This window comes from Oncorhynchus tshawytscha, linkage group LG06, assembly GCF_018296145.1.
Source record: "Oncorhynchus tshawytscha isolate Ot180627B linkage group LG06, Otsh_v2.0, whole genome shotgun sequence".
NCBI lineage: Eukaryota > Metazoa > Chordata > Actinopteri > Salmoniformes > Salmonidae > Oncorhynchus > Oncorhynchus tshawytscha.
The window spans coordinates 57,116,185-57,404,532 of NC_056434.1; the positions used below are offsets into that span (position 1 = coordinate 57,116,185).

Here is a 288,348-nt window from a genome sequence, read left to right on the forward strand (position 1 = left end):
GTATTGTGTATAGATGGGTGAGAAATATATTTAATACATTTTGATATGTAGGTGGTAGACATTTTGGACATACCCAGAGAGAAAGGACTGTCAGAAGCTGAATTATGAGCAGTTATACATAGCGCTTCCCTCACCTGATCAGTATTTATGTATTAATTCACTCAATGTTGTTCATTCATTACCATTTATCACTGTGGTGTGTCTCAGGATATTCTGCAACTGAACTGTGGGGAACTGAAGGGAGAGCTTGTGATAAATTGGCTTACAGGAGAATCGTCGGCTCCATTCAATAGAATCAGGACAGAGAACGACTATATTCATAGGTGACTGCTCCCACCTGCTGCCCAGATGGTGAACTTCATTTATTCATTATTTCTAGATAAATCATCTTTCATGAAAAGGACAGGGAGCAGAGGTTGTGCATCCTTACACCTACGCAACCTAGATGAGAGCTAGATCCTGGAAGGGTGAAGATGTAGCCTAACATACACAATATTCTTGCACAGTGTAAGCAAGCAAATGATCCAGCTGACATGAGATTCCAGCTTATTTAACCAATCAAAGAAGATCATTCTCCACTGAAGGGTCACACAATTAACTCGCTTCTGTCTAGCCCTCTTGATTTCCTGCCTTTAGACTTACCCGGTTTGGGGGTTGTTTCTGGTCCTCTCCCGTCTGGAACAGACACTGGGTCTTTTCTAGCAGTTTCAAACTCGCCTGGTGTGGTGTCTCCCTCCTCAGTCAGAATGGCTGTGACCACAGGACTCGCCACCTCAGAGTGACAGACTTTAACAGGGCCGTGCAGTCCTCCCTCCTCACACAGCGAGTCCATGGGCTCCCCTGAACAGCACAAAGCCAGTCAGTTAGTACTGATACACAATCAGTAGGTATTAATACTGTACTACAATGAGGTCTGAATGTAAAAAGTTAGCCTGGTTGAACCAGACAGAACACTCACCATTTTCACTTGTTCTGAGTGGTCAGTCTGGGTTAACCAGGCTAATACAGAGTAGGAATGGGCATTTGAAATAATTTCACTGTTCAAATAGACCAGTTAAATAATGTTAGAGTAAAGAATAATGCGAGAATCCTTGTAATTTCTAAACCATTGCTGTCATTACCTTTCATTATGATTTCAATTACGAAGTGCAATTTTAAATACAGTACCTTCAGAAAACCTTCACATCCCTTGACTTTTTCCACATTTTGTTGTGTTGGGACTAAAATGGATGATCTTTTTTTTGACAATGATCTACACAAAAATATTCTAATGTCAAAGTAAAGAGTGTAACATTTGAAGGAAAAAAATGAAAATGCCATATCTTGATTAAATAGGATAAGCATACCTTTTAAGCCCACATACCCATTAAGCCCACTTCCAACTTTAGATTCAAATAAAACAAATAAACCTTTTCTGCAGTTAAGTATTTCAAACAATTAATCTGGTTATGTAGACAAGTATTTACTCTAAGCCAATCAGATGTTTAATTATTAAAGTTAGACAGCTGTGGAACATTTTTAAATGCATTTTCTTATTTTACCATTATATTGTTACATAAATGTCAAATTTACAAAAAAAATAGCATCTCATAAGCGTAACCTTTTAGGGATAGGGGGAGGCATTTTTACTTTGGATGAATTGCGTGCCCATAGTGAACTGCCTCCTACTCTGTCCCAGATGCTAATATATGCATATTATTATTACTATTGGATTGGAAACACTGAAGTTTCTAAAACTGTTTGAATTATGTCTGTGAGTATAACAGAAGTCATAGGGCAGGCAAACTTCCAAACAGGAAGTGGAAATTCTAGGGCTGGTTGATTTTCAACTCATCGCCTATTCACATCCAAATAAGATATGGATCTGTTCGCACTGCCTATGCCTTCCACTAGATGTCAACAGTCAGTAGAACGTGGAATGAAGCCCTTAGTGTGATGTGGGACCGGATGGCAGCTATTTGAGTCATTGGTCTGGCAGAATGCCAGTTCCTGGTTACGCACAGTAGTCATTATATCGCCTTGCGTTCCATTACTCTGTAGACAAAAACGAATGCTCCGGTTGGAACGTTATTGGATAAATATGATAATAACATCCTGAAGATTGATTCTCTACTTAGTTTGACCAGTTTATTCAACCTGGAATATAACTTTTTGAAGTTTTCATCCGAGTTCTCCTGGACCAGCACCAGCTTTTGGACATGTGAACTAAACGTGCTAGCAAAAGAAGCTAATTGGACACTAGTAATGGACATTATGGAACAGAACAACGATTTATTGCGGAACTAGGATTCCTTAAACTGCATTCTGATGAAAGATCAAAGGTAAAGGAATATTTATGATGTAATTTCGTATTTCTGTTGACTCCAACATGGCGGAAAAAAATATATTTCTTCTGAGCGCCGTCTCAGATTATTGCATGGTATGCTTTTTTGTAACGTTTTTTTTTTAATCTGACACAGCGGTTGCATTAACAACCTTTAATTAACAATCTTTAATTATATGTAAAACATGTATCTTTCGTCAAAGTTTATAATGAGTATTTCTGTTATATGACGTGGCTCTCTGTAATTACTCCGGATATTTTGGAGGCATTTCTGAACATGGCGCCAATGTAAACCGAGATTTGTGGATATAACTATGCATATTATTGAACAAAACATAAATGTATTGTGTAACATGTCATATGAGTGTCATCTGATGAAGATTATCAAAGGTCAGTGATTCATTTTATCTCCAATTCTGCTTTTGTTACTCTATCTTTGGCTGGGAAAAATGGGTGTGTTTTTTTTGGACTTGGTGGTGATCTAACAAATATATGTTGTGTTTTTTTTGTTTTTTTTTTAATCGGACACGATGGGTAGATTAACAAGATGTTTATATTTCATTTGCTGTATTGGACTTGTTAATGTGTGAAAAATAAATATTTTTAAAAAATATTTCTGAATTTCCCATGCTGCCTTATCAGCAGAAGCCCAGTATGCTCCTATTAAGCCTGGTTTGCATTGAAACATGTGGATAGTGTTGATATCCCTGATATTCAATTAACATACTTTTTTTGGTTCAGATTTAAGTTAATTAAAATAAATTACAGTTATGCATATTATGCATCTAGCCATGGTGTCTTTACCAAGATTAGAAACCTCTGAACTCTCTCCAAGACGTTTTGAGTGGACAGGTAGGCATCGATGCAGAGAGAATAATGGATCAGGGTTGAGGGATAGAAGACCAAGTGGTGGACAGAAATGCAAACAAATGAGGGACAAGAAGATTACTATTGAGTGACCACTTATGCACTTTGTCATTGTTGTTACGGCTGGGCAATAAATCAGCAAAAAAATAAATAAAAAAAGTTCAAATTTATGGGCAATTCACAATATCAAGAAAAGAAATGCTCTCGAAATAAGAGTCGTACAATTAAAATGTCAAATACACTGCATTTCAAACAGTCAGCAATAATCTAATGAATTCAGGATGGGTATAATGGCGCCGACAGACAGGGCAGCCGTGCTTCTAGCGCCTAAGCAACTTCGCAGTATTTAGTTTGTGTTACATCTTACATTAACAGCCAAGAAAAAGTGTTATTACATTCAACCGGAAATAACTTTTAGATATCAGAGCAGTCGTAACTCACCAGCATTCCCAACCAGGAATATGACTTTCCTGAATTGGATCCTTTGTTCGTACCCCTCAGGGCAATTCAACTGATTCAAGAGGCTGCTCACAAAATACCACTGGCGGAGAAGAGGTATTCGGAGAGGAGGAAAGCACACCACCCGCCGCTTCCAAGTACATTACTCGCAAACGTTCAGTCTCTGGATAATACAGTTGACGAGCTCTGGCTGATGATCTCCTTCCAGAGAGAATTCCGGGATTGTAACGTTGTTTAACGGAAACACGGCTCTCTCGGGATATCTGAGTCCGAACAGCCAGTTGGGTTCTCAGTTCAGGGCTCCCGAAGTCCTACCAGAACATTGACTGTAGAACTCACTCCGAGAAAATATTGGACCACTGCTACTCAACTTTTCGAAATGCCTACAAGGCCCACCCCAACCCTCCCTTCGGCAAACCTGAGCACAAGTCCATTTTGCGCCTCCCTTTAGGCAGAAACTGAAACGTGAAGTACCCATGCTAGTGACTACTCAACACTGGTCTGACCAATCGGAATCCATGCTTCAAGAATGTTTTGATCATGCGGAATGGGATATGTTCCGGACAGCCTCCAAATAATATCACCGACTACGCGGATATGGTGACCGACTTCATCAGGAAGCGTATAGGAGATGTTGTACCCACTGTGACTATTAAAACCTACCAAAAGCAGAAACCGTGGATAGATGGCAGCATTTGCTCAAAACTGAAAGCGTGAACCACTGCACTTTACCATGGCAAGGTGACTGGGAATATTGCCAAATACAAACAGCGTAGTTATTCCCTCCGCAAGGCAATCAAACAGGCAAAATGTCAGTACAGAGACTGTGGAGTGGCAATTCTACGGCTCAGACAAGACTTGTGGCAGGGTCTACAGACAATCAAGGACTACAAAGGGAAAACCAGCCACCGATGTCTTGCTTCCGGATAAGCTAAACACCTTTTTCGCCTGCTTTGAGGACAACACAGTGCCACCTACCAGCTACCAAGGACTGTGGGCTCTCATTCTCGGTGGGTGCGTTCTGCCCACCAGAGGGTGGTGCGGTCTGCTCAATGCATCACCGGGGACAAACTACCTGACCTCCAGGACACCTACAGCACCCGATGTCACAGGAAGGCCAAAAAGATCATCAAGGACAACAACCACTTGTTAGGCATTACTACACTGTAGGAGCTAGAAACACAAGAGTTTCACTACACCCGCAATAACATCTGCCAAAAGTGTATGTGACCAATAAAATTTGAGTTTGATGTTATACCTAGGCTAAATATATGCCTTCCACAACCACAAGACCCACTAATAATTGTATTATTTTTGAAATGGCCACTGACCTGGCTTTCAAGTCTATGAAAATGCCCCTTTTTTAATGTAACTAGAACCATACACATTCACAAATAATTACTAACTTCTTGTAGCAAGCATATTAGGCTATAGAAACATCAAGCCCACGTGCTAGTGGTCTCTCGAGTGGTGCAGCGGTCTAAGTCACTGCATCGTAGTGCTAGCTTCGTTACTACTATAGATCCTGGTTTGATACCGGGCTGTGTCACAGCCAGCCACGACCGGGAGAACCATGAGGTGGTGCACAATTGGCCCAACGTCGTCCGGGTTAGGGGAGCGTTTGGCCAGCCGGGATGTCCTTGTCCCATCGCGCTCTACTGACTCCTGTGGCGGGCCGGGCGAATGCACACTGACACAGTCACCAGGTGTACAGTGTTTCCTCCGACATTGGTGCGGCTGGCATCCAGGTTAAGTGTGCATTGTGTCAAGAAGCAGTGTGGCTTGGCGGGGTAGTTCAATGGGACAAGACTAACTACCAATTGGATATGACGAAATTGGGGAATTAATAAAAAGCCCACATGCTAGTGATTGGCCAGCTAATCTCTATATTTCAAGTTTAGCCAACAAGTGGCCTACTTTATTTCTCATAATTAGAACTAATTGCCAATTCCATATAATTGTGTTTTATGCTTATTACACATTAATAAAACACAGATTAGACAGCTAGCATAACAATCTTTAGCTAAAATGCTGCTATTGGTACATGGTACCCTACAGCGTGAGACAAAATTCATTTTCCAAAATCAATGTTCATTGATAGTCTCGTTTGAGTAGTGTCTGCTCTGAGTGCAGTTTGAGTAGGTGAGAAATAAAAAGGGTATCTTTAGAAAAGTTTACTTCTCCTCTATTACAGTAAAATAATGTCTCAATGTGTTTGTGTCCATATGACCGAATCAGTTGGACCAAACCTCAAATAGCGAGTTGAAATCACTTGTCAGAGGATGATGTGATGAGGCAGGGGGAGGGACTTGGTGTGCGTAAACAATAGAGGAAGAGGCGAAAGCAAAAATGTCCAAAATAAGGTCAATACAGGCTTATTTTGGACCTAAGCTTGTCGCCTGCCTTTGGGACAATGACTCCCGCCGTTAGGGCAAAGACATGAATCTTTTCATTATATACAGATCTCTGGTGTAAGTGGAGAGGTGCACAGGAGAGAAAGAAACAAGACCAAAAACACAAGAATAAAACAGACAAAACCTCCAAAAAAATAAGAGCAAAACTGCAATTCTTGCGATATAGGCATTGGGGAATATTGCGCAAAAACATACATTTGAATTAATTCGATATATCACCCAACCCTTCTTTAATCCAGGCGATTCCGTTTTTTTGTCCACCACCTGTAGTTTTTTAATACAACAGTGGAGGGGGAGATTTGAAACAGTCTTCATAAAAGCTTTAGGAAGACAAGTTAAACTAATTAACAAGAATAGCAGTATGGCAAATGTGATTCAGCTTTTCATTGAAAGTTGTGTGTTATGGTCTTTGTGCATGGCATCTTATACACAGAGGGCCGATGTGGTTCGAGGTTTTCGTTCTAACCAAGCAATAGCACACCTGATTCAACTAATCAGGTCTTGAATGAAGTCTATGATAAGTTTGTTAATTGAATCAGGTGTGTACTGGTTGGCAAGAACAAAAGCCTAAGTCCACATTGATCTCTGTGGATACGGTTGGACACAAATATTTTCATATCTTCTAAAGTCATTATCTCCACTTTTCTTACAAAAATGTGGACAAAATGCATAAATTAACCTTGGGAATTTCGCAAGTGAAAGAATACTGACGTCAATGGGAGGATCTAAACGTTTAACTTTGCACACATTGACCCCTGCCCACGATCTGCACTGAGGAGTACTTGGTTTGAGTACTCATGCACATCCCTAGAACAGAGCAGCCTACCACATGTAATCGATGTGTCGTTTACTAGAGACAGCTTTGCATTAGTATTTTACGAAAGCAAATTTCCTCTCACCATCGCCTTGTTCCGTTGGCATCTCCCCTTTAGACAGAAACTTGCTCATCTTCTTCAGGATCTTCTTGTGGGTTTTAGATGGCTGAAAGTTCAAGGCATGACACCTACAAACCATGTATTAGTGTGTTAGTGAACCATTAGTATATGGCTTATAACTGAGTAAAGGGTCATCTGGGTCATGTTCATTAGGCATCAAACAAAACAGATTGAAATAGGGTGGGACTACCCAAACGTGTCAAATAAGGAACTCTTGCTTCTGTTTTTCATTGGAAAACATTTGTGCATTTTGCTAAGGTGTGCAGCACTGTAATAGAGTAAACTAAAAATGGATAACGAGGAAAAGTTCTAAGTTTATTCACCCAATGGGTCAGACAGCTGAACAGACAAAGACATGTTCTCCCCAGCACAAGCATTTACACCCGACTTTATAGGAGGAGTCTCCTCCTTTTCTCTAAACATTACATCTTTATTGCTAGGGAAGAAAGTTAAGTGATGTGAGTAAACTGTTCCTTCTCCCTTAATGTGACCGGACCTCGGCACCCATTCTTCACTAATCCACACCTTTATCAGTAACCGCAACCATGTGACTGCCTTTCCCTTACTTAGTAACATTTCAAGCCCCTGGCTCACCAAATACATTCCTCCTACAGATAACCATTCACTTCTGGTGTAGCAAGTACTTCAAATCACAACCCAACAACTGAAACCTGACTGTGGCACTTCTCCTTTCCATAGGATACCGGATGTTCTGCATTTCCCCCTCGGTAACATGAATATTTCAAGTTTACACGTCAGAACCAATCAGCACTAATGAATACGACCCCAGTTTTAGCTAGGTTGATGTGAGTCTTTTTGATAATAGGCTCTCTTTACCTGATGGTGTACTGTGGACAGCAGGTCTTGTTCATGATGGGCTTGTAAACATACTTCCCGCTTCTGTAGAAGTAACAGACAAGGAAGAATAACAAATGAACATATGCAGTGGGCATTTAGACTACTACAGATAAGGAATGTATATACACACACACACACACACACACACACACACAACTACAGATAAGCAATGTGGCAATGTTGTACACCCAAAAATATGTTAAACATGGAGGGCTATGCTGCTGTGTCAAAACGTGTAGAGAGACTACTGGCCTGGAGGAAAACAGTGTGTGAGTTTATAAAGCTCAGAGTCGGACTTACCGTCTCCATCCTCTGTCTATGAGATCCTGGTAGTCTTGTACTGTCATGGCGTGTGACCACATCCCTGCATAAAACACAGGCAGGATGAGTGGACATGAAATGGGGTAAATCCACAATAACGGATTTACGCTTTGACTTGATAAAATGTCTTCCAAACAAAAAACATTTCAAAAGTTTAACCACTTTGAACAAGTCACACAAATGTCATAAAAACACATTTACTGGAAGAACTGTGCAGATGCAAAGTTTGGTAACAGAATTAGGGTAAAAAATAAAAAAAACTTCCAAAAAGATCTGCTCCCAATTAAGATTCAAAGATCTCTGCAGAAAGAATGTGGTCTGAGCTATGACATGACACATTATTTTTTTCACCTACAGTTATTGAACTACAGTTGGCGAAGTGGATTTACGGTCACCGAATCACTTGGAATAATGTTTATTACGCTTTCACAAATATTCCTGCACAATTGAACAGTAATTAATCCTAAAGGAATTGTTATTTCTTGCCCGCCCACCCACCCACTTAATGTCACCGCTCACCCAATTTCCCAACTACCCTCTCACCCAAAACCCCACCCTCCCATATGGACAGGGAAAGAGCAGACAAATCCAAAGCAAGTCATAAACACAAGAAACGTAGGAAAAACAAAATAATTGTAATAGAAACCAATGAAGAAAATAAGTACAATTATTCAACCATTGATATTAAACTACACACTTATACATTAGTGGTACAGTTCAATTAATTCATTTATCAATCACTCTTTTCCTATGTCTACTGAACAAAAATAAAAACGCAACATGAAATTTCAAATCCTTTACAGACATCCAGTTCATAAAGAAATCAGTCAATTGAAATAAATTCATTACACCCTAAATCTATGGGTTTCACATGACTGGGAATACAGATATGCATCAGTTGGTCACAGATACCTTTAAAAAAAGCTAGTGGCGTGGATCAGAAAACCAGTCAGGCAGGAATCTGTTGTGACCACCATTTGCCTCATGCAGCATGACATCTCGTTCACATAGAGTTTATCAGGCTGTTCATTGTGGCCTGTGGAATGTTGTCCCAGTCTTCAATAGCTGTGCTTAGTTGCTGCATATTAGCGGGAACCCGAACACGCAGTCGTACACCTCGATCCAGAGCATCCCAAACGCGCTCAATGGGTGACGTCTTGTGAGTATTACATTACATTGCATTCCACGACGAAATTGAGTGGCAGGCTGACCACTTGTTACATGAGCCAAGGTAAATTGCTAGCTAGCATTAAACTTATCTTATTAAAAAAAAAACTATCAATCTTCACATAAACACTAGTCAACCTAGTAATATGAACCATGTGTAGTTATCTAGCTTGTCCTGCGTTGCATATAATCAATGTGGTGCCTGTTAATTAATCAATCATCGAATCACAGCCTAATTCGCCAAACGGGGGATGATTTAACAAAAGCTCATTCGCGAAAAAAGCAATATCGTTGCACGAATGTACCTAACATCAATGCCTTTCTTAAAATCAATACAAAGGTATACATTTGTTTTAATCTGCATATATTTAGTTAAAATAAATTAATGATAGCAGGCCATATTAACTAGGGAAATTGTGTCACTTCTCTTAAGCAGAGTATATGCAACAGTTTGGGCCGCCTGGCTCGTTGCAAACTAATTTGTCAGAATTTTACATAATTATGACATAACATTGAAGGATGTGCAATGTAACAGCAATATTTAGACTTAGGGTTGCCACCCGTTCGATAAAAAAACAGAACGGTTCTGTATTTCAATTATAGTTTCCGGATTTGACCATATTAATGACCAAAGGCTTGCATTTGTGTTTATTATATTATAATTAAGTCTATGATTTGATATTTGATAGAGCAGTCTGCCTACCACCGTTCAGTCAGCAGCAGGCTCGTAAGCATTCATTCAAACTTTACTGCATTTGCCAGCAGCTCTTAGCAATGCTTGATTCACAACACTGTTTATGACTTCAAGCCTATCAACTCCTGAGATTAGTATTGAAAGCCTAAAGTGCCTATTAGAACATCCAATAGTCAAAGGTGTATGAAATACAAATGGTGGAGAGAAAGTCAACGTTTCATAATTCCTATTATTAAACTACAACCAAAAACATCTTAACTTCTTGGATATAGGGGGCGCTCTTTTAATTTATGGATTAAAAAAACGTGCCCGTTTTAAGCGCAATATTTTGTCACGAAAAGATGCGACTATGCATATAATTGGCAGCTTTGGAAAGAAAACACTCTAAGGTTTCCAAAACTGCAAAGATATTATCTGTGAGTGCCACAGAACTCATGCTACAGGCGAAACCAAGATGATACTTTAACCAGGAAATGGGCAGAATTTTCGAAGCTCTGTTTTCTATTGTCTCCTTATATGGCTGTGAATGCGCCGGGAATGAGCCTGCCCTTCCTATCGTTTCTCCAAGGTGTCTGCAGCATTGTGACGTATTTGTAGGCATATCATTGGAAGATTGGCCATAAGAGACTACATTTACCACGGGTCCGCCCAGTGTCCTTTGTGTAAATTGGTGCGTAATCTACAAGCTGCACCAGTCATCCAGTGATTGAGAGGAGAGAGGAGGCTTTCAACGAACGATATATCATGAAGAGATATGTGAAAAACACCTTGAGGATTGGTCCTAAACAACATTTGCCATGTTTCAGTCGATATTATGGAGTTAATTTGGAAAAAAAGTTTGACGTTTTGAAGACTGAATTTTCGATTTTTTTGGTAGCCAAACGTGACGCACCAAACGGAGCAATTTCTCCTAAACAAATCATCTTTCAGGAAAAACGGAGCATTTGCTATCTAACTGAGAGTCTCCTCATTGAAAACATCTGAAGTTCTTCAAAGGTAATGATTTTATTTGAATGATTTTCTGGTTTTTGTAAAAATGTTGCCTGCTAATGCTAACGCTAAATGCTACGCTAGGTGCGCTAGCTGTTACACAAATGCTTGTTTTGCAATGGTTGAGAAGCATATTTTGAAAATCTGAAATGACAGTGTTGTTAACAAAAGGCTAAGCTTGAGAGCTAGCATATTAATTTAATTTCATTTGCGATTTTCATGAATAGTTAACGTTGTGTTATGGTAATGAGCTTGAGGCTGTATTCACGATCCCGGATCCGGGATGGCTCGATGCAACAGGTTAACTGGGAATATGGAACAACCAGTTTCTGAGCAAGGAACTTAAACGTAAATCTTTTTTTACATGGCACATATTGCACTTTTAATTTCTCATTATTTAAACCAAATTGAGCATGTTTCATTATTTATTTGAGACTAAATAGATTTTATTTATGTATTATATTAAGTTAATAAAATTAAAAGTTCATTGAGTATTGTAATTATTACACATACATGCTCGGCCATTTAATTGCTATCGGCTTTTTTTTGGTCCTCCAATAAATCGGTATTGAAAAATCATAAATTCAGTCTACCTCTAGTCATATAAAAAGGTCCCACAGTTGACAGTGCATGTCAGAGCAAAAACCAAGCCATGAGGTCAAAGGACTTGCCTGTAGAGCTCAGATCTGGGGATGGGTACCAGAACGCAATGGCCTCCATGATTCTTAAATGGAAGAAGTTAGAAACCACCCAGGCTCTTCCTAGAGCTGGCCGCCTGAGCAAATCTGGGGAGAAGGGTCTTGGTCGAAACACACCAAGACAGTCGTGAAGAGGGCACAACACCACCCTTTCCCCCTAAGACTGTAAAGACTTGGCATGGGTCCCCAGATCCTCAAAAAGTACTACAGTTGCACTGTCGAGAGCATCCTGATTGGTTGCATCACCACCCGGTATGCCAACTGTTCGGCATCCGACGGTAAGGCGCTATAGAGGGTAGTACGTACGGCCCAGTACATCACTGGGGCCAAGCTTCCTGCCATCCAGGACCTATACACTAGGCGGTGTCAGTCGAAGGCACTAAAAATTGTCCAACTCCAGCCACCCTAGTGGTTGTAGCTGTACCAGAGAGCTAAGTCTAGGTCCAAAAGGCTCCTTAACAGCTTCTACCCCCAAGCCATAAGACTGCTAAACAATTCATCAAAATGACCACCCAGACCCACCCCTCCATTTGTTTTTACACTGCCTCTACGCAGTCACTTTAACCATACCAACATGTGTAAATTACCTCGACTAACCTGTACCCTCGCACAGACTCAGTACCTGTACATAGCCTAAGTGTTAATGTTTTTTTTATAAAACATTTTTTTAATAAAATATTTACTAAATGAAGTAACTGCTTTGTCAATAAGTATTTCATGATAAAAGTCTACACCTGTTGTATTTGGCACATCACAATTAACATTTGATTTGGGTTACAGGTTATGGCCTAATGCTTGTAGTTGAAGGGAAAATTATATTTTATATGGTGTCAAAAAAAAAAGGCACCAGAAGTGACCTCATCATATTCGTTTTCATAATTTATTAAAACGCTGCTGAAAAAGGTCGTAAGGGAAACACTGCAACTGAGAGCTGGAAGGACTAGGCTAGATTATCCTGGGTAGTCATAGCGCTACTGTCTTCATGGAAAGCATCACCTACACAACAGGCACACGATCACCAACACTATTCAGGTGTGACAGTAAGAAAAGGCTTTGTATGAAAGATGTGGAGAGGCGGAGGACTTGAGTGTTTTTTTGCACATAGGTTGTGTATTGTGTCGCAGTCAGATATCAATCACGGCTGATTGAAATAGACTTTGTTTAGGCCTACTCAAGAAGAACAAGGCTGATTAAAACCATTCTAGGTGCAGCAACAGTTTGAGACCAATGGTGCATATCGTCACAAAACAATATTATTTTCCACATTAATGAATATACAATTATGAAACTTCAGAAGCTTTTTTGAATACCTTAGGCCTAGTCTTGAAATGTTCAGAGTATATTGATGGGAGTTACTGCTTTCAAATGAAAATTGGCAAAATTGAAGTTAGAGGATTGTATCAGAAAGCAACGATATTGTAGTCTAGGACCAGCTACCATTTGGAGCAGGTAGGCTGCTACTGTAGTTATGTCCTTTCAGTGAGTGAAGCAACGAGTGTTATGGTGGCGTTAGCGCCTGGCCTGTAACCCCAGTTCCGGAGGCATGTCCCATCTCCTCCACACTGACCTCCCTGTGGAATTACCCCAGGCCGCAGACTTCTTTCCTCCCCACACCCTGGCCCAGCCCAGGCTGAGGTTACATAACTGGCCTACAGATTACCCAGCTTCATGAGAAATGCTGTGTTGCGAGAATGCCAAGAGTGTATAAAGCTGTCAAGGCAAAGGGTGGATACTTCGAAGAATCTCAACAACAAAAAAATATATATAATTTGTGTAACACTTTGGGTTACTACAAAGGATTACATGTGTTATTTCTTAGTTTGGTTGTCTTCACTATTATACACTGCTCAAAAAATAAAGGGAACACTTAAACAACACAATGTAACTCCAAGTCAATCACACTTCTGTGAAATCAAACAGTCCACTTAGGAAGCAACACTGATTGACAATAAATTTCACATGCTGTTATGCAAATGGAATAGAGAACAGGTGGAAATTATAGGCAATTAGCAAGACACCCCCAATAAAGGAGTGGTTCTGCAGGGGGTGACCACAGACCACTTCTCAGTTCCTATGCTTCCTGGCTGATGTTTTGGTCACTTTTGAATGCTGGCGGTGCTATCACTCTAGTGGTAGCATGAGACGGAGTCTACAACCCACACAAGTGGCTCAGGTAGTGCAGCTCATCCAGGATGGCACATCAATGCGAGCGGTGGCAAGAAGGTTTGCTGTGTCTGTCAGCGTAGTGTCCAGAGCATGGAGGCGCTACCAGGAGACAGGCCAGTACATCAGGAGACGTGGAGGAGGCCGTAGGAGGGCTACAACCCAGCAGCAGGACCGATACCTCCGCCTTTGTGCAAGGAGGAGCAGGAGGAGCACTGCTAGAGCCCTGCAAAATGACCTCCAGCAGGCCAAATGTGCATGTGTCTGCTCAAACGGTCAGAAAATGACTCCATGAGGGTGGTATGAGGGCCTGATGTCCACAGGTGGGGTTTGTGCTTACAGCCCAACACCGTGCAGGACATTTGGCATTTGCCAGAGAACACCAAGATTGGCAAATTCGCCACTGGTGCCCTGTGCTCTTCACAGATTAAAGCAGCTTCACACTGAGCACGTGACAGAGTCTGGAGACGCCGTGGAGAACGTTCTGCTGCCTGAAACATCCTTCAGCATGACCGGTTTGGCGGTGGGTCAGTCATGGTGTGGGGTGGCATTTCTTTGGTGGGCCGCACAGCCCTCCATGTGCTCGCCAGAGGTAGCCTGACTTCCATTAGGTACCGAGATGAGATCCTCAGACCCCTTGTGAGACCACATGCTGGTGCGGTTGGCCCTGGGTTCCTCCTAATGCAAGACCTCATGTGGCTGGAGTGTGTAAACAGTTCCTGCAAGAGGAAGGCATTGATGCTATGGACTGGCCCGCCCGTTCCCCAGACCTGAATCCAATTGAGCACATCTGGGACATCATGTCTCGCTCCATCCACCAACACCACGTTGCACCACAGACTGTCCAGGAGTTGGAGGATGCTTTAGTCCAAGTCTGGGAGGAGATCCCTCAGGAGACCATCCACCACCTCATCAGGAGCATGCCCAGGCGTTGTAGGGAGGTCATACAGGCACATGGAGGCCACACACACACTACTGAGCCTCATTTTGACTTGTTTTAAGGACATTACATCAAAGTTGGATCAGCCTATAGTGTGGTTTTCCACTTTAAATTTTGAGTGTGACTCCAAATCCAGACCTCCATGGGTTGATAAATTTGATTTCCATTGATAATGTGTGATTTTGTCAGCACATTCAACTATGTAAAGAAAAAGGTATTTAATACAAATATTTCATTCATTCAGATCTAGGATGTGTTATTTAAGTGTTCCCTTTATTTTTTTGAGCAGTGTACTATACTACAATGTAAAAAATAAAGAAAAACCCTGGAAATGGTATAGGTATCCAAACCTTTGACTGGTACTGTAAACACACACACAGCTCAAAAAAGTATTCAAACCCCTTGACTTGAATGTTATTACGTGACAGACTTCGATTAAAATGTTGCTTCCCCCCCGCCCACTCAATCTATACACCATACCCCATAATGACAGAGCAAAAAACAGTTTAGATGTTTTTCCAAATTAATAAATAAAAATGTATTATCACATTTACATAAGTATTCAGACCCTTTACGCAGTACTTTGTTGAAGCATCTTTGGTATTGATTACAGCCTCGAGTCTTCTTGGTTATGATGCTATAAGCTTAGCACACCTGTATTTGGGGAATTTCTCCCATTCTTCTCTGAAGATCCTCTCAAGCTCCATCAGGTTGGAAGCGTTGCTGCAAAGCTACTTTCAGGTCTCTCCAGAGATCTGTTTCTTACTTTTAATACATTTCAAACAATTATACAAAATCGTTTTTTTTTCGCTTTGTCATTATGGATTGTCGTCATTAGATTGGCGAAAAAAAATAATTAAATCCATTTTAGAATAAGGCTGTAACATAACAAAAGGTGAATAAAGTCAAGGGGCCTGAATGCACTGTAAGAGGCTTACCGAATGCACTGTATGTTACGCCAAATCATAAAGACATGCTCACTGCAAATTATATGCACACAAAGCTTAAACAAGACTTGGTTATCTGGTCTACCCTACCAAACTCTTTTTGGCAGAATTAATGTCATCAGGATGAATATCCTTCCTCTGCTAAATTAGCTATTCCAAAAGATCCTCTGCCATCTCAGTTCTTTTTTAGAAAATGAATGCCAATCTCGAAATATATCTGGAGCAAAAAAGAAAACCAAATCGACAAATTAATTAAGCCTAAGGGTTTAGGAGGGCTCTTTGCCAAATCTGCAACTATATTAATGGTCTTCTCAGATCAAGCATATGATTAGTTGGTACCTAAAAGACGTCACTCAATTTGGGTTGGGATGAAATCAATAGCATGTCATCCAAGAGCAATAGCTTCCTAAGCATTTAAGAATAGGTTTGAAAAAATATCCAGGCCTCATCTATTTTACAGTACATACATAACACACTCTTAGTTTGGAAAGATGCAAGAAGGTACTTGCAGATTCCAGACCATATCACTCTGATCACCGATTGCACTTAATCCAGAATCCCCCCCGGAATAACAAGTATTGGACTTCTGGACTGGGTATTTTAAAAATGTTTATGTAACTAGACAAGTCAGATATTTACAATGATGCCCAAACTCAGACGACACCAGGCCAATTGTGTGCCGCAGTATGGGACTCCCAATCAGAGCCTGATGTGATACAGCCTGGATACGAACCAGGGACTTTGGTGCCTTAGACCGCTGCGCCACTCAGGTATTGCTGACCTTAAGCCTTAATTTACTCAAGTCACTTAAATCATTCCAACATAAAAACCGAGTTTCGTTTAGCCAACAAAAATATGTTTAAAGTACCTACAATTTAGACACTTCATGGAGGGTCGATAAAGATCTCAAATTACTGAAGTTAAAAAATGTATATATTTACGAATCCTACTGTTTGGAGAGGTTAAATCTCCGACTTACAGTTGAAGTCAGAAGTTTACATACACTTAGGTTGGAGTCATTAAAACTTAAAATCATTCCACAAATTTCTTGTTAAAACCTCTTAGGGCTCTCCTGAATTTTTTCACAATTTTGTTAAAAATCACGCAAAATTTCAACGTCCTGCTACTCATGCCAGGAATATAGTATATGCATATGATTAGTATGTGTGGATAGAAAACACTCTGAAGTTTCTAAAACGGGTTAAATCATGTCTGTGACTATAACAGAACGTGAATAGCAGGCAAAATCCCAAGAAAAACCTGTTCACAAAAAACAAAACAAAAGTATCCATCCGCCAGTCTCTGTATTGTCTATGGCAAGGGAAAATAGATAGCGGCCAGTTTACAGTTCCTACAGCTTCCACACGATGTCGCCAGTACTGGCAATTGGGTTGAAGTTAATCCTTGGTGAAATGAGAAATAGGCACTTCCTGTCATCCAGTACACAGGAGGAAGTTTTGAAAGAAAGAATATGGACCATGATTTCAAGACTTGCTGCTATTGAATACAGATCGCCCCGTGATCAATTTGATTGATTATTAACGTTTACAAATACCTAAAGTTGGGTTACAAAAGTAGTTTGAAGTGTTTTGTCAAAGTTTATAGGCAACTTTTTTAATTTTAAAAAATGACGTTGCGTTTTGGAAAGCTGTTTTTTCCTGGATCAGACGGGCTATATAAATGGACATTTTGGGTATACATGGACGGATTTAATCGAAAAAAAAGACCCAATTGTGATGTTAATGGGACATATTGGAGTGCCAACAAAGAAGCTCGTCAAAGGTAATGAATGTTTTATATTATATTTCTGCGTTGTGTAGCGCCGGCTACGCTAATTCTTTTGTTTACGTCTTTTTCCGGTATTGCGGGGGGGTGCATGCTATCAGATAATAGCTTCTCATGCTTTCGCCGAAAAGCATTTTAAAAATCTGACATGTTGGCTAGATTCACAACGAGTGTAGCTTTAATTGAGTACCCTGCATGTGTGTTTTAATGGAAGGTTGAGTTTTATCGAGTACGATTAGCATTTGGCGTTGCGCATGTCCATTTCCTGTTGGCTAGGTGAGACGCTGACATCTCACCTTGCCCTATTATTAATATAGTTTTAGCAAGTCGGTGAGAACACCTACTTTGAGCATGACACAAGTCATTTTTCCAACAATTGTTTAGACGGATTATTTCACTGTATCACAATTCCAGTGGGTAAGAAGTTTACATACACTAAGTTGACTGTGCCTTTAAACAACTTGGAAAATTCCAGAAAAATGTGTCATGGCTTTAAAAGCTTCTGAGGCTAATTGACATTTGAGTCAGTTGGAGGTGTACCTGTGGATTTATTTCAAGGCCAACTTTCAAAATCAGTGCCTCTTTGCTTGACATCATGGGAAAATCAAAAGAAATCAGACAAGATCTCAGAAGAAAAAAAATGGTAGACCAAATCCGGTTCATCCTTGGGAGCAATTTCAAAATGCCTGTACCACGTTAATCTGTACAAACAATAGTACGCAACTATAAACACCATGGGACCACGCAGCTGTCATACCACTCAGGAAGGAGACTCATTCTTCTCCTAGAGATGAACGTACGTTGGTGTGGAAAGAGCAAATCAATCCCACAACAAAAGCAAAGGAACTTGTGAAGATGCTGGAGGAAACGGGTACAAAAATATTTATAGCCATAGTAAAACAAGTCCTATAGCAACATAACCTGAAAGGCCACTCAGCAAAGAAGAAGACACTGCTCAAAAACCACCATAAAAAAAGCCAGACTACAGTTTGCAACTGCACATGGGGACAAAGATTGTACTTTTTGGAGAAATGTCCTCTGGTCTGATGAAACTGTTTGGCCATAATGACCATCGTTATGTTTGGAGGAAAAAGGGGGAGGCTTGCAAGCTGAAGAACACCATCCCAACCGTGAAGCACAGGGGTGGCAGCATCATGTTGTGGGGTTGCTTTGCTGCAGGAGGGACTCGTACACTTCACAAAATAGATGTCATCATAGAGGAATGAAAAGTATGTGGATATATTGAAGCAACATCAAGACATCAGCTGGAAGTTAAAGCTTGGTCACAAATGGGTCTTCCAAATGAACAATGACCTCAAGCATACTTCCAAAGTTGTGGCAAAATGGCTTAAGGACAACAAAGTCAAGGTATTAGATTGGCCATCACAAAGCCCTGACCGCAATCCTATAGAAAATGTGTGGCCAGAACTGAAAAAGCATGTGTGAGCAAGGAGGCCTTTACAACCCTGACTCAGTTACACCAGCTCTGTCAGCAGGAATGGGCCAAAATTCACCCAACTTATTGTGGGAAGCTTGCGGAAGGCTACCCAAAACGTTTGACCCAAGTTAAACAATTTAAAAGGCAACGCTACCAAATACTAATTGAGTGTATGTAAACTTCTGACCTACTGGGAATGTGATGAAATAAATAAGCTAAAATAAATTCTCTACTATTATCCTGACATTTCACATTCTTAAATTGAACTGGTGATCCTAACTGACCTAAGACAGGGAATTTTTTCTAGGATTAAAATGTCAGGAATTGTGAAAAAATTGAGTTTAAATGTATTTGGTTAAGGTGTATGTAAACTTCCGACTTCAACTGTATATACTATTTTATTGAACAGAAGTACCTCATCCTATGATGCGTTGAGACATTGGACATGCATTAGATGAGGAAGAGTGGGCTTCTATCTGCGAAAGGGTCTTCCCCAAATGCACCTCCATAACCATACAACTAAATAAAACCTACTTTACAACTGTCCGCCTTCAGAATGTTTTCTAATGTATCACATTTATGTTTTAAATGTAAACAGGATACTGGCACCTTCATGTACGTTATTTGGTACTGTAGCAGAATCCAGTCTTACTGGAATTCGCTTTTTCAACGAATTTGTGTTTGTAACGTTGTGTTTGATCCTGTCTGTTCAATACCCTTGTTTACTTAGCCAAAAAATGTATATTGTTATTATGGTACACTTGAAGTACCTTCTGAGAGAATGTGGCACTCAAGCTTTTGCCATTCTACCCCTAGAGAAACTTACCTTTGATTTATACCAGAAGTCTGACACATTTTGGAAAATCTGGTCTCCATTGTGGTCCCATGTAGAAAACCTCCCATAAAATGCTGCATGTTATAATTGTGATTTTTGTATAATGTTTTGCCCTAACCTTATTCCATTTATTGTACTTAGTGTGGTGAACTTTGTTTGGTTGTTAATTTGATTGCTTTTCTGATTTGTGACCAAGCTGCCTGATGCTAGCTAGGCATAATGCTATGCTAGGCTATCGATAAACTTACACAAATGCTTGTCTTGCTTTGGCTATAAAGCATAATTTCAAATTCTGAGATAACAGGGTGATTAACAAAAAGGCTAAGCTGTGTTTCAATATATTTCACTTGTGATTTCATGAATATGAATATTTTCTAGTAATATTTTTAGTCCGTTACATTATGCTAATTAGTGTCAGCTGATGACAATTCTCCCGAATCCGGGAGAGGGAGTTCCAAGATTAACTATGAAGCACGCCCTTCTCTCCACCACTACAAAAGCCTGTTGACGAAAAGTCAACCTTGTCTTCCCGATGACGTGAGGACTGCTATCCATACGTTTAAAAGGGCACATTTCAACGTGGATGTGAAGATCGACAAACTAGAAGGATGAATTGACTATACCAGCCAGAATATAGCATGAGCTTATAGTATGGCAACTTGGTATGAACTTTGAACTCTTATTCACTAAATAAGAATAATAATAATCCTAGACGTCGAGTTAGTAGCAGCTGTAAACGTGGGCTAGGAAAGAACGGACAATCTCTTCAGAAAGACAGGGTACTACAACGTATCTGTTCTACAACAAGATATATTCTTCAAAGGACAAGAAATCTCTGCTGGGCAACCCAGCCTTCCATCTATGACAAATCTATCAAAGCACAGCTCATAAATATTTCTTGCATTTTCCTTTTCCAAATGGCCGGTTATATAGAATGTATAAGATTCTGTATTTACGATGGCATAGCTTCATAAGCTCCGATAGAGACCCAATCCTTTTGTTCCTCAGTCTTCCCGCACTTTCATTCAAACCCAACCCTCTTTCTTTGTGTAACCAGCAGTCATATCGGTTCCGTCTGCTAGGGACGTATTCTTGTATGACATCATTAGTAATCAATGTATGAGCCATCCTGTGTATATGTAATTGTGTGATTATTTAGGTATTTAGTAAATAAATAAACCAAATTTTGTATTGTTGATTGAACTTGTTAGCCAGGGTTCGTGAAGATAACCAAGAATTTACAACTTTCAGATGAGACTGAATAAGGTGACGATTAATAATTGACTTTTTTTTCCTTGCCTGAATAGCCTCGTTTCACTCCCAAAAATCAAATTAAACCATCTAGTGTTCAGAGGAATGTAACACAAAATCAGGAAACTTGGTGTATGTCGCAAGTCACGACTTCACAGCCGTTTGAACGTAAAAAATATATTTATCAAAATGCGATTTTTGGCAGAAATGGCTTTTAGAACATGTGAACTTACATGTGCCTTAATATCAAACTTGTATGTCAGCTGTAAATATGAATAAAATGGTTAAATTACGAGCCTAGTTGGTTTAGCCACAGGAAAGGAAGCAACCGTCCCACTAGCCATGATTGGCTGAGATAATGAGTGGGCTAGACATGCCAAGAGGAGTTTGGATTGGTCTACCATATAGCACTCATCTGTCTATTGGAGCTGGTCAGTATGTCTAGGTAAGTGTTGAATTCTCCTTTTTTATGTATCGTGTAGTAAAACTGCATAAACCTAATGTCAAGTGTATTGTTAGCTAGCTGGCTAACATTATGTGTATGCTCTCAACAGAGTTTTGAATTCAGTGGAATTTGAGTATAATACCTAAGGAGATGGAGAAAACACCAGTCTGGAATACATAGTCAAACTAAGGCAACCATGCATGGCATCAGACAGGAGACATGTTCGACCATGATGTGTACTGGAAAGATTCAGATATTACACGTTTTTAAATTTGACAGTGGTTTCATTTAAAGTGTACTGTTAGCTAGCTAACGTTAGCAGGCTGGGTCCCTAGCTAACGTTATGTGTATGATCTTATTCTTCATATCTCAGACACATTGGCTTGACTAGTTATAGCCACAGAACCTGGTTGGTTAGTTACCTGCAGATTCATGCAGGGTAGTGACGTCAGGAGTTGTGATTATGGTCCATTGTTTAGCTAGCTAGATGTCTCAACAAAAGACTCCTAAATTTGCCAAAGTATTTTTATTTCAAGTTAGTGTAACGTTATATGTTGGGATTCATCATTTACCTAGCTAGATATCTTGCAACATTTCTTAAAAGATTCTCATCTTAGTGTGCCAGATCGCAGAATAACAATTTTTGAATGCTCAACCCCCGTTGAATGTGTCTGGTGTCAGTAAACATGTAATTCAATTGTTGCCAGCAGCACAGTTACAGTCACCAACGTTCTGGATAACATGAAAACTGCCTAACCAACTCTGCAAGGGTGAGTAAAATGGTCAGAGCAGGGTGTTATTCCAGACACATAATGAGTAGCTAGCCAATGTTAGCTTGGGTGCTTGACTGTCATGAGGTCAGAGCTTTCGGAACAACCCTACTTATTGTCCAAAGCGATCAACCCTTAAAAAGATGGGTGGGGGCTAAGGGTTAAGAGTGTGTGAACAATGCTGAATGGGTGTAGACAAAGGGCTCTCCAATAGTAGTAGCAAAACATTGAAAGACAGTTCTCTCAAAACTCAGTTTACAAGTTGATCAACTTTCAAAGCAGAATTACTTTCCCATTGTTTCCTCAAATGCAGTGGCTAGTTTCATCCAATGTAAAAAAAGAAATTACAATGTTGCTACATAAGACCGAATCCAGGTGGTGAGTCCCAAATAAACAATATCAAATACAGGTAGCCTAGTCAAATAATTAACATCCAATCACAACCGTGACTCTCTCACAGGAAACATTCATTCTTGAGCAGCCATTTAGAAATCGAAACATGACAATTTGAAAAATAAGCCACAAGTTTTTTGAGCGAGAATAAAGACAACTTTCAAGTGGTAAGACAACTTTCAAGTGGTAAGATACCATTAATAAGAAGGGGCTAGAAGTGAATTATATGGTGAGCTGCAGACTTAATTATTCCTGCTGCCACGGCTGGGACAATGCTGGGGGGATTCATGTCCTGCCTCCAGTCCACTTACCGATATCTGAACAAGAGATCCGTGTCGAAATTGCAACAAGCAGTTCTGTGAAAATTGAATTTAATCAGAAGCTACTGCCAGATTTCTGGATTGGGCTGTGCTCAGAGTATCCTGCCTAGGCAAATCGAGCCGTTATGACACTGATGCCCTTTGCAACCACGTGCCTATGTGAGAGTGGATTCTCGGCCCTCACTAGCATAAACTAAATACAGGCATAGACTGTGTAAAATGACTTAAGACAGACTCTCGCCAATACAAAATTGCAGAGTTAAGTGCATCCTTTCAAGCACACCCTTCTCATTAAACCTGGTGGTCAGTTATGAACAAATAAGGTTGTATATGTAAGATGGTTAAATAAAGAGCAAAATTATGTATTATTATGCCCTGGTCCTATAAGAGCTCTTTGACTTCCCAGAGTTGTGACAAAAACTCACTCATTCTTATGTTTAATAAATGTATCGTATAGTGGGTGTGTAGCAGGCTTACAAAAAACAACATTTGAGAGTGCACTGACCCTGGTGATAGAGGGGGTACGCAGCTGGAGGTTGAATGTTTGAAGGAGTCCGGGACTATAAAAAAAGTTTGGCAACCACTGGTGTAGAGAATCACTGCACCATTTAACTGCTTTGAAATACAATAGTTTTGGTTATGGAAAATGTATTTTCCACTGGTGTACAAAATCAAAACGAAACATTAGAACGGGAAGCATCGAAATAGCACACATGGAACTAATCTACCACTTCTTAGACTTGCTTCCAATGAGAAATCTATATCTCACATTTGTGTGAATGTGAATGTGAATTTGGTTGGGGCGTCCAAACAGTTACTTATTGCAGCTTTAAGCACATGGCAGCATACACATTGTTGGATTATATCATGAAGCAAACATATACACACACACACACACATATATATATATATAAAACAGAGCATTTTCTAAATTCAACAGACCCCTCCAACTGGACACGGTTGGTCAAAAATCTTCTGTGCTACACCAAACAGTACCTAACCTGTTAGTCCCAGTATAACAGATACCACATTTTGGGGGTTAAATCACATCATTTGGTATTACAATCGCACCTTGTGCTCACTGTTTAGTGATCTGGTCTGCTATGCTTAGAGAAACCTCTAAAATCTCTAACTCAGAATCCTTTGTGTAACCCAAGGTGTTGTGTGCAACCACGGCACTAATGGGAAAGGGGATAAATGGTAAATTGCACAACTGAATGCACTTAACTGAAATATGTGTGCTTGTGGTGTTGGGGGCTGCCTTATTTGACATCGAACTCATCTGCGTACAGGGCGCCGTTATTGTTGGGTGTTAACTGCCTTGCTCAAGTGCAAAACGGCTGATTTAATGACACAAACAGATACACACTTACATTAGACCCCGCCCTTATGGTGTCAACACAACATTCCTGTCTGTGGGGGGAAAAAACCTTCGTTGAACCCTCCCTGACCTAAAACCACTTCCAGCTCAGAGCTCACCCACTGATTTGGCACCTAGCTAAGCCTCTCCTTCCTGACAGCGTGGACAGACCATGTGATGGGGCAACTGCATGCTGTACGGTACACATGAACATGAAGGGGAGGAGCAGCAAATCCTCAATCTTGTTCGGCAAATTCAGATTATAGAGAACGAACTAAGAACACATGCTCCCTAACCTAGGCCTAACAAGTTAGCAACCTGTATGAAAAGTTGTTCAAGCTACCTAGTTAGCTGCAGTGATCATTTTTATAACGTTTATACCTGGGGCAGTCCCACTCTTGTATTTGTTTTATCATTTTTGGATATAGACATTGACTTCACATCGTCAGTTATGCCTAACTAACGAATAGGCTATAATGTTGAAGTGTGGTCAGCTGTCAAAGCAGCCAAGTCATTACAGTGCTACCGTTAGCTAGCAACCTAATGCTAGCTAGCAAGGTTAGCTTGGTGTGCTTGACTACCTAACTAACGTTACCAACTTGTTTACTAAATATGTCAAATAACATGCAAAAATATTTAAACTCGGAAACGTTAGCTATGTATGGCTAGCAACAATTGTTTGAAGGCTTGCTAACTAGCAAACTGACCGCTGTTGGAAAATGGCTGGCTAACGTTAGCCAGCGTCAACGACGAGGCCTTTACGAAGCGAAGGACAGTACAATAAAGTTCACCCAGCGAATTTACAAATCAAATCTTACCATGAGAGAAGTTACCCTTCTCATTTTTACAATAACCACAGCGGTAGCCGTCATCGCCCCCGAAATATTCCACTATCGTGCAGGAGCTACCTGCTGCCATATTAATTTTCTTCTTCCTAGTGATAGATTATTCGCGAACGAACGGCTCTTTAAGAATGGATCTTTTTGGTGAACGTTGGGAACCGAATCGTGAAAGAGCTGGTTCCCTGATTTGCATACTGCGGCTTTTTGAGCTCAAAACTGTTTTTCTGCAGATTAATTGCTAAATAAGTATATAAAGAGGGTGAACAATACATAGTGGGAAGAGCGCGTCAATCGGGTCCACTTTTTTTTTGTTAAAAAAAACACAATTTGCAGGCCATCTAATAATTTGGCTAAGTACAAATGTATTTTAATGTCGATTTCACGTTTACATTAATTTTGGGCTTTACATTGAAGATCATAATTGTTTATGGTTATTGGTCGATCTTTGAGTATTTTCAACAAAGAGACGTTTGGGAGCCAAATGGGCCGGCTCTTTTACGTAAACAGAGCGAAAGTAGCCGGATTCACAAAAATACTATATAAGGCCATCACTACTACTACCTCTATAAATTTGTATTGGCGGATCTCAACCAACTGAAAGGTGCATACACCCCCACATTTGTCACTATACATCTATTTCTCTCATCTAGCCCTTTGTTTAAGCCTACTGTTCTGGAGTGTAAATTCATTACACTTTGTGACACCAAAAGGGAAGAGATAAAGAGATAAAAAGGGAAGAAAAATTGCCCTATCAACTGACCCTACACCTGTTAAAACCTCACCACTATTCCACCTGGCCCTATCTGCTCCTACACCAGACCTGCAGCCTGGAAAGACGGGACACTATCGTTCAACACACCTTGTAACACTTCTGCAGTAAAATCTAGTACACCAAAGTGCATTTCTGTTGCTGCCACCACATCATACATTACCAGTCAAAAGTTTTAGAACACAGACTCATTCAAGAGTTTTTCTTTATTTTTACTATTTTCTACATTGTAGAATAATAGTTGAAGACATACAAACTATGAAATAACACAAATGGAATCATGTAGTAACCAAAAAAATGTTAAACAAATCAAAAAATATGTTATATTGGAGATTCTTCAAATAGCCATACTTTGCCTTGATGACAGCTTTGCACACGCCTGGCATTCTCTCAACCAGCTTCATGGGATAGTCACCTGGAATGCATTTAATTTAAAAGGTGTGCCTTGTTAAAAGTACATTTGTGGAATTTCTTTCCTTCTTAATGCGTTTGAGCCAATCAGTAGGGGGGATACAGAAGATAGCCCTATTTGGTAAAAGACCAAGTCCATATTATGGCAAGAACAGCTCAAATAAGCAAAGATGTCATCAAGGCAAAGTGTGGCTATTTGAAGAATCTCAAATATAAATATATTTTAATTAGTTTAAAACCTTTTTGGTTACTAAATTATTCCATATGTGTTATTTAATAGTTTTGATGTCTTCACTATTATTCTACAATGTAGAAAATAGTAAAAATAAAGAACAACCTTGAATGAGTAGGTGTTCTAAAACTTTTGACCGGTAGTTTATATTTTCTGTGAGTTACGTAAAATTTTTGCTGTACAGTTGATAAGAATGACTATGAACACTATGAAACCAACCTTACTGGAGCACGTTATTCCTATCACTCTCTATTGGCCTCGGCCTGCACACAGGGAGCCTCTTAGGATCTCTCGCCCTGGACCCATCTTCCTCTACTGCTCAAATCAAATCAGAAAATCAAATCAAATTGTATCGGTCGCATACGCATATTTAGCAGATGTTATTGCGGGTGTAGCGAAATACTCTCTTCACTACCTCCGCAAACGTCACCTTTTGTACTATTTTGATCCTGGCAACATCAACCTGCAATTTCTTTCACCAGACAGTTCTGATCTACAGCAGCATGGGTACCCCTACAGATAACGCACAACTTTTCCCACCGATACTACACATTCCTTTGTCTTATGCCCTCCTCACATCTAGGAATCTCCCAGCTACACACTGCTGCAACATGACCATAAGATTGGCACTTAAAACACCGTAATGGGTTCGTGACAGAAGCTCTCAAGGCATAACTGACACATACTAAATTGAATTTGTCGAGTAAAGTCTCTGCATCAAACTCAACAGGACATAAAGTGGATCTTTTTCATCACCTACTGTGCGGGTGGTAAACTATATATATTTTTTAAAATCCATTATAGGAAAGTTAAATTAAAATGTACTTAAAAAACACATCCCACTACTTCAGTCGCATTCCAATTTAAGTGACATCACGACACAGGTTCAGGCACCTGTGAGGGCTAAATATAATTTGACAGAAATTCTTGCAGTGCCTCAGCTGTCAACTCACAGAGTCACAGAAAGCGTTCTGCTGCATTTCCAATGATTCCAATTATCTCTGATTTATTATGTTTGTGCTGTGCAGTTTATGACCACATGCTAGAAGGCCACATTTTTAGCATGCAATATACTTTAACATACACTGGTGTACCATTGCTTCTTCATCTCTACTCGCTCACTGCCTCCAGGTAGGAAACATGCTGGACAGCCCTTACTCGTGCCATCTCTGTCTCCTTCACCCTAACAGGGCAATCTGGGAATTAGGGCACATGTTCGCCATCACAATTGCAACATCTAACCTCCACTGGCATTTGATACTCTTCCCATCTGCATACACTTGACACATGTTCAAATCTTCAGCATTTATGGGGTTTGAAAGGGTTTGTGCAAGAAGGCTCTTACAGGGTATTTCATATAGCCCAACTTTACATGAGAAGGGAGAGACTTCATCAAAGAACAAAAGTGAATTTTTTCACTCCATCTACAATAAGGGTCAGCAGACGTGCACCAACCACTTAACCTACTTCCTTTATGCGTCACCCCAGAGAAAAACCCCTTGATAGGTGCTCTGCTTTGAAGATCCATACACAAAACATTCCACTCATATACAGTGGGGCATTAAAGTATTTAGTCAGCCACCAATTGTGCAAGTTCTCCCACTCATCTTTTTAGATGAGAGAGGCCTGTAATTTTCATCATAGATACACTTCAAGTTCAAACAGGTGCCATTAATACAGGTAACGAGTGGAGGACAGAGGAGCCTCTTAAAGAAGAAGTTACAGGTCTGTGAGAGCCAGAAATCTTGCTTGTTTTTAGGTGACCAAATACTTATTTTCCACCATAATTTGCAAATAAATTCATAAAAAATCCTACAATGTGATTTTCTGGAACAGGAACAGTTGCTGTCTAACTGGGAGTGAAAACTGGGAGTGAAAACATCTGAAGATCATCAAAGGTAAACAGTTCATTTGATTGCTTTTCTGATTTTCGTGACCAAGCTTCCTGATGCTAAGTGTACATAATGCTATGCTAGGCTATCGATAAACTTACACAAACGCTTGTTATGCTTTCGCTGTAAAGCATAATTTCAGAAACTGAGACAACAAAAGGCTAAGCTGTGTTTTGCTATATTTCACTTGTGATTTCATGAATATTTTTTGACCGTTGCGCTATGCTATTCAGTGGTTGCTGATGACAAATATACCGGATCCGGGATGGGTAGTTAACTAACCTCCAGATGAGCTTCAATGCCATTACAACTCTCCTTCCTTGGCCTCCAACTGCTCTTAAATGCAAGTAAAACTAAATGCATGCTATTTAATCGATCACTGCCCGCACCTGCCCACCCATCTATCATCACTACTCTGGACGGATCTGACTTAGAATACGTGGACAACTACAAATACCTAGGTGTCTGGTTAGACTGTAAACTCTCCTTCCAGACTCACATTAAGCATCTCCATTTCCAAAATTAAATCTAGAATCAGCTTCATATATCGCAACAAAGCATCCTTCACTCATGCCGCCAAACATACCCTCGTAAAACTGACCATCCTACCAATCCTCGACTTCAGCAATGTCATCTATAAAATAGTCTCCAACACTCTACTCAATAAATTGGATACAGTCTATCACAATGCCATCCGTTTTGTCACTAAAGCCCCATATACTACCCACCACTGTGACCTGTATGCTCTCGTTGGTTGGTCCTCACTTCATACTCATCGCCAAATCCACTGGCTACAGGTCATCTACAATCTTTGCTAGGTAAAGCCCTGCATTATCTCAGCTCACTGGTCACCATAGCAGCACCCACTCATAGCATGCGCTCCAGCAGGTATATCTCACTGTTCACCCCCAAAGCCAATTCCTCCTTTGGTTGCCTTTCCTTCCAGTTCTCTGCTGCCAATGACTGGAACGAACTGCAAAAATCACTGAAGCTTGAGACCCATATCTCCCTCACTAGCTTTAAGCACCAGCTGTCAGGGCAGCTCACAGATCAGTGCAGCTGTACATAGCCCGTCTGTAAACAGCCCATCTATCTACCTCATCCCCATCCTGTATTTCTTTCTTTTTCTTGCTCCTTTTCACCCCAGTATCTCTACTTGCACATTCATCTTCTGCACATCTACCATTCCAGTGTTTAATTGATATTTAAACATAAACATATTGCAACGGTCAAAGCCTCCTTCACTCACGCCGCCAAACTTACCCTAGTAAAACTGACTATCCTACCGATCCTCGACTTCGGCGATGTCATCTACAAAATTGCTTCCAACACTCTACTCAGCAAACTGGATGCCGTTTATCACAGTGCCATCCGTTTTGTCACTAAAGCACCTTATACCACCCACCACTGCGACTTGTATGCTCTAGTCGGCTGGCCCTCGCTACATATTCATCGCCAGACCCACTGGCTCCAGGTCATCTACAAGTCCATGCTAGGTAAAGCTCCGCCTTATTTCAGTTCACTGGTCACGATGGCAACCCCCATCCGTAGCACGCGCTCCAGCAGGTGTATCTCACTGATCATCCCTAAAGCCAACACCTCATTTGGCCGCCTTTCGTTCCAGTTCTCTGCTGCCTGTGACTGGAACGAATTGCAAAAATCACTGAAGTTGGAGACTTTTATCTCCCTCACCAACTTCAAACATCTGCTATCTGAGCAGCTAACCGATCGCTGCAGCTGTACATAGTCTATCGGTAAATAGCCCACCCATTTTTACCTTCCTCATCCCCATACTGTTTTATTGATTTACTTTTCTGCTCTTTTGCACACCAATATCTCTACCTGTACATGACCATCTGATCATTTATCACTCCAGTGTTAATCTGCAAAATTGTAATTATTCGCCTACCTCCTGATGCCTTTTGCACACAATGTATATAGACTCTCTTTTTTTTCTTTCTACTGTTTTATTGACTTGTTAATTGTTTACTCCATGTGTAACTCTGTGTTGTCTGTTCACATTGCTATGCTTTATCGCATTTGCATTTCACACAGGTCGCATTTGCAAATGAGAACTTGTTCTCAACTAGCCTACCTGGTTAAATAAAGGTGAAATAAAAAATACAAAATAAATAAAAAGCACAAACCAGATGGGGTGGTGTATCACTGCAGAATGCTGTGATAGCCACGCTGGTTCAGTGTACCGTGAATTCAAAATAAATCACAGACAGTGTCACCAGCAAAGCACCCCTACACCATCACACCTCCTCCTCCATGCTTCACGGTGGGAGCACGTCAGTTGGAACCAAAAATCTCCAATTTGGACTCATCAGACCAAAGGACAGATTTCCACTGGTCTAATGTCCATTGCTCGTGTTTCTTGACCCAAGCAAGTTTCTTATTTTTATTGTTGTCCTTTAGTAGTGGTTTCTTTGCAGCAATTCGACCATGAAGGCCCTGTTCATGCAATCTCCTCTGAACAGTTGGTTTTGAGATGTGTCTGTTACTTGAACTCTGTGAAGCATTTATTTGGGCTGCAAATTCTGAGGCTGGTAACTCTAATGAACTTATTCTCTGCATCAGAGGTCACTCTGTATTTTCCTTTCCTGTGGTGGTCCTCATGAGTGCCAGTTTCATCATAGTGCTTGATGGTTTTTGCGACTGCACTTGAAGAAACGTTCAAAGTTCTTGAAATGTTCCATATTGACTGACCTTCATGTCTTAAAGTAATGATGGTTTGTTGTTTCTCTTTGCTCATTTTAGCTGTTCTTGCCATAATATGGACGTATACTAAATAGGGCTTTCTTCTGTATACCAACCGTACCTTGTCACAACACAACTGATTGGCTCAAATGCATTAAGAAGGAAAGAAATTCCATAAATAAACTTTTAACAATGCACACCTGTTAATTATTCCAGGTGACTACCTCATGCATCTGGTTGAGAGAATGCCAAGAGTGTGTAAAGCTGTCATCAAGGCAAAGGTTGGCTACTTTGAAAAATCTAAAATATATTTTGATTTGTTTTACACTTTTTTGGTTACTACATGATTCCATATGTGTTATTTCATAGTTTTGATGTCTTCACTATTATTCTAGAATGTAAAAAATAGTAAGAATAAAGAAAAACCCTTGAATAAGTAGGTGTGTCCAAACTTTAGACTGGTAGTGTATATATGATCCTGGAGGCGAAACGCCATCGTGAGTGTCTGCTGATCACAACAATGTCTCAACAGTGTGTTTTATATAGTGTATAGATGTTGGATGTTTTGTACAATGTGTGCCCTCCTATATTATTAATTTTTTGTACGTAAAAATTATTTGTGATCATGATTGTTAACTGGCCCTAATAGATGTTTGTGACTTTGTGATTTTTTTTATAGAAATGTTTCTGTTTTTTATGTTTCTGGTCACGTTTGGTGTCAGTACAGGTCCTCAGAACATCCTCCTGTTTGTGTTATTATCTGTGTCTCCTCTTGCCTCAGACGCTTTGAAAAATAAATATGATGTACAGTTCGGTACTTCATGTTCTGTATCATGTTTGTTTCACAATCATGGTAAAGCAAATATATGGACTCCTTGATTTACAGATTTACTTGGTTTATTCGTTGGTACGTATTATTATTGTGATTATATCACAATGTGATTGCTATAACTTGATTTACTTGTAGTGAACATCAAAAACACCAGCATTGAATTGCCACACACTTCAAACATCAACTGCAATAATTTCATTATATTCTAAACACTGTGTCGTTGAAAAATGTATAGTCTGGAGACGGTTAGTATAGATCATATGTCAATGCAATCGGTCAAAATGATAAGATTACAAGAAAGGGGCTCTGGGATTGTTTACTTTAGATGGTGCTTATTCCCCTTGATGGGACAATATCATCTGACATGTCGGAAGTATGATTCTGTATACGCATGGTCTTATCAAGATGCAGTAAACTCGATTACGATTAAGAATTCTCTGGACTGACTAAGATGTAGCAAAGTGAAAACTAAGTATTTTTTTGTTCTTCCAGGACTGGTGAATGTCCAGTACCAAGTTTACCAATAATTCTGTATCTCTACCTTTGAGGAGTTATTGAGACGGTGTACTATACAGTATAAAGGTATCCGGATCCGGCTGTTAAGGGAGCTCACAAATTTAGTAAGGCCTTGCCATTATGTTTGTTTTCACCCTACATTTTACCACACACACCAGCACCCACACACAACCCACCAGTTATGAATATTTATTAGTGGTGTTAATCCTGTGTTTGATTTATTGTGTGTGGTCTTTTTATTTGAGTTTTAGGATGCACCTTAAAGGGGCACACAAATGACATTTTCTCAAGTTTCTGTTGTCAGAGTTTTTGTTGCACACATAAATTATCTTGGTAAGAAATGTACTGAAAAACACGACGTAAACCTGATACACAAATTGCAATGTCTTTAAATAATGAGTCTGAAGTACAAGGAAAGAAAATATAAAGAAACACTCACTTAATGGGGTTGAATGACCTCTGACCTCTGTTATGACTTTCTGGTGAGGTCTGATCAGCCTCACTAGAAAGGCTAGAGACATTGGGTGAGATTTAAATTGAATATGTAAACACTGATAATTAGGAAGAAGTTTATAATTCATCAATAGTCCTATGTTTGATTCGGACCATGAGAAGAAGAGATAGAAAGAGAGCTGCACATGAACAAGGGACACCTGTCTCTAGTCTATTTTACTATTACCTTATGGGATTCAATGATTTCCTTATGGAGTTATCAAGAGTTGTAATTCAAATTTGATTTGTTATTCTGATTCGTTTCTTTTTTATTTAACCGGCAGTGTTGTTTTTTTGGATGCATGAATTACAATGTGAGTCATGTGTCCAAAGGGGGAATTACCAGTCCCCTGGGGCCCTACAAATAGCGAGCAATGTCTCTGTACTACAGAATGTATCAGATTGTTGGGTTTGTGGATTGTTAAGAGACCATACTGAGACTATGCCATGTGGACCAAAGCAGGTAACCTTATAGATAAGTGCTTGATTGGGTAAAGGATGAAGTATTATATATTAAGAAGTGTATTGTTGTTGTTGTTTTGTTTGTTTTGTTTTTGTCTTGCTTCAATGCAAATCTCATCAGATTGGGTCTGCTAGTTGGTGGGGATTTCTCTCAAAGGATTAGCCCTGAGGTCACCACTGTGATAGGGGAGTATAAGCCAGTTTGCAAAAATGGTTTCAATAGTGTCTTGTTATTTTCTGACATGTGTCTTAGAAATCTGTATTAATAATATTGGTAGAAGTAATAATTTGTCATACAGTAAATATTTTGTTTGGATTTCCTGAAGCAGAAATGCCATAAACTAAACTGTTATTCTGGTCTGTCCTCTCATCAGGTTATGGCGAAAGGTGACCACAGATGGTATTAGGTATTTAGTATTGTAATTTAGTATTGTTGGAAACTGACACATTTTGTAACTTACTAAATGACTTGAGCAAGTTTTTTGTATGTAGAGCAATTAATGTCTTATGGGTTAGATGAAATGATTTATGTGCAAATGTATTTGTGGCCGTACGCAAAGTACAAAGGAGGCCTGTCTTGGAGACAGACTGTTTCTATAAGGGTGAAATAAGTCCCGAGCCAAAGAGACCAAAGCAGGCTCGAAGTAGTGGCCCAGAAGATGACAATCATAGAAGGAGTCCTGAGCCAAAGGGACCAACTCAGGCCTGGAGTTGCCCAGAAGTCATCGTGAAAGGAGAGTCCTGCTGGGCTCTCGCAATCATGAGGACAATTTGTTCTTATCTAGAGCAGAATTGGTTGCTGACCTGATATCCAAAGAAAAGGAATGTTGAGTGTGTGGGTTGAGTTCGATCTTAATGGATCAAATACTTGCCCTGTTGGGTTTGTGGTGACAGCTATGAGAACCCTTCCAAACAATGAAAAGATCTGAAGGCTCTGTTTAAGAGACTACAACCCCCCTGGAATGAGGAGAGATAAGAGGTCTCTAGCTGACCTGCCTCCGTGTTCTTTGATGTGTTTTTCACTGGGTACGGTGTACATGTGCCCTAGACCAAATTCGTGACATCACTACACATGTAGAGAAAATTGGCAATGCTACTTGAAATGCCCTGGAACAACTGAATGGTGAACAAAAATAATTGTGTATATTGGCTTGGCAAAACAGAGTAATGAAAACATTACAATACATTCATAACAGATTTCACAACATATGAATGCTGTGCCCTCAGGCCTTTACTCTACTACCACGTATGTATAACACAAAATCCATGTGTACTTGACTATATTTTTGGCAGGTGGGGGCAATCGTTGGCGATGAAATGTTGTACTTTTGTCCCAGATCAATTCTTCAAATATGCTTGATCTCGCCGAATACATTGTCACTGTTGCTAAGAATAATTCCCCACAAACAAACTGGACGCTTAAAACTTGGTTGGAATCCCTATTTGGAAGTTGGGGATCCCATATTGCCAAATAGGCTGCAGCGTGTGTTTTTTGCTTAGTTTGCCTAATTTTAACATGCTGTGTATGTGTGTGTATATTTGATAAATTCACTGCCGTTAATAGAAGCATAACCTTTATTATGATGATAGTATTACCATAATAATTAGATTGTATAACCCAGAATGAAGGGTTTGAAAGTGTTTATCTCATTAAATTTGTAACGATTATTATCATAGAAGTAATAAAAGTAGGGAATGTGGAGGATAAATGCATAGTCTGGAGACAACCTTGAATTGTACATCTAGTCTCATACAATCATTGGTTCCTGTGGGTGCTTGGTAGAGATATGAGTGGGAGACAGTCATGACCCCCTCCTCAGACCTTTTGTCAGAATGTTCTAAAAGTTCAGATAGGACACGGTACCAGACACATGCAGTAACCAAGCCTATATACAGTAGCTTGTCTGTGTAAGCAGCATATAAGAGAACTTAAAGGACTGCCCTGAAAGAGCTCATTTCAGACCGGTACTTTATGCATCTAAGTTTGACTGTGATCTCTCCAGCATTCTGATAATAAAGAATGATTCATTCAAGTTTGACTTTTGAGTCCCTGGTGGCAATTCCATGACAAGTGTAACATTGACAAGTTAACAAAGTGATTTTGCCTCAGACACAAATTCATGTGTTTGAATTTAGGAGGTCAGAATATTGTTAAAACACCACAACAATTTAAGCAGGCTTCTCAGTTGGAAGAAGTTGCAACTGTCTTTGCCGCTGCATTAGGGACACAATTAAATATACTGTTCCATCCTACCATCCACTGGTTTATTATTCAATGTGAGCGGAGGGTGTGTATAAATGCACTTCTGTCTGCATAAAACCTTCTAAATGCTCTTTGTACATCTACACCAGGATTCCAAGACACTGCTTTCTTACTTCAGCCCAGTCATATTATCATCCAGTGATACTAATTATTAAAGGACAATCTCCTTATTCCCTGACACCAACCGTATGTTGAGATTGACTCATTTTATCAACCCCTGTACAGAATTCTACAGGCTTTTAGAGAGATCTAGCCTGGCTGGAGAGAGATCTAGAGACTCTGCTTTATTGGTTGGTTTGCTTCAGCTCTATGACGCGACGCACTGAGCCACTAGTGGAGCTCATGCTGCCCCAGTCGCTGTGCTTGTTGTACTCGCCAGGGCGTAGGAAGTACTGACGACCCCTGTAGTTGGGGTGCTCATGAAGGATCCAGTAGCCCTCCATGACATTGCAGGATGAGATGTCTCTCAGGTGGAAGCGGTCCTGCAGGTTGGGACAGTCATCGCTCAGCTCCATCATCTTGCCCCCAAAGTCTGATCTCTCAAAGATCTTCATCCTGTAGTTTCCATTATACTGCGCAAAGAGAAAATTGATTCACTTTAAAGAACTGAAATAATGGTTTTCTATATTAGACTTTTAGGTCTGAACAGTATGAAGGCTCCCTAGGTACACACAATATTGTCATAAAAATTATGTAAGGTGTTCTACTCAATCATGACAGCTGATGTAAATGTATAGTAATCTTGAATCTGAATCTGACAACAAACTGACCGCTACATTTAAGCCTGTATTGATTCAAACAAAATTGTTGTTTTGGTCAATTTCAATTGGCAAGGCATACCTCATACAAACATTCCTAAATAATAGTTTGTATTTGTATTTATTATGGATCCCCACCCCATGCCAAGGCAGCAGCTACTCTTCCTGGGTTCCAGCAAAATTAAGGCAGTTTGGAAAACATTACAATACATTCATAACAGATTTCCCAATATATTAATTGTGCGCCCTCTGGCCTTCACTCCACTACCACATATGTATAACACAGAATCCATGTATACATGTGTGTATAATACGTATAATAATATGTTATTGTGTGTTTTGTATGCATGTGTCTATGTTTGTGTTGCTTCACAGTATTTTTATCTCTTTTTTAAATCTAATTTTACTGCCGGCATGAGTTACTTGATGTGGAATAGAGTTCCATGTAGTCATGGCTCTATGTAGTACTGTGCGCCTCCCATAGTCTGTTCTGGACTTGGGGACTGTGAAGAGACCTCTGGTGGCATGTCTTGTGGGGTATGCATGGGTGTCCGAGCTGTGTGCCAGTAGTTCAAAACAGACACCTCGGTGCATTCAACATGTCAATACATCCCACAAATACAAGTTTGTGTCAAGTCAATTGCATATGCAGCCATGTCTAACTTGTGTCAGCTGTCATAACTGTTTATGAAGGTATAACAGATTCAAGAGCATTTGTTTGTGCTATGTTGTGTCATGTCAGTCAAGATGAAGTTGTTCTCACAGCAGGGATGATGCGACAGGAGCGGATGCAGTCGTTGAAGCCGGACCAGCGGTGGTGGTCGGGGTACTTCCCCCTTGTCAGCATATACTGGTACCCAGAATAGTTAGACTTCTCATAGGCCACCCAGCACCCACTGTCCACCCGGATGGAGTTACACCGGGAGAAGTGGGAGTGCATGTCAGCGCAGTCACCACTGCACTCATAGTGGCGTCCCTCAAAGTTCCTGCCCTCGTAGAAGATGATCTGAACAGAGAGCCTCTAAAGTTAATGGGAATACAGGCAGAAGCACATCTATAGATTTTAATGAAGGCCTCTAAAGTAATGGGAATACAAGCACAAAAACATCTCTACATTTTAATCAAACTAGCTTAGAACCTACTGTCTGGGTGAAAAACACCTCTTTATTTGGATTTACACATGAAATTGACATTGCGAGTATTTTTGAGAATTGCACAAAGGATAGGAGAACCCCTCAAGTACTATTTTCCTAGCCTGGTCCCAGATCTGTATGTGCTGACGCACTAACACCTATTGTCATGGTCATTGTCAATGTCATGCCAAACAACTGCTACAGGAGTTGGGTATACAGCACAATCATATCTGGAAGCAGGCAACAATTTTCCTGGGATCGTACAACAATTATGATTTCACACAGAGCCCTTATGACTAAACCTGAACTTGAATTGCAATAGACTTAACGGTCTGTAATGTTTTTTTTAGGACAATGATATATTCTGCTTACCTTACCCATCATGACAGTGTAGGTCAACAGGACAGGCCTGTCCTCATCCCAGAGCCTTTTATGTGTCCGAAAAAAGGACAGAGCATTGTTAGTAAAATCAGGTGAGTTATCATGTCAGCACAAACTGTTCTATATATCTGCCCCCATGACACTAAGCACATGTCAACCTCATGCTCCCTTTAGATTGAATACAAATCCAGTCGGACTCTTTTCTAGGCCCAGACAATAGAGTTGCACTCTGGTTTGGTCCTGAGAAAAACATGACTCGGAACAGGGTTGAAAAAGGTTAGTTGCAAAACTGGACTTCACTCACTCTCACAAACATCTGCCCCCTACCTGTCCTACTCTAACAGCCATATTGAAATCATTCTGAATGACGGCTTTGGTGTATAATAATCTTTGTTCAACTCAGCAGTTTTCAGTTTCCATCTTGAAATATTCTCATATATACTGTAGTGTATTTACATATTTCTATGTTACTGTACATATCCAACAAACCACTGTACCTTCTTCCTCTGTGTGGCAAATGGAAGAATTTAACTTGAACTTCGTTACTCTCTTGACTTAGAACATCTAACAAAAGTAGAGACAGAGTACGATAGTTTCACCATATTGTAATATGTTTATTGTAGTCTTAGCATGCGTAATATAGAGTACAGATGTGGTGCATTCCCACTTTAGGAGACAGGGGGAGCCATAGGCCTTTTCCATTTTTGTTGTCATATTTTGGTCTTCTTCTATGGTGTTCACTCATTGCTCCCCCATAACCTAAAGTAGCAGGCGTAAAGGAAACACCTGAATCTAAATGGTAGAAATAGGCGGGGTTTAGCCATAATTGTGACTTTGTGGCTGTCGTAACTAGTGACGACTCTTGTTAAAGTGGAAGTCACGTCATACGCTCTCTTTCTATTTCCCCTGAAAACCAATATTTCCAGTGGTTGGGGACTCAAGAGGAAAAGGTAAAGAAGCCAATGCTAGCCACTAGGATGTAGTCAAGAAATGGTTAACCTAGCTACTGAACATGATTAATCAAGAGCAAGACAGCTATCCATTGGCCCTGATTCTTCTGAGGATGAAATGCTTACTGATGGGTTTCGAATGACTCAGATACCCCAGTGAATAGCTCCTAATACAGCCCTATCCACAAGATGAAGCGAAATTATCTTTCACTTTATGATCTGCAGTCGAACATCATCCAAGCAGTTACGGCTAAAACAAACGAGAGAGCTGACAACCTGGAGAAGATGGTGAAGGAGAATGCATCATGCATCAAAGAGCTCAAGGTGTCTGTGAATTTTGCATTCAGCGAGACTCAAAAGTTTGTAAAAAAGTGTGCTGTACTGGAGAAAACCGTCGCTTCTATGGTGGTGCGTCTGGCGGACTCTGAAATATTCCCGACGGAGGTGGGCTCTGTGTCTTAACTGGGTTTCAGAGAAGACCAACGGAAATGTCAAACGAAAGGTGATAGATATCTGCCTGAATGTGGCACCTGAGCATGGAAAGAATTACATGGATAATGCTGTGGATGGTGTCCATTGCCTTGGGAAGAAAACACTGAATGGTCACACACGATGACAATCCTGTTTGCATTCCGCACAGCGAGAGATGTGGTCTGGAGCAATGCAAAAGGAAATTACTTTCTGAAGGATAAGAAACTTCAATAACACTTACTTGACACTCAGTGTCATAACACTTTATTATACGGTCATAACCATGTCATACTATGTCATAACAGATGACATAACTTGTCATAACCTGTCATAATATATATTGTGTTATTTTATGTCTGGTTATGACACCTACATAATAGTGTCAAAACCCACATTTATTCAAATGAGTTTTCCCTGCCAAGAAGATTCCTTTCAATTTGAAAGTTTGTTTCTTAAATCCTTTATTGTTGCAGTAATTAATTGTTTACAGTCACGTTTTTTTATCCTCATGTTATATAACTTGTAGAAAATACACTTTATGACACTGTCAAGAAGCATTATGTCCATCATAATCATATACACCAGATAGGTCTATCAGGTACAGTACATGCCCTTATGTCAGTCATCAGCAATAGATGGTTGTGTAATTTGGTGAAGAGGAACGCTTTTCTTCTATTTTGTAAACACTGTGACGAAGATCTTATTTTTGAGACACATTCATGCTTAGAAGACAATACTTTTTGGGAAAGTCAATGTCGTGTTGACATGGTTAGTGAACAGCACTAATCATTCAGCGGGGTTTGCCATTCCATCCCACAATTTTGAAGGTGAAATTTATGTTTCTAAAGCAGACAGTAAAGGACATATGTTAGAAGAGCTCGGTGAGTGAAATTAGCTAAATAAATAACTGATATCACAGAAAAAAAAATCAAAAAAAAAAATCTCCCAAAAATCTCTTAGCAAGAACAATTGGACAAAATGTATTCGGAGAAAGCTAGAAGTGGCTTTATAAGATCTAGAAGAGTGTTTAGAGTAGGGTGAAAATAACAGCAAATATTTATTTCATTTGGAAAAGAAAAGAGGTGAACTGAACATGTTCAGTAGACTGAATAATGATGTCATGGTCACTGAAGATAATAAATCAATATCACTGCAAACTTTTATTATATTTTGTACTCATTTGACTCTGGCCTGAATAACTCAAATCAATTATCTAACTCCAAACCGGATGGCAATTATGTTGATGAGGAATTCAATAGAGAGGAGATCAAATAATATGGTATCACACAGTTAAAAAAGAACAAATCACCTGGTAGTGTTGGGCTAACCTCTGAATTCTATCAAACTTCTGGGGATCTCATTGCAAAATTCTTACTTTAAATCAAATCAAAATATATTTGACACATGCTTCGGAAACAACAGGTGTAGACTGACAGTGAAATGCTTTTACTAAGGGGCTTTTTCCAATGCAGAGTTAAAGATGAAGATAATGTAAGGGTGCTCTCGAGTGGCTAGATGATCTTTACCATTCGGCCATCAGATTTGTCACCAATGCTCCATACAGGACACATCACTGCACTCTATATTACTCTGTTATTAACTGGTCATCTCTGTATACCCATCGCAAGACCCACTAGTTGATGCTTATTTATAAAACCCTCTTAGACCTCACTCCCCTTTATCTGAGATACCCACTACAACCCTCATCATCCTTATACAACACTCATTCTGCCTAAATCACATTCTGTTAAGAACTTCTTCTTGCTTGGCGTCCCGCTAGCGAGACAACTTCCGTTGAATAAATATTCATAAAAATGGATATTAAACATTAAACAGGTACATACAAGTGTCTTATATTGGTTGAAAGCTTAAATTCTTGTTCATCTAACTGCACTGTCCAATATACAATAGGCTTTACAGCAAAAGCATGTCATGTGATTGTCTGAGGATGGCGCCCCACATCAAAATATTTTTCCACCGGCACAGGATTAATAAATTCACAAATAGTGATTAAATATTCACTTACTTTTTGAAAATCTTCCTCTGATTTGTCATCCAAAGGGTCCCAGCTATAACAAGTTGTGTCGTTTTGTTAGATAAAATCCTTTATATCCCTAAAAGTCAGTTTGGTTGATGCCATCGATTTGAGTAATCCACTCGTTCAACTAGCCAAGATAGGAATCCGAAAATTGACCCCTAAACTTTGTTTCAACAAATCAAAATACGTTTGTATTTAATCCTTAGATACCCTAAAATGTAATCAAACTATAATATTTAATACGGAAAGAAGTACTTTCAATAGTTAACCAATATTAGCAGATACGCGTTTTCATGGCGCACGCAAACACAAATTTCCAAGACTGTGTCCCTGTAGTAAAACTTATTGTTCTTAATCGTTTTGGAAGAAACAAGCCTGTAACCTTGAACATTGAGTGCTGACTCCCAGTGGAAGTCATCGGAATTGCATACTGGGAGCTAGATATAATTATTTCTCAATCCGTTCCATTGTTAGAGCATGGGCTCTCAAAAAAGCACACACATCCCTGGGTCGCTCCTCTTTTCAGTTCCCTGCAACTAGTGACTGGAACGAGCTGCAAAAACACTCAAACTGGACCATTTTTTTATCTCCATCTCTTCATTCAAAAACTCAATCATGGACACTCTTACTGACAGTTGTGGCTACTTCACATGATGTATTGTTGTCTCTACCTTCTTACCATCTGTGCCCAATAATGTTTGTACCATGTTTTGTGCTGCTACCATGTTGTGCTGCTGCCATGTTGTGTTGCTACCATGCTGTTGTCGTGGTATGTTGCTAACATGCTATGTTGTTGTCTTAGTCGTGCTTTATATGGTGTTGTGATGTGTGTTTGTCCTATATTTTTTATTTTATTCTTTATTTTTAATCCCAGCCCCCATCCCAGCAGGAGGCCTTTTGCCTTTTGGTAGGCCATCACTGTAAATAAGAATTTGTTCTTAGCTTTCCTAGTTAAATAAAGGTTAAATAAAAATAAATAAATAAAAATAAATGTTGCACTTCCTCATTGAAAGGTGGCAGAGCTAGAGGAGTGTGTCAGATCATGAGACATCCCGAAAATCTTTCTTTTTACAAAGACGTGTGTAACGTCTGAAAGGTTTGACCTACAAACAATTATTATTCTCACGAACACGATGGTATTCTCCATTTTGCTCTACGACCCCATCAAGTGTCTCAGGACTCGGTATCGGTTTTAAAAAGTTAATGGAAGTATGAAGGCAGTTTTGTGCCTACCCAGAAAACGTGTTAAATGTGTGTAAAAAGCATTCCTCATTGGAAAAGCATTACTCATAAAGCTTGTTGAGAGGGTGGCTCCTTTATTTAGGATTACGGCCTGTTTTTCTTTTGAAGCCAGAAGGAGGCTAGTATCAGCTACATGTATGCCTTTACTAAACTATGGGGATATTTTATATATGAATGCTTCCGCTCAGTGTTTGAGATCAATTGACACCCTTTACCATGGCACTTTGAGATTAATTTTAAACTGCAAAACCCTTACGCACCACTGCACTTTGTATACCAGGGTTGGCTGGCCTTCTCTAGTCACTCGTAGGCTCAGTCACTGGTATACTTTTATTTACAAAGCCATTTTGGGTTTACTACCTTTTCATTTTGGCATTTCAATTGCTCAGAAATGTGGTGGGTACTCTCTTCGTTCGCTGGACTTTATCCTGCTAACTGTTCCAAATGTCCGAACTGAATTTGCTAAAAGGGGTTTTATGATTCCCTGACCTGTCAATGTTTTTGATTTTGTTATACTATTGTGAATTCTATTGTTTTTACTAGATTACTTGTAGTTTTTCATGGTGTTGTCTGTAATTTTTGTAATGACTTGGTGCTGCCTATATTGGCCAGGATGCTCTTGAAAATGAGATTTTAAATCTCAATGAGCCCTTCCTGGTTAAATAAATGAAATGATCCACCGGGTCATATCGGAAGGCTGGAGGCATGGCTAAGTAAGGGCTTGACTTTTAGATGGTTATTATTGGTCACCATTGAGAGTAAATGTCATTCCGATTCATCTGTTTTGTTGTATTGTCAACACATATTAATATTGAGCACAGACACTTTTGTAAATTAACGAGGCTTACACATGTTGTGTGATTTTGCGTATCCCAATGTTGGGATAGTTACCACTTTGTTATAATATTTTGTTACTAATTATATATAAAAAAATATAATGTGCAAAAATATAGAAGGGTAATTTAAATTTGCAGGGTACAAACATAACAGTATGAACAGTAATGTAATTTAGTCTCACGGGTGGTCAAACAAATACCTATATGAAAGCCACACCTCTTGAAAATAACCTATGGATTAAGTTAAAGGTCAGGAATAGTCAAAATCATTTTTCATGAAATTTGATGATACAGTATTTGGATGAAACCAGCTCAAAGTATGACGACCAAAGTATGAAAAATGGCTGTTGTTTCTACATTGATAAAGTTGAATCATAAAGTTACTGGTCCCCTACAGCATGTCAATCATTTGGATTCAGGAGGCGGGAATATTAAGAGGATAGGGTGACATCACTCTAACGCTCATTTTAGTACACCAATGGGAACATGATATTCTCTGACCTAATTTAAATATAAAGCCTTCACACCCCTTGACTTTCTCCACATTTTGTTGTGTTACAGACTTAATCTAAAATTGATTAAATTGAGATTGTATGTCACTGTCCTGCACACAATACCCCATATGTTTCTAGACATTTTTACAAATTAATTAAAAATGAAAAGCTGAAATATCTTGAGTCAATAAGTATTCAACCCCTTTGTTATCGCAAGCCTAAATAAGTTCAGGAATTAAAATGTGCTTAACATGTCACATACGTTACATGGACTCACTCTGTGTGCAATAATAGTGTTTAACATGATTATTTTATGACTACCTCATTCCTGTACCCCACACATACAATTATCTGTATGGTCCCTCAGTCGAGCAGTGAATTTCAAACACAGAATCAGCCACAAAGACCAGGGTGGTTTTCCAATTCCTCGCAAAGAAGGGCAACTATTGGTAGATGGGTAAAAAAAGCAGACATTAAATATCTCTTTGAGCATGGTGAAGTTATTAATGACACTTTCGGATGGTGTATCAATACACCCAGTCACTACAAATGTAACGTTGTGTGCTGAGAGTTGGGAAGCAAGTTCAGGGAGTGAGTGTTTTAATGAAAAACGCACCATAATCCAAACACGAACGACACACAGACATGAAAAAGAGATATTGATGCCCGGGGAAGGAACCAAGGAGAGTGACATGTATAGCGCGGGTAATCAAGGAGGTGATGGAGTCCAGGTGAGTGTCATATTGCGCTCCCGGAGAGGAAGGAATCCGCTCAGGGATTTCACCATGAGGCCAATGGTGACTTTAAAACAGTTAAAGGGTTTAATTTCTGTGATTGGAGAAAACTGAGGATGGATCAACAACATTGTGGTGACTCCACAATACTAAGCTAAATGACAGAGTGAAAAGAAAGAAGCCTGTACAGATAACAAATATTCCTAAACATGCATCATGTTTGCAATAAGGCACTAAAGTAAAACTACCAAACATGTGGCAAAGAAATTAAATTTGTGTCCTGAATACAAAGCGTTCCAAAAGGAAAACCTGGTTCAGTCTGCTTCCAACAGACACTGGTAGTCAAATTCACCTTCCAGCAGGACAATAACCCAAAACACATGGAAAAATATACACTGGAGTTGCTTACCATGACAACATTGAATATTTCTGAATTGCCTTTATTGACTTGAAAATCTATGGCAAGACTTGGAAATGGCTGTCTAGCAATGATCAACTTGACAGAGCTTGAAGAATTTTTAAAAGAATAATGCGCAAATATTTTACAATCCATGTGTGCAAAACTTTTAAGACACCCAGAAAGACTTACAGCTGTAATCTCTGTTTAGGTGATTCTAACATGTACTGACTCAGGGGTGTGAATACTTACTTATGTAAATGTTTCTGTATTTCAATTTAAATAAATGTTCAAACATTTCTAAAAACGTTTTCACTATGTCATTATGGTGAGAGATTATTATTTTTTATCTATTTTGAACCAAAAAATGTGATCATATTACTCCAGTGCTAGCCTCCCTACACTGGCTTCCTGTCAAGGCAAGGGCTGATTTCAAGGTTTTACTGCTAACCTACAAAGCATTACATGGGCTTGCTTCTACCTATCTCTCTGATTTGGTCCTGCCGTACATACCTACCTTGCTGTCCCCAGTCCACCTGGCCATGCTGCTGCTCCAGTTTCCACTGTTCTGCCTGCGGCTATGGAATCCTGACCTGTTCACCGGATGTGCTACCTGTCCCAGACCTATTATTTGACCATGAACATTTGAACATCTTGGCCATGTTATGTTATAATCTCCACCCGGCACAGCCAGAAGAGGACTGGCCACCCCTCATGGCCTGGTTCCTCTCTAGGTTTCTTCCTAGGTTTTGGCCTTTCTAGGGAGTTTTTCCTAGCCAACGTGCTTCAACACCTGCATTGCTTGCTGTTTGGGGTTTTAGGCTGGGTTTCTGTACAGCACTTTGAGATATCAGCTGATGTACGAAGGGCTATATAAATAAATTTGATTTTTGAATTTTGAGCTGTAACACAACAAAATGTATTATGGATGATATTTTAGTCACTCAAAAGGCTATTTTACATGGTAATCAGAATGACTGTTCTGTACCTTTAAAAAAGACCCATCAGCTGGGTCAATCCACCATGAAAGTGAATACAAATCAAATTTTTGGTTCATTTAACCCATGTTTGGTTAATCCAAAGGCATGGCCTATTGGGGGTGTGGCTTTCAGATTGTTATTTTTGGCCATGTTCATCATGTTTAATTTGTACACTGCACTTTTTGATTTTTCTTCTATATTTTTGCACATGACCTATTTTACCGAAAAATTAATAATGTTATTTACATGTTATAACAAAGTAGTAACTATCCCAACATTGGGATTAAGATACAAAAGTCTCAGCGTTCAACCGGAATTACATTTACTCTCATGGGTGGCAAAAAATAACTATCTGAATGCCTCGCCCTTACTAAGCCACACCTCAAGTCTTCTGGTCTGACCCAGTGGATCATAGCTCAATAGCCCAGCATCAACAACCCAGCCCAGCTGGGTCAAAATAACCCAACATCACTATCACCATCATCAGCTTCTGTGTTCACCTGTGACCATTGCATAGCAGTGAGGCTATGGCAGTGAGGCTGTGTCTTACTTCTGATGCATACCTGTGCCTTCTCCACCAGCAGAGGGCAGCACTGAGGGCGCACAACCTGGTGGAGGTGACTGAGGGCTGGGAGCACTGCGAGCAGAGATTTCAATTACTTCTGAATATTTTCTCATTTGTATTACACTGGGCTGAACTACACTCCAATGTATTTTGTAACAACATACTTTCAAGAGCTGAAATTTGTATTTTCAAAATACTTTTCTATATATTTTTTTGGTTCACAATTTTGTGGCCCCCTTTCAACCTGCATTGGTATCAAAACTGTGAAGGCACAATGGTGTGATAAAAGTATCTACTAAATTAACTAAATATAAATGTATATGTAAAAATGAACAATTGCAAAATTTGCTGAGTAGTATTCTAATACGCTCTGCCCCAGAACAAGGCCAATAATAATACCCAGTGTGCTTTTCAGCTTATTTTTGTATGTTCATTTTCACATTTACATTTACATTTTGGTAATTTAGCAGGCACTTGTCTAAAGTGACTTAAAGTCAGTGCATTCAACTAAGGTAGATAAACAACAAACTATCACAGTCATACTGAGAATGTTGTTGCTGTTCAGCCCGGCTACCTGCAAATGTATATAAGTATTTTAAAATACATGTATTTTTATTTTGATACATTGATCTTTATGGAATTTTGTAATTATATTTTGTCATTTTTGCCCATCTCTGACCATGAGGAGCTGAAGCTGTTCTGTTTGGAGGAGCGGGTGCCTGCGTGTTCCCTCTGTGTTCTGGTCGGCCTGTAAAAGAACCACCAGGCTGTTCAGCTGCGGGAAGCCTACCCAGACCACAAGGTGAAAACACACTGTGATGTAGACCTAAAGACTAGCCTGGTCCCAGATCTGTTCATGCTGTAGTAGCCTATAGCCAAACATGACATTAATCATAGGAGTTAGCAAGACCTCGCCAACAGACTTAGCAAAGATATCATTCAAATAATAGAATTTGTTCCATGAAAATATTACCTTTAACCGTACCATCTGTTTTTTTGTTGTTATGTACCTATGGCCTATCCTTCTTGCATGGGTCTGTTGTATCTCTATCTGTAGAACATGTTGGAGGCCAATATGAGCCAGCTGCTGAAGAGGAGGAGAGTGGCAAAATATTCAATTAAGGACTTGGAGTGACTGTACACAAAGACTATGGTAAATACTGTGGACAAACCCCTTCATGATGAAGATATGGCAAAGCAATGCATCCATTAAAAAAAAAATCCTCTTAAAATATCCTCTTATCTCCAGTTGTAATTACTGTGAAGTAAATGCATAATCACAACCCTTCTCATTGTCAATATCACAGCTTGATATTATACAATACAGTACATTCACAGTCTCTCATATTGTTGTCACACTCTTGTAGCACTCTGCTAAAGCCTACAGAGATAGAATCTCGGAGAAGTACTGCAGGATTAGGGCTGGGATTGAGGAAGATAAGTGGCTGATGATGGAGATACTGGAAACAGAGGAGATGTACAAGTCAAAAGTTTGGACACACCTACTCATTCAAGGGTTTTTCTTTATTTTCTATTATTTTCTACATTGTAGAATTTTAGTGAATACATCAAAATTATGAAATAACACAAGGAATCATGTAGTAACCAACAAAGTGTTAAACAAATCAAAATGCATCAAAATATTCTTCAAAGTAGCCACCCTTGGCCTTGACGACAGCTTTGCACTCTTGACATTCTCTCAACCAGCTTCATGAGGTAGTCACCTGGAACGAATTTCAATTAAGAGGTGTGTCTTATTAAAAGTTAATGTGGAATTTCTTTCCTCCTTACTGCGTTTCAGCCAATCAGTTGTGTTTTGACAAGGTAGCGGTGGTATACAGAAGATGTCCCTATTTGGTAAAAGACCAAGTCCATATTATGGCAAGAACAACTAAAATAAGCAAAGAGAAACAATCCATCATTACTTTAAGACAAAGGTCAGTCAAAACGGAAAATGTCAAGAACTTTGAACGTTTCTTCAAGTGCAGTTGCAAAAACCAAGCGCTATGATGAAACTGGCTCTCATGAGGACCACCACAGGAAAGGAAAATACAGAGTGACCTCTGATGCAGAGAATAAGTTCATTAGAGTCACAAGCCTCAGAAATTGCAGTCCAAATAAATGCTTCATAAAGTTCAAGTAACAGACACATCTCAACAGCAACTGTTCAGAGGAGACTGTGTGAATCAGTCCTTTAATGTCATGCCCTGACCATAGAGAGCTGTTTATTCTCTATGGTGGTTGGGGCGTGACAATGACTAGGGTGGATTATCTAGGTGATTTATGTTGGCCTGGTATGGTTCCCAATCAGAGGCAGCTGTTTATCGTTGTCTCTGATTGGGGCTCATATTTAGGCAGCCATTTCCCATTTTGTGGGATCTTGTCTATGTATAGTTGCCTGCTCTTTTGTCGTTGCTTCGTTTCACTTTCATTAAAATATGTGGAAGTCACGCCTTGATCCGACCAATATTATGAACAACATGACATTTATGGTTGAATTGCTGCAAGAAAACCATTACTAAAGGACACCAATAAGAAGAAAATACTTGCTTGGGCCTGAAACAAGCAATGGAAATTAGTGTTAAGCAGAGCGACACGGGAACCCAAGAGCAGACTCAGTTGAGGAAACAGGGATGAATGAAAAATATTTATTGTTACACAGGGAGATATGGAGTGCAGAGCCGGGGAAGTTTGGATGAGTTGCAGAAAAAACAGATGTGGAGACTGAGGTTGGAGTTAGCTGAGTAGAACTGGGTAAACAGGTCCTGAGGGGAATCCAAGGTAGTGGTGAGTAAAGAGCAAGGTAGTTGGGTGGTGAGATGTGGAACAGGAAACAGAGAGGTACTGCAATGAGAGGATAACTGGTGTCAGGCAGGAAAACAGGCACAGCAGAGTAACAGGATCTTGAATAATAATAAATATCTAGAATCATGAACTGACTGAGCAGAGATTACGATCTGGCAGAGTGGAAGTGGCAGGACTGAGTATTGATTATGGAATGAGTTGCAGCTGATAGGGATCTGCTCTGACTCCAGCACACCTGTCCCCAACCACACAATCACGCAGAGAGGAAGCGGGAGAGAGAGAGAGAGTACAGGGGAAGTAACTGCAGGTCAAGAAGACACCGGATGAACACCAGAGGGCGTAGCAGGAGCAGATATGACAATTTGACCGGTGGAAATCTGTCCTTTTGTTACATTTTTGGTCCAAATTTGAGATGGAGGAGGAGGTGTGATGGTGTGGGGTGTGCTTTGCTGGTGACACTGTCTGTGATTAATTCAAGGCACACTTAACCAGTATGGCTACCACAGCATTCTGCAGCGATACGCCATCCCATCTGGTTTGCGCTTAGTGGGACTATCATTTGTTTTTCAACAGGACAATGACCCAACACACCTCCAGGCTGTGTAAGGGCTATTTGACCAAGAAGGAGAGTGAGGGAGTGCTGCATCAGATGACCTGGCCTCCACAATCACCCGACCTCAACCCAATTGAGATGGTTTGGGATGAGTTGGACCGCAGAGTAAAGGAAAAGCAGCCAATATGTGCTCAGCATATGTGGGAACTCATTCAAGACTGTTGGAAAAGCATTCCAGGTGAAGCTGGTTGAGAAAATGCCAAGAGTGTGCAAAGCTCTCATCAAGGCATAGGGTGTCTACTTTGAAGAATCTCAAATATGAAATATATTTTGATTTGTTTAACACTTTGTTGTTTACTACACGATTCCATACGTGTTATTTTATAATTTTGATGTCTTCACTATTATTCTACAATGTAGAAAATAGTAAAAATAAAGAAAAATCTTTGAGTGTGTCCAAAATTGTGACTGGTACTGTATATCACACAGTGGCTTGAGTCCAAGAGCATGGAGAGATGTATCCAAGAGATCGACCTCCTCAGAGGCATCATCAAATCTCTCATCCAAGAAATAAATAACTTGAAATTCCTACAGGTGGAGAATATTAGAAAGAAGTGTTCCAAAGTGGTTATTTGAAAGGGAAAGGGTTCCTGGAACCTTACCATCCTAAGAAACTATTTTGGAGGAAGGGTTCTTTTATGATTCTTTGGAAGTCAAGAAGGATTATTTGGAAGGCAAGAAGGGTTCTACATTTCTCAGCATGCTTTATTTCAGGGAGATTTTCAGAATTGTTTGTTTTGTTGTATTATCTGTGTTTTTGCATGTACCTTGCTTGGTTGATTCATTTTATGGTACACAAAGACAATTAGCATACAGTTTTTTTAAACGAGTCAAATCTGTTTGTAACGATGTCCATCTGAGGAAGAAGGAGTAGACCAAAGCGCAGCGTGGTACGTGTTCATATTTGAATACTAAATACAAAGGAACAAGAGAATAAATGAAAACCGAAACAGTCCCGTATGGTGCAAACACTGAAACGGAAAACAACTACCCACAAACACAGGTGGGAACAGGCTACCTAAGTATGGTTCTCAATCAGAGACAACGATAGACAGCTGCCTCTGATTGGGAACCATACCAGGCCAATCACAGAAATACAAAACATAGAACAAAAACATAGAATGACCACCCCAACTCACGCCCTGACCAAACCAAAAATAGAGACATAAAAAAAGGAACAAAGGTCAGAACGTGACACTGTTAGTAATTGGATATATTGCACCCATTACTGAGATGGCTGTTGCAGTTTACATGATTGAGGTAGTCTCCGTATTTAATTTGTCATACCCTTGCATTCATTCTGAGGTTGCAAGTGAATTTGTAACCTCTTAAATGTAATTGCAAAAAGTAGATTTCTGCCTAAATAGACATACCCAAAAGTAACTGCTATTCATGTGTAATTACATGATTCTGATATGCAAAAACCTGTTATATTTGAAAAGAAGACATCTGGGAGATTGTGAGGAAATGATCAGAAAATAGAGGTACATTAGTTCAGAATACACAAGATCAAGCACACACAAAATAACTTTTTATAAATTGATTTTTATTTTGAAAGCAGTCTTTCATTGACAAGCTATACGTTAATTATTGATGACTAGAGCTGGAAACACATCAGATGGCTTCCACAACACGTGAACAATATCACCAAAAAAATGGGATTGATAGACCTAACAAGTAATGGGCAATGTTTTAGTAAGTAGTGTCAGGTGTGGTCACGGGACATTTCCAAGTGTCCCTAAAACTCTCCAAAGTGACATACTGTATGTCTGTAAATTAGATAGTTCCAGTGCTATTACATATGTGCAATCCCTAAATGCTATATGTTCAGTATAAAAACACAATTTCTACCATATCAACCTCACTCTAACATTGTGGTGGTGTTATGGGGTATCCAGGGTACGTACATTCAAGTGGCCTTTCAACCTCTCCAAAGTGTCCGAATGTGGTAATTGCACTGTTTTTGCACACTGGTTGTGCCTAAAGTTATTGTTCACTATAAAAATGTAATTTCTACAACACCAACATCTCTCAAACATTGTTGTGGTGTCGGGGGACATACAGGGGATATGGGTGACTACAGCGCGTAAACAGGCAACATCATATTTTTGATGAGCAAATACATGGACAGTGGACGGTGGACATTCGATGTTCCCATTAAAACTTCTTAAGGCTAGGGGACACTATTTTCACGTCCGGATGAAAAGCATGCCCAAAGTAAACTGCCTGCTACTCAGGCCCAGAAGCTAGGATATGCATATTATTCGTATTTTGGGTAGAAAACACTCTGAAGATTCTAAAACTGTTTGAATGATGTCTGTGAGTATAACAGAACTTATTTGGCAGGCGAAACCCCGAGGACAAAACATCCAGGAATTTTCTTTTTGAGGTCACTCTCTTTTCAATAAGGTTTCAATGGGAATCTATAATTCTAAGGCAGTTGCTTGCAGTTCCTATCACTTCCACTAGATGTCAACAGTATTTAGAAATTGGTTGATGTTTTTCCTTTGAGAAATGAAGAAGTAGCCCGGTTCAGAACAAGGGTTGAGTGAAGTGTACTGTTGTGGTTGAGGCGCATGACCTGAAAGCTCGCTCCACTTTGTTTTTTCTCCGGTATCGAACACAGTTTATTCCGTCTGAACTTTTAGCGATTATTTACATTTAAAAATACCTAAAGTTGGATTAGGGAGGTTGTTTGAAAAGTAGATAATGTGTAGTCATGTTGCGCGAGTTGGAACCGGTGTATTTTCTGATTGATACGCACCAAATAAATGGACATTTTGGATATATAACGACAGAATTTATCGAACAAAAGGACCATTTGTGATGTTTAATGGACATATTGGAGTGCCAACAGAAGAAGATCTTTTAAGGTAAGGCATGCATTCTATGTTATTTCTGACTTTTGTGTTGTGCCTGGCGGGTTGAATTATGATTTTCATGTGTATGTTTGATGGGGTGCTGTCCTCAGAAAATAGCATGGTTTGCTTTCGCCGTAAAGCCTTTTTGAAAAGTGACACTGTGGCTGGATTAACAAGAAGTTCATCTTTAAACCCATGTATAACACTTGTATGATTTATGAATTATTTTTATGAGTATTTCTGTTTTTAAATTTGGCGCGCTGCTATTTCACTGGGTGTTGTCAAATCAATCCCTGCGCGAAGGGATCACTAAGAAGTTTTAAGTCATACATTATCAGATAACATTAGCAATGGGCTAGATTTGTTCCTATTACCAAAGGATTCATTTGAATGTAGCTATAGCTTAAACACAGACCAAATCTAAGCTTACCTTGTTTGATGTTTGCTGTTTGGTGAAAACGTTGTGTAAAATAAACATTTTGACTCTTGGGGCTGGTGATCCATAACGGTAGGTCACAGGCAGACGGCTTTCGGTGTCTATCACCGTATTCCATGTTTATTTTGTTTATGCTTCACAACACTAAACGGAATGTTGGTAGCAGCCATCTTGAAATTAGGTAATCGTCTCGGCCTGCCCTTATAAATGTTTATGCCCATTTTGGTAGTAAGTCATACCAAAGATTTGAAGGCACCGATCAATAGCAAAGATACTCAGCTTTCCGCAGACACCCTGCTTTTGGCGATAGGGGCTACCTTCTCATACCAGACTGAATTACATTTTTAAAAAATCTAATTGAGTCCCCAAATATGGAGACTTTACATTTGAGAGATAACAATTCCACTTGTTGGATATGTTAAAGCCAGAATAATGTGACTTGCAGGCCTGATGAGGCTTGTAAAACAGGACATTTCTAACACCACTGTGTTATGGTATAATTAGGCCTTCAAATAAAGGCCTTATTATGTATGTAATGTATTGTCATAAATAATAACATTTTAAAGGCTAATAAGGGCAGAACCCTCCAAAGATAAAAGGGTTCTCACTAGAACCCTTCACAGATGGTTCCAGGAAGAACCTTTAGATTATATAATGGTTATTGGTAGAACCATTCATAGAGGGTTTGAAGCAGAACCATATACAGGGGGTTCTTTGAAGAACCCTACATAAAGGGTAGATAGAACCCTCTGCAAATGGTTCTACCCAGCAATAAAAAGGGTATCCCATATGGGACAAACTGAAGAACCCTGTGTAGTTCTACTTAGCACCTTTTTTCAAAGAGTGTAATTGACATAATACAATGACAATTTGACAAATTGATTTAGATTGATTATCAATTATTGTTACAATTTTCAATGATTATTATGATTTAGATTGGTATAATTTTTTAAAATCTAACTGCATGTTTTGTATGGCAGGCTGTTGATCATAAAATGTTTTTCCTGATCTTTTTTATTTTAGCAAAGGGCTTTGGTGTGTGTGGCAACAACTGTTTTTACTGATGTTTTTTTTTATGTGACTCAACCAATTGATGAACATATGACACTGACCCTTTCCTTTTTCCCACATTTTGTTACGTTACAGCCTAATTCTAAAATTGATTAAATAAATGAAAATCCTCATCAATCTAAACGCAAGACTCCATAATGACAAAGTGAAAACAGGTTTTTATAATTTTTGTACATTTATTAAAAATAGTAAACAGAAATAACTTATTTACATACGTATTCAGGCCCTTTGCTGTAAGACACAAAATTGAGCTCAGTTGCATCCGGATTCCATTGATCATCCTTGAGATGTTTCTATATCATGAGTGGAATCCACCTGTGGTAAATTCAATTGATCGGACATGATTTCGAAAGGCACACACCTGTCTTCATAAGGTCCCACAGTTGACAGAACATGTCAGAGCAAAAACCAAGCTATGAGGTCAAAGGAATCATCCATAGAGCCCCGAAACAGGATTGTGTCGAGGCACAGATCTGGGGAATGGTACTAAAACATCTTTGCAGCATTGAAGGTTCCCAAGAACAGAGAGCAGTGGCCTCCATTCTGCGTTCTTAAATTCTTAAGTGGAAAAAGTTTGGAACCACCAAGACTCCACCTTGAGCTGGTTGCACGGCCAAACTGAGCAATCGGTGGAGAAGTGCCTCGGTCAGGGAGGTGACCAACAACCTGATGGTAACTCTGACAGAGCCCCATGGTTCCTCTCTGGTGATGGGATAACCTTCCAGAAGAACAACCATCTCCTCAGCTCTCCATCAATCAGGCCTTTATGGTAGAGTGGCCAGATGGAAGCCACTCCTCAGTAAAACGCACATGACAGCCCTATTGGAGTTTGCCAAAAGGCACCTAAAGGATTCTCAGACCAAAAATAAACAAGATTCTCTGGTCTGATGAAACCAAGATTGAACTATTTGGCCTGAATACCAAGCGTCACGTCTGGAGGAAACCTGGTGAAGCATGGTGGTGGCAGCATCATGTTGTTGGGATGTTTTTCAGTGGCAAGGACTGGGAGACTAGTCAGGATCGAGGGAAAGATGGACGTAGAAAGGTACAGAGAGATCCTTGATGGAAACCTGCTCCAGAGTGCTCAGGACCTCAGACTGGAGGTGAAGGTTCACCTTCCAACAGGACAACAACCCTAAGCACACAGCCAAGACAATGCAGGAGTGGCTTTGGGATACGTCTGGAGAGACCTGAAAATAGCTGTGCAGAGACACTCCCCATCCAACCTGACAGAGCTTTAGAGGATCTGCAGAGAAGAATGGGAGAAACTTCCCAAAATAGGTGTGCCTAGTTTGTAGCTTCATACCCAAGAAGATTCGAGGCTGTAATTGCCAAAGGAGCTTCATCAAAGCATTGACTAAAGGGTCTGAATATTTATTTAAATGTGATATCAGTTTTTTTAAATATATATATTTATATATATACATTGGCAAACTTAAAACATGATTTTGTGTAGTCCTTATGGAAGTATTGTGTCTAGATTGAGGGAAAAAACTATTTAATCCATTTTAGAATAAGGCTGTAATGTAACAAAATGTGGAAAAAGTCAAAGGGGTCTGAATACTTTCCAAATGCACTGTATATATCTAATCTAACCTTTTATCCAATACTTTTTACAGAAAAACCTCAAGTGAATAGACGCACCCAGACATGGATTTTGTCATTGTGTCCCCATCATAGGGACCTGGACCTGCTGCCCACGCAGGAAGTGGAGAGGAAGCTCTGTGCCCCAGAGAGGATGAGAACAGTGGAGAGAATGGTGGATGAGTTGTCTCAGGCTTTGACTCAGCCCTTTCCATGGATGTAGTCACGTTAGTACAAAACTTTACTCCTTATCATTGAAACCGACCTTCACATAGCAATTGTTTCTCTTGATGCTTTTTTTTGCATTAGTAAGAGAATCTTCATTAGGAATGAATGGCATGTGGTCATGTACTGTGAACGTTTTATGGTCGTACATAGTACATGTATAACTTATGCTGTTCATTCATCACCATCAATGAATAGTCCATATGTTTTCAATGCATTGCATATCCATGGTGCATTGACTATGATTGTCTATCTGTAGAACACTGACATTGGACTCCAAAACGTCCCATCCGAAGCTGGAGGTGTCAAGGGACAGGCTACAGGTGTGCTGGAACACGGAGCCCATTGGAATGGACCGATATGAGCGTTATGACTCTCAGTACTGTGTCCTCGCACAGGAGTCCTTCTCCACTGGCCTGCATTACTGGGAAGTCATTGTCCATGAGAAATCCTATTGGCTGATTGGTGCAGTCAATGGGTGCATCTCCAGTATAGATTGGAGAATGGACCAGACTCAGGACTTGACCAACCTGGGTTTAGCAAGGTGAACAAGGGATCTTTCTGCATCTACCATGGGGATGGACAGTACTTGACATTTCATGACTCCCATGAGACGTTACTGTCTTTAGGGGGAAGGAGTCCGAAAGCTGAAGTCCACAAGGGGAAGCTGTTGTTTTCTAATGCAGACACACTGATCCTGCTCCACCGTTTTCTGTGCAGCAGTGTGTGGGGCCTCTACCCTATGTTTAACCCCTGTATTGATGTGAACAGAGAGCCACTCACCCTGTTCTGTCTAAGAGATTTTTTCTTCAGATAGGTATGTTAGCAGCACTGAGGCTGCACAACACCCACTAGCCTTGTGAAACCAGCCTGCATCTTGCGCAAGCTCGTATTTTGCTTCACTTCATGTGTCAAATGAAACGAAAAGTGAGTGCAGCAGTCAGTCTGCTTGACCAGGTTTAACACCCTCACAGTCCTAAGTTCTGACTCTCAGTGTACTGTATGTCCCTCTGTCCTTTGGTCATCTGTTTTATATTATTTTAAGACTTTGGTGTACTCCACTTGTACTTGCAACGAACAAGTATGCTATTGACCATTACACCACATATTATTCACCATGAAAGGTTCTGTGCTTTCCTTTTATAGACCTATACTTACTACGTAGTTTTCTCTCATTATCACTACAAGTTTATCCAAGAATACCATTGTAAAAAATAATAGAAACAGTATTCAGATTACCCATCTTTGCAGGAAGGTCCATAGAGGGACGTTTTAATGGTTTTGTTCTCTTACAGTCAAATCAGTAATTTTATATCCTGGAATGACAGCATGTCAGCTATATTCAAACATAAATCAATGATTACTCAGTAGCGGTCCAATTAAGAGACTTATTTTAGCACTTGCTACTGCAGGGTTTTTGTGATAAACTACCGCTAGAAGGCACTAAAGTACCATGTTGCATATGCATTGAGGAATTGTTCTGCCAATACCGTGCCGTAATCTAACTTTTTAGTGCCTGCAACTGTATGGACTGGCATAGCCCAGCTATGCTGCTTGTGTCTTTGACTTGATCCAGTCAAGGTAGTGGGAGACCCGTGCGTAGACCCCAGGCTTGTTCTTCAACCCACACTGGTCTCCCCAGCTCACTATACCGTAGATGAAATGGGAGCTCTCCTTGTTACATGTCAGTGGCCCTCCAGAGTCACCCTGTCAGTCACACGGAGTGTTCATTAAACATTTTCAAACCATTCAATACCAAATACATGAAGTAATCTCAATCCAATCCTAATTCAATCCCCCAAAACGATGCTTTATGTGATATCGTACCGTACTCCGTCAGAGTTGGTCTCAAAGCATCTCCCAAACACAGCATTGAGTCTCAATCCACCCCAATCAACTCACTGACCTGGCAGGAGTCCACTCCTCCCTGCAGGTAACCGGCACAAAACATGGTGTTGTCTATGGCGCTTCCATAGACTTTGCTGCTTGAGCAGCTCTCCTGGCTGATCAGCAGCACCTGGGCATCCAGTAGGTGGTTGGAGCCGTAGTCAGCTACGGGGGAGAAGAAGAGTGATAGTGAAGGGAAAATAATAGTTCACACACTGAGGACTTCTAGAAAGTAGAGAAAGAGAACAACAAGTATATAACAGATGTTTGCAAGCACACATAAAATACCCATGTAATATGATCAGATTCCATCTGATTGAATTCAGTTACATTTTTATATAACACATGACTAGTGTACATGCACATGATACGAGTAATATAATTAAATAAATATGCTGTGGGCATGATGACAACATAGGCACATGCACATTGTACATGAACATAAGGAAATGCAGTAGAGCCTGCTCTTACAGTCCTCAGTAGCGCCCCATCCAGAGATGGTGCACTCAGTCCCATCAGGGAATGGGCTATCAGGCAAGCAGGCTGCCTTCACAAACTGGCTCTCTCTGGCACAGCGACCATCTGTGGCTTTCAGCTTCAGCACCGCTTTGGGTCAGAAAGGAAATTTATATTATGGTTATTATTAAAATATAACAATCAGGGATGGAATTTCATTTCAATTTCAGAACTATTTTAATTGGGATTTCTTCACAGTTACAATGTAAGCAATGATTGAATCATATTGCACGTGATACATCACTACTCTGGACGGCTCTGACTTAGAATACGTGGACAACTACAAATACTTAGGTGTCTGGTTAGACTGTAAACTCTCCTTCCAGACCCATATCAAACATCTCCAATCCAAAGTTAAATCTAGAATTGGCTTCCTATTTCGCAACAAAGCATCCTTCACTCATGCTGCCAAACATACCCTTGTAAAAATGACCATCCTACCAATCCTCGACTTTGGCGATGTCATTTACAAAATAGCCTCCAATACCCTACTCAACAAATTGGATGCAGTCTATCACAGTGCAATCCGTTTTGTCACCAAAGCCCTATACTACCTACCATTGCGACCTAGCACAAACCCACTGGCTCCATGTCAGACCCTGTATAAAGTCCCCCTCTCAGCTCGCTGGTCACCATAGTCTCCCACCTGTAGCAAAACAGGTATATCAACCCCCAAAACCAATTCTTTCTTTGGCCGCCTCTCCTTCCAGTTCTCTGCTGCCAATGACTGGAACGAACTACAAAAATCTCTGAAACTGGAAACACTTATCTCCCTCACTAGCTTTAAGCACCAACTGTCAGAGCAGCTCACAGATTACTGCACCTGTACATAGCCCACCTATAATTTAGCCCAAACAACTACCTCTTTCCCAACTGTATTTAATTAATTTATTCATTTTGCTCCTTTGCACCCCATTATTTTTATTTCTACTTTGCACATTCTTCCATTGCAAAACTACCATTCCAGTGTTTTACTTACTATATTGTATTTACTTTGCCACCATGGCCTTTTTTGCCTTTACCTCCCTTCTCACCTCATTTGCTCACATTGTATATAGACTTGTTTATACTGTATTATTGACTGTATGTTTGTTTTACTCCATGTGTAACTCTGTGTCGTTGTATCTGTCGAACTGCTTTGCTTTATCTTGGCCAGGTCGCAATTGTAAATGAGAACTTGTTCTCAACTTGCCTACCTGGTTAAATAAAGGTAAAATAAAAAATAAAATAAAAATATTATACATTCAAATATAATATGGGAACATGTTTTTTTTAAAGGAGGTAGAAATGTATAGACCCATATAAAATACAAAGTATAAATAGGATCAATTTCATTTATATGCAGTCAATTATATTCAAAAAGTTTACTGAAATTCTTATTCCAATTGTTGGATTTTTTCAGTTTTCTTCCTCAATTGACTGAATTGAAATGGAATTGATCCCAACCCCTAATAACAATAAACCATCCTTAAGGAAATCCTGACATGCAAACTACAGGAAACATAGCTTTGAGAAAGAGCAAGTGCAAATATCACCTATATCATTGTAAACAGCTGTGGATGTCTCCTTGTAATTCTCATGCCTTGTAGCTTTCTCCACTATGATCGTCTGCCCAATGGGCACATCCTTTCCTAGAGTCAGACTCCCAGCCACCACCTGCATCTGGTCCTTTGGATCACTGGTCCAACACAAACACAATGTAGGGTTGCAAAAATTACTTGCAGTGATCAGTGGGATGGATATTGTCACGCCCTGGTCTAAGTATTTTGTGTTTTTCTTCATGTATTGGGTCAGGCCAGGGTGTGGCATGGGGTTTTTGTATTGTGGTGTGTTTTGTCTTGGGGTTTTGGTGTGTATGTATTGGGATTGTAGCTAGTGGGGTTATCTAGCAAAGTCTATGGCTGTCTGGAGTGGTTCGCAATCAGAGGCAGGTGTTTATCGTTGTCTCTGATTGGGAACCATATTTAGGCAGCCATATTCTTTGAGTTTGTCGTGGGTGATTGTCCTTAGTGTCATTGTTCCTAGCGCTTTATTTATTTACACAAGTATAGGCTGTTTCGGTTTTCGGTACGTTCTTTGTTTTGTAGTGTTTTGTGTTTATTCGTGTTTCACGTTGTTCATTAAACATGGATCGCAATCTACATGCTGCATTTTGGTCCGACTATCCTTCACACCTAGAAAACCGTAACAGATATACAGTGCATTCGGAAAGTATTCAGACCCCTTCACTTTTTTCACATTTTGTTACCTTACAGCCTTATTTTAAAATGGATTAAATTAATTAATTTCCTCAATAACCTACACACAATACCCCGTGAATAGTTTTCTTGAAATTCTTTGCAAATGTATTAAACATTTAAAACAGAAATACCTTATTTACATAAGTATTCTGAAAACTCAAAATTGAGCTCAGGTGCATCCTGTTTCCATTGATCATCCTTCAGATGTATCTACAACTTTATTGGAGTCCACCTGTCGTAAATTCAATTGACTGGACATGATTTGGAAAGGCGCACACCTGCCTATATAAGGTCACACAGTTGACAGTGCATGTCAGAGCAAAAACCAAGCCATGAGATTTAAGGAATTGTCCATAGATTTCAGAGACAGGATTGTGTCGAGGCACAGATCAGGGGAAGGGTACCAAAACATTTCTGCAGCATTGAATGTTCCCAAGAACACAGTGGCCTCCATCATTCTTAAATGTAAGAAGTTTGGAACCACCAAGCTGATAGAGTCATACCCAAGAAGACTCGAGGATGTAATCGATGCCAAAGGTGCTTCAACAAAGTACTGAGTAAATGGTGTGAATACTTATGTAAATGTGTTAGCAGTTTTTGCTTTGTCAATATGGACTATTGTGTGTAGATTGATAAGGGAAAAAGCTATTTAATCCCATTTTAGAATAAGGCTGTAAGGGACTGCAGTGATGCGTCTTGGACTGAGATGCAGTGCCTTAGACCACTGTGCCACTCGGGATGCAGGCTGTAACACAACAAAATGTGGGGGGTGTGAATAATTTCTGAAGGTACTGTATATACACATGCATCCATAAGGACCAACGCATGAACCCATACAATATAGACCACTGACATAGTGTATATACAGTACAGTGTATCTCTGGGTACACTATGTCAGTGGTCTATATTGTATGGGTTCATGCGTATTATAAATAATAATGTGCAAATATTGTACACTCCAGATGTGCAAAACTCTTAGAGACTTACCTATTAAGACCCACAGCTGTAATCGCTGCCAAAGGTGATTCTAACATTTATTGACTCAGGGGTGTGAATACTTATGTAAGTTGGGGTTTTCTGTATTTCATTTTCAGTACATTTGCAAACATTTCAAAAAACATGTTTTCACTTTGTCATTATGGGGCATTGTGTGTAGATGGGTGAAGAAAAAAATATTGAATCCATTTTCAATTTAGGCTGAAACACAACAAAATGTGGAATAAGTCAAGGCGTATGAATACTTTCTGAAGGCACTGTATTATAGTTATACTCACATGCAGTGGCCGGCAGTCAGAGCCCAGCAGCTATCAATGAGCACCGCTCCACAGATGTGCCTGTATGCCTGGCTGGAGCCCTTGGGTCGGACCTGCAGGGACAGCTGCCAGGGCTGGGCTCCAGGGACGGCCTTCAAGCCTCCGTAGATCCTGGTGATGGCCTTCTTCGGCTGGGGCTTTCCACAGGTGGTGAACTGCTTATCAGAGGTGGGGCTAGCTGTGGGCTGTCGTGGGGCTCCACTGGGCTTTGGCGCTGTAGGTTTCTCTGGACCCGCTGAGGGTTTGGCCGGTGTTGGTTCAGGCTTGGGTGTTGTAGTAGTAGTTGTAGTAGTGGGTTTGGGACGAGTAGTAGGCTTGACAGTTGTAGTAGTTGTAGTAGTGGGCTTCGGACCAGTAGTAGGCTTGGGACCAGCATCTGTTGTGACCATGGTTGAAAGAATTCAGTACAATTTTACTCGTGCTTCTACATCTGCATTGCTTGCTGTTTGGGGTTTTAGGTTGGGTTTCTGCATAACACTTAACACTGACATCGGCTGATGTAAAAAGGGCTTTGTGAATACATTTGATTGATTTGATTGACTTATCCCCGCGGGATAAACTATTTGGCTTGATGTTCATTTCCTGTCCATAAAGGCAGCTGTCAGAGATATGATATTTAATGCTGACCTGTGGGCTTAGCACACTCCCTGACGCCACAGTGATCCCACAGCAGCACCCGCCCTCTTCTTATGAAGCACCATGGCTGAGTGTCACCATCTGGGTTTCTGGACCAATCAATACACAACAGTAAACAAGAGAGTTAGCTGTATAAAGCAATATGTTTGAGTGTGAGAGAGATAAGTATACACTACCGTTCAAACGTTTGGGGTCACTTAGAAATGTTCTTGTTTTTTTGTCCATTAAATAATAATAATGTTGTAAATGACTATTGTAGCTGGAAACTGCAGATTTCTTATGGAATATCTACATATGCGCACAGAGGCCCATTATCAGCCACCATCACTCCTGTATTCCAATGGCACTTTGTGTTAGCTAATCCAAGTTTATAATTTTAAAAGGCTAATTGATCATTAGAAAACTATTTTGCAATTATGTTAGCACAGCTGAAAACTGTTGTGCTGATTTAAAGGAGCAATAAAACTGTCCTTCTTTAGACTAGTTGAGTATCTGGAGCATCAGCATTTGTGGGTTCCATTACAGGCTCAAAATGGCCAGAATCAAAGACCTTTCTTCTGAAACTCGTCAGTCTATTCTTGTTCTGAGAAATGAAGGCTATTCCATGTGAGAAATGACCAAGAAACTGAAGATCTTGTACAATGCTGTGCATTACTCCCTACACAGAACAGCGCAAACTGGCTCTAACCAGAATAGAAAGAGGAGTGGGAGGCCCCGGTGCACAACTGAGCAAGAGGACAAGTAGTTTGAGAAACAGACGCCTTACAAGTCCTCAACTGACAACTTCATGAAATAGTACCCGCAAAACATCAGTTTCAGCGTCAACAGTGAAGAGGCGACTCCGGGATGCTGGCCTTCTAGGCAGAGTTCCTTTGTCCAGTGACTAGGTTATTTTGTCCATCTTAATCTTTTATTTTTATTGGCCAGTCTGAGATATGGCTTTTTCTTTGCAACTCTGCTTAGAAGGCCAGCATCCCGGAGTCGCATACTATACCGATCTTATCTAAAAGGATAAACTGATCCTACATCATCACTCATACTCTGAGACTCTATGTGAATTATGTGCCCAGACCTGCAGAAGTTATGAGGGCCTAGTCCATCGTCATCCTCAAAGTCATTGAAGGGATCAGAGCCTTTCTCCAGGATGAAATGGGAGTTCCAGTAGAGACATTCCTCTCCATAATCTGTCTCACTCACGTTGCCACGATATGACTCCCCGTCATCCTTGAGCTTGTAACAGTCATCTGGGCCTAGTCAAGATTATGACATTTCCATCCAGTCAGTATATCAGGAACGGTTTGACCATTCTATTTAAATTCTCTCAATTCAGTAAACTGAAATTCCAATTCCCATTTTTTTTTCAACAAATGTTGGTTTAGTTCCTGAAATGGACATGAACCCAACTCTTTTGGCTGACTGAAGAGCTGGAATGTACTGTATTTATTTACCAACATTACAGAAACGTCCACTGAAGCCTTCTGGGCAGAGGCAGTCAAAGTCCATGCCGTCCTTGACACACAAGCCTCCATTCTTACAGGGGTTAGGCTGACACACCCTAACTGGAAAAGGAATGTGATTACAGAAGCATCATGCTTAGCTAAAAATGACCAACAAATTCCATAGTATGCATTGCTATTTTCTCACATTACCAAAAAAAAAATGAAAGAGGATAATAATTTGAATAATTTGTGAGGACACTTCAGAGGCAAGAGGTCAGGAGGGCTCTCACGTGATTTGCAGTCTGGGGGCAGGAAGGGCTGCTTGCACTTGCACGCGTAGAAAGGTGGTTTAGAGGTCAACACACACTCGCCACGACCACATGTGCCCCTCTTACACCTTTTGGGCCCTGTAAGAACAATTCAGATTCACATCGGTTTATTTCTCACAACATCTGACTGTATCCGCAAGGCAAATGTGGCATAATCTTTGTCGTAAATAATTTTGGTCTAAAAACGATTTAAAATCTACTATACAAGCCAAGGACTAAAGTATAAAGCTCTTTCAATTTATGGAGCCTCTTTTCCCTTTCCTACCTTTCTGGCACTTCTTGCCCTTGAATGGCTTGGGGCAGTCACATTTGAACCTTCTCTTTCCCTTCTCCTCACACACACCGTCATTGAGGCAAGGGTTTGGGTTGCATTGGCCTGCAATATGAACAAGACAAGGGGAGGAGGAAGGCTTTTACATGAGCAGTTTCGAACAGTGATTGATTTAGACTCGGCATCGACTTTAGACTCAGTCAGTATAGACCTTAGCGTCTTCTTGTGTCCTCACAATTGTATGTAATCTGACATACTATATCTACAGTATGTTGTTTTGACAGTATTATACAATAAAACTAATACTAAAGTAACATACTAATTATTTACAGTTAATTGCTGTAAATGGCAATGCACTCTGGGGGATTCTACGCGTAAACAGTAAATTATACTGTAAATCCCAAGGAAATGTTGGTTCAACAGTACATTACTGTAACTGCATAGCATTATGGGATTGGCAACTTGCAACTTTTTCAAACAATTCTGAGTGATAGGATTGAGAGACACCAAGGTCTGAAGTGAACCAATCAAACAGGGTGTATACAACATTTCAATTATTTACAAATTTAATTACACCAAATATTACAGTGTAATGAAAACATTTAATTTTTACAGTACGGTAAATTTGTAGATTTATCAACAGTTAAATACTTTTAAGCATTATACTGCAGCATACTGTAAATTATTGTGCATTGTGGGGAAATATTGTGGGCCGGGAAAGAATTGCTGTATTTTGAATGGTACTGTAATTCCACCCCACATAATCTTTGGGGTATCAAAAATCCTTTGACCACTAGTGGTTGCGTGGTATAGTTTTTCTGGCTCATGAACATATTCTGTAGCGTGACTTGTCAGAGGCTACATTTGTGCCACCTTAACTGCTGTACCAATTTCACTGATGTGTGGTAGTAGTACCCCAACAATTAAATGTGTATAGGGGAAAGATGGGAGTGGCAGCAAGTCTCAAACCTTTAATGGTTGAGTATTTGACATGTCCTTTGGTCTGTTTTGCCATGTATTCACTACTAGTTTGGAAGCCATTGTTTAGTCCTCTAGAAGTGCAATTGATAGAAAAGACCAAACAAGACTTCCAAACTGGCATTCATTGATATGCTGCAATATGTAAACACATTACCAATTGCATACAATTACGGTAAACTACTGTAAAATGCAAACCCCATCTCCTCTCAATGATTTAAATTTTGTTCATTTATTCATTACAATTACAGTGAAAAGATTAGTAATGCACTGCACATCTGTTTTATGGTAACTTACAGGCAGCCAGTTGCCTGCAAGTTAGCATTAAAACAACAATATAAAATATCACAATATCAGTATTGGACACTGTAAAATACAGTACGGTAACATACTGTACTTTTTTAGATATTTTTTTTACAGTAACCTTCAGGCAACTTGCTGCCTTTAAGTTATGGTAAAAACAGCAGGGAAGGTTTTACAATGTAGTGCATGTCATAAGACAATTTCTTCTTCACATCTCACCATCTGGTTCTTGGAGTTCATAAAGCCAGTCAGCATCATCACTATCGTCCTCACCTGGTTCGTCTACGATCTCAAAGAATGGATCTAGAGCGGAGATACACTATCAAACATTGTCGTGTTACATGGTCTAGCTCTCCCTCTCCCTCTTCCCCTCTCTCTTTATGTCTGTGTGTGTGCATGCGTGTGAAAGCATATTGTGAAAGCCTATACTATTGTGCATTATGAATAAATAATATGAATAAATATGAATAATAATATATGAATAAATCATATGCTTACCCTTCAGAATATCCTCGTGTCTTCTGTACTTTCTTTCAGGGTTTTTGCTGTGTTTTTCCTGTTTCGGATGTTTTCCATGCTTCTCTTGTTTACGTAACTGAATAAAAGATGTCATCATTCTTCTTTCAACCAAGTAACATTATGGACAGTAGTAGCATTTACTACATTTGTATTTTTCCAGTGCAACAGTAGGCCTAATGCCAGCACTCATGCAATATTTGCCAAACTGCAAAACTTGTAAACAACACATCTTTTAGATTTTATTAAACACAGCAAAATAAACAATTAAACAACTGGAAAAATGTTGTACGGGAGAGCAAACACATTCGACAGGCATCTACTCTAAACTTGCAACTCTAAACTATCACCCTTTTATTCCTGATATTTACTGCAAAAGAAAATCAAATGAGTAGAATACCTACTTGAACAGGTAGAATGAGCAATACAAGGAAGAGGCAGAAGAAAAGAGGCTTGGAGTTCATGATGGCAGTGATTGTGTGCGGCTAGAAGAGTAATTCTGTCAGATCAACCACATTTCCCAACCATTTGTGTGGGAAGAGTAACCTTTGTATGCACAGAGTGCTTTGGCATCTAGGTCTCTCACCGCACACTACCGTTCTATTGACTAAGGGGGTGTCAGGGTTTTTTTTCTTAATTTAAAGAGAGCTTACCTTAAAACACATATAATAAACAAACATAAACATTATCTGCAACTCTAACAGTAAGTGATTCATCAATTCAGGCAATACTGACCTAGATTGTTTGTGAAAATATAGTTAGCACATAGGACTAGTCATTTACTATTGGATATTACCATTAGAGCTCAGAGATCCTATTTACAAAGAGAGATTGTTTTTTGTTTGAGTGTAGACTTTGGATTCACATCACATGTTAGCTGTGTAGAGGCTACTCTCCAGGGGCATGAAGTTTATTTTACAGCAAATCTTCCTTCTGTGGCCCTGTCTGGTTTACAGAGCAGCAATATATATATATATATATATATATATATATATATATATATATATATATATATATATATATATATATATATATATATATTATTTATTTATTTATTTATTTGATAGCTAAAACCACTAATACTTTGGTTAGAAAGATATGGACTTCTCTAAAACTGGAACCACAATAAATTTAAAAGGATCTTGATCCTCCCCTTCTACCTCGAAACAGCACCTTAAATCCAGTCATTAATAGATTACAGAATGCATATTTAAGTACTTGTATAGATAAAAGAGCAGCAACATGAGAAATTGTCAAATAACATCGCTGACTAAATGCTGATGATCCAATGATAAAGCCTTTAAGAGTCAGTAGGAGCATCATAAGGAGCAGAGTCAGCATTCCTGGGCATTCTGGAAAGCACTAGGAGGTGGAGGTGCGTTACAGATCACAATGGGTTTGGTGTTTGTACCATTGTGATCGTGACCTGAGCACAACGCCAGGTGGAGACAGTCCCTGAAAGCCCCTGCACAGAACGAGAACAGAGGGGTCATGCTGTCCGCCCCCAGGAAAGACACCAGGCCCCCTGGGAAACTACATAGCACCCCAATACGGCTGAAGTGTTTTGTGACAGGCAGCTGGTGGGGCACCCCACTGTGCCAGGCTGTGTACTCCCCATCAAAGAACTCCACAGCCCAGGAGTCAGAGCCACGGCCCAGCCAACAGTCCTCAGCTCGGCCCTTGCGGGAGATGGTGGGGTAGGTGAGGCCCAGCTCCCAGTACGTCTTACCAGCCACGTCTATCTCCCAGTAGTGACGCCCAGAGCTGAAGCCCTGCAGGCTGATCACGTTGAGGGTGGTGTCAAAGCGGCCCGGGAGCTCTGGTAGTTCCTGCCAGGTGTCTGTGTAGGTGGCACTGTCACCGCGCGGGGAAATTATCAGCTTAGGGTGCGCTGTCTCTGGGTCCAGGGAAACCTCTGTGGAATCTGGGGACAGATGTGTATTTTTACCATGAGAAATTACAATATTTAAAAGAAAATATTCTCACTGGCTGGGTGTGGCGAGCCATAACTGCTTTGTGCTGATAAAAATTTGAAATCACAGAGTTTTAGGTTTTAAAATCAAATCAGATTTTATTTGTCACATGCACCGAATACAACGTGTGTAGACTTTACAGTGAAATGCTTGCTTACTAGCCCTTCCTATTGATGCAGAGTTTAAAAATATGAATACAAAGAAAAATAGTAACACGAGGAATAAAATACACAAGAATGGATCTACAGGTATATACAGGGAGTACCAGTACTAGATCAATGTGCAGGGTTACAAGGTGTTTGAGGTAGATATATACAGTGCCTCCAGAAAGTATTCAGACCCCTTGACTTTTTCCACATTTTGTTATGTTACAGCCTGAATTGAAAATAGATTAAATTGAGATTTTGTGTCACTGGCCTACACACAATACCCCATTATGTCAAAGTGGACTCATCCCCAGTGATGTACTGGGCTGTCCGCACCACCCTATTTAGCACTTGGCAGTGCACTTGACATACCAAGCTGTGATGCAGCCAGTCAAGACACTCTTGATGGTGCAGCTGTAGAATTTGTTGGGGATCTGGGGGCCCATGCCAAATATTTTCAGCCTATTATGCCCTCTTCTTGACTGTGCGAGTGTGTGTGGACCATGTTAATTCCTTAGTGATTTGGACACCAAGGAACTTGAAGCTCTTGACCAGCCCTGTCAATGTGTATGGGGATGTGCTCTCCCCTCTTTCCCCTATAGTCCACGATCAGCTTCTTGGTCTTACTGACTTTGAGGGAGAGGTTGTGCTGGCACCACACTGCCAAGTCTCTTACATCCTCCCTGTAGGCTGTCTCATCGCCTTCGGTGAGACACTGTTGTGTCATCAGACAAATTGATGATGGAGTCATACGTGGCCAATCAGTTGTGGGTGAACAGGGAGTACTAGAGGGGACTAAGCACACAACCCTGAGGGACACCCTGTTCAGGGTCAGCGTGGCAGAGGTGTTGTTGCCTACCCTTACCACCTGAGGGTGAACCTTCAGGAAATCCAGGATCCAGTTGCAGAGGGAGGTGTTCAGTTCCAGGGTCCCCAGCTTGATGATGAGCTTGGAGGGAACTATGGTGTGGACACTGAGCTGTATGACAGCATTCTAACATAGTTATTTCCCCTCTTGTCCCGGTGGGAGAGGGCAGTGTGAGGTACAATTGAGATTGCGTTTTTAGGTTCAAAGACATGCTGCATGTTAAAATGGCTTACCCACACATACAGTGCCTTGCGAAAGTATTCGGCCCCCTTGAACTTTGCGACCTTTTGCCACATTTCAGGCTTCAAACATAAAGATATAAAACTGTATTTTTTTGTGAAGAATCAACAACAAGTGGGACACAATCATGAAGTGGAACGACATTTATTGGATATTTCAAACTTTTTTAACAAATCAAAAACTGAAAAATTGGGCGTGCAAAATTATTCAGCCCCCTTAAGTTAATACTTTGTAGCGCCACCTTTTGCTGCGATTACAGCTGTAAGTCGCTTGGGGTATGTCTCTATCAGTTTTGCACATCGAGAGACTGATATTTTTTCCCATTCCTCCTTGCAAAACAGCTCGAGCTCAGTGAGGTTGGATGGAGAGCATTTGTGAACAGCAGTTTTCAGTTCTTTCCACAGATTCTCGATTGGATTCAGGTCTGGACTTTGACTTGGCCATTCTAACACCTGGATATGTTTATTTTTGAACCATTCCATTGTAGATTTTGCTTTATGTTTTGGATCATTGTCTTGTTGGAAGACAAATCTCCGTCCCAGTCTCAGGTCTTTTGCAGACTCCATCAGGTTTTCTTCCAGAATGGTCCTGTTTTTGGCTCCATCCATCTTCCCATCAATTTTAACCATCTTCCCTGTCCCTGCTGAAGAAAAGCAGGCCCAAACCATGATGCTGCCACCACCATGTTTGACAGTGGGGATGGTGTGTTCAGGGTGATGAGCTGTGTTGCTTTTACGCCAAACATAACGTTTTGCATTGTTGCCAAAAAGTTCAATTTTGGTTTCATCTGACCAGAGCACCTTCTTCCACATGTTTGGTGTGTCTCCCAGGTGGCTTGTGGCAAACTTTAAATGACACTTTTTATGGATATCTTTAAGAAATGGCTTTCTTCTTGCCACTCTTCCATAAAGGCCAGATTTGTGCAATATACGACTGATTGTTGTCCTATGGACAGAGTCTCCCACCTCAGCTGTAGATCTCTGCAGTTCATCCAGAGTGATCATGGGCCTCTTGGCTGCATCTCTGATCAGTCTTCTCCTTGTATGAGCTGAAAGTTTAGAGGGACGGCCAGGTCTTGATAGATTTGCAGTGGTCTGATACTCCTTCCATTTCAATATTATCAGTTGCACAGTGCTCCTTGGGATGTTTAAAGCTTGGGAAATCTTTTTGTATCCAAATCCGGCTTTAAACTTCTTCACAACAGTATCTCGGACCTGCCTGGTGTGTTCCTTGTTCTTCATGATGCTCTCTGCGCTTTTAATGGACCTCTGAGACTATCACAGTACAGGTGCATTTATACGGAGACTTGATTACACACAGGTGGATTGTATTTATCATCATTAGTCATTTAGGTCAACACTGGATCATTCAGAGATCCTCACTGAACTTCTGGAGAGAGTTTGCTGCACTGAAAGTAAAGGGGCTGAATAATTTTGCACGCCCAATTTTTCAGTTTTTGATTTGTTAAAAAAGTTTGAAATATCCAATAAATGTCGTTCCACTTCATGATTGTGTCCCACTTGTTGTTGATTCTTCACAAAAAAATACAGTTTTATATCTTTATGTTTGAAGCCTGAAATGTGGCAAAAGGTCGCAAAGTTCAAGGGGGCCGAATACTTTCGCAAGGCACTGTACATTATAGATGTAACACATCAATAACGAAATAACTCTGACAGACCTCTGGGTGTAAAAAAAGAACCTGCCTATCTCGCTTCAAGTGTAATTGACATCACATCTTATGAATGAAATCATTAAAAATGAAAAGACTTCATGGAATACTAAGGGAACTCACAGCTCTTGATGAGTCTCTTGGTGATGGGGGTCTGGGAGCGTATGAGTAGCAGCATGTTGTTGGTGAGGCTGAGGATCTGGTCAGCTTTAGGCTCATCCAAGTTCACTTTGCTGGGATCTGTCCTGCTCAGCAGATCTATCACTCTGGGTGAGAGAAGACAGACATCAATATTTACTGCAGGAGCCATCACATGAACAGTGACAGTTCATGATCAATAATGATGATTGAAAACATATTTGTCAATAACAGGTTTCCCTAACATGTATCTGGATCAAATGACATACCTGCCAACTATCTCAGTGTCCTGGAGAAGATGGGTAGGAAATAAAGATAGTGACAATGAATAGGCAGTTCACAATATGTACATATCATAGTTACATCCATCATCAATATCCATTGAATGAGTTCATGTTAAATAGAACCGAAGAGCCACATCACCAGTGAATAAGGCAGTAGAAAGTCCTTCTGGGCCAGCTCAGCTGTGAGCCTGGCCAGATCCTGCTCTATCTCCTGAATGATGGTGCAGTTCTTCTCCATCAGGTCCTCCAGGGCTGTGACTGCAGCTCTCTCCTCCATCTCCAGGTGGGTTAGAGTCATCCCCAGGTCCTCATCCAGAACCCTCTGGATGTCCTCATACTTCTTCCTTATACTCTCCCTCATTGCTGATGACTTTTTCTGGTTGGGTGACACAAACTCAATCAGTGTGAAAGTCATTGCAACATATCCCATCTTAGAGCTTCAAATGCTACCATGCTTTGAGAGTTTTTCAGCACAAATAGACACCATTGAAATATAGATATGAGATGTGAACACAGAAATATAAAGCAACACTTCCTTTTAAGGGATCCTTACAGTGTAATTGCATGGATAATTACTCTGTGACAAGCATTGAAGTTATTTGTAATAACTCACAGTTACACTGTAATATCAACAGGTCATCAATTGCATTCTGTAATTGCGGAGGTGTAACAACGAATGCATGTTACAATGCTTGTTACAAATGATCAGGTTTTCACTAACTTCACCAGTGTTTTGTTTCTTCTCAGCTTCATCCGAGGGTATAATCTCTTGTGGACACATGCGCTGGGTGTCCCGAGATGACATAAACTCTGATTTCCTATCTGTGAATGCACACTCTTCAAAATGTCCACTCAATATTGTTGCTAGCACTTGCCCCCCAAAAGTGTACCATCTGGGTTAACTTCTTGGTGACGGGGCAGTATTTTCACGTCCAGATTAAATGCATGCCCAAATTCAACTACCTGCTACTCATCCCCAGAAGATAAGATATGCATATAATTAGTAGATTTGGATAGAAAACACTCTGAAATTTCTAAAACTGTTTAAATTATATCTGTGAGTATAACAGAACTTATTTAGCAGGTGAAACCCCGAGGACAAACCATTCAGATTTTTGTTTTTGTTGAGGTCACTCTCTTTTCAATGAGTTTTCATTGGGAATCCAGATTTCTAAGGGACCTTCTTGCAGTTACTATCGCTTCCACTGGATGTCAACAGTCTTTAGAAATTAGTTGAGGTTATTCCTTTGTGTAATGAAGAAGTACGGCCATCTTGAACGAGGGTCACTTGAAGTGTACTGTTAGATAGAGGCGCGTCACCAGAAAGCTACCTACAGTTTGTTTTCCTCCTGTATTGAACACAGATTATCCCGTCTTCAATTTGATCAATTATTTACGTTAAAAAATACCTCAAGTTGTATTACAAAAGTAGCTTGAAATGTTTTGGCAAAGTTTACAGGTAATTTTTGGAACCAGTGTTTTTCTGGATCAAACGAGGCCATAATATATATCGGTGGAATTAGTCGAACAAAAGGACCATTTGTGATGTTTATGGTACATATTGGAGTGCCAACAGAAGAAGCTTGTCAAAGGTAAGGCATGATTTATATTTTTATTTCTGCGTTTTATGTCGCGTCGCGCCTGCAGGGTTGCAATATGGTTTCTCTCTTTGTTTACGGAGGTGCTATCCTCAGATAATAGCATCGTTTGCTTTCGCCGAAAAGCCTTTTTGAAATCTGACATGTTGGCTGGATTCACAACAAGTGTAGCTTTAATTTGCTATCTTGTATGTGTGATTTAATGAAAGTTTGATTTTTATAGTATTTCCTCATCAATCTACACACCCCATAATGACAAAGCATAAAACAGGTTTTTAGAAATGTCTACACATTTATAAAAAATGTAATACAAAAATACCTGAATACCTATGTATTCAGAACCTTTGCTATGAGACTCAAAATTGAGCTCAGGTGCATCCTGTTCCCATTGTTCATCCTTGAGATGTTTCTACAACTTGATTGGAGTCCACCTGTGCTAAATTCAATTGATTGGACATGATTTTTAAAGGCACACACCTGTCTATATAAGGTCCTACAGTTGACAGTGCATGTCAGAGAAAAAAACAAGCCATGAGGTCGAAGGAATTGTCCGCTAAGCTATAGGACTGTTTTGCTAGTACAGACTGGAATATGTTCCGGGATTCTTCCGATGGCATTGAGGAGTACACCACATCAGTCACTGGCTTCATCAATAAGTGCATCGATTATGTCGTCCCCACAGTTACCGTATGTACATACCCCAATCAGAAGTCATGGATTACAGGCAACAGCCACACTGAACTAAAGGATAGAAGCGGAACTCTAACCCGGGTGCTAAGAAGAAATCCCACTATGACCTCCGACGAACCATCAAACAGGCAAACTGTGAATACAGGACTAAGATTGAATTGTACTACACCGGCTCTGATGCTCGTTGGATGTGGCAGGGCTTGCAAACTACTACGGACTACAAAGGGAAGCACAGCCGCGAGCTGCCCAGTTACACAAACCTACCAGACGAGCTAAATAACGTCTATGCAAGCTTTTGGGCCAGATGGATTACCAGGACGTGTACTCTGAGCATGCGCTGACCAATTGGCAAGTGTCTTCACTAACATTTTAAACCTGTCCCTGACCGAGTTTGTAATAGCAACATGTTTCAAGCAGACCACCATAGTCCCTGTGCCAAAGAACACCAAGGTAACCTGCCTAAATGACTACCGACCCATAGCACTCACGTCTGTAGCCATGAAGTGCTTTGAAAAGCTGGACATGGCTCACATCAACACTATTATCGCAGAAACCCGAGACCCACTCCGATTTGCATACCGCCCCAACAGATCCACAGATGATGCAATCTCTATTGCACTCCACACTACCCTTTCCCACCTAGACAAAAGGAACACCTATGTGAGAATGCTATTCATTGACTACAGCTCAGCATTCAAAACCATAGTGCCCTCAAAGCTCATCACTAAACTAAGGACTCTGGGACTAAATACCTCCCTCTACAACTGGATCCTGGACTTCCTGACAGGCCGCACCATGGTGGTAAGGGTAGGTAACAACACATCTGCCATTTTGGTCCTCAACACAGGGGCCTCTCAGGAGTGAGTGCTCAGTCCCCTCCTGTACTCCCTGTTTACCCATGACTGCATGGCCAAGTACAACTCCAACACCATCATTAAGTTTGCCGACAACACAACATTTGTAGGCCTGATCACTGACAACGATGAGACAGCCTATAGGGGGGTGGTCAGAGACCTGGCAGTGTGGTGCCAGGATAACAACCTCTCCCTCAAAGTGACCAAGACAAAGGAGATCATTGTGGACTACAGAAAAAGGAAGACAGAGTACACCCCCATTCTCCTTGACAGTGCTGTACTGGAGCAGGTTGAGAGCTTCAAGTTCCTTGGTGTCCACATCACCAACAAACTATCATGGTCCAAACACACCAAGACAGTCGTGAAGTTCTACAGCTGCACCATCAAGCGTATCCTGACTGGTTACATCACCACCTGGTATGGCAGCTGCTCAGCCTCCGACCACAAGGCAATACAGAATGTAGTGCGTACGGCCCAGTACATCACTGGGGCCAAACTTCCTGCCATCCAGGACCTCTATACCAGGCGGTGTCAGAGGGACACCCAAAAAATTGCCATGTACTCCAGCCACCCTAGTCGTAGACTGTTCTCTCTGCTACCGCACGGCAAGCGGTACCGGAATGCCAAGTCTAGGTCAAAAGGCTTCATAACAGCTTCTACCCCCAAGCCATAAGACTCTTGAATAGTTAATCAAATGGCTATCCGGACTATTTGCATTGTCCCCACCCCACCCTCCATTTTTACACTGCTGCTACTCTCTGTTTATTTTCCATGCATAGTCACTTTACCTCTACACATTACGTCAATTACATCAATTAACCGGTGCCCCCGCACATTGACTCTGTACCGGAACCCCATGTATATAGCCACACTGCTGATATTTTATTGTTGCTCCTTAATTTTTTGTTATATTTCTTCTTCTTTTCTTTTAAAACTGCATTGCCAGTTAAAGGCTTGTAAGCGTTTCACTGTAAGGTCTACACCTGTTGTATTCGGTGCATGTGACAAATAAAATGTGATTTGATTTGTTTTGATTAGAACTCAGAGACAGGATTGTGTCGAGGCACAGATCTGGGGAAGGGAACCAAAAAAATATTCTGCAGCATTGATCCCCAAGAAGGTTCCCAAAACACAGTGGCCTCCATCATTCTTAATAACCTCTCTGGGATAGGGTCTAGTTTCCTGAATTTCCGTCTGACTGACGTGCCCAAAGTAAACGGCCTGTTGCTCAGGCCCAGAAGCCAGAGTAACAGAGTAACAAAATGCATATAATAATGGTATCATTTGGATATAAAACACTTTGAAATTTCTAAAACTGTTAAAATAATGTCTGAGACTATAACAGAATTGATATGTCAGGTGAAAATCAGAAGAAAAAACAACCAAAATATTTTTTCTTAAAATGTAAACTTACAGCCTGTGCTGGTTGAAAAATATGTTGATGTGGGGCACCATCCTCAGACAATCGCATGGTATGCTTTCACCGTAAAGCCTATTGTAAATCGGACAACGCAGTTGAATTAACAAGAATTTAAGCTTTTAAATTATATAAGATACTTGTATGTTCATGAATGTTTAATATTACGATTATTTATTTGAATTGCGCGCCCTCCAATTGTGTCCTTCAAGCGGGACGCCTATCCAACCATCTGCCATGACAGACCCAGCAGACTTGGACCAGCTCTGCCATGCTGTCTCCCTGCAGGGAGCCACCTTTAGGAGACATGAGGAGTTTTGGAAGGGCTCAGGTCCTTGAAAGAACGGTACAACCAAAGGCTATTATGGGAGTTAGCTCAGAGGCTACCTACCACCTCTGAAAAACCCCAATCACCCAGTATTTTTCCCCCTATCTGTGGTGAGTTTGTACAGCCTATCCAGGCTCCCCGAGAACCCCGCTTATCTCCCCTGGAGCAATAGTCGGGGATCCTGGTACCTGCCTGGGTTTTCTTTCTCGGTGCTCGCTTATTTTTGAGCTACAGCCATCTTCGTTTCCTTCAGACAGATAGAAGAAAGCGTATATTATTACACTAATGTCGGGAAGGGCACTCTCCTGGGCTACGGCAGTTTGGGAGCAACAATCTGCCATTTGTGGGCATCTGGAGGAATTCATGGCAGAAGTGAGAAAGGTTTTTGAGTCTCCGGTTTCCGGGAGAAAGGCGGCCCGTAAAGTGCTTAACTTACATCAAAACTCCCATAGTGTGGCAGACTATGCGGTTGATTTTTGCACATTGGCGCCGAGAGTTCCTGGAATCTGGAGTGTCTTTTCAATACTTTTTTGCACAGATTATCTGAGGATGTAAAGGATGAGCTAGCTGCTCAGGAATTTCCGATGGATCTCAACTCCCTTGTCGCCCTTACCATTAAAATTGATGGACGCCTAAGGGAACGGAAGAGTGAGAGGAGGTCTGGTCTCGGGCACACTCGTGCACCCGGTATGGCGTGTTCACCTCCAAGGGAATCCGGAAGTGTCCGAAGGCAGCTCTTCCGAGAGGATTTGAAGTCACCCAATCCCTCTCGAGAATCTACAACGGGTGAGTTGGATACTCCTGAGCCCATGCAGTTGGGAAGAACTAGGCTATCAGTTTGGGAGCGCTCTCGGAGGATGAATAACAACTGTTATCTGTACTGTGGAGGGGCAGGACATTTTATAGCTACCTGCCCTATTAGGGAACCCTTGTCTCTAGTGGGTACCAGTACTATGGTGAGTCAGAATGGGAGTTCCCTAATTCCCATCACCCACACACCCCTTTTTTCTTTTGTGCTGTGGGGAGACCAATCTATGTCTCTCCGAGTGCTCATTGACTCTGGGGCTGATGAAAGTTTTGTGGATGCCACGATAGCTTCGATGCTTGGTATTCCCATTCAGCCTCTCTCTGTGCCCATGGATGCTAGGGCACTGGATGGCCGCTTTATAGGAGAAGTCACCCATAGTACTGTGCCCGTTCAATTACGGGTTTCTGGCAACCACAGTGAGACAATAGAGTTCCTCCTCATTGCATCTCCTCATGTTCCGGTTGTTTTGGGATTTTTGGGATTCAGAAGCACAATCCAATGATAGATTGGACCACAAGCTCCATCCTGGGTTGGAGCCCATTTTGCCATTCCCACTGCCTTCAAGCAGCCCAGCCGTCCTCAAGTCATCTTTCTCTGGATGTTAGCAAGACTGTGGATGTCTCTGCTATCCCCACAGAATACCATGACCTCATGGAAGTGTTCAGTAAGGCACGTGTACTTCCCTTCGCCCGCACCATCCTTATGATTGTGCCATTAATCTTCTCCCAGGCACTACAACACCTCGGGGTCAATTGTATTCTCTGTCTGGACCAGAGACCACAGCTATGGAGGAGTACATAGAGGAGTCTCTGGTCACTGGGGCCGTCCGTCCATCTGCATCTCCTGCCGGCACAGAGTTTTTCTTTGTGGAGAAGAAGGACAAGACCCTGCATCCATGCATTGACTACCGGGGACTTAATGACGTTACTGTCAAGAATCGTTACCCCCTACCTCTCCTCGGCGTTTGAACCTCTCCTGCGGGACACCATATTTTCTATTTGGATCTTCAAAATGCCTACCACCTGGTTCGGATACCCGAGGGGGATGAGTGGAAGACAGCCTTCAACACAGCCAGTGGAAATTATGAGTACCAGGTCATGCCATTTGGACTCACCAACGCCCCCACTGTTTTCCAGGTTTTGGTCAATAATGTGCTTCGGGACATGCATGTGTTCTTACATGTGTTCATGTACCTTGACGACATCCTGTTTTTTCCCCCGATCTGCACAAGAACATGTTCTTCATGTCAGACAGGTCCTTCAACTCCTCCTGGAGAACCAACTGTTCGAGAAGTGTGAATTCCACTGCTCTACAATCACCTTTCTGGGATATGTCATTGCTGAGGGCAATGTTCAGATGGATCCAGAAAAGTTGAAAGCAGTGGTGGATTGGCCTCAACCAACATCCAGGGAGCGGTTTCATGGTTTTTCAAACTTCTACCGTCATTTCATTCGGGACTACAGCACCCTGTCAGCCCCCCTCTCGGCACTCACCTCTCCCAAGGTACCGTTCAAATGGTCTCCAGCTGTTGACAAAGCCTTTGTAGACCTGAAGCATCGGTTTACAACAGCACCCGTCCTCATCCATCCGGACCCCTCGCGTCAATTTGTGGTGGAAGTGGATGCTTCGGATGTTGGAGTGGGGGCCATCCTGTCCCAGCGATCAGCCCAGGACCAGACGCTTCATCCCTATGCCTTCCTGTCCCATCGTCTCAATCCTTGTGAAAGTAACTACGTTGTTGCCAACCGAGAACTCCTGGTGGTGAAGATGGCGTTGGAAGAGTGGAGGCACAGGCTGGAAGGAGCAGAACAGCCAATCCTGGTTTGGTCCGACCATAAAAACCTGGAAAATCTCCGTACAACCAAGCGCCTTAACTTAACTGGGCCCTCAGTTCTGGAAGCCATTCTGAAAACTTATTGGGTCGTCGGCCAGTCGGTCATCCGGATTCCATCCCAAAACTAACAGTCAGTCAGAGCGAGCCAACCAAGACCTGGAGACCACGTTAAGGTGCCTGGTCTCAACCAACCCAACTACCTGGAGCCGTCAACTGGTCTGGGTGGAGTATGCCCGGAACACCCTTCCCAGTTCTGCCACGGGACTCTCCCCTTTCGAGTGCTCCATGGGGTATCAGCCTCCACTCTTCCCGGAACAAGAGCAGGAGGTCAGCGTACCCTTGGCCCAGATGTTTGTCTGCCGTTGTCGACGTACCTGTAAAAGATCCAGGGCTGCTATTCTCAAGACCAACTACAGGTATCGTCGACAAGCGAACCATCACCGGACCTCAGGTCCCCGCTACCTCATTGGGCAGAGGGTATGGCTTTCCACTCGGGATCTGCCCCTTCGGGTAGAGTCTCGCAAGCTGTCTCCCCGGTTCATTGGTCCTTTTCCCATCTCCAAAGTCCTGAGTTCCACTGCTGCCCGTCTTGTGTTAACCCCGTACAATCTGATTCACTCTACCTTCCATGTGTCTAGGATTAAGCCCATGTCTCACAGTCCTTTGTTTTCTGTCTCCAGGCCCACCCCCCCCCGGGTTATCGGTGGGCATCCAGCGTATACGGTGTTTTCTACTGTGTTATTGACTTGTTAATTGTTTATTCCATGTGTAACTCTGTGTTGTCTGCTCACACTGCTATGCTTTATCTTGGCCAGGTCGCAGTTGCAAATGAGAACTTGTTCTCAACTGGCCTACCTGGTTAAATAAAGGTGAAATAAAAAAATAAAAAATGCTGATTTCCACCGCCGACACCATGGTCAGCCAGGTGGGGGTGGTACTGTCATGCCCTGATCTGTTTCACCTGTTCCTGTGATTGTCTACACCACCTCCAGGTGTCACTTATTTTCCACAGTGTATTTATCCCTGTGTTTCCTGTCTCTCAGTGCCAGTTCGTCTTGCATGTTTAGTCAAGTCATCCAGCATGTTTTTCCCGTACTCCTTTATATATATATATATAATAACAAATTATATAATGACACATTAAATAAACTCTTTATACTGTTTCATTAACATTTTAGAGGTGATAAGTTGAACAGATCGGGCGTTTCCCCACACGGCTTATCTCCCCCTTTCCCTATCACGCAGTAGGTTTCACTTCCACACCCGTCATTTAAAAAAAGAAGGCTCATTGCCTTCTTCAATCATGCAGAGACGATGAAGGTCTCGTCAATGATTTTGCTGGAAAGGGGAGAAATGGTGCTTTACAATTGTATTCATATTACAGTTGCCGTGGAAGTATTACGTTTTTGGGGCGCTAAAATAAGGTAAATTGTACGTTACAGCACGATGTACAGAAGTGCATTAGCTTACAGTACATTGAAAAGGACTTTACGTTACTCATAGTGTGACACAAGTAGCAAGCTAGCTACAGTAACTAACGTTAACATGCTGGTTGTGTCTCACGTAATACCCTTGAGGTACCGATACCCTGAGAACAACGTTCAAGGAAGATTAGACCATAGAGCCCAGCTAACGTTAGCTAGCTAGTTAGCTGGCGAGTAGCGACCATTGCATAGCTAGATTTACAGATTTAGGTAGCTAGCTAGTCAAGGTTAGAGAACTCACCATATTGCATTGAAGGTCTATTCTGTAGATGGTAACTAGCTAGTTAAATAGCCTAGAGAAGTTACGATTATCTAGCTACAGTTAACTAGCTAGCATAACCAACACAGCTGTTGGCTATGCCAACAGAGACCTGGCCGGGTGGTGCCAGAATAACAATCCCTCAACGTAACCAAGACTAAGGAGATGACTATGGACTACAGGAAAAGGTGGACCAAGCACGCCCCCATTCTCATCGGCGGGGCTGTAGTGTAGCAGGTTGAGAGCTTCCAGTTCCTTGGTGTCCACATCACCAACAAATTAGAATGGTCCAAACACACCAAGACAGTCGTGAAGCGGGCACGTCAAAGTCTATTCCCCCTCAGGAACCTAAAAAGATTTGGCATAGGTCCTGAGCTCCTCAAAAGGTTTTACAGCTGCAACATTGAGAGCATCCTGACTGGTTACATCACTGCCTGGTACAGCAATTGCTCGGCCTCCGACCGCAAGGCACTACAGAGGGTAGTGCGTACGGCCCAGTACATCACTGGGGCTTAGCTATCTGCCATCCAGAACCTCTACACCAGGCGGTGTCAGAGGAAGGCCCTAAAAATTGTCAAAGACCCCAGCCACCCCAGTCATAGACTGTTCTCTCTACTACCGCATGGGAAGCGGTACCGGATTGCCAAGTCTAGGACAAAAAGGCAGGTAATCAAATGGCTACCTGGACTATTTGCATTGTGTGCCACCCCCCAACCGCAGTTTTACGCTGCTGCTACTCTCTGTTTATTATATATGCATAGTCAGTTTAACTATACATTCATGTACTGTACATACTACCTCAATTGGCCCGACCAACCAGTGCTCCCTCATATTGTCTAACCGGATTATCTGCACTGTGTCCCGCCACCCGCCAACCCCTCTTTTACGCTACTGCTACTCTCTGTCCATCATATATGCATAGACACTTTAACCATATCTACATGTACATGCTACCTCAATCAGCCTGACTAACCGGTGTCTGTATGTAGCCTCGCTACTTTTATAGCCACGCTACTGTATATAGCCTCGCTACTGTTATTTTTCACTGTCTTTTTACTGTTGCTTTTATTTCTTTACTTACCTATTGTTCACCTAATACCTTTTTTGCACTATTGGTTAGAGCCTGTAAGTAAGCATTTCACAAAGCAAACGTTGATTTGTTGACGATGTGCACTGAGGATACTTTCAAGAGAACTGGGAACTCAGAAAAAAAGTCAAATCATGACATCAGTGATCTTCAGGTCAGAAAGTCGGAGCTCTTGAAAGATGCCACAGTTTCCAACTTCGAATTCCGAGTTGGATAACCGTTCAAACAGATTTTTCCCAGTTGGAGCTTGTTTTTTTACAGAGTTCCGAGTTTCGTTGAAAGCACTGAAGTCGGAGATTTCCGAGTACCAAGTGGTTTTGAATGCGGCATGACCTTCTAGACCCATTTGTCGTTATTTCAGATGCGTAGATTTTGACCTTGATCATTACATAATGACTTAATCCCTGGTATAAATAAATAATTGCATCAATGTATCCCATCCAAAAGTGAAAATGTTCCTCAACAGTGAAACCCTTGCAAGGTTACATGATGAAATAAAAGTTGTCTTATGAACATTTTAAGTGAATTTATAAACCATTATTCAGCCAACCTTTCTTTCAATTTGTCAAGCACAAATGACTATCTCATAATTTTAACCATAACGGTTTATTCATGTGTCTAAAAATGTTTGGTTAAAATAATCTACCGATTGTCAAATACACCATTAATTGACTTAACAATTGAAAGTAATGTGAACTTGTTTTATTCATTGGGCCTAAAGACTACAGAGCCATTTATTGTGTCAGAGTTGTGTCAGTCAATGAAGTGGTTGATTTTAAATTAGCTAACTAATCACATGGTTTGTGCAGGCTGAAATATAGTGCTTTGGGATATTTGATTGGGATGCTATCGGAAACATTAAGATTTGTACAAGCATGGTAACAAGCGTTCATTGTTACACCTCTGTAATTACAGACTGTTTTACCTCCAGTTACATGTTGTTATTACAGTTTAACTATGTATTATTACAGTTAATTACAATACTTGTTACATACTTGTTACAAGGAAGTGTTACCAAATATAAATTCTAGAAGGGCCAAAGCCCCTCAGACCCCAACAATTTCACTGGAACTCTCATGTGTGCGTTTAATATGACTAACATGGTAGTGTGACGCGTCTGACCTCTGTTCACACAGATGAATCCCCATGCTGTTAGTTTACTTACAGTGATTTCAGTTTGCTTTGTGCTTAATTTCTTCATTCGGAACTTCACCGCTTCTCTTTGCCTCTTCAGACATTCCTGGTGCTTCAACAGCATCTCCTGGAGAGAGAAGGTTTCAGAATAACAAAAAAAAGAGCCAAGATGGATCCCATCAAATTCCCTCTTTTGAAGCACAGTAGCACACACCTGAGCCTGGGTCTTCATCTCCATGGTCTTACTCTAAGGGAGATGATCAGTTATACCAATGACGAAGAGCTCGGCTAATGATGCTACCAGGTGAAGTTGTCATAAGCCAAAGACTTTTAGTCCTGTGTCAGTTAGTCTTAAATCAGTAGAGACTACTCTCATTCACGTCCATCTCTTGTGTCTGTCTGCATGTGTCTCTCTTCCTCTGTTTATAGAATGGCCTGTCTCATACATACCATACCTCTGGAGCAGCAGAGTGATTTAAGACACAGGCACCTGGCCCTCTTTAACAATCCCATGCCTCCCTAGTGTCACAAGGTTAGGTGCCAGAGCATAGTGGATATGTGTTGTGTCCATATAAATAGAATCACTAGAACAGACATGGCCCATTCATTGAGCCAGATTGGGTGTATCCATGAGGGTGCTATCAAATTGCTGTGGTCTGAGGGGATTATCCATTCTAGTCATTCTATTTCTATGGTTATGTCAGTGGGTCCCTTTTTCTCTGCCTTGGAAAGTATTCACCTTGAGCTGTCTGTCCAACTCACTCAAACACGCTATCCTGTATATTACTCCAGACAGACCATGCAGGTCATCAGGCATCTGTCTTCTAAGTTCCAGTGTCATTGTTGTAACCCTTTTCCATTATTCTAGCTTTAGATTGGTCAACCTTTGCCAATGGAAATCACGAGACGACAATGTGACATCCATCCTGATGTCACAGCTCTCCATTGACCATGCTATTTAATCCAGGACTAGGGTTCATCTGTGTCCGGGAAACCAACCCTATACGCACTGTATAACATTGAATATACTTGTGTAAATTGATCCCTGGCAAATGACTGTAAATGATATGTTTACATTCATGGTATGAGGTGCTGTAAGCAGGCTATAAGCTAACAGAGATTTTCTATCCAGTTTGATACACAGATCATCTTTAGCAACACTGTGTTTTCTCCATTCATACTTTGATTCATACCATACTTCAAAACTATAGGCCTTCTATGAGCCTGGGTGTGTGTGTATCTGTATGTGCGTGTTTGAGAGAGAGACAGACAGACAGCTCCATGGGTGTCTGCCTCTTTATTGCCTCTTTAAGTCCAGGAAGTCCCCCGAGTACACTATGCCTGATTGGTCCCATAAAACTTGACAGGAGAGTCCTCATACTACCTCACACACTGTGTTTATTATAGTTTAATAGCTGAGAGGAGATAAACTAATACAGGTGATACCTTTGGTGTATCATACACAGGGATTTAAAGCTTTATTTTTGCTTATATTTCAATACAACAAATGGCAGTGTGGGTTTCATTTATAAAACAGTCATTTTAAATACAGTTGTTATTTTTGTACATTTAATGTTGTATTTTTTGGGGTGGTGTTTGTTGAATATTTGTGAGTAAAATAGGAATTGCTTCTCCAATTTAACCAACGGAAAACTAAATTGGGTCGTTTTCACGGGAGCCTGATAGGATAAACTGTTTTGTTGAAGAGGCTAACTGGGTCATATTTAATAGGCATCAAATGGAAGAAAACAAACTGAAATAGGGAGGGACTACTTGAACTTGTCCACGCTCATTTCAGTTTCCCATTACAGAACATTTTAAAATGTTGCATGCCCTAATGAATATAACCCGGATCTATATGGAAACCACATTATATTGTTTTGATTGATGGCTTTTCCAGACTCTGATGCCAGTGAGAGTAACATGGTTAGGTGCTAAAAGGCAAGCTGAGCAGTGTTTGAAGATTTGGACTCATATTATGTACTAGAGCCATAAAGAAATGGCAAGACCTAATGATGAAGACTGTAAGCCATTTGATTTGACGCCAACACGGGTCTAAAATGTTTCAGCCAAAATGAGGGCAAGCTGACCATTGACTTATGAAGCTGACAGACAGACATTCCAGTTTCGCATGTGAAGAACATGAGATTAAAGAAAAGGGAAAGAAAGTAAAAGCAGCTCCATTCAAAGCAAAGCGAAAAACAAAACAAAAAACAAGCGCAGCAGTAAAAAAACAAAAAAACATGACCTAATTTATAATTCTCTCATTCTTTTTCATTTTTGAACACTTAAGAAATGGGTTTATTCTATTTCCTTGTAGCATCTATCGGTTTGTTAATTATGTATTCAGTCCGTAGAGGAAGTATAGAGTAAAAAGAGTCCATTTCATTGCTTCCTTGAACATGTCAAAAAAGAGGGAAAGGGGGAAAATCAAAACAAATCCTACATCTATGTTACAGTGGTAGAGTAGATTGCTATCTTATGGGATGGGATGAGTGCATGCTGCTCTGACTGCTAGAAGAGCTTGGCCTTCTTTTTCATGTTGTTGCGTTTCCACAGTGGAAGCCTGTCAAATTCCTGGATCTCCATCCCAAAGATGTCAAAGAACGTTTCTGGGGCTAAGTGGCGCTAGAGTGAGAAGAGAGGTTGAGAAAAGAAGGAAGGGGGAGGGGTATGTTGTGGTTAGCATTTACGCTCCTATAAAGTCATTGAAAAACTCTCAAGAATCTATATGGAGCTATGGAGTCTGTACTTTCCTCACTAGGTTTTTGTGTAGCATTCATGCACACAAAGTAGACAATCGAGTATCTATCATCACATGCAGAAATCAAATGATACCTCCAGTCTTGTTCTGTCCACCTCCCTGGGCAGTTTAGCTCGCCCTCTACTGGTTATCGTGAGCATTTCATATGGTACGACCTTCAAAGGGAGACACTTGTCAGTAATGGAAAGGGTCTGTGCTATCTAGGCTCCTTGGAACGTCCCTACCCTATCCCCTTAACATAACCCCTACCCATAACCCTTACTTAACCTTAACCCTAAACCTTACCGTAACCTTTTAAAATGTCAACTTCAATGGGGTAGGGAAGTCCCAAGGATCCCGGATAGCAAAGTTCGTAAAGGAAGGCAATACTGAATCAAGCTTCAAAAGGAAACTGTTGAAAGATAGCCCAGTGGGCCATCACAACTGACTGAGGACCCCATTCAATCGAACGTGGATACTAGGTTTTTGAGATAAAACCAAAATGTAAAATAAAGCATTTTATGCTGTAATTATTTTATTGAGTACATGATTCCACACATTCATTGCTGCAGACAGACAGAGGTACCACAGAAACCGGGTATCCATGTTTGATTAGATAGGGCATCATTTTTACAGTTATAGCATGTTCAACACTGATCGTCTTGTCTGAGACAGCGCTGGGTAGGGACAACAACTGTGACAGAAGATTGTGAGTGAGGGCTGTAAAGAGGGCAGATGGGGCTGACTCAACTATATGGGTATCAGTTGATAGGGAGGTGCATGATGCCTGTATCGTTGTGTAGGTACATGCATTTGTGCTCTTATTATTAACAAAACATGTACACCACTGGTCAAAAGTTTTAGTACACATAGTCATTCAAGAGTTTTCTTTACTTTGACTATTTTCTACATTTTAGAAAAATAGTGAAGAAAATAACATTATGAATTATGTAGTAACCAAAAAAGTGTTAAACAAATCAAATATATTTTATATTTCAGATTCTTCAAATAGCCACTCTTTGCCTTGATGACACCTTTGCACACTCTTGGCATTCTCTCAACCAGCTTCACGAGGTACTCACCTGGAATGCATTTCAATTAACAGGTGTGCCTTCTTAAAAGTAAATTTGTGGAATTTCTTTCCTTCTTAAAGCATTTCAACCAATCAGTTGTGTTGTGACAAGGCAGGGGTGGTATACAGAAGATAGCCCTATTTGGTAAAAGACCAAGTCCATATAATGGCAGGAACAGCTCAAATAAGCAAAGAGAAATGACAGGCCGTCATTACTTTAAGACATGAAGGTCAGTCAATCAGGAACATTTCAAGAACTTTGAAAGTTTCTTCAAGTGCAGTCACAAAAACCATCAAGCGCTATGATGAAACTGGCTCTCATGAGGACCGTCACAGGAATGGAAGACCCAGAGTTCACACTGCTGCGAAGGATATATTCATTAGAGTTACCAGCCTCAGAAATTGTAACCCAAATAAATGCTTCACAGAGTTCAAGTAATAGACACATCTCAACATCAGCTATGCAGAGGAGACTGTGTGAATCAGTCCTTCATGGTCAAATTGCTGTAAAGAAACCACTACTAAAGGACACCAATAATAATAAGATACTTGCTTGGGCCAAAGAACACGAGCAATGGACATTAGACCGGTGGAAATGTGTCCTTTGGTCTTGAGTCCAAATTGAAGATTTTTGGTTCCAACTGCCATGTCTTTGTGAGACGCGGTGTGGGTGAACGGATGATCTCCGCATGTGTATTTCCCACTGTAAAGCATGGACGAGGAGGTGTTATGGTGTTGGGGTGCTTTTCTGGTGACACTGTCTGTGATTTATTTAGAATTCAAGGCACACTTAAAAAGCATGGCTACCACAGCATTCTGCAGCGATACACCATCCCATCTAGTTTGGGCTTAGTGGGACTATCATTTGTATTTCTACAGGGCAATGACCCAACACACCTTCAAGAAGGAGAGTGATGGAGTGCTGCATCAGATGACCTGGCCTCCACAATCCCCCGACCTCAACCAAATTGAGATGGTTTGGTATGAGTTGGACCGCAGAGTAAAGGAAAATCAGCCAAGAAGTATTCAGCATATGTGGGAACTCCTTCAAGACCTTTGGAAAAGCATTCCAGGTGAAGCTGGTTGAGAGAATGCCAAGAGTGTGCAAGCCTGTCATCAATGCAAGGGTGACTATTTGAAGAATCTCAAATATAAAATATGTTTTGATTTGTTTAACACTTTTTTGGTTACTACATGATTCCATGTGTCATTTCATAGTTTTGATGTCTTCACTATTATTCTACAATGTAGACAATAGGAAAAATGAAGAAAAACCCTTGAATGAGTAGGTGTTCTAAAACTTTTGACCGGTACTGCATGTCAGTTAAAATGTGAATATGTTGGAATATCTGACTAGATAAATGGACAAGATTAGGCTACAAATTCACATTTTCAGAGAACTAACTGTGACCCTAACATTTTGTAAGTAATTAACAAAATAGTACTGTAAGTTTTAAACAATTTTGTTCAATAAAATTCAAGACATAGTTATCGAGTCCTGGAAAGCAGCTATACTGTGGGCTTTACAGCTAACTTATGCTAAGGTCCAGTACACAAACAGACATGGATGAGATCCATTTCAATTTAGAGTGAGAGTTTTGCAAGATCTTACTGAAATACTCTGATAAGCAAGAAGAGGGGTGATTTGTTTTCTAATTTTTCCATCTGACCAACTCATAATAGCCACACCAATCATGAAAATCCAACAATGAAGCTGTCTCTTCTTCATAAAGTATACAGTGATCAGAGTCATTTCAAATATACATTTCGTGTTGGATTTTCCACTGTATGCTACATACAGTCTATATTGAAGTGATGTGTGAATGAACATGGAGAAGCTGGCATGCTAAGCGAGAGGTGACTCATTTCACTAGCTCCTGTCTGGACTTCAGCACAGCCACAGCCTCATGGGAGATGTAGTACTGTCGAGGGGCTGCATTTGGTTCCAGGAACCCATGATGGAACTGACTACCAGCTGCATACTGTAGGTAAGTTAGTGGTGATATTATGAGACACGCCACCAGTCCTATACCTCCGAGCTCACTCTCCACTGACTTAGTATTCCTTTCTGTTGCATACAGCATATTCATTTTTGTAGTGAAGTCTATTTTAAAAACTTGGCATGTCAGTGAAATATACAAAAACGCATAGGGCACATACAGCTCTAGCTCTACATACAGCTCAGAGATCATCAGGTAAATAAAAAAAATGATCAAGAAATAAGATACTTGCTTTTGGTTCCAACATATTAGGCATAGATACTCCCCTGTCCATTCTTGTTACTGCGGCACAGCCATCCCTTATGTGCTACAGGATAGAACATACACACACATGTAATATAGTGGTATGGAACTGAGATGTCTCTAGCATAGCTATCTACTATAGCTACCACTAGCCCAGCAACTGTATCGTATTACTATTATATAGAGCAATATACTTGTAACATATGGTCACTGCAGTACATTTGTCTGTCTCTTTGGATAATGGGTTTCGGCTTTCAAAGATTGGCATTCTTTTAATACAATTCATCTCAATGGCCTCTACACTTGTGACCCCTCCACCTCTCACAGTCTAGAGGACTGTTACGGTTTGCAATTGAATATGTAACTAAAGCAGTGTTGTTTGCGTTCCAAGGCAGGAGCATGCAGGATCACTGCAATGCAATCACTACAGTTTGGAATAGCAAACAGTGATGCAGGCATTTAGCGGGACTGGGTTGACATTCAGGACAACATTAGGTTTGCAATCTTAGGAATAATGAGTGAGCAAACACATGCAAAATTAAAGGTATAATGAAAGGCAGTTGTGGATAAGCAAATGAGAGACATACCTGAAACTCTGCAGGACAAAATGGGACAGAAAATGAGACTCACAGTTAATGTTTTTTCTCTACCATTTATCATTCATATCTGAACTAAGTACTACATTATTTCCAAATAATTGGGTGCCTTATTATAAAACATATTGATTAATTATTTATGTGTGTAATCGGTTAAAGGTACAATCTGGGATCTGGGAGGGGTTACATTTCCCAAGCCCCATTTCTCAGCTGTATACCAAAACAAGTGCGGGCCTGTCATTTTGCTGAACTGCTAATCCCAGATTGTAGCTTTAAGAGTATTTCAATTGTGGAAGTAGTTGTGAATATAACCAGAGCTTTATTTGGTGAGCAACACTCACCTCTTCCTCCCCCACACATGTCCCCATGGCTGTTGTACTGAGTGAAATCTGTGGACTGAGGCTGTAGAGGCAGAAACAGTATTTTAATAACAACAGGCACATATTTCTATGAACAATTTGATCAAAACAGAACGTTTTACAGGAGCAATTAGGGTTAAGTGCCTTGCTCAAGGGCACATCAATAGATTTTTCACCTAGTCGGCTCAGAGATTCAAACCAGTGACCTTTTGGTTACTGTCACAACACTCTTAACCTCCAGGCTACCTGCTGCTGTCATAGCGGAAAACATCCACATTAAATCAAATATTGATTTGATTGATTTTGTTGGATTTAATCATGTTGTGATATCTGATAGGTGTTTGATCTTACCCGGTGTAATCCATTCCGTCCATAACCAGGCAGCGAGGAAGTTTTGGAATCATCTGAAAAGTTGAAACTATGGTAAGTATCATAATTTCGCTGAAACATCTAAACTCAATTTGGCTGCCCTTTAGTTTGAATTGTTCAAGCACAGGAAATTTGCAAGTGTTAAAATCTCGGCGTTGAGGTAAAAAGTTTATAGTTTGTTTTAATATCTATGTTTCTACATGCACATTGATTGATTCATTGATTTTATACTATACAAAGATAAGTAATTTATGCTTTTCTAAACTAATCCAATCTGTAAGGGGATGGATTTATTGCACCCGTTAATGAGATGGTTGTTCCAGTTTAGATGGTTTAGGCAGTCTTGTCTTTCAACATAGCAGTCATTCCTAAAACAGATTGTGAGTCATAAAATATTCACATTTTTGGCCATCCCACCTCCGGCTGGAATTCATAATGACTTCACAAACCAAAATATTGTGATTTGCAGGTATGATATTAGCCTGGCTTATCAAACCACAATGTCAAGGTAATTTATGCAATTATATATGGTAATAAAGGATTTAGTTTTAATTTAGACACTTAGGCAGTCATTTGGTGAAGGTTTCAGGACTAGACATTAATGAATGCAACAACCATGTGTCTGTAACTAACAAGCACAGTCATGGGTGGGTATCTCTCACATTCGCAAGGCATGCTGTGAAAAATGTCAATAAGACTTTACACCCTACAGTGTTAAAACAAAACGGTCCAAAATACTGTAAAACTACATGTGTTATTCCTTAACACGAAAAAAGGGTAACAGCATCTACTCTAATAAGGTTGCAATTTATGTCAGAATTTGCAGCACCCCCATAGTGTTAGGGAACCAACACTAGATTTGGTAGTTTGTCAACACTGAAAAGTGTACATTTTCCATGAATTTTGATGATATTTGGATGAAACCAGATCAAAGTTGCTTTATTGATAAAGTTTGATCATAAAGTTACTTGTCCCCTCCCTCATGTCAAACAGTTGGATTCAGGAGGCTGGATTATTAAGAACCTTTTGCGATATCACAAAAAGCCTAATTTGATTACACAAATGGTAACTTCTTATTCTCTTACACAATTTAAATAAGTACCACCTTGTATTCAATCAAAATGCAAATATATATATAAAACATATAAAAATATGACATTTACATCAGACTCTTTACTCAGTACTTTGTTGAAGCACCTTTGGCAGCGATTACACCCTTGAGTCTTCTAGGGTATGATGACGCGACAAGCTTGGCACACCTGTATATGGGGTGTTTCTCCCATTCTAATCTGCAGATCCTCTCAAGCTCTGTCAGGTTGGACGGGGAGCATCGATACACAGCTATTGGGCCAGCAGCATACCACCCTGCATACCACTGCTGGCTTGCTTCTGAAGCTAAGCAGGGTTGGTCCTGGTCAGTTCCTGGATTGGAGACCAGATGCTGCTGGAAGGGGTGTTGGAGGGCCAGTACGAGGCACTCTTTCCTCTGGTCTACAAAATATATATAACAATGCCCCAGGGCAGTGATTGGGGACACTGCCCTATGTAGGGTGCTCTCTTTCGGATGGGACGTTAAATGGGTGTCCTGACTCTCTGAGGTCATTAAAGATCCCATGGCACTTATCGTAAGAGTAGGGGTGTTAACCCTGGTGTCCTGGCTAAATTCCTAATCTGGCTCTCAAACCAACTCGGTCACCTAATAATCCCCAGTTTACAATTGGCTCATTAATCCCCCTCCTCTCCCCTGTAACTATTCCCCAGGTTGTTGCTGCAAATGAGAACGTGTTCTCAGTCAACTTACCTGGTAAAATAATAGATAAATAAATAAATATTTTCAGGTCTCTCCAGAGATGTTTGATCAGGTTCAAGTCCAGGCTCTGCCTGGGCCACTCAAGGACATTCAGAGACTTGTCCCGAAGCTACTCCTGCACTGCATTTGTGTGTGCTCAGGGTTGTTGTCTTGTTGGAAGGTGAACCTTCACCCTAGACTTGAGTGGTCCTGAGTGCTCTGGAGTAGGTTTCATTCAAGAATCGCTCTGTACCTTGCTCTGTTCATATTTCACTTGATCCTGACTAGTCTCCCAGTCCCTGAAAACATCCCCACAGCATGATGCTGCCACCACCATGCTTCCCCGTAGGGATGGTGCCAGGTTTCCTCAAGACGTGATGCTTGGCATTCAGGCCAAAGAGTTCAATCTTGGTTTCATCAGACCAGAGAATCTTGTGTCTCATGATCTGAAAGTCCTTTAGGTGCCTTTTGGCAAACTGCAAGAAGGCTGTCATGTGAATATTACTGTGGAGTGGCTTCCGTCTGTTCACTCTACCATAAAGGCCTGATTGGTGGAGTGCTGCAGAGATGGTTGTCCTTCTGGAAGGTTCTCCCCCCCTCCACAGAGGAACTCTGGAGCTCTGTCAGATTGACCATAGGGTTCTTGGTCACTTCCCTAACCGAGGCTCTTCTCCCCCGATTGCTCAGTTTGGCCGTGCAGCCAGCTCTAGAAAGATCCTTGGTGGCCACTGTGTTCTTGAGGACCTTCAATTCTGCAGAAATGTTTTGGTACCCTTCCCCAGACATGTGCCTCATCACAATACTGTCTCGGAGCGCTGCGGACAATTCCTTTGATCTCATTGGCTGGTTTTTGCTCTGACATGCACTGTCAAATGTGGGACCTTATATAGACAGGTGTGTGCCTTTCCAAATCATGTCCGATCAATTAATTTACCACAGGTGGACTCCAATCAAGTTGTAGAAACATCTCAACATCTCAAACAGACCTGAGCTAAATTTCGAGTCTCATAGCAAAATTCTTAAATTAAATAAGGTATTTCTGTTTTTATTTTATTATGAATCTTGAAAAACAGTACTGACAATTCCATTTGGGCTAGCTAGCTAAATTATACAGTAAACATTGTGTCAATATTGATGCTTTCCAATAACCAAGCAGTTGGATGAACAAATTATTTATGAAACCAAGATGTGATGTATGACAGGATTGGATGTTTCATGCAATTTCAATGTCGTTTGAGTTGCTTTGTGTATCAGCATTTGAGTTGCATTGTGTATCAGCAAATTTGCTTGAGATCATCTCACTGCAGCACTGCTCACTGGGTCAATTTGGCTTGACATAGGTATTTCAAGGAACCGCCTGCCAAGGTAAGGTCTGTCTTTCAGACTTCCTGGTAGTTAGACATGAGAGAAACATTTTTTTATCAGGAAAAAACATTATGGGTGATGCTTTAGTCACTCAAAAGGCTATTTTACATGGGAAAGTTTCGGGACCTATAACACTATTTCAGTCATACATCAGTGGAGGCTCACCCGAAAAGTAAGGGGAGGACCATCCTCTTCAGTAAATTTAATTTAAAAAAAAACATTTTAAACATTTTAAAAGTCATACTTTTATTTGATAAAGAGCTAAATATATTCACGTCACCAAATACTTGATTAAAATACACTTTTTTGCAATGAAGTTCTACAGTAGACAGCACTCTGTAGGGTAGCACCATGGTGTAGCCGGAGGACAACTAGCTTCCATCCTCCTCTGGGTACATTGACTAAAATACAAAATCTAGGAGGCTCATGGTTCTAACCCCCTTCCACAGATTTACACAGTAATTATGACAACTTCCAGAGGACATCCTCCAAACTATCAGAGCTCCAGCATAGCATGAACTGCCCTGTTGTCCACAAAATCAAAGGATCAGAGAATAAATATCGTACTGAAAGCATAAGCTACAGCTAGCTAGGACTGCAGTTCATAAAATGTAGTAAGTAGTTGACTCAAAGAGAGAGAAGGACAATAGTTGAACAGTTTTGAACAAATTCATTGCTTCCAAAAAGAAGGAGAGGCAAGAGAGAGAGAGAGAGAGTCATTTTTCCCCTTTCAAATGCAGCCAGCTAGTTTAGCCTACTCAAACACCCTTCTCAAACAGAGGGGTGCTATGTTAGGTAGCTGGCTATGACTATCCAACACAACACTAGAACTCTTCCAAGTCAAGGTATGCTTTTGGTTTTTACCAATGTGATAAACTGCTTTACTGACTGTACACTGTAAAGTTACTGAATGATTGTAGCAGGTTTACTAACGCATTAGTTCTATTAGGTATATTGACTATGACATTACTTTGGCTAATATGCTGACAACGATGGAGGCTGTGTGTAGCGGTTACAATATGGTTTGGCTTGGAAAGTTTTTTTGGCTGGTCACATACAGCTGATGTGTTGTGCATTGAAGTTCACAAGCGAAGGGAAAAGGTGAGAGGGGGAGAGTGCATAGATGCAAGAAGGAATAGAATGTGGCTGCTATGAAAGTGAACTGTCTTTACGTGTGTCATGGGTGTATTCAGTCCATCAATTCTGTTGAAAAATGTTTCTTAAACGGAAGAAAACAGAATGAAACGGGGATAAACATACCTGAATTTGTCCAATAGAAACACTTGTTTGTAACTGTTGGACTAATGATTACACCCTAGATCAGCTAGATGCAGGCAAGAGTGTGCAAGGCAGTATTGAACGTGTCACAGTCTGTCCATGTGTCACTGTCTGTCTTTTCAAAATGTTCTCTGTGCACCTACGTTGTAAACTTTCATTCATAGGCTAGGTTGTAGCAACCTCATGATGTATATGGAGAACATTATCATGTAGTAGCCTAAACATATCGCGTGTCACGGTCGTTTGAATGATTGGACCAAGGCGCTGCGTGCGTAGAATTCCACGTGTTTAATAAACTCACCAGACAAAACGAAATGTGACAAAGTGATGATCCATGGCCCGGAGACGGTTCCCCATCCGGAGTCCCCGGCGATGATCCACGGTCCGGAGCCCCCGGCGATGATCCACAATCCGGAGTCCCCGGCGACGATCCAAGGTCCGGAGTCCCCGGCAATGATCCACGGTCCGGAGTCTCCGGCAACGATCCACGGTCCGGAGCTTCCGGCGACGATCCACGGTTCGGTCACTGTCACGCCCCAACCAACACAGAGAATAAACAGCTCTCTTATGGTCAGGACGTGACAGTATCCCCCCCCAAAGGTGTGGACTCCGACCACAAAACCTGACTCAATAGGGGAGAGTCCGGGTGGGCATCTACCGGCTCCAGTGATAATCCATGGCCAGGAGCCTCCAGTGATGATCCATGGTCCGGAGCCTCCTGCAAGGGTACCCAGTCCGGAGCCTCCAGCGACGGTTCCCCATCCGGAGTCCCCGGCGACGATCCACGGTCCGGAGTCCCCGGCGACGATCCACGGTCCGGTTCCTCCAGCGACGATCCACTGTCCGGGGTCCCCGGTGACGATCCACGGTCCGGAGCCTCCGGAGGCGGTCCGGAGTCCCAGGCAACGATTCACGGTCCGGAGTCCCCGGCGATGATCCACGGTCCCTCCGGCGACAATCCACGGTCCGGTTCCTCCAGCGACGATCCACTGTCCAGGGTCCCCGGCGACGATCCACGGTTCTGTTCCTCCTGCAACGATCCATGGTCCGGAGCCTCCAGCGACGACCCACGGTCCGGTTCCACAGAAGCGGAGGGATGCACTGACCTCATGCACTGACCTTAGAGAGCCTTTTTATTCTCTATTTTGGTTTGGTCAGTGTGTGACTAGGGTGGGTACTCTAGTTTTTAAAATTTCTATGTTGGCCTGGTATGGTTGCCAATCAGAGGCAGCTGTCTATTGTTGTCTCTGATTGGGGATCATATTTAGGCAGACTTTTCCCACCTGTTGTTTGCGGGATCTTGATTTTGTATTGTTGCTTTTGAGCCCTACAAAGCTGGACGTTTCGTTTTGTTACGCTGCATCTTTGTCCAACCATCCTTCAAACAACGAGCGTTACAACAAAAATGATGTTTGTTGTATTGGACAAGTACAGATACTAACTCTGTGTTTCAATCCATTTTGGATCGCTTTCTTCAGTTTGGTACCTAATGAACCTGACCCTGATTTAGAGTTAATTTGATGTGGTTCTTCTAAACAATGTGCTTGTTACTATATGGTGAAGTTAGTCAGAACATACCTCCATCATAGTTGTTCTGCTGAGGTTCATAGCGCTGAGCTGATTGGCTGCGTGCATGACCTTCCCTGATCTGCTCCTTTTCATTCTCCTCTTTCATTATCAGCTTCCCCAAACCAGACTGGATCTGGGGACACACAGAACATATGGTAAAATACTTAACTTAAAGCCTGCAGGTATAATGCAGTGTAAGACCTGTCATGAGCATGTATAATATCTTATAATGAATCTTATAATGATCCTGACTAAATACCAGCTATTTTGAGTCAGTTGAAAAGTTGATACATACAGAGACAAAACATAGTGTAAACCTTATTATAATACAGTATAAAGGCTTGTACATGCTTATAACAAATTATAAGAGCTGCCTACGTGTGTGTTATTATAAAGAGCTGCCTACGTGTGTGTGTTTGTGGGTGTGATTGTGGGGGTGAGTGTATGAATGTGGCTTCTCTAACCTTGTTGATTTGCTCCTCCTGGATCTGCTTTCTCTTCATAGCCTCCTCTTCCTCTTCCTCCCTAGACCGTCTCCTCCCTCCTTCTGAACCTTTGAGTGGCAGAAACAACCCATAAGCCAACACACAACACACACACATGCGCACACACACACACACACACAAGCCAACACACACACATGCGCACACACACATGCACACACACACACACACACACACACACACACACACACACACACACACACACACACACACACACACACGCACACGCACACACACGCACACGCACACACGCACACACACGCACACATGCAGGAACACACACACACACAGGCACGCATGCACACACCCTTATACCTGTGTGTGTGAATTACAGGCGTCTTGACCGAGAAGTAGTGCTAAATACAGTCAAACAAGACTGTCAAAAACTATAACAGAAGGCATAATAGAATGCTCCCATCTGTGGACATCATGTTCACAAAAGTACTGTACAGGATTTCTAAAAGGATTGACAAAAGAACTGTAGGATTTATCTTTCCAGCAACAGGGGTGTGGGAGAACACAAATGTGAGACAGAGTTCACTAGACATAAACACAGACAACACAAAAACAGTGAAACTACTCAGCTGCACAGAATGTTAACAAGGCCAGTACAAGTCTTCACAAGATGAGATATTTACTATGAGTTTGATACACAGAACAACACAGTGTAGGAAGACAGATCCGTTTGAAGCCAGTCTCAGTTAGCTCTGTCCAAGTCATTTGTGAACGGTCGATTGATTGATTTTATAGGTAGCTGTAAAGCAAGCTGTAAAGGAAGGTGCAACTGAAGCTGTAGCAAGCAAAAAGTGACATGATGCCAACAACAACAGTCTTTCAAGGATACATTGTTCATCAGCATTGCACAAAATTCAGCAAAATAATTTTAAAATCTGTGTTCTAGAGAGTCAGATTGTGGTGAGAGCAGGGATGCAATAAAGCTTAGTGGTGATGTTAAGCTTCAAGTGCATAAGAGTGAGATTATGACCGATCCATAAAGAACCCAAACCCTACATCCTAGACACTTGTGAAAATCTGAGAGGTTCGGAAAAGCCATATGGCTGAAATTCCACCTAGCCTATCAGAGTTCACGGTGGTGCTATTGACATATTGCTCAAACCTATCAAATTCTCTCAGATCTCCATAAATGTCTAGAGGGTAGGGACTAGTGGTTGTTTCTGGACAGGGACAAGTTCAGAGTTTGGTTAGGGGTAGTGAGCCTCTAATGTGAAGGAGGTGGGGCAGTGCAAGCATGCTCATAAGGAGCCTACTGTACCTAAGGCAGCCAGGGTCAGGGAGGGAGAGCAGGGGGGCCAGTGGTCGTTTTCGGTCGGTGATGTGTTATCCATAGGGGGAACATGGGCGGCAGGAAACGTAGCGGATCTGATGATGTCATCAGCAGACTTTCTTTTTGGAGCGGGTGAATCTAAATTGGTAACCAGAGGAACTGGACTATCAGTGTCTGAGTGAGTACCCTTAATCCCCTTTTAAACACAGCTGAACATTTCAACATCATCTGTCTGAAATGTTGTGTGATAATATTTACACAGCAAATGTACAAGTGTTGAGGTGAAAAGTGTTGTGGGTGTTATATCTGAGTGTTGATTCGAGTTGGGTTAACAAATTGACAGAGAATGAAGTGTTATTTAAATCACATTGGAATCAACACTGCGTGGTGTTGTTGTTACTTGATTGTGTTGAGTTAATTTCCGTTAACTCTCTCAGAGTAGTAGGAGGTGCCTCATTATCACGTTTCCCAGCATAAATTATTGCAGGTTGATTTTTAGAATAGTTTGTTTTTAATATCTATGTTTCTGCATGCATATTGATTGATTCATTGATCTTATGCTATACAAAGCTAAATGACATACATTTTTCTAAACTAATCCAATCTAGTGTACCTGTCACTGAGATGGTTGTTCCAGTATAAATGATATGATCTCACTATTAAATCCTTCTCAATAGCAGTTTTCCTGAATGGCTGGATTCTGATAGGAATTTCAGTACTAATAATTTCATAAACCAGAATATTGTGATTTGCAGGTCTGATGTAGCCAAGATTTTCAGACTGAAATGTCAAGGATAACTAGGCCATAACTACATACATGGGAAATATATTTTATATGGCCATAAATGGTTCATTTCAATTCAAACACATTCACCTTGACAGTTACTTGGTCAGGATTGAACTGTTATGAATCCAACAAACATGCCTCTGTCACTAACAAACACAGTCATGGGTGAGTATCGCTCATGTTCACTTGAAAGGCATGCTGGGAAATATGTAAATAAGGCTTTACACCTATAGTATTAAAACAATACCCCCCCCCAAAAAATACTAAAATACTGAAACACTACATGTCATTACTTAACAAAAATAAATTGTAACACCATCATCTCTAATAAGTGTTCTTTTAAGTTGGATTTTGCAACAGTTTAACACTATTTCAGTGGGTCACATACAGTATACACACTAAGGGTTACATTTAACACAGTGGATGTAAAAATGCTGATCTCAAATTTGCTGTGTACATGGTAAAGATAATACCCCAACCTTACACGTACACTTATTATTCAGAATTGTTCACAGATTATGAAAATAGTTGTAGTGTGATGGCGCTCTAATCAATATTTATAATATTGTCTGCACCACTGAAAGGGTGCTCAGTCCTAGGAATGTACAAATGTAATCTTTAAAGACGGTTCCAGATGACAACTTATTTGCCTTCAATAGTATTTATTGAAGGCAATAAGGCCACTAGGTCATTTGACAGCAAGAAAGGGCTACAGAACCATTAGTAGGAGAAGGACCACACTCCAAAACATGTCAGCGATAAATCATATTTAAGGGAATTAAGATGACATCCCAAACCTCCTCTTTAGATTACGGGGTACTGTAGGCTCGCATGCCTTGATCTTTTGCTTAGGTTTCTAAATTCTCAGAAAGTGTTCAGAAAGTATTTGGTCAGAGAGAGAGACTTCAAACAATATTGACACATTGACATTGGAGGTGGTCACAGTAAATGGTGTACAATTAGAGGTCAATGTGGTGATTACACAATTTCAATCCAAACTGAAAAAAACATAATTGAAAGGACCCAGATATTGCTCATTGACATCTAGTCCACCAACCCCATACCATTACTAAAAGGTTAGGTGCTGCTTTGTATAGTTAAGCTTATCACTTTTGTTTATAGCGAATGAGTTTCAAGACACTTTCTTTCTTTCTATAATCACGTTGTTTTACAGTAAACCAACTCCTCATATCATGTCCCTGCTAAGAGAATATATTACCTAGTCATGCTCTTGGAAAGCTCTGTCTCTATTTGCAATCAGTCTAATTATTGCCGGGGCGGCAGGGTAGCCTAGTGGTTAGAGCGTTGGACTCGTAAACGAAAGGTTGCAAATTTGTAAATCCCTGAGCTGACAAGGTACAAATCTGCCGTTCTGCCCCCTGAACACGGCAGTTACCCCACTGTTCCTAGGCCGTCATTGAAAATAAGAATTTGTTCTTAACTGACTTGCCTCGTTAAAGGTAAAAAAATAAATAAAATGCTGGTGAAACCAGGTCACAGAGAGTGAATTATACCGTGTTGTTTGTAGATGGGTGGTTTCCTGTAAATGTTGATCCCCTGATCTGAAAGGGCAAAGGGAGAAAGACATAGTCAAAACCACTGGGCACACCATATCATTTCAATGTGGATAATTGGATAATTGGGGAATATTTGGTTGAGATGTTGATCAATGGGATTACAATTACCCAAAAATTACTCAAAAAGTTGAATTTCCAATGTGTTATCACTATGCTTTCAATTAACCAAATTCCAATGGAAAAACAACATCTGATTTTTGGTTTAGTTGTCACCCAAATGTCTATCTCCGTGCTTTCAATAATTTAAAAGCAAAGCATTGTTCAAATGGGAATACAATGTCAGATATTTTGTTTATCTATACAACAGATTCATGTGTTATCGCTGTACTTCATCTAATGGCTGAACCAAAATAACTGTATTGCAGTAGAGATTACATTAACCCTCCCGTGGTCCTGGGGTCAGTGTGACCCAGGTCCTGTGTGTGGAGGGCTCCCCTTTCTGAGCTCTGCGCTCGCGGGTCAGAGCGACCCAGGCCCTGTGTTTCCAGGGCTCTCGCTCTGCGCTGGCGGGTCAGAGCGACCGTGCCAGCCACTGGCGAGGCGTGTGCCTCTGAGCGTAGTAGAGAGTCTGCGAGTGTGGCGAGTGTGGCGAGGCTGTGCCGGGCTCCCCGCTCTGCGCTCTGTGCTCTGTCCTCGCCGCTCTGCGCTCTCGGGTCAGAGCGACCCTGCCAGCCACTGGCGAGGCGTGTGCTGTCGAGCGTAGTAGAGTGTCTGCGAGTGTGGCGAGGCCGCTGCACAGGTCCGGACCTGTGCTCCACTGTGTGCTAGAGAGCAGCCGAGTGTTGCAGTTGCGCTCTGCTCTCGTGGGTCAGAGCGACCCAGCCAGCCGTTGCACAGGTCCGGACCTGTGCTCCGCTGTGTGCTAGAGAGCAGCCAAGTGTTGCAGTTGCGCTCTGCGACCCAGGCCCTGTGTTTCCAGGGCTGGCCCTCTGCGCTCTGCGAGTCCGAGCGACCCGGTCAGCCACTGGCGAGGTGTGCCGTGGAGCGTACTAGAGTGTCTGCGAGTGTGGCGAGTGTTCTTGTTGCGCTCTGCTCTCGTGGGTCAGAGCGACCCAGCCGGCCGCTGCACAGGTCCGGACGTGCTCCGCTGTGTGCTAGAGAGCAGCCGAGTGTTGCAGTTGCGCCGGACGTGCTCCGCTGTGTGCTAGAGAGCAGCCGAGTGTTCTTGTTGCTCGGCTGGGGTTTGGGTCGACTGCACAGGGCTACACAGGTGCGCGCAAGCGAGCCTCGAGCATTTTCGGGTCTCGGTATCCTGCGTAAGCCGTCCGGCTGGCCCTACGTAGAGAAGATACTAATATTGTCATCGGCGCCCACCCACACCAACCCGCACACACACACCCACAAAGTGACCGGCGCCCCACCCGTGCCAAGTGCGCTCTTCCCCGCAGCTCAGCGGACCCGCTCGGCTCCACCGATCAGCCATGGCCGCGCGGTTTACGGCCGCGCAGGTTCTAGAACAGATCTTGTCCAGCGTGGACCAAGAAGACTACTCGTATTGCCAGGAGGAGGAAGAGGAAGAGGTTTCGGAAGACGAAGACGGGGAGGAATACAACTCCGAGCGCCGCGAGGTCGACGATGACTCTTCTCCCTCTTCTGAGGAAGAGCAGCCCGAGAAGAGCCGCCCGAGGAAGAGCCGCCCGAGGACGAGCGCGAACCGCGACGAGGAAGAGATCTCCTCGGCCCCGGACCGACGGGAGCCGACGGGAGCCGCCGTTGCTGTCGAAGAACGGCAAAATCGAGTGGTCCCCGTGGCCTACGCCAGGGGCCCGCGGAGTCTTATTATTTAACTTAGATTTTTAGTTGAGATGGAGTTGAATCCAACATATCAATTATTATTTTGTAGACAAACTGAAATGAAAGCCAGACTAAGTCAGTGGCACAGATGCAACTATCCAATCAGAATATAGAGGCTTCATCTCCTTCAAATGTTGATATTTTGTTGTGTTGACAACCAAACAGTTTTCAATCACTAAATATCATTCAATTTGAAAATCAGCCAAAGCTTAAAACCCTAGGCCTATCTGTTTTGTCTATTTTATGTTGAATTCTGGGTTGAAATGAAACAATAGCTTATGATGACTTTGCAAATGCTATATAAGCCTAAATTGTGTCATTCAAAAATCAAATCAAATTGTATTAGTCACATGGGCCGAATACAACACTGAAATGTTACTTACAAGCCCCTAACCAACAATGCAGTTTAAAAAACACAAATAAGAATAAGGCATAAAAGTAACAAGTATAAAATAAGTAAAAAAATCAGTTACAAACAACGAACATAAAAATACAATTGATTAGGAGCATGTAAAATGTCAACCATCCACTGTCTTGATGATATCATATATGATATATGAGCTCTGTTAAACCTACCATTTGGAATGACTTTGATAGCAATAGTAAATCTATTTGGTTTATTCCTATATTTTTAAAATACTTTTACCCCTTTTTCATGATATCCAATTGGTATTAGTCACATGGGCTGAATACAACACTGAAATGTTACTTACAAGCCCCTAACCAACAATGCAGTTTAAAAAACACGAATAAGAATAAGACATATAAGTAACAAGTATAAAATAAGTTAAAAAATCAGTTACAAACAACAAACATAAAAACACAATTGATGTATGAGCTCTGTTAAACCTGCCCTTTGGAATGACTTTGATAGCAATAGTAAATCTATTTAGTTTATTCCTATATTTTTTTTATTCCTATATTTAAAAAAAACTTTTACCCCTTTTTCATGATATCCAATTGGTAATTAGTCTTGTCCCTACAGACTAGGGAGAGGCAAAGGTTGAGAGCAATGCATCCTCTGAAACCCAACCCTGCCAAGCCACACTGCTTCTTGACACACTGCTCACGTAACCCAGAAGCCAGCTGCACCAATGTGACTGAAGTCAGCTTGCAACTGAAGTCAGCTTGCAACTGAAGTCAGCTTGCAACTGAAGTCAGCTTGCAACTGAAGTCAGCTTGCAACTGAAGTCAGCTTGCAACTGAAGTCAGCTTGCAACTGAAGTCAGCTTGCAACTGAAGTCAGCTTGCAACTGAAGTCAGCTTGCAGGTGAAGTCAGCTTGCAGGTACCCAACCCGCCACCCATCCCGTCCGGCCAAATCCTCCCCAACCCGGACAATTGTGCGCCAGCGCATGGGTCTCCTGGGTATGGCCAGTTGTGACACAGCCTAGGATCGAACCCGGGGCTGTAGTGACGCCTCAAGCACTGCAATGAGGTGCCTTAGACCACTGCACTACTCGGGAGGCCCTATCTATTTAGTTTTTAAGTGGGGATCTATCAATCATTTTCACAATAGCACATTGGTAATAGTCAATGACAAATATCATAGCTGGGCTTGGTTAAAACTTTGGATGGGAGACCAAAGACTATGTGTAGACTATGCCCAGCTTATTGTTTGTTTTTCTGATAGTGGATATAACGCTGAAGATCTGACATTATCTTAAAGGTACAAATTCAACATATTTTATACAACGTTTGTCTATGTCAACATTTTTTAAATGTATTTTCCATGTAGAGTCTGTGCCACAATACGTCGACAAATTACGTTGAAACAACGTTGATTCAATCAGTTTGTGCTCAGTGTTTTGCATTTCATGTATACGTATCAAACACTTTTCCAGTGACACAGGAGCCAAAAGCATTATTGAAATGGAAAAAGTGGTAGAGAGAAGTTGCGTGAGAGCAATAAAAAGTCTCAGGTGACCAGTAGCAGTAACAGTGACAGGGTGCGCTCCGTGTATCTCCTACCTGGGAGGTGGAAATGTTTAGGGGTCAGAGAGAGAGGCGGAGTGACCGGCCGGCTCTCTGGCCGTTGGGGTATAGGGGAGCTCCGCCCGCTGGGTGGATCAGTGCCTCCGATGAGAAGAACCAAGAACAAAATGTAAGCAGGGCAACCATAAGGAAATCATAAATTTGGAGAAAGCTAATCTTGCAGAGCCAGACGAGCGTGTCTCTGAGTATTGGATATAGCTGTAAGGTCTGGCATGTGAGATTAGGGTAAAGCATAAAAATGGACACAAGTGGATGTTACTTTACTCTGAAAGAGTGATCCAGTTTTGAGAACTATTGAAGGATCCTGTATTACCAAATCAATGGATGGGAAAATCATGCAGATGTTGTAGTTAAAGCATACAGCAAACAAGAAGCATACCAGAGCATACAGTATGAACCATATGCAACTCTGAGTTTGGTACAGCTACAGATTCACTCTGTTTGTCCCTATCATAATACAGTAGATGAGGATGAGGACACATCTTAGCATGCAACCAAACAGCATCAAAACACAAAAGACCGTAAGACTGATATCATATCTAATATCTAGTTTATCATTTAACAAACATGTTTTATCCAAAACAATTGGCAGATTAATGCTAACTAGATGGATGCTGAAAAATGTTTCTCATCAAACCCTAACCCGTCCCTAATCCTACTAATCTCAACCAACAATGTTAGTAACATACTGTAGCCATGAGGTAATGTGAGACCTAACCAAAGGATGCAGGCCAACCTGGTCTCAGAGCATTTCGTATTATTCTGTACGAAATTCAGTAAACTTCATTTAGTATGATATGTTACGTTTAGTATGGTATGTGTTAATTTGTGGACGTCGTAACATAAGATAAGTTACGGATTACAATTTGTATTATACATTATAAATTCACTAAACATACAATATGTTAGGAATTTGCAAAATGTATGATATGTTACGAATTCTAGCTAGGTGGCTAGGTTGCTAACTTTAGCTCGGCTAGGGGTTAGGAGTTGAGTTAGGTTAAAGGGTTAGAGTTAGCTAATAGGGTTAAGGGTTAGGGGAAGGTTTAGTTAACATACTTAGTTGCAAAATAGCTCAAATGTAGTAAGTAAAAGTTGAAAAGTTGCTAATTTGCTAAAATGCTGAAGTTGTCCATGATGAGAGTTGAATTCGCAACCTCCGGGTTGCTAGATGTTCGCATTATACTCCCACCCATCCACCCTACTTTCATTTTTGACTTAAGTAACCATATGTCTTATGTAACCATACCAAATGTAACATCTCATACTAATTTGAATGTCCAGGATTTATATTTACTATGTTACGTCTAGTCTAGGAGACCAGGCTGTGCAGGTAGACATAATGGACATTTATCATTAAACAGGCAAATTGTCAGTAATGTGACTTGGGTGGAACATTTCAAAGTTTCCCAATGCTGGAAGGGGAGCCTGAGTGAAAAAGTTTGGGAACCTCTGGTCTAAGTGAACTAGGCTGCATGTCTATACCATGACAGCAGAAGAGACGTCTCTAGCCTGGTCCCAGATCTGTTTGCCAGTCAGTTGGTAAAAAAGGCACAAACAAATTTGGGACCAGGCTAGTCAGCTTCTGACATTCACTTCACATCAAATGTGCATGGCAACAATATACAGTGCCTAGTGGAAGTCTACATACCCCAAGTAAAATAAAAATATATATAAATGTTTATTAACTAATTAATAAATTAACTAAAACACAAAGATGTATTGATTACATATGTCTTTACACCCCTGAGTGTTACGGCTTTCTTCCGTCGAAGGAGGGTCAGACCAAAATGCAGCGTGGTTAGTTCGATACATCTTTAATGAAGACGAAACAATACAAAACAACAAACGGAAATGTGAAAACCTAATACAGCCTGTCTGGTGACAACTAACACAGAGACAGGAACAATCACCCACAAAACCCACAGGAAAACCTAGGCTACCTAAATATGGTTCCCAATCAGAGACAACGAGAATCACCTGACTCTGATTAAGAACCGCCTCAGGCAGCCATAGACTATGCTAGACACCCCTACTCAGCCACGATCCCAATACCTACTAAAACCCCAATACAAAAACACAACACAAAATAAACCCATGTCACACCCTGGCCTGACCAAATAAATAGAAAACACAAAATACTAAGACCAGGGCGTGACACTGAGTTAATACTTGGTGGAAATACCTTTGTCAGCAGTGAACAATTTTTAATAAGATTCTACCAACTCTGCACAACTCTTATGGCAACATATATCCATTGTTTTTGTCTAAATTGCTAAACGCTCAGTAAATTTGGTTGGAAATCATTGATGGACAGAAATATAAAAACGTATTCTGAATGTCAAGCAGGAAAACTCAGGAAAACGCAACACTTTTTGGAAATCCATTCTGGTGTGTCTTTAGCATTACAATTTTGACAAAAACAAAGGATATACAGTATGTTGCCATAAGCGTTGTGCAGAGTTGGTATAATCAAATTCAAAATCACTCACAGCTGTAATTGCTGCAAAAGGTGCTTTCACCAAGTTTTAAAGCTGGGGTGTGAAGATATGTTTGTTATACATTTTAAATTAATTTAGAAAATGTTCTATAATGTTTCTTTCACTTTGAATGTAATCCCTTTCAGATCAAATGTTAAGTGCAAGGGGTGTGTAGACTTTCACTAGGCATTGTATAGGGGCTGAAGAATGTGGTAGGGACATGAGTAGTTTAGCGATAGCGTATGAGGCACTAAGACTTGAATGAGGTGACACAGCTTGCCTTGGTAGTGGGGAGAGTGGAGGGACCATGGGGACTAGGGCCCTGTCTTACCTTGGCTATGGGGTAGGAAGTGGTGTCTGAAAGGGGAGGTGGGGCGGGAGTCACTATGGCTGTTACTGCACAGGTCAGAGCAGAGCTTCTGCATGCCTGTCAGAGTTTCTGCAGGGGAGGGGAGGTGAGAGGGGGGGGGGACAGAGCCGGTGGGGAGACACCACCACAGGTAGGGAGGGGAGGGAGATGTGGAGGGGAGATGTGAGAGAGACGTGGAGGGGAGGTGGAAAAGGAGGAGGGAGGTGTGGAGTCGAGGAAGAAGTAATACAGTCAGTAGACATACCATCACAGATAAAGACAGGGAGGGAGGCAGGGAGAGAGGGAAGATGTGGAAGAAAGGTGAGAGAGGAAACAGTCCCAGTGGACACCACCACCACAGTTAGGAAGGGAGAGAGGGGGAGGTGAGAGAGGGTGAACGAAAAGAAGGGGGAGATAATCGGAATCATGTAAAAACTAGAAAACAACAAACTTGGAGGAAAAACTATTTGAAGGAGATAGGGATAAGGAATAAGAAAAAGTGTATTACGAGATGCACCTTCAAATGAAAAAACGGTGTGTATATGAATTGCATTAATAAACTATAAACTATATATACAGAGGCTTGCAAAAGTATTCATCCCCCTTGGCGTTTTTCCTATTTTGTTGCATTAATGGACATACACAAAATAGTCCAAATTGGTGAAGAGAAATGAAAAAAATAAGTTGTTTAAAAAAATTTAAAGAAATAAAAAATAGAAAAGTGGTGCGTATATGTATTCACCCCTTTTGCTATGAAGTCCCTAAATAAGATCTGGTACAACTAATTACCTTCAGAAGTCACATAATTAGTTAAAAATAGTCCACCTGTGTGCAATCTAAGTGTCACATGATCTCAGTATATTTTCCTCAGTTCCGAAAGGCCCCAGAGTCAGCAACAACACTATGCAAGGGGCACCACCAAGCAAGTGGCACCATGAAGACCAAGGAGCTCTCCAAATAGGTCAGGGACAAAGTTGTGGAGAAGTACAGATCAGGGATGGGTAATAAAAAAATATGAGAAACTTTGAACATCCCACGGAGCACCATTAAATCCATTATAAAAAAAATGAAAGAATATGGCACCACAGCAAACGTGCCAAGAGAGGGCCACCCACCAAAACTCACGGACCAGTCAAGGAGAGCATTAATCAGAGAGGCAACAAAGAGACCAAAGATAACCCTGAAGGAGCTGCAAACCACCACAGCGGAGATTGGAGTATCTGTCCATAGGACCACTTTAAGCCGTACACTCCACAGAGCTGGTCTTTACAGAAGAGTGGCCAGAAGAAAAAGCCATTGTTTAAATAAATAAATAAGCAAACACGTTTGGTGTTCGCCAAAAGGCATGTGGGAGACTCCCCAAACATATGGAAGAAGGTACTCTGGTCAGATGAGACTAAAATTGAGCATTTTGGCCATCAAGGAAAATGCTATGTCTGGCACAGACCCAACACATCACCACGAGAACACCATCCCCACAGTGAAGCATTGGTCACTGGTCAGAATTGAAGGAATGATGGATGGCGCTAAATACAGGGAAATTCTTGAGGGAAACCTGTTTCAGTCTTCCAGAGATTTGAGACTGGGACGGAGGTTCACCTTCCAGCAGGACAATGACCCTAAGCATACTGCTAAAGCAACACTTCAAATCAAATCAAATCAAATCAAATCAAATTTTATTTGTCACATACACATGGTTAGCAGATGTTAATGCGAGTGTAGCGAAATGCTTGTGCTTCTAGTTCCGACAATGCAGTAATAACGAGCAAGTAATCTAACTAACAATTCCAAAAAAAACTACTGTCATACACAGTGTAAGGGGATAAAGAATATGTACATAAGGATATATGAATGAGTGATGGTACAGAGCAGCATAGGCAAGATACAGTAGATGATATCGAGTACAGTATATACATATGAGATAAGTATGTAAACCAAGTGGCATAGTTAAAGTGGCTAGTGATACATGTATTACATAAGGATGCAGTCGATGATATAGAGTACAGTATCAACGTATGCATATGAGATGAACAATGTAGGGTAAGTAACATTATATAAGGTAGCATTGTTTAAAGTGGCTAGTGATATATTTACATCATTTCCCATCGATTCCCATGATTAAAGTGGCTGGAGTAGAGTCAGTGTCATTGACAGTGTGTTGGCAGTAGCCACTCAATGTTAGTGGTGGCTGTTTAACAGTCTGATGGCCTTGAGATAGAAGCTGTTTTTCAGTCTCTCGGTCCCAGCTTTGATGCACCTGTACTGACCTCGCCTTCTGGATGGCAGCGGGGTGAACAGGCAGTGGCTCGGGTGGTTGATGTCCTTGATGATCTTTATGGCCTTCCTGTAGCATCGGGTGGTGTAGGTGTCCTGGAGGGCAGGTAGTTTGCCCCCGGTGATGCGTTGTGCAGACCTCACTACCCTCTGGAGAGCCTTACGGTTAAGGGCGGTGCAGTTGCCATACCAGGCGGTGATACAGCCCGCCAGGATGCTCTCGATTGTGCATCTGTAGAAGTTTGTGAGTGCTTTTGGTGACAAGCCGAATTTCTTCAGCCTCCTGAGGTTGAAGAGGCGCTGCTGCGCCTTCCTCACGATGCTGTCTGTGTGAGTGGACCAATTCAGTTTGTCTGTGATGTGTATGCCGAGGAACTTAAAACTTGCTACCCTCTCCACTACTGTTCCATCAATGTGGATGGGGGTGTTCCCTCTGCTGTTTCCTGAAGTCCACAATCATCTCCTTAGTTTTGTTGACGTTGAGTGTGAGGATATTTTCTGACACCACACTCCGAGGGCCCTCACCTCCTCCCTGTAGGCCGTCTCGTCGTTGTTGGTAATCAAGCCTACCACTGTTGTGTCGTCCGCAAACTTGATGATTGAGTTGGAGGTGTGCATGGCCACGCAGTCGTGGGTGAACAGGGAGTACAGGAGAGGGCTCAGAACGCACCCTTGTGGGGCCCCAGTGTTGAGGATCAGCGGGGAGGAGATGTTGTTGCCTACCCTCACCACCTGGGGGCGGCCCGTCAGGAAGTCCAGTACCCAGTTGCACAGGGCGGGGTCGAGACCCAGGGTCTCGAGCTTGATGACGAGCTTGGAGGGTACTATGGTGTTGAATGCCGAGCTGTAGTCGATGAACAGCATTCTCACATAGGTATTCCTCTTGTCCAGATGGGTTAGGGCAGTGTGCAGTGTGGTTGAGATTGCATCGTCTGTGGACCTATTTGGGCGGTAAGCAAATTGGAGTGGGTCAAGGGTGTCAGGTAGGGTGGAGGTGATATGGTCCTTGACTAGTCTCTCAAAGCACTTCATGATGACGGATGTGAGTGCTACGGGCGGTAGTCGTTTAGCTCAGTTACCTTAGCTTTCTTGGGAACAGGAACAATGGTGGCCCTCTTGAAGCATGTGGGAACAGCAGACTGGTATAGGGATTGATTGAATATGTCCGTAAACACACCGGCCAGCTGGTCTGCGCATGCTCTGAGGGCGCGGCTGGGGATGCCGTCTGGGCCTGCAGCCTTGCGAGGGTTAACACGTTTAAATGTCTTACTCACTTCGGCTGCAGTGAAGGAGAGACCGCATGTTTCCGTTGCAGGCCGTGTCAGTGGCACTGTATTGTCCTCAAAGCGGGCAAAAAAGTTATTTAGTCTGCCTGGGAGCAAGACATCCTGGTCCGTGACTGGGCTGGGTTTCTTCCTGTAGTCCGTGATTGACTGTAGACCCTGCCACATACCTCTTGTGTCTGAGCCGTTGAATTGAGATTCTACTTTGTCTCTGTACTGGCGCTTAGCTTGTTTGATAGCCTTGCGGAGGGAATAGCTGCACTGTTTGTATTCAGCCATGTTACCAGACACCTTGCCCTGATTAAAAGCAGTGGTTCGTGCCTTCAGTTTCACACGAATGCTGCCATCAATCCACGGTTTCTGGTTAGGGAATGTTTTAATCGTTGCTATGGGAACGACATCTTCAACGCAAGTTCTAATGAACTCGCACACCGTATCAGCGTATTCGTCAATGTTGTTGTCTGACGCAATACGAAACATCTCCCAGTCCACGTGATGGAAGCAGTCTTGGAGTGTGGAGTCAGCTTGGTCGGACCAGCGTTGGACAGACCTCAGCGTGGGAGCTTCTTGTTTTAGTTTCTGTCTGTAGGCAGGGATCTACAAAATGGAGTCGTGGTCAGCTTTTCCGAAAGGGGGCGGGGCAGGGCCTTATATGCGTCGCGGAAGTTAGAGTAACAATGATCCAGGGTCTTTCCACCCCTGGTTGCGCAATCGATATGCTGATAAAATTTAGGGAGTCTTGTTTTCAGATTAGCCTTGTTAAAATCCCCAGCTACAATGAATGCAGCCTCCGGATAAATCGTTTCCAGTTTGCAGAGAGTTAAATAAAGTTTGTTCAGAGCCATCGATGTGTCTGCTTGGGGGATATATACGGCTGTGATTATAATCGAAGAGAATTCTCTTGGTAGATAATGCGGTCTACATTTGATTGTGAGGAATTCTAAATCAGGTGAACAGAAGGATTTGAGTTCCTGTATGTTTCTTTCATCACACCATGTCACGTTGGCCATAAGACATACGCCCCCGCCCCTCTTCTTACCAGAAAGATGTTTGTTTCTGTCGGCGCGATGCGTGGAGAAACCCGCTGGCTGCACCGCTTCGGATTGCGTCTCTCCAGTTAGCCATGTTTCCGTGAAGCAGAGAACGTTACAGTCTCTGATGTCCCTCTGGAATGCTACCCTTGCTCGGATTTCATCAACCTTGTTGTCAAGAGACTGGACATTGGCAAGAAGAATGCTAGGGAGTGGTGCACGATGTGCCCGTCTCCGGAGTCTGACCAGAAGACCGCTTCGTTTCCCTCTTTTTCTGAGTCGTTTTTTTTTTTTTTGTCGCTGCATGTGATCCACTCGGTTACACTGGTTGTAAGGCAGAACACAGGATCTGCGTCGCGAAAAACATATTCTTGGTCGTACTGATGGTGAGTTGACGCTGATCTTATATTCAGTAGTTCTTGTCGGCTGTATGTAAAGAAACCTAAGATGACCTGGGGTACTAGTGTAAGAAATAACACGTAAAAAAACAAAAAACTGCATAGTTTCCTAGGAACGCGAAGCGAGGCGGCCATCTCTGTCGGCGCCGGAAGTACAAAGTTGAGTGGTTTAAGGGGAAACATTTAAAAGTCTTGGAATGGCTTCGTCAAATCCCAGACCTCAATCCAATTGAGAATCGGTGGTATGACTTAAATATTTCTGTACACCAGCGGAACCCATCCGACTTGAAGGAGCTGGAGCAGTTTTGCCTTGAAGAATGGGAAAAAATCCCAGAGGCTAGATGTGCCAAGCTTACAGAGACACACCCCAAGAGAGGGGGGGTGAATAGGTAGGCATGTTGTGTAAATCAAATGATCCCAACGCCCAAAAAATGTATTTTAATTCCAGGTAGGAAAATAGGGGTGAATATAGAGGTGCCAAGAGGGGTGCCAAGAGGGGTGAATACTTTCGCAAGCCACTGTACATTAATAATAAATAAATATTTCATTATTCAATTATTTTACATTTAAAGTATTTATAAGGAATATTCATTCAAGTTTGTAGTGTTACCAGGGTGGTCAGTGAAGATGTGAAGAGTAAAGATAAAAGAGGACAGCAACAGAGCAGCTGCAGTGGGGAGTTAAGATTACGGTGGGTTTAAGAAAGAGTGACAGGCATGAATGTTACTCCTGTGAGTTGTGAACAAGTGGTATTGTGTTCTTGTCAAAATCGCAAGGGAATAGTGGAGAGAGTCAGTACTATATTTATCAGACTATTTTCAATTCTTTCTCCTGTGCAACCTGTAAAGAGTAACAATACAAATCACACATGCTCGCACACACGCACACATACATACACACAACTACACAGACAAACACACACACACGCACACTCACCTGGTCTGTGAAAATGCTGCGGTGAGCGTGACAACGGGGTGTAACTATTGCGATTGTAGACGTGTGATCCGATAGAACCCTGACTGGTGGACCTCTGGAGGATGCGTTCCCTCATGTCATAGCAGCCCTAACAGGGACAACACAGTGACCTCACCTGCCAAACTATCAATCCAAGGAGCTTCTCTTCATTATCAGCCACAAAAGCTGTCTCTCTGCAACACAATTAAGTTATTCTATTCTATTCCTCCTGAACGCTAAACAAGAGTATTATGGTGTAATCCGTTACTGAGATACAGTGTTCTCTTTTTTACTTTCAAGTTTTGTTTTTGAAGCAGATGGAATTACATCGTAGCCACTGTCCCACTGTCAAGTAAAGATTAATATAAATCAAACCACTGACTGTCTTGACACAGGCACTCACCTCAGCAGACGGTGTAGGTGACATGTTTCTTGAGGACTGAAAAATAAAACATTTATTAATATCAACATCCAACGTTACCCTACTGTAAGAACAGACACACAAAAACCATGTACCACCAATGATAATAATTGGGTGCCTTACCTTGTCGTCTGGCATGGAGGAACGCTCCCTTCTCGCAGTATGGAGCTGTGGACACAGAAGGTGACTCAGCAAACTGAATGTGAAAGGATTTACACTAGACTAAACATGAAATGCACTAAAAGTGTCAGCCTTCCACCCTGCAACAACAGACATACTTTCCAGGGTGGAAAGATGGAAGAAAGATGACTTAAGATTGTATGATTTATGCATCACAGACGTTTTCTTTCAAACAAATACTTACCCAGCACCGATTGTAACTTCAGAATGCAGGCTCATTCATTTTTACATGATGCGTCACACACACACACGCATGCAAACACACACAGACGTTCATGCATGGTTGCATTCTAATTACCTCTCCCACACTCTCCCTCCTCTCCTCCCTCTCATCCAGGGACATGGTGTACAAAGGCTCATAGGTAATCAGATCAGGGTGCTCTATGTCATAAATGGCTTTGACTTTGGGAATGGCGGCTAGGTCCCTGTAATCAAGGATCTCATTGTCTACTTTTGCCTAGGGACACAGACAGACAGACAGACAGATCGACACATACATAGAGACAGAGCGAGAGAGGTTATACACAACTAAAAGCAAACATCAACCGAGACAGGTTAACACTAGCAAGTATTTGTGGTCAGTAGGGTTGCAAAATTCCTTGAACTTTCCCCAAATTCTTAGGTTTTCCAGAAATCCCATTTGGAGGTTTTACAGATTTGCTGCCTATTCCCTCTTGACTGGATCTTCCAACCAGGATTTGTGGAATACCTGGGAATTTTGGGAAAGTTACAATCAATTTGCAATGATCTATAGAATAACTATTAGGGAGTCTGATAAGCCTAGGGCCGCTTCTGTTTTACATGAAGTAAGGATTGGCAGTAAGGGAACAGCAACATGAACAATGTAAGGGGAAACAGAAAATCTATGTACCGGTATGATAAAGGAGTAAGACAAAGTTTACACAGGGAGTCACAATTTATTTTAAGCTTCGTTAGGGGAGAAGTGGCCTAAATTATAAAAATAGAAGCAGCACATCCAGCCTAGTACGTGTGTGAAGGTAGATGTATGTTTGCCTGGCTCCCCAGACTCCCTGTTCTGGCCAAACGCTATGCCACGCCCATAGAGATTAGTTTATTCTCCGCAATGAGTCTGGATTTTAGTACCTCCCCGAACCTTCACCGAATGCGAAGCACACTCTGGTTGGGCCAGAGCCAGAACACATGTGGGTAAAGGGTCCGGTTTTAAAATTCATCATTTGCTTTAATACTCTGATTGGTTAGAGACCATCCAATCGCTGATTACTTTGTTTTGTACAACACCCCTCGTGCCCCTCCTCACCACAAACTACTTCAATGATAGTAGTCTCAGACTAAAGTATGCAGCAGAGCAGTGGAAAAATTGAATGTGAGTCGCCAGGCAAGATATACGGTAGATATAACTCACATATATGGTATGACCCGGTGAGCCAGGTATGCTTGAACCAGGTCTGGAACAGATACTCTCGGACGACGACCTCGAAGGCTGCAAGAGGAGAACTGTTGGTTACATTATTGAACAGAAATGGGATATGTCAAGACAACATCTCTCGGTGCAAGTTCAAGGACATCTCTGGGCTAGCTTTTAGTTATCTTTCAGTTGGCTCATGTCATCTCATCCTTTTTCAATCGGCATTGCAGGAAATTCAAGGGACAGCCCCAACCAGGACTCAAACACGGGTCCAGTGACACCTGTTTGTATCTCTTACTGTTACACCAAGAGATCCTAACCTCTTGACGAGGTTGCTAGGTGTTGGGTTCAAGTTGCTACAGCATTATGTTTGCCCCCATTGCAAATGATGAGTGAAATACAATACATGACCAATAGTATGTGGACACCTGCTGGTCGAACATCTCATTCCAAAATCATGGGCATTAAGATGGAGTCGGTCCCCGCTTTGGTGCTATAACAGCCTCCACTCTTCTGAGAAGGCTTTCCACTAGATGTTGGAACATTGAGGCGGGGACTTGCTTCCATTCAGTGATAAGAGCATTAGTGAGGTAGGTCACTGAAGTTGGGCAATTAGGCCTGGCTCGCAGTCAGCGTTCCAATTTATCCCAAAGTTGTTAGATGGGGTTGAGGTCAGGGCTCCTTGCAGACCAGTCAAGTTCTTCCACATCAATTTCAACAAATAATTTATGTATGGACCTCGCTTGTGTATGGGGGCATTGTCGTGCTGAAACAGGAAAGGGCCTTCCCCAAACTGATGCCACAAAGTTGGAAGCACAGAATTGTCTAGAATGTCATTGGATGCTGTAACGTTCAGATTTCCCTTCACCGGAATTAAGGGGCCTAGCTCGAACCATGAAAAACAGCCCCAGACTATTCCTCCTCCATCAAACTTTACAGTTGGCACTATGCATTCGGGCAGGTGACGTTTTCCTGGCATCCGCCAAACCCAGGTTCTTCCATCAGACTGCCAGATGGTGTAGCGGGAGTCATCACTCCAGAGAATGCATTTCCACTGCTCCAAAGTCCAGTGGTGGCGAGCTTCACACCAGTCCAGCCGTTGCTTCGCATTGTGATCTTACTCTTGTGTGCAGCTGCTCGGCCATGGAAACCCATTTCATGAAGCTCCCGAAAAACAGTTCTGACATTGCTTCCAGAGGACGTTTGGAACTCGGTAGTGAGTGTTGCAACCGAGGACGGACGATTTTTACACACTACACGCTTCAGCAATCGCTAGTCACGTTCTGTGAGCTTGTCTGGCCTACCAGTCACTGAGCTCTTCAGTAAGGCCATTCTACTGCCAATGTTTGTCTATGGAGAGGCAGGGCTGTTTGCTTGATTTTTTATACCTGTCAACAACTGGTGTGGCTGAAATAGCCGAATCCACTAATTGGAACAGGTGTCCTCATATTTTTGTATATATAGTGTTGTCAACTCAATTACTGCGTCATCAACAGGAGGGGAAAAGACACCTAGTTCAACACCTGACTTTGATTTAGAAATTCCATGAGAAGATGCTTTATTGTCACATACAACAGATACTACGTGCAGTGAAATGTGTTGTTTTACAGGGTCAGCCATAGTAGTACGGCACTCCTGTAGCAAATTAGGATTAAGTATCTTGCTCAAGTGCACATTGACAGATTGTTTACCTTGTTGGCTCGGGAATTCGAACCAATGACCTTTCTGGTACTGGCCCAGCGCTCTAAATGCCCCACATTGTCACACCTCATATGACAAGTAGATTAAATCTTTAAATAAAATACAAACACATAATCTCGCAATGTCATCAATAATTTGCCTCTTGCAAAGTGAATGAGAGCATTAGTAATGTCCTTAATACTGTAAATATCACATGCCTTCTAATGGGAAATGCAGAATTCAGATGGAAACAACAGTCCTGAATTCATGTACTGATTGAATGCAGCCATTGACATGAATCATGTTTTCACAACCACATGGTTACTATAAATGGGGTCTTTTTACCCCTTTTTCTCCCCAATTGGTAGTTACAGTCTTGTCCCATCGCTGCAACTCCTGTACGGACTTGGGAGAGGAGAAGGTGAAGAGCCATACGTCCTCCGAAACACGACCCCACTGCTTCTTGACACACTGCTCACTTAACCCAGAAGCTAGCTGCACCAATGTGTCGGAGAAAACACCGTACACCTTGCGACTTTGTCGGCGTGCATGCGCCCGGCCCGCCACAGGAGTCACTAGAGCATGATGGGACAAGGACATCCTGGCCGGTGAAACCCTCCCTTAACCCAGACGATGCCTGGCCAATTGTGCGCCGCCTCATGCAGTGCATTAGACCGTTGCGCCACTCGGGAAGCCTTAAATTGGGTATTTTTAAAGAGTAGTTTGGGTGAAAACAACCATTAATTTATTGTTTGATATTTATTTGCATGGTCCGAATTACAAGTGGACTGGGCACCCCCACAACAAATTGGATGCCCGCAAGAGCCATTGGGTATCCACAAGAGTCAATGTATAATTTGAACACTGTTCATGTCTACTCCTCAAATATGTCTCTGTCTTTAGCCCATGCTCCTTCTACATGAGGGCGATACAGGTGTATGAGATGTAATGTGCAAATGTGTGTAGCATTTTAACACTGCAGGCTGGCTCCAGCAGGGAGCAGCACACAGAGCATCATGTCCTATGACCTATGCAACATCGTGGTGAAAGTAACACAGGATGATGCCATCGCATAGTCAATAGCGAATACAGTACCTGCCTTTCTGTTTTGTGGAGGAGTAATAGTGACGGAGGCAACAGCTGTGGAGGAAGGGAAGGGAGAGGGGGGATTCACAGGAAGTCACACACACATGGGATCTCCAACCTGACTTAGATGGAGCCCATTCAGCTGGCCAGATCACAGTTCACCAAGGTTGGGGTCAATCCCATTTCAATTCAGTCAATTCTGGAAGTAAACTGGCATTTTAATTCCAAGTACATTTTTTCTCAATGCTTTCCAATGAGAACATTTATGTTTTTTTATCAAGTCTTTCCAATGAGAAAATGTCTGCTTACTTTCTGAATTGACTGAATTGAAATGGAATTGACCCAAAACCTGCAGGTCACACGCACACAACCACCACAGACAGAGCAAAGGATACTCACACACTACATACACCGGTAGACATAGGATTAAAGGGGGAGAGAGGCATACCGTAGGTGTCTGTGTGATCACTGAATGATCACTCCCTATCCCTTCTCTTTGGCTCTAACCCTTTGATGTTTTCAGATCTGTGGTGTCTGGGTAGGTATAAGCAGTGTAGTGGTGGATTTTCCACCTTATTATTTCCACCTTACAAATCTGCAAACAGGTTTAGGGCCAAGGGGACGGGATATAGGGGGCAAATTAGGAGTGGCTGACAGAAGAGACACTTGCACAGTGCAAAAAATGTCAAGGTACAAGAGGTAGTTAATGGGCAGATGTATTTCCTACCCGTTCCCTATGTCTTTCCTCTGTTCTGGTTGTGTTCTTACAGCCAGGGTGCCACACTGTTGATCCTGTGGAAGAGAACAGAGACAGATGGTATTAGAGAACAAAGACAACCAAACGTAACCTGGTTCCAGATCTGTTTGTGCTCTCTTGCCAACATTTATGATCAAACCTAAGAGTTGGCAATACAGCAGATCAGGGACCATGCTAAACCAACCCAGCTATACCGTAATAACCCGTAAAATGCTCCAGGTATAACTTCAGCCCATCTAGCTACTCACCTTGCAGGTACATCTCTTCTCCTTCTGTGAACATCTGGTTGCACCTGCTGCATCGTGCACAGCTGGGGTGGTAGTGTTTGTCCCCTGCCTGGAAACACACAGATATATAATTGACATTTTAGTCCTTTAGCAGACACTATTATCCAGAGCTACTGACAGAAGAAATTACAGTTAAGTGCCTTATTCAAGGGCACATCAGCAGATGTTTCACCAAGTCGACCCGGGGATTCAAACTAGTGACCTTGCTGGCCCAACTCTCTTAACCGCTAGGCTACCTTCTGCCCTCAGGAGAATCCAATTGAGTTTAACACAATATGCTTTCTTACATAATGAGTAGCATACCGTGGCTCAAATCAAATCAAATGTTATTGGTCACATACACATGGTAGCAGATGTTAATGCGAGTGTAGCGAAATGCTTGTTCTTATATGTATGAGCGATGGCCGAGTTGGCCAAGTTGCAATAGATGGTATAAAATACAATACATATGAGATGAGTAATGTAAGATATGTAAACATTATTAAAGTGGCATTATTTAAAGTGACTAGTGATCTATTTATTAAAGTGGCCAATGATTTGAGTCTGTAAGTAGGCAGCAGCCTCTCTTTGTTAGTGGTGGCTGTTTAACAGTGATGGCCTTGAGATAGAAGCTGTTTTTCAGTTTCTCGGTCACAGCTTTGATGCACCTGTACTGACCTCGCCTTCTGAATGGTAGCGGTCTGAACAGGCAGTGGCTCAGGTGGTTTTATTTGATTTTTAAATGTATTTCACCTTTATTTAACCAGGTAGGCCAGTTGAGAACAAGTTCTCATTTACAACTGCGACCTGGCTAAGATAAAGCAAAGCAGTGCGACACAAACAACACAGAGTTACCCATAAACAAACGTACAGTCAAAAACATAACAGAAAAATCGAAGTACAGCGTGTGTAAATCTAGAAGATTAGGGAGGTAAGGCAATAAATAGGCCATAGACGCGAAATAATTACAATTTAGCATTAACACTGAAGTGCTAGATGTGCAGATGATGATGTGCAAGTAGAGATACTGGGGTGCAAAAGAGTGTAGAGTATAAATAACAATATGGGGATGAGGTAGTTGGGTGTGTTATTTACAGATTGGCTGTGTAAAGGCGCAGTGATCGGTAAACTGCTCTGACAGCTGATGCTTAAAGTTAAAGAGAGAAATATAAGACTCCAGCTTCATTGATTTTTGCAATTCGTTCCAGTCATTGGCATCAGAGAACTGGAAGGAAAGGCGGCCAAAGGAAGTGTTGGCTTTGGGGATGACCAGTGAAATATACTTGCTTGAGCGCGTGCTACGAATGGGTGTTGCTATGGTGACAAGTGCGCTGAGATAAGGTGGGGCTTTATCTAGCAAAGACTTATAGATGGCCAGTGGGTTTGTCGACAAATATGTAGTGAGGGCCAGCCAACGAGAGCATAGAGGTCGCAGTGGTGGGTAGTATATGGGGCTTTGGTGACAAAATGGATGGCACTGTGATAGACCACATCCAGTTAGTATGAGTAGGGTGTTGAAGGCTATTTTGTAAATGACATCGCCAAAGTCAAGGATCGGTAGGATAGTCAGTTTTACGAGGGTATGTTAGGCAGCATAAGTGAAGGAGGCTTTGTTTTGCGAAATAGGAAGCCGATTCTAGATTTAATTTTGTATTGGAGATGCTTGATATGAGTCTGGAAGGAGAGGTCACAGTCTAACCAGACACCTAGGTATTTGTAGTTGTTCACATATTCTAAGTCAGAACCATCCAGAGTAGTGATGCTAGTTGGGTGGGCGGGTGAGGGCAGCAATTGATTGAAGAGCATGCATTTAGTTTTACTTGCATTTAAAAGCAGTTGGAGGCCACAGAAGGAGTGCTGTATGGCATTGAAGCTCGTTTGGAGGTTTGTTAACACAGTGTCCAAAGAAGGACCAGATGTATACAGAATGGTGTCGTCTGCGTAGAGGTGGATCAGAAAATCACCAGCAGCAAGAGTGTCATCATTGATATATACAGAGAAAAGAGTCGGCCCGAGAATTGAACCCTGTGGCACCCCCACAGAGACTGCCAGAGGTCCGGACAAAATGCCCTCCGATTTGACACACTGAACTCTATCTAAGAAGTAGTTGGTGAACCAGGCGAGGCAGTCATTTGAGAAACCAAGGCTATTGAGTCATGTGATAAGTATGCAGTGATTAACAGAGTGTTGGGCAAGTTGCTGCAGGAGGTGCTGAGCTGTTGGCCGGGGTAGGGGTAACCAGGAGAAAAGCATGGCCAGCCATAGAAAAATGCTTGTTGAAATTATCTGTTATCGTAGATTTATCGGTGGTGACAGTGTTTCCTAGCCTCAGTGCAGTGGGCAGCTGGGAGGAGGTGCTCTTATTCTCTATGGACTTTACAGTGTCCCAAAACTTTTTATAAATAGTGCTACCGGATGCAAATTTCTGTTTGAAAAAGCTAGCCTTGGCTCTCTTAACTGACTGAGTCTAATGGTTCCTGACTTCACTGAAAAGTTGCATATCGCGGGGATGCTTTTGTGTTGGTCAAGGGCAGTCAAGTCTGGGGTGAACCAAGGGCTAAGAAAGCACTTTTAAAGAGCAACCAGGCATCCTCTACTGATGGGATGAGGTCAATATCCTTCCATGATACCCGGGCCAGGTTTATTAGAAAGGCCTGCTTGCTGAAGTGTTTTAGGGAGTGTTTGACAGTGATGAGGGGTGGTCGTTTGACCGCAGACCAGTTACGGATGCAGGCAATGAGGCAGTGATCGCTGAGATCTTGGTTGAAAACAGCAGAGGTATATTTAGAGGGCAAGTTGATTAGGATGATATCTAAGAGGGTGCCCATGGTTACAGATTTAGGGTTTACCTGGTGGGTTCCTTAATAATTTGTGTTAGATTAAGGGCATCTAGCTTAGATTGTAGGACGGCCGGGGTGTTAAGCATATCCCAGTTTAGGTCACCTAACAGTACGATCGATGAAGATAGATGGGGGGCAATCAATTCACATATGGTGTCCAGGGCACAGATGGGGGCTGAAGGGGGTTTATAACAAGCGACAACGGTGAGAGACTTGTTTCTGGAAAGGTGGATTTCTAAAAGCAGAAGCTCGAATTGTTTGGGCACAGACCTGGATAGTATGACAGAACTCTGCAGGCCATCTCTGCAGTATTGCAACTCTGCCCCCTTTGGCAGCTCTATCTTGTCGGAAGATGTTATAGTTAGGGATGGAAATTTCAGGATTTTTGGTGGACTTCCTATGTCATGATTCTGACATGGCTAGGACACCAGGGTTGGCGGAGAGTGCTAAAGCAGTGAATAAAACAAACTTAGAGAGGGGGCTTCTAATGTTAACATGCATGAAACCAAGGCTTTTACTTTTACAGAAGTCAACAAAAGAGAGATCCTGGGGAATGGGAATGGTGCAGGGGGCTGCAGGGCCTGGGTTAACCTTTACATCACCAGAGGAACAGAGGAGGAGTAGGATAAGGGTACCTCTAAAGGCTATAAGAACTGGTTGTCTAGTGCATTCGGAACAGAGAGTAAAAGGAGCAGATTTCTGGGCATAGGAGAATAGATTCAAGGCATAATGTATGTAGGCACAAGGTATGGTAAGATGTGAGTACAGTGGAGGTAAACCTAGGCATCGAGTGATGATGAGAGAGGTTTTGTCTCTAGAGGCACCAGTTAAGCCAGGTGAGGTCATCGCATGTGTGGAGGGTGGAACAAAAGGGCATATTTGGCAGGGCTAGGGGCTCACAGTGAAACAAGACAATAAACACTAACCAAAACAGCAATAGACAAGGCATATTAGTGAGAGGCATGTGTTGCCGAGTTATCATATGGTTCAATGAGTAGCACTAGATGAGTCAGGGAGCCAATTCCGTAGTCACTGCTAAGCTAGGCGAGCTGGAGACAGCTAGCGGGCTGGGGATAGCAGATGGGCATCCAGCGACGTCGCAACGGAAGAGCCTGTTGAAACCACCTTGGACGGTTACGTCGGCAGACCAGCCAATTGGCAACAGAGGTATTGTAGCCCAAGAATTGGCTGGTGGACCTCTTTGGCTAGTTGGGAGATGGGCCTAGCTCCAGGCTAGCTCCAGGCTAACCGGTGCTTGCTTCAGGACAGAGACGTTAGCCAGGAGTAGCCACTTGGAGAGCAGCTAGCTAGCTGCGATGATCCGGTGTAAAGGTTCAGAGCTTGCAGTAGGAATCCGGAGATGTGGTGGAGAAAAAGATATGCTCTGGGTTGATATCGCGTTATTCAGACTGGCTGGTAGCTAGTTAGCTGGCTAGCTTCAGAAGGGGGTTCCGGTTCTATAGTATAAAAATTGCAGATCCGTACCACATCGGGAGAGGCGGGTTGCAGGAGAGTATATTCAGTCCGTAGATGTAAAGTGAGATTAAAATATATACGAAATATATACGAAGAAAACAATTTCTACACGTGGCAGGACGAGACAAAAACACACGTCCGACTGCTACGCCATCTTGGTTGTTGTCCTTGATTATCTTTTTGGCCTTCCTATGACATCCTGCTCCCGGTGGTGCGTTGTGCAGACCTCACCACCCTCTGGAGAGCCCTGTGGTTGATGGTGGTGCAGTTGCCGTACCAGCCGGTGATACAAACCAACAGGATGCTCTCAATTGTGCATCTGTAAACGTTTGTGAGGGTTTTTATTTCATTTTATTTTTTTATTTTACCTTTATTTAACCAGGTAGGCAAGTTGAGAACAAGTTCTCATTTACAATTGCGACCTGGCCAAGATAAAGCAAAGCAGTTCGACAGATACAACGACACAGAGTTACACATGGAGTAAAACAAACATACAGTCAATAATACAGTATAAACAAGTCTATATACAATGTGAGCAAATGAGGTGAGAAGGGAGGTAAAGGCAAAAAAGGCCATGGTGGCAAAGTAAATACAATATAGCAAGTAAAACACTGGAATGGTAGTTTTGCAATGGAAGAATGTGCAAAGTAGAAATAAAAATAATGGGGTGCAAAGGAGCAAAATGAATAAATAACATAAATACAGTTGGGAAAGAGGTAGTTGTTTGGGCTAAATTATAGGTGGGCTATGTACAGGTGCAGTAATCTGTGAGCTGCTCTGACAGTTGGTGCTTAAAGCTAGTGAGGGAGATAAGTGTTTCCAGTTTCAGAGATTTTTGTAGTTCGTTCCAGTCATTGGCAGCAGAGAACTGGAAGGAGAGGCGGCCAAAGAAAGAATTGGTTTTGGGGTGACTAGAGAGATATACCTGCTGGAGCGTGTGCTACAGGTGGGAGATGCTATGGTGACCAGCGAGCTGAGATAATGGGGGACTTTACCTAGCAGGGTCTTGTAGATGACATGGAGCCAGTGGGTTTGGCGACGAGTATGAAGCGAGGGCCAGCCAACGAGAGCGTACAGGTCGCAATGGTGGGTAGTATATGGGGCTTTGGTGACAAAACGGATTGCACTGTGATAGACTGCATCCAATTTGTTGAGTAGGGTATTGGAGGCTATTTTATAAATGACATCGCCAAAGTCGAGGATTGGTAGGATGGTCAGTTTTACAAGGGTATGTTTGGCAGCATGAGTGAAGGATGCTTTGTTGGGTTTTAGGTGACAAGCCACATTTCTTCAGCTTCCTGAGGTTGAAGAGGTACTGTTGTGCCTTCTTCACCACACTGTCTGTGGGTGGACCATTTAAGTTCGTCCGTGATGTGTACACCAAGGAACTTAAGACGTTCCACCTTCTCCACTACTGTCCCGTCGATGTGGATAGGGGAGGTGCTGCCTTTGCTGTTTCCTGAAGTCTACTATCATCTCCTTTGTTTTGTTGACGTTGAGTGAGAGGTTGTTTTCCTGACACCACACTCTGAGTGCCTTCACTTCCTCCCTGTAGGCAGTCTTGTCGTTGGTAATCAAGCCCACTACTGTTGTGTCTTCAGCAAACTTGATGATTGAGTTGGAGGCGTGCATGACCACGCAGTCATGGGTGAACAGGGAGTACAGGAGGGGGCTGAGCATTCACCCTTGTGGGGCCCCAATGTTGAGGATCAGCGAAGTGGACATGCTGTTTCCTACCTTCACCACCTGGGAGGCCCGTCAGAAAGTCCAGGACCCAGTTGCACAGAGCGGGGTTGAGACCCAGGGCCTTAAAACGTCTAATGGCTGCAGGGGCAGTATTGAGTAGCTTGGATGAAAGGTGCCCAGAGGTGCCCAGAGTAAACGGCCTGCTCCTCAGTCTTAGTTGATAATATATGCATATTAGTATTAGTATTGGATAGAAAACACTCTGAAGTTTCTAAAACGGTTTGAATGATGTCTGTGAGTATAACAGAACTCATATGGCAGGCAAAAACCTGAGAAGAAATCCAAACAGGAAGTGAGAAATCTGAGGTTGGTCGATTTTCAACTCAGGCCCTATTGAATTCACAGTGGGATATGAATGAAGTTGCACTTCCTAGGGCTTCCACTAGATGTCAACCGTCTTTAGAAACTTGAATGAGGCTTCTACTGAGTTGCGGGACTGAATAAGAGCTGAATGAGTCAGGTTACTGGCAGAGAGCCATTTCCTGGTCATGCGCATTCCACATGATATCGACTTGCTCCTCTAGACACAAAGGAATTCTCCGGTTGGAACTTTATTGAAGATTTATGATAAAACATCCTAATGATTGATTCTATACTTAGTTTGAAATGTTTCTTCGACCTGTAATATAACTTTTTGATGTTTTTGTCCGAAGTAATACACGAGCGTTTGCATATGTGTACCTAACGCTAACAAAAGTAGCTACTTTTGACATAAATAACAGACATTATCGAAAAAATCATTTATTGTGGAACTGCGATTCCTGGGAGTGCATTCTGATGAAGATCATCAAAGGTAAGGGAATATTTATAATGTGATTTCTGGTTTCTGTTGACTACAACATGGTGGCTAATTTGATTATTTTTGTGCCGTCTCAGATTATTGCTTGGTTTGCTTTTTCCGTAAAGGTTTTTTTAAATCAGCGGTTGCATTAAGGAGAGGTATATCTATAATTCCATGTGTATAACTTGTATTATCATCTACATTTGTGATGAGTATTTCTGTTGAATCGATGTGGCTATGCAAAATCACTGGATGTTTTTGGAAGTAGTGAACGTAACGCGGCAATGTAAACTCTATCAAACAAACAATGAACTTTATCAAACAAAACATACATGTATTGTGTAACATTAAGTCCTATGAGTGTCATCTGATGAAGATCATCAAAGGTTAGTGATTCATTTTATCTCTATTTGTGCTTTTTGTGACTCCTCTCTTTGGCTGGAAAAAATGGCTGTGTTTTTCTGTGACTTGGCGGTGACCTAACATAATCGTTTGTGGTGCTTTCACTTTCAAACTCTATTTGAAATCGGACACTGGTGGGATTAACAACAAGATTACCTTTAAAACGGTATAAGATACATGAACAGCACTCTTACATAGGTATTCTCTTGTCCAGATGGGATAGGGCAGTGTGCAGGCGATTGCATCGTCTGTGGACCTTTTGGGGCGGTATGCAAACTGAAGTGGGTCTAGCGTGGCAGGTGAAGTGGAGGTGATATGATCCTTGACTAGCCTCTCAAAGCACTTCATGATGACAGAAGATAGTCATTTAGTTCAGTTTTCTTTGCTTTCTTTGGTACAGGAACAATGGTGGCCATCTTGAAGCATGTGAGAACAGCAGACTGGGATAGGGAGTGATTGAATATGTCTGTAAGCACACCAGCCAGCTGGTCTGCGCATGCTCTGAGGACTCCTCTAGGGATGCCGTCTGGGCCAGCAGCCCTGCGAGGGTTAACACGTTTAGATGTCTTACACATGTTGACCACGGAGAAGGAGTCCTTGGTAGCGGGTCGCGTCGGTAGCACTGTATTATCCTCAAAGCAGGCAAAGTGTCCGTGATGTGGCTCGTTTTCTCTTTGTATTCCGTAATTGCCTGTAGACCCTGTCACACATGTCTCGTGTCTGAGCCATTGAATTGCGGTTCCACTTAGTCCTTATACCAACATTTCGCTTGTTTGATAGCCTTGCAGAGGGAATAACTACACTGTTTAAATCCATGGATCTTTCCATGGTTTAATGCGGTGGCTCGCTCTTTCAGTTATGCACGAATGCCTCCATCTATCCACGGTTTCTGGTTAGGGTAGGTTTTATTAGTCACATTGGGTACAACATCTCCAATGCACTTCCTTATAAACTCATTCACTGGGTCAGCGCATAAATCCATGTTATTCTCTGAGGCTTCCTGGAACATTTCCCAGTCTGCGTGATCAAAACAATCTTGAAGCGTGGATTCCGATTGGTCAGACCAGTATTGAATAGTTCTCGTCACAGGTGCATCCTGTTTGAGTTTCTGCCTATAGGACGGTAGGCGCAAAATGGAGTCGTGGTTGGTTTTGCCGAAGGGAGGGCGGGGGAGTGCTTTGCATGCATCTTGGAAGTTAGAGTAGCAGTGGTCCAGTGTATTGCAACGTTGTTTTGGCTCGGCCTCTGGGAGTAGATCCAATGTCCTGGGTGGTGGTCCGAATGAAGGAAAGTCGTATTCCTGGTCGTAATGTTGGTAAGTTGATGTCGCTCTTATATCTGTATGTAATAACACTTACGATTTTCTGGGCTAACAATGTTAGAAATAATACATAAAAAACAAAATACTGCATAGTTTCCTAAGGACTCGAAGTGAGGTGACCATCTCTGTCGGCGCCATATTACACATAGGCTAGAACCCTGTTTCAGAGCACTCAGTGTGTGGTTGGTGTGGTGTGGTGTGGTGTGGTGTGGTGTCGTTCCTTCACACCGACACTGCTCCACTGATGGCCGTCTTTACTTGTTCATCACGTCAACAACAACAGCCCAACAGAGAGAAGGAACATAGTCATGTTATGTCATCATTTGATGTGCACTAAGTAATCAACCCACATGCAGTTTTCTTAACTTCTTGGATATAGGGGGCGCTATTTTCATTTTTGGATGAAAAACGTTCCCATATTAAACAAGATATTTTGTCACGAAAAGATGCTCGACTATGCATATAATTGACAGCTTTGGAAAGAAAACACTCTGACGTTTCCAAAACTGCAAAGATATTGTCTGTGAGTGCCACAGAACTGATGTTACAGAAAAAGCCCAGATAAAAATCCAATCAGGAAGTGTTGCATTTTTTGAAACCGCCTCATGCCAATGACTCCTTATATGGCTGTGAAGGAGCGAGGAGTCAGCTTACGTTTTCCACGTTTTCCCCAAGGTGTCTGCAGCATTGTGACGTATTTGTAGACATATCATTGGAAGATTGACCATAAGAGACTACATCTACCAGGTGGTCGCTTGGTGTCCTCCGTCACAATTATTGCGTAATCTCCAGCTGCAGTATTTTTCCGTTTGCTTCTGATGAGAAGCCAACTGCCACCACTGATAGATTATCGAATAGATATGTGAAAAACACCTTGAGAATTGATTCTAAACAATGTTTGCCATGTTTCTGTCGATATTATGGAGCTAATTTGGAAAAAAGTTTGGCGTTGTAAGTGACTGCATTTTCCGGTCTTTTTCTTAGTCAAATGTGATGAACAAAACGGAGCTATTTCGTCTACACAAATAATCTTTTGGGAAAAAATGAACATTTGCTATCTAACTAAGAGTCTCGTCATTGAAAACATCCGAAGTTCTTCAAAGGTAAATTATTTTATTTGAATGCTTTTCTTGTTTTTGTGAAAATGTTGCCTGCTGAATGCAAGGCTTAATGCTATGCTAGGCTATCAATACTCTTACACAAATGCTTGTGTAGCTTTGGTTGAAAAGCATATTTTGAAAATCTGAGATGACAGTGTTGTTAACAAAAGGCTAAGCTTGTGTTTCAATATATTTATTTAATTTAATTTGCGATTTTCATGAATAGGAAACGTTGTGTTATGGTAATGAGCTTGAGGCTATGGTTACGCTCCCGGATATGGGATTGCTCGACGCTAGAGGTTAAGAACTGGAACATGCTGACTCACTAGTCCATCCAGAGTATGGTTTAGTGTAATGTCCAGTGTATGTGCATTTCTTCACAGGAGCAGTTAATTAAGAGGCATACATGACATTAATCTTGTCCACCAGACAGCTCTCTCTCTGTCGAACCGTCTGGTTTCACAGCGTCTCAGAATGGAACTTGAATGGTAGACTATGGGAGGAGCGGCAAAAACAGCCACCGGTTTGAATTGGCTGATCTCTCAGTCCATCACCATCTAGCACAACCCATACCATCTAGCGCCACCCTCCCCTACATTGTGGACTTCAAAGCACAAGCAGCACAATTAATCTTAGAAATAGTTTTCACGTATACACTTTTTTTCATTTGTGCTTCCCCAAAATAATATGGTTAAAGTGATAGAACATTTATTTTGATTGACGATCTAGTACAACTGTCACAGGCCAGCTCATCCTCGGCTTCCATTGCCACAAAGTCAGATTCAAAGTCAAAATTGGCTACAAAAATGTGCTTTTTGGTCTTAATTTAAGGTTACGGTTAGGCATAAGGTTAGCAGTGTGGTTAAGGTTAGGGTTAAGGTTAGGTTTAAAACAGATTTTAAGAAGATACATTTTAGAAATAGGCAGGTTTTAATATGTAGTCGTGTGATTCGGTCAGAATTTGAATTGAGTAGCATGTCACTTATTAAATCCACACCCCCTAAGTTCCAAACATTCCCACACTGTTGAAAGGCTCTATGCGCCAACAATTTGAGCCTGGAGACGAGGTTAAAATGATATACATATACAGTCAACTGATTAAATCTACCTTTGATTTATCCATTCATCCAGGCATACCACAAAGGGTTCACTGTCAGTCAACATGCCTTCAAATATAGGAGCTATCCTCCCTTTGTGCTAAAGTAAAGTTAACGGTATCCTCCCCTGATATTGCATAGGGGGCTACAGTACTTTGAAACTGTATAATGAGGTGCTTAGCATGCACAGCAACATGTCACACAAAAGCTATTAGGAACAGGACACTGAACAGAAGAACGGAGAAGCAAACAGCCCCTGACCAACCACCCTTCCCACTCACCAGTAAGCTAATAGACAAGTGCCAATTCACAGATATGGGGCTATGGCCTTGAAAATGTGGATTTTCATAGTTCATTTTCAGGCTTGGCAATACCTGTAAGGGTTGGCTGGATCACACACACATCTGAATAAGCTACAGTATAAAAAATGTCATTAGATACAATGCCGGTGACTCTTTAACCATCCCTGTTGGTCCAGAACCACCCTCCAGTCCAGACACACACACAAACTGCGCTAAACAAAACCATAGTGTCGATATGTGTCCACACAAAAACAATTCATCATTAGCAGAACTGTGAAATGCTCTTAGGTAATCCATTGATACAGCTTCTGAATACAGGACTGCGCCAAATAGTCACTAACATGAATTAGTTATGCTAAAGGTGAATTATTTTTGTGAACACACACTCACAGACATTGGCCACAGGCAATGGCCAAATCCATTGGGAATGAAACAGAGTATCGATGGCTCCATTACTGTCAGTGCATCCAGAGTAGAACAAAGCAGCAAATCTGTCTGCCTCATTGTGTGACACAACTCATTCTGTTTGCCCCTCTCCTATCTGCTTCTGTCATTCCACCCTGCATTTCTCTGATGTTCTCTCTCCCCAGCTATATGTCCTTTCTCTCTCCCTGCCATAGTAGTGGCCAGCCTGTCTGCAGACAGAGATGCAATCAGACTATGAGTTATGGCAGGGGTTCCCACATTTTTCCCTCAGGCCCCCCTTCCAGCATTGGGAAACATCCCGCGCCCCCCCATCTATGCACACCGGCCACGCCTATTTCTATAGGCACAAGCACTGTTCATAACACAAACTGTTCACACCCCTCTTGTTGGGGGAGTGAACATTTTGCAATTTTAAAGCGTATTTCCTGGAATTCTACACATTTTGTCATGGGGTGCAGAGAAAATGTTGACGTTTTAAAGCTAATTTCTGACTCAAATATTACAACAAAATCTAATGGATAACAAAAACCGAACTCAAAAACATTAGCTGACATTGGACATTTCTGACCTTCTCTAAGGTATGCAATGACTGACATGACAAGATGTCATGTCACCTTGTGCATTCTACTATTACAACTTTCAAGAGTAAGTTGAACGCCAGACAGAGTTCGGCTCTCCCTATGTGTTAAACCAATCAGCCAATTGGTGACAGGCAGGGGGAGGAATGAAAGTTAGGTGATTGGCTTACCTCCAGCACTTTGCCTGTGATAAACTGCTGGCAGGCTTCGCATTGGACCCCAAAATGGACCTGGTAGTCCTTCTCACAATAGGGTGTGCCATCCCTGTGCAGAGAGAGGATAACACAGACTGCATTAGAATAGGATATAATAGAATCGTGTCTTTCACTGTGTCTGCAAGTATACTGTGTGTTTCACTATGTGTGTAATAGAACAGAATTAGAATCGAACAATGTCTTTCACTGTGTCTGCAAGTTTCCTGTGTGTATGTTGTGTGCATTAGAATAGATTAGATTAAAATTAAATAGAGTACAATAGAATAGTGTGTTTTCCTTTGTCTGCAAGTATAATATGTGTGTATTTCACTATGTGTGTAAGCATGTCATGTGTATAATAGTTTTTTTTTAGACTTACTTGCTGATGTACTCCCCAGTGAGGACTTTTTGACATGCCTTACACTTGAAGCAGCCCAGGTGCCACTGTCTCTCCAGAGCTAATAGAGCCTGACCATTCTTAATGTCTCTACCACAGCCCGTACAGCCTGTAAAACACACACACACACACACACACACACACACACACACACACACACACACACACACACACACACACACACACACACACACACACACACACACACACACACACACACACACACTGTACTGGGGTGCATGCTGGTGGCAGGGAAGTCCGACGCAAGAGAACGAAATTGGTATAAACGGAGATATTTAATAAATGCTTAGAAACTCCGAAAACCAACATACAAAATAAAGAAAGTGGGTAAAAACCCATCACACACCATAACATACTTGGCACCAATACATACAATGAACAATTCCCAACGAGGACATGTGCGAAAACAGAGGGAAAATATACAACATGTAATTTAGAGAATTGAAACCGGGTGAGTGTGAAAACAAGACAAAACAAATGGAACATGAAAATGGATCGGCTTTGGCTAGAACACCGGTGACGTCAACCACCGAACACCGCCCGAACAAGGAGAGGAACCGACTTCGGGAGAAGTCATGACAGTACCCCCCCCTTGACCAGCGGGTCCAGCAGTGCGCCGACATTGGCCTCGGGGACGCCCCGGAGGGCGAGGCTCAAGACGATCCGGACGGAGACGGTGGAAATCCCTTCAGCATAGAAGGGTCCAACACGTCCTCCTTCGGAACCTAGCATCTCTCCTCCGGACCGTACCCCTCCCAGTCCATGAGGTACTGAAGGCCCCTCGCCCGACGTCTCGAATCCAGGATGGATCGAACGGAGTACGCCGGGGCCCCCTCGATGTCCAGAGGGGGTGGAGGAACCTCCCGCACCTCAGCTTCCTGGAGTGGACCAGCCACCACCGGCCTGAGGAGAGACACATGGAACGAGGGGTTAATGCGGTAATCGGGGGAAGCTGTAACCTATAACATACCTCGTTCACTCTCCTCAGGACTTTAAATGGCCCCACAAACCACGGACCCAGCTTCTGACAGGGCATGCAGAGGGGCAGGTTCCGGGTCGAGAGCCAGGCCCGGTGCGAACACCGGGGCCTCACTGCGGTGATGGTCTGCGCCAACTTTCTGGCGCAGCATGGCGCGCTGAAGATGGACATGGGCGGCATCCCATGTCTCCTCCTCGCGCCGGAACCAGTCATCCACCGCAGGAGCTTCGGTCTGGCCAAGGAGTCAGAACCGGCTGATACCCAAACATACACTGGAAGGGAGAGAGGTTAGTGGAGGAGTGGCGGAGCGAGTTCTGGGCCATCTCTGCTCACTTTCACGGCCGGTTATGGCAATAAGACCTCAGAAATCTACCCACATCCTGGTTAACTCTCTCCACCTGCCTGTTACTCTCGGGGTGAAATCCCGAGGTAAGGCTGAGCAAGACCCCCAAAAGTTCCATGAACACCCTCCAGACCCAGAAGTGAACTGGGGACCCCGATCAGACACTATATCCTCAGGTACCCCATAGTGCCGGAAGACGTGAGTAATCAGGGCCTCCGCAGTCTGTAGGGCCGTAGGGAGACCGGGCAAAGGGAGGAGACGAGGATCGTGGTTTTTCCCTGTGAAGGTGGAAGATAGGTTATTAAATCCACCGACAGGTGCGACCACGGCCGTTGTGGAACGGGTAGGTGTTGTAACTTACCTTTGGGCAGGTGCCTAGGAGCCTTACACGGGGCGCACACCAAGCAGGAGGGAACATAAACCCTCACATCCTTAGCCTAAGTGGGCCACCAGTACTTCCCACTAAGACTCACTGTCCGACCGATCCCAGGACGACATGTGGGCCCTAAAGATCAGCCGGTTGCGGACAGCAGACGGAACGTACAGACGCCCAGCTGGACATCGAGGGGGAGGGGGCTCTGCACGTAATGCCCGCTCAATCTCCGCATCCAGCTCCCACACTACCGGTTCCACCAAGCAAGAGGTGGGGAGTATGGGAGTGGGATCCATGGAACGCTCCTCTGTGTCATACTGCCGGGACAGTGCGTCTGACTTAACGTTTTGGGAACCTGGTCTGTACGAAAGGGTGAAAACAAAACAGGTGAAAAACATGGCCCAACTTGCCTGGTGAGGGTTCAGTCTCCTCGCTGCCCAGATGTACTCCAGATTGCTGTGGTCAGTCCATATGAGAAAAGGGTGTTTAGCCCCCTAAAGCCAATGTCTCCACGCCTTCAAGGCCTTGACTACAGCCAACAGCTCCCAGTCCCCCACATCATAGTTTTGCTCCGCCGGGCTGAGCTTCTTCGAGAAGAAGGCACAGGGGCGGGGCTTTGGTGGCGTATTTGAGCGTTGAGAGAGCACCGCTCCTATCCCAGCCTCGGACACGTCCACCTCCACTGTGAACGCCAAAGAGGGATCCGGATGGGCCAGCACGGGTGCCGAGGTAAACAGACACCTTAGTTGCCCAAAAGCCCTGTCCGCCTCAACTGACCACTGCAGACGTACAGGACCCCCTTCAGCAGTGAGGTAATGGGAGCAGTCACCTGACCAAAACCCTGGATAAATCTCCAGTAGTAATTGGCAAATCCTAAAAATTGCTGCACCTCCTTTACCGTGGAGGGAGTTGGCCAATTACGCACGGCTGAAATGCGGTCACTCTCCGTCTCCACCCCTGATGTGGAAATGCAATACCCTAGGAAGGAGATGGCTTGATGAAAGAACAGGCATTTCTCAGCCTTGACATACAGGTCAAGCTCCAACAGGCGACCAAGCACTCTGCGCACCAAGGACACATGCTCGGCGCGTGTAGAGGAGAATATCAAAATGTCATCAATATACACTACTACACCCTGCCGGTCCAGGTCCCTGAAAATTTTGTCTACAAATGCTTAGGAAGACTGAGGGCGCATTCATCAACCCGTACGGCATGACGAGGTACTCATAGTGCCCAGAGGTGGTACTGAAAGCCGTCTTCCACTCATCTCCCTCTCAGATACGTACCAGGTTGTAAGCGCTCCTGAGATCTAGTTTGGTGAAGAAGCGTGCCCCGTGCATTGGTAGCGGGTAACTATACCTCACCGTGATCTGATTCAGACCCCGATAGTCAATGCACAGGTGCAGATCCCCATCCTTCTTCTTCACAAAAAAGGAACTCGAGGAGGCGGGTGAAGTGGAGGACCGAATGTACCCCTGACGCAGGGATTCTGAAACATATGTTTCCATAGCCTCCGTCTCCGCCTGTGAGAGGGGATACACGTGACTCCTGGGAAGTGCAGCCTCTACCAGGCGGTCTTTCGCACAATCGCCCCATCGATGAGGTGGTAATTGAGAGAGCCAAATCGGCATATTCAGGGGGAATGCGCATGGTGGAGACCTGGTCTGGACTCTCCACCGTTGTAGCACCAACACCTACCTGAGCACTCTCGAGACCACCCCATGAGAGCCCTCTGTGGCCAAGAAACAGTGGGGTTATGAAAAGCTAACCAGGGTAGGCCCAGCACCACGGGAAACACAGGAGAGTCAATGAGGAAGAGACTAATTCTCTCTGTATCACCCCACTGCATCACCATACCCAATGGCGTGGTGACCTCCATAATTATCCCTGACCCTAATGGTGAACGGGGAAGAGCACATCCACGGGAAAAATGGTGTCCCTAAACTATGAGCTAACGCTCTATCAATGAAATTCCCAGCCGTGCCTGAATCGACAAGCGCCTTATGCTGGGAATATGGAGAAAACTCAGGAAAAGTGATAGACACAAAAATATGTGCAACAGAGGGCTCTGAGAGAGAATTGTGCCAGCTCACCTGGTGTGATGCCCGAGTGCCCTGCCTGCTGCCTCGATTCCCAGAGGAACCAACCCGGCACCGACCGGCAGTGTGACCTCTGAGGCCACAGATGCTGCACAAGCGGGAACCCCCTCCGGTCTCCCTGCTCACCGCCCCTCCCAGCTCCATAGGTATCGGAGAGGAGGTGCGGGAGGATTGAACCACCAGTTCCTGATCTAGACATCTATTAGTAGCCAGCAGGTTGTCCAGCCGGATAGACAGGTCCACCAGCTGGTCGAACGTGAGGGTGGTGTCTCTTCAGGCCAGCTCCCGATGGACGTCCTCGTGCAGACTGCAACGATAATGGTCGATTAGGGCCCTGTCGCTCCATCCCGTGCCAGCAGCCGGGGTCCTAAACTCCAGGGTGAACTTCTGGGCGCTCCTCGTCTCCTGCCTCAGATGGTAGAGGCGCTCACCCGCCGCTCTACCCTCTAGGGCGGGTGGTCGAAGACTGCCCAGAAACGGCGGGAGAACTCCTCAAACTTGTCCAACGCCGCATCTCCCTCTCTCCATACGGTGTTGGCCCACTCCAGGGCTCTCCCGGTGAGGCACGAGACGAGGGAGGACACCCTCTCACGATCTGATGGAGCCAGGTGGACGGTGGCCAGATAAAGGTTTAATTGCAGTAAAAAACCCTGGCAGTTCGAAGCCCTCCCGTCATACTCCTGGGTCAAGGAGAGACAGATCCCACTGGGTTCAGGCGGGAAAGGTGCGCTCAAGAGAGAACCCGGTTGTGCTGGTGGAGGCGCTGGAAGAACTCCCTGTCTCTCCCAGCGGTCCATTGTAGGGACAACGCGATCCATGGCAACGCCAGGATGGTGAAGCATAACTGCATGCTCCTGGATGCGCTCCTCCACCTCAATGGCCGGGGTACCCTCTCCTGCTGACTCCATAGCAAGGTCGGAGATTCTGTAATGTGGTGCGTGCTGGTGGCATGGAAGTCAGGCACAGGAGAATGAACTTGGTAAATCGGAGCTGTTTAATAAACATCAAAACTTCCGAAAACCAAAGTATACAAAATAACAAATAGAGGGTGCAAAACCCGTCGCACAACAGAAATAACAATAAACACCTACATACTGTACAACAAACAATCTCCGACAAGGACATGAGGGGAAACAGAGGGTTAAATACACAACATGTAATTGAAGGGATTGGAACCAGGTGTGTAGGAAGACAAAACCAATGGAAAAAGTAAAAATGGATCAATGATGGCTAGAAGGTCGGTGACGTGGACCGCCGAACACCGCCCGAACAAGGAGGGACCTACTTCGGCGGAAGTCGTGACAGTAGTTTACAGAGTTCTGGTGTTTATCACTAACAATGGGTTACACACATATGAACTCAAATAAATTTGTTGGACATTTTTGTTTGAGTGTTAGTTCAATGTAACTAAGCTATTCACAGTACTGTAAGGATAGTGGAGACAGGCTACTCACAGTTGGAGTCGATGATGTCTTTGCCGGGTCCTGGGGATGTGGGCTGGACACAGTACTGACACAGACAGTCTTTGCCATTGAAGGTGACCCTATCCCCAGCAGGAAACGGTCGTCTGTAGGAGAGACAGACAGATACATGGACTAATGGTCAGACACCAAACAGATACAGATGGATAATGTAGCACAGGTCACATTAGGGTATGTTTGGCTGAGAATATCCCATGTATTGAGTAACAGTGTATAATTGTATTTGTTTAACTAGGCAAGTCAGTTAAGAACAAATTCTAATTTTCAATGATGGCTTAGGAATAGTGGGTTAACTGCCTTGTTCAGGGACAGAATGACAGATTTTTACCTTATCATCTCGGGGATTCGATCTAGCAGCCTTTCGGTTACTAGTCCAACGCTCTAACCACTAGGTTACCTACCACCCTGTATGATGACGTGAACATGTTTCAGCATTGTTGGAGTGACCCTTTTCAAGACCAAATAAATCGATGTAGATAAGAAGATGCAGTCAGGTTGATAAGAAGAGTACAATAAGGTGAACAATAAGAGTAATGAGATAGATAATGAGTAATGCTTCTAGCTCTTGACCAGGGCTCCTTTGAAAAATAGATTCTCAATAGTACTCTCCTGAATAACTAACATGCTGACTAGACCGAGTACGCACGTGCGTCCTCGTGCGCCATCGCACGCATGTCGATTTTGACCATCCATACCAGACGATACCAACAAACTCTGAACCAAATTTATTAATTTGGGGACAGTTCGAAACGCATGAAACAATCATGGCCATTTAGCTAGCTAGTATGCTGTTGCTACCTAGTTTGTCCTGCTAAATAAACATTGGGTTGTTATTTTACCTGAAATGCACAAGGTCCTCTACTCCGACAATTAATCCACAGATAAATGGGTACGACCTTCACAATAAATTACCTAGTTACTTTCCTAGTAATCTCTCCTCCTTCATTCTTCTGCCTCTTCTTATTCTTCTTTTTCTTTGGACTTGGCGGTTGGCATCCAACTTTAAGGTGCATTACCACCACCAACTGGACTGGAGTGTGAACCTCAGTTCATCTTTCAATCACCCACGTGGAAATATGCTCCTAAAAACCAATGAGGAGATGGGGGAGGCGGGACTTGCAGCTCTTCAAGCGTCAAAAATGTTACAAAGTTCTGTTTTAGCGCCTGGCTACGCAGGCGCTCGTTGACGCACTTTAGCAGTTTGGAGAAAATGATTGAATAACATGTGTAAATTTATTCTGCAACGCTCACACACATAACGCAAGCAGTATGGTCAGCATGTAAGGGATACATACAGTTCCAAAATAGGAGAATGCGCTTCAAAATAAGTGTCTGTAGGTTTCGGGTGAGGGTTCTTACTTGCAGATGGTGCAGACGAAGCAGGCGGGGTGGTAGGTCTTGCCCAGAGCAGTGACGACCTCTCCCTCCACAAAGTCCCCACAGCCATTGCAGCGCGTCCCGTGCATTCGCTGGTAGTCCAGGGTACACAGGTAGTCTCCATTCTTCATGAAGAAGCCTCCCTGAGCCAGGTCACAGCCACACACTGCAGGGACACAAAAGCAGTCAGTAAGTCATGCTATTCTCTGACAAAGGGTACGATAAAATAAAGTCAAATGCCAATGCCTCTGTGGATATGTAAGGTGAATTATTTATTGTGTTTCCAGAGACAAGAACAATATCTTCCACCTTCAATTATAGAGATATGGAATATAAATAAATGATTAAGAAGGCCGCTCCTTGGGTCTTCCCATATGAGTTTGCTACCAATGCTGTATTTTGCACTTGTAAATAATGAACAGCGAGCTGCAAATGTATTGGGAAAGTGACAAATGTGTTGCTGTATTGGCTCTGTACTCCAAAACTTTGGATTTAAAAGGATACAATGACTACGAGGTTAAAGTGCAGACTGTCAGCTTTAATTTAGGGGTATTTTTAACAATATAGGGTGAACTGTTAGGAAATTACAGCACCTTTTGTTCGTCCCCCCCCATTTTAGGGGACCAAAAGTATTGGGACAAATTCACCTACAGTGGCAAGAAAAAGTATGTGAACCCTTTGGAATTACCTGGACATCTGCATAAATTGGTCATACAATTTGATCTGATCTTCATCTAAGTCACAACAATAGACAAACACAGTCTGATTAAAACTAATAACACACAACATGTCTTTATTGTACACACCATGTAAACATTCACAGTGGGGGGTGGGAAAAGTATGTAAACCCTTGGTATTAATAACTGGTTGACTCTACTTTGGCAGCAATAACCTCAACCAAACATTTTCTGTAGATGCGGATCAGACCTGCACAATGGTCAAGAGGAGTTTTCCTCTTTTGTTTCAGTTCAGAAATATTCTTGGGATGCCTGGTGTGAATCGTCTCTCTTAAGGTCATGCCACAGCATCTCAATCGGGTTGAAGTCAGGACTTACTGGGCCATTCCAGAAGGCATATTTTCAGCACCTTTTGCGCGCAATGATTACACCAAGCTTGATTACATCAACAAGCTACAAACTTGTTGGATGCTTTTGCTGTTTGTTTTGGTTGTTTGGTGTTTCAGATTATTTTTTGCCCAATAGAAATTAATTGTATATAATGTATTGGGACATTATGGAGCCACTTTAATTGTAAATAAGAATATAATATGTTTCTTAACACTTCTACATTAATGTGGACGCTACGATGATTATGGACAGTCCTGAATGAATCTTGAATAGTGATGAGTGAGAAATATTATACCCCCCAAAAATGCTAACCTCCCCTGTTATTGTAATGGTGAGAGTTTAGCATGTCTTGGGGGTATGATATGTGTGTGTCTGTGACTTTCTCACTCATCATTATTCACGATTAGGCCTACCGTGTCGGCATAGGTTTGATTCCAGCCCATACCAATCTGGCACAAATAACTTGATTGACTTGATTTAGATTTAGTTCTGGACTGAGTACACCCCAGGTGGTCTCCAATGAAGACTGACATCAAATCAAGACTGTACAGTTTCAATTACGGTCTTATTCAAAGTTGACTTAATATCTATCAATGTGCTCAATTTCATTGAAAGGTAAATGGTAGTCAAACATTGGAATAATTGTACAATTTCAATAGCATTCATAAAAAACGTTTACAAGTGAATGCAGACTAAAAAGATTTGCATCAAGTGTGATGTTTCATTTTTCACTCAGAATGAAATAACAAGGTGGATCAGGTAAGTGTTACAGTTAAACAACAATCAATATCGACATTTCAATATCATGTTACTAATATGCAAATCACACACATTTCAGCATGGAATTAAACACCATTGTAGGTATGATTGCCATAGTCAACTCAATCATCTTTTTCCTGCCAAGGTAGGATTTACCCTCCATCCTCCACCTCCGAACCTCTCCACTTTGAAGGTTATTTTATTTTCTTGGCTGGCCCATTCTCCTCCCCCTCGGTTGTGCCGATACAAGCTGTAAATAAAAATACACACACCATGTTTTTTTGTTTCTAGTACATGGCACAAAAAGCTTACTGAAAAGCTTAGTATGACAGATGTGCTTTTAGGCCTTGTCATAAAAACAGAGAGAGAGAGACACACACACACACACACACAGAGAGAGAGAGAGAAATGGAATGCTAGCTACATGGTTAACACTGCATCTAGTCCTCGTTCCGCAGACAAAGGACCACCCCTGCTCCTGTGTCCGAGGTGTCCACCTGTTCCAACAAAGTGACGAGTAGGATCAGGATGAACGAGGATGAGTCCAGAGGTGAAACGTCCCTTGAGCTCCATGAATGCCCTGTCAGCAATGGGAGTCCAGCAAAAACGGGTCTGGGACTTGTGTGTCAGGGCCGTGAGATGCGATGCCACTGTTGCGTATTAAACACCCTAAAAAAAATTGGCAAACCTGAGGAACCACTGGACTTGCTTGAGTGAGGTGGGACGGGGCCAGTCGGTGACTGCCTCAACCTTTACAGGGTCCATTTGGATGCCTGCGGTGGAGATACTGTGACCCAGGAAGGAAACTTGGGATACGCGATACTCACACTTCTCTATCTTGACATTGTTGACTCTGCAGGAGGCCTCTCAGGACATCCGCAGTAGACCGCAGTAGAGGCAGCAACCTTTGCGCATTGGCCTTTCGCGCACCTGTGGGCTCCGACGTGTGCAAATGCGCTGTCTCACGCGTTCTTGGAGGCGGTTGTCGATTCTGATTGCCAGCGTTATCAGGGACTTGAGGTCCTCTCCCAGTTCCCTTTGAGGCCAGTTCATCATTGATTGAGGTAGACAAACCCTGGTGGAAAGCGATGATCAGGGCCTCGGTATTCTACCCACTCTCGGCGGCGAGGGTACGGAACTCAATGGTGAAGTCAACAACTGGTCTGGCCCCTTGGCGGATATTGAACAGTCGACTGGCCACTTCTCGTCCGCCGTCAGGGTGGTCAAAGACTCATCGCTGCTCGGCAATGAAGACTAATATGGAACTGCAGGATGGTGACTGCAGTTCCCACATTGCCGTTGCCCACGCCAGGGCCTTGCCCGAGAGTAGAGAGATGATGTAGGTGATCATGGCCCGATCGGTGTGGAACGAGAAGGACTGTAGCTCGAACATCAGAGAACACTCAGTGAGGAACCCTTGCATCTTTCCAGGTGGCCAGCACACCACTTGGGGGCTGGGATCTTGGGTTCCTGGTTCAAGTTTCTTTGAGGAACTACAGCGATGCCTGTAGCGCTGAGCGATAAGACTTGGACATTGGCTCCTCCTGGGTTGAGGCTGAACTGTGGTTGGAGGGTGTCGATAAGTGTCTGCAGGGTTTCTGATATTTGGGAGAGTTATTATTGCTTCTGCCCCAACAGTGCTCCTTGTTGGGTAACAACATTATTTATCTGGGTGAAGCTAGCTGTGACATGGTAAGGTTGGACCCAGGTGCAGAGAAGAAACGAGATGAGGAATCAGTGGTTAAGGATAAACATATCACTTTACTGAGCAAATTGGACACACTTGAGTGCACACTTGAGTGCCGTTAATGTCTTGAGGATGGTCTCTGCTGTCCTCTGGTTACAGGTGGAACCATGACATACTGTATGCAACGAGCCGCATTCACTCCCAAGGATGAATTGACCCAGAGAGAGAGAGAGAGAGAATAACGTTTATTTGGATTAAGGCTCAGAGATTAGTTAGATTAGATTAGTTCTTAAACTAATCGAATTGAGCGAGAACCATCAGTCAGAGGTAATGTCTAGCAGTGTCCCAAATGCACCCTATTCTCTAGTGCACTACTTTTGATCAGGACCCATAGGTCTCTGGTCTAAAGTAGTGCACTACATACAGTATGTTGGGAATATGGTGCCATTTGGGAAATAGTCCATTTGATTGGTTCTCAGCCCACCTCGTCTAAAGCAGGTTTAGGCCACACAAGTCAGGCTGGTTTGCATGCAAGGTAACATAGTTCTCTGTTGTAAGGGCTTGTGTATGTCTCCCTGTGTGAGAGGCGGCGAGCTATAACAAAGCAATTTGTAATTGAAAGTGAAATGCATGGACAGTGCTAAGATGAGTTTTTCCCTGAGCGTAGCATGCAATGGGTTCCTCTATAGACACACACAAATACCACCTTGGGTTTGTGTTCTCTCTCTCTGTGTGTGTGTGTGTGTGTGTGTGTGTGTGTGTGTGTGTGTGTGTGTGTGTGTGTGTGTGTGTGTGTGTGTGTGTGTGTGTGTGTGTGTGTGTGTGTGTGTGTGTGTGTGTGTGTGTGTGTGTGTGTTTGTACATGTGCATGTGTACAGTATTTGTGTATGTGGAGGATAGAGACTGTGGGAGTATGTTTCAAACAAACTGACTAAAGACCTGGCATTAAACAAGTCATGTGTGTTGATGATTCAACCATATATGCGTCAACAACTACAGATAATGAAGTCACTGAAACCCTTAAAAAAGAGTTGTTTGGAATGGGTGGCCAGTAATAAACTGGTCCTGAACATCTCTAAAACTAAGAGCATTGTATTTAGTACAAATCATTCCTTAAGTTCTAGACCTCAGCTGAATCTGGCAATGAATGGTGTGGCTGTTGAACAAGTTGAGGAGACTAAATTACTTGGCGTTACCTTGGATTGTAACTGTCAACTTAGTTGAGGAAAATAAGAACAATCCGAAATGTATTTTTAATACTGTTACAAAGCTAACTAAAAAGCAGCATTCCCCAAGAGAGGATAGCTTTCACTTCAGCAGTAATAAAGTCATGAGATCATGATCATTAGAAAGCAAATTACAGACTCCTCTTTAAATCTGCGTATTCCTCCAAAGCTCAGTCATCCTGAGTCTGCACAACTCTACCAGGACCTAGGATCAAGGGAAACGCTAAAGTGTTTTAATACTATATCTCTTGACACCATGATGAAAATTATCATTGCCTCTAAACCTTCAAGCTGCATGCTGGACCCTATTCCAACTAAACTACTGAAAGAACTGCTTCCTGTGCTTGGCCCTCCTATGTTGAACATAATAAACGTCTCAATATCCACCGGATGTGTACCAAACTCACTAAAAGTGGCAGTAATAAAGCTTTTCTGGAAAAAGCCAAACCTTGACCCAGAAAATATAAAAAACTATCGGCCTATATCGAATCTCCCATTCCTCTCAAAAGTTTTAGAAAAAGGTGTTGCGCAGCAACTCACTGCCTTGCTGAAGACAAACAATGTATACAAAATGCTTCTGGTTTTAGACCCCATCATAGCACTGAGACTGCACTTGTGAAGGTGGTAAATTACCTTTTAATGGCGTCAGAGTGAGGCTCTGCATCTGTCCTCCTGCTCCTAGACCTTAGTGCTGCTTTTGATACCATCGATCACCATATTCTTTTGGAGAGATTGGAAACCCAAATTGGTCTACATGAACAAGTTCTGGCCTGTCGGAAAGATATCAGTTTGTCTCTGTGGATGGTTTGTCCTCTGACAAATCAACTGTAAATGTCGGTGTTCCTCAAGGTTCTGTTTTAGTACCACTATTGTTTTCACTATATATTTTACCTCTTGGGGATGTCATTTGAAAACATAATGTTAACTTTCACTGCTATGCGGATGACACACAGCTGTACATTTCAATTAAACATGGTGAAGCCCCAAAATTGCCCTTGCTGGAAGCCTTTGTTTCAGACATAAGGAAGTGGATGGCTAGAAACGTTCTACTTTTAAACTCAGAAAAAACAGAGATGCTTGTTCTAGGTCCCAAGAAACAAAGAGATCTTCTGTTGAATCTGACAATTAATCTTGATGGTTGTACAGTCGTCTCGAATAAAACTGTGAAGGACCTAGGCATTACTCTGGATGCTGATCTCTCTTTTGACGAACATATCAAGACTGTTTCAAGGACAGTTTTTTTTCCATCTACGTAACATTGCAAAAATCTGAAATTTTCTGTCTAAAAATGATGCAGAAAAATGTAGCCATGCTTTTGTTACTACTAGGTTAGACTACTGCAATGCTCTACTTTCCGGCTACCCGAATAAAGCAGTAAATAAACTTTAGTTAGTGTTAAATACGGCTGCTAGAATCCTGACTAGAACCCCAAAATTTGATCGTATTACTCCAGTGCTAGCCTCCCTACACTGGCTTCCTGTTAAGGCAAGGGCTGATTTCAAGGTTTTGCTGCTAACCTACAAAGCATTACATGGGCTTGCTCCTACCTATCTTTCCGATTTGGTCCTGCCATATATACCTACACGTACGCTACAGTCACAAGACGCATGCCTCCTAACTGTCCCTAGAATTCCTAAGCAAACAGCTGGAGGCAGGGCTTTCCCTATAGAGCTCCATTTTTATGGAATGGTCTGCCTACCTATGTGAGAGACGCAGACTCGGTCTCAACCTTTAAGTCTTTATTGAAGACTCATCTCTTCAGTAGGTCCTATGATTGATTGTAGTCTGGTCCAGGAGTGTGAAGGTGAACGGAAAGGTACTGGAGCAATGAACCACCCTTGCTGTCTCTGCCTGGCCGGTTCCCCTCTCTCCACTGGGATTCTCTGCCTCTAACCCTATTACAGGGGCTGAGTAATTGGCTTACTGGTGCTCTTCCATGCCGTCCCTAGGAGGGGTGCGTCACTTGAGTGGGTTGAGTCACTGACGTGGTCTTCCTGTCTGGGTTGGTGCCCCCCCTTGGGTTGTGCCGTGGCGGAGATCTTTGTGGGCTACACTCGGCCTTGTCTCAGATGGTACGTTGTTGGTTGAAGATATCCCTCTAGTGGTGTGGGGGCTGTGCTTTGGCAAAGTGGGTGGGGTTATATCCTGCCTGTTTAGACCTGCATTGCTTGCTGTTTGGGGTTTTAGGCTGGGTTTCTGTACAGCTCTTTGTGATATCAGCTGATGTAAGAAGTGCTATATAAATACATTTGATTTGATTAGATTCCAACATCTAGTGGAAAGCCTTCACACAAGAGTGGAGTCTGTTATGGTTGATGGACCAACTATTGGGGGACTAACTCCATGTTATTGCCCATGATTTTGGAATGAGATGTACGAGCAGGTGTCCAAATACTTTTGGTAATGTAGTGTAACTCCAAATGAGTGGATTTACTGTAACCACTGCCTGTTCATACTGTTGAAATGATATTATAGCTATGTGACTCTCAATGCCACAGTACTTGCCTTCAAGTAGGATTTGATGACCTGGCTAGCTAACTAACTAACTGACTAATTGTTATTCTCGCTTGCTGGACTCAGTGTACAGCAGCTGTGGGAAAATATTAACTAATTGGCTGTTCAATCTGTTTATTATAATATCGACAAGGCACTTGTAACTTTGACACAACAGGAGATAAACAGGCAACACATTGTAGTCCTCTGGGCCTTGGGTGAATAAACAAGCAGAGACTGTGATTCATTGGGACCAGGCTTTACTTGATGTGCATTAGCTTGGCTCACACTTGGGGCTATAATCAGTGACCTAGTTACCAGCGACAAGCCATTTTCAATGGAAGGAGGAGACATGAGGAAACAGCAACTTAAGTTGGTGATGAGAGAGCTAGCAATAAGAATTGAAAATCAAAGCAAATCAAATCAAATTTTATTGGTCACATGCTCTCAATTGTTTGCAACTGCACATGGGGACAAATATTGTACTTTTTGGAGAAATGTCCTCTGGTCTGATGAAACAAAAATAGAACTGTTTGTCCATAATGACCATCGTTATGTTTGGAGGGAAAAGAGGGAGGTTTGCAAGCCGAATAACACCATCCCAACTGTGAAGCACAGGGGTGGCAGTATCATATTGTGGGGGTGCTTTGCTGCAGGAGGGACTTGTGCATTTCACAAAATAGATGGCATCATGAGGGAGGAAAATTATCTGAATATATTGAAGCAACATCTCAAGACATCAGTCAGGAAGTTAAAGCTTGGTTGCAAATGAATCTTCCAAATGGACAATGACCCCAAGCATACTTCCAAAGTTGTGGCAAAATGGCTTAAGGACAACAAAGTCAAGGTATTGGAGTGGCCATCACAAAGCCCTGACCTCAATCCTGTAGAAAATTTGTGGGCAGACTTGAAAAAGCATGTGGAGCAAGGAGGCCTACAAACCTAATTCAGTTACGCCAGCTGTCAGGAGGAAAGTGCCAAAATTCACCCAACTTATTGTGGGAAGCTTGTGGAAGGCTACCCGAAACGTTTGACCCAAGTTAAACAATTTAAAGGCAATGCTACCAAATACTAATTGAGTGTATGTAAACTTCAGACCCACTGGGAATGTGATGAAAGGAATGAAAGCTGAAATAAATGATTCTCTCTACTATTCTTTGATATTTCACATTTTTTAAATAAAGTGGTGATCCTAACTGACCTAAGACAGGGAATCACTTTTATCAGGATTAAGCATCAGGAATTGTGAAAAACTGAGTTTAAATGTAGTTGGCAAAGGTGTATGTAAACTTCCGACTTCAACTGTAGGTATTCCTCTTGTCCAGATGGGTTTGGGCAGTGTGCAGTGTGATTACGATTGTGTCGTCTGTGGACCTATTGGGGCGGTAAGCAAATTGGAGTGGGTCTAGGGTGTCAGGTAGGGTGGAGGTGAAATGATCCTTGAATAGTCTCTCAAAGCACTTCATGATGACGGAAGGCAATGCTACGGGGTGATAGTCATTTAGCTAAGTTACCTTAGCTTTCTTGGGAACAGGAACAGTGGTGGCCCTCTTGAAGCATGTGGGAACAGCAGTACAACATCACTGATGCACTTGCTAATAAACTCGCTCACCGAATCAGCGTATACATCGATGTTGTTGTCTAAGGCTATCCGGAACATATCCCAGTCCACATGATCGAAACAATCTTGAAGCGGGGAATCAGATTGGTCGGACCAGCGTTGAACAGACCTGAGCACGGGCGTTTCCTGTTTTAGTTTCTGTCTATAGGCCGGGAACAACAAAATGGTCAGATTTGTGGTCAATGTCATGGTCAGATTTGCGAGGGCCAGGGAGGGCCAGGGAGGGCTTTGTATGCGTCGCAGAAGTTAGAGTAGCAATGATCCAGAAATGTGCCAGCCCCTGTCATGCACTAAATATGCTGATATAATTTAGGGAGCCTTGTTTTCAGATTAGCCTTGTTAAAATCCCCAGCTGTAATAAATGCAGCCTCAGGATTTGTGGTTTCCAGTTTACATATAGAGTCCAATGAAGTTCTTTCAGGGCCGTCGAGGTGTCTGATTGGGGGTAGGGGGGTGGGGGGGATATACACGGCTGTGATTATAATCAAAGAGAATTCTCTTGGTAGATAATGCGGTCGGCATTTTATTGTAAGGAATTCTAGGTCAGGTGAACAATAGGATTTGAGTTCCTGTATGTTGTTATGATCACATGACGACTCGTTAATCATAAGGCATACACCCACGCCCTTCTTCTTACCAGAGAGATGTTTGTTTCTGTCAGCGCGATGCGTGAAGAAATCGGGTGGCTGTACCGACTCTGATAAGGTATTCTGAGTGAGCCATGTTTCCGTAAAACAGAGAATGTTACAAACTGTGATGTCTCTCTGGAAGGCAACCCTTGCTCGAATTTCATCTACCTTGTTGTCAAGAGACTGGACATTGGTGAGTAGTATTCTCGGGAGCGGTGAGCGATGTGCCCGTCTACGGAGCCTGACCAGAAGTCTGCTCCATCTGCCCCTTCTGCGGTGCCATTGTTTTGGGTCGCCTACTGGGATCCGATCCATTGTCCTGGGAGGTGGTCCAAACAGAGGATCCACTTCGGGAAAGTCGTATTCCTGGTCATAATGTTGGTAAGTTGACGTTCTCTTATGTCCAATAGTTCTTCCCGGCTGAATGTAATAATACTTCAGATTTCCTGGGGTAACCGTGTAAGAAGTAATACATAAAAAAACTAAATACTGCGTAGTTTCATAAGAACGCGAAGCAAGGCGACCATCTCTGTCGGCGCCATCCTAATGCTCTCATATTATGCAAATTTCAGCGACATGCCACGCAATAGCTAATCGGGAGATGGAAGCTTGTGCTAGCTAGCTTTGACATTGGTTAACAACAAAACAGCCGTCAAGCATGCTGCTTGAATGCTATACCCACCATGGGAGAGTTCAACGATTTGATTGCTGATTATTAGTCTGAATCCTCCGTTACAGTACAACATTTCACTTTGAAAACTACAAATTATGTTAACTTATAGCCAAATAATGTTGTTGTGTTGTCCTGTACTCATATTGGTTGCCAATACATAAATGAGAGAAAAAACAACAACTCCACCTTAAACTTTCTGAATTGCTTGCTATTTCCTCAAATAACATGACGTCACTGACCAATCAGCTGTTTATTTGTCATTCATATATTTTTTATGACCGATATTTTTTATGACCCACACCATTCAAACACAGAAAAGCTCCTTTTCAATATACTTTATTATCATTTTTGGGAGGAAAACTACTTTAATCACATTGTCATATCATAGGACATATTTATAGGACAATCTGTATATTAACTGGACAGTTGCTTTAAACCCTTTTACCTCATGAGGAGCATAGGTCATACCACCATCAACAAATGATCTTCAGGGTTTGGTACTGTACTTACCTTTACAGGTGAAGCACTTCAGGTGGAAGTGCTTGGACTGCACCCTCAGCACCTCACCCTTACATGGCTCCCCACACTTGTAGCACTGGATCAGAGGCTTCTCATTGGAATTGTGTGCATCCTGAGCATGTGCCACTAGAATAGAACAGAACAGAACACAAATAGACATTGGTATGAACCACTGTAATCACATGCACTACACTGTTAAAATAGAAAGACTCAAAACACCATAATTGTGTTCTGAAACCATGAAAAGTATATCATGTAAATATTGATTGATGATGATTTTCAGACCAGACTTGAATTAACATTTTAAAGAAGACACTGGGAATTTAATATTTTTCCTATGGTAGAAAATTTTACTAATTATATTCTTCAGTTGCTATTGTGAGATTATAAAGTATGTTAAAATCAAAATGTTTAGGGGTATGTAAGTTATAGCGCAATTAACATGTATAGAGTGGGCCTTCATCACTGGTCTGTTGGTGAAAACACTGCCTTAGTCCATTCAGCCAGTCTTCAGGAATAAACTGTTGTGCTGAACCACCCTTGTTACACTAAGAACATGGGACCTGATTCAGACATGTCGACTTACCATATACTCAAGTCAAAAAGTCCATGTTAAATCAATTTATCTCACATCTGAATAGGAATTATACTTTTTTTGTCTGCTTTGTTTAGACAGATTAGAATCAGGAGGAGATGGAGAAGGAGTGAAAGTGGGAGAGATTAGAAACAGGAGGAGATGGAGAAGGAGTGAAAGTAGAACAGGCAGAAGTGGGAATAGAACCCCCAACTTTTGGGGCAGTAAAATGGCACATTTAATTAGAATTTTACCCACTAAACCACACAGACACGTACCATGTGAAGAACTTGGGCCCCCATATCAGAATACAAATGATAGATTAAAGACAAATTGTGAACTTCAAACATTGTGCTGCCGTACTGTTCTTAATTCCCCTAATTTCTGGGGCATGGAGGTGGTTAGAGGGCATTCGTGTTTGGTGTGTCCTCTAGTAAACTTTGTGGTCTTGTATTAAAACAGGCATGTTTGCGTGCGCCCCTGCTGTATTCAGGCCCTTCACAAACTCAGACAGGAAAGAGCACACCAAACGCTCTGGTGAAAATCTCCAAAACAATCCAAGAAAGTATGCGTCAATAGGCACCCATTGGTCTGAAAGCAAAGAAAGTAAAACTAAATAGAAATAATAGGTATACAGCGCATTCGGAAAATATTCAGACACCTTGACTTTTTCCACAATTTGTTTACGTTACAGTCTTATTCTAAAATGGATTCATTTGTTTTTTCCCCCTCACCAATCTACAAACACTACCCCATAATGACAAAGCAAAAACAGGTTTAAAAAAAATAATAATCTGAAATATTACATTTACATAAGTTTTCAGACCCTTTACTCAGTACTTTGTTGAAGCACCTTGATGGAGACCACTGTTTTCTTGGATACCTTAAAAGCTGCAGACATTGTTTTGGTATCCTTCACCAGATCTGTGACTTGACACAATCCTGTCTCAGAGCTTTACGGACAATTCCTTCGACCTCATGGCTTGGTTTTTGCTCTGACATGTACTGTCAACTGTGGGACCTTATATAGACAGGTATGTGCCTTTCCAAATCATGTCCAATCAATTGAATTTAATACAGGAGGAATCCAATCAAGTTGTAGAAACATCTCAAGGATGATCAATGGAAACAGGATGCACCTGACCTCAATTTAGAGTCTCATAGCAAAGGTTCTGAAAACGAATGTAAGTAAATAATTATATTTTCTATTTTTAATACATTTGCAAAAATGTCTAAAAACCTGTTTTCGCTTTGTCGTTATGAGGTATTGTGTGTAGATTGATGAGGGGGAAAACAATATTTAATCCATTTTAGAATAAGGCTGTAACGTAACAAAATGTGGGAAAAATCAAGGGGTCTGAATACTTTCTGAATGCACTGTATGTTCCAAGACAGACAAGAGATACGATCACCTGCTCGTCGAACATCTCATTCCAAAATCATGTGCATTATTATAGAGTTGGTCCCTCCTTTGCCACTGTAACAGCCTCCACTCTTCTGGGAAGGCTTTCAACTAGATGTTGTAACATTGCTGTGGGGACTTGCTTCCATTCAGCCACAAGAGCATTAGTGAGGTCGAGCACTGATGTTAGGCCTGGCTCGTAGTCGAAGTTCCAATCCATCCCAAAGGTATTCGATGGGGTTGAGGTCAGGGCTCTGTGCAGGCCAATCAAATTATTCAACACCAATCTCGGCAAACCATTTTTGTATGGACACCGCTTTGTACACAAGGGCATTGTCATGCTAAAACAGGAAAGGTCCCTCCCCAAACTATTGCCACAAAGTTGGAAGAACAGAATCGTCTAGATTGTAATTGTATGCTATAACGTCAAGATTTCCCTTCACTGGAACTAAGGGGCCTTGCCCGAACCAAACCTTACAGTTGGCACTATGCATTCGGGCAGGTAGCGTTCTCCTGGCATCCGCCAAACCCAGATTTGTTCGTCGGACTGCCAGATGGTGAAGCTTGATTCATCCCTCCAGAGAACGCATTTCTACTGCTCCAGAGTTCAATGGCGGCAAGCTTTACACCACTATAGCCAACGTTTGGCATTATGCATAGTGATCTTAGACTTGTGTGTGGCTGCTTGGCCATAAAAACCCATGTCATGTCATGAAGCTCCCAAAGAACAGTTCTGGTGCTGAGGTTGCTTCCAGAGGCAGTTTGGAACTCAGTAGTGAGTGTTGCAACCGAGGACAGACAATTTTTACAAGCTACACACTTCAGCATTCAGCGGCCCATTACTGTGAGCGTGTGTGGCCTAACACTTCGCGGCTGAGCCGTTGTTGTTCCTCCAGTTCACAATAACAGGACTTACAGTCGACAGGGGCAGCTCTAGCATAGCAGAAATGTGATGAACTGACTTGTTGGAAAGGTGGCATCCTATGACGATGTCACGTTGAAAGTCACTGAGCTGTTTAGTAAGGCCATTCTACTGCCAATATTTGTCTATAGAGATTGTATGGCTGTCTGCTCAATGTTATACACGTCAGCAAAAGTTGTGGATGAAATAGCCAAATCCACTCATTTGAAGGGGTGTCTATACGTACTTTTGTATAGTATATGTAATAGTCGACATAGGTTATCCAAGGATACATTTTTTTTAACAAACCCGCTTTAGTTGGACCAATTTTAGTTAGTAAGTCTCGAGATGGGAAGACAACATTTTGGAAAACAGTTTCAAATCTGTGTTCATCAAAGATAGGGGTCAATAGTGAGAACACTGGGTTCCTTATCTTTTTTTAATAAAAGCATAATTAGTGCTGAATTCACATCTCCCCCACATTGATCCTTTGTGAACGTGTGTTACTCATTTTGATAGCGGATATAATTGCTTCCCACATTTTAAACAGACCTCAGGAGGAATACCGTCTCATCCAGGTGATATGCCTTCATTTATGCTATCCAATACCCCTTTGAGTTAATTGAGGAAGATTTCAAATCAAATCTGATTTTATTGGTCGCAAATACATATTTTGCAGATGTTATCGCAGGTGCAACAAAATGCTTACGTTTCTATCTCCAACAGTGCAGCATACCTAACAATTCAGGCTCCCAGCCAGGGTGTCGTCCTCTATTGAGAGAAGAGGAGTTCTTAATTATTTTAGAAAGGACTTAGTTTAGCTGGGTGTGCAGTTTTACAATCTGAGGTATACAGTTCTTTATAGAAGTGGGAGAATCTTTGATTGATTAATGTGGGTTCTGATAGTAATTCCCCTGTTCCAGATTCAATAGTTGCTATAACAGCTAATTGATCATTACTGCTTAGCTTGTTGGCCAGTAAATGACTAGGACGATTACCATGGAAGCAATGGTTGAGTCAAATTCGATGGATGGCAAATTCTGCTCTCTGTCTTATCAATTAATTGAGCTCTGTCTTGACCTTGTAGAGAGGAATAGCTACCTGGTCATGAGTGTTTGTTGAGAACGATCTAACGCAGTTAAACATTTCCAATTCTTTTATATTCAAACCACATGCAAATGCAGGTAAAAAAATAATTATAAAACCTTTGGTGGCATTCCATAGAACCCTGCGGTCATAGACTGCCTTTTTATTGATAATTATGTTTTCAATTAGATCAATTTGACATCACAGAATGTAGAATTATGTAGCAATGTACTTTGAAACGCCATCTTGTGGCTCTTTTAGTACATTCTAAGATTTGAATATGGCAGTAATAAGCTCATATGTCGAATTTATATTTTCTTGTTTAAAGAAAACAGAGGTGTAGATAATAGTATGAAATCGAAATGTGAGAATGTTTTATGCCTGTTTGAGTAGAAAGTGTTCTCTTTTGCTTTAGGATCATGTGCTCGCCAGGATTCAATGAGGTTGTAATCAGAGAGTATATGCTGGGGTGGATTTTTCTTTTGTCAAACTTTCTTCATTGTGACAAATGATGATAGAATTGTTTTTTTGTTTTTTATACATTATGATTGCCAAATAAGGTATGTGAGGCAGGTGATGTCATCATGTAACTATAAAGCTACACTCCACATTTAATTCTAAATTGCTACTGCTTGCTAAATTTAAAAAAAATAACTTTAAAAATAATGTTTCTTTGCAGGACAAGGATTGTCCTGACTTTCAAGCTTGCCTTTCTTCTCTAGTTGGCTGCCAAAGTTCACCATCAAATGATTTCAGATCTCTCGGAGTGCTAGTTTCACCATAGCGCGGACCGTGGCGATAAACACATGAACATTATTAGAATATAGCAAATAATAGAGTAAACTATTGCATTCTATCCATGCTAGCTTTCGCGGAATACCTGAGACATGAAACAGATAGGTGGGATGGCTGTCGCCAATGTATTAAGCCTGAAGCACAATTTGCCTAAATGTGTAATGGAGACACTTAAACTACTTCATATTGGAGACCACGCCACATGTTATTGTATCCCACTTTTGAGATTCCTATTGTTATCTTGTTGCTATATTTGCACAGCTTCATTCATGTATATACATTTTGCATATTGCTATTAATATGTTTAATAATTGTATATTCATATTGCAATGTATTAACATGATAGCAGTTAGTAAATGAATTATGCATTCATATACTATCATTATTTATTGTTATTATTTGCTATTTCTCTGTCTCCCTGCAGAAAAACTGGTGGATCATATTGAGCTCCGGGCTGACGTTTTAAACATGTTTTGTATAAGTGCTACTGCTAACATTAGCAGTTTTTTTCCCCATGAATATGAAATAGAATGCCTTACAGATCTTCGACCTGTCTTACTTTATCAATATAAAAATGTGAAACACCTGGCAGCCTATTCTTGCATTCAAATGACCTAGTGACCTCATGGGTGGAGTGTTATTCATATTTGTCATACTTTCGTCATTAATAAAATAAAATAAAAATGTAACACCTAAAATCTGGTGTTTCTAAGACAAATGGTTTCGTTATATTTCAGTCTTCTGTGATGTATATAAAGTGTAATAATGGGATGCAAACTCAAAATGTAATACATGTCAACTCTATATCTGACATGGTACAGGTGTCTTCTTTTTTTAAGCCCATAACCCTGTGAGTGGTGTATACTTTTGTTTTAAAGTAGATTTGTTTAAGACTACCAAGAAACACTCTGTGTGACCCTGATTTAGCCGACTGCAGTAATTAATGTTATGTTGTCATTTCATAATTTGCAAAGAAAAGATAAAGTATTTGAAGCTTCAAAATCATGTCTTGAAAAAGCACATTTACACTCATTAATTATGTCATGGATAAACGTATCGTTTGTATTTTCACAAAACGATATTGTCTTGTATTCTTTGTTTGAGAATAATACTGTACATTTGACGTTTTGGAATTACTAATGAGGACTTAATCATCACACCTTATAAGAGCAGGGAATGTACAATAAGAGGAGGGACTTGGAATGGTGTAAAGTACTTAAGTAAAAAATACTTTAAACTACTACTTAAGTAGTTTTTTGGGGCATCTGTACTCTACTATTTATATTTTTGATTACTTCTACTTCCCTACATTCCCAAAGAAAATAATGTACTTTTTACTCCATACATTTTCCCTGACACCCAAATGTACTCATTACATTTTGAATGCTTAGCAGGACAAGAAAATGGTCCAATTCACACACTTATCAAGAGAATATCCTTGGTCATCTCTACTGCTTCTGATCTGGCGGACCCACTAAACACATTTGTAAATTATGTCTGAGGACTGGAATGTGCTCCACGCTATCTGTAAATTGAAAAAACAAGACCGTCTGGTTTGCTTAATATGAAGAATTTGAAATTATTTATAGTTATACTTTTACTTTTGATACTTTAGTATATTAAAACAAAATACTTTTAGACATTTACGCAGGTAGTATTTTGGGTGACTTTCACTTTTACTTGAGTCATTTTCTATTAGAGTATATGTACTTTTATTCAAGTATAACAATTGGGTACTTTTCCCACCACTGACACCATGATAGTATTTTCAACTTTTTCCGGGTTCGTTTCGTCACCTTAACGTTGGTGGCAGCACTATTTTTTGTGTGTTATAAAACACTTCATTTGAACAGTGTATAGGTCTAGTTTCCCATTTCACAGGCTAAGCCTAGTCATAGATTTAGACTTAGAAGCGTGTCTAATAGAGATTCTCCATGTATACTGCTTATTATTATTGGGCCCACATGCATGAAGTGCCTACAGTATATGTAGGACTCCTAAAAGTTATATGATCTAAAATGCAAAACAGCAGTCCTACTCTGAGACACTTCATGAATACAAGCCTTGGACTAGGCTTAAAATGGGTAATCTAGGATTGGCACCTCCATGTTTGGACTTTTAAATATATCATTTATACCCATTTGTTCTTGATGGATTTCATTTAAAAATGCCTCATGAGCTTAGTTCAGCTTTTCAACCTCGTCAGAACCCTCAATTTGGCTGGATTTACTCCATTGTTTGTAAACAGTGAAATTGTAAACAAAAACTGTATTGCCTCGAAACATGGTTAAAACTATAGTCCTTCCTATAGTCCGAGTATCGCAGTGCTAGCTGTGCCACTAGAGATCCTGGTTCGAGTCCAGGCTCTGTCACAGCCGGCTGTGACCGGGAGACCCATGGGGCGACACACAATTGGACCAGCGTCATCCGGGTTAGGGGAGGGTTTGGCCGACCGGAATGTCCTTGTCCCATTGCGCTCTAGCGACTCCTGTGGCGGGCAGGGCGTACGCAAGCTGACGCGGTCACCAGGTGTACAGTGTTTCCTCTGACACGTTGGTGCAGCTGGCTTCCGGGTTAAGTGGGCAATGTGTCAAGAAGCTGTGCAGCTTGGCTGGGTTGTGTTTCGGAGGACGCACGGCTCTCGACCTTCGCCCTCTGCCGAGTCCGTACACGAGGTGCAGCGATGGGACAAGACTGTAACTACCAACTGGGGAGAAACATTTAAATAAAACTATCGTCCTTGGATCCATAGCCCTGTCTATGAATTTGAGAGTAGTTACATTTCTCCAGCCCAATCGCACAGCTGACTTCTGGTCCCCACAAGAAGAGTTACACATGTCCACACACACACACACACACACACACACACACACACACACACACACACACACACACACACACACACACACACACACACAATTCTGCTGAGATTAAAGTTGTTTTAATATGAACAACATACCTTTTACCAAAACATTCAGTCACACTTTACAACATGCAGGTTTAATGTACTATGATGCCGTTATAATGCATTGTAAGACCAGTCCTAATTATGTACACCCCCCCCCCTATAATTTATTTTTGTCAACTCATAATGATCCTGAGTAATTAACAGCAATTTGAGTCAGTTGAAATATTAATACATAAAGAGGCATAACATATTATAACCCTTATTATCAGATATTGTAAAGGTTCATACATGCATATACCCAGTTAAACCTGAGGATAAAGTGCCAGGCATTTTCTCTGTGTAATAAGCCAGGGAACGACCACAACAGATAGTAATCAGTTATAAAAACAGATCGCACCTCCACCCTTCACATTAAATTGTTTCTGACAAGGGAACACCTTCAGAAAACATTCAGCAAACATATTCACTTCACATTTTTCCATTTTAGTCAGACACTCTTATCCATTCATCTTTCCGTCATTGTATGATTTTTTTTTGTGTGCAAATGAACTCAAACTTACCAACAATGTCAAATGTGATATAGCGAAGCACCTGAGTGAGTTGGGTATGCAATTACGCAGGCACTTTCCCTAAACTGATGACACTAACAACTGGATTCGTTATCCTTTTCATGCCCTGCCTCCAGTCCACTTACCGATATCTGAACAACAGAGCCTCATCGAAATTGCAACAAGCTGTTCTGTGATAATTTGATTTAATCAGAAGCCACTGCCAGATTTCTGGATTGTGCCCTGGTCCTATAAGAGCTCTTTGCCACTTCCCACGACCCGGGTTGTGACAAAAACTCACACTCATTCTTATGTTTAATAAATGTATCGTATAGTATGTGTGTGGCAGGCTTACAATGATGGGAAAAACAACATTTGAGAGTGCGCTGACCCTGGTGCTAGAGGGGGTACGCAGCTGGAGGTTGAATGTTTGAAGGGGTACGGGACTATAAAAAGTTTGGGATCCACTGTTGTAGAGCATGAACCAGCAGGAGAGAATCACTGCTTTGATGTTTGCAGAGAACGACAGGGTGTTGTATAGGGTCACACCAAGGTTCTTTGCACTCTGGGAGGGAGACACCGTGGAGTTGTCACCATGATGGAGAGGTCTTTCCCTTCAGTTTTTGATGAAGGAACACCTTCAAAAAACATTGTCTGATCCATCCCCAAGGCCTGGTCACAAAGCCACTGTAAGCCTTCGTTTTGTGTGATACTATACACAAGGTTGGTCCAGATCTGAATTGAAAGTGGTGGGGAAGACATTGCAAGAGCACACCCACTCATGGTATAGGGCAGGGGTCCCCAATAATATTCAGCAGTGGGACGGTTTTTCCTTTATCAGATGGTCGGGGGGCGTGAACATAGTTATAAATAATTTGTACACGGCCTCCCGGGTGACGCAGTGGTTAAGGGGGCTGTACTCCAGTGCCAGCTATGCCACCAGAGACTTTGTTCGTGCACAGGTCTATTTCGCAACCGGCCTCGACCAGGAGGTCTGTGGGGCGACGCACAATTGGCCCAGCGTCGTCCGGGTTAGGGAGGGTTTGGCCAGTAGGGATATCCTTGACTCATCGCGCACAAGCGACTCCTGTGGCGTGCCGAGCGCAGTGCACGCTAACCAAGGTTGCCAGGTGCACAGTGTTTCCTCCGACACATTGGTGCGGCTGGCTTCCGGGTTGGATGCACGCTGTGTTAAGAAGCAGTGAGGCTTGGTTGGGTTGTGCATCGGAGGACGCATGACTTTCAACCTTCATCTCTCCCGAGCCCGTATGGGAGTTGTAGCGATGAGACAAGATAGTAGCTACTTAACAATTGGATACCACGAAATTGGGGAGAAAAAGGGGTAAAATTTAAATAAATAAACAAAATAATAATTTGTACACAATAACACAATTTGTACACAATAATAATAATTTGTACACCGCAATTTGACCGCAAGAATCGCCAAAATATATAATATTTGACAAAAAAACGGAATAAATTCCAACCTCGATGACATTGGGATACGATCACATATGCCTCTCTATTTATGCATGGGAGTACTTGGGAACAGATTTCCTCAATTAAAATAACTTTGAGCTAATTTCCTGGTAATTTATTTCATGTCCCAGAACGAAACTTATTTATACAAGAAATTGTTATTATTTATATTTTTGCCCAGAAAGTTTAAGGGGTTGCAAATGAAATCACCTGAGGGAGGAATTTGGCTCCCTCCTGATTTGGCTCCCCCTATTGGGGAACCCTGGTTTATCGGATGAGATGGGCGGATGGAGGAAAGGAGGGAGTTAAAAGAGAGAAAAAGAGGGGTGAGAGCAAGAGAGAGAGAGAGAGAGAGAGAGAGAGAGGAAGTAAGGTAAGGAGGGAGGGAGTCTGTCTCCCTCGTGTGCTCAATGTGATTTTCCACAGAGCTGTGAGTCATTCTTTAATAACAAAGGTCTTAGACCAGAGTGGCAGTGAACTAAGACAGCAGTGGTGGTGAGGGCTCAGTACTCAGCACTCACAATGTGATATGGCGCCTCAGCACTGGTATGTAACTATACAGCAACTTACTGGAACTAAGGAGTAATGAATACTCCAAACCAACTGTAGTTTCTTGCAAGATTTGGTTCTGGGTTCCGAGATTAAACCAACTGTGACAATATTACCTCAGTAATAGGGAATACACAGGGCTAGCCCAGTACGGTGACTGTGCTATCACCATAGCTGTAAGTAAGTAGAACTGTTTATCCCCAGAGAGATCACTCGATCACAGGTCGCCAGGACGTTGGGAGACCCTGTCGAAACCATCCACCGTGGGAGAAAATGTAAAACTCAAAACAAGTGCCCGGATCTAGCATTAAGCCCAAAGTCTATGGAGCAGGAGGTCACTGCTTAGACCACTGCACCATCCATCCACAATGAGTTAGCAAGGCCAATCTTAATTAATGGCTAAACTTAACCGTGTTTTTCAGTTTTTACCCTATTCCAAACCTTAATCCTTAATTCACCCGATCGGAATTAATGCCTGAATTGAATTAACTCGATCACAAACCTTAATCCTTAACTTAACCAATCAGTATGAATTCCTGAACTGTTAACCAATTGGAATTAATGCTTGAACTTAACCCTAAAGTTGTTTCTGTTTATTTTTTATTTCACCTTTATTTAACTAGGCAAGTCAGTTAAGAGCAAATTCTTATTTTACAAAGAAGGGCGTACCTTGGCCAAACCTGGACGACGCTGGGCCAATTGTGCACCGCCCTATGGGACTCCCAATCATGTCCGGATGTGATACAAACCTTAACTCTTAACTTAAGCCAGTCGGAATTAATGTCTTAACCGTAATTGTTTCCGTGTGCCTAAATCGTCTGGATCTCATGCAGTTTACTAGTAGAAAATATACGTTTGTACAAGGATGTCAAAAAACTACATGAGACTGGGATATCTTCACTACACCATGCTCTTACCGAGTGATTAATCAGTAACTATGGTCACACAATGTCACATTCCACCCTCGTCTCTACTACTGCATTGATGTCTCAGTCTACAGAGGATGAGGATGGAACTGTAATATCTGCTGACAGAGAGATCTATACTGCCTCTGCCTCATCACTGGAAGATCACAGGCAAAACCATGTACACTGGGATACATTCAACAGGGCACAACATTGTGAAATGTTCAGATAGAAATATGTTATGTAGAAAAAGGAGTAGTGTCCACTGTATTTATGACATTTCTGTGTGAAACTTTCCACGTTTGTCCTACCGAACATGGCCCTAATCATCACCCAGGCCTCCTCTCACACTTACAGCCCATAGCCTGTATTGCTTTAGGACTGATACAAGGCAACAGACAGACAGGCGTAGCCCCCAAATCCATGGGCGTAGGTGTAAAGTTACCAAAAGAGCTTCCCCAGGCTCAGCACACTTCGACGAGTGGTGCTTTCAACCCACCTACTACAACCCCAACCCCCATCTCTTTAAAGGAAGCCTCTGCATAAGCAATAATAAAGATTGCCGATGATGCACTGGGGGGAACTGGAGAAGGACAGATTGAATCCCCCATGGACATATTTTCCTGTTACGCATGCACAGGCCTTGCTGGTAAATAACAATAGAGTGTGTGTAATTTATGGATGGAGAGGGGAAATAACTGATGAAGCCTCCACTCTCATCTTCACTCTCAGGCTCAGGCTTTAACTTCCTATTTTCTAGACTACCTAGAACCATAAAGGGTTCTTCAGCTGTCCTTCAGATAACCCTTTTTCTGGGTCTCCCTTTCTCGTCCTAGACTATTCTATCTAAAATGCACAAAACAGTAGTAGTGTTTTGAAAATGGATTGGGAATATGATTACTCAAAAAATCAAAGGAAAAGTTCTAATAGCGTATTTTCACACCACTATTTGTTTTCTGTAAGTCATTTAAGTATGAGACTGAAATGACTGCTTCCTGTGGAGCCTAGCAGAAAAACAGGACCCCTGTGGAGTGTCTGGGACACTCCACTGATAAGATATAGAAGATATATACAGAACATACAAGCCAGATGCAATGAGTATCACACACACTACTCTATTTACACACACACACACACACACACACACACACACACACACACACACACACACACACACACACACACACACACACACACACACACACACACACAACTCCCAACTCCCCACCAAACCATGCCCCTCCCACACACACATGTGTATGGCTCTGGGTCTCCCATCCAACCAACCCCTCTGGGATGAGCAGTTCTGGAGTGGCATGGCCTACAACGAATATCAAATTCTAAATATCCCCACTGTGGTAAAAGTGTGTGTATGTGAGTGCCTGTGTGCGTGCGTGCGAGCTTGCATGTGTGTGTGTGCATGTGTGTTTTGGTGAGGGCGTGCGGTACTCTTTATCACACAGACATAATAAGGCATCCTATAACCTCCCTCTTATGAATATGTATGATTTGATTCACAACCCCTACCCCCCGACCAACCGCCAGCCCCTGCACCAGTGTCCCAGACAAAGCACTTCAAACATGGGCACAAATTGGGGGGAACGTATCTCCCTCTACCAGCCCCCCAGCCCTGAATAACTAATCCCTGGGGACCTAACACAGAATAATCATTGTTTCTAAATGGCTGGCTGTCATAGACCAGAGGGTTGTTGTTGTTGGGATGTTCTAACACAGTTACCTGTAATGTATGAACAGAGAAGGACTTTCAATTCACCCACCCAGCTCTTGGTACATACTGTGTGTGTAGAGACATGTGTATGTACTTTTGTGTATGTGTCAAGTGTGTAATATATAGTGTTTATTTTTATACAGGATTACTGTGTATCTAAGACTATTTGCCCCCTCTTATCATTTCCTAAACAATAAAAACCCTATCAAAATACCCTACCCTATCAAAAGAATTGTTACCTCCCTCTGAAAGATAGTACATTTAAATACATTACAGGATCCAAAATCAGGCCCAAATCTAGACTCTATCTTCTCTGTTTAGCATCATGTGTCAAATTACCTATGATAATCAGATGAGGGGTTCAGTTTTAGCACAGAGCAAATGGCAAAGGGATGTTTGTCACATATAATGAGTATTTCTAAGGTTTGTCATACATAACCTGGATGTCCCCTCTATTTCCTTCTCTAAACTAATTCTATCTCAAGGGGATGCAGGTTTCAGAGCTCTGTGTATTGATTTTAGGCCGCAACACTGGTGCTCGCCGTGTCTAACTCACGATCTGCGTCCCAAATGGGACCATATTGGCCTTGGTCAAAAGTAGTGCACTATGTAGGGAATACGGTGCCATTTGGGATGTATCCACTCCGCTTTACCTCTATAAGTGCTGATCCTTTGCTACAGTTGTATTACAGTTTTTCTCAATTGCTAAAACACTAAAACCCATTGGCTGAACAAGGTTCTCAGTTACCTGGACTCATTTAGCTAGTTATGCAGTCTGTTGTCAATACCTTAAACTATTTCACATGGAAAAACACAATTTGCAGATCTCACTTAGACTTTTCAGCAAAACTCTAAACACATTCTCATTCTCAAAACACATTCTGCACTCTAATACACATGTCATCCACACTGGTAAACACAAGTGGCAACAATCAAATACAAATAGAGAAGACATGTCATTGATTGAACACAACCACTCAAAATTGATTTAACCTGTTTCAAATGATGCGACACAACCAATACAAACCAGTTCAGAGAGCAAACAGGTTGTTGAAGGTGGAAAGGAGAAAGTCTGAGAATGGATAGAAGAAACAGTGTGAGAGGACGAGTGCATATGCGAGGTGGGCGACGAGGAGGAAAAGGAGGAGGAGGGCAAGAAGGAGGAAGAGGAGGAGGAAGAGGAAGACAAAGAGTGGAAATATCTGATGAAATTCGATCAACAGTTATAGACCATGTTCTTGTCCATGGACTGACAATGAGGGAAGCAGGACTTAGAGTGCAACCCAATTTGAGCCGAATTTCTGTGTCCACCATAGTAAGGACATTCAGAGAAGAGAACAGGTACAGGATACTACTGTAATTTTGTAATTGCAAATTTACTGTACTACACTATATGCAGCTGTTTCAATATACATTTGTAAAGCTAATCACTGTATGTATTGTACTGCATGAATATGTTTTGTAACTGCACAACTACTTTTTGTAGAATTGCAAGGCTGCCACTTGCAGGTGGAAGGACAGCTATATTCACTCGGGAGCAAGAGGCCGTTGTAGTTGGCATGGTCCTTCAAGATAATGCAATACGACTCAGAGAAATCCAGGAACGAGTGATACAAGACAACACACACTTCCAGGGAATCGACAGTGTGAGCATTTCCACAATTGACCATATCCTCCATCGTAACAGGATGTGAATGAAACGAAAGTATACAGAGTACCTTTTGAGCGCAACTCACCAAGGGTGAAAGAACTGCGAGCTCAGTATTTGCAAGTAAGTGTATTCAGAAACATTTACTGTAATCCAGATTGTCTACAGTACTAACACATACTATGTGAATGACATTACTCTTCAGTACATACAATGTATGTGAATCAGAAGCCTAATTGTACTCTACAGTATAGCACTGTCTCTGTACAACATACAAAATCCTACATACAGTATATTGTATTTCTACACAGACAATATTTGACTTGGAATCCTTGGACAGACCCCATGAGTTCATCTTTGTCGATGAAGCAGGCTTCAATCTAACAAAGAGGAGAAGGAGAGGCCGAAACATGATTGGACAGCGGGCCATTGTTGAAGTCCCTGGTCAACGAGGTGGCAATGTCACAATCTGTGCTGCTATCAGCAACCATGGTGTTCCACATCAAATCAAATCAAATGTATTTGTCACATACACATGGTTAGCAGATGTTAATGTAGCGAAATGCTTGTGCTTCTAGTTCCGACAATGCAGTAATAATCCAACAAGTAATCTAACTAACAATTCCAAAAAAAAAAAAAACTACTGTCTTATACACAGTGTAAGGGGATAAAGAATATGTACATAAAGATATATGAATGAGTGATGGTACAGAGCAGCTTAGGCAAGATACAGTAGATGGTATCGAGTACAGTATATACATATGAGATGAGTATGTAAACAAAGTGGCATAGTTAAAGTGGCTAGTGATACATGTATTACATAAGGATGCGGTAGATGATATAGAGTACAGTATATACGTATACATATGAGATGAATAATGTAGGGTATGTAAACATTGTATTAGGTAGCATTGTTTAAAGTGGCTAGTGATATATTTTACATCATTTCCCATCAATTCCCATTATTAAAGTGGCTGGAGTTGAGTCAGTGTGTTGGCAGCAGCCACTCAATGTTAGTGGTGGCTGTTTAACAGTCTGATGGCCTTGAGATAGAAGCTGTTTTTCAGTCTCTCGGTCCCAGCTTTGATGCACCTGTACTGACCTCGCCTTCTGGATGATAGCGGGGTGAACAGGCAGTGGCTCGGGTGGTTGTTGTCCTTGATGATCTTTATGGCCTTCCTGTAACATCAGGTGGTGTAGGTGTCCTGGAGGGCAGGTAGTTTGCCCGCGGTGATGCGTTGTGCAGACCTCACTACCCTCTGGAGAGCCTTACGGTTGTGGGCGGAGCAGTTGCCGTACCAGGCGGTGATACAGCCCGCCAGGATGCTCTCGATTGTGCATCTGTAGAAGTTTGTGAGTGCTTTTGGTGACAAGCCGAATTTCTTCAGCCTCCTGAGGTTGAAGAGGCGCTGCTGCGCCTTCTTCACGATACTGTCTGTGTGAGTGGACCAATTCAGTTTGTCTGTGATGTGTATGCCAAGGAACTTAAAACTTACTACCCTCTCCACTACTGTTCCATCGATGTGGATAGGGGGGTGTTCCCTCTGCTGTTTCCTGAAGTCCACAATCATCTCCTTAGTTTTGTTGGCATTGAGTGTGAGGTTATTTTCCTGACACCACACTCCGAGGGCCCTCACCTCCTCCCTGTAGGCCGTCTCGTCGTTGTTGGTCCGCAAACTTGATGATTGAGTTGGAGGCGTGCGTGGCCACGCAGTCTTGGGTGAACAGGGAGTACAGGAGAGGGCTCAGAACACACCCTTGTGGGGCCCCAGTGTTGAGGATCAGCGGGGTGGAGATGTTGTTGCCTACCCTCACCACCTGGGGGCGGCCCGTTACACTCAGGCCATATAACACCCAGCATCTTCTAAGATTTATTGCCAATCTAAGAGATATTTTATTTGAGCAGTAGGTTCAAGAGCAGCAGGGTCAAGAGCTAAATGAGAATCCCATTCCCACCTATGTGATAGTGTGGGACAATGTCAGTTTCCACCGAGGTGCTCAGGTATGGGAATGGTTTAACATCAATGGGCAGTTTATGAACTTGTACCTCCCTCCATACTCGCCTTTACTGAATCCGATTGAGGAGTTTTTCTCCTCTTGGAGATGGGAAGTGTATGATAGACAAACCTACACCAGAGTAAATCTGTTGCAAGCCATGGATTTAGCCTGTGGTGATATAGGTGAGGAATCATGTCAGGGCTGGATACGGCACACAAGAGGCTTCTTCCCCCGTTGCCTCAGGAGGGACAATATTGCTTGTGATGTCGACGAAGTGCTCTGGCCTGACCCAGCCCAAAGACAAGAAGAAGCATATTGATCACGTTTACTCCTTTGATTTTTGTCCCTTTTAGTAATGTATACTGTAGTACAGTGCATTGTAGGCTGTATACTGTACAATGGACAAATTGTATGGCCCTGAACATTGTGCTTTCCATTTATTAACAGTACTGACTGCTCAATAGATTTTGACTGGTTGCAAGTTCATATAAACAAAGAACAAGAATTTCAGTATCACAGAGACAAAGGACAAGTTTGTGAGATGCAGGGTACAGTACTATAACAATAAGGGTACAATGAGGAGGAAGAACACAAAACTAAATTGCAAAGAGCAAAGCAGAATAGTAATTTCTGATCAATTTTGAACTACTATGATAGAACATGTTTTTGTTCATCAAAAGACAATGGCGGAAAAATATGAATATTTTTTTAGATTAAAAATGTACTTCTCCATGAGAATTGTATGTTTTGAACAATCTGTTTTCTATTTTTCGGTGTATTGTTTACTGACTGCTTGTGAGTGTATATCATGTTGATCACTTTGTTTATGATTTGAGAGCAGTGTTTGATTTTGAATACAGGTAAAACTGTTTTGAGGCGAATGTTTCATTTTGCGAGAAGAGTCAGAGGTTATGTAAATAGTGCCTGAAGATGAGGTTTTGTGTTTAATGTTTTCAGGAAATGGAGCAAGGTTTCAGAAATTGTGTTTTAGCAATTGAGAAAAACTGTAACAGTGAGGATGTTCTGCTACTCTTTCAGGGAGGAGAGAGAGAGAGAGAGCCACGCTTCAAAGAGGAGGCACTACTGCAGTGTCTGCAGTACTCTGCAAAACCTGGGTGAGTCACAAAAATATAAAAGTGATTGTGATGATGATAAATTAGGGGATTCTGTGTATCGTTGTTTCTGTGGCATGAGGTAGAAATGCTCTTGATGATTATCTGTGTTTACAGGCGGGCTGGAGTCAGCATAGGATTAGACAAAGAGAATTTACAAGTACACACCCAACACACACACTCACACGCATGCAGACATGTGCACACAAACACACACACACACACACTGTAATGAGAAACACAACTGAAGCAAATACTGAAGATGTGATGGCGTAAAGAGCACATGTAACTCAAGGTAAGTAGGTCTGTCTCCTCGGGTGTACTTCGCAGACCCTATAAATTGCCAAGTACACCTAGAGTATTATTAGTTTAATAGGGAAATCCACCCACAAGCACAATCTCTCTGAGTGTAGTCATTGTTTAGTTCAGTTTTCCATGTGTCACACATTCAGCTTAGACGCCAAAGCTCAGTGGGTCTCAGATAGGCCATATCATGTGATCTGCCTGTCTGCCTTTCTGCCTGCCTGCCTGTCTGACACACACACGCTAGCGTGCACACACACACACACACACACACACACACACACACACACACACACACACACACACACACACACACACACACACACACACACACACACACACACACACACACAGTCACCCTCTACATTTAGACACACACACAGATATTTCACACTCAAACCATAATATGGTAGGACATGGACTGATTTCAGTAAGAAAAACCTCACTATGAATGAGGCCACGGGCGGACAATAATGGAGTGTACCTTTTAGTCGGTTACCATGGTTATGGCTGCAGACTGAGTATGTGTGCGTGTCTGACTGGGGCGGCTGTGCACCGTGTGGATCCCTACACTAGTGCTCCACTTTCCCTCTGTACACAAATGTACATTACCTTACCTCAAACTCACCACTGAAACTAGCCATCAAGCCATATTCGTATATTTACATGTAGTAAAACGCAGTCAGTTCCAAATATCAACGTAATATTTCAGCATAAGGAACTGTATGTTTGCATGTGTGTCTTTATCAGCGGAGCGATACACTGCAGATATCTACTTGATAGCAAAAAGGGATCTTCTATCCTGTGTGAATTGGTTATGCTTTAGTATGCTCCCTCAAAGAACAATCCTTACAAAAATGTGTTCGCTGATCACTAATACTGGCCTGCAGCTTACATCAGCAATACATCTACAATGTAACACTAAAACCAGGACAGATCCACAAAAACACACACTGCACATCATACTGCGGGCAATCAAAACAATCAAAACAAATCTCACAGACACACACACGATTCAGTTACCTTTTTCCTTGACCATGACCATTGGTATTGAGGTAAAACTGACCAGAAAATGAGGGTTGATATGTATAAAATACGTCCAGGCAGATGGTGTATCCTTAGAGTGAAAAAACGAGCTATGCAAGCTAGAGAGTGAGAGATGCAGGAGAAAAGCTCTTCTCCCGAAACCAATACGGCAGCATGGGGTATGCCTCCTGCCAGGCTATTTTCTTCCACTCCCTCTCCTCTCCACCTCCCCTCCCCCTCACACTCCATTTTCCCCACCTCCCCTTGGTCATCCCCTCTGCTGTCAGCCCTCACCTCATTGCAGTGCCTAGGAGATGGCAGCTGCTACCGTGTTACAAACATACTCTAGACCCCCGAAACATCCCCCAATATGTTCAATTATACACAGACACACACACGCACACAGAGCTGTTATGCACATACAGAAACCCCACGTGTACACAAATACAAAAATACAGATACACACACACACACACTCTACTGTGTCTGTTTTCAAGTCCCAGTACCTCTATCGTGCTGCCATACTGTCTCTCAAATAATCTCTTGGCCTGTCTCTTTTTTATCCCTCTTGTTGTGTTCTAAGCTTTACGTAGACAACAATAGTAAAACCACAGCTATTGATTCCAGTCTCAAACTAGACAACATAGGACTAAGGACTCCTGGGGGAGACATGAGTCTTGTTTGGTTGTCAGCCTATGAAAGACAGCCAACACCCTAACCAGTTGACAAAACACACAATTCCCCATGCAGTTGTGCTTTAATTCTAGCCAGACACCCATGTTCAGATGTGAGATGTTAATTTGATCACTCTTTTGTTGCTGAAAATGTTCTTGAAGGTATTCAAGTTTTTAAAAGGCTTCTAAAGTTCATCATTTCCACTTGGTAATTTCAAACTTGATTTGCCCTAATGAAAAATGTATCAACCCCTACAAAAAAGTCCATTAATTATAATTCACAAAAAATGCACAGTTCCTGTTGTTGCCCCGTTATTTTACTGCTGTAGAAAACTGGCTGAAATTAAGATTCTACATCTGTATTACTACTAGGGAACACAAAAGGACTGCTGTTTGCCTGAAGGGGGACAGAGACCGACAGCGAAGAGTAATACACAAGAGGTTATAGTCAATGAATAGTATATTGTACATAAACATGATGCATGGAAAATAATGATTAGAGTTTCTGAGCAGTGAGTATATATATTTTCACATATACAGTAAATCCCTCTTACATAACAACTAAACAATGTAACAAAGAAATATCAAGCTCTGGGGCTGTATGTATCAAGCAACTCAGAATAGGAGTGCTGATCTACACTGTAACGGAAAACTGGTAATTTGGGATATTATCAACAGTAAAATAGTCTAAAACAGTTTACTTCAGCCTATTGTAAATGATGATGCATTTTGGGAAAATGTTGTGAGCGGGGCGAAAAAATAGCTGTATTTCAAACGGTACTGTAATTCAATCGCACAGAATACAGTATCTTTGGAGTGCCAAAAACCTTTTGACCACTAGTGGGTGGATTGCTTCTGGCTCGTGAGTAAGAATGCTGTACCAATTTAACTCGTATGTGGTTATAGTGCTCCATCACGTTAAAATTAATAGGGGACAGATTTTATGCTGCGAAAAGTCTTCAACTTTTAATGGTTGAGCAGTTTGCCATGTCTTTTCAGGCTGTTTTGCCCTGTATTTACGACCAGCTTGGAAGCCTTTGTTAAGGCCTCTAGGAGTTCCACCAAATATGTATTAATATGCTGTAATGTGTGAACACTTTACACCTACTGTGAAATAGAGACCCCTCCCTTCAATGAATTTCATCCATAAATGTATTAATTCTGATTACGGTAGCATTTACTTTTTTACAGTATAATACAGTCAATTTAATGGTATGGCACTGTGTTTCATTACACAGTACTTGCCTTGAGACCGTGTTTACATTACAATAGGTGTAATGTAATATGAAATACAGAAATGTAGTTGCCACCAAGCTGCCTGTAAATTACTGTCAAATTCACAGTAGCCGCTTTACAGTGTTTACATGTCCATAAAACCTTATTCATTGGAATCTAAAAGGCAAAACTGATCCTGAATCAGCACTGGTACTTTGAGACGCTTGATCGATACACCCCTTCCAGCCGCAGGTTAATTAAGGTTTAGTGTCATGAATCTTGCCCTGGAAGCAGAATTGTGCAATTTCCACTAGTTGGGCCAGCTGCAAAGTCAAAATTGGCTATATTGTGAAAATTCCTGAAAACCAAAATGTGCTTTTTTCATCTTCCATTCATGATGAAAAACACTAACCTGAGTCCTGTCCAGATGATGCATTTGTACCCAATCACAATTGTGTTACCCAGTCACAGATTACGCTTTCACCTTGTCCTAGGACGTCACACAACCAACAGGAAGTTGATTCGTGGTTCTCAGATTTATTCCCGAAACCTCACGGAGTGATAAATCTCAGAGATGCCGACGGGTTGAGTCAACAAGTCCGTGAGGCAAAATAATCGTTCACCATGAAACAAGAGTTAGACATTACTTTGAAGAGCAGTGAGGATGAAGGAGATGATCTGGTCCAGATAGTTTTCCTATTATGATGAAATTATATTTGTTACATGCTTTGTAAACAACAGGTGTAGACTAACAGTGAAATGCTTGCTTATGGGTCCTTTCCCAACAATGCAGAGTTAAAGGTAAAGACTTTTAAAAAACAAAATATATATATAGAAATAGTGACACAAGTAATAAATACACAGTGAATAACGACTAAAAATAACATGGCTATATACAGGGAGTACCAGTACCGAGTCAATGTGCAGGGGTACAAGGTAATTGAGGTAGCTACAGTGGCTTGTAAAAGTATTCACCCCTCTTGGCATTTTTCCTATTTTGTTGCCTTACAACCTGGAATTAAAAATAGATTTTGGGGGGGTTTGTATCATTTGATTCACACAACATGCCTACCACTTTGAATATGCAAAATAGTTTTTATTGGTAGATAAACAAGAAATAAGACCAAAAAAACTGAACTTGAGCGTGCATAACTATTCACCCGACAAAGTCAATACTTTGTAGAGCCACCTTTCTCAGCAATTACAGCTGCAAGTCTCTTGGGGTATGTCACTATAAGCTTGGCACATCGCGCCACTGGGATCTTTGCCCATTCTTCAAGGCAAAACTGCTCCAGCTCCTTCAAGTTGGATGGGTTCCACTGGTGTACAACAATCTTTAAGTCATACCACATATTCTCAATTGGATTGAGGTCTGGGCTTTGACTAGGACATTCCAAGACATTTAAATGTTTCCCCTTACACCACTCGAGTGTAGCTTTAGCAGTATGAGTCATTTTCCTGGAAGGTGAACCTCTGTCCTAGTCTGAAATCTCGGGAAGACTGAAACAGGTTTCCCTCAAGAATTTCCCTGTATTTAGCGCCATCCATCATTCCTTCAATTCTGACCAGTTTCCCAGTCCCTGCTGATGAAAAACATCCTCAGAGCATGATGGTGCCACCCCCATGCTTCACTATGGGGATAGGGTTCTCGGGTGAAGTGGGGTGTTGGGATTGCGACCAGACATAGCGTTTTTCATTATGGCCAAAAAGCTACATTTTAGTCTCATCTGACAAGGATAGCTTCTTCCATGTGTTTGGGGAGTCTCCCACTTGCCTTTTGGTGAACACCAAAAGTGTTCACTTATTTCTTTCTTTTCTGGCCACTCTTCCGTAAAGGCCAGCTCTGTGGAGTATACGGCTTAAAGTGGTCCTATGGACAGATACTCCAATCTCCGCTGTGGAGGTTTGCAGCTCCTTCAGAGTTATCTTTAGTCTCTTTGTTGCCTCTCTGATTAATGCACTCATTGCCTGGTCTGTGAGTTTTGGTGGTCGGCCCTGTCTTGGCAGGTTTGTTGTGGTGCCATGGATTTAATGTTGCACCGTGGGATGTTCAAAGTTTCTGATATTTTTTTATAACTCAACCCTGATCTGTACTTCTCCAAAACTTTGTCCCTGGACTATTTGGCGAGCTCCTTGGTCTTTATGGTGCTGCTTGCTTGGTGGTGCCCCTTGCATAGGGTTGTTGCAGACTCTGGAGCCTTTCAGAACAGGTGTTATATACTGAGATCATGTGACACTTAAATAAAGTCCACCTGTGTGCAATCTAACTAATTATGTGACTTCTGAAGGTAATTGGTTGCACAATATATTTTTTATGGGCTTCATAGCAAAGAGGGTGAATACATATGAATGCACCACTTTTCCATATTATATATATATTTTTTTGAAACAAGTTATTTTTTTCATTTCACTTCGACAATTTGGAATATTTTGTGTTTATCCATTACATGAAATCCAAATAAAAATCAATTTAAATTAATTTGTAATGCAACAAAATACCAAGGGGATGAATACTTTTGTAAGGCACTGTTTGTACATATACAGTATGTAGGGGTAAAGTGACTAGGCAAATGGACTGATAATAGTCGGTAGCAGCAGCGTATATGGTGAGCGTGAAAGGGTGTGAGTGTGTGTGTGTGGCGTCAGTATGCATGTATGAGCATGTTGTGTGTGTGGGCATATGTAGTGTGAGTTGAGATGTCAGTGTAAGTATGTGTGAGTGTGTGGGTAGAGTCCAATGTGTGTGCATAGAGTCAGTGTTAGTGCAAAAAAAGTTAGTGCAAAAAAATGGGTAAATGCAAGTAGTCCGGAGTTAGTGCAAAAAAATGGGTAAATGCAAGTAGTCCGGGTAGCCATTTGATGAGCTATTTAGCATTCTTGTTTAGCAGTCTAATGGCTTGGGGGTAGAAGCTGTTCAGGGTCCTGTTGGTTCCAGACTTGGTGCACTGGTACCGTTACTATGGCTTGGGTGTCTGGAACCTTTGAAACTTTTTGGGTTTTTTCTCTGACACCGCCTGGTATACAGATCCTGGACGGCTGGTAGTTCATTCCCAGTGATGTACTAGGCCGTACTCACCACCCTCTGTAGCACCTTGCGGTCTGGTGCCTTGCGTTTGCTGTGCCAAGCAGTTAAGCAGCCAATCAAGATTCTTTCAATTGTGCAGCTGTAGAACTTTTTGAGGATCTAAGGGCCCATGCCAAATCTTTTCAGCCTCCTGAGGGGGACGAGGCATTGTCTTACCCTTTATCACAACTGTGTGGGAATGTGTCGATAATGTTAATTCTTTAGTGATGTGGATAATTAGGAACTCGACCCGTTCCACTACAGCCCCATCGACGTGGATGGGGACAAGCTCGCCCCTCCATTTCCTGTAATCCACAATCAGTTATTTTGTCTTGCTATAATTGACAGAGGTTTTTGTCCTGCCACCACACTGGCTGGTATCTGACCTCCTCCCTATAGACTGCGTGATCAGTCCTACCACCCCTGTGTCATCAGCAAACTTGATGATGCTGTTGGAGTCATGGGCAGCCACGCAGTTGTGGGTGAACAGGGAGTATGAGAAGGGACTAAGCACATACCCCAGATAGGCCCCCGTGTTGATGGTCAGTGTGGCGGATGTGTTTTTCCCAACCCTAACCAACTGGGGGCGGGCTGTCAGGAAGTACAGTATCCAGTTGCAGAGGGAGGTATTCAGTCCCAGGGTCCTGAGCTTGGAGGGGACTGTAGCGTTGAATTCTGAGCTGTAATCAATGAACAGCATTATTTTATAGGTATTACTTTTATCCGGGTGGGTGAGGGCAGTGTGAAGTGCAATAGAGATTGCGTCATTTGTGGATCTGTTGGGGCAGTATGGGAATTGGAGTGTGTCCAGGGTGTCTGGGATGAAGGTGTTGATTCGAGCCATGACCAGCTTTTCAAAGCACTTCATGGCTATAGATGTGAGTGCTAAGGGGCGATAGTCATTTAGGCAGGTTACCTTGCCGTTCTTGGACACAAGAACTATGGTGGTCTGCTTGAAACAAGTTTGTATTTCAGACCGGGTCAGGGATAGGTTGAAAATGTCAGTGAAGACACTTGCCAGCTGGTCAGCACATCCTCTGATTATGCATCCAATCTTAGTCCTGTATTGACGATTTCTCTGTTTGATGGCTTGCCTGAGGTCGTAGGGTGATTTCTTATGAGCGTTTGGATTAGTGGCAGGTCTTTATCTCAATGCAGATGTTGCCTTTACTCCATGGCTTCTAGTTGGGATATGTATGTACGTGCGGTCACTGTGGGGACAAAGTCACCAATGCACTTAATGAAGCCAGTGACTGATTTGGTATACTCCTCAATGTTATCGGATGAATCCCAGAACATGTTCAAGTCTGTGCTAGCGAAAGAGTCCTGTAGTTCAACATCTGCTTCAACGGACTACTACCATATTTAGCGTGTCACTGGTACTTTCTGTTAGAGTTTTTGCTTGTAAACAGAAAGCGGGAGGATAGAGTTATGGTCTGTTTTGCCGAAGAGAGTTGTGAGGGAGAGCCTTGCGTTTCCATGTGAGGAATGAAGGTGATCTAGAGTTTTGCTGCCTCTAGTTGCACAGGTGACATCCTGGTAAAAATGAGGTAAAACGGAGTTCAGTTTCCCTGCATTAAAATCACCGGCCACAAAAAAACACTTTCCCTGAATGTGCATTTTCTTGTTTGTTTTTGGGCCTATACAGTTCATTGAGCGCGGTCTTAGTGTCAGCTATGGTTTGTGGTGGTAAATAAACATAAACAGAAGAAAAATACAGATGAAAACACTCTTGGTAAAACTCAGGTGAGCAAAAACTCAAGACTTCCTTAATTCTACTGCAGTGGGCTAAATCAGGGTCACATCGAGTGATTCTTGGTAGTGTTAAACAAATCTACTTTGAAACAAAAGTATACACATCACACACATGGTTACAGTGCATTCTGAATGTATTCAGACCCTTTGACTTTTTCCACATTTTGTTACGTTACAGCTTTATTCTAAAATCGATCCTTTTTTCCCCCCTCATCAAACTACACACAATATGCCACAATGGCAAAGCAAAAACATGTTTTTTGAAAAATGTACCAATGTATTAAGAATTTTAAAAAGTATCACATTTACATAAGTATTCAGACAATTTTACATGGTTGAAGCACCTTTGACAGCGATTACAGCCTTGAGTCTTCTTGGGTATGATGCTACAAGCTTGGCACACCTGTATTTGGGGAGTTTATCCCATTCTTCTCAAGCGCTGTCATGTTGGATGGGGAGCATCGCTGCACAGCCATTTTCAGGTCTCTCTATAGATGTTTGATGAAGTTCAAGTCTGGGCTCTGGCTGGGACACTCGAGGACATTCAAAGACTTGACCCGAAGCCACATCTGCATTGTCTTGGCTGTGTGCTTAGGGTCATAGTCCTGTTGGAAGGTGAACCTTTGCCCCAGTCTGCGGTCTTGTGTGCTCAGGAGACGGTTTTCATCAATAATCTCCCTGTTCTTTGCTCTGTTCATCTTTGCCTCAATCCTGACTAGTCTCCCAGTCCCTGCCTCTGAAAACCACCCCACAGCATGATGCTGCCACCACCATGCTTCACCATAGGGATGGTGCCAGAGGTACTCCAGATGTGACACTTTGCATTTAGGCCAAATAGTTAAACCATGGACTCATCACACCAGAGAATCTTGTTTCTCATGGTCTGAGAGTCCTTTAGGTGCCTTTTGGCAAAATCCAAGCGGCTGTCATGTGCCTTTTACTGAGGAATGGCTTCCATCTGACCACTCTACCTCAAAGGCCTGATTGGTGAAGTGCTACAGAGATGGTTGTCCTTCTACAAGATTCTCTCACCTCCACAGAGAAACACTAGAACTCTGTTAGAGGGACCATTGGGTTCTTGGTCACCTCTCTGACCAAGGCCCTTCTCCCCCGCTCATTTTGGCCGGGAGGCCAGCTGTAGGAAGAGTCTTGGTGGTTCCAAACTTCATCCATTTAAGAAAGATGGAGGCCACTGTGTTCTTGGGGACCTTCAATGCTGCAGAAATGTTTTGGTACCTTTCCCCAGATCTGTGCTTCAACACAATCCTGTCTTGGAACTCTACGGACAATTCCTTCGATCTCATGGCTTGGTTTTTGCTCTGACATGTATTGTCAACAGTGGGACCTTATTTAGACAGGTGTGTACCTTCCAAATCATGTCCAATCAATTGAATTTCCCACACGTTGATTCTAATCAAGTCGTAGAAACATCTCAAGGATGATCAATGGAAACTGGATGCACCTGAGTTCAATTTCGTGTCTCATAGCAAGGATCTGAATACTTATGTAAATAAAGCATTTCTGTTAAACATTTTTTTAAATGAGCAAAACTGACTAGAAATCTGTTTTTGATTTGTCATTACGGGGTATTGTGTGTAGATTGCCGAGGATTATACATTTTTCCATCTATTTTACAATAAGGCTGTAACGTAAAAATGTTGGGAAAAAGTCAAGGGGTCTGAATACTTTCCGAAAGTACTGTAAGTGCCTTGTTGTAAAAAGGACGCATGTTTAGGAATATTTTTATGCTGTACACAATTCCTTCTTTTCATTATTCTGTACACACTTCCATCTTTTCACTCTGTCATTTAGGATAGCATTGTGGAGTAACTACAATGTTGTTGATCCATCCTGAGTTTTCTCATATCACAACCATTAAACCCTGTTACTGTTTTAAAGTCACCATTGCCACTCATGGTGAAATCCCTGAGCGGATCCCTTCCTCTACGACTGTGATCACCAAACGGTTGATAATGTTCGACTGGTAAATCTCCAAGCCCTTTCTAGTCCATCACCAGAAATATCTGTTAAAAACCCAACGCTAAAGCCTTGCGTTCCTATTTTTTATTTGTTTCGCGCTCTTGACGGTAAGTGCACTTGATTCATCAGCCCTAGAGCTGGGAAGGCAAAGTGTTCCCATTTTGAACCATTTCCTGTGTCTGAAGGTACGTGGCATATCAAGAAGCTTATTAAACAGCATTATCATTACACAGGTGCACCTTGTGCTGGGGAAAATAAAAAGCCACTCTAAAATGTGCAATTTTGCCACACGACACAATGTCACAGATGTCTCACGTTTTGAGGGAGCGTTCAATTGGTATGCTGACTGCAGGAATGTCCACCAGAGCTGTTGCCAGATAATTGAATGTTCATTTCTCAACCATAAGCTGTATTCAACGTTGTTTTAGAGAATTTGTCCAACAGGCCTCACAACCGCAGACCACGTGTATGGCATGGTGTGGGCGAGCGGTTTACTGATGTCAATGTTTTGTACATTTGTGGCGGTGGGGTTATGGTATGGGCAGGCATAAGCTACGGACAACAAACACAATTGCATTTTATAGATGGCAATTTAATTGCACAAAAATACTATGATGAGATCCTGAGGTCCATTTGTTTAAGGTACAGTATATGTGACCAACAGATGCATGTCTGTATTCCCAGTCATGTGAAATCCAAAGATTAGGGTCTGATAAACTTATTTAAATTGTCCCCCCCCAACCCCCACCCCCACCAGTGGTTGGTGTTGGTATCCGAGGCACAAACTAAAAGATCGGACCCTATGTACGAGTAGCCAGCCTCCGCGTTGTTATTAGATTGTGTCACGAGTCCGACCGAGGGTGTTTCCTTTTCCCGGGCGGGTGGCGCTCGGCGGTCGTCGTCACCGGCCTATTAGCTGCCACTGATTGTTTTTCCTCCCCCTCCTTGTATGTTTAGTGGTAGCACCTGTGTAGGGTTAATTAGTTTGTCTTTATTAGACAGCCGGCCCGCCTGGTTGTTGTGCGGGATTATTTCATTGTAACCTTCGGCTCTGTTGTGTTTGGAAACGTTACTTTTGTGAGCACCCTGTGGTGTGTTAAGCGCTATTAAAAGACGCACAGCATTGAAATTCTGTTTCCTGCATTTGACTCCACACCCACGACACCCGGAGCATTACAGATTGGAGGTATTCCTCTTGTCCAGATGGGTTAGGGCAGTGTGCAGTGTGGTTGAGATTGCATCGTCTGTGGACCTATTTGGGCGGTAAGCAAATTGGAGTGGGTCTAGGGTGTCAGGTAGGGTGGAGGTGATATGGTCCTTGACTAGTCTCTCAAAGCACTTCATGATGACGGATGTGAGTGCTACGGGGCGGTAGTCGTTTAGCTCAGTTACCTTAGCTTTCTTGGGAACAGGAACAATGGTGGCCCTCTTGAAGCATGTGGGAACAGCAGACTGGTATAGGGATTGATTGAATATGTCCGTAAACACACCGGCAGCTGGTCTGCGCATGCCTGAGCCAGCTGGTCAGCCTGCGCACGTTTAAATGTCTTACTCACTTCGGCTGCAGTGAAGGAGAGACCGCATGTTTTCGTTGCAGGCCGTGTCAGTGGCACTGTATTGTCCTCAAAGCGGGCAAAAAAGTTATTTAGTCTGCCTGGGAGCAAGACATCCTGGTCCGTGACTGGGCTGGGTTTCTTCCTGTAGTCCGTGATTGACTGTAGACCCTGCCACATGCCTCTTGTGTCTGAGCCGTTGAATTGAGATTCTACTTTGTCTCTGTACTGGCGCTTAGCTTGTTTGATAGCCTTGCGGAGGCAGAATTTCCATTTTCTAAGGCACACTGTGTTGCCATATGAACAAAGGGAGAAAAAAAATGTCTGCTCTGCATTTGTTAGCTTTAGCATCTAGTGCAAGCTAATCCTATTTGTATACTTTCAAGCACAACATAGGACCCCCTTCAACAAGAGAACGGTTTTACTGTTAACGTCTTACGTTCAAACCCTTTTGGTGTTATTTTTTGCGTTTTACCGGAACACGCGGAAACGGAAAAATATAGTTTTTCTACTCACACTACCAAAACGCAAGAGATGGAGAGATAATTATTCGCTTCGGATACATTTTTAAGCTAATATATCTACTCAAATTTCTCTCAATGGCCAGCCCATATGTCTGGCTCAAGAAATTGATCATGACTGAGTCTACTCGCTCCTGAGTCGCGAGAGACAGAAAACTAAGTTTGGCCCTACGCTTCTATTCCTCAGAATACCTCAACCGGCCGGCTCCTACAGTATGAGCTGACTATGTCAGAGAAACAACATGGAAGCAACCTCCAGATGTATCTTGTTCAAATGGTGACACACACAACCAACAATTCCTGTCTACAATTCCAGTGGTGCATAACATAATTTGGGTGTATACCATAATCTGTTTTTCAATTTCATATAGGTTCAATGCAAGATGAAGTCCTCATTCTATCTTAGATTCCAAGCACGGGCCTCCAATATGTCGTGACGTGAATATCATTGATGTGATGGCGATTATTTTATCAACTCAACTAACCATTTAACCATGTTTAATCACGCAACAATTAACTCATTAGCAATCTTGGGCCACCACGGAAAAGTTGGTTTAATGAGTTATCGTTTCCCGAATTAACTCAAGAATATCAGAATATATCGTTATCATATTAGTCATTCATTAATAATTATTACCTTATATCAGTCTCATTCTGAACGTCATTGACTTCAAATCTGCACGAACCCTAGTCTACATGATGATTCAGCGATACACAAATTGGCTGAATTATTTCTTTACTAACTAACTAAATAATCACACAGAATTACATAAACACACACACACACAGGATAGATTATACATTGATTACTAACATGCAATGAAAAGTCCCTAGTGGACTAACCCGATATGACGGCTTGTTACACAATGAATGGGGTGGGGAAAGAAAGAGCGGGAGAAGGAGAGACAAAGGAATTAAACAATCGTACGTACAGTTCAATAATACGCTCATCGTAAATATGGATATTTTGCACCCTAACAACCGCTCATTCAGATTTAGAAATGCAACACATATTTACGCTTGTATGTCTTTGTCGTATCTCTGTTGAAATCGCCTGGTCCGTCTATGGGGAGTATTCCACAGAAAGTCTCTAGTTGTCCATTAGACTGGATCCTTCAGATGTTCTAATGGTCGTGTGAAGGGATCTCCCTCGTGTCTTTGGTCAAAGTTCTAGACTAGTTTACATTACAGCTGCAGACTGACCTTCACACTGTTAGTCATGCTGGTCTTCACGTTCTCTGGTCTGATAGAGTCTAACCATTTCCACATGTATCCACCGCTCCACGCTTTCTGGTCTAGTGGTTGATTATTCAGGGTACAGCTAAGACCCCTTTCCACACTGGCAGCAACCCGTCATGTTTTGGTCTGTGTTTAAATTGCAACCATTTCAATGTGTAGCCATTGCTCCACGTTTTCTGGTCTCATGTACATTTCGTTAGGAGTCCTTTTATAAGCACTCTGGAAAAAGGGGCGTTCCTTTTGGCATAATGTCTGTGCCCACGTGGGCGTGGTTACTGACTGGGTAAAGCTTTACATGAAAAACAATTATCTCATTTAGAAGGCTAAAATCACAAATAGTTTCGTATTTAATCATATACGTTTTACAACACTGACATACATTGTGAAAGCTCTTAAAGTTACAATGTTTCTGATTTAACGTCTTTAATGATATCACCAAACAATAAATGATCTGACATGATTGTTCTTTAACCTTTTGTGACTAGGGGGCAGTATTTTCATTTTTGAGAAAAAAACGTTCCCGTACTAAACGGGACAAGATGCTAGAATATACATATAATTGACAGCTTAGGATAGAAAACACTCTAAAGTTTCCAAAACTGTAAAAATATTGTCTGTGTATAACAGAACTGATGTTGCAGGCGAAAGCCTGAGAAAAATCCAATCCGGAAGTGCCTCATGTTTTGAAAGCGCTGCGTTCCAATGTGTCCCTATTGAGCAGTGAATGGGCTATTAACCAGATTATTCTTTCTCTGTATTCCCGAAGGTGTCTACAGCATTGTGACGTAGTTTTACGCATTTATGTTGAAGAATACCCGTAGGTGGCTACATTGCGCAAGTGGTCACCTGATGCTCCCAGAGAGATTCTTGGGTAAAATACAGAGGTAGCCATTACTCCAATCGGTCCTACTGAAAAACGAATTGTCCCGATGGATAAATTATCGAATAGATCATTGAAAAACACCTTGAGGATTGATTATAAATAACGTTTGCCATGTTTCTGTCGATATTATGGAGCTAATTTGGAATATTTTTCGCCGTTTTCGTGACTGCAATTTCCGAGCGATTTCTCAGCCAAATGTGAAGAACAAACAGAGCTATTTCACCTACAAAAAAAAATATTTTTGGAAAAAAGGAACATTTGCTTCTAACTGGGAGTCTCGTGAGTGAAAACATCCGAAGCTCATCAAAGGTAAACAATTTAATTTGATTGCTTTTCTGATTTCTGTGACCAAGTTACCTGCTGCTAGCTGGACAAAATGCTATGCTTAGGCTATCGATAAACTTACACAAATGCTTGTCTAGCTTTGGCTGTAAAGCATATTTTGAAAATCTGAGATGACAGGGTGATTAACAAAAGGCTAAGCTGTGTCTCAATATATTTCACTTGTGATTTTCATGAATAGGAATATTTTCTAGTAATATTTATGTCCGTTGCGTTATGCTAATTAGTGTCAGATGATGACAACGGTCCCGTTCACGGGATGGGGTGTCACTAGAGGTTAAGTCATTCCTGACCATTTCCCACATTCTTTGTGTTATTGTTTCATTATCCACTTTTGGATGTTATAGTTTCGGCAGGAAGAATCTCCTTGTAACAAAATGGGTCTTTCCCCTCAATAGTGCCTGGCCAGGGAGAGACAGTACCTGCAAGGTATTTACGGGGGTCTTGAAACCTTTGGTTAGCCGATACCTTTGATCTTCATCCAGGAGGGCAAGTCATGACAACTATAATTCAGTAATTTCAATGTAATTGTTGCATGTTGCGTTTATATTTTTGTTCAGTATAATACAATAAATAAATTACCAGTGTGATCACTGAAATATAATGGAAATATAATTTCCAAATGGTCTGAGAAGAAAAAAACTGGCAAAGCAATTCAAGCATAGCCAATATGCAATGTATTGGGCCAAAACCTACTGCACAAACCTCATTGCTGTAAAACTGTTTTTAATTGGTTAAAAAATGATAGCTTATACAGCATGGGTAGCCTAGTGGTTAGAGCATTGGACTAGTAACCGGAAGGTTGTGAGTTCAAACCCCTGAGCTGACAAGGTACAAATCTGTCGTTCTGCCCCTGAACAGGCAGTTAACCCACTGTTCCTAGGCTGTCATTGAAAATAAGAATTTGTTCTTAACTGACTTGCCTGGTTAAATAAAGCTTTTTTTAAAATTAAATCATGTTTTAAAAAGAAATCTGAGCGGTCGATCTCGGCTTGCATTTTAATTTAGAAAGTGATCTTGACTCAGAAAAAGTTGGTGACCACCGCTCTACGGCAAATTAGTTAAAACCTCTCTAGGGTACATGGGACGGTAACATCCCACCTGGCCAACATCCGATGAAATTGCACAGCGCCCAATTCAAAATACAGTATTATAAATATTTAACTTTCATAAAATCCAAAAAGTGCAATACATCAAAATAAAGCTTAACTTGTTAATCCAGCCAAGGTTTCAGATTTCAAAAAGGGTTTATGGCGAAAGCAAAAATATAAAGTCCTTCTTTATATCCATAAAAACTCAGTTTAGCTGGCACGCTTCAGCCAATAATCCACCGATTTCCCTCCTTAAAAATGCACACAAAATGAATCCCAAACGTTACAAATAAACTTAACCAAACAAGTCAATCAACGTTTATAATAAAACCTTAGGTACACTAACACTGGTCACGTTTTATGATCTTTACATACTGTTTACTTCAGAAAGTATTCACACCCCATCTCTAAGGTGAAGGGCAGAGCACCGGGTGGTATCCGGCTACTAACAGTGACTAAAGCTAGTGGTTCATTAGTCTGATGGCCTGGAGATACAGTATAAGTTGTTTCTCAGTCTCTCGGTCCCAGCTTTGATGCACCTTTACTGTCTCCTCCTTCTAGATGGTAGCGGGGTGAACAGGCTGTGGCTTAGCTGGCTGAGGTCCTTGATGATCTTCTTGGCCTTCCTGTGACACTGGGTGCTATAGATGTTCTGGAGGGCAGGCCTTGTGCACCCGGGGATGCATTGGGCTGACTGCACTACCCTCTGGACAGGCCTGTGGTTGCGTATGGTGCAATTGCCATACCAGGTGGAGATACAGCCATACAGGATGTTCTTAATGGTGCATCTGTAGAAGTTCTTTGGGGTGAAGAGGAATTTCTTCAGCCTCCTGACGTTGAAGAGGCGTTGTTGCACCGTCTTCACTACACTATCTGTGTAAAGGGACCATTTCAGGTTGTTAGTGATGTGCATCACGAGGACCATGAAGCTTTTGACCCTCTCCACTCTGGCCCTGTCGAGGTGAATGGGGCGATGCTCTCTCTGCTCTCCTCTGCTCCTTTGGTTTGTTGACGGGGAGGTTATTTTCCTGGCACCACTCCGACAGGGCCTCCCTGTAGGCTGTCTCATCATTGTTGGTAATCAGGCCTACCGCTGTTGTGTCGTCACAAAACGTGATGATTGAGTTGAAGATGTGTGTGGCCACGCAGTCATGGCTGAACAGGGAGTACAGGAGGAGGCTGAGCACGCACACCTGTGGGGCCCCCATGTTGAGGATCACCTTGGTGGAGGTCTTGTTGCTTACCTTCACCACTTAGGGTTGGCCCATCAGGAAGCCCAGGACCCAGTTACACAGGGAGGGTGTCAGACCCAGGGCCTTGAACTTAGCGATGAGCTTGTAGGACACTATGGTGTTGAATGCTTAGCTGTTGTCGATGAAAAGCATTCTTACATAGGTATTCTAGGTGGGATAGGGCAGTGTGCAGTGGAGGAGTGATCTGATTTGCTGAAGGGAGGGTGGGGGAGGGCCTTGTAGTCACCCCAGAAGGAACAGTAGCAATGATCCAGGGTTCATGTTGCAAGTGTAGCACAGGAGATGTGTTGATAGAATATCGGTAGTATTTTACTTAGATTTCCTTTATTAAAGTAACCAGCTACAATAAATGCAGCCTCAGGGTATGCGGTTTCCAGTTTGCACATAGCCAAGTGTAGTTCCTTGAAAGCAGTTGTGGTGTCGGCTTGTGGGGGGAATCTATGGCAGTGACGATGACCGAAGAACATGCAGTCGGCATTTGATGCTAAGGTACTCCAGATTGGTAGAACAAAAGGCACTTGAGTTCCTGTACGTTACCACAATCCCCCCATGAGTTGTTAATCATGAAACAAACCCCTCCACCTTTCTTTTTCCCATAGAGTTCTTTCTTCCAGTCCACGCGACGGACATAGAACCCCGCTGGCTGAATGGACGGGGACAATGTATCCGGAGAGAGCCATGATTCCATAAAACAGAGTATGTTACAATCCCTGATTTCTCTTTGGAAGGAGATCCTCGCTCTGAGCTTGTGTTCTTCTGTCTAGGGACTGAACATTTGTGAGTAATTGTATGCATGCCACCTGAGTCTGTCTAGGGCCCCACTCCTTCTGCCTATTCTCCTGTGTCTGCATTTTGGTGCATCCCCCGGGATGAATAGAGCTGCTTCTGGAAGATCAAACAAAGGATCCGGGCCAAGGAAGTCAAATTTCTGCTTGAATTTCTGGAGATTTACTGTTCATCCAATTCCCAAAAGATATTTCTGGTTGTAGGTAATAATACATAAAACGTTCTGAGCAAATAATGTAAGAAATAACACAAAAAATATATATACTGCAAAGTTGGCTAGGATGTAGAAACAAGGTGGCCGTGTCTGTAGACACCATCTTGTTCAGTCTACAGTGACTGCACGTTTGCCAATAGAATAGAAAGCAATGGCGATCTATTTGCTCACCGGCATATTCTTGTCAGGATGTGTCACGCCCTGGTCTTAGTATTTTGTGTTTTCTTTATTATTTTGGTCAGGCCAGGGTGTGACATGGGTTATTTATTGTGGTGTGTTTTGTCTAGGGGTTTGTTGTAGGTTATGGGATTGTGGTTAGTGGGGTTGTCTAGAAAAGTCTATGGTTGCCTGGAGTGATTCTCAATCAGAGGCAGGTGTTTATCGTTGTCTCTGATTGGGAACCATATTTAGGCATCCATATTCTTTAAGTGTTTCCTGGGTGATTGTTCCTGTCTCTGTGTTTGTTTGCATCAGATAAGGCTGGGTAGGTTTTCACGTTACTTTTATTGTTCGTGTTTATCTTTTATTAAAGATTAATCGAAATAACCACGCTGCATTTTGGTCCTCTCCTTCGACACAAGAAATCCTTAACAGGATGCTGCCTTGCCTGCCTCTCTTTGGCCCCTGCTTCCTCTTTCTCCGGGATTAAGGCCTGGTCCACAGTAAGGAGAACGTCCAAAGCTGCCAACTCGTAGAGGTAGAAATGTCGGCTACTTCCGGCGCCGACAGAGATGGCCGCCTCGCTTCGCGTTCCTAGGAAACTATGCAGTTTTTTGTTTTTTTACGTGTTATTTCTTACACTAGTACCCCAGGTCATCTTAGGTTTCTTTACATACAGCCGACAAGAACTACTGAATATAAGATCAGCGTCAACTCACCATCAGTACGACCAAGAATATGTTTTTCGCGACGCGGATCCTGTGTTCTGCCTTACAACCAGTGTAACCGAGTGGATCACATGCAGCGAAAAAAAAAAAAACGACTCAGAAAAAGAGGGAAACGAAGCGGTCTTCTGGTCAGACTCCGGAGACGGGCACACCGTGCACCACTCCCTAGCATTCTTCTTGCCAATGTCCAGTCTCTTGACAACAAGGTTGATGAAATCCGAGCAAGGGTAGCATTCCAGAGGGACATCAGAGACTGTAACGTTCTCTGCTTCACGGAAACATGGCTAACTGGAGAGACGCAATCCGTAGCGGTGCAGCCAGCGGGTTTCTCCACGCATCGCGCGGACAGAAACAAACATCTTTCTGGTAAGAAGAGGGGCGGGGGCGTATGTCTTATGGCCAACGTGACATGGTGTGATGAAAGAAACATACAGGAACTCAAATCCTTCTGTTCACCTGATTTAGAATTCCTCACAATCAAATGTAGACCGCATTATCTACCAAGAGAATTCTCTTCGATTATAATCACAGCCGTATATATCCCCCCCCAAGCAGACACATCGATGGCTCTGAACGAACTTTATTTAACTCTCTGCAAACTGGAAACGATTTATCCGGAGGCTGCATTCATTGTAGCTGGGGATTTTAACAAGGCTAATCTGAAAACAAGACTCCCTAAATTTTATCAGCATATCGATTGCGCAACCAGGGTGGAAAGACCCTGGATCATTGTTACTCTAACTTCCGCGAGGCATATAAGGCCCTGCCCCGCCCCCTTTCGGAAAAGCTGACCACGACTCCATTTTGTTGATCCCTGCCTACAGACAGAAACTAAAACAAGAAGCTCCCACGCTGAGGTCTGTCCAACGCTGGTCCGACCAAGCTGACTCCACACTCCAAGACTGCTTCCATCACGTGGACTGGGAGATGTTTCAGTATTGCGTCAGACAACAACATTGACGAATACGCTGATACGGTGTGCGAGTTCATTAGAACGTGCGTTGAAGATGTCGTTCCCATAGCAACGATTAAAACATTCCCTAACCAGAAACCGTGGATTGATGGCAGCATTCGTGTGAAACTGAAGGCACGAACCACTGCTTTTAATCAGGGCAAGGTGTCTGGTAACATGGCTGAATACAAACAGTGCAGCTATTCCCTCCGCAAGGCTATCAAACAAGCTAAGCGCCAGTACAGAGACAAAGTAGAATCTCAATTCAACGGCTCAGACACAAGAGGTATGTGGCAGGGTCTACAGTCAATCACGGACTACAGGAAGAAACCCAGCCCAGTCACGGACCAGGATGTCTTGCTCCCAGGCAGACTAAATAACTTTTTGCCCGCTTTGAGGACAATACAGTGCCACTGACACGGCCTGCAACGGAAACATGCGGTCTCTCCTTCACTGCAGCCGAAGTGAGTAAGACATTTAAACGTGTTAACCCTCGCAAGGCTGCAGGCCCAGACGGCATCCCCAGCCGCGCCCTCAGAGCATGCGCAGACCAGCTGGCCGGTGTTTACGGACATATTCAATCAATCCCTATACCAGTCTGCTGTTCCCACATGCTTCAAGAGGGCCACCATTGTTCCTATTCCCAAGAAAGCTAAGGTAACTGAGCTAAACGACTACCGCCCGTAGCACTCACATCCGTCATCATGAAGTGCTTTGAGAGACTAGTCAAGGACCATATCACCTCCACCCTACCTGACACCCTTGACCCACTCCAATTTGCTTACCGCCCAAATAGGTCCACAGACGATGCAATCTCAACCACACTGCACACTGCCCTAACCCATCTGGACAAGAGGAATACCTATGTGAGAATGCTGTTCATCGACTACAGCTCGGCATTCAACACCATAGTACCCTCCAAGCTCGTCATCAAGCTCGAGACCCTGGGTCTCGACCCCGCCCTGTGCAACTGGGTACTGGACTTCCTGACGGGCCGCCCCCAGGTGGTGAGGGTAGGCAACAACATCTCCTCCCCGCTGATCCTCAACACTGGGGCCCCACAAGGGTGCGTTCTGAGCCCTCTCCTGTACTCCCTGTTCACCCACGACTGCGTGGCCATGCACGCCTCCAACTCAATCATCAAGTTTGCGGACGACACAACAGTGGTAGGCTTGATTACCAACAACGACGAGACGGCCTACAGGGAGGAGGTGAGGGCCCTCGGAGTGTGGTGTCAGGAAAATAACCTCACACTCAACGTCAACAAAACTAAGGAGATGATTGTGGACTTCAGGAAACAGCAGAGGGAACACCCCCATCCACATCGATGGAACAGTAGTGGAGAGGGTAGCAAGTTTTAAGTTCCTCGGCATACACATCACAGACAAACTGAATTGGTCCACTCACACAGACAGCATCGTGAGGAAGGCGCAGCAGCGCCTCTTCAACCTCAGGAGGCTGAAGAAATTACCAAAAGCACTCACAAACTTCTACAGATGCACAATCGAGAGCATCCTGGCGGGCTGTATCACCGCCTGGTATGGCAACTGCACCGCCCTCAACCGTAAGGCTCTCCAGAGGGTAGTGAGGTCTGCACAACGCATCACCGGGGCAAACTACCTGCACTCCAGGACACCTACACCACCCGATGCTACAGGAAGGCCATAAAGATCATCAAGGACATCAACCACCCGAGCCACTGCCTGTTCACCCCGCTGCCATCCAGAAGGCGAGGTCAGTACAGGTGCATCAAAGCTAGGACCGAGAGACTGAAAAACAGCTTCTATCTCAAGGCCATCAGACTGTTAAACAGCCACCACTAACATTGAGTGGCTACTGCCAACACACTGTCAATGACACTGACTCTACTCCAGCCACTTTAATCATGGGAATCGATGGGAAATGATGTAAATATATCACTAGCCACTTTAAACAATGCTACCTTATATAATGTTACTTACCCTACATTGTTCATCTCATATGCATACGTTGATACTGTACTCTATATCATCGACTGCATCCTTATGTAATACATGTATCACTAGCCACTTTAACTATGCCACTTGGTTTACATACTTATCTCATATGTATATACTGTACTCGATATCATCTACTGTATCTTGCCTATGCTGCTCTGTACCATCACTCATTCATATATCCTTATGTACATATTCTTTATCCCCTTACACTGTGTATGACAGTAGTTTTTTTTGGAATTGTTAGTTAGATTACTTGCTCGTTATTACTGCATTGTCGGAACTAGAAGCACAAGCATTTCGCTACACTCGCATTAACATCTGCTAACCATGTGTATGTGACAAATAAAATTTGATTTGATTTGATTTGATTTTGAAATGTTCATCCAAATTGAGGTTAGTGATTGATGTCCAGAAGCTGTTTCCGGTCATAGGAAATTATGGCGCCGACATTATGTACAAAAAAAGTTAAGATCAGTGTAACCCCCCTACATCATGACCCGCTACAGAACATAAAAATGTAGTCTAGTAGGCTTACTGTATGATACATTTTCACAGCGCAGAACTTCACCTATCACTCCAACAAAACAATAGCACCTATAACCTTCTCCACCTTCGCACCTCCACCTCCACTGAGCTAAATGGGGAAGGGTAGTTCATTTTGTGAAAAAAATAGTATGAATGTTGGTATTTAAGGATTTTATGCTTTTCAAATGTGGCAACTAAATCCTAATTTATATTTTTTATTTAAGTCAAGAAGATACGATGAGCCAGACCAACCAACCACCCCACTGAGGTGGATCAGAGATGGCAACCTCTTTACCATGTTGATGGACACTACAGTACTACTCTGTGCACCACAAGACTAAGAGATGGTACAGGACCCTGTTTTTCCATTTCATTGACATTGCTGTGACCAACTGCTACATCACATGAAGGCCAGTAGATGGAGATCTAATCCCACTAATGAGTGTGCGGTCAAGGGTGACCTTTTCACCTGTGGCATAATGTGAGGGACAGACATGGTAATTCTGTCTGATTGGGCTTTTTGTTCTATTGAAAAACAGATGTGGAGAGTAGTCCAAAAAATGTATATAGCTGTTTGTTTGATTAATATTTTTGCCCCCTAAAATGTATAGAGGTACCCAAGACCGATGGGGAAATCAGATTCTATTGGTCAAAACCTACTTCCTCAGTGTGTGCAATGCTTTATCTTACGAAGCGAAGCAATGAGTTTTTTGCTTTTTTGCCTTTATCACACATAATCACTCATAAGTGTCTCAAGTCTGTTTTGATATTCTATTGCTTGTAGCTGAGAGTGTGTTGAATCCAAAGCCATAAAGCACTTGATTCTCCTATACAGGAGGAGCACTGTAGAAGCCAATGTGTCAAGGTAGTGAAAAACAGCCCAAAATGACTTTTGGGGGGGAAAGCAACCACCATTGTCAGATCCAACAGATGAGCATTAGAAATCCAATCCAATGTCTTTAGACCTATAAATACGTTGGCTCGAGAAGAGGGGATTGGAGAGGTGATCCACCACTGGCCCACTAATCCCAATTAACAATCACACGATCACTGAACTTCTCAGTGCTTCTTATGGCAGGCAGGAAGAGATAGGCCTAGGCCATATTCCTCCTTTCCACTGAAATGTTTTTTATTGCAATATACAGGGTCTCTGTCTGACTGATAGAGCCCTGCACAGGGATGAATTTTAAGCATGAGTCATACCCATGCCTGCGACTTAAAGACCCTACACTACCCAGGCTGATTGCTTCTGACAGATTTCAGGCCCGGCCCTGCCCGAAATCAGAAATAACTTCCTCCATTAGTAAATCCATTAGCTGCTTTTCTCAGTCTATTACGCACTCCCAGCATGCAGCTCGCTCTGCATACACTCTGCTCATGGCATCGCTGAGTCTGAGTATCCATAGCAACAGCTCCCCTTGGGCTGCACTGCTCAATGAAGAGACATAAGAGAACAGTTAGCTACTTTTCGGCACTCTAAACTCTGACAAAACTCAAAAAACATTATTTTCTGCTGTTGTATATTTGATGAGGTTGAAGCACTTCTGACACCATATATGATTGTACTGCACAGCAGAGCACAAGCAAATGTCTCAGCTTCAACATTTTAGTGATCAATTTAGTGATACACGAGCCCTGCCCATACTTATTGCTGAAAAAACAGGCCCTACCCGGCCCTAACCAAATGTATAATATTGGTGCCCGTCTGGCTCAGGTCGGGTACCAGAGCTCTACTGACTGAATGTTTTTTCACATTAAATGTAGTGTCAACTGTGTCATCTGCTGGATAACAAAACCTACAGTTATGACACATTTCATATTTATTTGCTCTGTATTCTGAAGGGGAAAAATGCTTCATCACTTTATTTTGCTAGCAGCTTGGGTGAACAGGGGTGGATCCTGCCTCTAAAGCAGATTTTTGTCAGAAATTGTTATGTCATTTTAACATAGCAGCTTCCTTGCACCCCTTCCAAATGCTTGTCAATAGCTTTCTATGTGTGTTGGATGGAAAAGACAGATGACAGATCTTAATATTAACCCTTTCAAATAATCCTGCAGCAGAAGGATTTGAATATATATTGAACTACATTGACAAATTATACACAGCCTTACAGTGGCGATTTTATCATGTAAATCTGTGGGTTTTTTTAAGAGGCATGCCAGCAAAGCCACAGCACAACTCAACACTAAACAATACATTAATTGCAAATTAACAGTGACAAACAGGGCCCAAAAACTGTTAAGGCCTAAATGCATCTGTCCCAACAGCAGAGCTTTCTTTGCAGCACCATGGAGTGAATCCTTACTACTGCTACACCTGTCTATCAGCGGAGCCTTGTCTGGCAGCGAAACAGTTAATTCAGCCTAAATTTACTGCAATTTTAAGAAACATAGCTGATATGGTTGACTTGCTTCAACAAATGTGGTTTTGACTGACAATTGAGATGTACAGCCGTGGCCAAAAGTTTTGAGAATGACACAAATATTAATTTTCACAAAGTCTGCTGCCTCACATTGTATGATGGCAATTTGCATATACTCCAGAATGTTATGAAGAGTGATCAGATGAATTGAAATTATTTGCAAAGTCCCTCTGCCATGCAAATGAACAGAATCCCCCAAAAACATTCCACTATATTTCAGCCCTGCCACAAAAGGACCACCTGCCATGATGTCAGTGATTCTCTCGTTAGTGTTAGCGTTAGTGAGTGTTGATGAGGACCAGGCTGGAGATCACTCTGTCAAGCTGATTGAGTTCAAATAACAGACTAGAAGCTTCAAAAGGAGGGTGGTGCTTGGAATCATTGTTCTTCCTCTGTCATCCATGGCTACCTGCAAGGAAAAACGTGCCGTCATCATTGCTTTCCACAAAAAGGGCTTCACAGGCAAGGATATTTCTGCCAGTAAGATTGCACCTAAATCAACCATTTATCGGATCATCAAGAACTTCAAGGAGAGCGGTTCAATTGTTGTGAAGAATGCTTCAGGGCACCCAAGAAAGTCCAGCAAGCTCCAGGACTGTCTCCTAAAGTTAATTCAGCTGCAGGATCGGGGCACCACCAGTAGAGAGCTTGCTCAGGAATGGTAGCAGGCAGGTGTGAGTGCATCTGCACGCACAGTGAGGCGAAGACTTTTGGAGGATGGCCTGGTGTCAAGAAGGGCAGCAAAGATGGCACTTCTCTCCAGGAAAAACACCAGGGACAGACTGGTATTCTGCAAAAAGTACTGGGATTGGACTGCTGAGGACAGGGGTAAAGTCATTTTCTCTGATGAATCCCCTTTCCGATTGTTTGGGGCATCCGGAAAGAAGCTTGTCCGGAGAAGACAGGGTGAGTGCTACCATTAGTCCTGTGTCATGCCAATAGTAAAGCATCCTGAGACCATTCATGTGTAGGGTTGCTTCTCAGCCAAGGGAGTGGGCTCACTCACAATTCTGCCTAAGAACACAGTCAATAAAGAATGGTACCAACACATCCTCCGAGAGCAACTTCTCCCAACCATCCAGGAACAGTTTGGTGATGAACAATGGCTTTTCCAGCATGATGGAGCACCTTGCCATAAGGCAACAGTGATAACTAAGTGGCTCAGGAACAAAACATTGATATTTTGGGTCCATGGCCAGGAAACTCCCCAGACCTTAATCCCATTGAGAACTTGTGGTCAATCCTCAAGAGGCGGGTGGACAAACAAAACCCCACAAATTCTGACAAACTCCAAGCATTTATTATGCAAGAATGGGCTGCCATCACTCAGGATGTGGCCCAGATTTCAATTGACAGCATGCCAGTGCGGATTGCAGAGGTCTTGAAAAAGAAGGGTCAACACTGCAAATATTGACTCTTTGCATCAACTTCATGTAATTGTCAATAAAAGCCTTTGACACTTATGAAATGCTTGTAATTATACTTCAGTATTCCATAGTAACATCTGACAGAAAATATCTAAAGACACTGAAGCAGCAAACTTTGTGAAAATTAATATTTGTGTCATTCTCAAAACTTTTGGCCATGACTGTACTATGGCAAAAGGGAATGATGAGTGGATAAGAGGCCATCTTTAATTTCGATTAAGCGAGCTAAGACGTATGTGGTCAATATAACTATTTGTTCAGCACTTTCCAAATGTACAGCGGTGGAATTCAGAACATGGGCCGTTCTTACAGTATTCTCCCTGTACACCAAGTCAGAACGTTACAGCTTTATTCTAAAATGTATTAAATATTTTTTCCCCATAATGACAAAGCAAAAACAAGTTTTTAGAACTTTCTGCGAATTTATTACAAATTAAAAGTATTTAGACCTTTTACTCAGTACTTTGTTGAAGCACATTTGGCAGCGATTACAGCTTCAAGTCTTCCTGGGTATGTTGCTACAAGCTTGGGAAACATGTATTTGGGGAGTTTCTCCCATTCATCTTAAGCTCTGTCAGGTTGGATGGGGAGTGTCGCTGCACAGCTATTTTAAGGTATTTTCAGAGATGTTCGATCCGATTTCAAGCCGAACTCTGGCTGGGTGACTCTAGGACATTCAGAGACTTGTCCCGAAGCCACTCCTGCGTTGTCTTGGCTGTGTGCTTAGGGTCGTGGTCCTGTTGAAAGGTGAACATTCACCCCCAGTCTGAGATCCTGAGTGCTCTGGAACAGGTTTTCATTAAAGATCTCTCTGTACTTTGCTCCATTCACCTTTCCCTCAAACTTCACTAGTCTCCCAGTCCCTGCCGCTGAAAAACATCCCCACAGCATGATTCTGCCACGACCATGCTTCACTGTAGGGATGGTATTGGCCAGGTGATGAGCGGTGCCTGGTTTCCTCCAGACATGACGCTTGGCATTCAGGCCAAAGAGTTCAAACTTTGTTACATCAGATCAGAGAATCTTGTTTTTCATGGTCTGAGAGGCCTATAGGTGCCTTTTGGCGAACTCCAAGTGGGCTGTAATGTGCCTTTTACCGAGGAGTGGCTCCCGTCTGGCCACTAACATAAAGGCCTGACTTGTGGAGGACTGCAGAGATCATTGTCCTTCTGGAAGGTTCTCCCATCTCCAAATAGGAACTCTGATGCTCTGTCAGGGCGGCCAGATCTAGGAAGAGAGTTGGAAAGTAACATGGCGATGACAGAGACTGTCACCTCACTTCGCGTTCTTAGGAAACTATGCAGTATTTTGTTTTTTATGTATTATTTCTTACACTGTTGCTCCAGGAAATCTTAAGTCTTATTACATACAGCAGGGAAGAACTATTTGCTATAAGAGCATTGTCAAATTACCAACATTATGACCAGGATCACGACTTTCCCGAAACAACTTTCTGTTTGGACCACCACCCATGGATAGATCCCTATAGGCAATGCAAAACAACGGTGCCGCAGAAGGGGCAGACGGAGCGCTCTTCTGGTCAGGCTCCATAGACGGGCACATCGCTCACCACTCCCGAGAATACTACTCGCCAATGTCCAGTCTCTTGACAACAAGGTAGACAAAATTCGAGCAAGGGTTGGCTTCCAGAGAGACATCAGAGATTGTAACATTCTGTGTTTTACGGAAACACTGGCTCACTCGGGATACCTTATCAGAGTCGGTACAGCCAAACATCTCTCTGGTAAGAAGAAGAGCGGGAGTGTATGCCTTATGATTAACGAGCCGTGGTGTGATCATAACAACATACAGGAACTCAAGTCCTATTGTTCACCTGACCTAGAATTCCTTACAATCAAATGCTGACCACATTATCTACAAGAGAATTCTCTTTGATTATAATCACAGCTGTGTATTCCCCCCCCCAAGCAAACACCTTGATGGCCTTGAAAGAACTTCATTGGACTATGTAAACTGGAAACCACGTATCCTGAGGCATGCATTAATTGTAGCTGAGGATTTTAAGAAAGCTCATCTGAAAAGATGCTCCCTAAATATTATCAGTGCTGGCAGTATTTACCTTCCGCAATGCATACAAAGCCCTCCCTCACCCTCCTTTTGGCAAATCTGACCACGACTCCATTTTGTTGTTCCCAGCCTATAGACAGAAACTAAAACATGACACGCCCATGCTCAGGTCTGTTCAACGCTGGTCCGACCAATCTGATTCAACGCTTCAAGATTGCTTCGATCATGTGGACTGGGATATGTTCCGGATAGCCTCAGACAACAACATTGATGTATACGCTGATTTGGTGAGCGAGTTTATTAGCAATGCATCTGTGATGTTGTAGCCACGGTGACTATTAAAACCTTCCACAATCAGAAACTGTGGATTGATGGCAGCATTCATGCAAAACTGAAAGCGCGAACCACTGCTTTTAATCATGGCAAGGTGACTGGAAACATGACCGAATACAAACAGTGTAGCTATTCCCTCCGCAAGGCAATCAAATAAGCTAAGCATCAGTATAGAGACAAAATAGAGTCACAATTCAACGGCTCAGACATATGTAACGGCTCAGACAATTCAAAGGCTCAGACGTATGTGGCAGGGTCTACAGTCAATCATGGATTACAAAAAGAAAACCAGCCCCGTCGTGTCTTGCTCCAAGACAAACTTAATCAACTTCTTTGCTCGCTTTGAGGACAATACAGTGCCACTGACACGGCCCCCTACCAAAACCTGCGGGCTCTCCTTCACTGCAGCCAACGTGAGTAAAAAATTTAAACGTGTTAACCCTTGCAAGGCTGCCGGCCCAGATGGCATCCCGAGCCCCGTCCTCAGAGCATGCGCAGACCAGCTGGCTGGTGTGTTTATGGACATATTCAATCAATCCCTATCCCAGTTTTCTGTTCCCACATGCTTCAAGAGGGCCACCATTGTTCCTGTTCCCAAGAAAGCAAAGGTAACTGAGCTAAATGACTATCGCCCTGTAGCACTCACTTCCGTCATCATCAACTCCTGTGAGAGACTAGTCAAGGATCATATCATCTCCACCCTACCTGACACATTAGACCCACTCCAATTTTCTTTCCACCACAATAGGTTCACAGACAACGCAATTGCAATCACACTGCCCTAACCCATCTGGACAAGAGGAATACATATGGAAGAATGCTGTTTGTCGATTACAGCTCAGTATTTAACACCATAGTACCCTCCAAACTCGTCATTAAGCTTGAGACTCTGGGTCTCGACCCCGCCCTGTGCAACTGGGTCCTGGCCTTTCTGACGGGCCGCCCCCAAGTGGTGAGGGTAGGAAACAACATCTCCACCCCGCTGATCCTCAACACTGGAGCCCCACAAGGGTACGTTCTCAGCCCTCTCCTGTACTCCCTGTTCACCCAGGACAGTGTGGCCATGCACGCCTCCAACTCAATCATCAAGTTTGCAGACGACACTACAGTGGTAGGCTTGATTACCAACAATGACAAAACGGCCTACAGGGAGGAGGTGAGGGCCCTCAGACTGTGATGTCAGGAAAATAACCTCACACTCAACGTCAGCAAAACAAAGGAGATGATCGTGGAGAAGGTAAAAAGTTTTAAGTTCCTCGGTGTACACATCACGGACAAACTGAAATGGTCCACCCACACAGACAGCCTGGTGAAGCAGGCGCAACAGCTCCTCTTCAACCTCTGGAGGCTGAAGAAATTTGGCTTGTCACCGAAATCACTCACAAACATTTAAAGATAAACAATCGAGAGCATGCTGTCGGGCTGTATCACCGCCTGCTACGACAACTGCTCCGCCCACAACCGTAAGGCTCTCCAGAGGGTAGTGAGGTTTGCACAACGCATCACCGGGGGCAAACTACCTGCCCTCCAGGACACCTACACCATCTGATGTCACAGGAAGATCAAAAAGTTAATCAATCACAACAACCACCCGAGCCATTGCCTGTTCACCCCACTATCATCCAGATGGCGAGGTCAGTACAGGTGCATCAAAGCTGGGACCGGGAGACTGAAAAACAGCTTCTATCTCAAGGCCATCAGACTGTTAAACTGCCATCACTAACATTGAGTGGCTGCTGACAACATACTGACTCAAATCTCTAGCCGCTTTAATAATTAATAATTGGATGTAATAAATGTATCACTAATCACTTTAAACAATGCCACTTTATATAATGTTTACATACCCTACATTACTCATCTCGTATGTATATACTGTACTCTATACCATCTACTGCATCTTGCCTATGCCACACGGCCATAGCTCATCCATGTATTTATATGTACATATTCTCATTCATTCCTTTACACTTGTGTGTATAAGGTAGTTGTTGTGAAACTGTTAGATTACTTGTTAGATATTACTGCATGGTCGGAACTAGAAGCACAAGCATTTCGCTACACTCACATTAACATCTGCTAACCATGTGTATGTGACCATTAAGATTTGATTTGATTTGGTGGTTCCAAACTTCTTCTATTTAAGATTGATGGAGGACTGTGTTCTTGGAGACCTTCAATGCTGCAGAAATGTTTTGGTACCCTTCCCCAGATCTGTGCCTCGATTACAATCCTGTCTCGGAGCTCTACGGACAATTCCTTCGACGTTATGGCTTGGTTTTTGCTCTGACATGCACTGTCAACTGTGGGACCTTATATAGACAAGTGTGTCTTTCCAAATCATGTCCAATCAATGTAATTTACAATAAGTGGACTCCAATTTGTGGACTCCAAGTTGTAGAAACATCTCAAGGATGATAAATGGAAACAGGATGCATCTGAGCTCAATTTCGAGTTTCATAGCAAAGGGTCTGAATACTTATGTAAATAAGGTAAAAACGTGTATCCAGAGTGAGCTGTTTTCTCATTTGTGACTGGAAGTACAGTAGTTAGCAAGCTAGCAAAGTTAGCCAGTTAGTTTGGGTGCTTGACTGCTGTTGTTAGGTCAGAACGCTTGGTCAACCCTACTTTTCGTCCAGAGCATTGAGTGTGCGCTTCGGGACTTCAGAGCGCGAAACGCTCTGAATTTACGAACGGCCAATCTGACAATGCTCTGAGTTTTACCAACGCCCAGAGCACAATCTGGCATTCCAGATTAAATTCATTAACACACCCGTAGTATAAGCCAGCCTTTAGGCTTCAAATCTTTGGTTGTTTAGTACATAGCCTCACAAAGCTTAAGAGGGTGTGAACGATTCTGAATGGGTGTCGACATAGAATAGCTCTCCAGTAGGTACCAAAACATTCAAGGGCCATTTTTCTCAAAGTTGATTAACTTTCATAGCAGAATTACTTTCCCATTGTTGCTCAACTGTAGTGTATGATAGAAAATGTTATATCTCTGAGTCTACTTTTATCCAATGCAAAAAAAACATTTCAAATTTTGTAACATAAGACATAACATGAATCTATGGCAAACAAGAGGATGGTCAAACATACCATTCCACTACTGGAGTATCCCCAGCATCATTCAGGCTGAGATAACATTCCAATTAGTCAATGGGTCTCGTTGGCATGTAAGCCGCATCTCCTGAATGTCTGCACCCAACTGTTGTAGAATTTGATACTGATCACCACACATTGAAAAGCTGACATAATTACAAGAGTAGGGGCTAAAGATACAAAATCCTTCAAGGAACCCACTTGTTTTTCTTAGAGCAGATTACACTAGCCACAAAAATATGTTTACACACCCATCCATTTCATATATGGGAGACATTAGGGATATGAGAAAACATGGTTGTATTATGTTCTACCTTGGGTAGGGGTATCAACAACAACAAAAAGAAGACGATGGCAGTATTGTAAGCAGCACCTGTCTTATTACTAAAGAAATGCGTTAACTTAGGTAATTTTTCTGTTCAAATTAAATGTTCACCGCTCTGAAAGCTTATTATTGCTGCAGCTTAATTTCAATGAAAGTCACGTTTGCAATCATATCACGTGAAACAATGCACTGGAACTCTGTCAGGGTGGAATAGTCCATTATTATTAACCAGTCTGTGGGTGATTAATGACACCTGTTTCTACCATTATGAGAAAACCTATATAATATATGTATAGAAATACTTATTGATCTATTAGGAATTATTATTGGGCTCTATAGAGTAATTTCCTTTTTTTGGTCCGTTTTTGTCAACAATGTGGCCTCATTAACCTGGGCACAGTGGCCAGGCACTGTTCGGATGCTGGACATATTTTGCAGTAGACGAACGTGCACAGGTAATCTACTTAACCTACTTTTTGAAGTTATTTGTTTGACAATCAGATGAAAACTTCATGACTGGTTGTGATCAAGACACATTTAAAAAGTAATACATTTTTACAGTTAAATTACATCTCTACTTGGTCCATTTAAAAATCTAGAGACCCACGAGTGTCAGGGTATGATTCACACGCTGGCTGGCTCTTTTAAGTGAATTTACTGATGTATGCTAATACCCTCATGTAAATCCTGACCTTGAATGCAAACACAAACAAAACTTTTGGAATTGATTTATGATTTATTTGAACAGGGAAATGTACCATGCCTAAACTGGAACATTTAATGCGTCAAACTATCATAATTATATTGAATTAAGCCACCTTGCATCGATTAAGGTTCAAAATGTTATGGCCCCCCTAAACTGGGTCTGTGCCCCACCTTGGCCACTGCATTCAAAATGTTCTGGACACGCCACTGGTTGGGGAACCTCGAGCTGAGAATCTTTTTTTTTTTTTAAATGCCCAGCTCATGAGGCCTCTTGATGATGGGATGTGAGGTCTGAAGCAATTGCCTCTTCCACACCGATTTATTAAAATAACCCAACACAAATTGGGATTAATTCTAATCCTGCTCTTAATTCAAGTGCAGCTATTGGATCTCTATCTATCTCTGGACATTGATGGGGGGTTAGCTTCTGATAATATAATGTATTACAAAACAGAGATGATAGTCATGTGATAAGTGCGAGTTAGTTATCATGCACATTTTACAATCTAAGGTACATCCCAAATGGCATCCAAACTGCACTACATAGCTATTGACCCTGGGCAAAAATAGTGAACTATATAGAGAATAGGCTTCCATTTGGGGCATCCATCTTTAAACAACAGTTTACAACCTGACCATGACATAAAATAAGTCATAATGAAGTCATTGCAACTTTTCCAACCCTCGCTGTGGCTAGATGTACATACTAAGTATAAGAAAACGCTGTCCACCACAGAGGATGGACCAACGATCGATCATTTTCAACTGATCAACTTCAAGTAGTGCACTTTATAGGGAATAGGTTTCCATTTGGGATATAGCCCATATCTCACAGCCTGACGTGCAGTCAATGGATGAATAAGGTCTGAATAGTCCTCATACACACTGTAATCCTGATGTAAACCACCATGTTGGTTCCTTACTTGGCAGACTGTGGCCCTTTTCCCTGCATAAGTTTTATATTACATAAATCCCGAGAAGACAGCAATACATTTTGGACTTTGCAAGAACACTTTTTTGGAGTAAATAAGATATGATTGCGTAACACACCACAAACGTGGACATACACACACACACACACACACACAGGCCAGTGCTGCAGTGCCTGAAGTGGTATAATTACTCACAATACAATTAAAATGAAGTAATCTCAATCTCTGTGCAATGCCTTATCAATTCACTTTCATAATTTGCTTTATCCGCCTACTCACAAACAGCACGCTGAGCTTTGACTGATGCTGCACTTGGACCACAGCACTTAATGCTTATATCAAACCATACTCAAAAAGTATGTAGAGCTAGTTGTATAACTCTGAAAAACAATGCCAAGTTCAAAGTGACTAATGAAGAGTAAAGAGATTAATAGATACATGCAGGCTGGCAGGCAGACACAAACACAGACAGACCAGTAGACAGACAGACAGATAGACACCAACAGACAGACAGATTTTCCCTGCCAGGACCTCCTACCCCATACCATAGTCCTACCTGGTGCCAGATCGATAAGTCTCTCACTCAGGTAATAGTCGTTAGGGTTGAGGTACGGCAGCTGCTGCATGTACACTTTGGGAATGAGGTAGAGCACCTCAGCCACTTGACCGTCCTCAATGATGGACATGCGCTTGACTGAGTTTTTATGTTTGATGCGGGTGAGGCGGTCCACTGTGTGGCTACGGTTGGAGCTACACAGCTTGCCCAGGCTGTTGAGGGTGGGCATGTTGCCCGGTTCCCCCTCAGCCTTCCCACAGAGCAGGGTACAACACTCTAAATACAACTCAGCCAGAATCCTAGGATGGCTTTCAGCTCTACCAGGACACTTCAATCCTCCAGCGCAGAGGACTTCGACAAAAATGTGGGGACAGGCCTCTAAAATCTCAGAGTTGTGAACATGTCAGACATCCACTATCACGGGTCATGTAAAGATCCAAAGAGAGAGCGTGATGCAGATTTCCAAAGGAATCTCCTCCTGTAGATCTCCTTCAAGTGGACATCCCAGACCTCCAGAGCAGAGGTGACTCTTCAAAAATGGAACCTGTATCAAAGGCTTCAGGGTCGAGGTCAAGACAGCAAACAGCACAGAGCACTGACCACATAGCATAGCCTAAAGGTATACAGCAGAACAGTGTAGGGGTAAAGAGGCTTACACTGTGTCTTCCACCCAGCCAGATCAGCCAGCTTCTTCCCCCTCTTCACTAAGCAGCTTAGGGCTGACGTAGACTCCATGATTATCTTCAGGGTGGGGTTAGGTGACCTGGGTACACTGTAAAGGGGTTGCCGTGCATTTGACAGTAATTTATACCTACTGTAATCTACAACACAGTACAATACAGTAAACTGGACTGTATTATACTGTACTAAAGTAAATGCTACGGTACTCGTAGTGAATTAACAAATTAACTGATTAAATTCATTGACGGGAGATGGTGTTTGTGTTTCACAGTATTTTACTGTAATAACATTGGATTGGTGCAAGCAGGTTGGCTGCTACACTGTAAAACAAATCTAGTTGTTTTTACAGTCATTTATTCTTATTGTAATCTTTGGTACCATTTTTTTTTCGGTAACTGCGCTGTTAAAACTTTTCTGCAAGTTTACGTTACACTACCGGCTACTGGTTACCGTGAAAATACTTTTTTTTTTACTGCTGAGTGCTAATTAATTGGGACTATACATCACATAGGATTTGAACTCACAAGCTATTGGTTGGTAACTACTTGAATGTCCTGCTGCGCCACCAGGTCAGTGACAATACAATAGAAAAATACACGGTCTTGAATTACCCTTCCCCCGCTATCTGAGATACCTACTGCAGCCTCATCCTCCACCTACAACACCCGTTCTTCCAGTCACATTTTGTTAAAGGTCCCCAAAGCGCACACATCCCTGGGTCGCTCCACTGTAGCTAGTGACTGGAACGAGCTGCAAAAAACACTCAAAGTGGAATGTTTTATCTCCATCTCTTCATTCAAAGACTCAATCAAGGACACTCTTCCTGACAGTTGTGTTGCTGCTTCACGTGATGTAGTCTCTACCTTCTTGCCCTTTGTTCTGTTGTCTGTGCCCAATAATGTTTGTACGATGTGTGGTGCTGCTACCATGTTGTGCAGCTGCCATGTTGTGTTGCTACCATGTTGTTGTCATGTTGTGTTGCTAACATGCTGTGTTGTTATGTGTTGCTGCCATGCTGTTGTTGTCTTAGGTCTCCCTTTATGTAGTGTTGTGGTGTCGCTCTTGTCGTGATGTGTGTTTTGTCCTAAAAATAAAAAAAATACTATCCCCTGTCCCGACCTTTTGGGAGGTCTTGTAAATAAGAATTTGTTCTTAACTGACTTGCATAGTTAAATGAAGGTTAAATAAATAAATAAATCTAATAAAAAATCCTCCCCTTTTCTTCCATGCCAGCTGAAGACCTAGCTAGTCAGTAACTAGCTAACACCAGACACAAATGAAAGGGGAGACATAAGTATCTATGCCATAGATGAATAGTGTAAACCTTTTATTGTACATTATATATACACCCCTTCAAATTAGTGGATTTGACTGTTTCAGCCACACCTATTGCTGATAGGTGTATCAAAATTGAGCACATAGCAATGCAATTTCCATAGCCAAACATTGGAGAATGGCCATACTGAAGAGCTGTGACTTTCAACTTGGCACCGTCATAGGATGCCACCTTTCCAACAAGTCAGTTCATCAAATTTCTGCCCTGCAAGAGCTGCCCCAGTCAACTGTAAGTGCTGTTATTGTGAAGTGGAAATGTCTAGCAGCAACAACGGCCCAACCGCGAAGTGGTAGGCCACACAAGCTCACAGAACGGGACTGCCGAGTGCTGAAGCCCTTAGCTCGTAAAAATAGTCTGTCCTTGGTTGCAATACTCTTTACCGAGTTCCAAACTGCTTCTGGAAGCAACGTCAGCACAGGAACTGTTCGTCGGGAGCTTCATGAAATTGGTTTCCATGGCCGAGAAGCTGCATACAATCCTAAGATCACCATGCGCAATGCCAAGCGTTAGCTGGAATGGTGTAAAGCTCGCTGTCATTGGACCCTGGAGCGGTGGAAACACATTCTCTGGAGTGAAGAATCACGCTTCACCATCTGACAGTCCAACATACGAATCTGAGTTGGGCAGATGCCACGAGAACGCTAACTGCCCTAATGCATAGTTCCAACTGTAAAGTTTGGAGGAATAATGGTCTGGGGCGTTTTTATGGTTCGGGCTAGGCCCCTTCGCTCCAGCAAAGGGAAATCTTAATACTACCACATACAATGGCATTCCAGATTATTCTGTGCTTCCAACTTTGTGGCAACAGTTTGGGGAAGGCCCTTTCCTGTTTCAGCATGACAATGGCACCATGTAGAAAGCGAGGTCCATACAGAAATGGTTTGCTGATATCAACCCCATTGAACATATTTGGGATGAATTGGTATGCCAACTGCGAGCCAGGCCTAATCGCAGAACATCAGTGCCAACCTCAGTAATGCTCTTGTGGCTGAATGCAAGTTCCCACAGCAATGTTCCAATGTTCCAACATCTAGTGAAAAACCTTCAGAAAAGAGTGGAGGCTGTTATATTAATGCCCATGAATTTGGAATGAAATGTTCAATGAGCAGAGGTCCACATACTTTTGGCCATCTAGTGTATTTGCTGACACCCGGCAGTCAGATTCTGGCACTAGCAGAGTAGCTATCTAGCTGTATACTGTAAACCACACCCTTCCAAAAACACGCCTTCCGATATTGGTTACAAGGCGCTACTTATTTAAATTAGGTAAGAGAATATTATGTTACCATTGGTGTATTAAAATGAGAGTTAGGGTGATGTCACCATATCCCCTTATTAATCCCACCTTCTAAATCTAAGTGTTTTACATGGGGAGCGGACCAGAAACTTTATGATCACACTTTATCAATGTACAAGCAACAGTAATTTTTCATACTTTGGTCATCATACTTTGATCTGGTTTCAGTCAAATACAGTATCATCCAATTTCATGAAAAACATGATTTTGACTGTTCATGACCTTTAAGTCCTACCCATGCCCACAACGTTCAGGCCCTATCATACCTAGGCCCTACCTAGATTCCTTCTGCCAAATTCAAGGCCCGGCCTTGCCCGAAATCAGAAATAACTTCCTCCATTAGTAAATCCATTAGTTGCTCTTCTCTGTCTGTCACTCACACCCTGCGTGCAGCTCGCTCTGCATGCACTCTGCTCATGGTGTCTCTGAGTCTGTGAGTGTCTATAGCAATGGTTCCGTTTGGGCTGCTATGCTCAATGAAGAGACATGAGAGAGCAGTTAGCTGTTAGCTACTTTTCATCACTCCAAACCCAAAACCCATAATGTTTTACAGTACAATTCAAAATACAGCAATCTTTTCACCGCCCACAACATTTCCCCACAATGCACCATAACTTACAGTGTTCTGCAGTAAAAGGTTTCACACCATTTTACTTTTGAAATTACACAAATGTACCATATAAATGACAGTTTTCCTTTACAATGTATGTCATTGTCAACCTCGATGGCTCTCATACCTGATGGGTGCTCTGGGACAGCGACGTTAAAAAGAGAAAGCGACTGGTCGACTGCCACTGGTCGTAATAATTCACTGGGAACAGATCACTTCAACAAGATTAGTAATTGCATCATGCTTTTGTTGTGATTTTTCTCTCATACTTAGATTTTTTGTTATAGTTTCAGATTTTTTACATAACTCATCAATGGCTGACTCTGTTGTTCACGGTCACATCGGTCCAATTAAGGTTGTGAAATTGTGACGTCTACAATATTAGAACAGAACTAAATCCTATTTCCAATGCCAATCTTGTCTATTACACTTTAGAGAATATACCATCAAACAAATCGTTATTGTCTGTTTAGTAAGCTCTCATAAGCACTACATAAATGGGTAACAAATAATCTATAACCATTTGTCATACTCTATAAAGGATTAATAAATGTGGCATAACTGTGTGACATTACCACCCGTGTCAAACGTGACATAACTCATTATGTTAAATATGACATGAACCAGTGACATAAGCACCGCTTAATAAAGGCTTTATGAATCATATTACGTTGATGCTTTAACCTTGTCATGTCATACTCTAGAAATGTTCTAGGATCTCCCGAGTGGCGTGTCAGGAGTTCACCTAGGGGTCATGATTGGAGCTGTTCCAAATGATTGATGTATTAGAATAATTGATTATGCTTCTGTTGTATTAATAGAATGGGAGGTGTTATAAGTGAAATAATCTGTCTGTAACAATTGTTGGAAAAATTACTTGTGTCATGCACACAGTAGATGTCCTAAACGACTTGCAAAAACTCTAGTTTGTTAACGAGAAATTTGTGGAGTGATTGAAAAACGAGTTTTAATGACTCCAACCTAAGTGTATGTAAACTTCCGACTTCAACTCTACATATGGTGCATAGACGCACATGGAGTGGTGTGGGTGTGAATACCTAAGTATAGTTATATAGAAAAATAATGAATACCCCAACCAGTTCTGTGAGCTGAGTTTTTAGATCTATAATGTTATCTAGGGGTTCTGTCCACCAACGCGCATCGATCTACAGGTAGTGAGCACTGACAGGAGAAGCCACTGAAAGATTTGAGAGGGTAACAGCCCCCGGACACTGATTTCTTCGATATGAAAGATATGTGTACCTCTCGGGCTGCTCTGCTGTGGTCGTTGCTGCGATGTGGATGTGAATTACTAAAGATTTATAACATTATATAGGGATTCTGTATAGAGATATGAAAGAATAGAGAATTATTCCTGAACATGCTGTTAAATAGAAAAACAAGTATAAACATCTAAACCCCTGTATGAATAAAACACTAGTCTAAAGGAGGAATTGGTGAAAATATCCTGGGTTACTAGAGATAAAGTAACAATGGATAAAAATAATAACATACAACTTGCACGCCCACACGTAGATGTACGTAAGTGGCGTAAAAGTATTCTGAGAAATGTTCAAAGTGGTCCCTTTATGGATCATTTGATAAGGATAAGATCAAAGCATTGCACGGGACTTGACTTACCCCTGACCAATAAAACTATAAACACTTATGACATTTCCTCCATCCTAGTAATACATTTTGTATTGAACCCCATACCCTGTTAAACAGAACCAATGATTTTCTCTACTCAACCATTTAACGTGCTAAGTAAAGACTTATAATGGACAGAGCATGCCATCGATAGGGGACTGATAGACAGTGTCAGCTCAGTTAATACATATTGATCCCTCCAAAGAATTACACATGAATCTTAAAATAATAGACATATAATAAATATTGAAGCAGAAAGTGAATATCCAACAGAGATTGGGAATAAAATATAGTCACTTTTTGAAGGTATACTAAAATGAAAACAATGCCTTCCAATATGGAGAAAGTTTTCATGCTTGTGTTGTTTTGTTTTAAACCTTGCAATCGGGGGAAAACCAGAACATTGTTTGAGAGTGATCTGGGTGTAGTAGCAGTATTGAATGTGGTCTTCCTATTGGGAAACAGATATAGAGACTGGTGAAAGTAACAAAGTGAATGGTAATTGGCTTTCAAATAGCATTCTAACAATACAAAGTCTTCCTAATTTGAAGAAGAAAATATTTCAATACAAGGTCACAGCAGTCTAATAATGCAATGTCTTCTTAATATGAAGAAGTAAATGTTTCAATATAAGATCACATGATGAACAGAGGGATTGGGACTGATATTAAATTAGAGGCTGCTCACTTTCAAAGCCTGGTCCACTGCTCTCGTGTTTAAGTCATCTGTTGTTTGAGTTAGAGAGAACTTTCCTGTGGAACAATAGAATGCCGTCAGTACACACTGAACTCAAACAGCCCGGAAGAGACACATTGGGGAAATTTGGGATATGGGTATGAATAACTGAATAAGATGTTTTTGACAATTATATAGTTTGGGTAGCACCAGTGATTAAACTGATAATAAACAATAATTCTCTTATATACTTAAGAGTATATGTTTTTGGAAATGTATGGAAAATGAAATATAGAAATATCTCATTTACATAAGTATTCACACTCCTGAGTCATTACTTTGTAGAAGCACCTTTGGCAGTGATTACAGCTGTGAGTTTTTCTGGGTAAGTCTCTAAGAGCTTTCCACACCTGGATTGTGCAACATTTGCCAATTTTTCATTTCAAATTTCTTCAAGCTGTGTGTTTTAGGTTATTGTCCTGCTGAAAGGATGGACACCTGACTTTGGCTGAAAGTGGGGGTGCATTTCTTTTGACAAAAATGAAATCAAGCATATTTTTATAATTTACTGCCACTCTACACTGTTTCGTCACGGGGTGGGTGCATATTTATGAACAGAATGCAACAATATTTCTTGGATTCTGCCACAATGAATTATATTGAACTGGAGTACTTGAGTGAAAAAAAACATTCTAGAGCTTTTATCTAGTCCTATAAGCCAACAGTTCACGACAATGCCTAATGTATCATAACTATTACAGATAACAAATACTAATTGCTAAATTGAGTCAATAAAAAGTGCCATTTAAGATTGATTTATTGAAAACTGAAATATTAACTGGTTATATTATATCATGGAACACAGTCTTCAGAAAAGCAATAACCTCAGCAGGCGCTTTCTTGTAGAAACCTATTGCTGTTTTGTTAATTTAGCAGAGAAGATGCTCTTATTTCCTAAGCCCTTATTACAGTCAAGACATACCTATTTTAGAGTAAAAAACGTAATGTAATATAATAGAATAAACTATAATATTTTTCCAAATGAAAAAAGTAGGAAGTGCGAAGTGATGTAAATCTCGTACCTGGAACAGCTATTCTCAAATAGTGATAATTTAAAACGGGGCTCAATTTGGCGAGTTTAAATACTTTTTTCAGAGATACAAATAAAAATCTATCTTCTTTTCGATATACAGACTTTCGCTTTAATTTATTCAGATGATTAGTTGATTATTTGAATCAGCTGTGTATTACTAGGGCAAAAACCAAAACGTGCACCACTCGGGGTTCCGAGGACCAAGTTTGGAAAACCCTGGCCTAGCCCTAGGCTAACATATCCTGAATGGCACTAGCAGTTTGCAATGTAGCCTAAACGGAAAATAGATAGGACGCAATTATTCCAAAACTGCAGCTCGTTGTTGGAACACATACAGTGGGGCAAAAAAGTATATAGTCAGCCACCAATTGTGCAAGTTCTCCCACTTAAAAAGATGAGAGAGGCCTGTAATTTTCATCATAGGTACACTTCAACTATGACAGACAAAATGAGAAAAAAAATCCAGAAAATTACATTGTAGGCTTTTTAATGAATTTATTTGCAAATTATGGTGGAAAATAAGTATTTGGTCAATAACAAAAGTTTATCTCAATACTTTGTTATATACACTTTCTTGGCAATGACAGAGGTCAAACGTTTTCTGTAAGTTTTCACAAGGTTTTCACACACTGTTTCTGGTAATTTGGCCCATTCCTCCATGCAGATCTCCTCTAGACCAGTGATGTTTGGGGCTGTTGCTGGGCAACACGGACTGTCAACTCCCTCCAAAGATTTTCTATGGGGTTGAGATCTGGAGACTGGCTAGGCTACTCCAGGACCTTGAAATGCTTCTTACGAAGCCACTCCTTTGTTGCCCGGGCGGTGTGTTTGGGATCATTGTCATGCTGAAAGACCCAGCCACATTTCATCTTCAATGCCCTAGCTGATGGAAGGAGGTTTTCACTCAAAATCTCACGATACATGGCCCCATTCATTCTTTCCTTCACGCGGATCAGTTGTCCTGGTCCCTTTGCGGAAAAACAGCCCCAAAGCATGATGTTTCCACCCCTATGCTTCACAGTAGGTATGGTGTTCTTTGTATGCAACTCAGCATTCTTTGTCCTCCAAACACGACGAGTTGAATTTTTACCAAAAAGTTATATTTTGGTTTCATCTGACCATATGACATTCTCCCAATCTTCTTCTGGATCATCCAAATGCTACTGGCTTAAGCAGGGGGACACGTCTGGCACTGCAGGATTTGAGTCCCTGGTGGCGTAGTGTGTTACTGATGGTAGGCTTTGTTACTTTGGTCCCAGCTCTCTGCAGGTCATTCACTAGGTTCCCCCATGTGGTTCAGGGATTTTTGCTCACCGTTCTTGTGATCATTTTGACCCCACGGGGTTAGATCTTGCGTGGAGCCCCAGATCGAGGGAGATTATCAGTGGTCTTGTATGTCTTCCATTTCCTAATAATTGCTCCCACAGTTGATTTCTTCAAACCAAACTGCTAACCTATTGCAGATTCAATCTTCCCAGCCTGGTGCGGGTCTACAATTTTGTTTCTGGTGTCCTTTGACAGCTCTTTGGTCTTGGCCATAGTGGAGTTTGGAGTGTGACTGTTTGAGGTTGTGGACAGGTGTCTTTTATACTGATAACAAGTTCAAACAGGTGCCATTAATACAGGTAACGAGCAGAGGACAGAGGAGCCTCTTAAAGAAGAAGTTACAGGTCTGTGAGAGCCAGAAATCTTGCTTGTTTGTAGGTGACCAAATACTTATTTTCCACCATTAATTTGCCAAAAAATTCATGAAAAATCCTACAATGTGATTTTCTGGATTTTTTTTCTTCTAATTTTGTCTGTCAGAGTTGAAGTGTACCTATGATGTAAATTACAGGCCTCTCTCATCTTTTTAAGTGGGAGAACTTGCACAATTGGTGGCTGACTAAATACTTTTTTGCCCCACTGTATTTTCCTACTTCAATCAACCAGTTCAAAAATTCCCAAACTGGGGTACGTGCAATGCCGACGGTGGTACGTCAAATAAAAATGTGATTCACATTTTAAAATATGCATTTTTTTTTTTATAAAAAAAATTCTTCACATTTTCAAACAGTCCATTTTATATTTTCCAACGGGTGAGGTTTTTTCTCGATATTTGACATTTAACAATGTCAAATACATGTAGCCTATTCGAATAACTAACATCTAATCACATGAACCAAATTGTTGTGCTTCCACAAACAGTGGCATTTGGGAGGGAAGCAAAACCATTCATCTTGTGGCAACGGAGGTGCAAAATGCAATCTGTAAATTATTATATCATATATAAAATGGACATATCTATTTTAATACAGACTAGATGGAAACATTACTAATAATTGAAATTAACAAATGGATCATGATACTTTTCTGGTAAGAAAGTGGGGGTGCAAAAAAACAAAAATAGAGTTAGTAAGGACGCCTGTATCTTTGTAGTGACTGGGTGTATTGATACACCATGTTAGGGAAGATTCAGAATTTGTTGGTAACATATGTAAGATGTTTTATATTTATCTAATGTGTGTAAGTTACTTCTCATCAGAATGGTATTTTTGTATAATACTGTGGCGAGGTTGCAGTTATCTGTTCTATGTCACGACTAAGTTGCATGGGCCGCTGAGAGGGGAGAGGTCAAAGTGTCATCATGTGTAAACATATCTTTTACTCCCTACCTTTCCCAGTGGGGAAAGGAGGGTGGCAGTGTCTGGAATCATTCTATGCTCCCTCTAATGTTGTTTCTATCTTAACCTATAGCCTCATTCTCCTCTCCGTGAGTTTGTCCAGGAGTTTGTATTTAGAGTGGGTTGTATCTAAATGACAATTTGATATATGCCTGTTGATATGGAGGATTGGTTTATGGTTCTGGGGTTTGGGAAAGGAGACAAAGCTGAACGATGAATTATGTCTATGCTGTCTGACTATGTGTGATCTTTGCAATAAAGGATCCCATTTTGCCATTGTGTGGGGACTGTCAACTTTTCATTAGAGATACTGAACTGTTGAAAGTCAAAATGCTATAGAGCTTATATGATTAAAGATGGACTTTTATAACTAACTCTGACTTGTGTGTGTGGTTTGCTCCCATAATTTGGTAAATAGAGGAAATTTCCACGACAACCATCAAAAGTGTAATTAATCATTTTGTCATGCTCAAAGGGATATTCGGTGTCTGCTTTTCATTTGATAGGTGGCCTTATTTGCAAGGCATTGGAAAACTACCCTGGTCTTTGTGGTTGGAACTGTGTTTGAAGTTCGCTGCTCAGCTGATGGACCTGATGGGGTACAGATATGAGGTAGTCATTAAAAATATCATGTTAAAAACTAATATTGCTATTTGTCCATGCTGCTAAATTTTGACTTAAGCACATTTTTACTCTTAAACGTATTTAGTTAGGCTTGCCATAAACAAAGGGGTTGATAATTATTATTATTATTATCAAGACATTAAAAATATCTAAAAACAATTCCACTTTGACATTATGGGGTATTGTGCGTAGGCCAATGACAAATGTAAATGGCCAATGAACAAAAAATCTCAATTTAATACATTTTAAATTCAGGCTGTAACACAAGCAATTGTGGAAAAATTCAATATGGTTACAATTGGTAACATCGTGTTTTAATGCTTTATGCACTGATAAAATATGTCATATCTATTATAGTTTTTTTGGGACAGAAATTAATTGTCTATTTGTAAGTCTTTGTTCTTCATGTATTTCAGATTCAATCTGCTGATGCCCAAAATGTCCCAGGTGTCCAGCAAGCCAAGGCCAGGAAATACTACAGTACTGCGAGGGAGGCTGTTGTTATCTGCTTCTGTGGATTCCTGCATGACACACTAACACACCTGAGCGACCAGTCTGTCTGTCTGCAGAGGTCCACCATCACCATAACAGAAACCCACAGCTCCTTGTGCTCAACTCAGGCAGTACTTAAGAAGTACAAATCCAGGTATGTTTATTTAAGCTGCAATAAGAAATACTTACCTTAAGAGAATTAAGAGAAAGGATTAGGATTAGGATTAGTGTGAGTGAGTGAGAGTGTGTTGTAAAGGAAAATTCTGAAAGGATGGTCAAATGAGCCTTTTCACATCAGAGAAGGGCCCGTGATGAAGGCCACAATGGCCAACAGAGGGAATTTCGCTGGCCAGCGATGACAGTAAGACCCTCGTCACATCACAGGACGAAATGCTCGGCAGGTTAGTCGAGAGTATGACTGACAGGTTCCAGGACGCCAGTGTAGGGGTCCTGTGTGCCAACAAGCTGGTCAGATTCATCAGCTAGCCAGAGTCAGGAGATGAAGCAGTAGTTTACTTTATGTTTTGTATTACAGGGCAGTCAGGTTGGGTTCAGGTTCATGATCATATTTTATAGTTTGAGAATTAAAACTGCATGATGCTTGTTGTAATGTAATGTATACAGTTATTCTAGATTTTGGAGACACTGAACTGGAAACCCTGGTGGACCACTTCCTGTCCTGGAGACCTCTGGCATACATGTTGAAAGGATCCCTGACCAGTGGACTGTCCTGAAGACCTCTGGCATCCATGTTGAAAGGATCCCTGACCAGTGGACTGTCCTGGAGACCTCTGGCATCCATGTTGAAAGGATCCCTGACCAGTGGACTGTCCTAAAGGTGCTGCATGTACCAAGAGCTTCAGTCCCTGCAGAAGATGTCCTGGTTCCGTGTCTACATGAGCCATCAGTATTCCTGCCCTGATTTTGCTGGCATTGGTTGTCCTGGTCCTGTCCTTCCCTGCCTCAAAAACTGAATGTGAAAGAGGTTTTAATACCATGAAACAGGTGAAAACCAATTGGCGGTCCAACCTAAAGCCTGATACACTATCAGATCTTCTTATGGTCCAGCTGTTCTCTCCAGAGATCAGGGAGTGTGATCCGATAAAAGCTGTGATGCTGGCTTCAGGACTCTGTCAGGAGCAGGAGGCCAGACTTCATGGACCGTGCAAAGAGGGTGATTGCGGTAGAGAGTGAGGAGTCTGATGAGGAGGTTTAAGTTGATTAAAATGATTAAGCATCTGATAGGTTTACAAAACCTTCAAATGTACTTTTATATTTGATCCTTAAGTACATTTAATAGCAAATACTTCAGTAGAATATTGAGTTCAAGAATTCTTCAGTTGTATTCAGTCTGGGGAACTAAATCTAGCCACAGCCAAAATTAACAAGCACCTGATTAGTCTCTATTTTATCTGTATTTTATCAGGGTATTTCTACTCAAAGTAAAGGATTTGTAGACCTGCTATCCTTGTTTCCCCTTTGTATCAGTGTCCACTGCACTTCTTTCTCATAATTGTATCTTACCATTGTTGTTGCCCTGTTTTGACTTCTATGTACTCATATTCATTGGATCTGATTTGTTTTGTCTATTTAATAGTGTGCTCACTGTTTGGCGTTTTTGGTCAACTACAGTCAACTACACTTTTTAAATGAGTTCTACAAACAAACTTGATTTGATTAACCGTTGATCAATATATTAAAATAATTTGGTTTCAAATTTTGCTCTGGCCTCTTCTTTAAGTTTGTATTCAACATAATAACTTATTCTCTCAATGAAATGTACTGAAATGAATGTATACGTGACTCAAAATGGCAATTATTTTGTCCAGTAAAAAATATGCTTGGCTGGTGGATGTTTTAATCTACCAGTCCCCTTGGCAGGTAGGCCAAAAAGTACATTTCAGACCCTGTCTGCCTCCAAGGGTTTGAGCGGGCAATCCCTTTTTGCTGGTGGGATCCCAAAGCCTCGCTGTTTTCATTTTAAACCAGCTCCCTCGGCCGAGAGGGCCCCCTTTAGCGCATCCACCATCGCCAAACACCCGACTGCCAAGTGGCAGAGTCGATGCATCTGCTCTCCCTGCTGGCCCGGCTGTTTCCAACAGTAACACATCAGCTCCCTCTACTGGCCCAGTGATGCAGGTTCCCAATGATTCTGGTGCTGCTCCCCCTGCAACCAACACAGCAGTGTCTACACTGAGTGTAGAATACATTTAGAACACCTTCCAAATATCGAGTTGCAACCCCCCGCCCCCTTTTTCCTTCCAAACAGACTCAATTCTTCGGGGCATGGACTCTACAAGGTGTCAAAAGGGTTCCACAGGCATGCTGGTCCATGTTGTGTCACGTTGGCTGGATGTCCTTTGGGTTCTTGATACAAACGGGAAACTGTTGAGCATGAAAAACCCTGCAGTGTTGCAATCCTTGACACAAACTGGTGCGCCTGTCACCTTCTACCGCACCCCGTTCAAAGGCACTTAAATATTTTGTCTCTTCCATTCACCCTCTGAATGGCACACATTCATAATCCATGTCTCAATTGTCTCAAGGCCTAAAAATACTTTTTTTTAACTTCTTATGGGCAGGTGGGACGGTAGCGTCCCACCTGACCAACATCTGTTGAAATTGCAGAGCGCCAAATTCAAACTACATAATTGTAAAAAAAATAATAATAATAATAATAATTTTTACCCCCTTTTCTCCCCAATTTCGTGGTATCCAATTGTCAGTAATTACTATCTCGTCTCATCGCTACAACTCCCGTACGGGCTCGGGAGAGACGAAGGTCGAAAGCCATGCGTCCTCCGAAACACAACCCAACCAAGCCGCACTGCTTCTTAACACAGCGCGCATCCAACCCAGAAGCCAGCCACACCAATGTGTCGGAGGAAACACCGTGCACCTGGCGACCTTGGATAGCGTGCACTGCGCCCAGCCCGCCACAGGAGTCGCTGGTGCCCGATGAGACAAGGATATCCCTACCGGCCAAGCCCTCCCTAACCCGGACGACTCTAGGCCAATTGTGCGTCGCCCCACGCACCTCCCGGTCGCGGCCTGGGTGCGAACCCAGAGTCTCTGGTGGCACAGCTAGCGCTGCTAAATATTTAACTTTCATAAAATCACAAGTGTAATACATCAAAATAAAGCGTAACTTCTTGTTAATCCAGCCAGGGTATCAGATTTCAAAAAGGCTTTACGGCGAAAGCACACCATTCGATTATCTGAGGACAGCGCCCCGCATACAAATGCATGAAAAACATATTTCAACCAGGCAGGTGCGTCATGAAAGTCAGAAATAGCAATATAATAAATGCCTTACCTTTGATGATCTTCTTCTGTTGGCACTCCAAAAGGTCCCAGTTACATCACAAATGGTCCTTTTGTTCGATAATGTCCTTCTTTATATCCATAAAAACTCAGTTAAGATGGCGTGCTTCAGTCAAATAATCCGCCCAGTTTCCCTCCATCAAAATGCCAACAAAATTAATTCCAAATGTTACTAAGAAACTTTTCCAAACAGCTCAAACAACATTTATAATCAAACCTTAGGTACCCTACTACGTAAATAAACGATCAAATTTAAGACGGAGAATCGTTATTGTCTTTACCAGAGAAAAATACCAAAGAACGCACTCTCTTCCATGCGCTTCGAAACACCTAGAAAAACTACAATTTCTGGCTCATTTTTCCAAAAACCAGCATGAAACTCTTTCTAAAGACTGTTGACATCTAGTGGAAGCCATAGGAACTGCAATTTGGGAGGATTTCGCCTTATAATAAAAGTGACAGCCATTGAAAACAGTGGTAGGCTGAAAATCTTTTTGGGGGGGATGGTTTGTCCTCGGGTTTTGCCTGCCATAACAGTTCTGTTATACTCACAGAGATAATTTTAACAGTTTTAGAAAATGTAGAGTGTTTTCTATCCAAATTATATGCATATCCTAGCTTCTAGGCCTGAGTAACAGGCAGTTTTACTTTGGGCATGCTTTTCATCCGGACGTGAAAATACTGCCCCTACCCAAGAGAGCTTAACCTATCTCCTCCCCTAAATTTACACTGATTGAAGTGGATTTAACAAGTGCCATGAATAAGAGATTATAGCTTTCACCTGTATTCACCTGGTCTATGTCATGGAAAGAGCAGGTGTTCTTAATGTTTTGAGAATTTAGTTTGTGTCTTCCCTGTTGTTCTTGTTCTCATCCCAGTGCCCCGAGGCCAGAAACCCTTCCCTTACTACACCAATCGTCCCATCTACTAATCTTCCTTCTATTCTAAGGGCGTCCATCTGAAACAGTTTGGAACAATTCAGGCATATATTATGACGACATGTTGTGACGACATGTTCAATTTGGTCATCAGTAATTTTTTTGGGGCACACAAAAAAACATCCTCTAAGCAAGACAAATTCTGGTAGCCAAAGTCTACACCCCTTGGTCGGTGACTGGTCAACATTAGGGATTCTTCATTGAGGTGTTTGTTGTCATTCAACAATAGAAGACTTGTTTTCATGCAATTTCATCCCTTGAGCAACACTACACCAGATATCTTAGTTAGATGAAAAACTGTGCGACTAAGAACTCCTCTGCAAAACCGTCAAAATTAATGATAGATTTATTGACTATTTTACTGACTATTTTGTGGAAGTGTGAACTGGCTACGGTGTCTCAAGATGGGCAAACAGTACTATTGCCACATTTTTCAAGCGATGGTCTTTTAAGGTAGTGTGCGAACACACACCGAAGCATTCGCAAGCCTTAACGGGTATGGCTGCAGCCTTGCCTCCCTCTCTCCTTCCCCTGCCTAATCCAAGCTCTGGATGGGGGATGGACGCTCTCTCTGCCCCCTACCTCCCTATTTCCCATCCCCCTCTTTCCTTCCACACGTACCATCCACATTGGCTGGCCCCGTAGACGTGAACCCCCACCCCCGCTCCATCGAGAGCCTACTCCTTCGCCACTGCCAAGCCTCTGGCCAACACTGCAACCACTCCTTATCTATTCCATCTCCAGTCTCACCTGCTCTTCACCAGCAGACCATAAATGGTAACAACATCAATCTAGCTGGCCTGCTCCTACCCTCCCACGGCTCCTGTCATTCCAAGTCCAGCTCTGCCAAAGGTCACCCCTCCTCTCCAAGCTCTCACCAACCAAGGATCCTCACTTCCTTAGTGTTTGCCCATGCTTTCTTCCTGTGAAGCCTTTCCCTCCAGACAGTCAGAGCTGGACGACTACTTCACAATCATCCTCAACCTGGGTGCCCAGTTTGGCGGCTCCACCTTCAATACCTACCACCTGTTCTTCACCGTGGCCACCGGATGGGTGCAACAGTTCAATGAAGGCACCTACCAAAGCTAACATCATCAGTGCCTTCAAGGTCCCTCCTCTGGCCTCAGAATTTGGGCATATTTTTTGGGTTTGCTGGAAGGGCCAGTTCTACTTTGCGGTTCACCTCGCCTTCAGCCCAGGCTCTTTGACTTCCTTTTGGAAGCAGTGCTGGATCCTGACCAACAATTACATAGTGCCATACGTCCTCCACCTCTGTACGACTTCCTGGCCGTCGACTACCCATCTTCCCCTCCTGCTCAAGGTTTCAACATTGTCACATCTGCTTTAAACTCCATCGGAATCCCCCTTTCTCTGGAGAAAACAGAAGGTCCATCCGCCTCCCTAGAATTTAGACATCACCCTCGACACAGTCTCCTTCCAAGCTTCACTACCTCCGGACATACTCAACCTCACCACGTCATCCTCTCCAACCACCTCCAAAAACCCCACTGTTAATAAACAACTACGCCAAGTGTGTCATCCCCCAGGGTTGCTCCTTCATCTCCAACCTACTTGGCCTATCATCTTCCATTAATTCCCTCCACCACAACATCACCTTGAATGACCCCTGTCGAATGTAACTACGCCTCTGGCATCTCTTCCTCACCAACTGGAACGGTATCACACTCTTCTATTACAACCACATCTCCTCAACCAAAGACCTTCAGCTCTTCACATGCGCTGCCCCTTCCCTCAGCTTTGGAGGCTACTACAGAGGGAGATGGTTCTCTTCTGAGTAGCCTGCAGGGTTGACCTTTCTTGACTCCCTAGCCCCATCCTCAGCACTTCAAACTATATCCCATCATCACCGCCGCGTCCCTGTAGAGTCACGAATGGTCCCAGAGGAGAGTATCCTTTTCCACACAGACAATCTTGTCTTAGTCCATGTCATCAACAATGGCCAATCCAACTCCCTCTCCATCATGTTGGTTCTAGTTAATTTCCTGAAATTGTACACATTTTTCCATGGGGTAGAGAAATTGTTGCAGTTTTAAAGCAAGTTTTCTGCAGTTCTACACAACATTTAGAAATTTTAGAACAAACATCATACAATTGTACCCATTTTGTCATGGGGTGGAGATACTTTTTGGGGTTTTAAAGCTAATTTCATGCTATTCTACACATTTTGCCATGATTTATGCCATTTATCCATTATTTTACCAGGTAAATTGACTGAGAACACATTATAATTTACAGCAACGACCTGGGGAATAGTTACAGGGGAGAGGAGGGGGATGAATGAGCCAATTGTAAACTGGGGATTATTAGGTGACCGTGATGGTTTGAGGGCCAGATTGGGAATTTAGCCAGGACACCGGGGCTAACACTCCTACTCTTATGATAAGTGCCATGGGATCTTTAATGATCTCAGAGAGTCAGGACACCCGTTTAACATTGCATCTGAAAGACGGCACCCTACACAGGGCAGTGTCATTCAATCACTGCCCTGGGGTTTTGGGATATTTTTTATAATTTTTTTAGACCAGAGGAAAGAGTGCCTCCTACTGGCCCTCCAACACCACATCCAGCAGCATCTGGTCTCCCATCCAGGGACTGAGCAGGACCAACCCTGCTTAGCTTCAGAAGCAAGCAGTGCTGGCAAAATAAATAAACACAGCATTTTTTTAAACTAGGCAAGTCAGTTAAGAACAAATTCTTAATCACAATAACAGCCTAGAAACAGTGGGTAACTGCCTTGTTCAGGGGCAGAACAACAGACTTGTACCTTGTCAGCTCTGGGATTTGAACTTGCAACCTTTCAGTTACTAGTCCAACACTCTAAACACTAGGCTGCCCTGCCACCCTGGGATTAGGTGGTTGGTGGTTGGATGGGCTATTTACAGATGAGCTATGTACCGGGGCAGTGATCTGTGAGCTGTTGGTGCTTAAAGCTAGTGAGGGAGATATGAGTCTCCAGCTTCAGTGATTTTTGCAGTTCGTTCCAGTCATTGGCAGCAGAGAACTGGAAGGAAAGGCGGCCAAAGGAGGAATTGGCTTTGAGGGTGACCAGTGAGATATACCTGCTGGAGTGAGTGCTACGGGTGGGTGCTGCTATGGTGACCAGTGAGCTGAGATAATGCGGGCCTTTACCTAGCAGAGACTTATATATGACCTGGAGCCATTGGGTTTGCTGACGAGTATGAAGCGAGGTCCAGCCAACGAGAGAGTACAGATCGCAATTGTGGGTAGCATATGGGGCTTTGGTGACAAAACAGATGATACTGTGATAGACTGCATCCAATTTGTTGAGTAGAGTGTTGGAGGCTATTTTGTAAATGACATCGCAGAAGTCGAGGATCGGTGGGATGGTCAGTTTTATGAGGGTATGTTTGGCAGCATGAGTGAAGGATGCTTTGTTGCAAAATAGGAAGCCGATTCTAGATTTAATTTTGGATTGGCGATGCTTAATGTGAGTCTGGAACGAGAGTTTACAGTCTAACCAGACACCTAGATATTTGTAGTTGTTCACATATTCCAAGTCAGAACAGTCCAGAGTGGTGATGCTGGACGGGCGGGCAGGTGCGGACAGCGATCGGTTGAAGAGCATGCATTTAGTTTTACTTGCATTTAAAAGCATTTGGAGGCAACGGACGGAGAGTTGTATGGCATTGAAGCTCGTCTGGAGGATAGTTAACACAGTGTCCAAAGAAGGGCCAGAAGTATACAAAATGGTGTCGTCTGCATAGAGGTGGATCAGAGAATCACCAGCAGCAAGAGCAACATCATTGATGTATACAAATAAGAGAGTCGGCCCCAGAATTTAACCCTGTGGCACCCCCATAGAGACTGCCAGAGGTCCAGACAACAGGCCCTCCGATTTGACACACTGAACTCTAACAGAGAAGTAGTTGGTGAACCAGGCGAGGCAGTCATTTGAGTGACCAAGGTTGTTGAGTCTGCCGATAAGAATGTGGTGATTGACAGAGTCGAAAGCCTTGTCCAGGTCGATGAATATAGCTGCACAGTTATGTCTCTTATCGATGGAGGTTATGATATCGTTTAGGACCTTGAGTGTGGCTGAGGTGCACCCATGACCAGCTCTGAAACCAGATTGCATAGAGGAGAAGGTATGGTGGGATTCGAAATGGTCGATAATGTGTTTGTTAACTTGGCTTTCGAAGACCTTAGAAAGTCAGGATAGGATAGATATAGGTCTGTAGTAGTTTGGGTCTAGAGTGTCTCCCCCTTTGAAGAGGGCGATGATTGTGGCAGCTTTCCAATCTTTGGGAATCTCAGACGATACGAAAGAGAGGTTGAACAGGCTAGTAATAGGGGTTGCAACAATTTCAGCAGATATTTTTAGAAAGAGAGGGTCCAGATTGTCCAGCCCGGCTGATTTGTATGGGTCCAGATTTTGTAGCTCTTTCAGAACATCAGCTATCTGGATTTGGATGAAGGAGAAATGGGGGAGGCTTGGGCGAGTTCCCGTGGGGGGTGCCGGGCATTTGACCGGGGTAGGGGTAGCCAGGTGGAAAGCATGGACAGCCGTAGAAAAATACTTCTCAATTATAGTGGATTTATCGGTGGTGACAGTGTTCCCTAGCCTCAGTGCAGTGGGCAGCTGGGAGGAGGTGCTTTTATTCTCCATGGACTTTAACGTGTCCCAGAACTTTTGAGTTTGCGCTACAGGATGCAAATTTCTGTTTGAAAAGCTAGCCTTAGCTTTCCTAACTGCCTGTGTATATTGGTTCCTAACTTCCCTGAAAAGTTGCATATCACGGGCATATCTGTGGCTTGGAAACACGGTGACGTTTGAAAAGGAGGCAAATCATTAGTAGGACATTTGTGGAGTGGTTGAAAAACGAGTTTTAATGACTCCAACATAAGTGTATGTAAACATCCGACTTCAACTGTACATATCTACTATGTGGAGTATTTAACTTTAAAAAAGATATGGGAGCCAGAGACAGCAGTGGGGTAAAACTGTAGAACCCAGTTTCTACATTTGAATATAAAAATGTATTTGTTTCAACCAATACTACACTAAATTTTGACTCTGGGACCCACAGGATTACAAATCAGAGCAAGATTACTTACATTCACCTCTGAAGTTAAATAATGTATCAAACCAGTTGCCGTGACAAAAGTGTTTTGTTGTTGTGCACTATCCTCAAACAATAGTATGGTATTTTTGTTGTTGTAATAGCTACTGTGAATTTGACACTGCAGTTAGACTAACAAGAATTTAAGCTTTCTGCCCATATAAGACATGTCTATGTTCTAGATTTGGCTGTTGTTTACAATGTTATTCTTGTCACATTATCGTATATTGAGCAATGTCGATCCCGGTTTAGGGACACCGATTCAGTTGATCGCAAAAATATCAAATACTTAGGATGTTTAATCAAGAAACTACCAGAGTTGGCTCTGGCTAACTAACACTATCAATGAAAAACAATTGGGCTATGGTATTTCTGGTCGAATTTTACCATTTAGCTAGACCCTTTCTGCCAAGTGTACTCTGAACAGAAGGTTCATGGCTAGCTGGGTAGCTATAATGATAGCTAGCTAGCAAAAGTTAGCTAGCTCAACTGATGGCCTTGTCCAAAATCTGTTTTGCCCACTACAACTATTTAGAACGTACAGTTTCTAAAAGCATATACGGTAAGCAGCAAATATCAACATACTACTCCTCCATACTGAAAAGGTGTCATCTAATGTGCAATCGCGCTCATTAATTTGTATAGAGCCCTATTCTGATTATCAGCTGTTGTCAAACACACATACAGTAAGTGTTAATAGACTACTCTCTTCCTCAATAGTGTGCAGGGAATTCTAATTGCTGAAAAGTCTAAATGAGTATGACATCCTGACATTTAATGCAAACCACATTTGACATTTCACATACTAAAAAAAGCAACATTTTCGCATAACCAAAAAGTATGTTATTTAGAACACAAGTGTATTCGGACAAGGCCGATCTCTCCTGTTGAAATTGACTTGGAAATACTCTCACCACTTTAGCACTGTCCATAAATAATGATCCTAAACAGTAGTGTCGTTTCAGGAGATTTATTATAGTTAGCTAGATGGAGAACACAATCTTTTCTTCTAATTCTACAACATAAATCTGACGACCACTGACGGGAGCAGTCGCACAGTACAGCGCAAGTAGAAACTGAAATCTATTTGGAGATCCCAGCCCCAGGTTATGTCCTGTCTGGAATAGCTGGATAAAATGTAAAACGTAGAGTTCTGATTGGGTCAATTGCAACGTATAGGCAGAAATTAAGGCACACTTGCAGTTTAACACTGGATTTCTTAAAATGGTATTAATGGGAGATTTTATGATATTTGTTTATTTTTGGCAAGTCAGTTAAGAACAAATTCTTATTTTCAATGATGGCCTAGGAACAGTGGGTTAACTGCCTTGTTCAGGGGAAGAACAACATGTTTATTTTATACCTTGCCAGTTTGGGGATTTGATCTTGAAACTTTTCAGTTACTAGTCTAACATTCTAACCACTAGGCTACCTGCCACCCCAAAAAATCAGAGCATGTATGTAATCATGCTTTGCTTACATGGACCTATGTGTTAAAACAAACTTGCTTGCAACCATAGACCCACAAGATTAAACCAGAAGATCAGTTGATCTCTCATTGTTACCGTGTCAAGTGATTATGCTACTCGACAGCTGCGTCTAGGTCAGGGGTGTCAAATATACGGCCCACAGGCCGAGAGGGTCCAATCCAGCCAGCCGGAGGTTTGAAAAAATTAAAACATTATTTAAAAAATTATAATACATTTAAACAAACTCCATATACTTTAAAATGACTAAAACCAAATCGGTACTGTGTAGAAATGATAACGGACCTACATTCATACAGTTTCTTGACTGTGTCCAGCTTGCTAATAATCCCCTAAACAAAAGCTATGCAGTCAGGGATCATCTAAAATTTCCAAAACTATGGATTAGAAAACTGGTTTGTTTCCAATTTTGTATAACCTATTTTCAGTGTGGCCCTCTGGACCTCGTTGAAGACAGCGCCCGGGGCAAAATTAGAATGACCTGTCAGGTGTATAGGGTGACGAACGCAAAAATACTAGAAGCAGTAGGCCTAGAATATAAAAGTAGTAGGCCTATATTTTATTCAAACGTTTCACCTTAAATGGCAAAATAATATAATATGTGCTATTTGAAATAACTTTATAAGACTCCATTTGATTTTAAAAGATAGATTATGATTGACTTGATTTAGTTACATCCTTTCAAATACGGACAGTGCAGGGATATTTTCCTGTTCGTCTTGATAAGAAATGGCCATACTTTTTAAAGACAAGTTTATTTTTAAAGACAAGTTGTAATTAATGGATACATAACATGAGTTATGGTCATTTTTAATCAAGGGGCGAAAATAAAATATCCCTGAACTGTCCATATCTAAAATGTGCAACTAAATCAAGCTAATCATTATTGACTAAATATGTGTTAATTAAATTGCAGTCTCATCAAGTTATTTCAAATGACACAATATATTCTAATTATGTTGAAATTCAATATTAAATGTTTGCTATTTGAAATAAATTACCAGCCTTGCGATTTTCAATGTTCCCATGTTGAAATTTAATTAGGGCAGGAATAGAGAACCTAGATGCAGCGGTTTGGTATCATAATCACTTCACACGGTAACAAGAGATCAACTGATCTGCTGGTTTATTCTTGTGGATTTTTGGTTTCAAGCAAAAATTTGTGTTAACACATACAGTGGGGCAAAAAAGTATTTAGTCAGCCACCAATTGTGCAAGTTCTCCCACTTAAAAAGATGAGGGAGGCCTGTAATTTTCATCATAGGTAGTACACTTTAACTATGACAGACAAAATGAGAAAAAAAATCCAGAAAATCACATTGTAGGATTTTTAATGAATTTATTTGCAAATTATGGTGGAAAATAAGTATTTGGTCAATAACAAAAGTTTATCTCAATACTTTGTTATATAACCTTTCTTGGCAATGACAGAGGTCAAATGTTTTCTGTAAGTCTTCACAAGGTTTTCACACACTGTTGCTGGTATTTTGGCCCATTCCTCCATGCAGATCTCCTCTAGAGCAGTGATGGTTTGGGGCTGTTGCTGGGCAACAAGGACTTTCAACTCCCTCCAAAGATTTTCTATGGGGTTGAGATCTGGAGACTGGCTAGGCCACTCCAGGACCTTGAAATGCTTCTTACGAAGCCACTGTGTTTGGGATCATTGTCATGCTGAAAGACCCAGCCACGTTTCATCTTCAATGCCCTTGCTGATGAAAGGCTTTGTTACTTTGGTCCCAGCTCTCTGCAGGTCATTCACTAGGTCCCCACATGTGGTTCTGGGATTTTTGCTCACCGTTCTTGTGATCATTTTGACCCCACGGGGTGAGATCTTGCGTGGAGCCCCAGATCGAGGGAGATTATCAGTGGTCTTGTATGTCTTCCATTTCCTAATAATTGCTCCCACAGTTGATTTCTTCAAACCAAGCTGCGTACCTATTGCAGATTCAGTCTTCCCAGCCTGGTGCAGGTCTACAATTTTGTTTCTGGTGTCCTTTGACAGCTCTTTGGTCTTGGCCATAGTGGAGTTTGGAGTGTGACTGTTTGAGGTTTTGGACAGGTGTCTTTTATACTGATAACCTGTTCAAACAGGTGCCATTAATACAGATAACGAGTGGAGGACAGAGGAGCCTCTTAAAGAAGAAGTTACAGGTCTGTGAGAGCCAGAAATCTTGCTTGTTTGTAGGTGACCAAATACTTATTTTCCACCATAATTTGCAAATAAATTCATTTAAAATCCTACAATGTGATTTTCAGGATTTTTTTCTCATTTTGTCTGTCATAGTTGAAGTGTACCTATGATGAAAATTACAGGCCTCTCTCATCTTTTTAAGTAGGAGAACATGCACAATTGGTGGCTGACTAAATACTTTTTTGCCCCACTGTAGGTGCATGCAGTGGCGACTTGTCATTCAAGGCAGGTGGGCAGACTCACCTGTTTTGAGCCCCACATTTTTAGCAAAAAATAATAATATAATATATATATAATATATATATATACAGTGGGGAGAACATCCCAGAGTCGCCTCTTCACTGTTGACGTTGAGACTGGTGTTTTGCGGGTACTATTTAATGAAGCTGCCAGGTGAGGACTTGTGAGGCATCTGTTTCTTAAACTAGACACTCTAATGTACTTGTCCTCTTGGAAATCGCAAATTCAACAATGAGTCATTTGGAAGGAATCAGTGGCTAACTGCAAGCAGTGCAAAGCAACCAGTGGCCTGCTATTCAATGGAGTGGCTGTGTTTTTTCCCCCCAAGTTCCCACCATAAATCCAGGAATGCCAGACTTTAATGACAAAGTTTGATGACAAAACCGGCACTCCACCTTCATGTTTAAGTGAGCACATCACAAGCCAAGGTGAGTCCAAAAATGTCTTGTATGCTTCTGCATAAATGATGTAATATGCAAGGGAGATATGTATACTGTAGCTAAGAAAGTAATACTAAGTGTATGTTGTGTAGTAAGTTGTTAGTAGCCCATGTGCCTCACCCTAATAATTTGGTCATTTTTCAATAATTTCATAATTTCACCTAACATTACTCTTCTGATGCAGTGGTGCTGCACATGTAGCCTGTAACCTGTTTTTGATATATGTCATCATCTAATATTGTCAGAGCTTTCATTGTCTGTTATATGCCCCCTTTATTTATCCTACGGTTCTGACTTTGTGTACAGGGAAAATATTGTAAGTGCAGTCCATGTTCTGCATTCTGACTCTGTACATTTCAAAAGTGCTGAACACATAGTTATATTGACTACGTCCGTCGTCGCTCGCTCATTAATGTCTTAATCGAAATTACGAAACTTCTCATGTCTGCAGGAGCAGTATTGAGTAGCTTGGATGAAAGGTGCCCAGAGTAAACGGCCTGTTCCTCAGTCTCAGTTGATAATATATGCATATTATTAGTAGTATTGGATAGAAAACACCCTGAAGTTCCTAAAACTGTTTGAATGATGTCTGTGAGTATAACAGAACTCATATGGCAGGAAAAAACCTGAGAAGAAATCCAAACAGGAAGTGAGAAATCTGAGGTTGGTCGATTTTCAACTCAGGCCCTATTGCATTCACATTGGGATATGAATGAAGTTGCACTTCCTAGGGCTTCCACTAGATGTCAACCATCTTTAGAAACTTGAATTAGGCTTCTACTGTGTTGTGGGACTGAATAAGAGCTGAATGAGTCAGGTTACTGGCAGAGAGCCATTTCCTGGTCACGCGCATTCCACATGATATCGACTTTGCGTTCCGTTGCTCCTCTAGACACAAAGGAATTCTCCGGTTGGAACATTATTGAAGATTTATGATAAAAACATCCTAATGATTGATTCTATACTTAGTTTGAAATGTATCTTCGACCTGTAATATAACTTTTTAAAGTTTTTGTCCGAAGTAATGCACGAGCGTTTGGATATGTGTACCTAACGCTAACAAAAGTAGCTACTTGGACATAAATAACGGACATTTTCGAGCATTAATTGTGGAACTGTGATTCCTGGGAGTGCATTCTGATGAAGATCACCAAAGGTAAGGGAATATTTATCATGTAATTTCTGGTTTCTGTTTACTCCAACATGGCGGCTTATTTGATTATTTTTCTGAGCGCCGTCTCTGATTATTGCATAGTTTGTTTTTTCCATAAAGTTTTTTTGAAATCTGACACAGCGGTTGCATTAAGGAGAGGTATAACTATAATTCCATGTGTATAACTTGTATTATCATCTACATTTATGATGAGTATTTCTGTTGAATCGATGTGGCTATGCAAAATCACTGGATGTTTTTGGAACTAATGAACGTAATGCGCCGTTAATTTTGACTTTTTGTGACTCTCTTTGCCTGGAAAAATGGCTGTGTTTTTCTGTGGCTTGGTGGTGACCTAACATAATCGTTTGTGGTGCTTTCGCTGTAGAGCATATTTGAAATCGGACACTGTGGTGGGATTAACAACAACATTACCTTTTAAACGGTATAAAATACATGTACGTTTGAGGAATTTTAATTATGAGATTTCTGTTGTTTTGAATTTGGCGCCCTGCACTTTCACTGGCTGTTGTCATATCATCCCGTTAACGGGATTGCAGCCCTAAGAATTAAGCAAGTCAGCTATATCAGCCATGTTTTTTATAAGGCATTAAACAAGGCTGAATTAATTGTTTCGCTGCCAGACAAGGCTCCACTGATAGACAGGTGTAGCGATGGTAAGGATTCACTCCATTGTGCTGGAAAGAAAGCTCTGCTGTTGGGACAGCTTTTTGTAGGCCCTAACAGTTTGTGTGCACAGCCTGTCGCCGTTATAGTGCAATGAATGTATTGTTTAGTGTTGTGTTTTGGTGTCTTTGCTGGCATGCATCTAAAAAAAAATTGAGTTTGCCCCACCAAGATTTACATGATAAAATCGCCATTGGGTGTATGTAATCTCCCTTTAATGGAGTAGCTAAATTCTGCCTGTTGGTTGAAATGGGCCCATGATGTTGTCGTGTCTTTACTATCATTAACTGAAGACTTATAGTTTTTATCAAAGATTCTCTGTAATTAGTTATTACGCGATCAACTGATTAATCACATAACTAATTCACTAGGAAGTCGGGGCACCAAGGAAAAATGTTCAGATTACAAAAGTTATCATTTCCTAAAATACATTTTCAGATATTTTATCTGATCAATTAGTCTTCGAATTAATGAATTATTTACTTTACCTCACGTTAGTCTCATTCCAAACGTCGTAAATTGTTGGTTATCTGCACGAACCCAGTCTTTACTATGAGTCATCCATACATCAATTGTCTTACATAATTTATTTATTACTAAGTAAGTAATTCACAGAAATGCACAAACAAACAAACAAACAAGGTAAATGTAATGATAGGAGGATGTTACCTAGTGGGTTAAACCAGCATGGCGGCTTGTTAGACAAAAGGGGAAGTAGGGGTCGATTAAGAAGTCACTACAAAGTGATAATTATAACAATTGAAATGCTAATCCTTTGCACATGAACACTCACTCATTTGAACAATTGCAATCGATATATATATATTTACGCTCAGTGTGTCGTATTGATCGCTGGTGAAAAGTTCATTTATTTTGAAGAGTTGTCCGTCTCTCTCCCTCTCTCTCTCTGTTGTGGTTAGAGGGGATTGAGTGACGTTATAGAATGGATGTTTCGATGGTTGTCGTTCTTCGCGTTCAATGATACCGAATTCCTAGCTGCAGACTAGTAATAAATATCAAAGACTTGTTCTCATTCTGTCGGTATCGATAGTCTAAGAGTTTAACCACGTGGTATGGTTAAAAGATTCAGCAATGGACTAAAACCTTTGTACTCCCGTGATTGAGAGAAACATGGTCTGCTGATTGAAAACCCGAGTGGGGGTTTTATTCGGAAGGGCCGAAGAGGGCTGTCCCAGGATGTCTGACCCTAACTGGGCTCAGGGTCGGTCCTCTGATTTAGTTCAAATCAAAAGGGAATTGTATTTTTCTTCATTAAACAGTCCAAATTAAACAGTCCAAACAGTCCATATTACACAATTATACAAACAGTATCATACTCACTCATTCATCTTATACAACAATTAGATGTAAACCTCATATCTGAGGATATCATATGAACAGTGTTATGGTAATGTGGCCACACCGTCTCCCATGAGCTTCCCAAGTTGTGACAAACGGACCAGTTCGTAGCTGGATTCTTCACCGATCTTTTATACTTTCTCCGGAACGTGAAATTTGTTCATACCTCAAGTTCTGTGAGGTGGAAGAAATTCCTTTGTGCTCCATGAAATTCTACTCTCTCTACTATGTGTCCATGAGGAGATTCTCAGGAATTTACGACGTCTCTCTGATCACAGCAACCTAGTTGAAGGAGGAAAGGGGGAGGCAGGGAGAGGGGGATGGGCTTGCTATACCCAAAGAGGCCAACGTCATGACAATGTATTTAGCTATTGTATAAACAAAGGTTTAAACAATCAGGGAAACCTTTGCATGTTATCATAACCATTGTTGCGCCATCCTATATGTTGGGTGCGGTTTGAACTGACAAAGTTATGGATCTATAATCTATGGATCGCCTTATCTAGCTTTGTAAAGTCTCAATTTCTTATGATTTATAAAGCCTTTACTAAGCAGTGCTTATGTCACCCTTTAATAAACACTGGTTTATATCATAAATTACAGTGGGTTATGTCACATTTGTCATTTCCAGTTATGTCACATGGTTATGCTACATTTATGAATCCTTTATAGAGCATGACATACGGTTAGAGATTACGTGTGACCCATTTATGTCTTGCTTATGAAGCCTTTATGAATGGTTTATGAAGCCATCATAAGTTACACTTTGTTTAAAGCGGGACTGTATAAACAGTAAAGCCCAATATTAGTGGACCATATCTTTCCGTTATTGTGATCTAAACTACTCTAGTTATAATATGCTCTAAATGTGCAATTTAGCAGAAGCTTTTATCCAAACACTGAGTGCATACATTTTCATTATGTATGTGATCCCTGAGGAAATTGAATGCACAACCTTGGAGATGCTAGCGCAATGCTTTTACCAACTTGGGCACACAGGACCACATTGATCCAAGTCACATTTACATTGATTTCAACAACTAGATTCCAAATAAAACACCTTTGCTGCCTCTACTTCTTCAAGACCATGAGCACCACACACACACACACACACACACACACACACACACACACACACACACACACACAAACACACACACAAACAAACACACAGTCTGAGCCACAGGATTAAGGGATATAGACTATGTAGAGTCCTGGATTGGTCTTGTAATCTTGAAGCCATCTTATGTTGGGGGGGAAATGTGTTTCGCTAAGATTCCCAAAAATGATTTATAATAAAATGATTTCCCTGAGAATTCGTGAGTTAAAGACGATACCTTCTGTCTCCTTGATTAAGGACTGGATTTTCCATCCTATGCCAAATTTAGAGAGTCAACCAATACTCCTGGTGAGAGGTTATATGTGGGATGAACAGGCAGAGAAAGTTAACTGTTTTCATACCAATATGCATTGGGAAAAACCTACAGAGAAATAAACATGCTCATAGGGAATGTTGATAAACAATGATTGAATATAAAATATGAGATAAACCATAAGCTTTTTGGTCTGTAAGGTGAACATATTTATTGACGCGCTACTGCTACCTGAACACCGTCACTGCAGGCTTTTATGCTCAAATCAGTTTAGATTTTTAAATCCGTGTTGGAATACTGACTGTCCAAACAGCAATTTACAAATTACCAAATCAGATTTGTGTTTATTCAGATAGCAGTAATTTCCTGACATGGCTACGCTAGTTGTCATAGTAACGATGGGTGTGTAAGCAGTGGTGTAGGCTGATTGGTTCTCGTGCTTCCTATTACTTATAATGTATGTAGCAAGCTAAGGTGACAACAATGCCTGTCATGGACGTTTCCCAGTTGCTTTGAATGTTCAGAATCATAGTGTCAAAACCCTTTTCAAGCCTCAAAGGATAAGATGATCCAACTTTCAAAACAAGTCCTTTTTGACCACCACAGTCAACTAGCTAGCCAGGTAGCTGTTTAAGCTTTCTAGCACATTCACTAATTTGTTTGTAAACAATGAACTAGCAAGTTAGCTACCACATGTTCTTGTCAAACTGTCAACAGAGTAGCTAGCAAGGAACAAGATATGCCAAATAACAGTCTAAAAACCACTTGAGGGCAAATAAATCAGATTTGACTGTTCAGACACAAGTCAGTATGGTCAGCAATCAGATTTGCATCTGATTTCAAACCACCTATGAAGGTGGTTTGAAATGTGGCTTGTAATATCCGATTCTATGTGCATTTTTCGCTGTTCAGACTGCAGTGTGAACAAGACTTTAAGGTCACAAACAACACTCTTATATAAACCAATATCTTTTTTTTTACTAACAGGAATATACTGTCCACAAAACAGAAACTGTACAATACACATTGCACGCATATACTGTACCTTACACTACCCACTCTAAAGCTTTTGAAAATCATGATACAAGCGAGGATGATGATGACAGAGCAGAAACAGACTCGAGAGGAGAACTAGGGCTTGGCCTCTATTTCTAATTAAATGCATTGCTCCTTTGTCACAGCATTTCCACGGACACAGGAGGATTGCCATAGCTCTAGGCTGAGCCTGACCATGCTACTACTGACATCAATGTTTTATTTATATGTCTATGTTTCACCCACAAATCTAGCCTACATCAATTCCTCATCCATCCGATGTACTGTACAGTAAAGAGTCCAATAAAATGAATGCAAAAGCATATAGAATGATAAAGAATAAGGCAGAGGACACGCACACACGCAGGCACACACACACGGGCTGATGACAGAGGCTGGGTCTGTTAGAGGATAGGCTGGTGTGTTCTGCTGCAGTGGGGCACAGCCCTGCTCCTCTATTCATTTGTCTATCTTTGGGTGCAGCTAACTACATGTAAACACCCTTGCTCCCACCGCACACACCGACACAAATAAATACACACTTCAAGACACACTCGCACAAACACACCGTGATTAGACACAAAATACGGTATCCCTTTGTCATTCTAGACATCTGGACCATTGAGAGAAATGAATCTCATACATCCTCAGTCACTGGCCTGTTCCTTCCAACCCTCCTCCACACTGTACAGGACAAACCCCCCTCTCTCTTACCGTCCAGTCCGAAGCAGGAGCCGATTTTCTGGGCGTAGTTGCAGAGCCCACCATCATAGGGAGGCTGCTTGTGCTGCTGCACCGTACTCCTCTCTCCCATCTCTTCTACACACTCACACACACACACACGGTCCCGTCCCGGCACTGTTTCACTTCTTCCTTCCCCTTCTCCTCAATAATGCAGTCTTTTGCACGGACACACACACACACACACGGAGGCACACACACACCAAGAGTCACACACAAGGCCAAATGCACGCGCACACACTCACACATGCAGACAGAAAAGTGCTGAGGCGGAGGGTCTTCATGCTGCTGAGTGTGAGCAGAAACCCTGTCCTGTTGTCAGACTAAGGAGAAGCCAGGGGATTAGGTTACTGCCGTGGTGCGATGCGTTCCCATTCAAATCCGACTCTGAGTCAGACAGATTCTGCTGCAGTGCAACAGGTAGGGAGAGCTTGCTGGTCCTTCCCAGAGGAAGGGTGGGGCTTTGAGGAAGAGGAGTGCAGGACTGGGGCTTTAAGGATGGGAAGGGAGACAAGAAGACATCCCTGACTATTCTATTGCCTACCAGGGAAACATCTCCATAGGCCTATAGCTGCGGGAAGTCGGGTGTTGTGGGTTCTGCAGCAAACCCTGAAAGATATTTATAAAAAACTATTTTATTTATTTATTATATATATATATAAACTCAGCAAAAAATAAACTTCCTCTCACTGTCAACTGCGTTTATTTTCAGCAAACTTAACATAAATATCTGTATGAACATAACAAGATTCAACAACTGACATAAACTGAACAAGTACCACAGACATGTGACTAACAGAAATTGAATAATGTGTCCCTGAACAAAGGGGTGGGTCAAAAGAGACACACATAAAGACACAGATACAGACAGAGTCAGACTCACAGCCATTTACTCCCAGGGTTTCTCTGGAATAGCTGACTCTGTATTGAAGGAACTATTTGATCACCACATCCCTGATGTCTGTCTGGCTGCATACAGGCTATAATGTCCTGTTATTGGGGTTCGATGCAGCTTAGAGCTCTCAAGTTAGGCAGTCTCCAGTGGTATGCAGATGTGATTAGCATCGCTTAAAGCCTGTTCAGTGTTCAACCAGCCAATCGTTATCCGTGAACTTAACCTTGGCTCCCTAATTATGTTAGAAATTAAATAATAAAAATATAGTTGTTGCATAAGTATTGAGCTCCTGTAGTCAAAACATGCTAGATACACCTTAGACATCGATTACAGCTGTGAGTTTTCTTAAGTCTGTAAGAGCTTTGCACACCTAGATTTACCATTATTCTTTTAAAATTCTTCAAGCTCTGTCAAGATGTTGGGGATGTTAAGGTTTTCTTCCGGTGAAGGAGAGGAGGACCAAACTGCAGCGTGGTTATCTCGATACATCTTTAATAAGGATAATAACGAACAATACAAAAAACACTAAATATAACGTGAAAAACAAAAACAGCCCTATCTGGCGCAAACAAACACAGAGACAGGAACAATCACCCACGAAACACTCAAAGAATATGGCTGCCTAAATATGGTTCCCAATCAGAGACAACGATAAACACCTGCCTCTGATTAAGAACCACTCCAGGCAACCATAGACTTTTCTAGACTACTAAACAACCTACAAAAACCCCTAGACACAACACACCACATAAATACCCATGCTCCTGGTCGCCCTGCCAGGGCGTGACAGTACCCTCCCCCCCAAGGTGCGGACTCCCGGCCGCACACCTAAACCCATAGGGAGGGTCCGGGTGGGCATCTGTCCACGGTGGCGGCTCAGGCGCGGGACGTGGACCCCACTCCAACACAGTCTTAGTCCGCTTACTCCCCGTTCTTAGATTGGCGACCCTTGCCGCCGACCCTAACAAAGGGCCCCACTGGACTGAGGGGCAGCTCCGGACTGAGGTAGCTCGGGACTGAGGGATAGCTCGGGACTGAGGGGTAGCTCGGGACTGAGGGGTAGCTCGGGACTGAGGGGTAGCTCGGGACTGAGGGGTAGCTCGAGACTGAGGGGTAGCTCGGGACTGAGGGGTAGCTCGGGACTGAGGGGTAGCTCGGGACTGAGAGGTAGCTCAAGACTGAGGGGTAGCTCAGTACTGAGAGGAAGCTCAGGACTGAGAGGAGGCTCAGGACTGAGAGGAGGCTCAGGCAGGTTGATGACTCTGGCAGATCCTGGCTGACTGGTGGCTCTGGCAGATCCCGGCTGACTGGCGGATCCTGGCTGAATGGCGGATCCTGGCTGAATGGTGGATCCTGGCTGAATGGCGGCTCTGGCGGATCCTGGCAGACTGGCGGCTCTGGCGGATCCTGGCAGACTGGCGGATCCTGGCAGACTGGCGGATCCTGGCAGACTGGCGGATCCTGGCAGACTGGCGGATCCTGGCAGACTGGCAGCTCTGGCTGCTCCATGCTGACTGGCGGCTCTGGCTGCTCCATTCTGACTGGCGGCTCTGGCTGCTCCATGCTGACTGGCGGCTCTGGCTGCTCCATGCTGACTGGCAGCTCTGGCGGCTCCTTTCAGACTGGCAGCTCTGGCGGCTCCTTTCAGACTGGCAGCTCTGGCGGCTCCTTGCAGACTGGCAGCTCTGGCGGCTCCTTGCAGACTGGCAGCTCTGTCGGCTCCTTGCAGACTGGCAGCTCTGAACAGGCGGGAGACTCCGGCAGCACTGAACAGGCGGGAGACTCCGGCAGCGCTGTAGAGGAGGAAGGCTTTGACAGCGCTGGACAGGCGGGAGACTCCGGCAGTGCTGGAGAGGAGGAAGGCTCTGGCAGCGCTGGACAGGCGAGGCGCACTGTAGGCCTGATGCGTGGTGCTGGCACTGGTGGTACTGGGCCGAGGACACGCACAGGAAGCCTGGTGCGGGGAGCTGCCACAGGAAGGCTGGTACGTGGAGGTGGTACTGGATAGACCGGACCGTGCAGGCGCACTGGAGCTCTTGAGCACCGAGCCTGCCCAACCTTACCTGGTTGAATGCTCCCGGTCGCCCTGCCAGTGCGGCGAGGTGGAATAGCCCGCACTGGGCTATGCAGGCGAACCGGGGACACCGTGCGCAAGGCTGGTGCCATGTAAGCCGGCCCAAGGAGACGCACTGGAGACTAGATGCGTAGAGCCGGCTTCATGGCACTTGGCACAATGCCCACTCTAGCCCGGCCGATACGCGGAGCTGGAATGTACCGCACCGGGCTATGCACCCGCACTGGGGACACCGTGTGCTCCACAGCATAACACGGTGCCTGCCCGGTCTCTCTAGCCCCCTGGTAAGCACAGGAAGTTGGCGCAGGTCTCCTACCTCCTACCTGACATTTTTGGGGCTGACTCTCGGGCTTCCATCCGCGTCGCCGTGCTCGTCTCTCCAACTCCATTCTCCTATAACCCTCCTCGCACTGCTCCAGCGAATCCCAGGCGGGCTCCGGCACTCTCCCTGGGTCGACCGCCCACCTGTCTATTTCCTCCCAAGTAGTATAGTCCATACTTTACTGCTCCTGCTGCTGCTGCCTGTCACCACGCCGCTTGGTCCTGTTGTGGTGGATGACTCTGTTAAGGTTTTCTTCCAGTGAAGGAGAGGAGGACCAAACTGCAGCGTGGTTACCTCGATACATCTTTAATAAAGATAATAACGAACAATACAAAAACACTAAACGTAACTTGAAAAACCAAAACAGCCCTATCTGAAGCAAACAAACACATAGACAGGAACAATCACCCACGAAACACTCAAAGAATATGGCTGCATAAATATGGTTCCCAATCAGAGACAACGATAAACACCTGCCTCTGATTGAGAACCACTCCAGGCAACCATAGACTTTTCTAGACTACTATACTAAACAACAATCCCATAACCTACAAAAACCCCTAGACACAACACATCACATAAATACCCATGTCACACCCTGGCCTGACCAAAATAATAAAGAAAACACAAAATACTAAGGCCAGGGCGTGACAGGGGATCATGGCAAGACAGACATTTTCAAGTCTTGCCATAGATTTTCAATCAAATTTAAGTCAAAACTGTATCCTTGGCCACTCACTGATTTGTTATTGGTACCAATCTAACAATCACTGCCCTTCTTTATGAGGCTTTCAAAAAGTTCCCTGTTCTTTGTAGTTTAATCTGTGCTTGAAATTCAATACCTGACTGAGGGACCTTACAGATGTTGTATATATGGGAGACAGAGGAAGGGTTAGTCATAAAAAAAATAATGTAAACCGCTATTATTTTGCACAGAGTGAGTCTATGTCATTTATGTGTTTTGTTAAGACAAATTTTACTCCTGAACTAATTTAGGTTTGCCTTAACAAAGGGGCTGAATACTTATGCAATGATTATATTTAGTTAAGTATTGTAACACAATAAATTGTGAAGAAATCCAAGGGGTCTGAATACTTTAGCAAGGGGCTGTACATACAGTGCATTCAGAAAAAATAACTTTTTTCACAATTTGTTACGTTACAGCTTTAATCTAAAATGGATTAAATACATTTAAAAATCCTCAGCAAACTACACACAATACCCCATAATGACAAAGAAAAAACTGTTTTTTTTAGATAACAGTAATTTTGAATCGGTTGAAAATGCCCTAGCCTAGATAGAGAGACATTATACGCCTTGTAATAAGTGATTATCAAGGCTCATACAGAACATGCTTGTAACTAAAGCATTACACCTGCAGACTCTGACATATTTGAATTGAGATGTATCAGTGGTTACTTTAACCTGGAATATATGGGGTAATTGACATGACTGTCCAAGAGAATCTAAATAGGTCGGATCAGGTTTGCAATAATAACTTCAATCAGACCCCCTCGCACCCAAAGTGTGAACTAGTGGGATTAACAACTCCTGTCCTGTTGTAAATCTAGAGGTGACAATATAGGTCTCCCTCTTCAAATTCACCAAAGAAATGTGCTTTGTCTCAACATACCTTTTTCCTTCTGAAAAAGCAACTACTGGAACAATGTTTCTACACTAGAACGTGGGGAATGATCAGAGGCGATCTATAGAAAACAAATGTAATTTTGTTTGTTATTTTGTCATGTCATTAAAAATGTTATGAAGGAAACACTGTAACATGGAAAGTATACCCAATACATGTACAACGTTCCATACTATGCGTTGTGCATGTAATATGAAATATTCTGAAAGTGTTTTTGTTAAGGTAAGGATGTGATTTGAGAAACTATAAGAGAATTGTTTTACATAACTTTGTACAAGTGACAAGCCACGCCCCCGAGTGAGTTAAGAGAGCGTGTCAGCCTGACGGAACCGCCCCTTTCAAACAAACTGTATAAATTATGAGTAAAGACTTACCAGACCAGAAAAGTGTCAAGCTGCAGCTGCACATTTAAAGTGGTTTGAACTTTGAATCTCAACACAAGGAAGAGAAACTCACCTCCCGGACAATCACCTGATTGGCTAATTAGCTGTCCTAAGTAAAATACTAATGTCTGACACCTCTCCCACATCTGTGTGTGACTTTTCCCCAGCCCCTCTATCACCTAGGGCTGTGTATTACATTCCCCCAGCTACCACCACAACTCATTCCTCCGTGAGCCTTGGCCGCGCCCCCCCCCCCAGCCGAGCTACCCCAGATGGGAAAGGAGAGGACACTGTCTGCAGTGAGGGAGATATGGGGGAAGAACAGTGTTGGTCTTGACCCTGAGCAGCGGGAACGGTTGTGGCAGTTACTGTTTGAATTCAGAAACAGCTTTGCGCTGAGTGAGGAAGAGGTGGGTCAGACTCATCTGCTCGGCCCATCAAGATGCGTCCCCGCCATATCCCGCTGGCACACCAGGAGGCAACAGACAAGGCTGCGTTGGAGATGAATCGGGCAGACTTCATCGAGCCCTCAGACAGCCCCTGGGCGGCACCAGTCGTCATGGTTCCTAGGAAGGATGGCAAGCTGAGGTTCTGTGCAGACTACAGGCAGCTGAATGAGGTAACCAGGAAGGACTCATACCCCATACCATATATCGATGAGTCGCTGGACCTGGTTAGGGGGTCCTCCTGGTTCTCCTCACTAGACCTCTGCAGTGGCTACTGTCAGGTGCCCCAGAACCAAAACTGCGTTCTTCACTAACAGAGGACACTGGCAGTTCAAGGTCCTGTTCTTCGGCCTGTGCAACGCTCCAGCTACTTTTGAGCGTTTGATGGACAGGGTGCTGGATAGCTTCCACCGACAGGAGTGTCTGGTATACTTTTACAACGTCCTGGCCCACGGCAGCTCCTTCCAGTCAGCCTTTGGGGCGCTACAGCATGTGCTGGAGAGGGTGGCTGCCGCAGGCCTGAAGCTCCACCCCAAGAATTGCCACTTCATGAGGAGAGAGGTGTTCTTCTTGGGCAGGTATCAGAACCATGGAGGACAAAATGGGGGCTGTCCGAGACTAGCCCACCCCCACCAACCAGCATCAGCTGGAGAGCTTCCTGGGACTGGCTTGTACTACAGGAGGTTTGTACGGGGCTTCTCAAGTATCGCTGCTCCCCTGAACCACCTGCCGCCAAAGGACAAGGCCTTCACTTGGACAGTGGAGTGCGAGGAGGCCTTCAACACAATCAAACATGCACTGATCGAGGGCCCTGTACTTGCCCCCCGGCCTCACCTTGCCATTTATCCTGGACACAAGCGATGTGGACATGGGTGGGGTGCTGGGCCAGAGGGGGAGAGAGTGGTGGCGTACTTCAGCAAAACATTCAACAACATGAGTGCCGCTACTGTGTCACCTGGCGGGAGCTCCTGGCTGTTGTGGCTTCCATCAAACACTTCAAGTACTACCTGGGTGGCCTTCTCTTTACTGTAAGGACTGACCAGTCTGCTCTCCAGTGGCTCATGTCTTTCAAAGAGCCAGAGGGGCAGGTTGCACGCTGGTTATATGACTTCACAGTGGGGCACAGGGCAGGGGCACTCCACTCCAACGCCGACGCCATGTCCTGTTGGCCCTGTACTGCAGACAGGTGCTGCCACTGTGAACGGAGAGAGGGCCATGAGAGAGACGCTGTGTGCTGAGGAGGGGGTCTGTCCCACAGTGTGTCTGACAAGCGGACCTGTCGTGAGCTGCAGACTGTCGACGTGGCTGAATGGGGGCAGAAGAAGGGACAGGACACAGACCTACAGCCTGTGCCTCAGTGGGTAGTGGTGCAGCTGAGACCACCGTCGGAAGAGGTGGCAGCGCTCTCACTCGCGACCAAAGGGTTGTGGTCAAAGTATGAGAGACTGCGGTTGGCTGATAGCGTGCTACAGCGGGCATGGAAGGAGCCAGCTATGGGAAAGGAGAGGTGGCAGGTGGTGGTCCCAAAAGCACTGTGGGAGGTTGTGCTCCAGATCACTCATGGGGAGGTGGGGACCGGACACTTTGGGGTCACAAAAACCCTCCGCAACCTCCGTCAGGGCTTTTACGGGGGCAGCACAAGAGGGATGTGGAGGACTTTTGCCACCGCTGTGACAACTGCACAGCGAGAAAGGGCCTTCCAGGCCGTTCTCATGCTCAGCTCCAACAGTTCCCAGTGGGGGCTCCTATGGAGAGGGTAGGAGTGGATGTAGTTGGGCCTTTCCCCACCAGAGACAGTGGAAACCGCTGGGTGCTCACGGCCATGGTCTATTTTACAAAATGGCCTGAGGCCAATGCTCTGCCTGACCAGGAGGCAGAAACAATTGTCGACGCCCTGACAGCGGGGATGTTCAGCAGGTTTGGAGCTGCTTTGGAGCTGCGGAGTCCATCAACAGCGACCAAGGCGGAAACTTCCCAGACAGAACACAGCAGATGGACTACAAAAGATTTGAACTGAAGCCTGGTCAACAGTTTCGAAGACTGTTATTCTCACAAGTATAGCACAAACACTCATATGAGGTTCAATCTTTCAAAGCACTGTGGACACGTCAAAAGCGATATCCTCACTGTCATTGCTACAGAAAGCAAAAAATATATATTTTCATATAAGGCTCGTTGGTCTAGGGGTATGATTCTCACTAAGGGTGTGAGAGGTCCTGGGTTCAAATCCCGTATGAGCCCTTTTGCAGATCCTTTAACAAGCTCAGACAAGCAGATCTTGGGCCACTGGTCGGAGAGCCAACTGCTACCTCTTGGGCGCAGGACGAGGTGGCTGAATGGTTTAGGCGATGGACTACTAATCTATTTTGATTTGCACTAGTTGGTTCAATATCCCACAACATTTTTTCATTTAGAAAACCTCCAAAATGTAGGAGCATATCTGACTTCCACAAAAAAGGATATTGATTCAAATGTAATACACTTGAAATGACATCCAGCCCCTAAAACTAGTGAATACCTCAAACTCTGCATTGGCAAGGAATGCCCCAATATGGACAGCCACTGGGTTGGGCCCTGCAGTGTCCTGGAGAGGGTAGGGGAGGTTGTGTACCGGTTGCAGCTTTCTCCCAGGGGGAGACTCAACACACACGTGACCAGTAAGGACTGACAGTCTCTTTGGATCCGATACAGTTCAATTCAAGGGGCGTTATTGGCATGGGAAACATATGTTAACATTGCCAATGCAAGGGAAGAAGATAATATACAAAAGTGAAATAAACAATTATACAGTCTCTTTGGATCTGATTCGTGTGGGATTTGGTTGGAGTCTTTGACGCTGGTCCACTGCCATGAGCTGACAAAGTTTAATATAAAAAATCAGCAAGATTTAGGAACACACTTACCATGATCACTCAGCACAGTTGTTTTACTTTCGCCACACAGCTAGATTGGGGCGGCAGGGTAGCCAAGTGGTTAGAGCGTTGGACTAGTAACCCAAAGGTTGCATGTTAAAATCCCCGAGCTAACAAGGTACAAATCTGTCGTTCTGCCCCTGAACAGGCAGTTAACCCACTGTTCCTAGGCTGTCATTGAAAATAAGAATTTGTTCTTAACTGACTTGCCTAGTTAAATAAAGGTAAAATAAAACAGAGGACTTGGTCTCAAATGTCGGTAGCAACCGGATGCCTGCCCTTTTAAATCCAGGGATCCATCCTGGGAGAGGCATCGTGCGGACCTGTGCGAAGTTATTGGCATAGTGGATGATTCGCTGAATGTCCTCGTAGGACAGCACCCGTTTGCTGGCGAGACGACCTCCACACCGCTTCTTCCTTTGAGCCACACCATGTTCCTTGTAGAACTGTATCACTGCAGTCAGCTTGATTGCAGAAATTCTGGAACAATGAAGTAAATTATTTATAACATGCCTTTAATATGGTCTGGAAGACACAATGTATTCTCAGCTCTTTTTGTTTATATTCATCATACAGCCTAATACTCATTGTTTCTTATATACTTCTTCGGGATCGGTGTCCCGTCCATGGGACGGTTAAGCTAACGTAGGCTAATGTGATTAGCATGAGGATGTAAGTAACAAGAAAACTTCCCAGGACATAGACATACAGTGCCTTGCGAAAGTATTCGGCCCCCTTGAACTTTGCGACCTTTTGCCACATTTCAGGCTTCAAACATAAAGATATAAAACTGTATTGTTTTGTGAAGAATCAACAACAAGTGGGACACAATCATGAAGTGGAACGACATTTATTGGATATTTCTAACTTTTTTAACAAATCAAAAACTGAAAAATTGGGCGTGCAAAATTAATCAGCCCCTTAAGTTAATACTTTGTAGCGTCACCTTTTGCTGCGATTACAGCTGTAAGTCGCTTGGGGTATGTCTCTATCAGTTTTGCACATCGAGAGACTGGCATTTTTTCCCATTCCTCCTTGCAAAACAGCTCGAGCTCAGTGAGGTTGGATGGAGAGCATTTGTGAACAGCAGTTTTCAGTTCTTTCCACAGATTCTCGATTGGATTCAGGTCTGGACTTTGACTTGGCCATTCTAACACCTGGATATGTTTATTTTTGAACCATTCCATTGTAGATTTTGCTTTATGTTTTGGATCATTGTCTTGTTGGAAGACAAATCTCCGTCCCAGTCTCAGGTCTTTTGCAGACTCCATCAGGTTTTCTTCCAGAATGGTCCTGTATTTGGCTCCATCCATCTTCCCATCAATTTTAAACAGCTTCCCTGTCCCTGCTGAAGAAAAGCAGGCCCAAACCATGATGCTGCCACCACCATGTTTGATAGTGGGGATGGTGTGTTCAGGGTGATGAGCTGTGTTGCTTTTACGCCAAACATAACGTTTTGCATTGTTGCCAAAAAGTTCAATTTTGGTTTCATCTGACCAGAGCACCTTCTTCCACATGTTTGGTGTGTCTCCCAGTTGGCTTGTGGCAAACTTTAAACAACACTTTTTATGGATATCTTTAAGAAATGGCTTTCTTCTTGCCACTCTTCCATAAAGGCCAGATTTGTGCAATATACGACTGATTGTTGTCCTATGGACAGAGTCTCCCACCTCAGCTGTAGATCTCTGCAGTTCATCCAGAGTGATCATGGACCTCTTGGCTGCATCTCTGATCAGTCTTCTCCTTGTATGAGCTGAAAATTTAGAGGGACGGCCAGGTCTTGGTAGATTTGCAGTGGTCTGATACTCCTTCCATTTCAATATTATCGCTTGCACAGTGCTCCTTGGGATGTTTAAAGCTTGGGAAATCTTTTTGTATCCAAATCGGGCTTTAAACTTCTTCACAACAGTATCTCGGACCTGCCTGGTGTGTTCCTTGTTCTTCATGATGCTCTCTGCGCTTTTAACGGACCTCTGAGACTATCACAGTGCAGGTGCATTTATACGGAGACTTGATTACACACAGGTGGATTGTATTTATCATCATTAGTCATTTAGGTCAACATTGGATCATTCAAAGATCCTCACTGAACTTCTGGAGAGAGTTTGCTGCACTGAAAGTAAAGGGGCTGAATAATTTTGCACGTCCAATTTTTCAGTTTTTGATTTGTTAAAAAAGTTTGAAATATCCAATAAATGTCGTTCCACTTCATGATTGTGTCCCACTTGTTGTTGATTCTTCACAAAAAAATACAGTTTTATATCTTTATGTTTGAAGCCTGAAATGTTGCAAAAGGTTGCAAAGTTCAAGGGGGCCGAATACTTTCGCAAGGCACTGTATGCTTTGCCTGTTTGATGGTTCATCGCAGGGCAGAGCGGGATTTCTTGTAAGCTTCCGGGTCCCGCACCTTGAAAGCGGCAGCTCTACCCTTTAGCTCAGTGTGAATGTTGCCTGTAATCCATGGCTTCTGGTTGGGGTATGTACGTACAGACACTGTGGGGACGACGTCCTCAATGCACTTATTGATAAAGCCAGTGACTGATGTGGTGTATTCCTCAATGTCATCGGAAGAATCCCGGAACAAGTTTCAGTCTGTGACAGTCCTGTAGTTTAGCATCCGCTTCATCTGACCATTTTGTTATAGACCGAGTCACTGGTGCTTCCTGCTTTCATTTTTTCTTGTAAGCAGGAATCAGGAGGATAGAGTTTTGGTCTGATTTACCAAATGGAGGGCGAGGGAGAGCTTTGTACGCATCTCTGTGTGTGGAGTACAGGTGATCTAGATTTTTTCCCCCTCTGGTTGCACATTTAACATGTTGATAGAGATTTGGTAGAGCTGATTTAATTTTCCCTGCATTAAAGTCTCCGGCCACAAGGAGCGCCCCCTCTGGGTGAGTGGTTTCCTGTTTTCTTTTTTCCTTATATAGCTGGCTGAGTGCGGTCTTAGTGCCGGCATCTGTCTGTGGTGGTACATAAACAGCCACAAAAAGTATAGCTGAGAACTCTCTAGGGAAGTAGTGTGGCCTGCTATTTATCACAATATACTCTACTTCAGGCGAGCAAAATCTAGAGACTTCCTTAGATTTCGTGCACCAGCTGTTGTTTACAAATATGCACAGACCATCCCCCCTGGGCGGAGTGTGCTGTTCGATCCAGCCGGTGCAGTGTGTATCCTGCTAGCTGAATATCCATGTCATCATTCAGCCATTATTCCATGAAACAGGATATTACAGTTTTTGATGTTCCGTTGGTAGGATATTCGTGATCGTACCTCATCTAGTTTATTGTCCAATGTTGCACGTTGGCGAGTAATATTGACGGTAACGGCAGCATTCCTAGTTATCTTCTACGGGTCCGGACGAGGCATCCGGCTCTTCTTCCTCTGCATCACTTCCTTTTGCGAATAAATGGGATGTCTGCCCTGTGGGGTGTTTGGTGAATATCGTGTGAGTCCTGTTTGCTGCTGTTGTTGTTGAGTGATCGCTGTCCTGATATCTAGAAACTATTTTCTGCCATAAGATACGGTTGCAGAAACATTATGTCCAAAATTATTTACAAATATCGAAGAAAAAAACCCACATAATAGCACAATTGGTTAGGAGACCGTAAAACGGCAGCCATCTCCTCCGGCGCCATCATCATTCATCATCACGTTCATTACTATGGGACAGTATACAAATTCAGTCTTGCAAATGTCGGAGATACAGACAGCAAGGTTTATTGCTCCGCTAAATCTCCGCTGTTGAAAACTAAATGTTGACATGACATGACATGTGAGATAATGTCTAGATGCTTTTATAGTGGAGATCAAGTTAATAATTTGCCTGGCTGGGCTAATGAGACAGTGGATTGTGCAGTCAGATGGAACAGAGTAAATAGGCATTTTAACGTCATATATTTAGCCGGTGGTAACTTGCGGAATAGACACCGGACGGAATGCGCTTTTAACTAATCAGCATTCAGGATTAGACCCAGCCATTGTATAAGATGGCACATTCCACACTTGCTAGATGCACAAATAAAGGGCCAGATGCGCAATTAAAGGGGAATTACAGTTTTCTTCTAGACATGGACTCAGAACATCCAATTTCATTGTTTATCTATGAACAATTGTAATTTTGAGAGTGAAAAACGAAACAAATCTAAAACTAGGAAAAATAAACTGAGAACATCATTTGGGAAAATTTAAAACAGGATTTGGGGGAAAATCACAGGTTTGGTCCGGTGTCCAAGGATATGACGTACCAAAACTCAACAAAGATATAACAAACCATTATCTTTATTAAATACACAATTTCATGGACAGCATGCATGAAATGCTAGGCAACCTACTACATTTCTGCAGTCTCTGTAACCCAATCAGGAGTGCTGCAAGACCCCAAGAAGGTGTCAGGCACACAGGCTATTGAGTGCAATAATGTGCTAAAATAATTTTCTAAAACGACGTTGGAGGTGGCTTATGGTAGAGAAATGAACATTAAATTCTCTGGCTAAAGCTCTGGTGGACATTCCTGCAGTCAGCTTGCTAATTGCATGCTCCCTCAAAACTTGAGACATCTGTGACATTGTGTTGTGTGACAACTGCACATTTTATTGGCCTTTTATTGGCAGCAGCACAAGGTGTACCTGTGTAATGATCATGCTGTTTAATCAGTTTCTTGATTTGCCACACCTGTCAGGTTGATGGATTATCTTGGCAAATGAGAAATGCTCACAAACAGGATGTAAACAAATTTGTGCACAACATTTGAGAGAAAAATGTTTTGTGCATATGGAAAATGTCTGGGATCTTTTATTTCAGCTCATGAAACATGGGACCAACACTTTACATGTTGCGCTCATATTTTTGTTCAGCAAATAAAGGAACATCATATTAGTTGCCCCGAGGCAGATTAACACTTTGCCCACTGTTCACTAACCTTGTGGCGATGCGGGTCACAAACTTCCCCTCATGGGCCTTTGTTTAAGCAGGTAAGAGAGCATTCTTTCCCGAACAATGCACAGTGGACACTGGGGTTGTTTCCAGACATCCCAGTAGTGACACAATTTCTGTGCCACACCCAGAAACATTTTGCGGTCATTTTCTCTCCAAGCTAGAGGAAAGTGTCAGAGCACACCCTTTCCTCGCCATGTTCCGGAAAGAGCTCAGTCATAATCAATTCAGTGTCAGTTATGATTAAAACCACACACACCCCATCATAGGGCAGACACTCCTGCAGAGCGCCTCCCAAAGGAACAACAGAGAAGAGCAGGGAGGAGACAGTTCCGCCTACAACACGGTGTCCTTACCAGGGCACGACTTGTAAACTTGACCTTGCCCTTGTAAATCACTGCAGGCGGAGGCGTATCACGTTATTCTCTTAGCCTACTACAGAAAAGAGGAATTGTTTTATTCACACTTTTTTTATGGACACCCAAAGGAGTAAAATTCTAACCGCCCCAGTGGCTTTCCATAGCCCCTTAACACACACCGTGGCACACACTGTCTATTGTGTTGACATAGCACAGATGAGGTTCAGATTTTTTGGGGTGCCAACCTGTCACTTAATAATTTGAAATGTTTTGCTATTTTTATATAGGGACAAAAAACAAAAACTGAGGGGTAGCAAGTTTGCCCCCTCAAGGAGCTGGGTACGGTGCAACCACACAAAACTACTTAAAGATTTCACTTTTTGTTGATTGCACCTTGCAAGATGATGGGTATACCGTTTCTGCGCTGGCTCCCTGCACTAACAGAAGTATTTCTGTTGGCGTTTCCTTTCCATATTTGAATGCTTCTTTCTCCTGAACATGCTAATAAAGAAGTCAGACTATTATTTTGCAAATACACTCTTAGAAAAAAAGGTTATATATAGAACCAAAAAGGGTTCTATTGCTTGCTTCATATATGGAACCCCTAAAAGTTCTATATAGACCAGAACCCTAGGCGTTCTTCTTCATTGAACCAAATATAGAACTCTAAAGGTTATTTTTCACTGAACCAAATGGTTCCAAATAATGTTAGCTAACAAACTTTTGTACATTGCTCTGTTCCGTACACTTTACCTTATTTTAGCGCCCAAAAAATATAATACTTCCAGGGCAACTGTAATATGAGTGCCATTTTAAAGCACAATTTATACCCTGACGAGGTCTTTATGGTCTTTTTAAAAATGGCAGGCGGGGAAGCGAAAGCTACTGCATGATGGTGAAAGGGGGAGATATGTTGTGTGGGGAAACTCAAACTTATCACCTCTAAAATAAAAATTAAACACTATAAAGAGTTTATATAATGTCTCATTACAAACCTATTTGTAATGTTTGTGACACATTTTATAGGGTTTTTAGGGCGGCGCTAAATTTATCTTCACAAATAAACTGCTGCTGTCACGTTTTTTGAGAGTCATGATGGCTCGCAGTGATGATACAAAAATTAGCAATTGATTGAATTAACTATTGATGAGCTCACAAGTAATTCACTTTACACTCAACATTGATCATTCTTGCTTTTATTTTGTGAGAGAGGCGCTACCTCTGGTGAAAAGAGGCAGTATGTCACAGAATGAGTTCTATAACGCGTGCCGTGCATTAAAGTGTGACAGGTCACACTTTAACGTACAGCGTCAACTTTTCTCTAATACTATTCGTCCATTACCATGTCAATCAACACTGAATAGAAACTTAGTTCACCCCGGATTTTGATGCCAACACAGTTGCTACAGTCCCATTAGTTTTTCATTGCAGCCTTGTTTGAATGCCGCAGTTGCCCAAAATATGTACGGAACAGTGTTAGTCACTGGTACACCCCGCAAATAATGATGGGTTAAAAATGAACAAATTTGGTTCTATGGTTACCTAACACTGGGTAAATATTGGACAGAACATATGGTTTATTTTTACCCAGCTAGTTGGGTATTTTTTACTCTCATGCTGGGTTAACCTAGCTTAGGTTATTTTCAGGGGCATGGCTTATTAGGGGCATGGCTTTCACTGCAAATTAAATGGTTCTTGTTTTTTTTGCATTTTACACATTTTCCTATAATATTACAATTACTTATTACATATTATAAGAATTATCACAACAATGGGATTTCCATAGACTCATATTGCTCGGCTCCCGAGTGGCGCAGCGATCTAAAGCACTGCATCTCAGTTGCAAGAGGTGTCACTACAGTCCCTGGTTTGAATTCAGGCTATATCACATCCGTGATTGGGAGTCTCATTTGGGCGGTGCACAATTGGCCCAGCGTCGTCCAGGTTTGGCCGGGGTAGGCCTTCATTGTAAATAAGAATTTGTTCTTAACTGACTTGCCTAGTTAAATAAAGGTTAACAAAATAACTCATTACACTTCTGAGTTTTTCGATGTATAGACATTCCGGATTTCCAAAAGGACAGTCCAATGGCCCTCCATGGGCGTTGCATGCGTTTATATACGTCTGTATATTGTCCAGGAGCCCCCGGCACAGGATTTACCACCTTAGGTGGGTCATAAACACCCCTTCCCACAGCCATTTGTTTTACTGTGGTCTTTATCAGGAACGATTTTAAGAATGGTAAGACACAACAAAAACGATCCCCATGACCACCAGTGGAACACCTACCATTTAAAAAAAATGTAAACATTGCTCCCCATTTTCCCAAAGTTAAGTCCAGTCCAAGCGTGGGTATCAAATCCATCCATTGTCCTTTACTTCTTGTCGTAATCCTTTCAGTTTGGTCATAGCTTCCGTAAATGATCCATCTGGGGCCGTGTTGTTGGGAATGAAGGTGCAACATTCTTCTCCGAACATTATACAAACTCCACCTTTCTCAGCTGAGAGCCAATTCAAAACCTGCCTGTTCTGCCATGCCATTTTGATAGTGGCCTGTACCTGTTCTCCAAAAGCTGTCAATGCAGAGTCTGTATAGTTAATGAATCTTTGCTGGTTATGGTAAATGTAATTTTCCCATTCTTGGTTATTTTTTGGTGATATCCAAGGGAATATTGATTCAAATCCCAATTTTACCTCATCTCTTGCTTTGTATTCATTAGGAATTCCTCTAGGCTGTCCTATTGCATCTAAATATACTTTTGGATCAGATTCATTGGCTCTTTTTACTCAAAGTTGTACAGCATGTTCTTGTTGAGGTTTTATAATGGTCACCTATTGTATTGCTCTAACCAGAGCACATAGTCCAGCCCATTTCTTTGGTAAGACTATTGAGTTTGTTCTTTCCTGTCACACCCTGGTCTTAGTATTTTGTGTTTTCTTTATTTATTTGGCCAGGCCAGGGTGTGACATGGGTTTATTTTGTGGTGTGTTTTTGTATTGGGGTTTTTCGTAGGTTTTGGGATTGTGGCTTAGTGGGGTTTTCTAGCATAGTCTATGGCTGTCTGAATTGGTTCTCAATTAGAGGCAGGTGATTATCGTTGTCTCTGATTGGGAACCATATTTAGGCAGCCATATTCTTTGAGTGTTTTGTGGGTGATTGTTCCTGTCTCTTTGTTTATTGTCACCAGATAGGCTGTATAGGTTTTCATGTTCCGTTTCTTGTTTTTGTATTATCGTGTTTATTAAACATGTATCAAAATTACCACGCTGCATTTTGGTCCGACTCTCCTTCGACGGAAGAAAACCGTAACATTTCCACACATCTAGAAACTGTCTGCTATACCTCTGTTTTGGTTTTTCAACATTGATAGGGACGGTGCTACTTTAGTTATATTTCCACATCGTCCACTTAATAGCACAGTCATTCCTTTTTCATAAAATGTGCGAACTCTTGCAGTTTCCAGTACCCAAATTGTTTGGCATTCTACTGTAGTATTCCCTACATCTACTCCGCTATCTTCATGACTAAAGAAGCATTCCTATTTTCCTTTTACCACAGTACGTCTTTCATTCTGGGGTACATCTAATTCTTTTCTGATGTGATACGCGGCACATTCACTTTCTCCCAAAATGGTTTTGTGTAGTGCAATCCTCCCTTTAGTACTGCCTAATGCTATCCTGCATTCTATATTACACAGGGAAGCTTTACCCTTAATACATCTGTAATTTTTTTCATTTTACACAATCCTCAAATGTTGCAGGTTCAGGTACTATTAATAGATCATGGGGGATTTACTACACAGTATACAATTATCCATTCTATGTTTTGGGGCTGTATATTGAGCCCACTTATACCAGCCATTTTCTGTTACTTTCCTCAGTTTTTGGTCAGTGTTTTGATTCTGAGGTAGTTTCTGCATTATGTCTACCCCATTCGGTACCCAATGTCCAGATCTTCTGCAACACATCACTTTCTTGTGGTTTTACTGTTGTCATAGTCAGTGTAGTAGTGCTAAAGGGAGGTGCTTGGGTTGTCATTGTCGAATTTACTGATTTTTGGTACCTCATCTTGTTAAAGTCTCTAGGGCGGGGTCAAGCTGGATAACCGTTACACTATTTCCTGGCCCTTTTTTATCGTTAATTATTCTTACAATGTGTTCATTAACTTCCTTTTGGTCAAATCTTTTCATAGTAATTTGCCAATCAGTTTTTCCTTTGTTTACTTTTAGGTCACATCCCTTTGAATCCCAGATGGCTTCTATCATCGTTGGATGATGAGTCCATCCACAGAGCGCTATTTCGAGCAAAGTTTCACTTCACCTGATTGAGAAGGATTTTCAGATTTCTGCTCCTGTCATTACTTAGGCGGGAATAAAAAACACTAATCCTATTCTTTTTCAACAGAGAATTAGAAAGAAATACTTTTGGCGTACTGTATGATTGTACGTGTATCTGTTACCATTTTTCCTAGGTTTGCCACTGTTGCTGTCGAGGTCATTCCACCACTTTTCAGTTGTTCAGGTTTCCACTTTCTATTGGGGAGACCAGGTGAGGGCCGAGAAGTCGATGGTAGGGAAGTCTCCTCCCCCTTCTCCTGTCATTGTTTCTTTTGCCCTTGGACAGCGCCTCCGTCAGAGGTGTCTGCCAGAGTAGGTATGTCATCAGGAGTAACAGGCATGTCACTCCTCCCCATCTCTTGACTCCCTGGATCTTCAGCAGGGAGTGTCTGTTGGCTACTGGGAGTTGCGCTTTGGTCCTCTTCTCCGTCTGTTTCCTCCAGGCTCCTGCCTGATGTATCAGCATCCTCTCCTCCCTTTCCTTCCGGGCTCCTGCTTGTTGTATCAGTATCCTCTCCTTCCACATGGCTCGATGGTCAATCACCGGTCTGGTGCAGTGGTTTAGATGGTACCACATGGTGCTCCCCTCTCCCTGCACGGCTGTTGGTGTGGCTGAGACCACCTTGTAGGGAACCTTTCACCTCGTTCCCTGGTTCCACAGCCCTTGGTTGGTTCCCTTCTGGTGCTGGAACACTGCTTTTTTCCTGTTAAAAAATAACCTCATGTATAGTGGTTAATTGCATGATGTATTCTCTTAACTTCATTTCTAGCTGTTCTAATGGAGGTCCATCATATGGTCCCCTTAGTACAGGTACAGGCATGGGTTGACCTGTAAGCATTTCATGCAGTGTTAAATGCATTGTTCTGTTAGCTTCCATGCGATAATGCATTAGTGCTAATGAGAGTGCATCTACCCAATTCAGTCTTGTGGTTGCACATATCTTGTTAATTTTTGCTTTCATTGTACCGTTCGCCCTTTCCACCAATCCTTGCAATTTGCCAATGGTACACACACCCCAGCCTTTGCTTAGTTCTAAGCTGCTGAATTACTTGTTTTAACGGTTTTTGTATAAACGCTGAACCATTGTCTGAGCTTATTTCTGTTGGAAATCTTGGCATTACTTCTCTTGTTAGAAATGTAATCTTTTTAATTTCATGTTCATTTTTTTCATCATTGGTCCCAGATCTTTTGCATCATCCTTTATTGACGAACAATTTTATGTGAGGTTCAGCACCTGGTATTTGGAACCATTTTTTAAATATATATATCTGAACCTAAAGCATCCTGTGCTTCCATTGCTGCTCCTTATTTTCATGTAATTAGACACTGTGACTCAATTGGGGCTGGTTTACCAAACGCCAACATCAACCACAGTTGTTCTAACCTAGGATCCTGATATGGGTCATATTGTAACGTACAATGGGATTCTAACTTTGGTTTTCTTGCTTGTGGAACCTGAGCCTTCATTAACTTTCCCCATTTATCCATGACCTGTTTTACTGATTTACTATGTTCTCTATCCAGTACACATTGGCTGTTTGTTCCCTATTTATCAACATTTGTGTACATGTGTCTACTTGCTCTGTTAGCACCCCGTCTGGGGCACGTTTCATTTGTACACCCATCTTACACAGAGCACCTCTAACCTAATAGATTTACTGGAGTGTGTTCTGATACTAATATTATGTGAGTAGAACCACAAACCCGCTGCTAGATTTACTGGAGCTGTATTAGCTGCGTTGGTACCGAGAATCCTACTGTTTTGGCATATTTGCCTGGCATGGGGAGGTGAGAGGCAAAATTTGGACTTACACATGAGTAAGTTGCTCCAGTATCTACCATCATTGGTGTGCCTCTGTTATTTATCTGAACCTGCAGCATTGGTTCTTTATCAACCTGTACTGTTATTGTTACCAGCTGACCCTCCCCTTCAAGATTCTCTGGGCACGCCCAGTAACCTTGATTTGGTCCTCCTCGTGGGTTCACTGGACCCTGAGGGGCCTGTGCCTGAGACTGCTGCCATGGTCCTTCATTTGGGCTATTTGATTGCCAATGTCCCTGGGCTGTCTCCCTAGTCAATCCCGGGTTCACAGAGCAATTTCCCCTTGTGACATGGTTGATTGCATACCACAGGTGGTCCTCTTGGACTTCTGCCTTGTGGGTATTGCTGTTGCTGCCCTTGATTTTTTGGGCCTGTTTGTATTATTTTTTTGGGGGGGGGGGTGCTGTGTGTACACATTTACCACTGGTGGGGCAGGTGGTCCCTGGCTCTGCTGCTGTTGTGGTGGTTGTATGCCTCCCTGGGCGACCAGTGCCATGGTGCCTGTTTCAGCGGCAGGTGGTGTGGTCAGTGGGGCTTGAGATCTCTTTTTGTCCTTTTTTGTCAATTCATCCAGCTGTAATTGTGACAGCTTCCTTTGTGTGTCCCTTCCCTGGTCTGTCAGTCTTGTTCATCTTTTCGGTACTTCTGTACTGCATGTATGACGTGGTCACAGAATTCCTTGTGTGACTTTGATGTCAGTCCCACTACATCCTCTAGTCTGCTCTTGACTGGCATTGGCATTGCATCCACCAGGGATGTTCAAAACAGCACGGTTATTAGTGGGTCCCCTTCTGGGTTTCTCTGTTTCTTGTCGCAATCTCTTTAGTTGTTTATGTAATTATCTTGCCGGGTTTTCTTTATCCACCAGTGGCTCCCCCTTCAGTGCTTCCGGGTCTATCTTGGCCAGGTATTTCTCCTTAGAGTCCTCCATACCATGGGTCGGTAGGTGTCAAATGTCATTCCATCCCATCACTGTTCCTACACCCTGTCCCACGTCTCACTCAACACGCTCTCCATTTAGGCTGTCCCCACCACTCTAGCAGGCAGTGCCTTTAGGTCCCCTACTGCCAGCATTTTCCCCATGGTTTGTTCTTCAAATGCTCTGATCCATTTTCCTGCTCCCTCATGCATGTTTGGCAGTCTGGACACCAGGCCCTCCAGGTCCTGGGATCCCCATGGCACTTAGTGTCCCTGTGTTCCCTTTTTCAGGATTGGACACTGTGCCTTGGATTTGTTTGGTTTTCTCAGAACCCACTCCTTGGTTCTGTTTTTTTCTAGATTTTTCTGTAACTCTGCACTTTATTCCTCCACCATAGAACCCTTCTCTGTTCTTTCTCCCTATTTTTCCAGAGTTTTTTCCAGAGGAAGAATCCTTGTGTATTGAGCTTCTCAATTCCCTCAATTCCTCCTGTTCCTGTTCACTATACTCCTCCCATTCCTCATCCTGATGATAATAGTCCCTTTCCTGATTCTCCAATCTTTACAACATTTCCCTCAGGCCTCCATAGCAATCCATTTCCAAACCCTGCCTCTCCCTTTCTCTCTCCCCCGTTGGTGTGAACATCTGGGGTACTCCACTAATTCTCATTCATTTGTATTTCCCCTTTTATTTCCACCGTTCCTGTTACTTGGGGATATTGCCCTTCTTCCTTGTAAGGTGGAGGAGCAATCACCCAGGTGTTTTTTCCTACCTTGTCTTTCTATTGTATTACTTCCTTGGCCATGCTTTTTTCTCCAGCCCTTTCCTTCTTCCCAAAACATTCTCAATACTTCCCTTTCTCTCTTTTTTCTTTATTTTTCTACTTTTCTGTTTTATAACGTTCTATTACTGTATCCATCTCCTCACACACTGAGACATCAAATGTTCCCTCCTTTGGTCATTTTGTTACCATCTTTTTAGTTCTCTTTTCCCATTTTTCAGAGGTTTCCTCAATTTCCTCCATAGATAACAGGAATCTTTTTCCCAGCATATTTACTGGTGTTCCTTCCATTTCTATCACCTGTATAATGGGCTTCCTGATGCTAGCCTTAAATGTGGTTCTGTTCTTAAGTTAGGGTGTACTACCTCTAATTCTGGATTTTTATTTCTCTTCCTGTCACTTCTTTCCCTCTAGCTTCCTTCAACTAATACTTCTTATTTTGGTTAATGATTTTAACTGGGATTTTTATATTTACTATTTAATGATTGTCTTTTTCTTTGTATATCTTCATATTCTAACCATTTTCAACAATGCATTCCTATCTCCTGTTTCTTTAAATATTTGAATTATCATTTGCCCCTGTGTTTCTTGTGTCATTCACTTTGGTTTTAATAATCTCTTTCTCCCGTTCTTATTTAAACAGTTGAAGTCGGAAGATTACATACAGTTAGGTTGGAGTCATTAACTCGTTTTTCAACCACTCCACACATTTCTTGTTAACAAACTATAGTTTTGGAAAGTCGGTGAGGACATCTACTTTGTGCATGACACAAGTCATTTTTACAACATGTGTTTACAAACAGATTATTTCACTTATAATTCACAGTATCACAATTCCAGTGGGTCAGAAGTTTACATACACCAAGTTGACTGTGCCTTTAAAAAGCTTGGAAAATTGATGTTGTGGCTTTGGAATCTTCTGATAGGCTAATTGACTTAATTTGGGTCAATTGGAGGTGTACTTGTGGATTTATTTTAAGGCCTACCTTCAAACTACGTGCCTCTTTGTTTGACATCATGGTGAAATGAAAAGAAATCAGCCAATACCTCAGAAGACCTCCACAAGTCTGGATCATCCTTGGGAGCAATTTTCAAAAGCCTGTAGGTACCAAGTTAATCTGTACAAACAATAGTACGCAAGTGTAAACACCATGGGACAACGCAGCCCTTATACCGCTCAGGTCTGTCTCCTAGAGATGAACGTACTTGGTGCGAAAAGTGAAAATCAATCCCAGAACAACAGCAAAGTACCCTGTGAAGATGCTGGAAGAAACCGGTACAAAAGTATCTATATCCACAGTAAAACAAGTCTTATATCGCCATAACCTGAAAGGCCGCTCAGCAAGGAAGAAGCCACTGCTCCAAAACCGCCATAAAAAAGCCAGACTACTGTTTGCAACTGCACATGGGAACAAAGATTGTACCTTTTGAAGAAATGTCCTCTGGTCTGATGAAACAAAAATAGAACTGTTTGGCCATAATGACCATTGTTATGTTTAGAGGAAAAAGGGGGAGGCTTGCAAGCCAAAAAACACCATCCCAACCAAGAAGCATGGGGGTGGCAGCATCATGTTGTGGGGGTGCTTTGCTGCAGGAGGGTCTGGTGCACTTCACAAAATAGATGGCATCATGAGGTAGGAAAATTGTGGATATATTAAAGCAACATCTCAAGACATCAGTCAGGAAGTTAAAACCTGGTTGCAAATGGGTCTTCCAAATGGACAATGACCCTAAGCATACATTCAAAGTTGTGGCAAAATGGCTTTAAGGACAACAAAGTCAAGGTATTGGAGTGGCCATCACAAAGCCCTGACCTCAATCGAACAATTGTGGGCAGAACTGAAAAAGCATGTGTGAGCAAGGAGGCCTACAAACCTGACTCAGTTACACCAGCTCTGTCAGGAGGAATGGGCCAAAATTCACCCAACTTATTATGGGAAGCTTGTGGAAGGCTACCTGAAACATTTGACCCAAGTTAAACAATTTAAAGGCAATACTACCAAATACTTATTGAGTGTATGTAAACTTCTGACCCACAGCGAATGTGATTAAATAAATAAAAGCTGAAATAAATCATTCTCTCCTATTATTCTGACATTTCACATTCTTAAAATAAAATGGTGATCCTAACTGACCTAAGACTGGGAATTTTTACTCTGATTAAATGTCAGAAATTGTGAAAAACTGAGTTTAAATGTATTTGGCTCAGGTGAATGTAGACTCCGACTTCAACTGTATAAAGCAACAGATACCATTAATAAGAAGGGGCTAGAAAGGTCTTATATGGTGAGCTACCGAGTGGCTAGGACAGGCAAGCCCCATACTTTTGTGGAGGACTTAATTCTTCCTGCTGCCTCGCATATGACTGGGACAATCCTGGGGGAAAAGTTTTTAAAAAATATACAGACAATGGCTTCATCAAACAACATTGTTTCACGACTCATCAGTGACATGGCAGGAGACGTTTTGAAACAATTACTGCTTCAAATACAAGACAGTGAATTATATGCGTTACTGCTGGATGAGTAAACAGATGAGGCGGGCCTGGCACAGCTCCTGGTATATTTCCATTACTTTTATGGAGGTCAATTAACTTCTTGCGTCGAGCAATCCCGTATCCAGGAGCGTAATCATAGCCTCAAGCTCATTACCATAACGCAACGTTAACTATTCATGAAAATCGCAAATGAAATGAAAGAAATATATTCACTCACAAGCTTAGCCTTTTGTTAACAACACTGTCATCTCAGATTTTCAAAATATGCTTTTCAACCATAGCTACATAAGCATTTGTGTAAGAGTATTGATAGCTAGCATAGCATTAAGCCTAGCATTCAGCAGGCAACATTTTCACAAAAACAAGAAAATCATTCAAATAAAATCATTTACCTTTGAAGAACTTCGGATGTTTTCAATGAGGAGACTCTCAGTTAGATAGCAAATGTTCAGTTTTTCCAAAAAGATTATTTGTGTAGTAGAAATCGCTCCGTTTTGTTCATCACGTTTGTCTAAGAAAAAAAAACGAAAATTCAGTCATTACAACGCCAAACTTTTTTCCAAATTAACTCCATAATATCGACAGAAACATGGCAAACGTTGTTTAGAATCAATCCTCAAGGTGTTTTTCACATATCTATTCGATGATAAATCATTCGTGGCGGTTTGGTTTCTCCTCGGAAGCAAATGGAAAAATACGTGACAAAATATCTTGTTTAAAACGGGAACGTTTTTTTATCCAAAAATTAAAAGAGCGCCCCCTATTCCGAAGAAGTTAAGGAAGACATCCTCTTCTGCAAATCACTGGAAACCAGGACAACATGAGAGGATATTTGTAAAGTATTGGACAGCTTTGTGACATCAAATGGACTTTGGGGGTCAAGATGTGTTGGTATCTGTACTGATGGCGCAAAAGCCATGACAGGGAGACATAGTGCAGTGGTAACACATGTGCAAGCAGTTGCTCCCGACATCACTTGGGTACACTGCACCATCCACCAAGAGGCTCTTGCTGCCAAGGGAATGCCTGACAGCTTGAAGTACATTTTGGACACTACAGTGAAAATGGTTAACTTTGTTAAAGCAAGGCACCTGAACTCTTGTGTATTTTCTGCATTATGCAATGATATAGGCAGCGATCATGTCACGCTTTTACAACATACAGAAGTGCGCTGGTTATCAAGGGGCAAAGTATTGACACATTTTTTTTAAATTGAGAGACGAGTTTAAAGTTTTCTTTACTGACTAAAAGTTTCACTTGTCTGACCTCTTGTATGATGATGACATTTATCACACGACTGGCCTATCTGGGTGATGTTTTTCTCACCTGAATGGTCTTAATCTAGGATTACAGGGATTCTCTGCAACTATATACAATGTGTGGGACAAAATTGAGGCTATGATTAAGAAGTTGGAGCTCTTTTCTGTCCGCATTAACAAGGACAACACGCAGGTATTTCCATCGTTGTATGATTTTTTTTATGCAAATGAACTGAAGCTTACGGACAATGTCCGTAATGATATATAAGCACCTGAGTGAGCTGGGTGCGCAATTACACAGGTACTTTTTCAAAACGGACGACACAAACAACTGGATTCGTTATCCTTTTCATGACCCGCCTCCAGTCCACTTACCGATATCTGAACAAGAGAGCCTCATTGAAATTGCAACAAGCGTTTCTGTGAGAATTTAATCTAATCAGAAGCCACTGCCAGACTTCTGAATAGGGCTGCGCTCAGAGTTTCTTGCCTTGGCAAATTGCGTTATTAAGATGCTCATGCCCTTTGCAACCACGTACCTACAGTGGGGAGAACAAATATTTGATACACTGCCGATTTTGCAGGTTTTCCAACTTACAAAGGATGTAGAGGTCTGTAATTTTTTATCATAGGTACACTTCAACTGTGAGAGACGGAATCTAAAACAAAAATCCAGAAAGTCAAATTGTATGATTTTTAAGTAATTTATTAGCATTTTATTGCATGACATAAGTGTTTTTACCCCAAATTATGAATATTTGTGAGTGTTTTTAATGCTATGTCTGATTATTGTGAGTGGTCTATTTAATTTGGTTTTAGTAGGGTTTTCACGGGTTAGAGAATATGTATCTTAAAGGGGCACACACATGGAATTTTAATTTTAATTAAACACGTGAATTATTTTGATAATAAATGTACTGAATAAACTTACTGTGAACCTGGGGAAAAAAATAAATGAAATGTTTCACTGTTTTTATATAATTAGTCTAATAGAGAAAGAAACATTTATTTGAAGGGTTTGAATGAGCTCTGAACTCTGTCCTGACTTTCTAGTTTGGTTTGATCACCACTGGAAAGCTGGAGACATTGGATGATGATTTAAAGGTCATATGTGATACTGATTTGAAGGTAATTTGTAATACTCATAATTACTGAGAAGTTTATAATTAATAGGACCACGTGAAGGATAGACCTGTCTCTAGTCTATTTTTCTATTCCTTGGGTACATTTTTTCTTTATTAAGGGTAGTAATTCTACTTTGATTTGCTGTGTTTTTTTTACACATTAATCACGTTGTGAGTCGTGTGTCAAAATGGGGCAATTTACCAGTCCTTTGAGGCTTTTGGATTGAAGTTTACACAACTTAAGTGTTATGTAGAAGTGTATCGAGTGATATATGAAGGAGTGTATCGTTGCATTGTTTGTTTTGTTTTGATACAAATCTCACCAGATTGGGTCTGCTAGATGATCGAGATTACTCCCTAAGGATTTGCGGTCTAATTTCCTGATCCTGTGACTCTGTGATGAGGTCGAAAGTGTGATAAGGGTAAAACAATTCTTCAAAATGCTTTATTCTTCTTGTTGTAGGAATTGGTATCAAAAATGTTAGTAAAAGTAATAATTTGTCATGCAGTCAATGCTTGTCTGGATTTCCTGAATCAGAAATTAACTGAACTAAATTGTTGTTCTGATCTGTCCTCTTTCAAGATTGTGGTGAAAGTGACTACAGGTGGTGTATAGATGCCTGGAAGGGATAACATGTGGACCTCGGTGTGGACCTCAAAACCCAGCCTAACCGGCTGAAGAAATGGCGTTCAATTACGGCCCTGTCTTGCACCACTTCTATCGTGAGACCTGAGTCCGAGCCAGCAACCTGTACACAGCATCCAGTCGAAGCTATCAAGTGCCTTTTCTCTCATGTCTTTTTCTCTTAGGAGTGTGACAGGAGTCCACGTGGAGTGAGCATGAAGAGAGATCCATTCCAAAAATTCTCTCATGTTGCTGGTATACTGTGTCACGACTTCTGCCGAAGTTGGCTCTCCTGCCTGTTCGGGCGGTGCTCGTCGGTCGTCGTCACCGTCCTACTAGCCACTACCGATACCTTTTTCGTTTGTCTGTTGGTTTTGTCTTATTAGTTTCACCTGTGTGTATTTTAGTTTAATTAACGTCCTTATATGTAGTAGGTTGTCCCGCCCTTGTTTTGTGCGGGATTGTTTTTGTATTCATGTCATTTGGTGTAGCACTTGTGTTTTATTCTCCGGTCTATTTTGATCCTGTGTTGGATTATTCACCCTGTGTGTTGGGTTGACCGTGTTTTTTGTGCGCCGGAGAATAAACTGTCGAATCACTGAAACCTGCTCTCTGCGCCTGATTCCACCCACCTTGATAAAATGTGACATACTGGTTGGCAAATGGACAAGACCTAATAGGCGTTTTGGTGGGGCTCAGGTGAAACATTAGACTGCCTGGGAAAATCTGATTATTCCTTAGATATTGAAATTGGGACATTATCCTTGACCACTTTTCCATATGGACGGGGATATTGGAAATCTAATCAAAGCCTATTAGAACTTTGCACTTTGAACTGTGAAGCTATCTGAAGAAGACAGATTGAGTGCCGGGGAAGAAAGGGGTTGTTCAACTGTGCCTGAGAATTGAATGTTGAGGACTGCCAAGGTTTTAAGAAACTGACGCCACCCAGGAGATCTTCAGTCATCAGCAACCTTGTGGGCTGCTGTGGTACTTTTAAGCAAGTCCATCATATGAAAACCCCTGACAACGTCCCCCTGAAAGATAAACTCTTCTTTGTCATTCCAAGTAGCGGCCCCCTTTGAGTCTTTTATTTTGTTCATAATGTATCTAACATTTTTCCTGCTATGTGTTGGAACATGTGTCAACATGTCATGCATAACATTATCTTCAACATGCATTTGATTTTCAACCGGTAAGATCTCCGGTCCAGGCATTACATGGGCATGGCTCTCTCTATGCTCTTCATCCTTTAAGGGTCCGGTAGGGAAAGCGATAAATGGTTGGTCTGTCACCTTGTTTTACCAAGACCAAATACCTTTGCAAGAGGTTTGTGTATTTTTGGACTTATCATAGGGATTCAAACCTTTTCTGTTCAAAATATCCTTCATGGCCATATCCAAATCATTTCCTGCTGTTTGTCTGATATTTTCAGGACCCTGTAATTGCTGTTTACATCTATCCAACTCTTGTTGAGGCACTAAGTACATTTTATTTGCCATCACACATGGTGTTTAAACACCATGTCTGGCAGCAATAAGGCTGGTGATGAAGGGAATGGCTATACTTAGTAAAGGTAGAAGAAATACCACACAACCGTCTGGGGGTTTTCTTTTCTTTTGAAGACTGGCCCTTTTATTGGCAAAGAGTTGGATCACAGTCTTTTGTCTCTTTATTTTTTTAAATTGGGTCAGTGTGAGTGGAATGCGGCCAATGACAAGATTCACAGCAATCTCACATAGTGATAATATGAGATCTGAAGAACAATGACCAATGATGGCCTTACGTTCTTTAGAGGTAGCCCCAACTAGGGATCTCAAGAGCGGTAGGTTTCTTTTTAAACGCAGAGACATATTTTTACTTTTTCGGAATGTAAACTGTCGGCCACTCCCACGGAAACAATCCTGTTCGGAGCCTCGAGTGTTCTGGAGTTTTTGATTTGAAATCCACGATTAAATAAGAAAATGATGCTTTGGTAGCGTCCTCATAGCTTTCCATAAAATAGGATTTCCTTCCAGGGTACATCTGCTGAGCTAGAATGTTTATTTGTAGTTTGTCCCTAGGGTTTTTGAACAAAACCAAGTAATTGGCGTTCAAACTAATGATACGGCTATTTTTATCTTGGTGAAACACATTTTGTACCAAGTAAAGCACGGACAGGTTTCAATGATGAGTACATTGTCATGCTATTTCAGGATGTTCACTACTGGCAAAAAGTATATCATCCAAAACCAGCAGATTGTTTTTATGAGGTAAAAGTTCATCATCAGACAGGGATGCGGGTATTCCTTCAACAAACTTGATTTTTATTTTCTTCAACTCATCATACAAGGCGTATGCCTTCTTTGTCATGATAGTCCTGAATGTATCTGTCTTTGCTCTCTTAATCTGTGACTGATGCAGGATACCCTGAAGCCATTTGCTTGCATCTCAAGAAGGTCTTGATGTACTCTTTAAAAAGAGGGTCTGATTTCCTGGGTAAGTTCCACACTTCAAAGATTTTGGCAAGACGATATCCCTTCTCTATAGCCTTAGAGAATTCAACGGTGAACCGTACACCGATCAAGGCTCTTTCTTGATCTGAATGATCACAAGGCTTTTCCTGGTTGTTGTTTTCACAGCAGGTGCGACAAAGGGAAAGAAAAGTTTTCCTTGAGGTCCCTTGTAAGGCAATACAGGCAGAAACAAGCCCCAGGGAGGGTAAACATTTGCTTTTATCAGACCAAAATAGTTGTGTGGTAAGTCAAAATCCCGGTGAATAATTTCAGGAGGCCCTATAGGGTAACAAGAGGAACTCATTACATGAGGATAAAGGGATGTAAAATATACATGTCCAATTTTCTCATCAGGTACCGTAATGTCAAAGCGTTGGTACAACCTCCAAACAAGGCCTGACGGGGTTCCAGGGGTTCAGGTATGTCAAAGGTGGAAAGGAAAGCTCAAACATGAGGATCAGACTTTTTGAGATTTACAACTGTGGAAGAAACAACTGTTGTACTCAAAAAATGTCTCAACATCGCCAATCTGTGTGTAACCATCGACATGGTAGGGTCCAATCTTTTTTTCCCCTTTATTCAAAGCATGTTGAATAAAAATGTTTTTAGTCTGGGACAAGTACTCCAGCCATTGAATGGACCCACTAGAGTATGACTTGAAATGTCGGCAGTAGTTGTCAAGTGATAGTATAGCTTTAGATGCTGGAGTTAAAGTGTGTACGATAGGTTTTCATGCATGCCGATGCAATAGTTGTACAACTCCAGGGGTCAATGCCGGCATCTTTGATTACCTCTTCTCTGAATCTGAGGCATCCTTCACACTGGATAACCACATCATTGTCACAGTATAATTCCATCTCTTTATGGAAATCAAAGGTATTATGACGTACTGCCTCATACCAAGTCATGAAACTCTCTCGCTCTTTGTGAGACATTTGATCACACCTGTACATTTCGGGGCTGGGATAAGATCCAACATAATGTAGATTCTCCTCAGATGTGAAGAAATTAGGAAACCAACCACAGACTTTTCAAAGCCCAAGGCCTCTGGCATTTGAGCCAATCTCATGGGTAAGAAACTTAAACGGTCAATGTATTTCTGGTTGAAGGCAGGGTCTACAAAAGATAAGATTTTACTACCTTGCGCTATGACCCTGGGTGCAACACCTTGTTGTATCAAGGGGTTCAAAAGAAGATAGGAGTCATAGGCTCTAGAATTGTGAGCTTTAAAAGTTACGTTTTTGTACTGGGATTTTCGGAAATGGTTGAGAAAGTATAGTGCACAATTTGGGCCCTCTGCCGTCCACTTTCCCCCCTTGAAAGTCATGGTAGATACAAAAATAGGCAAATGAACACCTGATTCCTGATTAGACTCAAAGTCATAAAACACATATTTCTCTGAATGTTCATCTTCAGCCAAGGGCTGAATACAGCACTCATCTGTCCCATCTTGAACCAGTTCCATGTCTCTGCTTTTCAAAGCCCCTTTACAGATCACACAGTGTATCATCCCACATATGTGAGGTTGGGGGTTGTCTATTTGAAGGTTGGGGGTTGTCTATTTGAAGGTTGGGGGTTGTCTATTTGAAGGTTGGGGGTTGTCTATTTGAAGGTTGGGGGTTGTCTATTTGAAGGTTGTAATTGCAATGGCATTTTGGACATTTCTTGTTAATGTCACAACTGCTTACAAATTTACAAGCTTTGGGGTGCCATGTTTCAATTTTGTGTTTTTCGTAGCAGTAAGAGGATCGACATGTACGATGACAATCCCCACATGGTGTAGGGTGTGAGGGCTGCATCGGACATTTTTCATCCTGACATACTGAACAGTTATAAAGACATGAGCCCCCCACCCCCCGGTGTAGCCGGTATGACATTATGGTGCTCATAAGAAAGCTGTAATGTTGGTAATACCATAAAAATGGTTGTTTTGCACATACAAGTACAGAATATGAGGTTAAAGGTTGTTCTGGAATTTCATGAGAGCAGAATTAGCTCTACTATGGTACAAAACCACAATCTTGATGTTCAGCAAATTTTTAAATTTGACTATGTCCGAGAAAGCCACTGGCTTATGTATAGATAGACCTACAGCCTTTTGGAGGTCACTAACCTTTTGTAAAGCTTCTAGATCTGTACATCCAGGGTTGAGTAAATGTGATAGGCCTATTGCAAAGCATAACTGATTACCACTATTGATAACATTTATGAGATAGGTCTGCTTCTTTTTTTATGATTTCTGATTGCATGAGACTATCTAGTTTCCTTCTCTGACCACCTCCGCCTAGGGGTTGGCGGACGATTTGTACAACAAGTTCTAAGGTCCTATCAGCTATGATGGATAGATTAGATTGAACAAGACGTTCCAGCAGGGCTATAAATTGTTCAAGATCTGCTTCACCATGAGGTAAAACAAGAGATACACCATATATTTCAAACTGTAAGACATCACGAGGTTTGGCAAAATCTGTAGCCCTTTCTAAAAGTTATCCTAGAGTATCCAACATCATCACATAAAAAACTGCATAATCAAGGCTCTGATTCATACGTGTGAAATAAATAAAAAACTGACAAACCTCTGTATTGTTAAATTTATTGCGGTACAAAACACGGACACTTCTATCAAGACCGTCCCCCATCTGATTTATTACACAACTTTCAAATTCATCAAAATCACTGTGTGGTTGTTCATTGTCTTCATAGCCTGTCGGGGTTGTAGGTGCCATGTGGATGTGTGTGGGGGGTGGTGTTGAAGGAGAGGGGCTCTCATTAATATGACTAATTAAGGAGATCATTTGTGGGGGACCTGTGATAATGGGTGATCATGTGTATGAGTTATATGAGGTGGGGGTGTTGTGTGGGGGTTGTTGTTGAAGGGGGGCTCTCATTCATTTGGTTAATTAAGGAGATCAGTTCTGGCGGTATTCTAGAAGTGTCCATGTTACATACGGCTTTTATCGTTTGTTTGGGCGTTTTTTAATCAGATTGGTGGCATGGTGTTACGCCGGAAGGATAGATTTTGATTGTACTGACGTCTTAGTAAAGCAACCATACTTGTGTGTAGCTGGACCTCTCTGGCTTTTAGAGCCCTGTAAAAGGCTGTGAGAACTTTTCTTGAAGTTCTATATCATGATCAGTGTCCTCATTGATGCTATCTTCAATGAGTATTGGGTCTACATCAGAATTGATTGTATCAAGCTGTTTAGCCGCATCATACATCAACACATCATCCTCATCATAGCTCAACCCTTCCTCAGCACCATCATTGACCTTAGCATCATTGACATTAACAGCATTGAATGTATCAACCTGTTAAGATGTTTTACTCTGTATGGCATCAGCATCCTCTTCCTCCTCTTCCTCTTGGTGTATTGGGTCTTCTATGTGTGTATAGGCATGGGAGAAGTCTGAAAGAAGAATATATACAAAATAGCGTATTAAAAATTAAATATATATACATTATATTAAATAACCAATAATATTAATAAAATAGAAAAAGTTTTTTTTTTTTAAACAGTTAATTTAAAATATAATAACACATCACCTAAGTCCTTGTTTCTGTATCTCACTGTTAGGCCTTGGTTTTTAGTTAAATTACCTTTAGTTGTTTGATGGCTGTTTTTCTGAGGAATCCTAGATGCGTTTCCTATCCCGATGTCCTCTTGATGTATAGACTCTGCATGATTCGTATAGGTATCGTCGGAGTCTGAAAAAAAAAACATTATTTGAAATTGTTTAAACATATTCTTTCCAAAAAATGAAAAACTAATAAAAACTGTTCACACCGTATCCATAGAGAGCATGCTCTTGAATTCCAATCGTTTTCAGACCAGTCGGCCTTCTCGGGCAGAGGTGATGCAGTTCTGTGTATTGGCACTACAGTTTTGTGGAGCCGTGCAGGATATGTTGTAGGCGCAGGATTATTCAACGAATGGCTGGGGCTGCTTGGAGGTGTGTATATGTATGGCAAATCTTCAATTCTTGGGGTGTTTTGAGTTTTGTCAAAGTACAGAACGGTAGAATATCGTCGCTTTCATTACCCTCGAAGTCATTCAATGGTATACCCGAGGTATTCTTGTCTGGGGGCTGTCAGCTGTAAAAACAAGATTAGGTTTTTAAAATAGTGTACACATTTTGTTTCATGCTTAATAATGTATAAAGATTATTACCTATTTTATTTTTTGACTTACATCAAAAATGTTTTGAGGGCGTAGGACTGAGTAAAGATACACCGGCGGTCTGTTGGTCCACAAAATCATCGTCTTCTATAATTGTAACTTCTGATGGTCGATGATCCAAATCAATTATTGCAGGTAAGAGCTGGGTAAATGTTGAGTATCCTATAGACGTTTGAATTAATATTTAAATATATTTGTACAAAATATATACATTTTCACTTTAAAATACATACAATTGACATAAAACAACATATAGTAATAATATGAATTACCTTAAAATTGGATGTCTTCCAGTTTTAAAATATCTGAAAAATCCATATATATAACAACTGTTAAATACTTGAAGAAACCTTATGAGAGAGAGAGAGAGAATGGGTTGCAGGTGGTAAATATGATCAAATATATTTATCTATGGTATCATTATGCTAACATTTAGCTACATTCAACAAGCAACATCTAAAATGAAAAAGTAATGTAATGTTTGGTTATGTAACTGAACATCCACTAGGTGGTGCCATTGGTCCACTCTTGAGTATAGTTTAGCTATGAGTGTTCACAGAACACATGCAAATTAAGTTTCAATGGTCACATACACAGTGTTAGCAGATGTTAATTTTATAGCTTATAGTTCCAACAGTGTAGTAATATCTAACAACTAATATCTACCAATTCCCCAAAACTACCTAATACACACAAAATCAAACAATTCCTCACAAACTACATAACACACACACACAAATCTAAAAAGGCTGAATGAGAATATGTACATATAGATATATGGATGAACGGTGGCCAAGCGGCATAGGCATGGTGCAATAGATGGTATAAAATACACTATATACATGAGATATGAGTAATGTAAGATATGTAAACATTATTAGTGTCATTAATTTAAAGTGTCATTGTTTAAAGTGACTAGTGATCCATTTATTAAAGTGTCCTCTGATTGGATCTCAGTGTTGGCAAAAGCCTCTCTGAGTTAGTGGGGGGCTATTTAACTGCCTGATAAATATGTTTTATCCAAAACATTTTGGGATAAACACCTACGTAGACCCTGGGTTTTATTCTAAACATTTTGGCCCTGTAGACCCTAGTCCATTCTCGTTTAACAAATAAATAAAACATGTATCAATAACCCATCCTCTCATTTATATAGATATGGTTATTCAAATATATTCATATTTATAAACAGGCATATTTAGATATAAAAAGCATTGATTATATTGTAATTTTCAACTCACCGTCAAAATTCTCCATGGGGGGATAAAGGATTCCCTGATTATCTTTTAGTTGTCTGACATAGGGTCCAGCATATTTTTTATTAAACTAGGCAAGTCAGTTAAGTACAAATTTGTATTTACAACGACGGCCTAGGAACACAGTGGGTTAACTGCTTTGTTCAGGGGCAGAATGACAGATTTTTACCTTGTCAGCTCGGGCAGTCAATCTAGGAACCTTTCGGTTACTGGCCCAACACTCTAACCACTAGGCTACCTGTCATCTCTTGATGACGTCATTGAATGTCTCGCCAGCTTTAATCCATGCTTGGGCCTGCAGTACGCAAAGTTCTTTGTTTGTCAGACGAATCATTGGCGTAAAACTACAGAACAGTCCAAAACAAGAGAACACACATGGTCAATATTCTGAAGGAAAAAAAAAAAAAAATAATAATAATAATAATTATATATGTAAGGACAGACGCTGGAGACGAGAAGCAGATTCAGGGAGTGAACGATTAATGAAACACAGACATGAAACAGAACACGAACAGCGTCTGGACAGGGAAAATGTAAACGGCAATAATGCTGACATGGAGAACCAACGGAGGAACAGATAGATATAGATGGGGCAATCAACAAAGAGAAGGAGTCCAGGTGAGTCCAGTGAGTGCTGATGCGTGTAATGATGGTGACAAGTGTGTGTAATGAAGGGCAGCCTGCCCCCCGAGCACCATAGAGGGAGAGCGAGCACAGGCATGACAATACATATATACAGTTGAAGTAGGAAGTTTACATAAACTTAGGTTGGAGTCATTAAAACTAATTACTCAATCACTCCACACATTTCTTGTTAACAAACTATACTTTTGGCAAGACGGTTAGGACACCTACTTTGTGCATGACACAAGAAATGTTTCCAACAAATGTTTACATTCAGATTATTTCACTTATCACAATGCCAGTGGGTCAGAGGTTTACATACACTAAGTTGACTGTGCCTTTAAACAGCTTGGAAAATTCCAGAAAATTATGTAATGACTTTAGAATCTTCTGATAGGCTAATTGATATATTTCAAGGCCTACCATCAAACTCAGTGCCTCTTTTGTTTGACATCATGGGAAAATCAAAAGAAATCAGCGAAGACCTCAGAAAAAAATTGTAGACCTCCACAAGTCTGGTTCATTCTTGGGGGCAATTTCCAAAAGCCTGTAGGTACCATGTTCATCTGTACAAACAAAAGTATGCACGTATAAACACCATGGGACTACGCAGCCATTAAAGCACTCAGGTCTGTCTTCTAGAGATGAACGTACTTTGGTGCAAAAAGTGCAAATCAATCCCAGAACAACAGCAAAGGACCCTGTGAAGATGCTGGAGGAAACACATACAAAGTATCTATCCTATATCTGAGTTGAGTCCTATATCGACATAACCTGATAGGCCGCTCAGCAAGGAAGAAGCCACTGCTCCAAAACCGCCATAAAAAAGACAGACTACGGTTTGCAATGGCACATGAGAACAAAGATTGTACTTTTTGGAGAAATGTCCTCTGGTCTGATGAAACAAAAATGTAACTGTTTGGCCATAATAACCATCGTTATGTTTGGAGGAAAAAGGGGGAGGCTTGTAAGCAGAATAACACCATCCCAACCGTGAAGCACGGGGGTGGCAGCATCATGTTGTGGGGGTGTTTTACTGCAGGAGGGACTGGTGCACTTCACAAAATATATGGCATCATGAGGGAGGAAAATGAAATGGATATATTGAAGCAACATCTCAAGATATCAGTCAGGAAGTTAAAGCTTGGTCGCAAATGGGTCTTCCAAATGGACAATGACCCCAAGCATACTTCCAAAGATGTGGCAAAACGGCTTAAGGACAACATGGAGTGATGGAGTGGCCATCACAAAGCCCTGACCTCAATCCTATAGAAAATATGTGGCCAGAACTGAAAAAGCGTGTTCAAGCAAGGAGGCCTACAAACCTGACTCAGTTACACCAGCTCTGTCAGGAGGAAGGGGCCAAAATTCACCCAACTTATTGTGGGTAGCTTGTGGAAGGCTACCCGAAACATTTGACCCAAGTTAAACAATTTAAAGGCAATGCTACCAAATACTAATAGAGTGTATGTAAACTTCTGACCCACTGGGAATGTGCTGAAATAAATCATTCTCTCTACTATTATTCTGACATTTTACATTCTTAAAATAAAGTGGTGATCCTAACTGACCTAAGACAGGGAATTTTTACTCTGATTAAATGTCTGGAATTGTGAAAAACTGAGTTTAAATGTATTTGGCTAAGGTGTATGTAAACTTCCGACCCCAACTGTGTGTATATATATATATATGTCTATACTACCCTTCAAAAGTTTGGGGTCATTTAGAAATGTCCTTGTTTTTGAAAGAAAAACACAATTTTTTGTACATTAAAATAACATCAAATTGATCAGAAATACAGTGTAGACATTGCTAACGTTGTAAATGACTATTGTAGCTGCAAACGGCAGATTTTTTATGGAATATCTACTTAGGCATAAAGAGGCCCATTATCAGCAACCATCACTCCTGTGTTCCAATGGCACGTTGTGTTAGCTAATCTAAGTTTATAATTTTAAAAGGCTAATTAATCATTAGAAAACCATTTTGCAATTATTTTAGCACAGCTGAAAAATGTTGTGCTAATTAAAGAAGAAATAAAACGGGCCTTTTTTAGACTAGTTGAGTATCTGGAGCATCAGCATTTGTGGGTTTGATTACAGGCTCAAAATGGCCAGAAACAAAGAACTTTCTTCTGAAACTTGTCAGTCTATTCTTGTTCTGAGAAATGAACGCTATTCCATGTGAGAAATTGCCAAGAAACTGAAGATCTCGTACAACGCTGTGTACTACTCCCTTCACAGAACAGCACAAACTGGCGCTAACCAGAAAAGAAAGAGGAGTGGGAGGCCCTGGTGCACAACTGAGCACGAAAACAAGTACATTAGATAGTCTAGCTTGAGAAACACATGCCTCACAAGTCCTCAACTGGCAGCTTCATCAAATAGTACCCGCAAAACACCAATCTCAAAGTCAACAGTGAAGAGGCGACTCCGGGATGCTGGCCTTCTAGGCAGAGTTGCAAAGAAAAAGCCATATCTAGCCAATAAAAATAAAATATTAAGATGGGCAAAAGAACACTAGACACTGGACAGAGGAACTCTGGAGTTAAGTACTTAAGTGCTCTAAAACCACCCTTGTGAAAAACAAAATGCCTCGAGCTATCAGCTATCATAAAAACACAGAATATCCAATGCATTCATGAATTAAATAGCTTTAGCCTACATGACGTGGTTCATCTGATGATGGTGCACATGGGCCTTTTTATATAATGAATATTAAATCGGAGGGCAGTAATGATTAAATATTAAAGCATTAGACCTCTCACTCAAGGTATCAGTCATAAAAAAATGTATACTTAAATCCGGACTAGTTGGAGATAAGAGTACATGGTCATAAAGGCTAGATCATTTTTCAAGCTGTTCAAACATTCATAGATGACCAATAGGGTCAAATAATAATCAGTGGTTGTAGAGGATGCAACCGGTCAGCACCTCAGGAGTAAATGTCATTAGGCTTTTCATAGCCGAGCATTCAGAGGTCAAAACAGCAAGTGCGTGTGCGTGTGTGAGAGAGAGAGAATCGAAACACACACACACGCAGTAACGCGTGTTAATGAGATCGGATAGCCGATCTGTTATCCAACGATTAGTTTAACAGCCCGGGTTGGTCGTGGAGCCGGGGGAAGTGCAACTAAAATGTAGCTGAGATGTACTGTACAGTAAGTTGAAATAAACATCTGCATTTTGAAAGTCTTTTTTTTATCGTTATTTTATTAACGAAAGCAGAAAGATGTTGATGAACAGACACTGTGTAAAACTTTGTGGAGTATCGAATACATTGCAAGTGGGAAGGATTTTCACGCGACCACGGGTAAAACCTTACTGATGATCAATGTATTTGTTGCATTGTTGTATCGTAAGTTTCTTGCTGGTAGGCTTGGCAGAGTTACGGATGCATTTTTCACAATAAAGTAGGCTAACGAAGGCAACAAATTGTTGCTTACTGGAACACCCAAAGTCATCCAATTGTTATAATGGGGCGGCAGGGTCGCCTAGTGGTTAGAGCGTTGGACTAGTAAAATAAGAATTTGTCCTTAAACTGACTTACCTAGTTAAAATAAAGGTAAATAATAATAGGAAGTGGAAGAAACACTGTATGTGTAGGGTTATTTGGTGGTGCATTTTTTTCTCCTTTCCATTTAAATTTTTGTATCACAAAATGTAACGTGAGTGACCACACACTACCGCACAGTAGGTGGCGGCATGTACAAACAAAATGTATGAACGCCATGATACAAAATAAGAAAAGGAAGACGAAGAAACAAGAAGAAAGATAATGCCAAAGATTTTTTATAAGTAACCCAAGATAGACAAAAGCCTGTTGTAGCTAAAACAAGCAATGAGGTGGGCAGAGCCAAAAACGAGCTAGCGAGATCTTATTCGCGCGCTCTAGCATGTATTTGCATATTTCCGTTAGGGAAAGCCTATTATGTGAAGTGCGCCGTGTGCAATAACTCAATTCGCCCTTGCGTTCCTTCTAAAGAAAGCAAAAGGCGAAGTCTACAACACTTAGTCCACTCTGTTCGTAACAGATTATAGTTTTGAAAACTGTATTGAGATCAACTGTTTCATTGATGACAAAATTAGAGGAATATCGACCCCAAATCCATCTCGCTCCATCTTCTCCCACTGTCGTCCACTGGGCTTCCTATCATCACCATATTTGTTAGTGAGTGGAAACGCCCAGATGCTTCACATTTATACATCCGGTAAAATATCTGGCTCATTGTTCTATCTGTTATATTACTGCTTGGCTGGGGAAGTGCCACGGTGTCCAACAGAGGTGAACGTTACAGTAGTTTGTGTTGTGACAGTGGTTGTGAGATAGAGTCCGCTGTGCGTTTTATTGTTTGCATTTATTTTCCTTCAAGGATCATTATATGAAAACTCCAATCTGGATCGCAGCGCTAACAACAGGAAGAAGATAGAGGAATTCTCTAGGTCTTCTCGAGACAAACTGGTCCAGTCGAAGAACAAAATGTTCTCCAAATTTACATCGATTCTACAGCACGCAGTCGAGGCGGTGAGTTTTCATTTATGTGGAAGATGTCAAACCTCTGGAAGAAAGGTTCAATCGAGGTCGGGGACAATTGGGCCTAACTGGATGTTCTATTGAAGTTAACCACGTAACTGTTAGCGGATGCCAGCTAGCTTTGCCAGATGTGATCGTAGGTGCTGCTAACGCTAACAGCAGAGGTGTCCAACAAAGCCTAATTAGCTAACGTTAGTTGGCTAGCTAAAACTTTCGCTCTGGTTTCTGGGCTTGTTTCACTTCATATTAAGCAATGTGATTGAAATAATTAGCTAAAGCTGTTAGCTACACTGCCCTGATTATGGCCGGCTTAGCTAACGTTAGCAAGCTAATGTTTACATCTCTGCCATCTGTTAAAAAAAAGAAAAAGCTTGAAATGGGTATGGTCTAATTGAGTCAACACCACAGAAAACAAATCTAAGTTTATCTTTCCTAACTAACTACGTTATCCCAAAGGTCGGCATATAAGTTATTTTTGTCTGTTTGTCTGAAACCTGCTTTGTATACCCCTCTGACTTGTTGACGTTACCATACGGGTTTCCCGTCAAGCGAGAAAGGCTAATTAATTGTTGTGATGTACATGCGAGTCTAGTTAGTCGGCTGCTGAACGTTTTCATCTGCTTTCAAACGTTAGCAAGGGTTGGATATCTGGTAGATTTCTCCACACCCTTGTTGATAAGATGACTTGTCGGTGTTGCGCAAACGAGATTGACTGTACTATATATATATATAACGGTTATAAGACACTACATTTGGGGGCTACAAGAAGTAGGTGGACATGTCTAATGTGCAGAGAGTGAAAAGATCTGCTCAAGCAGATGACACGTTTGTGCGTCTTGCCTGGTCAAGAGTCTGGTTGCTTTACACACAGACTGGCAGTAGGCCTGTAGTAAAGATTGCTAAACTAATTAATCAGACACTGGTTAATCAGACAAAATTGTGTGATTAACAGGGTTTTGATTTGATTTCTGTTCCTGTTCCAGCTTGCGCCTTCACTGCCCTTGCAGGAGGACTTTGTGTATCACTGGAAAGCCATCACACATTACTACATAGAGACATCAGGTAAGACCAATAAACAACACTTGATAGACATCAAGTACGAGTTTCAAATCACTGTAAACAGACATGGAGTAGAGATATGTTATCAATGATGTGTTACCTGTAACCACAATGTCATTCGAAAGCAATATTTGTTTGTTTATTTCTTCTGTGTCAGATGACAAAGCACCTGTGACAGACACCAACATCCCGTCTCATCTGGAGCAGATGCTGGACATCCTGACGCAGGAGGAGTCAGAGAGAGAGTCTGGAGAGACTGGGCCCTGCATGGAGTACCTGCTGCACCACAAGATCCTTGAGACCCTCTTCACCCTGGGCAAGGCCGACGTAAGGGGAACAATGCCCTTTTCACACTATCATGCCACTCAAACCACACTGATTTTTTTTCTCTTCACATTGTCCTTTTCAGCAACTTTAGTGGATGTGTAACCAGGCGAGCACAGTACAGCAAGACTTTGCTCAGTAGTGAGAAAAAAGTAAAAGACCTCACTGTACTCTGTTGGATAGTTAGCCTATACCAAATCATGTTAGAAAGACCAGATCAAGTATGAAAAGTACCATGGTGTATCTTAATCTATTGGGGTTGTTTTGTCTCTATCAGTGTCCTCCGGGAATGAAGCAGCAGGTTCTGAGTTTTTACACCAAGCTGCTAGGACGCATTCACCAGCCTCTTCTGCCCCACATCAATGTCCATAGACCTGTACAGGTGAGATCCAATACGTTTTACTTTGTAGATATGGATGGTTTTAACACGTGGATGTGTTTACTATGTAGATGTCATTTGTACACTGTTTCAGTGTGAAGTAGTGTGTCTCTCTGGTTGACTCCTCAGAAACTCATCCGTCTGTGTGGAGAGATCCTGGCTGCTCCCACGGAGAACGAGGAGATCCAGTTCCTCTGCATTGTCTGTGCCAAACTAAAGCAGGACCCCTACCTCGTTAACTTCTTCCTGGAGGTAAGTATGATGTCCATAAGATGCTACCATAACAGAGGCAGCAGGGTTGTCTTCATTGGGCACCAAATGCTCTGAAATGGATTTAAATAGAAAGGTACTTACTATCTGTACTTATCCAAAAAAACAAAATTTGGCTTATTTTTTTTCATGTTGCAAAACGTTTTGTTAGTGTACCCTAATGAAAACGAGTCAGGACGTTTCAGTAAGGAGACTTGAGAGATGGCTGAACTGACGTCACACAGTTTGAATCCTTCAATAGTTTTTTTCCCCCTTGCATCTCCTGGTTCACAGAATAAAGTGAAGAGGCCTGACCCAAAGAGGCCTGGTGTAGAGGGGGTTAGGGAGGACTTGGCTTCACCAGACACAGGTCAGCCCCAGGCAGAGGGACAGGCAGCTGAATCACCTGAGGAGCCCAAGTCTGCTGCTGCCCAGTCCAACAACTACAACATAGTCACGTCTCTCCTCAACCTCACCAAGAGTCCGGTCAGTACCTCCTCATACCACAGATTTGAGACCAGGTTACTCATACCACACTGATGATTAATATAGTCTGTTTTGATTTGAGGTTGCAGTGGGAATAGGCTTAGTGGTGTTTTTAATGTAGCTTGAACTGTGTTTGTTGTTTGAGTAGCATCTAAATTCATGCTTTCCTCTCTCTCTGTCTCTCAGGATGGCAGGATAGTGGTGAAGGCATGCGAGGGCCTCATGCTGCTGGTCAGTCTGCCTGAGCCGGCCGCGGCCAAGTGTCTGACGGAGAACACTGAGCTCTGTGAACTCTTGACTGACAGACTGTCAGCCTTCTACAAGGCTCTCCCCATGTCCATGGATCCCCTGGATATTGAGACAGTGGAGTCAGTCAACTGGGGGTGAGGCTTTGTTGTCCACTCCTCATGCTACCTTTGCTTTGTCAGAGAGACCGTACCTTCAGAAAGTATGCACACCCCTTGGATTTTCCAAATTTTGTTGTTTTGTTGTGTTACAGCCTGAATTTAAAATGGATTCAATTTAGATTTTGTGTCACTGGCCTACACACAATATCCCATAATGTCAATGTGGAATTATATTTTTTTAGAAAGGTTTACAAATTCATAAAAAAAATGTAAAAGCTGAATATACTTGAGTCAATGAGTATTCACCCCTTTGTTATGGCAAGCCTAAATAAGTTCTGGAGTAAAGTCACATAATAATTTGCATGGACACACTCTGTGTGCATTAAGTGTTTAACATACATTTTGAATGACTACCTCATTTAGGTTCCACACGCGATTATCTGTAAGGTCCCTCAGTCAAAGATGGTACAAATAAAAAGAAAAGCAGACATTTAATATCTCTTTGAGCATGGTAAAGTTATAAATTCTGCTTTGGATGGTACACCTAGTCACCCCAAAGATACAGGCGTTCTTCCTAACTCAGTTGCCGGAGAGGAAGGAAACCGCTCAGGGATTTCACAATGACGCCAGAGTTTAATGGCTGTGGTAGAACTGAGCATGAATCAACTAACCTAAATGATAGAGTGAAAAGAAGGATACCTGTACAGAATACAAATATTCCAAAACAAGCATCCTGTTTGCAATAATGTTCTTAATACAAAGTGTTATGTTTAGGGAAAATCCAACACATCACTGAGTACCACCTGGTTATCTGCTTTCCAACAGACACGAGAAGACATTCACCTTTCAGCAGAACAATAACCTAAAACAAAAGGCCAAATATACACTGGAGTTGCTTACCAAGACAACATTTTAGTGTTCCTGTGTGGCCTAATTGCATTTTTAACTTAAATTGGCCTGAAAATCCATGGTAAGACTTCAAGATTGCTGTCTAGCAATGATCAACAACCAACTTGACAGAGCTTGAAGAATTTTAAAAAGAATGTGCAAATATTGTACAATCCAGGTGTGCAACATTCTTACACTTACTCAGAAAGACTCACAGCAGTAATCGCTGCCAAAGGTGATTATAACGTGTGTGATACTATTATCAATGAGATATTTCTCTTTAATTTTCAATAAATTCGCAAATATATGTTTAAAAACATGTTTTCTCTTTGTCATTATGGGGCATTGTGTGTAGATGGTTGAGGGGGAAAATATATTTAATCTATTTTGAATTCAGGCTGTAACACAACAAACTGTGGAATAAGTCCAGGGATATGAATACTTTCTGAAGGCACTGTAATGCTACATATAGTGTGTGTGTCCAAAATGGCACCCTATTCCCAAATAGTGCACTATTTTTGACCAGGTTCTAAAAACTTGTGTAATTGCGTCAGATGCTCCATCATGTTCTGGGGGGAGATGTATGAGAAAAGATACTAACCAGACTAGCGAAGTCTCAACCTCCTAAACGGGAACTCTCAGTCAAAGCATGGGCCAAATGTCCACTTCCGAAATTCGAAAGATGCGAACAACTGCGAAATCATGATTTGTCCAAATGATCGGTGATGAATAAAATCAACATTTTCTCATTGGTCATTGCAGTCTGGTGATGGAGGCTGGCATAACAGCATCCATGTTACGTGTGTCTGTCCAAGAGAGATTAGGGCACATAGACGACTTTTGAACAGAGCCTCATGGGCTCTGTACACAATTCCTAAAAGCTGAAAATGTCCCAGTTCTTCCTTGGCCTACATACTCAACAGACATGTCACCCGTTGAGCACGTTTGGGATGCTCTGGATCGAAGTGTACGGCAGCGTGTTCCAGTTCCAGCCAATTTCCAGCAACTTCACACAACCATTGAAGAGGAGTGGGACATTCCACTTGCCACAATCAACAGCCTGATTGATCAACCTAATGCAAAAAAGACATGTCACGCTGCATGAGGCAAATGCCCAGCATGTGAAATCAATAGAGCCTAATTTATTTATTTCAATTAACTGATTTCCTTATGAACTGTAACTCAGTAAAATCTTTGAAATTGTTGCGTTTATATATTTAAAAAAAAATTACAATATGCTGCTGATGGAGCTCATGAGCTGGGCCTCTGTGTATGTCCGTGTAACAAAAATAACATTAGGAACACCTTCCTAATATTGAGTTGCCCTCAGAACATCCTCAATTTGTTGGGGCATGGACTCTACAAGGTGTCGAAAGCGTTCCACAGGGATGCTGCCCCATGTTGACTTCAATGCTTCCCAAAGTTGTCAAGTTGGCTTGATGTCTTTTGGGTGGAGAACCATTTCCCAGAATGGTCAAGTGTGAAAAACCCAGCCGCATTGCAGTTCTTGAACACTCAAACTGGTGCGCATGTCACCTACTACCATACCTTGTTCAAAGGCATTGTCTTGCCCATTCATCCTCTGAATGACACACACAACTATAGAATGAATATGCATCTTGATCAATTAAGAATCGGCATCAGAAAAGTATATCTAATTGTGTCTGTTGCAGACTGGATGTGTATAACATGAAGGATGATGCTGCCATCTTCACTGGGAAGCGAGCACTCATCTCCTTCCTATCTTGGCTCGATTACTGCGACCAGCTCATCAAAGAGGCTCAGAAGGTAATGAGCAACACCACTGACTCACCATCGGCTGGAAGATTCTTTAAATAGTACACCGACTTGTTAGAATTTAATTCAGCAAAAACACAAGATAATACAATTAGCTATATATAGAAGACTCACATTACATACATCTATAGTTTTTATATCAAAGTGACTTTGTAGTAATGAAACATTTCTTGGGTCTTGTACCCTAAGACGGCGGCTGCAGTGTTGGCTAAAGCAGTGAGAGAGCGGTTCTTTGTGGCGGTCATGGAGCCCCAGCTGATGCAGACGTAAGTCCCTATTCAGAGGAACACACATAGGTGCCTCTCTTTGTTTTGAATGTGTATGTATGTCTGCCCCTGACTATATCCATTGACAATGAAAGATTACAATGTAATTTTGCTGTGTCAGTGGTTGACAGTGTCCCTTCTGCCCCCCTTTTAGGTCGGAGGTGGGCATCCTGACCTCCACGGCGTTGCTTAACAGGATCATCCGCCAGGTGACCTCGGAGGCCTTGCTGCAGGACATGGTCTACTTCCTCCTAGGGGAGGAGAAAGGACCAGAGACCCTAGCCAGCATTGCCCAAAACCCCCTCCGACACAGACTCATAGAGCACTGTGACCACCTGTCAGATGAGGTGACCACCCATATTCATGCATAATACACTGTTATCTACACCTTGATACACACACTCTGCCTCTAGTGGTTGGGTTTGACATGGGGACAAATATACTGTATTTTTCCAAGGTGATGCTACGGAAGTAGAGAAGACTGTTTGGTCTCCTATTCAAATCAATGCCCCAAAGTGTTATATTTTAGTGCGAAAGCTGCTCCTTCATGGAACTCTCTGTCAGCGAAGTCTTTTGTCCGGGCACCCGCCAGCCTGGGCGTGCTCTCTCACCACATTGGCTGAGAAACATCAGGCTGGTGGTTTTGGCAGGAAAACTCAGTTTAACCTGGGTAAAAACAGTTGTATACCTAGTAGCCTTATCATAGTGATATTCCCTATGCTCTGCATTCTCTGCCTTCCTTTTAGACAGAATAAATAAAACCAGGTTGGGTGAATAATTTGGAAAATGTAATCCATAAGCCTACTAATACATCAATGAATGAATGTAAAACATGCACATATTCAATTTAAGAAACAGAGAAACTGAAAGAAAATATACTGCTCAAAAAAATAAAGGGAACACTAAAATAACACATCCTAGATCTGAATGAATGAAATATTCTTATTAAATACTTTTTTCTTTACATAGTTGAATGTGCTGACAACAAAATCACACACAAATTATCAATGGAAATCAAATTTATCAACCCATGGAGGTCTGGATTTGGAGTCACACTCAAAATTAAAGTGGAAAACCACACTACAGGCTGATCCAACTTTGATGTAATGTCCTTAAAACAAGTCAAAATGAGGCTCAGTAGTGGGCATGCTGCTGATGAGGTGGCGGATGGTCTCCTGAGGGATCTCCTCCCAGACCTGGACTAAAGCGCGAGACATGATGTGCTCAATTAGATTCAGGTCTGGGGAACGGGCGGGCCAGTCCATAGCATCAATGCCTTCCTTTTGCAGGAACTGCTGACACTCCAGCCACATGAGGTCTAGCATTGTCTTGCATTAGGAGGAACCCAGGGCCAACCGCACCAGCATGTGGTCTCACAAGGGGTCTGAGGATCTCATCTCGGTACCTAATGGCAGTCAGGCTACCTCTGGCGAGCACATGGAGGGCTGTGCGGCCCCCCAAAGAAATGCCACCCCACACCATGACTGACCCACCGCCAAACCAGTCATGCTGGAGGATGTTGCAGGCAGCAGAACGTTCTCCACGGTGTCTCCAGACTCTGTCACGTGCTCAGTGTGAACCTGCTTTCATCTGTGAAGAGCACAGGGCGCCAGTGGCAAATTTGCCAATCTTGGTGTTCTCTGGCAAATGCCAAACGTCCTGCACGGTGTTGGGCTGTAATAAGCACAACCCCCACCTGTGGACGCCGGGCCCTCATACCACCCTCATGGAGTCTGTATCTGACTGTTTGAGCAGACATGCACATTTGTGGCCTGCTGGAGGTCATTTTGCAGGGCTCTGGCAGTGGTCCTCCTGCTCCTCCTTGCACAAAGGCGGACGTAGTGGTCCTGCTGCTGGGTTGTTGCCTCCTCCACGTCTCCCGATGTACTGGCCTGTCTCCTGGTAGTGCCTCCATGCTCTGGACACTACGCTGACAGACACAGCAAACCTTCTTGCCACAGCTCGCATTGATGTGCCATCCTGGATGAGCTGCACTACCTGGGCCACTTGTGTGGGTTGTAGACTCCGTATCATGCTACCGCTAGAGTGAAAGCACCGCCAGCATTCAAAAGTGACCAAAACATCAGCCAGGAAGCGTAGGAACTGAGAAGTGGTCTGTGGTCACCACCTGCAAAACCACTCCTTTATTGGGGGTGTCTTGCTAATTGCCTACAATTTCAACCTGTTGTCTATTCCATTTGCACAACAGCATGTGAAATGTATTGTCAATCAGTGTTGCTTCCTAAGTGGACAGTTTGATTTCACAGAAGTGTGATTGACTTGGAGTTACATTGTGTTTAAGTGTTCCCTTTATTTTTTTGAGCAGTGTATATTTCAACCTTGTAAAAATTAATTTTCTTTCAATTTGCACAGGTAGGAAGGTGTCCAGGCAATTGTGAGCTGATAGACCATTAGGCTAGGTGTGAATGTTCTGAAGCTTAATTCTAATCCATCACAAATACAACAGAAACCCATCGAACCCTTATGATCCATCAGCGGGACAAAAGTATTGCTCAGTCTATGAGATGGTTCTCTAATAATGGCAGCACCATTTTATCAAATGTTGATATTTTACAGTTTTCATGGGCATACAAAACCAAAACGTTATATGCGATTGCAAAATTGAATGCTTTAACCAAAAGAGTCACTTGCCTTGCATGGTTCTCAATATGCATAGGCTAATAGGGCTTCTTGTTGACTGCACATTGGGTATCCAGCTGTTTATTCAGGCATAGGGTAGTTTTCAATCATCAGCTGATCCAATAAATATTTTTTTGAATGACAGTCAAGTACTAGCTTGATATTCTGGTTGAAACAGGAATTGTGGGTGATTTATTTTTTTTCAGGAATGAATTTGAAAATATTTTCCACTTGCTGGAGCTGGACCATGTTTTAGACTCACAATTAGTGCCCGCATGCTGCTGTGGACAGTGCCAATGATAATCACAAAAGCCAGCTAGCTGTCTACACAGTAAAATAAATATATAGGATTGTGAGTTTGGTGAATTTTCCCTCAACTTTGAATTTTAGATTGAGTAAACATACAATTCAACTTGAGAATTTATTCTACCTTATTTGCATATTTCCCAGTGTGCCTTGCCTTGAATGAATTGTAGTTACCACCCATGACTGTTTTTGTTAGCGACAGATGCATGTTTGTTCTATTCAATGGCCTTCAGGCCTGTAGCCTTTACTAAATGTGTCTAATAATAATAATGTATTACATTTGTAAAGAATCAAGTGCTTTTCATTATACATACATCATTATACATGCATAAAATTGGGAAAAACAAAAATTAAGAAATACACTGAGTATACAGAACATTAGGAAGACCTGCTCTTTCCATGACAGACTGACCAGGTGAAAGCTACGATCCCTTATTGATGTTATCTGTTACATCCACTTCTATCAGTGTAGATGAAGGGGAGGAGACGGGTTAAAGAAAATTGAGACATGGATTGTGTATGTACGCCATTCAGAGGGTGAATGGGCAAGACAAAATATTGAACTGCCTTTGAATTGGGTATTGTAGCAGGTGCCAGGCACACCAGTTTGTGTGTCAAGAACAGCAACGCTGCTGGGTTTAATGCTCAACAGTTTCCCATGTGTACCAAGAATGGTCCACCACCCAAAGGACATGCAGCCAACTTTACACAACTGTAGGAAGCATTGAAGATCCTACATCTGTACTGCACTCAATGCCAAAGCGCTAACCCCAGTCTAAATGCATGTGTCACACGAATGGGCATTACAGGATGTCCAAATTGTCATGAATAAGTTAAGTGCACTGTCCCTGTATTTTGATGTGTTACCATGACAACTGGCCTTAGACATTGTATCATCATTAGGATAACATATTTCTCTTCTCATAAAGACCTCATTGGATTAGAGCCATACCAATCCACATAGCTGCGTGAGGTAGGAGTGCTGGGGGTGCTCCAGAACCCAATATAGCCATCTGCAGCACAGGTCCGATGCCATTTACGGCTTTATAGGTGAGGCAGAGAATTTTATAGTCAATTCTTTGAGAAATAGGTAGCCAATGGAGATCAGCAAGGATGGGGTTGATGTGGGCAGACTTTTTTTTGTGTGTGTCAGAATCCTTGCATCACTGAGTTTGGATGAGCTGTAGCTTATGGAATGGAATTTGCAGGCAGGCCCCAAAGTACTCTTCCCATAATTCATTCTGGAGAAAATGAGCTTTTCTGCTTCAGATGTGGTGTGAGAGTTTTAGGCGGGAGATGTTCTTCAGATGAAAGAATTACGTTTTACAAATGTGACTAATGTGGTCATTGAAGGAGAGGGCAGGGTCGAATTTCACACCCAAATTTTTATTTTTATTTCACCTTTATTTAACCAGGTAGGCTAGTTGAGAACAAGTTCTCATTTGCAACTGCGACCTGGCCAAGATAAAGCATAGCAGTGTGAACAGACAACACAGAGTTACACATGGAGTAAACAATTAACAAGTCAATAACACAGTAGAAAAAAAGGGAGTCTATATACATTGTGTGCAAAATTAACACTGGAGCGATAAATGATCAGATGGTCATGTACAGGTAGAGATATTGGTGTGCAAAAGAGCAGGAAAGTAAATAAATAAAAACAGTATGGGGATGAGGTAGGTAAAAATGGGTGGGCTATTTACCGATAGACTATGTACAGCTGCAGCGATCGGTTAGCTGCTCAGATAGCAGATGTTTGAAGTTGGTGAGGGAGATAAAAGTCTCCAACGATTTTTGCAATTCGTTCCAGTCACAGGCAGCAGAGAACTGGAACGAAAGGCGGCCAAATGAGGTGTTGGCTTTAGGGATGATCAGTGAGATGCGCGTGCTACGGATGGGTGTTGCCATCGTGACCAGTGAACTGAGATAAGGCGGAGCTTTACCTAGCATGGACTTGTAGATGACCTGGAGCCAGTGGGTCTGGCGACGAATATGTAGCGAGGGCCAGCCGACTAGAGCATACAGGTCGCAGTGGTGGGTGGTATAAGGTGCTTTAGTAACAAAACGGATGGCACTGTGATAAACTGCATCCAGTTTGCTGAGTAGAGTGTTGGAAGCAATTTTGTAGATGACATCACCGAAGTCGAGGATCGGTAGGATAGTCAGTTTTACTAGGGTAAGTTTGGCGGCGTGAGTGAAGGAGGCTTTGTTGCGGAATAGAAAGCCGACTCTTGATTTGATTTTCGATTGGAGATGTTTGATATGAGTTGGAAGGAGAGTTTACAGTCTAGCCAGACACCTAGGTACTTATAGATGTCCACATATTCAAGGTCGGAACCATCCAGGGTGGTGATGCTGGTCAGGCGTGCGGGTGCAGGCAGAGAACGGTTGAAATGCATGCATTTGGTTTTACTAGCGTTTAAGAGCAGTTGGAGGCCACGGAAGGAGTGTTGTATGGCATTGAAGCTCGTTTGGAGGTTAGATAGCACAGTGTCCAAGGACGGGCCGGAAGTATATAGAATGGTGTCGTCTGCGTAGAGGTGGATCAGGGAATCGCCCGCAGCAAGAGCAACATCATTGATATATACAGAGAAAAGAGTCGGCCCGAGGATTGAACCCTGTGGCACCCCCATAGACTGCCAGAGGACCGGACAGCATGCCCTCCGATTTGACACACTGAACTCTGTCTGCAAAGTAATTGGTGAACCAGGCAAGGCAGTCATCCGAAAAACCGAGGCTACTGAGTCTGCCGATAAGAATATGGTGATTGACAGAGTCGAAAGCCTTGGTAAGGTCGATGAAGACTGCTGCACAGTACTGTCTTTTATCGATGGCGGTTATGATATCGTTTAGTACCTTGAGCGTGGCTGAGGTGCACCCGTGACTGGCTCGGAAACCAGATTGCACAGCGGAGAAGGTACGGTGGGATTCGAGATGGTCAGTGACCTGTTTGTTGACTTGGCTTTTGAAGACCTTAGTTAGGCAGGGCAGGATGGATATAGGTCTGTAACAGTTTGGGTCCAGGGTGTCTCCCCTTTTGAAGAGGGGGATGACTGCGGCAGCTTTCCAATCCTTGGGGATCTCAGACGATATGAAAGAGAGGTTGAACAGGCTGGTAATAGGGGTTGTGACAATGGCGGCAGATAGTTTCAGAAATAGAGGGTCCAGATTGTTAAGCCCAGCTGACTTGTACGGGTCCAGGTTTTGCAGCTCTTTCAGAATATCTGCTATCTGGATTTGGGTAAAGGAGAACCTGGAGAGGCTTGGGCGAGTAGCTGCGGGGGGGCGGAGCTGTTGGCCGAGGTTGGAGTAGCCAGGCGGAAGGCATGGCCAGCTGTTGAGAGATGCTTGTTGAAGTTTTCGATAATCATGAATTTATCGGTGGTGACCGTGTTACCTAGCCTCAGTGCAGTGGGCAGCTGGGAGGAGGTGCTCTTGTTCTCCATGGACTTCAGTGTCCCAGAACTTTTTGGAGTTGGAGCTACAGGATGCAAACTTCTGCCTGAAGAAGCTGGCCTTAGCTTTCCTGCCTGACTGCGTGTATTGGCTCCTGACTTCCCTGAACAGTTGCATATCGCGGGGACTATTCGATGCTATTGCAGTCCGCCACAGGATATTTTTGTGCTGGTCGAGGGCAGTCATTTCTGGAGTGAACCAAGGGCTATATCTGTTCTTAGTTCTGCATTTTTTGAACGGAGCATGCTTATCTAAAATGGTGAGGAAGTTACTTTTAAAGAATGACCAGGCATCCTCAACTGACGGGATGAGGTCAATGTCCTTCCAGGATACCCGGGCCAGGTCGATTAGAAAGGCCTGCTCACAGAAGTGTTTTAGGGAGCGTTTGACAGTGATGAGGGGTGGTCGTTTGACTGCGGCTCCGTAGCGGATACAGGCAATGAGGCAGTGATCGCTGAGATCCTGGTTGAAGACAGCGGAGGTGTATTTGGAGGGCCAGTTGGTCAGGATGACGTCTATGAGGGTGCCCTTGTTTACAGATTTAGGGTTGTACCTGGTGGGTTCCTTGATGATTTGTGTGAGATTGAGGGCATCTAGCTTAGATTGTAGGACTGCCGGGGTGTTAAGCATATCCCAGTTTAGGTCACCTAACAGAACAAACTCTGAAGCTAGATGGGGGGCGATCAATTCACAAATGGTGTCCAGGGCACAGCTGGGAGCTGAGGGGGGTCAGTAGCAGGCGGCAACAGTGAGAGACTTATTTCTGGAGAGAGTAATTTTCAAAATTAGTAGTTCGAACTGTTTGGGTATGGACCTGGAAAGTATGACATTACTTTGCAGGCTCTCTCTGCAGTAAACTGCAACTCCTCCCCCTTTGGCAGTTCTGTCTTGACGGAAAATGTTATAGTTGGGTATGGAAATCTCAGAATTTTTGGTGGCCTTCCTGAGCCAGGATTCAGACACGGCAAGGACATCAGGGTTAGCAGAGTGTTCTAAAGCAGTGAGTAAAACAAACTTAGGGAGGAGGCTTCTGATGTTGACATGCATGAAACCAAGGCTTTTTCGATCACAGAAGTCAACAATTGAGGGTGCCTGGGGACATGCAGGGCCTGGGTTTACCTCCACATCACCCGCGGAACAGAGGAGGAGTAGAATGAGGGTGCGGCTAAAGGCTATCAAAACTGGTCGCCTAGAGCGTTGGACAGAGAATAAAAGGAGCAGATTTCTGGGCATGGTAGAATATATTCAGGGCATAATGCGCAGACAGGGGTATGGTGGGGTGCAGGTACAGCGGAGGTAAGCCCAGGCACTGGGTGATGATGAGAGAGGTTGTATCACTGGACATGCTGGTTGTAATGGGTGAGGTCACCGCATGTGTGGGAGGTGGGACAAAGGAGGTATCAGGGGTATGAAGAGTGGAACTAGGGGCTCCATTGTAAACTAAAACAATGATAACTAACCTGAACAACAGTATACAAGGCATATTGACATTTGAGAGAGACATACAGCGAGGCATGCAGTAATCACAGGTGTTGAATTGGGAGAGCTAGCTAAAACAGTAGCTAAAACAGTAGGTGAGACAACAACAGCTAATCAGCTAGCACAACAACAGCAGGTAAAATGGCGTTGACTAGGCAGGGAGGGTCGGATTAACTACACACAGAGCCTGAGTGCGGCTGGGGCCGACAGGTAAAACATAAACAAGCAGAATGGAGTACCGTGATTAATGGACAGTCCAGCATGCATCAGCTATGTAGCCAAGTGATCAGTGTCCAGGGGGCAGCGGTGGATGGGGCAGGGAAGCTGGACTGACGAGTATTATCCAGGTTAAAAAACTGGCTGGCTCTGCAGAAGGTAAAAGGTAAAAGCCGCTAGCAGTGGCTAACAATGACTAAATAGCTTGTAGCTAGTTAGCTGGTTAGCTTCTGGAGGTTCTTGAGTGTGTTCTAAAAATAATAGCGATTCGTATCACATTGGGTGAGGCAGGTTACCGGAAGGTATAAACAAATTAAAAATCGAAAAGAGATTGAAAGTAAATATGGGTCCAGTGAGTGTTTGGGACGCGGCGATTCAGACGGTTAGCAGGCCTGTGCTAACAATCTAACAGTTAGTTGGCCGGGGCTAAACAAGGTAGCAGTTAGCGGACTGGGGCTAAACAAGCTAGCAGTTAGCAGGCCGAATTAGCAAGCAGGGAGATAGCAAGGGCTAGAAAGTTAGCCTTTGGGGGGCGTCGCGAAGGGGTGAGTCTGTTTATGCCTCTTCATGCGGTGACATCGATAGACTGGTCGTGGGTCCGGATATTGTAGCCCAGGAGTATGCTTCGCTGGTAGCACAGGAGCTCTGGCCGGGCTAGCTTCAAGCTAAGTGGGTGGAAACGCTAGCCAGGAGTAATCATCTGGGGTTGTGGCTAGCTAGTTGTGAAGATCCAGCTGAAAATGTTCAGTTTGCGGTGGGAATCCGGAGATAAAAAAAATATATAGGTCCGTTATGCTCTGGTTAGAGTCGCGTTGTTCGAACTGGCGAGAGCTTTCCGAGCTAAAGGTTAGTTGATGACCGGTTAGCTGAAGACCGCTAGCAATAGTTTGCTGACTGATACCTGGTAGTTAGCTGGCTAGCTTCAGTTGAGGGGATCCGGATCCGAAGTAAATATAAGTACTTTAGAAAAAAATAGCTACATTGGGTGAGGCGGGTTGCAGGAGAGTATTTAGAAGTTGAGGTTTAGCAAAATGTTTTAAAAGATATGCGAAGAAAAATATGTTAAAAAAACGATATATACGATATATACAAGGGACACGACACGACGTCCGACTGCTATGCCATCTTGGATACCTATGAATTAATTAATGATGACTGACGAGAAGGGGATGATGTGGCCATTTATGATAGGGCAGATGCTGCAGGAGTTGATCTGCTAGGGGGTGCCTATCAGCATTGCTTCTGTCTTGCTGCTGTTGAGTTGTAGGAAGCTGTTCTGCCTCCCAAGATTTTACCTCTTCCAGTCAGTTGGACAATGTTAACAGAGCAGATGTTGTGTCAGGCTTTGTTTTAATGGGCACCTTTGTGTCATCTGCGTAGCAGTGGAATTGGACACTTGTCTGAAGATCTGGCCAACTGGGAACATGTAGGAAGAGGATAGGTCCTAACACTGACCCTGGTGGGTCACTGCAAGGGTCTTGCTTCTCCGAGTGTAATGTACTGCTTGCGGTTAGAGAGGTAGGAAGTGATCCAGTTTAGGGTGGTCTCACAGATGCCAGTGTGCTCTCTGAGGTGCGATCTACTGTATCAAAAGCCGCACTGAGGTACAGAAGAATCAAGATGTTGGGGGATCCTGTATCTGCAGCCATAAGGATGTCATTG

The 288,348-nt window shown here is 42.3% G+C and overlaps 6 protein-coding genes across 17 annotated transcripts in view; 1 reads left to right on the forward strand and 5 right to left on the reverse strand.

The window, feature by feature from the left end:
• Positions 1-25,365, reverse strand: part of LOC112252741 (arginyl-tRNA--protein transferase 1) — a 193,479-nt gene extending 168,114 nt beyond the window's left edge. The window contains exons 1-5 of one of the 5 annotated variants that reach the window (XM_024424256.2): positions 25,192-25,360; positions 8,157-8,220; positions 7,836-7,898; positions 6,963-7,066; positions 643-840 (exon numbers count right to left, since the gene is read on the reverse strand). In XM_024424256.2, the coding sequence (XP_024280024.1) occupies positions 643-840; positions 6,963-7,066; positions 7,836-7,898; positions 8,157-8,220; positions 25,192-25,291 (529 nt within the window). In that variant the 5' untranslated portion in view covers positions 25,292-25,360. Of the gene's footprint in view, positions 1-642; positions 841-6,962; positions 7,067-7,835; positions 7,899-8,156; positions 8,221-25,191 lie in introns of all 5 variants that reach the window. The other 4 variants (XM_024424259.2, XM_042323427.1, XM_024424258.2 and 1 more) reach the window with 4 other exon arrangements.
• A 9,716-nt stretch (positions 25,366-35,081) lies between these two features.
• LOC112252742 (gamma-crystallin S-1-like) lies at positions 35,082-38,127 on the reverse strand. 2 transcript variants are annotated; one of them, XM_024424261.1, is made up of 3 exons: positions 38,051-38,127; positions 37,309-37,551; positions 35,082-36,359 (listed from the first exon to the last, which is right to left on the reverse strand). In XM_024424261.1, exons 1-3 carry the CDS (start codon positions 38,060-38,062, stop codon positions 36,072-36,074), a joined length of 543 nt encoding a protein of 180 aa, XP_024280029.1. In that variant the 5' UTR covers positions 38,063-38,127; the 3' UTR covers positions 35,082-36,071. The 2 variants fall into 2 exon arrangements, with proteins under 2 accessions (XP_024280029.1, XP_024280028.1); XM_024424260.1 differs by having other exon boundaries at positions 37,309-37,566; positions 38,051-38,105.
• Positions 38,128-57,590: 19,463 nt separating this feature from the next.
• habp2 (hyaluronan binding protein 2) lies at positions 57,591-67,489 on the reverse strand. The gene is made up of 13 exons (XM_024424263.2): positions 67,194-67,489; positions 66,772-66,868; positions 66,493-66,576; positions 64,987-65,097; positions 64,683-64,799; positions 64,402-64,512; positions 64,026-64,203; positions 62,945-63,042; positions 62,279-62,693; positions 60,300-60,442; positions 58,720-58,854; positions 58,268-58,413; positions 57,591-58,068 (listed from the first exon to the last, which is right to left on the reverse strand). The coding sequence occupies exons 1-13, from the start codon at positions 67,251-67,253 to the stop codon at positions 57,907-57,909; spliced, it is 1,857 nt and encodes a 618-aa protein (XP_024280031.1). The 5' UTR covers positions 67,254-67,489; the 3' UTR covers positions 57,591-57,906.
• Positions 67,490-67,851: 362 nt separating this feature from the next.
• Positions 67,852-84,492, reverse strand: LOC112252745 (probable E3 ubiquitin-protein ligase TRIML1). The gene is made up of 5 exons (XM_024424268.2): positions 83,632-84,492; positions 72,247-72,483; positions 72,093-72,112; positions 71,809-71,951; positions 67,852-68,713 (listed from the first exon to the last, which is right to left on the reverse strand). Exons 1-5 carry the CDS (start codon positions 83,836-83,838, stop codon positions 68,124-68,126), a joined length of 1,197 nt encoding a protein of 398 aa, XP_024280036.1. The 5' UTR covers positions 83,839-84,492; the 3' UTR covers positions 67,852-68,123.
• Positions 84,493-85,877: 1,385 nt separating this feature from the next.
• Positions 85,878-232,762, reverse strand: LOC112252744 (actin-binding LIM protein 1). 7 transcript variants are annotated; one of them, XM_042323428.1, is made up of 25 exons: positions 232,348-232,762; positions 149,468-149,602; positions 138,785-138,968; positions 137,399-137,511; positions 132,112-132,238; positions 131,709-131,802; positions 119,452-119,539; positions 119,174-119,238; positions 118,456-118,500; positions 115,678-115,755; positions 114,592-114,750; positions 114,237-114,281; positions 114,096-114,131; positions 113,675-113,801; positions 107,735-107,842; positions 104,900-105,004; positions 101,073-101,120; positions 97,448-97,536; positions 96,993-97,116; positions 90,965-91,017; positions 90,596-90,656; positions 90,246-90,253; positions 89,648-89,722; positions 86,439-86,519; positions 85,878-86,228 (listed from the first exon to the last, which is right to left on the reverse strand). In XM_042323428.1, exons 1-25 carry the CDS (start codon positions 232,445-232,447, stop codon positions 86,115-86,117), a joined length of 2,262 nt encoding a protein of 753 aa, XP_042179362.1. In that variant the 5' UTR covers positions 232,448-232,762; the 3' UTR covers positions 85,878-86,114. The 7 variants fall into 7 exon arrangements, with proteins under 7 accessions (XP_042179362.1, XP_024280033.2, XP_042179364.1 ...); XM_024424265.2 differs by lacking the exon at positions 232,348-232,762 and adding an exon at positions 201,184-201,824; XM_042323430.1 differs by lacking the exon at positions 232,348-232,762 and adding an exon at positions 168,437-168,666.
• A 39,731-nt stretch (positions 232,763-272,493) lies between these two features.
• fhip2a (FHF complex subunit HOOK interacting protein 2) overlaps positions 272,494-288,348 on the forward strand; it is a 32,127-nt gene continuing 16,272 nt past the window's right edge. Inside the window, exons 1-10 of the mRNA XM_024424269.2 lie at positions 272,494-272,785; positions 273,778-273,856; positions 274,011-274,180; positions 274,455-274,559; positions 274,686-274,808; positions 275,100-275,291; positions 275,478-275,674; positions 278,200-278,314; positions 278,513-278,589; positions 278,744-278,936. Of these exons, the coding sequence (XP_024280037.1) occupies positions 272,741-272,785; positions 273,778-273,856; positions 274,011-274,180; positions 274,455-274,559; positions 274,686-274,808; positions 275,100-275,291; positions 275,478-275,674; positions 278,200-278,314; positions 278,513-278,589; positions 278,744-278,936 (1,296 nt within the window). The 5' untranslated portion in view covers positions 272,494-272,740. The remainder of the gene's footprint in view (positions 272,786-273,777; positions 273,857-274,010; positions 274,181-274,454; positions 274,560-274,685; positions 274,809-275,099; positions 275,292-275,477; positions 275,675-278,199; positions 278,315-278,512; positions 278,590-278,743; positions 278,937-288,348) is intronic.

Excerpts from the sequence above, each read along its gene's own strand:
- LOC112252742 (XM_024424260.1), bottom strand. Across the intron at positions 36,360-37,308 it reads CCTGTCGCATCATCCCTGCT|TATAATGGAAACTACAGGAT; the intron begins GTGAGAACAACT and ends CTCTTTGCGCAG.
- habp2 (XM_024424263.2), bottom strand. The coding sequence starts at position 67,253 with ATGAACTCCAAGCCTCTTTTCTTCTGCCTCTTCCTTGTATTGCTCATT. Across the intron at positions 66,869-67,193 it reads TGCTCATTCTACCTGTTCAA|TTACGTAAACAAGAGAAGCA; the intron begins GTAGGTATTCTA and ends TCTTTTATTCAG. Across the intron at positions 64,800-64,986 it reads GGGCAAGAAGTGCCAGAAAG|GGCCCAAAAGGTGTAAGAGG; the intron begins GTAGGAAAGGGA and ends TTGTTCTTACAG.
- LOC112252745 (XM_024424268.2), bottom strand. The coding sequence starts at position 83,838 with ATGGAGATGAAGACCCAGGCTCAGGTGTGTGCTACTGTGCTTCAAAAG. Across the intron at positions 72,113-72,246 it reads TTCTACTGCCTTATTCACTG|GACACTGAGATAGTTGGCAG; the intron begins GTGATGTGGCTC and ends CATCTTCTCCAG. Across the intron at positions 71,952-72,092 it reads GACACTGAGATAGTTGGCAG|AGTGATAGATCTGCTGAGCA; the intron begins GTATGTCATTTG and ends TCTCTCACCCAG.
- LOC112252744 (XM_024424265.2), bottom strand. The coding sequence starts at position 201,412 with ATGCCCACCCTCAACAGCCTGGGCAAGCTGTGTAGCTCCAACCGTAGC. Across the intron at positions 131,803-132,111 it reads ACTGGGGAGTACATCAGCAA|GGATGGCACACCCTATTGTG; the intron begins GTAAGTCTAAAA and ends CTCTCTGCACAG. Across the intron at positions 86,520-89,647 it reads CTAATATGTTGGAACCAAAA|GTCGTACCATATGAAATGCT; the intron begins GCAAGTATCTTA and ends CTCCCTTTGAAG.